The sequence below is a fragment of the Rhinichthys klamathensis genome, unplaced genomic scaffold (genome assembly GCF_029890125.1).
Source record: "Rhinichthys klamathensis goyatoka isolate OS25496 unplaced genomic scaffold, OSU_Roscu_1.1 h1tg000937l_1, whole genome shotgun sequence".
In the NCBI taxonomy this organism is placed as follows: Eukaryota; Metazoa; Chordata; class Actinopteri; order Cypriniformes; family Leuciscidae; genus Rhinichthys; species Rhinichthys klamathensis.
Genome location: NW_026607265.1, coordinates 61,034 through 324,785, shown reverse-complemented (window position 1 = coordinate 324,785; position 263,752 = coordinate 61,034). Strand labels below are relative to the sequence as shown.

At 39.1% G+C, this 263,752-nt stretch overlaps 16 protein-coding genes and 2 non-coding genes across 31 annotated transcripts; 3 read left to right on the top strand and 15 right to left on the bottom strand.

Moving 5' to 3' along the window:
- Window positions 1-12,788: 12,788 nt before the first annotated feature.
- Window positions 12,789-17,800, bottom strand: rpl3 (ribosomal protein L3). The gene is made up of 9 exons (XM_056244198.1): window positions 17,716-17,800; window positions 15,835-16,027; window positions 15,420-15,588; window positions 14,930-15,065; window positions 14,530-14,716; window positions 14,140-14,300; window positions 13,953-14,054; window positions 13,649-13,864; window positions 12,789-12,913 (listed from the first exon to the last, which is right to left on the bottom strand). Exons 1-9 carry the CDS (start codon window positions 17,716-17,718, stop codon window positions 12,869-12,871), a joined length of 1,212 nt encoding a protein of 403 aa, XP_056100173.1. The 5' UTR covers window positions 17,719-17,800; the 3' UTR covers window positions 12,789-12,868.
- LOC130078630 (small nucleolar RNA SNORA54) lies at window positions 13,008-13,141 on the bottom strand. The gene has a single exon (XR_008805950.1). It is a non-coding gene; the product is annotated as a small nucleolar RNA SNORA54 (small nucleolar RNA).
- LOC130078631 (small nucleolar RNA U83B) lies at window positions 14,366-14,462 on the bottom strand. The gene has a single exon (XR_008805951.1). It is a non-coding gene; the product is annotated as a small nucleolar RNA U83B (small nucleolar RNA).
- A 2,341-nt stretch (window positions 17,801-20,141) lies between the features above and the next one.
- On the bottom strand, window positions 20,142-34,525 carry slc25a39 (solute carrier family 25 member 39). Of its 2 annotated transcripts, XM_056244196.1 has the most exons (12): window positions 34,396-34,525; window positions 32,019-32,137; window positions 31,170-31,229; window positions 30,066-30,116; window positions 28,260-28,369; window positions 28,107-28,174; window positions 26,324-26,448; window positions 22,086-22,259; window positions 21,894-22,003; window positions 21,108-21,189; window positions 20,834-20,917; window positions 20,142-20,340 (listed from the first exon to the last, which is right to left on the bottom strand). In XM_056244196.1, exons 2-12 carry the CDS (start codon window positions 32,113-32,115, stop codon window positions 20,222-20,224), a joined length of 1,080 nt encoding a protein of 359 aa, XP_056100171.1. In that variant the 5' UTR covers window positions 32,116-32,137; window positions 34,396-34,525; the 3' UTR covers window positions 20,142-20,221. The 2 variants fall into 2 exon arrangements, with proteins under 2 accessions (XP_056100171.1, XP_056100172.1); XM_056244197.1 differs by lacking the exon at window positions 30,066-30,116.
- Window positions 34,526-36,230: 1,705 nt separating this feature from the next.
- Window positions 36,231-44,768, bottom strand: rpl27 (ribosomal protein L27). Its single transcript, XM_056244207.1, has 5 exons — window positions 44,640-44,768; window positions 43,990-44,072; window positions 43,694-43,863; window positions 36,659-36,769; window positions 36,231-36,322 (listed from the first exon to the last, which is right to left on the bottom strand). The coding sequence occupies exons 2-5, from the start codon at window positions 44,068-44,070 to the stop codon at window positions 36,274-36,276; spliced, it is 411 nt and encodes a 136-aa protein (XP_056100182.1). The 5' UTR covers window positions 44,071-44,072; window positions 44,640-44,768; the 3' UTR covers window positions 36,231-36,273.
- A 2,029-nt stretch (window positions 44,769-46,797) lies between these two features.
- On the bottom strand, window positions 46,798-51,386 carry rundc1 (RUN domain containing 1). 2 transcript variants are annotated; one of them, XM_056244201.1, is made up of 5 exons: window positions 50,808-51,380; window positions 49,463-49,621; window positions 49,140-49,338; window positions 48,000-48,095; window positions 46,799-47,912 (listed from the first exon to the last, which is right to left on the bottom strand). In XM_056244201.1, the coding sequence occupies exons 1-5, from the start codon at window positions 51,186-51,188 to the stop codon at window positions 47,041-47,043; spliced, it is 1,707 nt and encodes a 568-aa protein (XP_056100176.1). In that variant the 5' UTR covers window positions 51,189-51,380; the 3' UTR covers window positions 46,799-47,040. The 2 variants fall into 2 exon arrangements, with proteins under 2 accessions (XP_056100175.1, XP_056100176.1); XM_056244200.1 differs by having other exon boundaries at window positions 46,798-48,095; window positions 50,808-51,386.
- A 3,807-nt stretch (window positions 51,387-55,193) lies between these two features.
- grna (granulin a) lies at window positions 55,194-68,056 on the bottom strand. 6 transcript variants are annotated; one of them, XM_056244187.1, is made up of 24 exons: window positions 67,954-68,055; window positions 66,718-66,855; window positions 65,898-66,035; window positions 65,693-65,821; window positions 65,385-65,469; window positions 64,793-64,899; window positions 64,369-64,519; window positions 64,171-64,266; window positions 63,969-64,066; window positions 63,700-63,853; window positions 63,506-63,615; window positions 63,237-63,390; window positions 61,765-61,874; window positions 61,217-61,373; window positions 61,034-61,131; window positions 60,758-60,911; window positions 60,564-60,673; window positions 60,295-60,448; window positions 60,101-60,210; window positions 59,743-59,985; window positions 58,049-58,321; window positions 56,901-57,143; window positions 56,571-56,819; window positions 55,194-55,689 (listed from the first exon to the last, which is right to left on the bottom strand). In XM_056244187.1, the coding sequence occupies exons 2-24, from the start codon at window positions 66,853-66,855 to the stop codon at window positions 55,537-55,539; spliced, it is 3,414 nt and encodes a 1,137-aa protein (XP_056100162.1). In that variant the 5' UTR covers window positions 67,954-68,055; the 3' UTR covers window positions 55,194-55,536. The 6 variants fall into 6 exon arrangements, with proteins under 6 accessions (XP_056100162.1, XP_056100164.1, XP_056100163.1 ...); XM_056244189.1 differs by having other exon boundaries at window positions 60,564-60,655; XM_056244188.1 differs by lacking the exon at window positions 67,954-68,055 and adding an exon at window positions 67,495-67,582.
- A 20,675-nt stretch (window positions 68,057-88,731) lies between these two features.
- Window positions 88,732-92,181, top strand: ifi35 (interferon-induced protein 35). Its single transcript, XM_056244186.1, has 10 exons — window positions 88,732-88,748; window positions 89,236-89,265; window positions 89,367-89,432; window positions 89,512-89,670; window positions 89,744-89,860; window positions 90,018-90,162; window positions 90,859-90,965; window positions 91,088-91,274; window positions 91,370-91,476; window positions 91,550-92,181. Exons 2-10 carry the CDS (start codon window positions 89,254-89,256, stop codon window positions 91,757-91,759), a joined length of 1,110 nt encoding a protein of 369 aa, XP_056100161.1. The 5' UTR covers window positions 88,732-88,748; window positions 89,236-89,253; the 3' UTR covers window positions 91,760-92,181.
- An 804-nt stretch (window positions 92,182-92,985) lies between these two features.
- On the bottom strand, window positions 92,986-105,523 carry bcat2 (branched chain amino-acid transaminase 2, mitochondrial). Its single transcript, XM_056244184.1, has 11 exons — window positions 105,313-105,523; window positions 103,630-103,704; window positions 102,936-103,136; window positions 102,178-102,288; window positions 101,911-102,030; window positions 100,619-100,782; window positions 99,351-99,493; window positions 96,677-96,762; window positions 95,741-95,881; window positions 94,352-94,426; window positions 92,986-94,253 (listed from the first exon to the last, which is right to left on the bottom strand). Exons 1-11 carry the CDS (start codon window positions 105,328-105,330, stop codon window positions 94,212-94,214), a joined length of 1,176 nt encoding a protein of 391 aa, XP_056100159.1. The 5' UTR covers window positions 105,331-105,523; the 3' UTR covers window positions 92,986-94,211.
- Window positions 105,524-106,512: 989 nt separating this feature from the next.
- Window positions 106,513-108,825, bottom strand: hsd17b14 (hydroxysteroid (17-beta) dehydrogenase 14). Its single transcript, XM_056244185.1, has 9 exons — window positions 108,663-108,825; window positions 108,538-108,576; window positions 108,344-108,447; window positions 107,816-107,882; window positions 107,529-107,620; window positions 107,318-107,422; window positions 107,176-107,243; window positions 106,921-107,017; window positions 106,513-106,836 (listed from the first exon to the last, which is right to left on the bottom strand). The coding sequence occupies exons 1-9, from the start codon at window positions 108,748-108,750 to the stop codon at window positions 106,693-106,695; spliced, it is 804 nt and encodes a 267-aa protein (XP_056100160.1). The 5' UTR covers window positions 108,751-108,825; the 3' UTR covers window positions 106,513-106,692.
- An 11,901-nt stretch (window positions 108,826-120,726) lies between these two features.
- kcna7 (potassium voltage-gated channel, shaker-related subfamily, member 7) lies at window positions 120,727-126,902 on the top strand. The gene is made up of 3 exons (XM_056244181.1): window positions 120,727-120,973; window positions 122,173-122,894; window positions 125,705-126,902. Exons 2-3 carry the CDS (start codon window positions 122,199-122,201, stop codon window positions 126,599-126,601), a joined length of 1,593 nt encoding a protein of 530 aa, XP_056100156.1. The 5' UTR covers window positions 120,727-120,973; window positions 122,173-122,198; the 3' UTR covers window positions 126,602-126,902.
- A 386-nt stretch (window positions 126,903-127,288) lies between these two features.
- fgf21 (fibroblast growth factor 21) lies at window positions 127,289-129,706 on the bottom strand. The gene is made up of 4 exons (XM_056244183.1): window positions 129,550-129,706; window positions 129,171-129,248; window positions 128,772-128,875; window positions 127,289-127,954 (listed from the first exon to the last, which is right to left on the bottom strand). The coding sequence occupies exons 1-4, from the start codon at window positions 129,701-129,703 to the stop codon at window positions 127,658-127,660; spliced, it is 633 nt and encodes a 210-aa protein (XP_056100158.1). The 5' UTR covers window positions 129,704-129,706; the 3' UTR covers window positions 127,289-127,657.
- A 2,620-nt stretch (window positions 129,707-132,326) lies between these two features.
- On the bottom strand, window positions 132,327-170,932 carry slc1a9 (solute carrier family 1 member 9). 4 transcript variants are annotated; one of them, XM_056244178.1, is made up of 11 exons: window positions 170,797-170,932; window positions 145,111-145,254; window positions 144,244-144,396; window positions 143,866-144,119; window positions 140,920-141,025; window positions 140,578-140,704; window positions 138,616-138,849; window positions 136,812-137,006; window positions 135,897-136,031; window positions 135,249-135,681; window positions 132,327-133,550 (listed from the first exon to the last, which is right to left on the bottom strand). In XM_056244178.1, the coding sequence occupies exons 2-11, from the start codon at window positions 145,247-145,249 to the stop codon at window positions 133,335-133,337; spliced, it is 1,992 nt and encodes a 663-aa protein (XP_056100153.1). In that variant the 5' UTR covers window positions 145,250-145,254; window positions 170,797-170,932; the 3' UTR covers window positions 132,327-133,334. The 4 variants fall into 4 exon arrangements, with proteins under 4 accessions (XP_056100153.1, XP_056100152.1, XP_056100151.1 ...); XM_056244177.1 differs by lacking the exon at window positions 170,797-170,932 and adding an exon at window positions 155,792-155,917; XM_056244176.1 differs by lacking the exon at window positions 170,797-170,932 and adding an exon at window positions 149,737-150,200.
- Window positions 170,933-171,267: 335 nt separating this feature from the next.
- On the top strand, window positions 171,268-184,949 carry LOC130078612 (uncharacterized). Its single transcript, XM_056244182.1, has 2 exons — window positions 171,268-171,401; window positions 183,382-184,949. Exon 2 carries the CDS (start codon window positions 183,401-183,403, stop codon window positions 184,778-184,780), a length of 1,380 nt encoding a protein of 459 aa, XP_056100157.1. The 5' UTR covers window positions 171,268-171,401; window positions 183,382-183,400; the 3' UTR covers window positions 184,781-184,949.
- A 2,797-nt stretch (window positions 184,950-187,746) lies between these two features.
- On the bottom strand, window positions 187,747-230,202 carry ppfia3 (PTPRF interacting protein alpha 3). 4 transcript variants are annotated; one of them, XM_056244171.1, is made up of 32 exons: window positions 230,015-230,200; window positions 226,645-227,754; window positions 217,051-217,152; window positions 213,705-213,869; window positions 213,233-213,307; window positions 213,076-213,135; window positions 212,871-212,999; window positions 210,221-210,313; window positions 209,380-209,432; window positions 209,139-209,232; window positions 207,359-207,493; window positions 207,154-207,237; window positions 204,333-204,464; window positions 203,440-203,502; window positions 203,263-203,342; window positions 202,442-202,607; window positions 202,156-202,349; window positions 200,924-201,164; window positions 200,708-200,841; window positions 200,406-200,557; window positions 198,822-198,915; window positions 198,654-198,735; window positions 198,136-198,336; window positions 197,650-197,712; window positions 196,952-196,978; window positions 196,082-196,257; window positions 195,744-195,841; window positions 192,245-192,420; window positions 190,853-190,921; window positions 190,480-190,642; window positions 189,090-189,148; window positions 187,747-188,363 (listed from the first exon to the last, which is right to left on the bottom strand). In XM_056244171.1, exons 2-31 carry the CDS (start codon window positions 226,975-226,977, stop codon window positions 189,102-189,104), a joined length of 3,681 nt encoding a protein of 1,226 aa, XP_056100146.1. In that variant the 5' UTR covers window positions 226,978-227,754; window positions 230,015-230,200; the 3' UTR covers window positions 187,747-188,363; window positions 189,090-189,101. The 4 variants fall into 4 exon arrangements, with proteins under 4 accessions (XP_056100146.1, XP_056100147.1, XP_056100148.1 ...); XM_056244172.1 differs by lacking the exon at window positions 213,076-213,135; XM_056244173.1 differs by lacking the exons at window positions 226,645-227,754; window positions 230,015-230,200 and adding an exon at window positions 223,265-223,286.
- A 6,052-nt stretch (window positions 230,203-236,254) lies between these two features.
- nucb1 (nucleobindin 1) lies at window positions 236,255-242,319 on the bottom strand. The gene is made up of 13 exons (XM_056244199.1): window positions 242,301-242,319; window positions 241,865-241,988; window positions 241,660-241,767; window positions 240,555-240,687; window positions 240,343-240,446; window positions 239,150-239,335; window positions 238,931-239,021; window positions 238,793-238,851; window positions 238,438-238,530; window positions 237,745-237,834; window positions 237,464-237,637; window positions 237,081-237,207; window positions 236,255-236,964 (listed from the first exon to the last, which is right to left on the bottom strand). The coding sequence occupies exons 2-13, from the start codon at window positions 241,976-241,978 to the stop codon at window positions 236,876-236,878; spliced, it is 1,368 nt and encodes a 455-aa protein (XP_056100174.1). The 5' UTR covers window positions 241,979-241,988; window positions 242,301-242,319; the 3' UTR covers window positions 236,255-236,875.
- Window positions 242,320-243,255: 936 nt separating this feature from the next.
- ccndx (cyclin Dx) lies at window positions 243,256-245,591 on the bottom strand. Its single transcript, XM_056244204.1, has 4 exons — window positions 245,273-245,591; window positions 244,095-244,310; window positions 243,579-243,899; window positions 243,256-243,499 (listed from the first exon to the last, which is right to left on the bottom strand). Exons 1-4 carry the CDS (start codon window positions 245,480-245,482, stop codon window positions 243,359-243,361), a joined length of 888 nt encoding a protein of 295 aa, XP_056100179.1. The 5' UTR covers window positions 245,483-245,591; the 3' UTR covers window positions 243,256-243,358.
- Window positions 245,592-249,617: 4,026 nt separating this feature from the next.
- On the bottom strand, window positions 249,618-262,577 carry tbc1d17 (TBC1 domain family, member 17). Its single transcript, XM_056244195.1, has 17 exons — window positions 262,476-262,577; window positions 261,741-261,836; window positions 261,465-261,542; window positions 257,713-257,830; window positions 257,438-257,624; window positions 257,232-257,343; window positions 256,975-257,145; window positions 256,765-256,890; window positions 256,566-256,669; window positions 255,730-255,824; window positions 255,527-255,643; window positions 255,331-255,431; window positions 255,161-255,260; window positions 254,935-255,032; window positions 250,715-250,831; window positions 250,528-250,614; window positions 249,618-250,432 (listed from the first exon to the last, which is right to left on the bottom strand). The coding sequence occupies exons 1-17, from the start codon at window positions 262,500-262,502 to the stop codon at window positions 250,247-250,249; spliced, it is 1,920 nt and encodes a 639-aa protein (XP_056100170.1). The 5' UTR covers window positions 262,503-262,577; the 3' UTR covers window positions 249,618-250,246.
- Window positions 262,578-263,752: the final 1,175 nt, after the last annotated feature.

The window sequence follows — 263,752 nt, the reverse complement described above, 5'->3', positions numbered from 1 at the left end:
TCTTTTTCTCAGAAACACACGCCTTAGTCATTTCGTATTTCTTTGGTTTCATTTTAAACGTGTCGTTTTATTTGAAATGAAATCTAAAGGTGCCAAAACAGAATGATCCTAAACTTGGATGCATCAAGTCCTGATGAATAAACAGACAAACCCAAGGGGGAACAAACTCGCTCTTTCTCTGTGTTTGCGAACCCTCACGCACCTGACGAAGTCTCGAGCACTATTCAAACCAGCGGGAAAGCAGGCCGTGTTGTGAGTGAGCATGAGGCTTTCCAAATGAGTCAGACGTGAGTAAGTAACTGTAGGGAAGTGAAGCAACAGGCCACGTAATTACTCATCTGTTCCAGGCTCATCTAGGCCTATAAGTGAGAAACGGTCTCTTAAATATGTAATGTAGGCCTATCTGCTGTGCTAATAATGAGTGTGAATCATTCAGTATGTTTTGCTTTGATGGAGCGAACCCGGAAAAATGGAGGGACAAAAATCACAGGTGAGAAGATGTGCCATGTTCCCGAGAAACAACACAGGTTTGTAATATAACGTGACCTACTCAAGCGTTCTCCTACAACCAGCATGCTAAAAGCATCACTTCACAAGACTTGCGTGTAACAGGTCCGGATTCATGCGTAGGACAGAATCGCTTCAGAGAGCAGCAAAGGGCTTGAGTTTTACTTTGAGAATTAGTTCATATAAGCATGAATTCATGCTCAATAAGAGGATATGTCAATCTAGACAACAAGCTTCCCTGGGAGGAATGAATATACATATTGGATTCATGCCTTCTTAATATATGCCGAAATCTGACTCGTCGTCTAAAAGCGACAGCCATTTTGTGAATCTTCCCTCGACCGAGGAGGCAGAGAGAGTGTGAAATTACAACCACACACAAGCAGTGTTTTATGCCTTTTTTTCACTTCTCTGAATTAAAATGCTTCCCTCATTCTCCCACTCTGTGTATTCCCTCATCCATCTCCCTCCATCTTGTTGGGCCAACATGCTTGTCCTTAATTTGCCTCCCCTGCACAATCCCTAATTTTTCCCTCCCTCGGTGAATCATCTACTTGCATACTACACCCCCTCCCCCATCTATCGCTCTTGCTCCGTTCTTTTCCTCTCACTCTCTTTTCCATCTATCCTCCTCTTCGTTACACATTCATCACTCGCTCTGTCCTTTTTCTCCTTCATCACATTCCGACGTCTCTCGCATCAACTTTCCCATTCTTCTCATCCGGCAAATCAAATACTATCCCCCACCTTCCTCTCTCCTCATTACAATATTGTGGAAAAAGGAAAAAAATCAACAGATTTAAACAGACAAATCAATCATCAGGTAATAGCCTCTTCGTTCGGGAGATCAAGATTACCGGCTGATGAATGAACACGCTCACTCTTTAGTTTCCTCTAAATGAGCCGCTGTCTCTCTGACTGTGCCATGGCAGTACAAACTGAAGCAGCATGTTAGATTTTTCTGTGCTGTATTTGTATTTATCTTGCAAATTATGTTTTATCTTGCAAAATTATCTGTTACAGGTTTTCTGAATTGCTAAAACACATTTCTTGAAACCATCACTCACTTTCTCAAAACCTTAAACACAAAACCAAATTTTCAAACCACGTTCAAATACCCTCTGACTCTTCTGGCAAAATCAAACAATTGCCACAAAACCATTTTATCTGTGCTCAAAATCAAACTTGCTTTCAGATCATACACACAACGAGCCAAAATTATAAACTGCAGTTCATTCGTTATACACTACATAAAAAAAATGGGGAACACAGAATCCAAAGCATGCAGTTACAGGAAAAAAAGTATATTGTAATAAAGTAAACTAATTTTCCAATTACGTAAAAAAGTATAGTAATAATGACAACCAACAGTAGTAAGGTGAATAAATGGTATGTCTGCACTGCAAGTGTAGTATTGTAATGGATATTGTATAGTAGGCCCATCGAATGTCTGTATATTCAGCTCTTGCACTGTAAAAATACAGTGACCCAACTGCAAAAGCCAAAAAACGTTACAGTAAAAAACTCTAAATGAAAAGCATGTTATAGTCACTCAGAAGAGTTGTGCAACTGCAGAATCAAGGTCAACGAGAGAGATTTTATTCCGCTTCAGCATCATGTCTTCATGTTGGGTCCGGACTGAGGATTTTGTCCACATCACAGACAATGTCATTTCTGCAGGCAAAGGGAAAAACCATAAAGCAGATCCAGCCTTGAAAACATTCTCCACATCTGCTCTTCCTAGTCCTCATCCTCTTCCTCCTTGTTCACCACCTCTTACACACACACTCTTCCTTCTCTCCCTCTTATATTGTTACCATCCATTATTGGTATCAACATTATACCAATATTTATAATATAAGCAATATTTTGAGTCAATTTTGGGACTCTGAACTGACTTGTATTATGTACAGTTGGTTTGATCAAATCATTAGAAATAAGTGTGAACAATTTTTAATCGCTGTGTGCAAACGATGACAACTGTGTTGTAGTTGTGATTAAAGCTGCAGTCCATAGCTTTTTTGGGTTAAAAATTATCCAAAATACATATTTGAGAAAATACATAACCAGCCAGTGTTCAAAACTATCTGCTTGCCTTAGCTCGATTCAAAACGGTAAGCTTGTAATAATGTTTTTAATTCCAGTGGTACTGGTGGATTTCCGCGGGAGATTCGAGCTTGTCTTTGCGTCATTACGTCACATCTGTACACATAAAGAAGGAGTCTCGGCTAGTAGGCTATATTGCGTGTGAGGATGCTGGAGGTGGAGATTTATAGCCTTTTCTCACAGCACTTGATATAATTAAACTTATCAATTTGATGGCGGATCCAGAAAAGTTCAAACGACAATCACCAGTGACAACAGATTCACCCGCTGTAAACTGCAAAAGACTTCGTTCGACTTCGGAGTGGCTACAGAAAAAAAGAGACTGCAACCGGACCCATGCGAAAACAAGGATAACGTTACATATCGGAAGGACATTACATGTAGTCACGCAATGCTGACGTTGTTAACATTAACAATTTGAGAACAAAGTATAATTTGCATGGTTTTGCGTGATATGATAATCGACAGTTAGATTTAATCAGCGCCATTTACTGCAATGTCAGAACCACAACAAAAGTGGATGTTACTTACTTGTTCAGATGACATTTTCCGGTGAAAATTATTATGTTGGTCATACTTCCAAAAATAATAATCTGTGATTCTGAATGCCAGTATCCACATCGGCGCAGCGACTGACAGCCGCACACTCTCCTCAAACATTGTGTTCATCCGCGCTGTGCCGTGTCGAATTACAACTCACGTTAAGTTGATAATTCCGCGAATGACTGCAATTGCAGTTTTCGAACAGAGATGGCGACAAAGAGGAAAAACTCCGGACTGCAGCTTTAACTTTCGCCTACCTGTGTTTAGCATTTTGAAACATAAGTGCATCACAGTGGGAAATGTGTTTTAGTGAGTGAAAATGTGTTTAGAGTTTTGAAAAAAGAGTGCATGAGATTTGCAAACAGTGTTTTAACTACCTGAACTTGTTTAATGTTTTACAGAAAGAGTGATTTATTCGACAAATTGGTTTAGGCTATTGAGAATTTGGTTCAGAGAATGGGGTTTAGTGTTTTAGCAATTCAGAAAAACTGTAAGTGGTTCTCAACCAGGGGCCGGGGGCCACTAGGGGCCATCAGCAAACTTCCAAGGTGGCAGCGAGATGACTTAAAATGAAGTAAAAATAACAAAAAAATCAAGAAACTTTTAATTATAGATATTTTTAATATCTATAGATATCATAGATATTTAATATGTAGTGAATTTACTTATTTTTTTAATCATGCCAAGCTCTAAAAAAAATTATTGGGTAGAAATTGAGAGTACATTATTTTCAATCCTCATTCTTAATCCTTAAAATAAATCCCCCAAAATGGAAAAGTCATGGAGTCATCCAATATAGTACAATAAAAACAATATTGGATGCTATTATAACCTGCAATTGTGAGTTATATCTCACTATTTTTACTATAACTCACAGTTGTGTTTATCTTATTTTTCTGACTTTATAACTCACACAATTGCAAGATTATATCTCACTATTTTTTTTACTTTATAACACAATTGTGTTTATATCTCAATATTTGACTATAACTCACAATTGTTGGTTTATATCTTATTTTTCTGACTTATTAGCTCGCAATTGCGAGTTTATATCTCACTGTTTTGACTTTATCACGTGCAATTCTGAGTTTATATCTCACTAAAATAACTTTAAACTTCACAATTGTGAGTTTATATTTCACAATTTTGACTTTATAACTCACAATTTAGTTTATATCTCACTACTCTGACTTTAAACCTCACAATTGTGAATTTATATTTCACAATTCTGACTTTATAACTCGCAATTGAGTTTATATCTCACTATTCTGAATTTAAACCTCACAAATGTGAGTTTATATCTAGCTATGACTTTATAACTTACAATTGTGAGTTTAGATCTTACTATTCTTATTTAAAATCTCACAATTGTGAGTATATATTTCACAATTCTGACTTTATAACTCGCAAATTGTGAGTTTGTATCACACTATTTAGACTTTAAACCTTGTAATTGTATTTATATCTTACTATTCTGACTTTTGAAAAGGTTGAAAACCACGGTGTTAATGTGTTCATGCAAGTGATATTTTAAGTTCAGTAGTTCAGTAGTAGTTCATGTAAATCTTAAGTATCAATTTTGTCTCCGACTTTTCTCTTTAAATTCCTTAATACAAATACGAATAGAAACACGATTCAATTGTAATTAGAATGCAGCAAAATTATCTGTCATTTTTGTTTGCATTGGCCTTATCTGGGTTTTTTTTATATTATTAATTTCTTTAGTAAAACTTTTTTATAAAAAGGAAAACGATACTGCAACTAATCTTAATGATTTTTATTCCCTTTGGGATTGTAGTTTGCAGTGATGTCAGTGTGTGTGTGTGTGTGTGTGTGTGTGTGGACATTGGTGTCGTGGCTGAAGGCATACAGCGAGACCTACATTTCCCTCTCCAATGATCCCCTTCTGTGGCCGGGAGGCACAAACTGCCAGCTCTGAATTAGAGTATTAAGGAGAGATATTCCACATCTAAAGCGTGTCTAACTTCCATTCTTTAAAATTTCTTCTTTTACATTTCACAGAAGGAAGTAAATCATACAAGTTTGGAACGACATGAGGTTGAGTAAATCATGCCAGAATTTCCATTTTTGGAAATGGAATTCCCTTTAAAAACATTAAATGAAATATGTATATGATTTGTCTCTGTCCACGTATAGAAAAATAATGATGCATGCAAAATCATGTCAGAGTTTGTGAAATTGTTTGTCATAATCGTTCAAGATAAAATGCATTATTCACTGATGCAATTTATATGTTTATTTTCTCTGCAAAAATGTTAATATTAAGCAGAAATCTCATGCAGCCCAGATGGCCAGTTATGCAGACCTCCAGCAAGAAACAACAATCCAGCGACCTGGTAACCTCCAGCAACAAAATCATTATCAGTCTAAATGATTTTTATATTCTCTTTGCATGGAATCTCTCTTTTGAATCCGTCTCTCTCTTTCTCTGAGTGTCAATATCTGCATCATGCTGTGAGACATGATGTTAGGTATTAGCCTCTTGCTGTGTACCTGTCAGTGTCTGTCTGCCCATCTCCAGCCTTTTCTATCCTCCTACCTTTCCTTTCCACTCTCTCCATTCTTATTCCCCGTCACTGTCGCTGTGTGTCTATACACACATATCTGTTTTTCTCCCTCCCTCTCCTTCTCCTTCTCCCTCCCTCTCTCCTGTTGTGGTGATCAAACGTGCCTTGTGTGTCTCTCTGCAGTGCTGTGTGATCAGAGTGGAGAGTGAGCACAAGAGAGAGAGACTGTGTGTGTGGTTGGTTTCTCCGAGACCCGAGGAACATGCTGTCCCCTTCTGGCTGGGAATACTAAAGGCACAATCCCACAGCTGCTGCCTTTGTGTCTCTAGCCCCTGACCACACTTATATAACCCCAGACTACAAAGCCAACTGTCCAGCAAGCCTAAAATTCAGCATGTCTCTGTCATCCATTCAAACAGTCGGGATTGAGATGCGCCACAGAGCTGTGCTGTGTCTGTTGGGGGGTCTCGAGCTTGTGATGCCCATAAAGCAGCTGGCATCTGATTCTGAGCTCAGCTGAGTTCACCCAGGTCAGGCAGAGTTTAGGAGACTCGAAGATTATTGAAATGATAACTTGGAAAAACATGGAAAAAGAGTGGTATGCTGCCTTGATTTGAACTTTCTTTAAAGGTAGTGTCACACACACACACATGCACATACATATATATATTGCCAAAAGTATTGGGACACCCCTCCAAATCATTGAATTCAGGTGTTCCAATCATCTTCCATGGCCACAGTTGTATAACATCAAGCACCTAGGCATGAAGACTGCCTCTACTAACATCTGTGAAAGAATGGGTCGCTCTCAGAAGCTCAGTGAATTCAACAGTGGTACCGTGATAGGTTGCCACCTGTGCAATAAGTCCATTCGTAAAATTCCCTCACTACTAAATATTCCACGGTCAACTGTTAGTGGTATTATAACAAAGTGGAAGCAATTGGGAACAACAGCAACTCAGGCACGAAGTGGTAGGCCACTTAAAATCACAGAGCGGTCTGGGGCACATGCTGAGGTCGCCAACTTTCTGCAGAGTCAATAGCTACAGACCTCCAAACTTTGTGTGGCCTTCAGCTTAGCTCAAGAACAGTGTGTATAGAGCTTCATGGAATGGGTTTCCATGGCCGAGCAGCTGCATCCAAGCCTAATATCACCAAGTGCAATGCAAAGCATCGGATGCAGTGGTGTAAAGCACACCGTCAATGGGCTCTAGACTAGAGCAGTGGAGACGTGTTCTCTGGAGTGACGAATCATGCTTCTGTCTGGCAAGCCAATGGACGAGTCTGGGTTTGGCGGTTTCCAGGAGAACGGTACTTGCCTGACTGCATTGTGCCAAGTGTAAATATTGGTGGAGGGGGGATTATGGTGTGGGGTTGTTTTTCAGGGGTTGGGGTTGGCCCCTTAGTTCCAGTGAAAGGAACTCTTAATGCTTCAGCAAACCAAAACATTTTGGACAATTTCATGCTCCCAACTTTGTGGGAACAGTTTGGGGATGGCCGCAATATTTCTGTTTTTACTGTAGTTTTGATGCTACAAATGCAGCCCTGGAGAGCATAAGAGACTTCTTTTAAAAACATAAAATGTGTGTGTGTGTGTGTGTGTGATATATATTAATATATAACTATTATATATTAATATATAACTATTATATTAAAAAAATAATAACAACAACAAGAAAAATTATGATAGGCCTAGATATGTCTTAAATAGTAAAGAAATTGTTTTTCCGCCTTTTTCATAAAAACAAAAGCATCTTCTGATTTATTGTTTTATCGAGGGCTTTTGTTGCTGCCTTCACGTGTTATCGGAAATGTCCTACTTCCCACTTTTGAAGTCTTGATTATAAGCTTGTTGCGTTCAATGCTGCGTCACGCCATGTCGTAATTAGTCTCAAAATGAGAATGGGTGTAGTTCAATTCTGAGCTGTTAGTTGTGTTCGACTTGAAGCAGAGCTGCGCAGAGAAATCGGTCTATGACATTAAAGTACTGCGAGACCTACTAGAGAGCAGGCTCCGCTTTCGAATCGCTCAAGCGATACTTTGATGTCATACACCGATCGGTCTGCGCAGCACCACTTCATGACTTCAAATTGTATAGGCTACACACCTGTTCACGTCTTCGTACTGGGAATTATGCGTTTCTATGGCAACACTATATGCAACCACAGGTAGAGATGCAAACCATTCAGATGAAAACCGTAAAGCAACTCTGCAAACGAGAACTTAACTGGTAGAATGAAGTAATAAGGAACTGCTCACGTGATAAAATATACTTTGAGAATGTAAAGAATGTAAATTATGACACAGCTCCAACAAATTCAGCTCTCTCACTCACACAATGAACAGCCCGTGGCTAATTAGTAGCTGTATCACATTGTTCAGCGCGACGATGATCAACCCTTTCCTTTGTCTCTCTTCACATGTATGCAAGGTAGGATGTCGTGCAGTGCGTCACTCGCCCTCTAGCGGTTAGCTGAGAAAGCGCGTGCTGGGCCTGTCTTCTGCTCAGGAGTCTGGTGATGCTGTCTGTTGCTGGCTTTAAGAATGCTGTGTCCATAGGAACCGGCTCAGAATACTGATTCCACAGTGCAGCACTTGTGCATCAGGGCTGCAGTTAGACTCTAGCCAAGGACTGGCCACTGTCTTTACCTCCTTCTCTTCCGAAGATAAAACAAATGTGTATTATATTTGGAAATTAATCTATGGCAACGACTTATTGCATAGAATATGACCCTCCTTAACTAGCTATGCTTTTATTACCATCAAATTTTATTCTGAGGAGACATGAAAAAAGAGTTCTCAATTCTTCCAGAGCATGTTTTCTTTATATTGCGTAGATGCTCTTGTCCTTTTGACGACATCTGATCTGTGTGCCTCATGACACTAGTGGTGCTATGTTGGAAGTGTATTCGGGCATTGTATCCTCCTGAAATGCAAGGCAAAATAACCAAGGACAAATATTTATAAACATTTACACATTCACAATTTCAATCTGTAAAAACATACCAATATATAACATATATTTTCTGCATGAATCATATACTATAAACAATGATATTTTTGAATATGTTAAACAACACATTTAGAGACCATGAACAATAATGAAGGGTATAGTTATGACATGAGTGGGGAAGAGGAGGAGGGATGGAGAGCAGAAGATAGGACAGTGAGGGGAATAGCTGTTTGCCCTGCTAAAGCTCCTTACGTAAGAGCACTGTGGAGAGAGGAGACCAACACACACTCGCCCCTCGGCCACAATGACATACTGCTTCGGCCCTTTCATCTCTGCTCTTCTCTCTTTTACTACACACTCCATTATTATACCTCACAAGGAGGTCTGTATAATAACAGAAACATCTGGTCCTCCCTCAATTATTAATTGATAGCTATTATAATAAGTAACGACATTCATTTAAAATATGTATACATCTAGTTTATAATAAAACAAACTGGATATAATGTACATTCTTTGAATTGACTAACTGGTAATAAATTGACCATCATTCTTTTAATAACTGAAATATCTAATGTGTGGAATTGCATTAAAGATTGTTGTAAATATGTGGAAATGTATAGTGTTTTAGCTAAGATGTCAGGCAAATTGTGTATCTTTATGCTATGATAGTAAGAAAGCTTAAATTAACATTAATAGTCATTATAACCTAGTTAATATGACAAATGTAATGTGATTTTGTAGGAACTGTAATCAGGTGCTAAAGTTTTAAACCCATTAAAAGTTCTTTAAGGCAATGGGATCGCTTGAGGTCCTAAGGGAAACCCCGATTTTGAGGGAGGATCTGATTTAATGTGACACCTGCATAAAAAACATCTATCTTCAAAATCTGTAAAACCGCAGTCCAAGGCTGTATACTACGGCTGCCACATCATCAAGCTCTGACGAAAGCCATCTCAATAGACCTTATTTAGAGCAGCGCCATGACAGGTATGAAAGTGAGGCTGTGAGGGATAGACTTGCTGTGTTTCCAATGGCATCCGCTGTAAAAAAGCTCCTAGATTAGTTACAATTTTCCACAGCTTATCTTGTCGGGAGTTTTTTTTTTCAACTGAAATTTCTTGGAAATATATTTTTCCAGTGTTTCATGAGCAGAACAATCCAAAAACACATTAAATAACAGTACTGCTCATTGAAAAGATGCATGTCTGTCCCTCACAGCCTTGCTTTCATTCCCATTCAAAATCAAAGATGGCGCTGCTGTGAATAAGGTCTATTTGAAGGATCTTTTGAAGGCTTTGTATCTTTTGCGTCACCCACAATCCTTTGCACACATTCCAATTCACAAACTAGATTTGGTGGGAAACGAGTCGGCACTAAACTCCTGCATAAAAAGAAAGTCAGATAATAAAAACATTTTTATTACCAAGTATTTTTCCCAAATTGATTTTTAATAGTATTTTCGTGCCGTGACCGCATGGGTGGAAACCTTCATGTACCCAGCAGACTTACTAGACCATCTCATTCTAGTGTTCATTGCTGAGGACACAACCTAGCTAGAATGCCATTCAGTCTTCCATTTGAAAAGCACCCTTTGAGGCAATCACCACTGCAAATGCCATGTGATTAGGCTAGTATGCTAATTAGCCAAACCTTGACCCCTTGGTTTTTCCCAGTGAAATCCAGGTCGATTCTAGGATTCATGCGTCTAATAATCAAAACTGTCTTTCATCTCCCCTCCCCCTCTATATCTCTCTGATGCTAGCTTGAAGTGGCCAGTTAAAGTATTAGTAAGCCTTTCTCTTTGAAAAAGCACAAAAAAAGACAAGCTGCGACAGAAAAGTGATGACAACACTCCAAGGTCTAAGCTCATCACAAAACGACAGAGCCATCCTTTATAAATCCTTATGAATATTGCCGTAAGGGTTGTGGGTGTGGGGCGAAGCAATTCTTGCCAAGAGTGCAGAAAATCTACCATGTGAGGAAAGAGAAAGGCCTAAATAGTGTGTGAAGAGCTTCCAGGGTTCTTATTACGCTGTAAAATGATGGGGGAAGCAGTTTTGCAACGAGTCAGTGAGGACAAAGAGTCTTAATTAGGTGAGCTCCCTTTGGACTCTGCCATAAACAAAAGCCTCAATCCTAACTTGACACCCCCCGATGCACAGAGGGATGCTTGGTTCTCAAGGACAAAACCTACAGGCCTTGCGTAACTAAACTATTGTTGCTTGAGATCGCTACAGCAAAATTTACACACATGGAAAACAGGCAGAGGTGCAATGAAAGTCCTCAGCAGCTCTCGACCAATGTGTGATGTAATGGTGGGATTGGTGGGAGGCCAGAGGGAGTGGGGAAAGCCAGCTGTTTCTTTGCTGTGGACATCTGGGCATGAGTGCTGTGGGGCGTTGCGGTTGGACAGATGAATGTTACAGAGGAAGGTAGAATTCCTGACACAGCCCTCATCAGTCCTATCATCTTTTATTCCAATGCTGGTGTCAGTCTGTGAGCTAATTAGCTCTTTATTAAAGTGATTTTGCAGAATATTATACACCTGCTTTGAGATGTAAGCTTGTCAAATATGGAGGACTGTGGAGTAAAAAGTAGCACATAGAACAAGTGTTTTGTCAAAGGTTCGAGCCAAGACTTTTCCAACCTCGCTCTGAATCAACTTTTGTCCTCCAGGAGCCATGTGAATGTACAATACTAATTAAGGTTTATAAAGCATTCATTATTGACCAAGCACCTGAAGGCCAGGATTTTCGCTGAGTCGGGGGGTTCTACAAGGGTGCCATTGATCCACTTCCTGCTCTGCAGCATTGCTTTAGTAGAGCAACCTTTCACAGAGGTCATTCACAGAACACAAAGTTAGACCACATTTCTGGGCAAAAGCCACTTTGGTTGAGTCCACAGATCTAAGATTATGGCAATTATGGATTATGGTTTCAGTTTTAATGGACACATTATTACATTTCAATTCTGTCCGAGCATTCGAAGACGACAAACTTAAAGTCAGCATGAAAAAGTTGTGCTAGTTTTTTCTTCCCTATTGTGATGTAGATGCAAGTGAAACAGCTGATCAAACTAGAAAAGTGTCGAGCACCAATGTTTCTCAATGAAGGGGCCCTCAAAATGACTTAACGAGACAGAAGCATTAAGCCAAACATAAAATAAAAGGGTTTCCCCTTAAAGGTTTAGTTCACCCAAAAATGAAAATTCATTCATCATTTACTCACCCTCATGTGGTTCTAAACCCATAAGACTATCATTCATCTTCAGGACACAAATGAAGATCTTTTTGATGAAATCTGAGAGCTTTCTGTCCAGCTACGCAACTGACACTTCAAAAAGTACATAGATATCTTAAAAGTAATCCATATTGGGCAGTTTAGTTCAAATTTTCTGAAGAGACTTGATCCCTTTATATGATGAACATTTATTTTAGGCTTTTAATCACGAACTCAAACATCAATTGTGGTAAACAAAAGCCCAAACATGCTCACTTGATGTGCAAGAACCAATGAGGTTCATTCTCATGTGTTACACAGCACATTAGAGCATCCGCAAGAACAATGAGGTTCGTTCTTGCAGGTCAAGGAGGCTCGGTTGAGCTTCTGTTTATGGTTGCTCAATGCTTATACATGAATAAAAGCCTAATTTAATTATGGTCATCATAAAGCAAAGTCTCTTAGAGATATAGAACTAATCCATATGAATTGAATATATTAACTTTTTGAAGCATCAGTGTCAGTTGTGTAGTGGTCTATGGAGACAAGGCTTTCAAGATTTCTTCATCGTGTTCCCAAGATGATTTGTAACCTCACAGGTTTGTAATGACATGCGCAGAACTTTCATTTTTGGGTGAACTCTTAAGAACCAGCAACACCAATCTTCAGCTACATCAATATATTTAATGTTTCTCATGTTAAAATTTTGATTTCTAGAACCTGGAAGTCATGAAAAAGTAACATTGCCAATATTTTAAATATTTCATTGGGCTCAAGAATAGTTATTTTTTTTTAAACTTAATCAGCATATTAAAAATATAAGGAGCGTCACATATTCAATTGTTAAGAGTCCTGTTAGAACAATCAGCTCAGTGTAAAAACTTAAATTAGAACTATATAAATAGAGGGACTATAAATTGATAAACAGACAGACATCATTTTGTTTATTTTTATTAAACAACTCTGCAGTACTGCATGACAACACCAGACAGAGCAGAGGATGAGCACATTTATGACATCTCCTCCTTGGCGAGACGGTCTTTCTTGAGGGGTCCCTGTTGAAAAAAAAAAAAAAAAAAAAAAAAAAAACGTTACCAGCTAATTCAAATTTGAGACGAATTACTGCACGTTTTAAAAGTACAAATGGAGTCATGTCATCAGAGAGTGAACAGGGAGAAAGCACAAAGAGGCACTACTCCCCTGCCTCACGGAGTTTTAATTTTGCACTGGAATGGAACCCAAATCTCAGACTGATTAGCTGAAACAGGTTACGAACAGTGCACTGATGTGCCTAGGATCATGAGTCAGCAGATTCATAGCATTCTTCAGCTAAGGTTGCCATTTCAGGTCAGTTGCAGGCATCAAAGTATGCGCAATGTCATTCAAATATGATCTCTTCAGCAGTGTCCTGGCGACCCACCGACACTGCACGTTTTCTTTGTCTCCCTAATCAACACACCCGATTCAACTCATCATGGGTTAATGAGCTGAATCAGGTGCGTTTGATTAGGGAGACAAAGAAAACGTGCAGTGTTGGTGGGTCGCCAGGACAGGTTTGGGAACCACTGCTCTACGGGATCGAGGTCTAATGCAACCAATTAAAGCTTCTTTAAAAGGATCCAGCCAAGCATGATGCACATCAACCACAGCAGCGATGAGTCAGGTCGGTCTCACCAAGCACTGACACACCCTGTAGACCCAGGGATGGCCTAATTCTGACCAACATCTTTAAACCGCAGTCTGAAAGGGTGCTGTGAGAAACCATTGAGTCAAAGCTGTCATGCACTTACCATGAAGTTTTTCTTCTCCTCGATGGTCTGGAAACGTCCATGACCAAACTTGGAGGTGGTGTCGATGAATTTGAGTTCAATCTTCTCCTGAGCACGGCGGCTGGACTGGACCAGAAGAGATTTGCGCAGGGTCAAAACCCTTTTCTTGGTTCCGATCACACAGCCTTTCAGCATGAGGAAGTCGTTGGTCACCTCACCATAGTGCACAAATCCACCCTAGGGAAACACAAGAGTCAGTTTAAAAAGCAACTACATAGTCTGAAGTAAATCAAAAACCACATCAGATAGACATCTACACACTTACAAGGGGGTTGATGCTCTTGTTGGACAGATCATAATCAGTAGAGGCGTTGCTCTTAACTAGTTTTCCATCCTTGGTGTGAAAGCCCACACCAATCTTGTAGATCTAATATTAAAAAAAAAAAAAATTTAGGAGACGACACGCACAAGTGATTCCAAAGGAACGCTTGAATCCACTTCTGAGGGCTCACCTTCTTGTTGATCTCAGTTCGGTGGTGGTAGCCTTTCTGACCGGCACGGGCAACAGAGAAAGCCACACGGGCAGGATGCCAGGCTCCAATACAGGCCACCTTACGCAGTCCACGATGGGTCTTGCGGGGCAGCTTCTTTGTGTGCCAACGGCTTGTCACACCTACAGTAACACATCTTTGATCAGAAAAGGCCTCTTTGAAACTCATTTGCTTATAATACGGCAAGTGTGCTGTCAGAAGGAAGGCAGCATGGGAGTTTCCTCATGCGTTTCGGGCGCCATGCCTGACGCGATTAATCCATGTCTTTCATCATTTTGTGCACAATGCTTGTCAAGTCAAAATTAAATTAATGGGAACAGACAAATGTTGAACAAGAAGCCATCCACATACCCTTGCATCCATGACCCTTGGTCACACCGATAACATCAATCATCTCATCCTGAGCAAAGACATTAGAGATGGGAACTGACTGCTCGAGCTTCTCTCTGGCCCAGTCAACTTTATCAGCGATAGAGCCACCATTCAGTTGAACCTCCATCAAGTGGGACTTCTTCTGTCTGTGGGGCAGCAGGCGCATCTACAGACAAAACGAACGTTCGGTAAATCTTCATGACAAAACAGATCCAATTATAAGAAAAGTAATCATACAACCAAGAATTTAATCCATGTTTTAAATGTATACAGTTCTGTATACGGCCCAGCTTGACAATGCTCAATTTCATTGAAAATTAGCAACTACATTTTGAAGATTGAATTGAAGAATTTCATTGGAGGTGGGGGAGATGCTCACCTGTGTGTGGGCAATGATGCGAATGATCTGGCAGTACTTCTTCATGGAGGCAAAGTCTTTCTCCAGCTGCTTCTTGCCCTCCTCATCTTGCCACCTCTTGCAGTACTTGGTGAAGGCCTTCTTCTTGGACTTGTACCTGAACGTGGTAGATGAGGGCAGGGGAAAAGCACAAAGAAAGGTTGGCACAGCCCCTTCATAGCCTAGCAGGCCAGTGGAAGGAGACTGGGCATAGCTGCTTTGCCCGTCCTCATGGTAAAGGGGAGGCGTCAACAGCAATAGGTCATTTCGGCTCATGGCACGGTTTCTAAGGAGCCCTTTCCACCGGCCAGAGGAGCCCGGAGCTCATCAGGGCACAAGGCACCTGAGCGGAGCTGCACCACACCGACACATTAGAATGGCTCAGGAAAACTTGACCGTTTAATCTGGCCAACATCTATCAGCTCCAGACTAAACATGCAAGCAATCACACATTTTCAAAACCAAGCCTTACCAGTTCTTATAGAAGCGACGCTTGCACTCGTCACTGATGTGCTCAGCAAAGATGGTCTTGAAAGAGCGCAGGCCACGAGGGGTCATGACGTATCCAACAACACCCACTACAACCATGGGAGGAGTCTCCACAATGGTCACTGCCTCAACCACCTCCTTTTTGTTGACCTCTAAGAACAAGGACAAGCCAGTTAGCTGCAAACAATAAGACTTCACAGATATTAAACACCAAGCTATAATTAATGCAGGTTTAAGACTTGATTATGCAACTGCTCTCAGGACTCGACATTCAGCAAGGGATTAGAAGCCCGAATATGTCCGCCCGTCGAGGATTTCATCACTGGCAGGCACACTACAGGCAAAGTAGAGCACTTTTCTACATGCAACAAAATCTGAACACTTAAACATCAACTTACTTGAGCCAGGTCTGTCAACCTCACGGACGATGTGGGTCATACCAGCCTTGTAGCCAAGGAAAGCAGTCAGGTGAACAGGCTTGCTGGGATCATCTTTAGGGAAACTCTTCACCTTACCACGATGGCGTTTACACCTCTTGCGTGGCAGGAAGCCCAGAGAGCCATGGCGTGGGGCCGAAAATTTACGGTGAGACTAAATAAAAATAGATTAAAAAGTAAATCAGTCAAGTTCTGAATGTGAAAACTCCCAGTATTCTGACATTCTGTACAATTCCACAACTGTGTAATTAAGCTGGACAAACTTAAAAAAAAAAAAACAATTTCATTCATAAAGAGCAATTTCTAATAGAACAAACATCTGAAGGGGCCCCGCTCAAACAGAATGCATTTCCCATTCCACTGCGCTACTTCTCTTGTTTTTCAATGTAAACAGGTTTAACCATTGCAGTAGTCTCTTGCACAATCTCATGCATGACACAATGCGCAAATTAAAAAGTTAAACTTAAACACTGTGAATGGCCCATTACAAGAAAATAAATATTCAGCAAGGAATACTAAAATTTTAAATCTCTTGAATTTATTCAAGAAAATAATTTATTTATTGAACTGTAAATGTTTTCTTGGAGGAAAGTAACAAACACATTTTAAACTGAATGGGTCGCCACATGGGAACATCAAGTCTGCCATATCCTCCTGGGACCCAGGGGAAACTAAAATTTAGTATTTTTTCATGTCATTACATTGGTTAAAGCATAAGAAACAAAATGGAAAAACTACAGAAATATTCTGTTCATGTTATGCCATGTCCTCTGTAGTGGACAAAGTTGTTTAAAAAAATAAGTTTCAAGATTTAAAAAAAAAAAAAAAAACTTTGTATAAAGATGATTATCAGCTGTTATGAAAGATAACAGAATAAATTGATAAACCTTTTTACTTTATGCAATGTGGTTAAAATGGCCATAAATGGGTAGTCCCATTCGTCAATACAATGCATCTAATTTACTTGTGTTCTTGGGGCAAAATGTAACGAAAATAGTAATAAGGGCAACATTCATACCTAACATTTCATAAGAATATTGATATAATTTCTTTCCACATTCTCTCCTCTCCCAGAATGCCTAATTAATTCCTGTTTTGTAACAATCATATTGATTAGGCCTAGAAACCATAATATTTTACTGAATTGTTGATTTGACATTTTAAAACATTGGTCAGATTTAAGTGACTACAAAATATAATTTTCTATGAGTGCTAAATTTGATCACTAAATTCATTCAAGTCATTTTAAAAGACCAGGTTGTCAGAAGACCTCCAATTTTGGTAACGTTATTGCTGAAAGCCTTTACAGGACATTTAGACTTAAACCTGTGACATGTATGGTGTCAGAAAATCACTAAAATATAAACTCCACTACGAGGACAAAAAACTATTTCTGGGTCCCAGGAACATAAACGGCAGCGTAAGAAATTACTGACTGCCCCTTTAACTTGCGGCTATAAAATTTACTTAGACGCCTCAAGAGACAGTCAGGCCCTAAAACGAATCACGTAAAGACACCATAATGAGAACAGTGAAACTCAGAAAAGGCCAATTTAACAATCAGAAAGGATTATAATATTTAACTAACGCCTTCGTGATTCCAATAACAATCAAATCGTTTATGTGTTAAAGCTCAAAGCAGAGAAGAACGCTGCCATTTTCCTCTACGGTCAAACACACACACCATGTGCAAAAAACTCAGGCGCAGAGATGAATTACAATTTATAACCACAGCAAACCAGTCGTTTAGCTTCTATGTGTAATATATTGAACACGATGAGTCTAAAATAAGAAGGATGCCTTTGATTTAGGTTGGATTGTGAAAGAGAGTCAAGCACTCACCATTTTGTCCCCGGTCCGATTGAAAGAGATCGACTGAGGGGCGGTGCTTCTTTATAAAGCAAAACCGGCGTTCGACGCGTGTGCGTCACGGCATACGCGGTCTCGTACGTTACGATCATCGTGGCATTGTGTTCAATGCAGTCCATCCATACGATGTGAAATTTTCACATTTATTCCTTCTGTGCCAAGATTAATGTCAAACACATGTAAGAAAAATATAATATGCAACCAATCTTACTAAAATTTTTTTTGTACAATTTTTCTTGCTATAACTCATAAAATGCGTTTCTAAACACGGAAAAACCAGGTTGCTGTAGGGCAGAGAGAAAATGAGTAGAACTCTTTACTGCCCTTGTACGTCAGAAATCCCTTTAAAGGTAGGCTATACATGTGAATTAAACGTGGCACAATGGCCTTCTTCATCACAGTATGCTAATGCCTGTTTATTACAAGGGCTTCTTCATCAATATGCTGTTGAGGACTGTTGGGGACACTCATTGAGTCGATTACACCGCAATGACACATCTGTACCATTTGCTTCACAGGACACATGTGCTTTATATTACTATTTATCTAGGCCTACTTGTGTGTTCTAACATATAACTGTCTTGTTTGGTCTGACAGCTTAAACTGAACTGAAAGGTGGTGAACTTAATAGAGAGTAGGTCTATCCTAATGTACAATAGGCACAACATGCATTAAGGAGAATGTTAATGTTCTTCTCCCCCTCTTGATCACCAATCATTTGCCATATCTTTTGGTTTCCTGTCAGTTGGCTTTGGTATTCCTCTCATGTTTAACAATGCTTTGCTCAGGGTATAAGAAGGAAAGATAACTGTTGATCGGGGAGAAAGGCTTTAACCCTGCCACTCTTGCACACCGTAACCTCAAACTACAAGAGAGGCTTTTACGCCCTCTCCTGCACAGCAGTGCATTATTTGTTACAGCTATGTTTTTCATACAGGATTTTGTTCCAGTCTACTGTCTGTATATTCAAACATGTTACATAAATAACTTTGCCTGCTTTAAAAATTCTTTCCTTTTACACTGATAATGTTGAAAGCTTAAGTAATCATAACTTTTGTATTCTAAGCATTTAGGTTAAATCCTAAATGTTCCTATCAGTTCTAATAAAGATTTCTACCTTTAAATAATAACAGCTTTAATGCAGTCAGATTAATTATATTGGAGTGAGATAAATCTATAAACAAATCACACAAATGCAATCATATAAAATCATACAAAGTTTACCATAGTTCCCACCAAAATTAAAATTAGTTCATTTATTTATTTGCCCTCACATTGGTCCAACCCTGTATGTCTGTCTAGAGTGGAATAAAGATGATGTTCAGCAGAGTGTCCACACTATTTTTAATTGTTATTTTGGCCATGTAGAAGTGGATGGGGACCGGTGACAGCTGTGGTCATCATTCATTCACTCTTTAAACATTCTGCTGCTGGGTAACTCTTGATGTGTAAGTTGCAAAAAAATTATATTCATATCACGGCATGGAACGACATAAGGGTGAGGAAATTACAGAATTTTTATTTTTGAGTGAACAATCATTCTGCTCACATCCCACAAGGGCCATCACAGACATATTCAATTATTTTTTAGATACTTTCTCTCACATTCACTCAGAAATGCAATCTATAACACATTTATGTAGTATGCTTCAGTAAATGCACAGAAATGATGCACGTTAAGTCGGCTAAAAATGATGAAGAGGTTTTTAAATGCATTTTATTAGATCAAATGTACACTGTCTAATCATCTCAAGTCAGCAGTATGTTTACAGCAGTAGATTGTTTTTATCGGAACTAAATGCAGGTGTAGTTAACAGGACAAGAGCAGAGATCCATCCACTACACAAGGACATCACTTGCAAAAAAATAATAAAATAATAAGATAAAAAAAACAGTGCCCATACAAAGGACTAGTCTTGTAAATAAGAATAATTACAATTTTAAAGGAAAGAAATTACATAAAAATCATTTTGTAATATTTTTTTCCCCTGCTGAAAAAGACAGTAAAGCTCAGTACAGACTATTTTATCCATTCATTCTGAGGTTTCCTCAACGTGAACAGCAGAGGTCAGCACTGTCTCTTTAATAAAAGGGACTCAAGTCAAGCACAGCAGATTCAACAACCTGGATGTTGCGCCCAACCAGCAGCCATTTCAAAAAGTTGGGCATTAGTGGGGAGGTAGTGTTTCTGCCAGCATGCTTTGGTATTGTTCCCTAAGGCATCACAGGGTTTGGGGAGGATTGTGCATTTATTGATGCATCATAACTGAGGTCCTACATCTCAGACGCAAAGTATTAGTTAAAGTCTCACAGCTTTTAATTCCTTGTGCCAGTCAGTAGAAGTTTTACAACAATTAGAGTTTTGTAAAAAAAAAAAAAGTACAAAGCTGGGTATCAGTGTTTGCAGTAGCTGACAATGAGTCCCTCTCAGCTTCCTCAGGGCTAGATCCTGGACAAACCACAGGTCCTCTCGCCCATATCAAAGACCACATCTCGCCTGATCCAGGTTACGCTTCTGAAAGAAAGTCTTCCCAAACTCATAAGTGCTGATCATGACTGCACAGGCGGGAGCAACTTTGATCACTCTTGGAAGGAAACCTGAAAAAAGCAAAGCTGATTATTGAATGTATACAACAGTATCACTGTTTCAATAAAAAAAAGTTAAAGCCATGGTGTGTAATTTCTAATCCAGTTCGGTCCTGCACCAAAACATTGTTTCAGCCAGAAATTGTGTAAAAAATAAATAAATAAAAAACTAATCCTATTATGCTTTGTAACTTTGCAAAGAAAATTGAAAATGTAACAAAGCACAAAGTGACTCTAAAGAGAGTTATTCTCTATATCAGTAAAATCTGATCCTGTTTTGGGAATGAACACGTCACAATATTCCTCATTTAAATAATTTAAATAAGGCTGGCCTGGTTGAATTGCGTTAGCAGTGTGTTGAAACCTGCCGTTATGGTAAGGGCCGTGACATTTCCGAAACACGCTTGAATCAGTTGACCAATCACAACACACTGGTCCAGCTAACCAATCAGATCACATTGTGCTTTTCAGAAGTGCGTAATAGACTGTAGAAATTAGAGCTTACCTGCAAACAAACCCCTGTATCCCATGTCAATCCAGATATTCCTCATCATGTTCCATGTGGAGGCTGGTTTCTTCCTAGAGATTGCTGAGAAAGGTCAAAATGTCATGAAATTTGATGCCTGATAAAATGTAACTAATTCTAGCTTAAGTAATCAGCACTTATATTGTTTTTAAAAGAGAGTGGTCATCTATGAGATCATGTCACTCAACCTTCAGGTTGAATTACAACACTCTTTCTAACATATTAACAGGTGAAACTACAGAAGCTGCTATACCTCCGACAGCATCCATTTCCCCTAACTGGATTTGCCTGCGCGTTTTCACCACGTCAAACGGCAGGGTCAGAACTGCAGCGATCTGTGTCAAAACGAAAATTGATATTCTGATGAGGCCAGTACTGCATGATAAAATCATTTCATGGTTTTCAGAAAAATATTCAAAGCAGCACAACTGTTTTCAACATTGATAAGATATGCAAATCAGCATATTGGAATGATTTCTGAAGGATGATGTGACACTGAAGACTGGAGCAATGATGCTGAAAATTCAGCTTTGCTATTAAAGGAATAAATTACATTTATTTTATTTTTTATTTTCCCCAAATAAATGCAGCCTTGGTGAGCAGAAGATACATTTAATTATAGTGTTATATTCACAATTATACAACTCTATTATCACTGCAAAACCAATTCAGTTATTAAGAACTTCAACTATGTAGTCATGTTTTAAGTATGTAGTAAGATAATACGCAAAATATCACTTGACCATTAGTTAAGTGCAAAAATTTCAATGCAAAAGATCAGTTTCACTCATGGGGACAGAAGTCGACCCAGCATTTGTTCTCATGTAAAAAGCCTTTATTGTTAATCAGTCAGGCCAGATAAGATATCACGCTCTGTTCACATTGTTTAATCTTTTTTCCTCACTGTAGCCTTCTGTAATCATTCATAAACTCATCCATATTAATTTACAGCTATTGAGTTCCTTCTTTTAATGCGTCATTTAAAATAAAGTAAAAGTCATCAATTATATCTGGCTGTTGAGAGTGAGGTGATACTCACAGCTCCTGAGACGGCCCCGGCTGTAAAACTGATGGTGAAGGAGGTCTGTGGTGCACTGTACCGCTCACACAGCTGTGCCTTCACTAGCTCATAGTTAAACCAGTACAGGGCTGATGGGGGGGGGGGGAGAAAAACAGTCAAGCACTGCATCTGTGGAACATCCCACTGCCAGAGAATGTACAGGTCACTGACCTGAAAAGGGCACGTCCCGTAGGACAGTGGGACCCCAGCCTCTCCAGAGAGATAACCAGCCATCCTGAGCCACAGACGAGCGGATACACACCATCAGCTCGCTGTATGGGAGTCTGCGGGACTGCATCTTAGTCCGAACCAACTCCAGAGGACTGATCACAGACACTGCTCCCACTGAGCAGCACAGAGAGGAGACGTCAATAATGTGACAGCAGAGATCACAACCAAACAGAACAATCAGAAAAGTACAAAACTGGGGATGCATCAACATTTTGCAGTTTTTTTTTTGTCTAAAATACAACACTTAAATCAATCATTTTAAAAACTAAACGTTAATTTACAGCATTATAAATGTACAATTTGAGATTTGCTAAAGATTACATTTAACAGTGTACATACTTCTGTTCAAAGGTTTGTGATCCGTATTTATTATTGAACAATTTTATTGAACAAGAATGGATTAAATTGATCAAAAGTGACAGTAAAGACTTTCAAAAGATTCTATTTCAAATAAACGCTGTTCTTTTGAACTTTCTAATCGTCAAAAAAACAATATGACTGGTTTCCACAAAAATATTAAGCAGCACGACTTGAAATCAGCATATTAGAATGATTTCTGAAGGATCATGTGACACACTGAAGACTGGAGTAATGATGCTGAAAATTCAGCTTTGTCATCACAGGAATAAATTACATTTTAAAATATATTGAAATAGACAACATTTATTTCAAAAAGTAATTTTTCAGAATATTACTGTATTTTTCATTAAATAAATGCAGCCTTAATGTGAGCATAAGAAAATCTCTCAAAAACATCTTACGAACTCAAACCTCTGAATGGTAGTATATACAGTATCGGTCAAAAGTTTGGACACACCTTTTCCTTCAGTGTTTTTTCTTTCTTTTTATTATTTTCAACATTGTACATTAATACAGAAGACATCCAAACTATGAAACAACACGTATGGAATTATGTAGTAAACAAAAAAAAAAAAAGTGTTCAACAACCCAGAATATGTTTTATATTTTAGATTGTCCAAAGTAGATACATTGAGCCTTGATGACAGCTTGGCACACTCATCAGATTCACGAGGTAGTCACCCGCAATATTTAATTCACAGGTGTGCCTTGTCAAGAGTTCATTTGTGACAATTCTTGCCTTCTTAGGGTACGTTTACACGACAACGATATGCTTAAAACGGAGACGTTTTTCCTTTGAGTTTTCTGCGTACAGACGACACAACTGTCAAAACGATCCCCATTCACATGGATCCGCGAAAACAAATAAAAACCCTGTATTCTGCTGCCAGGCCATTAGATGGTGATGAAACACTATAGACTGAACACGTAATACACATGTGCATGACTTCATCGTCTTCAGAGATTCACGTTTTTGTTATTTACACAGAGACCGTTTTTAAAAACGTGCACTTTGAAACCCGTTTTCAAAAGTTTGTGTTTTCAGGCACCCAAAATGCCGTTGTCGTGTAAACGGACGGCTAAAACACATAAAAAGTTTTCCGTTTTTAGTTGAAAATGGTGTCGTGTAAACAGCCCCTAAATGTGTTTAGGCCATCAGTTGTCTTGTGCAGAGGAAGGGTGGATACATAGTCAATAGCCCTATTAGTGCAACTACAACTACTGTACAAATCCATATTATGGCAAGAAACACTCAGTTAAGTAAAGAGAAAAGACAGTACATCATTACTTTAAGAAATGAAGGTCAGTCAATCCGAAAAATCTCAAGAACTGCGAATGTATCCCAAGTGCAGTTGCCAAAACCATAAAATCCTATGATGAAACTGGCTCTCATGAGGACCGTCCCAGGAAAGACCAAGAGCTAACTTTGCAGCAGAGGATAAGTTTATTAGAATAACCAGCCTCAGAAACCGCCGATTTACAGCCCACGTAAATGGTTCTAGGAGATCAAGTGCCAGACATATTTCAACATCCACTGTTCAGAGGAGACCGTGTGAGTCAGTAGAGTGCTGCATCAGATGACCTGGCCTCCACAAATCACCTGATCTAAATCCAATTGAGATGGTTTCAGATGAGTTGGACCGGAGAGTGAAGGAAAAGCAGCCAACAAGTACTCAACACCTGTGGGAACTCCTTCAAGATTGTTGGAAAACCATTGTGGGTGACTACCTAATAATTCTGATGAGAATGCCATGAGTGTGCCAAGCTGTCATCAAAGCTAAATGTAGGTACGTTGGACAATCTAAAAACTACAACATATTCTGGCTGGTTTAACACTTTTCTATACTACGCAATTCCAAGCGTGTTCTTTCACAGTTTGTATTAAATGTACAATGTTAAAAATAATAAAAAATAAAGAAAAACCACTGAAGGAGAAGGTGTGCCCAAACTTTTGACTGGTACTGGCTGCACCAGTCTAGTAAATCAAGTAAAAACAGGGGAATGATAATGCATAATTAAAGCAACACCAAGTAACTTTTCCTCTGCGGTCGCCCTACAGGTTGGAAGCGGAATTGTCCATTACCGCTGTTGTAAATAATTTAGCCCACCGCAGCCTACTGTCGCACGCACGCTCGTTGTTTATCCAGCACCGGCTTTGGAATGAACGATGTCCACAGACAAGATAGAGTATGTTGCATGATTTCATGAAGGTATGATGTATTGTGACATCAGAAACGAAGAAAAACAAAATAATGACTATTGTAACGCTTGACGTAAAGCAAGTCAAATTTGTATTTTTCTTATGTCTCATTAGAACTACAGAAACTCGACCCGATCTGGCAATCTTACATAGCGTGGTTATAGTAGATATAGGACCGTAAAGCGGAGGCATAAGTGCCTTTCACCCTGTTACGACTTGATGAAACCACTGATTTTGGAAACATTATTTTAAGGTAAAAAATCTTACTTAGTGTTGCTTTAAATATCCAATAGTGACAGATATGTTAAATATAGGGCTGTCAGTTAAACGCGTTATTAACGGCGTTAACGCAAACCCATTTTAACGGCGTTAATTTTTTTATCGCGCGATTAACGGTCTTTTTGGCCTAGCAAACTTTGTAGGTTTTTTTTCACATGCTTTTGCAACAGGACGGCATGCGGGCCGCTGCGCTATGAAACCCATTCATTTCAATGGCTTGCGGCGCGCGAGGACGTTTTGAAAGCGCAAGCGGATCTAGCTAGACCGGAAACAAAACAACAGGCACGCCGCACACACTTGTTTGGGCTTGCGAGCCGGATGCGCGAGCGCGAATCTCTCTGCTCGCGCGCGGAATATAATGTGCCGAGCACGAATCTCTCTGCTGGAGTCGCGCGCGCTCTCAGATACACGCTGCTCTTGTAAGACTTTTCTCTGGGCTCACTCAGAGAATATGCCTGCACTTAAAACGTGTTCAGTGCAATCGCGAATCTCTCCTCTTCCCCAGCTAACAATTTTAGGTTATAAGAATGTTTTCATAACGTTCCCATTAAGTTATAAAAACGTTATTTCTGAATGTTATAGGAACGTTCAAAACGTCCAGTTTTGAGTGGATGACGAGCGTGAGACGCCGAAATGGATGCCAATAAGATTCTGAATGGAAAGTTAACTTTTAAAAAGTTGCCAAATGGTTCCATTGACAAGACCAAAGTGATCTGTGTGTTTTGTCGTTGTGAACTGAGCTATCATCATCGCAGCACGTCCAGTCTGAATACCACTTGATGATGGCCAGCACACACACACACACACACACACACACACAGCTGATGCGAATTCTCCGCCCCCTCGTCAATATCAGGACCTCGTCAGTATTTATTTCACCCTTTTATTGATGGACAGTGTTATATTGTGTGAGAGATTATTTGCTCCAAGTGATAATGTTTTAGTGTGAAATTGAACAGTATATGCCAATATTGTTTTCAATAAAAAACATTTGCACAAAGCAAGCCGATCCACTTTTCCATGTTGATAAGAGCATTAAAATGAGAAAAAAATAATGGGACAAAAAGAAATCAAGAGACATTTAGAATAGATAAAAATGTGCGATTAAATGCGGTTAATCGCGAGTTAACTATGACATTAATGCGATTAATCGCGATTAAATATTTTAATCGTTTGACAGCACTAGTTAAATATGCCAATAAATGATTTATTATGCAGGTTTTCAGCTTTGTTTAGGGATGCACATTATATCATTTTAAGATCTTCATAATACACATTACAATACTGCAGTCTTGTAAAAGATGCTTGTATGAGACAGGAAGGACGAGTAAGTACTCACATCTCGCTAACCCTCCTGCTATAAGGGGAATATGGTCCCCTTGATAGCCCATGCTGTAACGCAGGAAGTCTCGCAGCTGGTCATAGCAGGTGAAGTAGATGACTGTGGCAGGAACTGCCATCACCCTTCAAATACAAACACACCAATGAGCATATTTCACTGAAAACAGCTTGTGCACGAATTACAAATGTGTGTCATTTTCAAGGATTCAGAGTGGTTTTTATTTGCTGGTTTGTCAGGCTATCCGCTCAAGTCAACTGACCCCAAAAAAGATTATTTACAGTCAACTTGATTTATACGTTTAATCATTAACATGTTATTTATAAATTTACAAAGTCAAATACGCTTACACAGCATTTCAGTTATTCAGTAAACAGCATGACCACTGTAGTCGGATTCACAACTAATGACTAAGTTATCTGAGAGTTAAGCCTAGTTCACACTACATGATTTTAAGCCCGATTTAAGCCCGATTTGCAAATCGTTGAGCTCGCCGACAGGTCAGGGTGTTATCGCGTGCAAATCGCGGGAGATTAGCGGGCGATGAACGCTCGCCAATCTGTTAGTATGAAAGAGCCAACAACGCATCAAAGACGCTCGCAGACGCGTCGCCGAGGCCAGAAAAATATCTAGCATGCTAGATATCCAGAGCTGTCGCACGACTCAAGCTCACGTGATGTCATGAGCTACAGCCAATCAGAGCAAGGCATGTTCGCGTGTTGTGTTCTTCTTCGTCCTCTTCGCTGGGTATTGGCGCGCGTGCTGTTTCGCATCATTTCCGGTTCGTTTTATCGCGGGATTTTTCGTGACAAAACGTGGTTTGTAGACAAGATAGAATCGTTGGGTGACAGAGTTGTTGTCAACTCGTGTAGTGCGTTACCTCCTGTTGCGGATCAATCACGTTGTGTCGTGTGGTGTGAACTAGCTCAGCAACTTGAACACTCCTGATTTCACAGAGAGCAAGTCATGTAGTGTGAACCGCGCAGTTCAGCCCGACGTTTTAAAATCATGTAGTGTGAACTAGGCTTTATCTGTCTGAATCCTACAGAATCCTTCACTCAATGATCTTTGAATCTGTCAAAGCATTTACAGAATTTAAATCTTAATTTTTCTTCTTAAATCTTAAGATCTTCTAAAATCTTAATTTAACTTAATTCCTACGGTTTCTTTATTGAGAACACCAGCTGTGTTGCTGTAGTCTTTCCATCCAAGTCTGACTAAGGGAACTTTTCATTGCAATTTTATACACATTTTAGTAGGAGAGATTTACATTGAGGGGGGAGAAACTCTGAAACAAAGCATGTAAATGAGCTAAGACACGAGAACCGGATGGGCAGGGCTTCCCGCACTGAAACCCCAAGACAAATGGTCTCAGTAATGAGGTATACAGGTTTTCAAACCTGCTCAACAGGGCTCTTCAAACGTTGAGACACGTGAACAGGAAGGGCAGGCCTCCTCGTACTGAGACGGGAACTTACAAACAACAGGTGACAGAGATCAGGACAGTCCCGCTGGGAACCCCTACCGTTTGCAGAGATTTCCTGATCTCATCATTTATGAACTTTCTCAATATAAAATACTATTGTATTGGAATCTAAATTAAACATTTTAATAAATTTGTAACACTACACTAAACTACAAGTCATTACTTTTAGCAACAGCTGAATCTAAGTCTTTCGTATGAGCTGCAGTTACAGCACACTTTAAAAATAGAGGCAACTGATGAAGTACAATTACAGTATGCAAGTCAAGCAGTTTATATGTGACATGATGCTGGACTTACAGTGTGGGGGGAAGTCCGCTCCACAAAGACCTGATCCCCTCATTACGTGTGATCTTAACAAATGCATCCTGAAAAACAAAAAGTAAATAATCATGAATGTGTCATTACAAAAACTTGAAATCACAATTTGTAAAAGTGCGAATAAATTCTTACCACAGTCCCACTGAAATGGGTGGGGGTTTTGTACCAGCTGGAGCAGCTTGACATATTCTGACACACATAGACGTGGTCCATCAACCCGTTACAATAGAGGAAACATTTCCCTAAAAAGCCAGAAAATATAGTAGCGTAAACTTAATTTGTAATACTTCTGCAAATACATTGCCAATGGCCACAAGCACCCAAGTACTCAGGAGTATGCTCTCTTTGTAAAAAGAAAAAAAAAGTCTTTCTCTATTTTATTACTTATGAATGGGAGAAAGGGCAACACGCAATATGGCGGAATAAGTCCCGCCTTCTAAAATAAAAGACCCAATCGCTGATTGATAAAGTCATCGCGTCACTGCAGCTGCCGTTAGAAACTGCTATTGTTCTGAGACTCGCTCTTAAGACTGCGCATTTAGCCTGAAAACATACGATTTTTTAATGCTATTTGAGCATGAGAAACAACATTTATGGGACAGTTCATGTCAGATTTTGTTTGCCGATTTGAAATATGTCATTTAATTGTGAGTTCAGCAAGCAGTTCTTGAGAGTTCAGGCTTCCCCCATTCAAGTAGATAGGACTTGGTCTTGGATGCCCCAAATAGATGTCTACAGGTGTTGCAATTATGGCCGACAAGTGAGCAGAACTTTCCTTGAAAGGGACTTTGATAGACAAAAAAAACAAACATTTTTGTGAACTTATTTTCAACTACAAAACACTTCATTTTTAATCTTGTAATTGGCTATTTTAGCACTTGGAGTAGAAACTGAGTATGATTGCTTAAAGTTAGGACAGCAACTGTACACTGACACTATACATGTATGAGTTTAAGTTATCTATTTTATCTATTTCTGAGTTATCTATTTTGTAAATGAATGTTATTGATCTGAGTGTGAATGACTCATTCATGCATGCCATTATTTTTAATCCAAATGTTATAATCTTCAGGTGAAACCACAGGCTTCTCTCTGGTGACGCATTTTGGTCAGCTTAAACCCCTTACAATAGACTGCAAGCTTGCATTCACATCAGCCTCCATCCAATCAACAACCAATGCATAGAACCAAGTCACCACCATACTTTTCTGATAATCTGTTTCACTCAGATGTACATCAAATATGGAGGGGGGGAGGGGTTGGTACTGCCACAATACAGTTAATAATCACAAAAAGATAAATTGTTTATGCAGTGTGTAACCTCAATGACTCCAGGATTGTTGTATTTGCAGACATATAACAGCCATGTGATACAAGTTTTCCAAGCAAGACTTTTCTGATAATTTCCTGCATTCAGTTCAAAGGATTTGGTGATTAGGACTGAGGTCTTAGATAAGAGGCTCTATAAATATTAGTGGCCATGGCATTGACCATGCCGCGACAGTTTAACCAATTCCAGCCTTGGCACAAACAAGCCTACTATTTTTGGACATTACGCAAGACAGGTTCAAGGTAGATCTGCCTGGCATGGCTTATAGTTTGTCCTCATGAGTTCAGTAAATGGTCCACTGCTATAAACACACTGAATAAACATTTATATTCAAGCAGAGTAGTTGATATTCAACCGAAATATTTTCTGAATGCATTTTTCAACTTGTTGGGGTGTTTTGTGCACACGTGTCATGTCTGTTTGCAATGTGACCTTGCATTTACCCCTTTAGAGATGCGTTATACAAGCCAAAATGTTGTTAGCACTATGTGATTTAGATGTTTTGCAGAATGTGTTTGTAATTCAAGTGGTAGTTAGTTAAGCAAGCAAATGGTCTTTGGGAGAAGACCATGAGCACAGATGCAAATACATCTGCTTCACATACTCACATTTTGAAGGGCGGATGACCCCAGCCCAGGGCCTTGAATCTGCTGCTAGTGCTACGAGAGAGAAAGAGAGAAAGATAGCTCATAGTGCATATAGCAAATGCAAAACAGCATGAGGTCTGTGTTATCAAGGGCTTACAGCAGGTTTTTAGATACAAACTAACGTTCAAAAGTTTGGGGTCAGTTTTGCTTCAGCAAGATTGCATTCAATTTGTCAAAAGTGACAATTAAGTCATTTATAATGTTACAAAAGATTTCCATTTGAAATTTAAAATTGAAATACTATTTCACAATGTTACTGTTTTACTTTTTTGGAGGTTTTTTTTTCCATGTGCCCTGGTAATTTTTAACCAAAATAACTTCCTCTCCCTCTTGCAGTGACATCTCTTGTCTTCTCTGATGACGTCTTTAATGGCGTGAGGGCGGGATCAACCTGTCACTCACATGACATCACAGCAGTCCCGCCCTACACTTTTCTAGTTCGAGAAGCCGTTTCACTTGGATACACGTCACAATAGGGAAGAAAAGATTACCGCAACTTCCGTTTTATGCCAACTTTAAAGACCCCAATCTTTTGAACGTTAATGTAGCTTCATTTTCACTGTTAATAAAGCTCAAGTAGTTCTAATTATTTTATTTCAGCTTATTATACAGAGAGTAAGCCATTTGTAGCCATCAAAACATTAGCTCTATTTGTACCCTGACCAACCCAACACGGCACCGACTCAACCAATGGTGAGAGTTTGGGGCAGGACTGAGTTTAGCAAACAATGGCAGACATCGTGTGTTTGAAAAACCTGTTTGGAATCAGTGATTTTTGCAATGCTAGTGGCACAGAAAATATTCACTTAGCTTCAAGAGAAGAAAAAAAAACATTCAGAGTACATCAGCAAGAGATAATTCCTCAGATGAGACCAGCTTTTGGCTCTATTCTAACTTGAAGACTGTTTGTTTAAAGCATTTGAAGCACTGGTTGTAGAAACACTGGAACTGATATTGAACTGGTGTGACTTGTATAAAGTCAAGAGAAAATGCATGAACTTTACTGGTCAATCATCTGACATTCTGTCTGTGATCAAGAATTGAAGAGCTGCTTGAGATCTGTACCTTGATAGAGGGGAGTTTGCTGGGTTTGAAGTCTGATCTTCACTACATCCAATGGTGTGACTGGAGGAGGGAGAAAAAGAAAGAGAAAAATTAAGGTTTAGCCTTGTATAATAGTTAGCATTTTGATTCTACATATAAAACACAACACTAGCACAGGCACAAAGCTTGAAATGTCTAATTAAACTGTAAAACCTTCAACCCAGTTACTTTAGAAAAACATAATTATATTCCAACATACATCTAGCCTTCAAAAGTTTGGGGTCAGTAAGGTTTTGTTTGTGTTTTTGAGAGAAGGGTCTTATGCTGACCAAGACTGCACATATTTGATAAGAAAAACAGTGAAATATTAATGTTGGAAAATATTATTACAATCGGTTTCCTGTTGAATATATTTTGAAATGTAATTTATTCCTGTGATGCAAAGCCGAATTTCCACCATCATTACTCCAGTCTTCAGAGTCACATGATCCTTCAGAAATCATTCTAATATGCTGGTTTGCGGCTTAAGAAACATTTTTTTCTTATTACCAATGTTGAAAACAGTTGTGCTGCTTTATATTTTGGTGGAAACTGATACATTTTCTCAGGAATCCTTGATGAATAGAAAATTCAAAAGTCAAGCATTTATTTGAAACAGATATTATTTTGTAACATTATAAATGTCACTTTAAATAAAAAATAAAGGGTCCTTGCTGAAAAAAAAAGTATAAATAATTTCTTGAATTGAATGCCCAATGCAATTTATTAATACTAAAACATGTTTTGTCCAGCTGGACAAATGAAGGAAATGACAGTAAAAACAGAATTTTCTCTAAATGGAGAAATGATTGTGTCGATTCTTTTCCTCACCAAAAAGAGATGTTAGCACAGCCCCAGTGCCAGACGCCAGCATCTGCTGCACGGGCGTAATAGCAGCCAAAGGCCTGACTGCAGGCCCTTCCCCCATCCTGTCGGCCCACCTGAAAGACAGAGCAGAGGGGATATAAATACATTCATTCAAGATGCTTAGGTTACATGTATGGTGCTGTTTTATAGCTCCTGTCATCAGGGAAACCTATTGACCTTCTCAGTCCTCTATAAGACAACGTAATATTATCTGCTCTTAAATAACGACATTTATGCAAAAATAAAAGTGGATATATTAAGAGAAAGTAACTCCTAGCGGCAGGCGTGATTATAATGGCCCTGCACAGCATATTGACATCTTATCTATTGAGAACACAGACGGGGTGGGTCACCCTCCCCGTACCCTATACTACTCCTGCGGAAGTCAGTAAACTACCTTATAAAAAACAAATCGAGCATGAGACTTTGACCGACACCGAGCGTGCCGCCTGGATGCATGCAGCTTGCATCATGTTCAGTGTCAAAGACTGGGGTAGTTAGGAGAGTCAAGGGATAGTTCACCCAAAAATTAAAATTTGTGTTGTTGTTTTTTTCAAAGAAGATTGGAAACTAAACAGTTTTGGTTCCCTTTGACTTCCATTGCTCAGTTGTTTTGTTTTGTTTTTGTCCATACAATGGAAGTCAATGGGAATCAAAACTGTTCCATTACGAACATTCTTCAAAATATATTTTTATGTTCCACAGAAGAAAGTCATATGGGTTTTGGAATGACATGAGGGTCAGCAAATGATGACAGAATCTATCCCTTGAAAATGAAAGAGAAATGGAATGTACAACATCTGAACAAGGCGCATGATTGGATATAGAGGAATACAAGAGGAGGATTGGAGACTTTTAACTACATTAACTGGTACTATCTCCTACAAAACTGGCACATAGTGCAAAAGCTAGAACAAATTACAGCTTTAGGCTAGTAACACAGAAAGGAAAATCCATAAGCTAAAAGATCAACAGAGAGCAGATAATCAGCTGTGAGCACAAAATTGATCTTCATGTTGGCCTGACACATTTATGAGGTACAGTAAGCTAGTGACTAACAGGAGTAACTGTCGTGGAGGCGGTCTTAAAGGGACAATGTGAAACGTATTGTTCAGCGATGAGTCCACCTTCACGGTGGACTCATCGGTGTTATTGCCCAGGGTGTTATTGGACTCATCGGATTGTTATTGCCCAGAGTGAAGCACAGGGTGGATCAGTGATGTTTGGGCTGTAATATCATTGCATTCCCTACTGTGCTTGATGGGCACATCACTGCCACGGACTACCAAACCATGTGCACCTAATGGTACAAACATTGTACCCAGAAGGGGGTGCCGTGTATCAGCATGATAGTGCCCCAATACAAACAACAAGACTTGTGACAGAATGGTTTGATGAACATGAAAGTGAAGTTGAACATCTCCCATGGGCTGCAAAGTCACCAGATCTAAATATTTTTGAGCCACGTTGTGGTATTTTGGAGGAGCGAGACAGAAAACGTTTTCCTCCACCTGCATCACATAGTGAACTGCACTGTTTTGGAAGAGGAAGGGCTCAAAGTCCCTCAAGCCACTTGTGCAGGACTTGTATCTCTCATTCCCAGGACGAATTGATGCTGTATAGTGGCCACAAAAGGAGGCCCTACTACACCATACTGATAAATTATTGTGGTTTCAGTTTCATGGTCCAACCCCTGTATACAAACAAGTTGTTGAGAACACGCCACTAGGTTTGCAAATAGTAACATATCTACTTTGAAAATAATTAATTCAGGCAATGCCTTTTGTCAGTCAATGTTGTAAAAGTCACTTAATAACCGTATTTTCTAATCTACATCAGAATGTTTTACTAAATAACATTTCAGGTATATTACATTAAGAGTAATATGCACTTTATGCATAACAAAATGTTACGGCTGTTATCCTTAAGCCTAAAAACACCACTGAACAGCCAAAATTCACAAACAAAGAACAAAACGTGCTGTCAACTCAAAAACAAAACACTAGTAGGCGATCAAGGAAGTTGATCCAAGTCTTAGGTAGCTTAAATATTGCCTGCCCAGAACGAAGCACAATATAATTTTTCTAGTTGCTACAATTGGTTAAAAACAAAACCATTACGGAACGACCATCCTCGATTACCACTACCTGTGCTCTAACGGCTCTCTTCCATTATCAGCACAGTTTCATGAGCTGTACGCTGATCGCATTAGACTCAATGGCGCAAGATCGTGGCACATTGTGTACAGAGCAAAGACATTAATTGAGTCCTTTTGAAGCTAATGCAGCAGAAAGGGTAGGTTAGTTAGGAATTAATAGGACGGCTCATGCAGATAACTCACCTTTTGTCTAAACCGGAGGGGTTTTGTGCATCTGTTCGGTTCGTGACATTCTCAAGCGAGTCTCTCCTCCGTCGTGCAGTCGGAGAGTGAGACTCAATGCGCACAACAGCAGCAGCACGCAGAGCGGGTGGTCATGAGAAACACACTGCGCCCCCTGGCGGCACAGCTCATGCCAAAAACACGTTTGGGGTTGTTTTTTAGTAATGCAGCCCAGGCTAAGTATTGTCACGTTTTTCTTAAGTCGCCCTCTAAAAATGAGAAATGGGATAAAAGTAAATGTAAATGTAATGCACCTAATTATACTGCAGGATGTCTGCTATCAACTGAAATTATGAGACAGCATAACATGGAGGCATGATTTATGATTTCTAAAAAAGGATTTACATAAAAAGTTACATAACAACAGTTTCTGGTTTAACATACAGGTAGATGGTGAAACCTGCTGGGCATTTCTGCCTGTCGCACCTCCACCGGTGCCTAAGAGATTAAGGTGTACCGAAGGTGTACATGTTGGGGAACACTACAGAGGGCATTTATGGGTCATCAGCTGGGGACCACCAGTCACGGATGTTTCGCTCCTTTAACCCCAGTACATCTCATGGTTATGTCTTAATGACATAACATATATCATTTGTACCTTTTATTGGACTGAGGAAACAAATACATTTTTGTATACCTTCCAGCCATCAAGGTTGCAGGGAAATATGAAATGCTGGTTGCACTTTATTTTACAGTACACATATTTTAATGTAGTTCTTTACCTAGTAAACACATGGGTTAAGGTTACGTTTAGAGGTAGATTCAGGCTTAGTACCTAGTTATTGCAATTACTATAAGTAGTATGTACATTACTGGGCTAAAATAAAGTGCTAACAAAATGCTTCCTCTGCATTTTCCCCAATTAGAAAATTCCCCAAATTAGGAGGCTGTGGGAAAAAATCCTTGATAGTTTTATACACTGGCAATTCAAAATAATTTTGAAATGTTTTCAGACCTGGAAAATTTGACATGAAATTATTTTTTCTTGTAGAAAATTGTCAAAGTTTAGAGCAGTAAAAAATCTTTAAATTTCAGATTGATAATTATAATGCTCTATGTGAGGTTTGTGTTTATGTAGAGATAAAGCTTTACCATCATCAGTCATAACTAAATTTTAAGTTCACTTTCATATACAATATCAGAAATCCATTACAACCCAGTAAGATATGTAGAATAGAAACACAAAGCCTTGCTTTCAGCTTTACAACCTCAAGAGGTTTATTAAAAGGTTTCACTCTCAAGTCCTTAAGAGATCACTTTCCTCACACTAGCATGCAATGAGCCAATTAAAACTGTAAGCTAGTCTTGATTTTAGAGTGCGATCTCACTCCGCAGTTGAGATTAAAGTGTCTAATTCTGCAGTTCATTGTCAAATACAGCATCAAAAGGTGAGGTCATCCATTTTTGTGGCCATGTCACAAGGTGGATATGGATATGCACTTTCTATTGTCCAACTAGACAAGTTTTTTTGTTAAAAACAGTTATGGAAACTAACCATTTGGGTCTGCATTTCCACTCGGCTATTTGTTATCCAGTGTGTTTATATGGTTTAATATTGCTCACAAATATCTTGTGATGTAATACTCTGAATGATGACATCCTTACAATGCTAACATCAATGTTAAATTCAAGACAGATAACCAGCAACAACCTTGAAGATATTGCCTTCATTCTGTTTTGATTATGAGATTATAAACTTTAGACAATGTATGTAATTCTCTTCTTAAAGTGATTATGACTCATAATAATACAAAGTGATAAGCAACCAAAGTCAAAAGAAATAAGGCAAGGAACACTTTCTGGGATTTTTACAGATTTATTTGTGAAACCAATGAAAGATTAGAATCGAAGCTTCTGGAAGAACCATTTGTTCTTGCCTGTCTTGTACCTGGAAAAAGAAAACATTCATTGCCATCACTATCACCACGTGTAAGACAATACATGCTTATATTGACAGTAGCAAAGTGAATATTACGTCTAGTGCACAACAAGATCAGACTGTTTCTACAGTCAGCATTCTGAACAGAAGCTTGAGTCAGCAGGCTTTGGAATACTTGACCACAACACTACGATGTCTTTTTTCTGGATAAAATTAAGGAAGCCAATTATCTGTGCACTACACTATAATCCTTGTAACATGTAAGCATTAAAGATCAAACAACATTCAATTTAATTGCAATTGTAAAATGAAGTAGTTCAGATGGATCTGCTGACAAACACATACCTCTCCTCAAACTTAACCTTGGCCTCTCTCCTGGCTTTGCGCTTCAGAGCAGGATCCCTGAAAACATCCTTGTTGACAACAGTTTTGTCCAGAGGAATGTCAACAGAGTATCTAAGGAGAGATGATGCATTGATTAGACAAACAAATGTGCATAATTCAAATGTGCCTTGTTATAGTCAGCATTCATTAGACAAGGGGAAAAAAAACAATACGCCAGTCAAGACCCAGAGACAAAACATGCTGTGACAAGAAACTGAGCATCAGAGCACACCCAGAGACACCACACAACTTTAACTCACAACTAAAGAGGCAAATTAAGACATAAAACCTGTTCTGGTTTAAACACTCTGGCTTTAAGAGGAAATTGAGTGTGGATGTAGAGTAGGGCTGCAACAAACGATTATTTTGATAATCGATTAATCTAACGATTATTAGAACGATTAATCGACTAATCGTCGATTATTTCGCAGACTAATCAGTAAGTTTGGAACGATTATTCAGCTTTTCCAATTAGTTAAAACATTGAGTTATACATATTCTAACTATAATATAAAAAAAGAAAATCACTTCAGCTTTTGAAATAGTTGTTTTAATGAACTTTGAGCCAACTAAACAGGTCATTCTCTTTAAGTTTTCAGATTTCGGTCCAACTCAAATCACACACAAATGCTCTCTAAGCATTGTTTAATAGGCCCACTGCTTTTCTTAGAACTGAAACAGAAAAAGGGACATTTACTTCAGGACACAAAGAATGGTAAAATAATAATCTGCAAACAATTATTATAATTATAAAATTACAATCTTTTTTTACATGGCAATTGAGCTGACAGAGACGTTCTCATTCCCTTTTAATTTATAGTATGATAAAGTGACTGCCGTGATATTCTTCCTATATCATAGGAAGGATATAACATCTCGTTTTGTAAGTCTTCATGATTATTGAACAAAATACAGGCAAGTGATAAGACTATAATAATACCTAATATACTAATAGTGTTACAATAATAAAAACAGCCCTGACTCCTAAGCTCGATCAAGCTTTATTCTATACAAAATAAGTCATCACATTACTGTAATTATATTACTATTGATAATATTATTACTATTATTAGTAGTATTGCATTCTCTAATAAAGAGAGATTTGCCGCTGGTTAGTTAGCTCCAGCTGGAGAACACTCACTTCTAGGGCTGCAACGATTAGTCGACGTTGTCGACAACGTCGACAATAAAAATATGTCGACAAATATCTTTGTTGTCGAGTAGTCGTTTGATCTCACGTGACCTAATGTAAGGGCCTGCAATCCCGCGATTTGACCGCTACGGCGCTGTAGCGCTAGAGTGTAGTGCAGCCCTTACAAATGCTATTGCGGTAAAAGAGAAAACAGCGCGAATTATGACAGTGCAAACGAATCCGAACTAGCAAGGTTTAGGTTTGGGAAAGTTTCACAAAACTTCAAATCAAGAATGCTGTCGTGTGCAATTTTCACGGGAGCACAACATGCATGTTGGAGTGCAAGAGGAAACATCCCGGCAAAAGAGGAGCCGGTGAGAAGTGAGTGTTCTCCAGCTGGAGCTTACTAACCAGCGGCAAATCTCTCTTTATTAGAGAATGCAATACTACTAATAATAGTAATAATATTATCAATAGTAATATAATTACAGTAATGTGATGACTTATTTTGCATAGAATAAAGCTTGATCGAGCTTAGGAGTCAGGGCTGTTTTTATTATTGTAACACTATTAGTATATTAGGTATTATTATTGTCTTATCACTTGCCTGTATTTTGTTCAATAATCATGAAGACTTACAAAACGAGATGTTATATCCTTCCTATGATATAGGAAGAATATCATGGCAGTTACTTTATCATACTATAAATTAAAAGGTGAATGAGAACGTCTCTGTCAGCTCAATTGTCATGTAAAAAAAGATTGTAATTTTATAATTATAATAATTGTTTGCAGATTAATATTTTACCATTCTTTGTGTCCTGAAGTAAATGTCCCTTTTTCTGTTTCAGTTCTAAGAAAAGCAGTGGGCCTATTAAACAATGCTTAGAGAGCATTTGTGTGTGATTTGAGTTGGACCGAAATCTGAAAACTTAAAGAGAATGACCTGTTTAGTTGGCTCAAAGTTCATTAAAACAACTATTTCAAAAGCTGAAGTGATTTTCTTTTTTTATACTATAGTTAGAATATGTATAACTCAATGTTTTAACTAATTGGAAAAGCTAAATAATCGTTCCAAACTTACTGATTAGTCTGCGAAATAATCAATGATTACTCGATTAATCGTTCTAATAATCGTTAGATTAATCGATTATCAAAATAATCGTTTGTTGCAGCCCTACTCACTTCTCACCGGCTCCTCTTTTGCCGGGATGTTTCCTCTTGCACCCCAACATTGCACACGACAGCATTCTTGATTTGAAGTTTTGTGAAACTTTCCCAAACCTAAACCTTGCTAGTTCGGATTCGTTTGCACTGACTGTCATAATTCGCGCTGTTTTCTCTTCTACCGCAATAGCATTTGTAAGGGCTGCACTACACTCTAGCGCTACAGCGCCGTAGCGTTCAAATCGCGGGATTGCAGGCCCTTACATTAGGTCACGTGAGATCAAACGACTACTCGACAACAAAGATATTTGTCGACAAATTTTTATTGTCGACGTTGTCGACAACGTCGACTAATCGTTGCAGCCCTAATGTAGAGCCAAAGTGATTTCAATTCACTGATTTGCTCTCATATTCTTATTGCAACTGTAACACTGTGTTTAAAGTGGTCAAATGAAACCCTACATTTAAAAACATTCACAATATATGGAAACCCCGTAACAGGGCTATGAACCGGTTCAAAGAAGAAAAAAAACCCCTGAAATTAACAGGAACAAACAAGTCTGAACGTTCTGAACAGAAACACTTATTTGAAATGAACAATAACCGGTTAATAAAGTTATTTTATCGTTCCGTCTAATATTTTAATTTGGCAGTCACCCAATCATAAATTCAAATAGTACAGCCTATGCAAATGTGACATTGCCGCATCCAACGCGAGTGAAATGGCCAAAATCTGTTGTCAAGTCATCCTATTTAAGTCGCGAAGCAATGTGATAGGGCTGCACGATTAATAGAATTTTAATCACGATCACGATTTTGGCTTCCCATGATCAAATTCGCGTGATTGAGCGATATTTAAAATGCGTCATTCCGTTCACAGAACGCTCCGTATCAAAGGTTTTTTTTTTCAAAGCCAATCTAGCACCCAGTAAACCACCTCCATGAGCCAGTGTCTGTGCGCGAGCGACAGTGCACGAGAGAGACCGAGTGTCCAAGAGCGCGCTCGAAAGTGTGCGTGCGAGCGACAGCGCGCAAGAGATACCGAGTGTCCGCGTGCGAGAGAGACCGAGTGTTAGCATTAGTAAATTGGTAAATACTACATAGTAATATATAATTACTATATAAGAGGCATGAAAGTTCGACTAATGGACTCCAATAATCAGTACTACAAACGTCTTGTTTTGAACTATTGTTTAATAGAAATAATTCGAGCACAAACTTTCATATGGGGGATCAAATAAATTCAATTTATGCAGTAAGATTTCACTAGGGCTGCAGCTATCGATTCTTTTTGTAATCGATTAATCTAGCACTTAATTGATCGATTAATCGAGTAATCGGATAAAAATTTTTTTTGTGTTTTTGAACAACCAAAACAAATAATGCATAACAAAAATGATGTGGCTGTAAAATGATCAAGCATTTGGCTTCTATTTATATATAAAAATAAATAAAAACCTGGTATTTATTCCAACTCCAACATTTGGCTCCAAAACTAAGCCTATTTATTGCAATTTTTACCCATTTAGTATAAGTGCCAACAATGTTCTATGCTCAATTACTTTGGTGGCCGATTAAAATGTCTTCCCCAAAAGTACGAGTGGATTTGGAGAAGCAGGCTGGGGAATTTCATTTTTTGTTGTTGTCTGTAACTATTTGGAAGACGTGACATACAAACAAGGTCTCGCAAAGACTGCAATACAATATTTGATCCTCCATCACGTCGCGGTGTATACAGTGAATGGATGCTGAAATTATTGTTGCGTGGCAGCTGCCTACATAAAAGGTTAAGCATATGCGATGCATTGCCGCAATTGATCTGACTGGCGCGTGAGAGAGACGAGGGTGCTTGCGTGCGTGCGTGTGAAGGGGTTCTTTTTTTAGGCTATACTCTTGCAATTGAACGTGAATACGTTTACTACTTAAAAACATCAAAGCTAAACATCATATCTAGTCAAACCGCATCGCTACAAATACAGTATGGGATTAAAATCAGCGAACATCAATGTATCATTGGCTTATGGTGTGTTCACACCGAACGCAAATTTAATTATTTGCGCGAGTAGATTACATACAAAGTCAATGCAAAGACGCGGATAGACGCATCATTCGCGCCGGGCGTCGCGACTGACGCGAATTGGGCTACGCGTTTGCCACGAACGTCTTCCGCGCAAGTTGAAAAATTTGAACTTGAATGTTCAAGCGTCTAACTAGACGCGATAAACGCGTATTTGACGCTCTATTCGCGTTCGGTGTGAACACCATTAGTTTACCTTGTTTCAGCGACGCTTGGTGAAACAGCATGGAGTGGATGTTTTCGGTTCAGATGCTGAATCATTGAAGTCGTACTGTTGTGGTAGCCTATGCCAGGTCTACTTTGCAGTAGACACATTGCACCTTGTTCTCTTCCTTTTTAAGCATGTAATGATCCCAAACTTTAGACATTCCCTGCCGTTTATGGACATCTTTACTCTCCGCCATTGCGCCAACTAAATTCAAAATGTATCACGCGCTATAGTATAGATCCCTGCGCGTCATAGGAATTTAACGAGGCTTCGAGGCAGAGTTTTTGCCTCGAGGAATTTTTGTAATCGAGTAACTCGATGAATCGTTTCAGCCCTAGATTTCACAACTAATCACTGACACTGTACCACAAACAGGTTTTACATTTCTTAAGTGTCAAATAACAATGACTCTGAATTTTATCCATTAATCGAACTTCCATAGTGCATAGTTCTGCCTTGACATGTTCTCATTTGGTTACATTCTGTTATGGAATATTTGTTTTTTATTGATTGTATATTTTGAGTTTTATTCAAATCCATTATGCAGGTACAATGCAAGTTTATATTTTGCTTCCTAAAATATATTTACACAATGTAACATAGTGCCCTGTTGAAGTTGCTACATTTTCTTTGTTTTCTTTATTTTTTATTTATTCTTTAAGGAGATGCACTGAATTTTGGTCAATAAGAGGACCTGTTTTTTATTTATGCACATAGTTGTACATTAGCAGGAATAGCACAATATGGACGTGAAAGGAGTTATAATTAGCCTATGTCACAATAAAATTTGTTTTGGTTAAAATCAACAAATAATCGTGATAATTAATCGTGATCTCAATATTGATCAAAATAATCGTAATTATCATTTTGGCCATAATCGTGCAGCCCTACCTTTACACACATCGTGTTTCGAATAAAGAAAACGCTGTACTTAAGTTTTTTTTTATTTAGCCTTGCACCGCAAACAAGCAAAGACAGTCTCCAAAATGCATGCAGGACTTCATTCAGGATTGAGGTTGGTGGAGCTCCTGTACGAGGTTTTGCCATTTGAGGATCCACTTAAGTTACGAGGTTCAGTCACAAGTTCTTAGTATAAAAGTTCAATTCAAGCTCTGGTATAAAGTATAAGCAAAATTTTATAAAAAAAATAATAATAATAAAATAAAAACGTTATTAACCTGTATTTTTTCCTAATCAAACCATTTGCAGAACGATAATGTTACAGAAGGAACGCAAAACCGAAACGTTAAAATACTGATTCTGCTCTGAGTGAACCAACTGATTTTTGTTTTTAAGCCCTGCAAACTAATGCCTAGTTCAGACTACACAACTTTAAACGTCGGCAGATCACTGTGATGTTAAGACTACATGACTTGCTGTCTGTAAATCGGGAGTCATTGTGGTGTTCACACTACGTGACACGTAAATGATCCGCAACAGGGCACAAACTACACAAGCTGACAACAGCTGTCACCCAACAACTATCCGCTCCCCAAACCACGTTGTGTCATGAAAATACACGCTAGAAGTGGAGAGGGAAATGACGGGAAACAGGAGTGGTTTATTTGAAGATGGACGACGGGAAGAAATTAGCGCTGCAAGCTGTTTGCGCGATGATCTGTTCTGAAAAACCCAGAAAAAGGAAAAAAACAAGAATATGGGTGAAAGAATGGATAACTTGCTCTCCCATTGGCTGTAGACACTTGCCACCACAAAATGTCAAGTCGGCCGACAGCTCGAAATATTTAACATGCTAGATATATGTCTGGCGTCAGCGAGCCTCTTTGATGCGTCGTTGAGTAGTTTACACTAAGATTGGCGAGTGCTGAACACCCGCTGATTTGCCCCCGATAACAGCCCGACCTGTCGGCGAGGTCGTTGACTTGAAAATCGGGCTCAAAATCCTGTTGTGTGAACTTAGTGCTAACTGCATAAGCTCCATCCATAAAGCGGCGCAATCAGTCAGGTAAACCATATGTGACAGTCAACAAGGTACTTGTCCACAAACTAGACATCGCAACTAATACCCTACTTAAACCTCAACCATTCATCATGAAGTTGCATCTATATAGACTGTCACTCAACTTTGTGGTTAGTAGCACATTAAATTGATAAAGAGTGACCATAGAAAATATATTACAAAAGACTTATATTTTAAATAAACACTGTTATTTTGAACTTTTTTTATCATGGTTTTCAAAATAATAAACAGCATGACTATCCAACATTTATAAATGTTTCTTGAGCAGCAAATAAGCATAATTTAGATTATATTACAGTTTTAGTGTTTTTATTTTATTTTTGATCAAATAAATACAGCCCCGGTGAGTATAAGAGACTTGACTCGTATGAGAGCAAGCATTGCTCTGAACCTGTACGAGTCATTGCACACTGTTCACAGGATGTACATACCTGGTTGGCATGAGGTGGTTGTAGTTGAACACCTTCACAAAGGCCTTGATCTTGGACCTTTTGGCAACCTTCTTCTTGCCCATGGTTGCTGTGACTTTACGAGGATAACGGTCGATGCCTGCGACCAGAGCATGGCTGTAAGGACGGTCTGTGGTGCCATCATCAATGTTCTGAGAGGAGGAATAAGAAGAGCACAACACTGTCAATATAAACAATCATCAAGATGTTATGATTCTATACAAATGTAACCCAGGAAGCCATCTTTCCCTGAAGATGGAGATGTTAAATGGAAGTACCTTGACAATCACAGCCTTGCGTCCGGCATAACGTCCAGCCAGGACCATCACCACCTTGCCAGGTTTCATAAACTTGCCCATCTCTAGAAAACATGAGTATGAATGTACCATTAGCACTAAAAGCAAAACCAGAATACAAAGCAGCACAATGCAAGCTGCTTACATCGCCAAAAACGTTGTAATGGGCAAATTAATTATGTAACAGTTATCATAGTTAAAATGAGGCTATGAATGTAACTTGTCTCTTCGGGGAAGCACATTTATAAGTCTAGATATGGCAGCTTACAGCACTATGCTAACTGGTAATTGTACAACTATTTTAAAACCAGAGTTAAAGCAAATATCTTAACCATTTAAAATGGAACAATTTCATCTTCTTCGCATATTCATTTGTATATTGCACACGAGTTATAATGAACGTATGCTGCCGCTAGTGCCTCAGCACGGCCAGGAATGCTATCATGTTAGGAGGCGGCAGAGACAGAGTGACTATTAAACCCATCATCTCCAAGTCTTAACGTAATATTCAGACAATAAACACTTCAAATAAGCAACAGGGATATTCTCTTTCTAAGTGACAAGAAAGAAACCCCCATAGGTTTTATTTCTTTGTCGATGTTCACGGATTATTTCTCGTGTATAAAACTTACTGATGGTGCTCTATGGCCGACGACAACAGGAAAGGAAGTAGAAAGCGCGATCGTGACCCTTGACACCCGTGGCAAGTGACGTATTTCCGTCGATTTGTACACTTGGGTAAAACAGAATAAATGTTGAATAAATACAGCTGCACATAAAAGTTTTGGATATGCGATGTACTTAGGATTGCGCAAAAATAAGAAATGCCTTCCTTTTAATTCACATGTGTGAAATTAAATTCAATGGTTTCAATTCCACGAATAAAAATGCATAATGGTGCATTCATTAAATGCATAATATGTTATTGTCAAAACATTATAATTGTTATATATATATATATATATGTTTGTGGAAATACCTCAAACGTTTATGATAATGTGGTTATTGTGGGTTATTCATAATGGAAAATATAATGTATTATTAAAAACTACACTGAATAAATTTCTTATTTCATTCTATTTTAATTCTAATTCCTCAATTTTACAACCAACACACAGTTCTTCATCTTACTACACAATTCATATTCAGAAACTGCCAAAGCCATTGTCAATTCTAACAACCAACCCTGGGTGATATTATTATTATTTTGTTTGTTTTTACATCCTTTTAGAAATCAGTTATACATATGTATGATATAAAATAAAACTATTAATAACAGACCAAATCTATTTTGGAAACCATTCATTTATTAATTTAATTATTTTTTTATTTTTTTATGAGAAGAAAGAAAGAATTGAAGAGAATGTGACTGCACCAGATTCAAAGAGCATCCAGAACATTTAATCCATGAAATCACTGAAAAGACACCATCATTACAACTAAAAATGATGGCACAATTTTTAAAAAGTGAATGTAATTGACACTGATTTGAAATTATTGTACAGGTACAAAGATAGCAATCATTTCTGAAATAGATATGATGGGGGGAAAAAACTAACAGATCAGATGGAAATCAAAAATGGCCAATCATATATTCAGGTGTAGGGGGAAAAGAGACTACATTAGGACTAATTAAAAAGGGCTAATAAATGCATCACAACCATTCCTCCATATTCTAATGGTTTCAAAATACCAAATCAATTTACAGTAAATGGTAACAAACAGTCCCTTCTTCCTGCATGATGGTTTCAGTAAATCTGGATTTAGGAGGGTTAAAGAACGTGGAACCTATAATCAGAATGTGTACAGTAGCAGGATACAATTTCAATGATTGTAGTACATTCAATATTTCAGAGCAGTAAAGAAGAATTGACAAGACATGGAAAAAGGTATTCAAGCAGAGCCTTTGAACACTGGCATAGAACAACAGACCATAAATAATTCAGATAGCATATCAGTTTCAAATTCAGCAAATGTGTTTGATGCACTTCCTCCTATAGCAGCAAACAAGCAGCACTACCACAAGATTCAGTTTTCTACAATCAGTTTTACAGTGTCAGCTGGCTGAAATGAGCAAGTTTGTGGAGAGTAGAATCCAGTGATTTACAAACACCAATGAGCATCTCTTCGTCTTTCAGAATGGCCTGAGTGTGTTGATTGCATGCATGGTCTCCTCAGAAAGCCATACGAACACAGAGCAGCAATAACACAGATATGATATGCACTGTCCCAGTGTTTTAAATATAATGACAATATAATGCAAATGGAAACCAGTTTTAAAAGAAAAACATCTTATGATTTGTCTGTGAAGCACTGTACAGTAATGTAGTACAAGCTCAGGAAATGAGTGCATTTAGCTACATAACGTTTATAACAAAAAAATTATTTAAACCATTAAGTTACTAATTTGCAACTATCGGTATGTACTATATATATTATATATATATATATATATGCGTGTGTGTGTATTTTTGTAGTGTATGATATATATATATATATATACGTAGTGTATATATGTAGTATATGTTTTATATATATATATATATGTATATATATATATATATATATATACACACACACACACACACACACACACACACACATATACACTGTAGTAGTGCATTTGCAATGGCCCTTGAAAAGAGTTCACGTAATAAATCCTTCTATATAGTGTAATGTGATTGATTTTGGTAAAAGCTAGACACAACAAACCCCCTCAAAGGTTACGTGGAGGCAGACACATGTTCAGGGTCACTAAACTGAGCACATTTCCTTTGAGTTGTGACCTGCCTACATAATCACCCTCTTCAGTTTAAAGGAGACTGGAGGCATTCGAGCAAACAGCAACAGTGTCTCAAAAAAAGTGCACGAGTTGCTTCACTTCCATTTTTTAATTCCAGTGTACTCGATGTTCTGGGAATATGTTTTGAACTTCTGAATAAAGAGAAATAGTATTACAGAATATGTTTTTTTTATCATAATTTTAAGATTATGAGGGTAAATCTTGCCCAAAATTACCAAATATATTTTTGCTTAGAAAGCATCTTTGATATTTTTCAGCTGCCTGACAGCCAAGTCTACAGGAAGGCTGAATTTGAGATGGCTGAGGCGGCCCAGGATTCGCAGGGCACCTTCAAAGCCTGTCTGGGCCATGTAGCTCCAGGGCTGGTAGTGTGAGTGTATAAGCGTCCCAGACTTACACAGCAGGTTAAACCATGACACAAGCCTCTGCTCATTGAGAGCCATGCACACTAAGGCCTTAAACTCAGAGTCTGCGCTACGTTTGAATCGGCCGTGCTCTTTAAGAACTGTATGGATGGCCCATAACAGAGACTGCTTGGGTGTGACCGTCACAGGACCGCCCCCTACGGGCAAACTGAAGGATTGCGAGAGCTGTCGGGCAGGTGATTCCACGAACGCCTGGCCGTTTTTGGAATGATAGTACTTGACGAAAAGTTCCCAAGGATGCAGGGACTGAGGAGAAGAGCTGAAGGGCAGCAGGCAGGAAATGGGGGCAAGCACCAGGCTCATGCCCTGAGAAGGAGCATATAATCCGTGGGCCAGCAGGTCCCGGAGCGCAAACGCTAGCTCTTTACGCACCAAAGCGGTGAGTTCGTCCCGAGGTCCTTCCAACGACAGGCAGGCGGAGTGGCTGACCACGTGTTCCTCCTGAGAGCTGGGCTGCTGGCGGGAGGCTTGCAGACGCACACACTCCACGGCTCCTTCGAGTTTCTGCAGCAAGGGGCCGTAATCTTGAGCTTCAGCACCCTGAGACCACATGTTCTGGGGCACGTGGCCTGCAGCGCATCCGAACTGGCTCAGAGCGAAGATCTGCAGAACCGCTAAAGCTTTCTGGATGAGCTGAAGCCCGGTTTCCCGCATCCTCTGGGCTTGTTCGGGATCCACTTTGGATGGGGAAAAAAGGGATTTAAAGTTACACACCTTTGCTTTAAAATCGAATAAAATGGTATTATAAAGTGACGTAGAATTACCTCGCTTCATCCCTCCAGTGGCTCCAGTGTTTGGTCCGGCTGCTTGAGCCTGCTGGCTCTTCACACCATCATTTAACAGAGGGTTTCCCACTTCATCTGCGAGGAGCATGATCAGGACAGTGAACCTAAATGTATTTATTTTACTCTACATAGGCACATCAAACTCAAAGGTAACAAAGGTCAGAATTTATGCACAGGAAACTGCAGATAGTGACATAAGAGTCAATAAGATACACACTACCATTCAAAAGTTCAGGGTTAGTAAGATTTCTTTTTTTAATTAATATTTTTTTAATTATACTAATACTTTTATTTAGCAAAGATATAATTACAAAGATATATTACAAAAGATTTCTATTTCAAATAAATGCTGTCCATTTGAGCTTTCTATTCATCAGAGAAACCTGAAAAAAACGATCACGGTTTCCACAAAAATATTTAGCAGCACAACTGTCTTCAACATTGATTGATAATAAGAAACGTTTTTTGAGCAGCAAATCAGCATATTAGAATGATTTCTGAAGGATCATGTGACACTGAAGACTTGAGTAATGATGCTGAAAATTAAGCTTTGCCATCACAGCAATAAATTACATTTTAAAATATATTCAAATAGAAAACTTTTATTTTGAATTGTAATATGCTGTTTTTACTGTATTTTTAATCAAACAAATGATCCTTGCTGAGCAATAAATAAAAGAAAAAAAATCTTTAAACTTTTATACCATTTTCAAGAAATGTTTCAATTTAGTGACTCTAAACATGCGTGCAACCAGTAAGAAAATAAATGACCTCTCTCTGATATCACTTGCAGTTGTTTTTTTCTGCATGTTGGTCGCACCACATGACTTTGATTTAGCAGACACATGTGATTTCAAATATTAATAAGCAATGAAGCAGTTCCTTTTTTAAAAAAATAAAATAAAATATGCAACAAAAACTTCTTAAGGTTCTTTTCAAGGATATTCTCTTAACGATATCAGGTCAGTTTTATAATTGTTTACTCTACTTCCTCCCAAAAATTATAGTATATTTATGTCACTGTACTACACAGTATAAAAAAATACATTTGAAAGTACTTTTGAATAAATTAAGAGAAAAATAAGCATCACATCATTAACCCAAAGCAGACATCCTCACCCTGTATGAAGTTAATGAACATCTCCAGGTCTCTGATTTGGGTCTTGAGCTGCTCAACCAGCTGCTCTTTGACTCGAGCTGGGTTGACTATCTGAGCTATGGCAGAATCCACTCTCTGTCGGAGCTCCTCTGGTGTGAGGTTCCCAATGTCTTCATTCAGATTCACATCCAGCTTCTTTATTAGCTCATCAATGATCACCTACAGTGTTAACGTGAACAGACGCTAAATAAAATGCCCCAACAATGGTTTAAGGGTAAATACTCACATCTTCAAATGACTTTCATGATGATGTCAACGGTATGAGAGAGTTTTATAGTCATACCCTCTGCCTCTCCATGACGACAGACTGAGGCAGTGAGTCATAGCTGCCCTCCTGGTAGGCGAAGCGTTCCAGGTCGTCGAGTTGGGTCTTCAACTGGAAAATCAGTTCCTTCTGCTTCTTTCTCTGAGCTTCCAAGCGCTCCCTCTTCTCCCTTTCACTCTGCAGATTATAAAAGCATAAACACAACTTAAAAAAAACCTAAAGTCAACCTTAAAATAACCACAATGTTTACATTGTAGCTAGCTGAAGATATTTGCATATGCTCCGTTGAAGGATAATGAGCTTTTAATTGGTTTGCTTCATTTGGCTTAGCTTTGCTTATCCCGCCATGTAATGCAATTCAGAATAGACATAACTATAATTAGCTAGACACACAACGTGGCTTTAGTTTAACCATAATCCTGTAAATGTCTACATTTAATAGGCTCTAAGGTACAAAATGTTACTGATTAATACAAAAAATAAAAAGAGAGAACAAAACCAAACCAAGTATGAATGGTTTCACGTTAGAAATACTTCAAATAAACACTACTGCACAAGGGTCATGCTCATGCTACTCACCAATTCATCCTGCAAGCAAAGTGTGCAGAGGAGGAAATAAGGAGAAAGGAAGGCATTTTAATGGCAGTAACAAGATACTCCAGCATATTAGAAGGAAGGAACAGTAAAAAATACAGGGAAAGAGTGACTTTCAAATGTCCCTTGTACAGTGTTTACTGTGATTTTTATCACAATACTGTGCTGATTATTTTAAAGGGCGTGTTGATAAGGTGCTGAATGGCACAAAAAAATAATATTTATAACAAAAGAGATGCAGACAAATTGAATGCTGATTCCTGAAGGCAATAACAGGGACTTTGTATAGGCTGATTATGTGTGGGTGGGGGTTTGTCTTGTTGTTGGTGTGTGTGTGTCACAGGTGAATATTGTTAGGAGCTACTGAGGAGTACTGAAGCAGGCCTATTGAAAACAAAACAAAACTGATGACACTGTATATTAGGGGTTTTCAAACTGGGGTCCATGGAAAAGTACAGAGAAAAACAGAGTAAATAAATAATAATGCTGAACTTAGATGCTTCCAGCTTGGCCAAGCTGGTTTAAATCCCCAAAACAGTAGGTCTTAGCTGACAAGCAAGAGCCTAGCCAAGCTTTAGCTGGATTGCCAGCTGGTCTTTCTGCCCAAAGACTATGGATCGCCTGACCAGCTACTCACCGCTTTCAAAAGACTAGTCTGACCCTACTGAGAGACCAGCTAACTATCTTAGGCTGGTTTAATGTCTGTGTTTTCCCCCTGCATGATAGAGATCGGATCCACTACGACAGTAGCCTAAACAATGAAACTCACGGAGTTTTCCAGCATCTGAGCATCCTGTGATCTGCACCCGATGACATGAGGGCATCCTTTGAAAGCAAAGTCCTCCAGCTCCAGGAGCATCCGCTCTTTCTCGTCGCCCTGCGCGTGGACGATCTGTTTCAGTCGAAACTGCACTTGAGCGAAGTGAGACGTTAACGCGAGGAGCGATGAATTCAGCTGCTCCTGCTCATCCTCTAGCTTCCGCACCCTGACTACCATGTCTGCATCGCTGGACAACACGGAACCAGCCTGCGTGCTCCTCTTCCACTGCTCATCCTCCGGACTGGCCACGGCTCCCACGGGCGCCCAGCGCTCCCCGGCTCCCGCGAAGGCAGCTTCGCTGTCGGAAGTGGACAGATCCTCCGTCGACATCTGATTGACAGTTGAAGACAGCCTGGCTGCCCTTTTACACAAAACAACTTCGATCAACTTAATTGATGCGCAGTTTTTTAATGTGAATTCAGAATATACGCGACTACTCCTTCAGCAGGTGCAGCGCGGTGTAATACGTCTACAGAAAACATTGCAACGTAATCGAAACGACTAAGATCTCGCTGTAATATGGAACCAAAGCACCAGAGTTCCAACAGACGTGTTGTTCTATCAATATGTTCTATGTATCAACGAATGTGTGGACAGGATGTTCACGTCAGTGCGTAATGACGTCAGCGAAACGCACAGTTAAATCAGTTTGTTGAGCGTTTCTGTCCATATTTACTCTTCCTTCAATTCTCTCTCTGTTTGTTTTAATGCAACGCCCGACGTGTCGGTGGATTGGACTGCGTGAGTGCGTGCCAAACACACCCTACGATTTTTCTGCCCCAGCAGAGATTTTTATTACATGACACCACCGACCAGGGAGATTTGATAAATAATTATTTTTCTTTCTTTCTTTCTTTCTTTCTTTCTTTCTTTCTTTCTTTCTTTCTTTCTTTCTTTCTTTCTTTCTAGAAAGTTGTACAAGCAGTAGGCCTACTTGTGATATAATACAGGAAAGACATTGTCTAGGAAAGACATACATTAGGTTATGGAAAAACTGTGATCACTCACAGCACATAATATGACAATATTGTTGAAATAGGAAAAAAGTTCACTGTCGGTCAGTCACTTCGACGTTGTCGATGTGATGACACTTGGGGTCGCACTTGACTTGGGAGCCCCATCATGTAACACCTCTGATCATATGGTGCGTTCAAGTCATCTCGTATAGATCGTATTTACGAGTTGAATGCACTTGAACGCCACCACAATGTCGTAAATACCAGTGGGGAGCTCGGTATTTTCTCTAAGCCCCGATCTTTCCGAGTTGTGGGCGTGTCACTGAGAAACATGGCGGAATACCACAATACTTAAATATTAGGCAGTGATATTGTCAAGGTTTTCTATTTACAGCGCAGTTAAGCTAATTGCTTGCACAGAATATGATTGCATTATAATATAACAATGCAACATGTAACGATAAAGTTGGCAGTGGCTTCATAAATTAATTAAAAACATTAAAAAACAGAGTACATCTGATGCCAATTTATTTGTTCTTCATTTTCTAGAACAAGAGTTTAAGAACCTTACTGTATTTTTGTGTAATTAATTAAGAGAAAGTACTCCGCCATCCATCTTACTCCGATGAAAGTGACTTGAACGCACTGCCGTCGTAAACACGACTTCCCACCTCTTAGGTACGAACTTCCCAGGAGGACTTGAACGCACCAACAGACTGTAATAAAATGTATTTCTGGATGCGGTCGACACCTGTCTGCCACGATCGCTGCGTCAGTTGTTTGGCCTGTGCAGCCCTGTGCCCGCATGCTGAAGCAGCGTTTGTAGACGGTGCATGCACTCATAGACCTTATTCAGAGCCGCGCCAGGTATATAACAGTACAACCCACTGAAGAGATGCATGTCTATCCCTCACAGCCACGCTTTCATTCCAGTTAAAAATCTTATACCTCACAGTCTTATAGAGAGGCTGTCCCTCCCCTTCCAGTAGACCACCATGTAGGCCTTATTTCGGAAAAATATTGTACGCGAGAAACAACACATATTTTGATCTCGTTTGAATTGTGCCCTGAATTACACATAATGATGTTTGTCAATTTAAAAGATACATTTTAAAGTCAAGAAAGTTGCAGTTTGATGTAAAACTGTTGAGGTATAAAGACTGTGAAAATAGGTAATTACAAAGACTACAAACCCAAAAGGCGCACATGTGACGTCATACCTTTTCTCTCAATGAATGAAGCTAAGTTTAAGGAAGCTAACGTCTGTAATTTTTTCTATAGTCTTAAGGCCTGTTCACACCGGGACGAATTTCGCGCGCGATATTCGCCGATGTTTAACGCCTCGTGACTAAACAAAGGGTGCCAATGTGAGTGTACACACCGACACGAAAAACGCCACGCGTAAAAGCGTCATTTTATTAAAAAACGCCGCGGGTTAGTTTTTTTGGTTTGACGCGCCGCGTCAAAAACTACCCGACCAATGAGATTGGCGATTTTGCTCACGTGTCTGGAGCTTCTGAAGTTACAGTAAAAGTAAAACACAACTTGGGGGCGCTCAAACACAAAACGGTCTTGCTGAGCACACATACGTAACGGCGAAGAAGATATACGCCAAGTAGCATCTTTAAAAGATGAATGTAGAGCTGCTGGTCTCGTTGGTCGGAACATAAAGAACTATGACAAACGCGACAGCGACTACAAAATAGGACTATTTCTGTTTTACATTAAGCGCCATCTATTGTCAGGGAATGAATTTGCATGTTCACTCGGCTCATCGTCAGCGAAAATCGCTTGGGTGTGAACACAAAAAACGCGTTGAAAAACGCTGACGAATAACGCGCGCCGATATTCGTCCCGGTGTGTACGGGGCTTTAAGGCCTGTTCACACCGGGACGAATTTCGCGCGCGATATTCGCCGATGTTTAACGCCTCGTGACTAAACAAAGGGTGCCAATGTGAGTGTACACACCGACACGAAAAACGCCACGCGTAAAAGCGTCATTTTATTAAAAAACGCCGCGGGTTAGTTTTTTTGGTTTGACGCGCCGCGTCAAAAACTACCCGACCAATGAGATTGGCGATTTTGCTCACGTGTCTGGAGCTTCTGAAGTTACAGTAAAAGTAAAACACAACTTGGGGGCGCTCAAACACAAAACGGTCTTGCTGAGCACACATACGTAACGGCGAAGAAGATATACGCCAAGTAGCATCTTTAAAAGATGAATGTAGAGCTGCTGGTCTCGTTGGTCGGAACATAAAGAACTATGACAAACGCGACAGCGACTACAAAATAGGACTATTTCTGTTTTACATTAAGCGCCATCTATTGTCAGGGAATGAATTTGCATGTTCACTCGGCTCATCGTCAGCGAAAATCGCTTGGGTGTGAACACAAAAAACGCGTTGAAAAACGCTGACGAATAACGCGCGCCGATATTCGTCCCGGTGTGTACGGGGCTTTACGTTATAATCGTAACGTTACGCCGTCATGCCTGAGTGTTTTGTACCAGACTGCACACATACGAGCAACGGATCTTGCTCTTTGTTTCGCTTCCCGGGAGATGTAGTTCATTGAGCGATTTTCACATAAAACTAAATGTTACTCTTCTGTTTTATGACAAACTGCGACTTTCTTGACTTTCATAATTATCTTTTAAATTGACAAACGTCATGTGTGTAATTCAGGGCACAGTTCAGACGGAATAAAAAGATAAGTTGTCTCTCGCCATTGACTACATACATATTTTTTCCGAAATGAGGTCCCATGAGCCGGAAGCGGAGGGGAGGGACATTTGTTTACTTATTTGTGGTATATTTTTATAAAATTCATAAGAATCTTAAATAAAATTTATTTTTATATATTTTATTTTTCACCATTTAAATAAATGCATATAAATGTGAAATTGTATTTCTAAATTTGAATTTTATTTGGATATATTTAAAAGTAAAAATGTGAAAAGAAGATACAAAAGAAAATGAACAGACAATTCTATTTTATCTATCTTTTATTTATCTTTTAGAACTGACAGGGTTTCAGATCGGTCACATTTTTACTTGAGAAATCTTAGTCATTTGTCACAAAGATCAATCAATATAGTTAAAAACCGGTAAGCATTTAATTCAATAAAGAACGAAATTACACAAGAGTAAAGATCAAGACTTGCATAGGGAAGTTACACAGAAAATATAAGGTTAATTTAATATATTTCCTTATCCAGGGCAATGTAGTCATAATCACAAGAGTGCATGATGTCAAGTCTGAAAAAAAATAACATGTAAACCAGAGAGGCCTGTGACGTGTACATGGAAAATTATTATGACCAGCGTGTGAATTAATGTGTAAATTCAGCCACTAAAGGTCTACGCTTGTTCATACATTTTTACACTATTCCATAGTCAAATTAGTCTTCAGATAAACTGAGCAGTAACCAAAACACTGGAAACTTATGTAAAATTATGAACACTGTGTACACACTACAATAATGACACATTCTTAAAATGTACAAATGGCTCAATGGCTAAAATGTAGTTGGTATTACTGATGTAAACAGAACTTAACCATCATAGTCAGTCCTCATCAAACTTTCCCCTGCTAATAAAATCAAACTTTTGCAGTAAACTGTCGGATTACCTCTGATTAGTACTTTGCAAACAATTAAAAATTAAAATCTGACACTTGGGCCATTTAGAAGTGTCTGAGTGGAAATAACCCAGGTGTTTTTTTATAGAGTTGAGGCTCGTTTCTTTTTGGAGAAGAACACTCTCCAGTTGTCCCAGTTGTTCCAGTCAAAGCCAACGGCTGGAGTACAAATTCCCCCCGCGCCACATTTGTATCCAGCAGGGCAGCAGTGTTTCATATCATCACAGCACTCCGCCTTTAGAGAGAGCAATAACAAAGGAGAGAATAGAGTGAAGGAAAGTAGAAGAGCAAGAATAGGAATTTGCCTAAGATAAACATTTACAGTTTGACTGCCATTTGAATTTACAGTAGTATTGAGATCAATCTGCTCGTTTCCATTAAGAAATTCATTCTTCGATGCAGCTATTGTGAATTGGAGCTCTAAATGAACACTGTCATACCCTCATGTCGGTCAAAACCTTTACAACAAAAGAAGATAATCTGAAGAAATGTTTGTTTCTATATAATAAAAGTCATCGGTGTTCAAAACAACATTGGACCCCACTGACATTCATTGTATGGCAGAAGTTTTATTTTTTGAGTGAAATATCCCTTAAATTAAACTACAGTAGTCAACAAGTGAAGTGGATCAAAAAAGTTAATCAAAGTTGTCCTAAGACAAAAACGGGTATTGTTCAAAATTCATGTATAACTTCGATGAAAGGTTTTGATCCACTTCAAATGTTGACTACTGTAGTTTAAAACAGCTAAGTGCCTGCCTTTTGGTTGAATTTTTTTTTCTTAGTTTCCATTAAAATATTTAAACTTCCTTTAACTATATAGTACATGTAATTGAGAGGAAAAATTCCATAAGCTAATAATAAAAATATAGAATATATCTTGAAATCAATTTTTCTTACTATATTTGGCATTTTTTAGTTTTTCAACTTTAATTTATTTCTGTGTTTTATGCTTAAATATTTTTTTTATAAAACTATTTGCTAATAAGAAAATAAATCTGTTTCAAGATTTATTCCCTAAAAAATAAGTATTTTTATCTTCTCAAGTAAGACACAAGGGTGAGTAAATGATGTCAACATTTTGGGTGAACTTTCAATTTAAAGTTTAATACTTTACCATAGAATACAGGCAACAGCCCCAGGAGGTCTGAGAGGTTGGACAACAGGTCTGACCATATTGGCAACTATATCCACCACCACACTGAATGTCCTTTTCCGAGACACTCGGCTGTGGCTTTTGGACACCTATTTGGGCAAGTGGGACTCTTTCCACAAACAGCCAAGTGGTCTTTATGCAGGAGCGTTTACGCAGGTCACACTTGTAGCCTTTGGGACAGCAGTGCTCCTGGTCTTGGCAGCAAACAGCCTATGAGGTTATAAGAGGTTTATTAAATATATTAAACGTGAATAAATCTTCTGTAGCCAGTCCACATACACATATTTTTACCTCAGGAAGAGGGCAGCAGCCCCATTCTCCCGTGGTTAGATGGCAACAGGTCGAATCTGCAGAGCAACTCGATTGCTCATCGCACTTATTGGTGCCGAGATCCGAGTTTGGAGATAGTGAACTTTGAGCAGCAATTTTATTGTACCAGGGGATCACAACATCTCCCTTGATGCAAGACACACGGCTCACATCGCACCTATAGTGAGCCGGACAACAGTGTTCCCCATCTGTGCAACATACAGCCTGAAAAACAATGAGAAATAGATTCAAGATTAAAATATTGACCTTCGCAACATTCTCCTTTAATAGAGTATTTGTTTTGAAAATGGCAAAACAAATTGCATATACCGCAAAGTTTGGGGTTGGTGAGAATATCTCTTATTCTAATTTAGTGCTGCATTTACTTGATACAAAATATCCATAAACACAGTAATATTGTGAATTTTTTTTTTTTACAATTTAAATAAACTGTTTAAATATATTTTAAAATAGAATTTATTCCTGTGATGCAAAGCTGAATTTTCAGCATCATTACTCCAGTCTTCAGTGTCCTTCAGAAATTATTAAGTTAATATGCTGATGATGTGCTGCTCAAGAAACATTTATTATTATCAATGTTGAAAATTGTTTTGCCGTCTAATATTTTTGCGGAAACCATGACAATTTTTCAGGATTCCATGATGTAAAGATAGTTATAAAATACATTTATTTGAAAGAAATATTTTCTAACATTATAAATGTCTTTACTGTCACTTTTGATCATTTTTGTTACTTGCTGAATAAGTATTGTTTTCTAAAAAAAAAAAAAAAAACCTTTTATATATATTTCTGACCCCAACATTTTAAACAGTTTTGTATTTAGTATCTATTTTCAAGCCAGTGAGAGGTGTGCATATCTGTTACAAGGAAGTATCTGAAAATATATATATACACATCAAAACAAAGGGCCCTCTTAACACTGTAGATGCAATGCCATGATTGTGGAACCAGGCAAACAGGCTCCAAAGTTAAACAACAACCTGCAGAACATGTTTAAGGATAATTTAGAAGATGTTTAGTAAGGGATAATGTACATCCAGCCGGTGGTTCTCTCAAAATAACCCCCGACAGGATGATGAGGACCCCGATGTAATATAAGTCACACTCACATTAGGCAGAGGGCAACAGCCCCATTTGTTGGTTTTTACAATAAGACAGCAAGTGGTGTGTTCTGGACAGGAAGTTTGTGCATCACATGGAACCCTGATATACTTCCCCACTTCCTCTTTCACTTCCTCATGCTGTCTCTGTTCCTCCTTATCTGAGTCTGGGATTATGTCTGACATGGGTACAGAGGTGGTGTTGCTATTACAGGTGAGTGTTACAATGTCACAAGTGGTGCCGTGTGGACAGCAGTGGAATCTATCCCTACAACACACAGCCTGCAGACAAAACAGCCTGACTTTTAGTTATTTGTATGATTCATTATAATAATATGTGCACTATTAGTATTTGTTGATGGGAAAATAAGCGTAATTCAACCTTACTGAACTTTTGAAAGGTTGAATTACGCTTATTTTCCCATCAACAAATACTAATAGTGAACATATTATTATAATGAATATGTTCTTTCAAAAATTAAATAATTTTATTCAGCAAGGAGGAATTAAATTGATCAAAATTAACAAACAAAAAACAAAAAACATTTCTGTTACAAAAAAGATTTATATTTCAAACAAATGATGTCCTTTTGAACTTTTATCAAAGAATCCTTAAAAAAAGTGTATCACCGTTTACACAAAATTTTTAAGCAGCACAACTGTTTTCAACATTGATTGTTTCTTGAGCAGCAAATCAGCATATTAGAATGATTTCTGAAGGATCATGTGACAATGAAAACTGGAGTAATGTTGCTGAAAATTCAGCTTTGGCATCACAGGACTAAATTACATTTTAAAATATTTATTTCAAATTGTAGTAATATGTCACAATATTACTGTTTTTACTGTATTTTTTTGTTATCAAATAAAGCCAACCTAGCATAAGACATTTCTTCAAAAAATTATAAATAAATAAAAAAAAATTCTGGAAGGCGGTACGTGATCTAACTGTTAAGATTGTGAAAACCCCGCTGGACATTACACAAACACTCTTTGGTACGGAATTGGACAAGACACTGGACACCACATGCAGGAAGAGGATTATCATAATGTCTTATATAGCAAAGAATGCATCTTGCTCAATTGGAATCAACAAAGACCCCCATCATTTAATCTGTTTAAACAAATCCTAAACAAAACTTTAAGACTGGAACAATGCACATACGCCCTAAAAAATAAGTGGGATGCCTTCCGAAGGATTTGGGAACCGCTTATGGACCTCTGACACTACCATGTCATGACAGGGTTTGGCATGTTTACATAACATTCACAAAGGATGAACTGTGATCTGTGACCATGGACTGACCTGATTTAATTTGCTGTATTATTATTATTATTTATTTATTATTATTATTATTTTCCTCTTCTGTCTGTTATGTTAATAAAATAAATAAATAAAATTGAAAAAAATAAAAATAATAAAAACAAATCTTACCGACCCCACACTTTTGAATGGTAGGGGATTCTCAGAAAATTCTGTCTGAAAGTGTGAATTTCATATAATACTGAAAAGTCTTCTTATTTTACACAGTTTGATTTCTCAGATAAATGTTGCTAGGCACTTGAACATTATTGTGAAACAGGGACTGAGGGATATATCACCAAGAGCAATAAAATTCAAAGTTGAAAACAGAGTGTATATTTTCTCATTTGGTTACTCATGCAAGATTAGATTAGTATTTTTCCTTTGAGATATACTGTACCTCAGGCAAAGGACAGCAAGCCCAGTCTCCATCGACATCCTTACAGCAAGTGTTGGATTCAGGACAAATGTGACTAGAGTCGCAATTCACGTTCTCAGTTGACCTTTGACCTGCGACTCTAGGGTGAGTAGGCACCTTCTCCAGCCAGGGCGAAGAGCCTGAAGGGTCATCACATGACTCGGCAGCAACGTTACAAGTCTTACCATGAGGACAGCAGTGGATGAAGTCATCACAACACACGGCCTACAGAGAAAATGAATGCACAACTTTAACTTTACCCAATATACATCTCTACATCAGGATTTGCTATGCGAGATGGAGATGTATTGGTCGATCTACTTGTCAATGGGTGATTTACCTCTGGCAGAGGACAGCAGGCCCATCCTCCATCTTTAGTCTTACAGCACGTGGTTCCATCTGGACAGCTCGCAGTGTTATTACAGGGGACATCTGAATACACTGAAGACACTAGAAATGATAGAAACAGATTAAGAACGAGTATATCTGAGTATTCATGTGTCTGCATGTGCTGGATTCAGTGCTTTGAGCTACCTTGTGTAACAGCCAAGTTCTGACTGCTGATTGGTTGGACGGGCACCTTCTCCAGCCAGGGCGAAGAGCCTGAAGGGTCATCACATGACTCGGCAGCAACGTTACAAGTCTTACCATGAGGACAGCAGTGGATGAAGTCATCACAACACACGGCCTACAGAGAAAATGAATGCACAACTTTAACTTTACCCAATATACATCTCTACATCAGGATTTGCTATGCGAGATGGAGATGTATTGGTCGATCTACTTGTCAATGGGTGATTTACCTCTGGCAGAGGACAGCAGGCCCATCCTCCATCTTTAGTCTTACAGCACGTGGTTCCATCTGGACAGCTCGCAGTGTCATTACAGGGGACATCTGAATACACTGAAGACACTAGAAATGATAGAAACAGATTAAGAACGAGTATATCTGAGTATTCATGTGTCTGCATGTGCTGGATTCAGTGCTTTGAGCTACCTTGTGTAACAGCCAAATTCTGACTGCTGATTGGTTGGACGGGCACCTTCTCCAGCCAGGGCGAAGAGCCTGAAGGGTCATCACATGACTCGGCAGCAACGTTACAAGTCTTACCATGAGGACAGCAGTGGATGAAGTCATCACAACACACGGCCTACAGAAAAAATGAATGCACAACTTTAACTTTACCCAATATACATCTCTACATCAGGATTTGCTATGCGAGATGGAGATGTATTGGTCAAGACTCGAGCTACTTGTCAATGGCTGATTTACCTCTGGCAGAGGACAGCAGCCCCATCCTCCATCTTTAGTCTTACAGCACGTGGTTCCATCTGGACAGCTCGCAGTGTCATTACAGGGAACATCAGAGTCTGAATATGCAGAAAATGGACAGGTTTATGTTAAATGTGTACATGTGTGTTTGGTTTCAGTGCTTTGGAGTGATTGTTGACCTACTTTGTGTGTCAATCAGATTCTGACTGATGACTGGTTGGACGGGCACCTGCTCCATCCAGGGCACACCAGAACATGAAGGGTCATCACATGACCCGGTAGCAACGTTACATATCTTACCATGAGGACAGCAGTGGGTGAAGTCGTCACAACACACGGCCTACAGAGAAAATGAAGGTGCTCCTTAAGGCAAAGGTATCTGCATGATATTCAAAGGTATTACATTACACATTTTTGAACAGTAGTATATATTGTCAAATTATTTAAATTATATCTAGAAAATATATTTACTTAAGTTGACAGCATATTTTTTATGTTTTACCTCCTACAGGAGTAATGTTAGATGTATAACATTTAAAATAAATAAACTAAAAGTAAATTTTGTTTTTATTTTTATTATCTACTTTTTTTTTCTGATGCCTGGACCCCCAAGCATCCCCAGTGCAAACCATCTCTGGCTCTGCAGTTATTGTAGTTATTGGAGGGATGTTACGGCTGAGCTAATTGAGTACTGTTTCTGCTTAAGTAATAGATCAGGTGAGGTGATTTACCTCTGGCAGAGGACAGCAGCCCCATCCTCCATCTTTAGTCTTACAGCACGTGGTTCCATCTGGACAGCTCGCGGTGTCATTACAGGGAACATCTGAATACACTGAAGACACTAGAAATGAAAGAATCAGTTTAAAGGGGTCATTAACAGCATTTTTATTATTTTATAATGTTTCCTGAGGTACACTTATAATGTTAGTGAGATTTTTACCTCAAAAATTGCCAATTTATAAATATATGGTCATTTTATACCCTGACTTTAGCCCTCTGATTTGAACGCTCTGTTTGAAGGGGCGTGTCTACTGTGAGACTTGTGTAAACGCCCACTGCTGTGATTGGCTAACATCTTTGCATATGAAATAAGTATTGCATGTGGAACTCTTGAAATCTTTTACAACATTTTTACTATTACAGCTGTCGAGATTAACTAATTGTAAAAAGTGTTGATTATAGCATTATATTTAGATCTACTCCCGATGCATGAAATGTTGCAGTGATGAGCATTAGCCAATGACATACATTTCCGTTTAGCGCATGAATGCAGTGATCTCATCATTGATCAATTTCTGTCCTCTCACGCATGCTTTCATCATAACTAACAGTGCAGACATGGTGTAAATAAGAGATTCATTGTGCAGTGTAGACAGCGTCATTGATTATAATGGGAGTTTTGGTGAGAGTCCAGAACTCAGACATTGATAAACTTGCGCTGTGTGATTGACAGCTCTAGCGATTGTAAAGGGAGCGTTCTTTGATCGCTTCCTGTACATAATTTAATCACAATTTAAACAACAGATTATTTTCATGCTACTAAGAGGAACAATATGAAATTGACCTTTTAGTCACTGGCTGGATATACTGACGCATAAACAGCAATAAACGATTTCGAGACAAAAAAACGTCTGACTGTACATGAATCATAACATATCACAAAAGTCTGTTTGCAAAACCTGCACTGAAATTGCGACTGATTTACCAAAGAATCCACAGTGAAATGTAGCAAACAAACAAATAAAGCTCTACTTAGACATTCACATAGTTGAAAAAAAAAAAACATTTTCCTAGCATTAGGATCCTTTGGAAGGTAATGTTATTTTTAGACCAGTCATCTTGTATCTCTCTTCTCTTCTCACTAACGTGCCAGTGGGCGGGGCCAAAGATGTGATGATGTAGAAGTTGATCTGACTCTGCAGAGGCAGTATTTTGTTGCACTATCACATCATAATGTGATAAAATACAAAATGAGTAGTCTCCGGAGCTTGCTTTCAATAAAATCTGTTTTTGGACTAAAGAGGAAGTTTTGAGTTCTGAAACTTACAGGATTTTTTTATAGTACAATGACCTCTTATATGTCTTATATGTTATCAAAAGATCAAGGACTATTTGATTTCCCAATTCATGACCCCTTTAAGAACAAATAAAATAGTGGTTTTATACTGTGTCTGCATGTGCTGGATTCAGTGCTTTGAGCTACCTTGTGTAACAGCCAAATTCTGACTGCTGATTGGTTGGACGGGCACCTTCTCCAGCCAGGGCGAAGAGCCTGAAGGGTCATCACATGACTCGGCAGCAACGTTACAAGTCTTACCATGAGGACAGCAGTGGATGAAGTCATCACAACACACGGCCTACAGAGAAAATGAATGCACAACTTTAACTTTACCCAATATACATCTCTACATCAGGATTTGCTATGCGAGATGGAGATGTATTGGTCGATCTACTTGTCAATGGGTGATTTACCTCTGGCAGAGGACAGCAGGCCCATCCTCCATCTTTAGTCTTACAGCACGTGGTTCCATCTGGACAGCTCGCAGTGTCATTACAGGGGACATCTGAATACACTGAAGACACTAGAAATGATAGAAACAGATTAAGAACGAGTATATCTGAGTATTCATGTGTCTGCATGTGCTGGATTCAGTGCTTTGAGCTACCTTGTGTAACAGCCAAGTTCTGACTGCTGATTGGTTGGACGGGCACCTTCTCCAGCCAGGGCGAAGAGCCTGAAGGGTCATCACATGACTCGGCAGCAACGTTACAAGTCTTACCATGAGGACAGCAGTGGATGAAGTCATCACAACACACGGCCTACAGAGAAAATGAATGCACAACTTTAACTTTACCCAATATACATCTCTACATCAGGATTTGCTATGCGAGATGGAGATGTATTGGTCGATCTACTTGTCAATGGGTGATTTACCTCTGGCAGAGGACAGCAGGCCCATCCTCCATCTTTAGTCTTACAGCACGTGGTTCCATCTGGACAGCTCGCAGTGTCATTACAGGGAACATCTGAGTCTGATGCAGAAGGCAAAGGAAATGACAAAAACAGTTTGGGAAGTGTTATATTTTATGTGTACATATAATGATGCATGTATTGTCATCTACACATTTCCACATACTTTCTGGGAGTGCACCAGGCAATGTAGTCATTGGGTTTCCAGCAGTAGTGTTTTGTCTGATTGTAGTGACTTCAGCTTCAGCCCTCATTTCTGCAGCTTTTGAAGGAAAGCACAGAAATTAAAATGCTGAATTATATCAGTGAAAGACTCTACTGGAAGTTGTCAGAAAATGTATAAATCTCGGGGAGAATAGCCTACGTTTGTGATCTTCCCATTCAGCCCTAAGGCGAGCAGGAAACTTGGCCCACATGGGCAGCTCCTGATTGGTGGAGGACATGCATTTATTGCCTTCAACATCACAAACACTGTCCTCTGGGCAACAGTGGATTTTATCATCACAGCATACAGCCTAAAGAAAACGCACATGTCAAAGAAAAGAATCCAAGTGAAAACTTTGGGAACGGTCATTTTTTGCAATGATTCTTGTTAGATTCTTTGATTAATAGGAACAGGATAACAGGATGTATTTGATATAGATTTTTTTTTTGTAACAATGTCTTTACTGTCACTTTTTCAATTTAAGATATTTATATATATATACATATTTATTTAAACATGTTTCTCCAACTGTGAAAAAAATAGCATGTCTGCACATATTACTGTATCGAAACTGTACCCATACCCTTGGTAAGGGGCAGCACGCACATTGACCATCTTCTGTCTCACAACACGTGGTGTCCACAGGACACTCTGAATTCCCATCTCCACAAAGAACAGTCTCAACTTGTTCTAAAAACAATCACATGACAAAAATGTAGTTGTAATACACAAAGATGATTTACATTTATTTCCCATCCAGATTACAACATTTAATCTGTAAATGCTAAATATAATAATAACGATAACTATATTAGCGTCCACACCAACTCACGATAACTTTGTTTATTATAAGCACTCTGCAATTATGCCGTTTGCCGCTGTAAATGCTCGGGCTTTATGAAGCAGGATGGAAACTGATTGGCTGTCAATGTTTTCATTGTTCATTAGCTGGAAAACATTGTTCTGAAAGTAGTTCCAATGCTATTGTTCCTCGTTATAGCTGTGGTGTGGACTTCTAGAATTAGAATAATTATTAAAACTTCATAGTTAAAGTTATCATTATAGTTATCGTTCTTGGTGTGAGCGGGCCTAAAAACCATAATACATTTATGTGGGATAATGTTTTAATCATTAAACTCTCTGCTCCACCTTCATTCCTTCACTCTCCTCAATACCTTTTTGTTTGACACATGAACTGCTGTCTGCACTACATTCATGGTCTTTTGGGCAGCAGTGTTTCCCGTCTGAGCACACAAGGCCCTGAAACCACCAAAACTATAGTCAGCATCACAGCCAAAAAAATGTAAACCAATTCTTACTCCATTTATATATTCATTTAGAATTCATTGGCTCTCAAATATTAATCTGTCCATATAGGTTTCTGTTTTAGCCACACCCAACCTTCTTTTGGGTCAGGGTCCTGATGCAGGCCATTCATCATTTCATGGACGGGGACTCATATTCCTGAAAAAATATAACTTACTTGTGCTACTGGACAACATCCATAAGATGAAGCCATCAGCAGACAGGAGAACTCAGCAGGACAGAAAGAGCCGTCAGGACAGGTGATGTCGTCTTCACTTACAGGTAATGAGGGGATCATTCTGAACGACTGAGGAACAAGAATTATTAAGACATTACAAACAGCTCTGAGTAGTATTATTTCATCTCTTTATATAATTTCTCACTTTGGGAAAGTCTGTCTGTTTAGCCGGTCTCCTCTCCACCAATGGCAGTGTATGTGTGGCGTTTATACATGTGAAGTCCATAACACTGCACAGCATGCCTTCAGGACAGCAGTGCATGTGGTCCTCACAACAGTCTCCCTACACATACACACAATTATACACATGCATGAGCTGATCATTTAAAAACTTCAGTGAGCAATGCAACACTGAAGCTGATCAGCTGACAGGCAATCTCCTGATTACAGCTTCATTTCTTTGAGTTCTTTGAATAGTAAAATAATCGAGTTAAATAGTAAAGTCATTTGCATGTTGACACTACACGAGTGCCTTATCATGACCTTTATAAAAAAGGAACTGACACTGTGGATGTCTAGTAAAGGGTCCTATTAAATAATATCTGACAGAGCATTAAAAAAAATTAGTGACCGCAGAACACTTTGGCTTCCGTATCAATGTGCAATTAACTTCGTCTTGTCTAATCTGATCCGCTTTCTACAACATTTATTATATTTCTAGAAGAGTATCTGAAACGAATACTCTGAAATTAAACTGTCTTTCCCCTGGTTTCACAGACAAGGCTTAAGCTAGTCCCAGACTAAAACGCATGTTTGAGCTGTTGTAACTTAAAGCAACTTGCATTGGCATATCTTAAAATATGTCAGTGCCATTGTTTTGTCTCAAGATGCCTTTTTTTCCAAAGGCCCATTCATAAAAGCTACTTAAATGTCCTAATTGAACTAAGGCCTAATCATGGCTTAATCTAAGGACTGTCTGTGAAACCAGGCCTTTAAGTATCTGTCACTATAGTTCAGCCTCTCACGTGATGGAAAGGGCAGCAGCTGAACTCTCCGGTGGGATCCTGGCAGCATGACTGGCCTGCCTCACAGACTTCATTGTTGGGGCACTGCGAACAAGCAACCAGGGTCACCAGAGCGAGGCCTACAGTCAGTTTCAACATCTGGATGGAAAGAGAGATAGTTCAAATGTTAAAACTAACAGAAAACTAACGTGAAATGCGACTGATGCGTTTAAGTGGAAACATTATGCAAAGTCATAAACAGTTGAGTTTACAGACTGCAACATCTCAGATGCAGGGTCACAATTTTGTTTTTTTTTTGGATGTACAGTTCACTTCATGCTCTTGCATATATAACAGTGCAAGTATGTAGTTTTAATTCTGGCATCGCTTCCTCTTTCACATCTAGAAATGTTATGCTCGCCAGAGAATCTATCCTGACCCCAGAAATAATAACTGAAACTAAGCATTATGAATGTTTTAGAGAACGTTTTTCAAATCCAGCAAAAAGAAATTTGGATATAGTTGGTCAGTGCCTTTGTCTTACTAGTCAATTAAAAATGTGCAATTTTATTTCCTTTTCTAAACAAATGGAAATTCCCTTGTTTGCCAAACCGACAGAGTGCTGCAAAAATGAGGAAGTGTGAATGTTGTAGGCTATTTCACCTGTTGGTAAAATACGCACCTAGTTGCTTTTTACCCTCAACATAATGCTAAAATGAATAATTATTTTATTCAACACCAACAAACCTCTTCTGAAGTAAACAAACGAGAGAAAAATGCTCTTTAATTCAACTTAACTTTTTATGTAGGCTTATGAACCGGTGGATTTGTAAAAAGTTGAAAGTGAATGACCAGTCCGTGGATCCGCGGGGTCCAAGTTACCGATCTGTGAGCAGAGATAAATGTTAGATAGGCTAGTAAATAAATAAACAAATAAAACTACATCCATCTTTCCATTTAATTATCTTTCACAGTTTGGTAGCCTACACAAATTAATAGGCTATGAAATAATAATAATAATAATAATAGCTAATAATAATAAAAACGTCTATAATTCTAAACAGACGTTTATCAAAGTTTAATTTATAATTTCGTGAGTCATTCATTGTAGGAAAAAAAAATCATATAGCAACGAGTGACGCGTGTTTCTGCTTTATGAAGCACAATGCACAAAACACTTTTGAACGGAACTTTTACAATTCAGTTTAAAAATACACTAAGGACGTCAAAGACGAATGAAAGATATGCAAGACCTACCTTGTCTCCTCGCAAAGCTCCCACACGGTGTTGGAATAAAGAAACTTTTACTTCTTAAATAACTTAAGACTTCTCAAGCTCCGCCTATTTTAGAGGACAACCTTTAATGTAACTGTCAATTATTCACAGTCAGAGGCGTGTCATCAATGTTTGATTACAAGGAAATGTGCATGGCAAGATAATCACGGACGAGCACACGCAGTGGTGTCAGTTCACCAAAAGCCAAGGTATGGCAGACCATGATGATGTCATCCAATCTTACTCCCTTGACGTGACAGTCCCACTTTCTTCACACAACCTTTTCCAGCACTTCAAAGCTCAAAAGTCTGAATATTATCCAATTTAAATGTTATTTTTAATGAGATTACCAAAAACATTTTTGTTCATCCTACAAAGATTGTCCCCATTTGTAAAACTTAAAGGCAATAAATCAAAAACCATAGCCAATCAGAACAGCGTGTGGGCTCTCGGGCAAGTGCACGACACCCAAGATTAATCTTGAAGGCACTCGCAAGGAAATATATAAGGTTTATTTTATATTTTTATCAGAGCATTCGAACATTAACATAACAGGCTAACATGAATAAAACTATAACACTTCACAGACTGAGATATAACAATTGGTATTATATAGTAGCCTACTAGAATAATAATAAATAAATAAAAATCTGGCTTTATACGTTCTTATAATATTTAAGGCATCCGTAGGCCTATAGCTATAGGGTTAGCTCTTTTTTAAATATACTATACGGGTGCAGTTTTCAAAACTTTACATTCGTGAATAAAATATATTTATTTTTTTAGAAATAGACAATTTATAACAAAGTCTACAATTTTGCCCTCCAAATTGTGAGGCAGGTGTGAATCCAGGTGTGACAGGTGTGAATCCACATTAAATCTTAATCTTAGAAATTCCTTAGCTGGGTAATTATCATACATAATTTAAAAATGTATTTCTTTTGTGGAAGGGGAAATAAAAGATATTTGGTTCTGAATTCCTTTACTGATTTCCTACTGAGATGTTGAAAACTGTAATCTCCTTTTATACAACCATGGGATAGCTTTCCTGCAAAATACAATTTCTTATACAATAGTACACTTCTTATAAAAAAAAATATTTTTTTACAACTATCCTGGAAATAAGCGTGAAATATTAAAAATGCTTTTAACAGAATCATTGGTGAAGGAACACTTCTGATGTCTTTCATGCAATCTTTTTTCTCATAATTAAAGTTGAATTTGGTGCAGAAATAGCACTGACCAAATATCTCTTTGCCACCACTCCTCCAAAAACAGGAATCTTTTCTCTGAAATAATATACAACGGTTATTCCATAAGGATATATTATGTGGACTGAAATTGTGTTCACCAAACGAATATTGTTATGTATTGGTCTACCCTTAATGAACCTGGATTGAGTCTCACTAATTATTTGTGGAAGACCCACACTGTCAGGGTTTGGGTTGATGAAAGTATAGCGAGGACTCAAATGCAGAGTGATGGGCTTTTATTAAGTATAAAATAAAACAAAAACAAACAAAAACTACCCTGTGGGTGAAACAAGACAGGCAGCAAGACTTTACAAGAACTGGACTTGGCAGGGGGCATTAGACGACGAACCAGCACAGGACTGCAGACACAAGGAGAATAAATATAGGGAAGCAAACAAAAGAGGGTAATGAGGGAAGGCAGGTGGGGCAATTTAACCAATAATCAGGTAACGAGATGGCCAGGGTTAGACAATTGACAGGAGAGCACATGGCACAAGGAAACATACATGACAAGCCATGTGCTCACACCAGACATGACTGAAACACAAGCGCATGGCCAGTAAAACAAATCACAAGCCATGTGCTAACACAAAACGAGACATGAACACGCAGCCAATGAGAACTCATAAGCCATTTGTTCACACAAAACATGACAACATGAAAGCACACAGCTAGTGTAAAACAGTACACAGTACAAGACATTCTAGATCTTGCATTTGCATTGGGTTTAATCCAAGAAAATTGTCTAATGTCTGGATTGTGAAGTCACCAAATATCAATCAAGAGGTTTGAGAAGCAGAAATTTGGAATATTGATTTGAGTCATTAAATTTAGTTAATTTAGTCTATACCCAGCAAACAATTTTACGTTCTGGGAACGTTCTTTTTTGGGAACCATACGGGAACGTTCTGTGTTTGCTGGGTAGCCACTCATCTGGGGTTAAATTGAAATCTCCACCAATTCTGTGAGATAAATGGACTTCAAAACAATTATAATATTAGTAACTGAAAAAAAGCGACCAATGACCATCATCATCAGCTCTGTGAAAAGAGATTTGACCATGGGCATTTCTACAAACAAACAGCGACCCCAGCAGATGTGCTTCGAGCCATGGGGCTGTTTACACCTGGCCACATGTGTTTTCTCAGATCGGTAGCTATCTGATTTATCAAAACGATTCCATTTACACCTGGTCACATAAATGTGTTTTTGCAAAACGGATATAAATCAGATCTTCAATTCCCGCGCTATATGCAGATTTAATGGAGGGCACGTCACCGAAAGCACAGAGCTGTATTTTATTGATCATCAACAAAAATTTCGAAATCAAAGACCGCAATAAGAGAGAGCGGCAACAGCCCTGGTAAGATCATTTAATTTCTTTACTTTTAATAAAGATGATTGTGTGTTGTTAAGCATCTGCTACTTTCACTTTGATTTGCGATAGTTTGTGTGTATTAAAGCAACACCATGTGATTTTTCCTCAGCGGTCGCCCTACAGTTTGGAAGCAGAATTGTCCATTACTGCTGTCGTAAATAATTTAGCCTTCCGCAGCCGACTGTCGCACGCGCACGCTCGCTGTTTATCCAGCACCGGCTTTGGAATCAACAATGGCAGACATCCCAACTTGCAAGAAGTCATTTCAGGGAGGTATATCTTGGTGACTGAATTGTTGACGGGGGGGGGGGGCGGCGGCTGGTGGCGGGTTGACTAGCTTTCGTGAGGCACACTCGCAAGGTCTCTCGCTCTCTCTCTCTCAGCCGTGCTCGCACTATGTATGTTATGCGTGCAGTATGTTCTGTCTCGCATGCGCGCTCTAGATTCCGGCAGATCTGAACTAATTTGCGGGCATCAGGGAGACGCAGGAGACTCCCGGGAGACTTGGGATGTCTGCAATGGCCACAGACAATTTGAGGAAGTGGTGGGGGAAGTGACGTATGCCGTAAAGCAGTCGAATTTTGTAGTTCTTTTTGTGCACGGGTTCCTACCCGAAACCCGAAGTTACATAGTGCCAGTAAAAGCGATACAGACCACGTCAGGCTATGGCAGACGTGTCATTTAACTTATTTTAAGTCGATGTACCATCACAAGGGTCTTGGAAATATATTATGAAGGTTGAAAAACTACATAGTGTTACTTTAACTCTTTTCAAATGAATTATAGAATTAGTAAATGTTATTTTTATAATATTGTTTAAATGCTTATTTGTTCATTGTTTAAAAAGAAGAGTGATATTATTTGCATTTATTTAATTAATTATTTTCGCTTGGCATACCAGCGTGATGACGTCCTCGTACGCCAACCCGCGCGCCCGTGATGTGCTTCATTCAGAGTAAATACGACGAAGCCATCATTGCAGCGACCGTTTTATTTCTTCATTAATCTTTCTATACTTCTTTTCAGGTAACTAAAACACTTCGGTTTTGAGTATAAATATTGTTTAATCCAATACTGATGAGTTGTGCGTGTTCAAAGCACTTTGTTTTACTAAATTAATAGTGTGTCATGAGTTTGGTATGCCTGAGCACATGGTTTGCATGACTGCAGTCAAGCCAGCCTCCACCTCGAAATGAGCGGTCAAACTAGCCGCCCCTATATTTCTCTATGCGCTTATACACTAGGTATTACGGTAAGACCGTCAACCATTCTGAAACCATTCAGTCAACCATTCTTCCAGCGAAGGCTATTTCAGTTAGTCCGTCCGTCCGTCCGTCTATCTATCTATCTATCTATCTATCTATCTATCTATCTATCTATCTATCTATCTATCTATCTATCTATCTATCTATCTATCTATCTATCTATCTATCTATCTATCTATCTGATGTTGTTTTACAAAATAAGAGCCCCCAAAACTCATATATTAGGCCTACCTGTTGTCTCCATACATTCAGAAAATCATAAAAATAAAAGTCCTAATTTCCACAGACCAATTCCACGTCAGATGGAGAGGACACCTTCTCAACGTGTCCCCTGCAAAGTTTCAGGACATTCTGATGTTGTTTTACAAAATAAGAGCCCCCAAAACTCATATATTAGGCCTACCTGTTGTCTCCATACATTCAGAAAATCATAAAAATAAAAGTCCTAATTTGCACAGACCAATTCCACCTCAGATGGAGAGGACACCTTCTCAAGGTGTCCCCTGCAAAGTTTCAGGACATTCTGATGTTGTTTTACAAAATAAGAGCCCCCAAAACTCAAATATTAGGCCTACCTGTTGTCTCCATACATTCAGAAAATCATAAAAATAAAAGTCCTAATTTCCACAGACCAATTCCACCTCAGATGGAGAGGACACCTTCTCAAGGTGTCCCCTGCAAAGTTTCAGGACATTCTGATGTTGTTTTACAAAATAAGAGCCCCCAAAACTCATATATCACCTGTTGTCTGCATACATTCAGAAAATCATAAAAATAAAAGTCCTAATTTCCACAGACCAATTCCACCTCAGATGGAGAGGACACCTTCTCAACGTGTCCCCTGCAAAGTTTCAGGACATTCTGATGTTGTTTTACAAAATAAGAGCCCCCAAAACTCATATATCACCTGTTGTCTGCATACATTCAGAAAATCATAAAAATAAAAGTCCTAATTTGCACAGACCAATTCCACCTCAGATGGAGAGGACACCTTCTCAACGTGTCCCCTGCAAAGTTTCAGGACATTCTGATGTTGTTTTACAAAATAAGAGCCCCCAAAACTCATATATCACCTGTTGTCTGCATACATTCAGAAAATCATAAAAATAAAAGTCCTAATTTCCACAGACCAATTCCACCTCAGATGGAGAGGACACCTTCTCACCGTGTCCCCTGCAAAGTTTCAGGACATTCTGATGTTGTTTTACAAAATAAGAGCCCCCAAAACTCATATATTAGGCCTACCTGTTGTCTCCATACATTCAGAAAATCATAAAAATAAAAGTCCTAATTTCCACAGACCAATTCCACCTCAGATGGAGAGGACACCTTCTCAACGTGTCCCCTGCAAAGTTTCAGGACATTCTGATGTTGTTTTACAAAATAAGAGCCCCCAAAACTCATATATTAGGCCTACCTGTTGTCTCCATACATTCAGAAAATCATAAAAATAAAAGTCCTAATTTCCACAGAACAATTCCACCTCAGATGGAGAGGACACCTTCTCAACGTGTCCCCTGCAAAGTTTCAGGACATTCTGATGTTGTTTTACAAAATAAGAGCCCCCAAAACTCATATATCACCTGTTGTCTGCATACATTCAGAAAATCATAAAAATAAAAGTCCTAATTTCCACAGACCAATTCCACCTCAGATGGAGAGGACACCTTCTCAACGTGTCCCCTGCAAAGTTTCAGGACATTCTGATGTTGTTTTACAAAATACGAGTCTCCCGAGGGTCGACGCGGCCTGCTTTCCCCGGAGGAGGGGACAAGCGCCCCGCTCGGACAAGGTGACGGATGAAGCTCGTTCTCGGTCTCGGGTTCCCTACATCCTGGGGAGGATGTGTTATCTGGGGCGGTAAGCGGTGACGAGGGCGCTCTGGAGGAAAAGTCAACCCGGAGGCGCCCGTTTTCGTACGAAAGACCGTTACCTTGTCCGAGCGGGGCGCTTGTCCCCTCCTCGACAAAACCCCGAAGGTCCGTTTTAGGACCGTCTTCGCATCGACGGAGCACCCGTCGGCACCAGCCAGAAAACACAGACCATTTGAGGAATAGAGTCGTCTAGCAGACTGGGCTCTAGCCTGCGGGATTGTGTTTAACACTTCCTCCGGGAGGTTAGCGGGTACCCGTTGATGGCCCATGCATGTAGGGACCACAGCTCTGGGCGAGTATGCCAAATCGAGCCCTTGGCCTGAGAGAGGAGGTCTTTCCTGCTCTTGGAGAAAAACTTCGGACAGTGAGCGTTTTCTTGGGACACAAACAGGTCTACCTGCGCTCTGCCGAATGTCTCCCACAGCAGTAGGACCGTCTGCGGGTGCAGAGACCATTCTCCTGCTGGAACATTGTTTCTGGACAGTCTGTCTGGTCTCAGATTCAGGTGACCAGGCACATGTGCTGCTCTCAGTGAGCGCAGATTGTGCTGAGCCCAGACCAGGAGGTGTTCTGTCAGCCTGTAAAGGTTTCGGGACCTGACGCCACCCTGGCGAGTTGTGTAGGCCACCACTGACATGTTGTCCGAGCGGACCAAGACATGGTGACCCTTTATTCGGGGACAAAAGCGCCTCAGCGCGTTGTCGACTGCCAACATTTCCAGACAGTTTATGTGTAGGAGCTTCTCCCGTTCTGACCACTGGCCAAAGAACGGTCTGCCCTCGAGCAGCGCTCCCCATCCCGAGGTGGAGGCGTCCGTGGACATCACCTGCACACTCGAGGAAGTCCCCAGGTTTACACCTGACTGATACCAGTCGATCGCTCTCCAAGGTTTCAGAGCTGAGACGCATTTCTGATCGACCTTGAGGCGAAACAGACCAGAGGCCCATGCCCGAGGAGGTACTCGCGCTTTTAGCCAAAACTGCAGAGGGCGCATGCGAAGCAGAACCAACTGGAGTACTGATGATGCTGAGGCCATGAGACCCCGCATATTCTGAAACCTTCTGAGCGGGACTATAGTGCCGCAGCGGAAGGATTTCATGGTGCGCTGAATGTTCAGTCTGCGCTCTGGCGAGAGTCGCGCTATCCTAGACAGCGAGTCCAGTTCTGTGCCCAGAACAGAAATTTTCTGACTGGGAGACAGCGAACTTTTCGCCCAATTGACTTTGAGACCCAGATTCTCGAGATGTTCGAGTTATATGGTCCTTTGTTCTATGAGCTCTGAGTGTGATCGAGCTAGAACCAGCCAATCGTCCAAGTAGTTCAAAACTCGCATGCCCTGAAGTTTGAGGGGTGTGAGAGCCGCGTCCATGCACATTGTAAATGTACGGGGTGCTAGGGACAGGCCGAACGGTAGGACTGTGTATTGATATGCCTGGCCCTTGAAGGCGAATCTCAAGAATCGCCTGTGACGTCACGCTATTTGTATTTGGAAATACGCATCCTTCAGATCTATTGACATAAACCAGTCCCCTTGGCAAATCTGCGCGAGGATTTTCCTGGTTGTGAGCATTCTGAACTGGCGTTTCACAAGCACTTTGTTCAGCTGCCTTGGATCTAGAATGGGTCTGTGACCCCCGTCTTTTTTCGGTACCAGAAAATATCTGCTGTACAAACCCCCTTCGCTCTGAGCTTGAGATAAAGGTTCTATGGCCCCTTTGCTCAATAGTTTCGCTATCTCGGCTCGAAGTAGATGAGCTACTTCGTTTTGTACCGTAGTTTCGACGCGCGCTGTGTAGAGGCGGGGATGTCGAGTGAACTGTAGCGAATAGCTTCTTTTATAGTGTTCAGCACCCATTCTGACACCACTGGAAGCTTTGCCCACGCATTTACATGAAAAGCTAGGGGTAGAATGAAATCTGGGCTCTGGCCGCGACATAGTGGCGACCGGAGAGCATTGTTGTGCTGTAACAAACGCTGTGTTTGCAACGCTGGCCGCACTCGACTCTCTTATGACAGTTTGCTCAGAGAGAGCGAGCGGAGCAAACCCTGTGGGGCTTAGCATGTCCGTGAGTGAATGTGGGCGCGGGACAGCGGGCACATTTACTGCACTGAAAAACACCGTCGTCCTGAGCTGACTATGTGTGTTGGTTTCGTTTCACAGAAACCGTGGGACATGCAGTGTGTAGTGTTTGTGGGCACTGTGTTGTGGGCACATTCACTACATTTAATGCACAATCGACATGAGTCGATTTTATTTGTGCAAGCCCTGCGCTGTGGTGGGCTGTGCTTGTGTGTAGGAATGAACACTGGGCCGTGGGCATCTTTATTACACACATGACACCATCGGCCGTGGCCGGAATACCAGAAATAACACTCTTTGGGCCCTATTTTAACGATCTGAAACGCAAGTATCAAACGCGAAGCGCAAGTAACTTTGTGGGCGGGTCTTGGGCGCTGTTGCTATTTTACCGGCGGGATAAATGACTCTTGCGCCCGACGCAAGTTTAAAAGGGGTTGGTCTGAAATAGCTTCATTATTCATAGGTGTGGTTTGGACGTAACGGGAAATAAACCAATCAGAGCGTCATCCAACATACCCTTTAAGAGCAGGTGCGCATGTTGCATGGCGGATTTACTAGGCGCGCCAGGAGCGGTTCACAGCCGAGGAGACCGACGTTCTTGTCAGGGCAGTGAAAGACAGAGAAGTGACGTTGTATGGGGATGTGAGATTTTTTTTTTCCCCCTGGTTCTTGACGGACAAACTAATTTGTCAGATGTCCTTATATAAGCTACATATGTGTCTTGCCACTATTGGGCAGGTCTGATCCGTCATTACTAAAATTAGCCTGAAAAATTTGGGTAAATGTGTAATCTAGATTTAGGCCTACATTTTTTTTATATCTTCATGGACACCACAATGATTTCCCTCATGTGTTAATATTTTTCCTTGTTATAATGTATGATTTGCAAAAATAAAAACTGCTGCATGTGTTGATGAGAGAATCAAAGTGTATGCGATGTGTATATTAAAATAGCATTATGAACAACGCGCAACGCGCCACTGACTTTAGACTAGGTTTTTTTCTGGTCAGTGGCGGAATTGTTTTCTGGAACTGCAAAATAGCACTAGGGCATGTTTGCGCCGAAACACGCCTCCTTTTCGCCGACCCGCCCAGGGAGCGCAAGTTAATTTCCTAGTTTACCGACGTGCGTCTGTGGAGGGAAAAGTCCGCTTTGTGCGGGTGCAAAATAGGAATGATACATGCGTCAGTGTACAAAGTCATTTGCGCCGGGTGCAAGATAGGGCCCTTTATGTGATTTATCTGGATTGCTGTAAGAACAGCGTTTGTGTGCAGGGAAGCGGGCCGTGGTACCGGCTTGTTTACTGCAAAATACACTGGAACAGTCGCATTTTTTGGAACTGAACGAGCGAGAAGTTTTGGTGGAAGTCTGGCCGCAGCGGGACTGAAACACTGTCGTTTCCTGCGGGCTAGGAAGATTTTTTTTTTAGTGTTGAGTCGGATTTGTTTGCAGGCGTGCGTGTTATATAACAGGCGCATTGCTGCAATATTGACATTTCCAGACGCTCAAACTCGGAGGAGCTTAGAAATGTTTGAGTTATACTCGAGTCTCTGGCGCGGGTGTCGTAGTGTTAGAGTGAGTCACGCGGGGCGCGCCGGCGTGGGCTCATATGTTTGAGACACTCATAAATACTCGAGCCTCGCCATAAGAACGGGAGGACGCGTTCGTTTTCTGTACGGAAAAAAGCTGGCCGCGTGCTCGTAGAGGAGAGACGCACAAATTTTATCTGCTGCCCGAGCCGGGATTCAAACACGGGTCTCTGGCGCGAAAGCTATGGGTTTCACCACTGAGCCACAGGAGGAAAACAACATAAGCTTAAATCAGCACGAGCAGATAAGAGAGCGTCATGACAGTTTTGCGTCGGCGTTTGCTGCAGGCGGGCATGTCATATCACAGGCTCACTGCTGCAACATTGACATTTCCAGCCGCTCGAACTCAGAGGAGCTGAGAAATGTTCGGAAAATGGGGGTTGGTCTAGCCTCGGCGGGACTAAACCATTCTCTTTCCCCTTTTTCGCCGGTGAGTAACGCATGCGCATGGGGCGCGGGGGCGGGGTAGCTTTCTTGTAACGTAAAGAAAGCTAGCCGCGGCTGTGCTCTTCTACAGATGTAGCTACCTCGTCGTCATCAATGACGGAAGCGGCGAAAGACGGCGGCCGCTGTCCGTCGGTGAGAGACTCAAGTGAAGCTGGAGAAGCTGGCGGGCGAACCGGCAAGCTTTCACGGGCTGTAGAAGGTTCAGGGACCCGCTGAGTACGGCGCTTTTTACGGCGCGGCACTGTAGCGGGTGGACGTGCAGTCTCAGAGAAATATGCCAGGCGAGTCCTCGGAGTCACCATAGGCAATAGCTTGCAGTGATGGCAGCCGCCGTGAGCGAGCGCGAGAACTGCATGATCCTTACCCAGGCAGGAAACGCAGATGATATGGCGGTCCCCGTCGCTGGGTGGGGCTCGGCACGAGCCACAGGAAAAAGGCATCTTTAAAAAGACGCTTGCTCTTTTAGATTTTAGAGAGAGAGAGAGAGAGAGAGAGAGAGAGAGAGAGAGAGAGAGAGAGAGAGAGAGAGAGAGAGAGAGAGAGAGAGAGGATAAAGGATATACACGCCGGAAAGCGTTAGCAGGAGCGGTGACTGAAAGTGGCGAGATGTAGGCCAGCGGCTTCAGGTACAAAGGCTCGTCCCGCAGAAGGCTTTTAATCAGAAGGCGCGGCGGCTTCACTCAGGATCCAGCGATGCGTGAGCTTCGCTGAAGAGATGAAAAATCATATTATATCAGCCCATCGAGCTGTATTTATAGGCCCATGCCACGCCCATTTCGGCGGGACATGACGTACTGGGCACGAAGCGCCCCCATTGGATCTAACGTCACGAGGGTCAGCAGGTCAGCCAATAGGCATGCGAGCCGTCTTACCTGCATGCTGCCGCAACGTGTTTTACATTAATTCAAAATTAAGGATAATTTTTGGCTTCAATATCTCGTGGAAAAGAGGTTTTCCCCTAGCGTAAGATATTACGCAGTACGAGAGAACCTCTCGTAAGAGAACAGCTTGTTCGCACGTCATACATACGCTATTTCAACGTCATTGCACAATCCGATCAAGTGTTTACATGTCCTCTCGATCGTATTAGAAAAGGAATAAACCACCGCTCTCAATTCGATCGAAAATGTATTCGGATCGAGCTCAATCGGATCGATTATGGTGTTTAAATGAAGGCTTTTTTTTCAGTCCGATCGAGCCGTCAATCCGATTACTAATGGATTATCTGGTTGCATGTAAACGTAGCCCATGCCTGTTATGTATATATTGAAATATGGAAAATGTGTTTAAAAATCATATCACCGTTATTGAAAAAAAAAACGCAATATATATTGAGTTATTGTCCAGCCCTATAGGCTAACTAATGTTAATAAATACAACCTTTGATTTTAATAACGTATTAGTAAATGTTGAAATTAATATTAACCAAGATTAATAAATGCTGAAGAAGTATTGTTCATGTTAACTAAGGTATAGTTCCCTTTCAAGGCGGTCACTTCGACATTTACGTCGATGACGTAGTATGGGAACTCCTCCCCTTCTTCACTTCTGCTGAAATCTTATGGGCTAACGCCAGCTGGAGACAGCTGGCCAATTGACGCAAAATATGCAAATACTGACACGCCTGCTGGCAGTATAAAATGCATACGCACGTCAATTGCATCAGAATCCTTTTCTTCACGCTCAAATCGACGTGTGCTTCGAATTGGAAGATATTCTACAAATCTCGCCATCGTTGAAAATTGCATCTGAAGATACCTCACTGTCTTTGGCATCCGATGGCATCCATCTGTAACTTGTGCTCGGGGCCTATCGTGGCGCCCGACACCCATTTGTTCTGCGTTGCCTGCATGGGCCTGGCCCACGCCGAGACGGCCCTGTCGGACGACCTCGTGTGCGCCCACTGCGCGGACATGCCAGTGCGCGCCCTTAAGGCCAGGAGAGAAACGGCTCGAGCAGCTGCAGGGATTGGGCCCACTGCCGCCAGCGAGCCGCTGGTGGGCCCACCCACCCCCAGGGAAAGGGAGCTCGACGCCGTCAGCTTCTCGGACGCTAGCTTCCGCCCACCCCGCGACGTCGCGGATTTCATCTCCTTTGGAGCTAGCGAGGAAGAGGACGCCATGTCACTCTCAGCGTCGGAGAAGGACTGGGGATCCCAGCAGGCCGCACCTCCCGAGCAAGGGAGCCCTGACCTCCAGGAGGAGCTCTTTAGGGTCCTTACTAAGGCCGTCGCCGAGTTGGACCTTTCGTGGGACGCACCGGATGAGCCAGCTAAGAGCAAGTTGGACACGTGGTTCCTTCAGTCGAGCCGCCGCCAGGCCGCGTCGAAGAGGGGAACCCCGTTTTTCCCGGACGTCCACGAACACGTGGTTAAGGCGTGGGCTGCGCCCCAGTCGGCGCGCACCCACTCTGCCACTCAGTCCTTGTTCGCACATGTAGATGAGGCGGTAGCCCACGGTTACGTGCGCATGCCCCCCGTCGAGGAGACCGTCGCCACTCACCTGTGCCCATCGACGTCTGCACTGGGCGCGGACCGCAGCCTGCCGTCCAAGCCCTGCAGGTTCACGGCCCACCAAGCGGATAAGGCGTACGGAGCGGCGGGAGAGGCAGTATCAGCTCTCCACGCCATGGCCATTCTACAGGTGTTCCAGGCGAAGTTGCTTAAGTCCCTGGATGGCGTTGCCTCTGTTGACGCTGACGTCATCCGGGATCTCCGCTCAGCTACGGACCTTGCACTGATGGCCACTAAACGCTCAGCGCAAGCCATCGGTCGCTCCATGGGGTTTCTGGTCGTCCTCCACAGGCACCTGTGGCTGACACTCTCCGATGTCAAGGATTCCGACCCGAAAACCCTGCTTAATGCTCCCATCACCCCAGCCGGTCTCTTTGGGAACGCGGTGGAGGCTGTCACGGAGCGTTTCTCGGAGACCCAGAAACGCGCTAAAGCTATGAGCCACGTGATCCCGCGTCGAGCGCCCCCAGCTCGTCAGCGTTCGCGCTCGTCATCGGCTAGCCGGGGCCAGCCCCAGAGCTCGGTGAGACAATCGGCTGCGCCGCGCACCGAGCCGGATGCTCGCGCTTCCCGGGGCAGACAGTGGCAGGGACCCGGGAGAAAGAGCCAGGGCCAGAGAAGGAGCCCGCGCCGAGGGAAGGTCAGCGCGCCCCCCTCCGCGTCAAAGCCTTCTTCCTGACGGAGCGGCCAAGAGGAAGAGAGAGCGCGAAGGAGGACCGGACTCCAAGCGCCGTGTTCTTATGCATCGTGTCCCTCATGTTCAGTCGAGCGACGACGGCAAACGTGTGAATGTTGTTTGTTCAAACAAAAAATTAATAAAAGCATGTATCCCTTCACAAAAAGAGCTTTTTCTTCCTCTTACACCTCACATTGTGTCACCCGCCCTTTCACGAGACAGCGCAGGGTCACACTCTATGACTATAATGGCATCTCTTGGGCACGAGATCGCCAGCACTACACTCAGCCCACTGCGAGCCGCACTCCCACCAGGGCTATCAGCCTCGCGGGAGTGCGGCTCCAGTCTAAACACTGCACTGGGGGCGGCTATGACCGCAGTTCGAGCTCGCACTCTGAGTCATTTTCTAGGTGCGTGGGAATCAATTCCAGGCATTTCACCGTGGGTGTTGGGCTTAATTCGTCACGGGTATTCGCTTCAGTTCAGACGCAGACCACCCCGTTTCAACGGCGTGATCCCGTCATTAACTTTGCCCCAAAACGTTCCCGTTCTGAGACAGGAAGTTCTCAGTCTGCTCGAGAAAGGAGCGATAGAACCGGCTCCCCCGATCGAGAGGGAGAGCGGTTTCTACAGCCGCTACTTTGTGGTACCCAAGAGAGGGGGGGGTCTCCGTCCGATCCTGGACCTGAGACCCATAAACCGAGCACTTTACAAGCGCGCGTTCAAAATGACAACTTTGAAGCAGATTCTGGCGCAAGTTCGTCCCGGGGATTGGTTCGCTTCAGTGGATTTAAAGGACGCGTACTTTCATACGGCGCAGCTTAATGATTCCAATCCGGGTCTGCACCCTATGCAATTTGGATTTCGATCTCTTCACTCGACTGAAATGGCTGTTTTTGTTTTTGTCGAGAAGGTGAAGTTTTATTTAGATAAAAACAGTTATGTTGCTGCTGTTTTTGTTGATTTTAAGCGTGCGTTTGATACTGTGAATCACTTTAAGCTCTTGTCTAGACTGTTAACATTTGGCTTTAGTAATCAGACAGTTAAATGGATACAGTCTTATTTGTCGGATAGAAAACAATGTGTACAAATAAAAAATTGTAAGTCACCCTATCTTCAATATACACAGGGTGTTCCACAGGGATCAATTTTAGGACCTCTGCTATTTTCACTGTATGTGAATAATTTGCCTAATGTGTGCAAAAATGTCGACACGATTATGTATGCTGATGATACGGTAATTTTTACACATGCCAAAAGTGCTGATGATGCATCCCATCAGCTTTCATTTGCTTTAAATGATTTGCAAAAATGGCTGATTGATTCATGCTTGTGTCTTAATGTTAAAAAGACCGTATCAATGTTTTTTAGTAAACCTAAAACAACTGTGGCCACAGCAAAAGTTTGCTTGGGTGGACAAGAATTAATTAATGTTGAGGAATTTAGGTATCTGGGAGTTCTGATAGACTCAAAATTATCTTTTAAAAAACACATCAAAAAAGTTGTGAAAACTGTAAATGTTAATTTACGGAACTTTAAACAGATTCGTACATCATTAACGGATACAGCAGCGATCACGTTCTTGCACTCTATGATACTGGCTCATATTGAGTACTGTATCACAAGTTGGTCTTATACGAGTCATGCTGCTATTGGGCCAATTGAAGTATGCTACAAAAGAGCATTGAAAATATTAGATAAGAAACCTTCGTCATATCATCATTGTAATATTCTAGATAAATATAAGTTTTTAAATTTTGCGAATTTCAAATTATTTAAATCAGCCTGTCTAATCTATAAGGTTATACATGGTCTGGCGCCTCCACCATTGAGTGATTTTATTAAACAAAAGTCTATCAGTGCTGTCGGGTCTCGAGTGACAAGAGCCACTATGAGAGGTGACTGTGACTTGGCGTTTAGGCGGACCGCCTTTTCACAGAACGCTCTATCATATCAGGGGGTGAGCTCCTGGAATAGTATTCCTCAATCAGTGAGGGAAAGCACAAGTTTTCCTATTTTTAGGAGTCGTTTAAAAGTATGGTTGAGGGACACACAAATATGTGAGCATGTTTAGTAATCATAAGTTTATATATCAGATGTAAAATAGAGTTAGTGTTTTATAAATATAAAGGGGATAGAATTATTAGTGTGATATGGGTTGTGTAATAGGAGTTAGTATAGCATGGGTTGTGTAAAAAGGGTCTGTGTAATATGGCTTGTCCTAATATGTTGTGATCACTGTTACTGTCCTTGCTTCTCTGTATATAGCCTGTGCATAGTGTGTCTGTATGTATTTATGTGTAACATCTACCTGCTTAGGGGTCTGCAGATGGAAATTAGCCTATGGCTATAATCTGGCATATTTACATTTGTGAAAAATGTTCATTAATATGTATTGTCCCTTTTGTCTTTTTTCTACAAATAAATAATAATAATAATAATATCCAGATAGCAGCGCGTCACAGGCGCTTTCTGAGGTTCGCGTTCGAGGGCACAGCTTATCAGTACTCAGTACTCCCGTTCGGACTGGCTCTGGCTCCCCGCACCTTTTCGAAGTGTGTGGACGCGGCGCTTTCTCCCCTCAGGTCGAGCGGAATGCGCATCCTAAATTATCTGGACGATTGGTTGATTCTAGCCCACTCGCGAGAGGTGCTAATCGGTCATGTGGAAATACTACTTCGTCACCTGGACTCGCTGGGGATGCGTGTAAACGAACAGAAAAGCGTGTTCACACCGAGTCAGACCACAACATTTCTGGGAGTGTGCTTGAACTCTATAACGATGCGAGCCCATCTCTCTCAAGAGTGCATAAGGTCTCTGACTTTGTCTCTGGACCGTTTCAGACCGGGCAGGTCTGTGCCACTAAAGGAATTTCAGAGGCTGTTAGGTCTGTTGGCGGCAGCCTCCCCAGTGTGTCATCTGGGGCTGTTGCATATGCGCCCTCTTCAAATCTGGTTGAAGCTCCGAGTCCCTCGGGGGGCGTGGTCGTTCGGACTCAGGCGCATCACGGTCACCCGCAGCTGCATTCGCACTTTGGTACCGTGGAAAAACCCAGCGTTATTCAGTTCAGGGGTTCCGATGGGCACCGTGGCGCATCGCACCGCAGTCTTGACGGATGCATCAACCTCAGGCTGGGGAGCAGTGTGCATGGGCGCGACTGCCTCAGGCTTATGGACGGAGTCGCAGCGAACGTGGCATATAAACCGCTTGGAATTGATGGCGGTTTCCTTAGCCCTCGAAGCCTTCCGGTCACAGTTAGAGCGTCAGCATGTACTGATTAGGACCGACAACACGTCGGTGGTCTCATACATAAATCGCCAGGGAGGCGTGCGCTCCAGACTCCTATTCGAGCAGGCGGCGAGTCTCCTGCTGTGGGCAGACCGGCACTTTCTATCCGTGAGAGCGGCGCATATTCCCGGTGTTTTGAATCGCGGGGCGGATATGCTCTCGAGGAATGGGATTCCTCATGGAGAGTGGAGGCTTCACCCGGGATCGGTGCAGATGATCTGGGATCGGTTCGGGAGGGCGGAGGTCGATCTGTTCGCCTCGAGCGAGAACGCGCACTGCCAGGCGTTCTTCTCGCTGTCTCGTTCCCCCTTGGGACGGACGAACGACGCCTTGACTTCGCGCTGGCCGAGAGCCAGACTTTACGCCTTTCCTCCGGTGAAGATTCTGCCCACAGTGTTATGCAAAATCAGGGAGGAGAAAGCGTCTGTGATTCTCGTAGCCCCGAACTGGCCGAATCAGCCCTGGTTCGCGGACATGATGGAATTACTGGTGGACTCCCCGTGGGAAATTCCGCTCAGGAGAGACCTGTTATCGCAGGCGAACGGCACGGTATGGCACCCCAACCCCGGGCTGTGGAACCTTCATGTATGGCCGCTGCGGGGACTCTGAATGAGCGGGACGCTCTGCACTCTCGAGCGATGAGCACTATCGCTGAGGCGCGCGCCCCATCCACTAGGCGTTTATACAGATTGAAATGGGAAGTTTTCTCTAAATGGTGCCAGGATATCAGTATTGACCCGGGTAATTGCGCCGTGTCGGATATTCTACGCTTCCTTCAGTACAGGAAGGATAATGGGAGTTTACCGTCCACTCTGAAGGTGTATGTGGCTGCTATTTCTGCATTTCGCCTCCCGATCGAAGGACAGTCGATCGGTAAACATGCATCGGTGATCAGTTTTCTCAGGGGAGCTAGGAGATTATGTCCGTCACGGCCGCCTTCTGTGCCGCCGTGGGATTTAGCCCTAGTGTTGAGGGCTCTGTCTCTTCCACCGTTTGAGCCACTGGCTTCGATTGCGGTCAAGGAGCTTTCCCTGAAAACTGCTTTGCTTCTCGCTCTTGCTTCAGCGAAACGTGTGGGGGACCTGCAAGCTTTCTCGGTTCACGAGGACTGCATTCGTTTTGGACCAGGAGACTGTAATGTCACTCTTCGGCCAAGACAGGGGTACGTTCCGAAGTCACTCAATACTCCGTTCAAAGCGCAGGTTGTTTTACTGCCTGCATTGTCTTCTGAGTTATCAGTCTCGCGTGATATCGATGCTCAGAGCGCTGTTTGCCCAGTCAGGGCTTTACGGATGTATATGACTCGCTCAGCCGCTTTTCGTCAATCGGATCAGCTATTTGTATGCTTTGGCGGTTGCAACAAGGGACGTGGAGTTTCGAAACAGAGGCTTGCTCACTGGATTGTGGATGCTATTGCCTTGGCTTATGATTGCCAGGGGGTGGTCTGTCCCCTCAACATTAAGGCTCATTCGACGAGGGCGGTCGCCTCTTCGTGGGCCTGGTCCAGAGGTATGTCTATAAGGGACTTGTGTCTTGCTGCTGGCTGGTCTTCTCAGAATACGTTCGCCAGATTTTATAAGTTGGATGTACCTTCTGTTGCGTCTCAAGTGCTTTCGGTGAGCTGAGCCTTCAGGTTGTGCATGAATGCTTGATTTATGTGTTGTGCTTATGCAACTGTCGCCGCTTTGCTGCTGACTTGTATTATACTTGCTATTACTCTGTGTTGTTCTGCCCTGAATGATTCAGTGCAAGACTTCCCTCTATTCATTTGCTTGGGATATGCAAATTTTGATGAGGTTTAGACAGCGCGCTATTGGCTCGCTTCGCCCTATCAGGAGCTCGTATTTCTAGTAGCGCAGCTATTGGATGAGGGTTCTGTCATTCTCGAGTGGGTGGGTTCTCTGCTCCACGGCGGGATTTGACACAGTTCCCATACTACGTCATCGACGTAAATGTCGAAGTGACCGCCTTGAAAGGGAACGTCTCCGGTTACTTTCGTAACCTCGGTTCCCTGAAAGGCAGGGAACGAGACATTTACGTCGAACGCCGTGTCGCTTGTTCATTCGAGCGTTCAGTCGTATTCTGATGCAATTGACGTGCGTATGCATTTTATACTGCCAGCAGGCGTGTCAGTATTTGCATATTTTGCGTCAATTGGCCAGCTGTCTCCAGCTGGCGTTAGCCCATAAGATTTCAGCAGAAGTGAAGAAGGGGAGGAGTTCCCATACTACGTCATCGACGTAAATGTCTCGTTCCCTGCCTTTCAGGGAACCGAGGTTACGAAAGTAACCGGAGACGTTAACCAATGTTTACAGACCTTATTGTAAAGTGTTACCAATATGCTACTGATGCAGTGAGATCCAAGCAGACAAGCAATGATTATGTCAGAGATCAAATTTGAATCAGGAATTGCACATTTTATTAAAATGTAAAATTATAGAGACCAACAAAGGAATCAAGCAGATATTAAAACTGTAATAGCAAATATGTTTAGAAAAATAAATCTATATTAATATCTAAAATCCAACAGATGAAGATTGTGAAGATCAGAAAGAAGGACCCAAAAGAAGAATAAAAGGAGAGGAAAGAGAAGAAGAAGCAGAGTCTTCTGAAACTAAACATTTTATATGCTGTGCTTATGTAACAGGAAAGAATTAGGGAAAGTACCAGACATATTTTGATACCAAAAGTCACATCCGGCAGGTGGAGTGCCCTTAAGCTCCACCAGAGGGCACTCTTCCAGACTCCTGGGCTTTTCCATTATTAACTTCTTTTTCCAGTATCCTATCCATTGTCTGTTCTCATGATTGCGTGACTTGTCTGCCTATTTAAGACCTGTGTTTTCATTCTCACTTTGTATAGTCTTGTTTTGTGTTACACTGCTATTCTGAGTGCCTGTATCCTGGTTTCCCTCGTCTTGTCCTATTCTTCTGCTCGTTGTTCTGGATATACTTGTTTGCCTGTATTGGTGGACTCGAACGTAACATTTATAATTAATAACATCATCACAATGGAGTGTGAACAATATGAAATGTGAACAATTAAAACAAATATTTTAAAAGCAGCATTATGATGTAGAGTTCATCAGTCTCCCTTGTCCCTTCTGGAAATATGCTATTTCTTAGCCTGGTTCTGGCCCTAATGCTGCGCAAATTCCTTCCTGAAGGGAGAGTGGATCAATTTTCGGTGTGGGCAAGGTCCCTCATAATACATAATGTCATAATACATAATGCCCTCCTTCATCTGGTGATGTAAATGTTGCTTTCTATAAATGATAATTCTCTAGGCAGACTTAACTATACCGCTCTAGTGCCCTCCTGTCAGAAACAGAACAATTCCCCATCAAACGGTGATACAGAACGTGGGCACACTTTCCACCATACATTTATAAAAGGATGTGAGGACTGAAAAGCCAAGGCCAGCATGCTTTATTTTTTGCTTTCGTTTATTTCGTTTTTTGAAGTCGTTTATGGGCCTTCTTTATCAGACTGGCCATTGTTACTCCAGGTGAGCTCATCAATGAAATGCACTCCTATTTGAAGCTGGGAGACCAACTCAACGGCTACTCCTCCGATGTCTATAGAGGAGGGATGATACCTCCCTTCCTAAAATCCACAATCATCTCTTTTGTTTTTTCACATTATTGCATTGGTTATTTGCTCTGCACCAAACCTCCATTCGTTTCACCTTCTGTCTGTACTTTGACTCATTGTTGGAAATGAAACCCACCACAACTGTAGGCCTATATCGTCTGCGAACGTAATACGAGTGCTCAAACCTTATACAGTCTATGGCTCGAACACGTGGCTGTGCAATAAGAAAGTGTACAGAAGGGGGCTCAAGACACAGCGCTGGGGGGAGCCGTTATTAAAAATAATGGTGGAGGATGAGAGGTTATGAATTCTGACACTGTAGCCTATTTGTTAAGAAATCCAGCAGTATCCAGTTACTAATGAGGGTAATATCAAGCCTGTGTTCTTACAGAGTGATTATCTGTGGTTGTTATCATTTGTAGCCTAGTCACACTGAATAAAACGTAGGCTATGCTGAATGATGTACATTTTCTATTTAAGATGAAGTTTTAAAAACTTTCATTTAGCAACTCTGGCACTACCTGAACTTTTATTTTCTTGTAGCCTGCAATTTTTTGTTGTTGTTGTTGTAATCAGATAGAAAATCCCAAATTTTGTCTCTATCACTAATTATCAACAAAAATTAGCTAGATTTATGGCACAAAACTTTGATAGGCAGTCCTAAATATATAATAATAACGTATACTGGCACACTGTTGCAATAAATATACGTTAAATGTATGTGATCAACACCACCCCCTTGCGAATATTGATTACTCGGAAAGCCGCCCTTATAGCCTACCTGAAACGAAAGCGAAACTGCTCTCTACTACTTCATCACGGTATGTGTGTTGTCTTATCTGTTTATTTATAATTAGCCTTGCAAAATGAGTTATAATTGGGCTACACAACAAAAAAGTAGGGTAGAATGGTTTTACCGAATATAGGTCACTCAACTCGTTTATTGTACGATGTTTTGTCGTTGTTAAAAAGGTAGTCGCGACAGACGCAGTGACGTGAAAGTGTTTAATGTCAGCATAATTCAATTTAAAAAAAAAAGAATGAAGAAAACAAACCAAATAAGTAAAAAAGGTGTATTTTCCTGTTTGTTTCATAGCGCTTTTTTGCGACGTCAACAACTCGTCTTGCTGTTGAGTTTCATGAGTCATACTAAAGCTTTAGTAACTACAGTTTATAGTTTATAAACTGGAATAGCTGAGTTCGGACGGAAAAAAATTCTATATTTTCTATATTTTAAGAATCACATAGTTTATAAAGAATGATCTTCTTCTGTCTTCTTGGGTAACCGTGCTTTCTGTTTGGTCACAGGTTCTTGCGTTGGTAGAAATGTCTACTGAGGTAAAGGAAGTGATCTGACAAAGGTTTTTTTGTTGTTGTTTGTTTTGCATTTGATTCTGTATTTAGTACATTGACCCTGTTTGTCTTGTCTCTCAACTCAGGATTTCTCTCTTGTTATGGACGGTGATTCTTTGGACAGTAAACAGAAGGAGATCCAAAAATGCAAGGTTTGTGAGTGGCTTGTTAAGCTGGATACCTGTCAACCAAAATTCAAGGCATTAACCATTATGTCCATTCTGTCCGCAGAAAATACATGAAGCGTTATTGAAGGATCAAAAATTACTGAAAGATGGCATTGATATGAACAAAAACTTTGCCAAGGAATTTAGACAACGAGCTGAGGAGAGGAAAGTGTCAATTGAGGAAGAAACCAAGAAATGTACTAAGACAATTCAGAAAGAGAAGGTCTGTATTATAAGATATACACATAATATAGCCTAGCCTATATTAGTTCGTTAATGGGTTCCTCTGTGTGCAGGAGAAATGCAGTATTATACAGGAGGAGCAAAGCAGGCTACAGATGGACATCATGAAAATGAAGGAGGAGTTGCAAAGCCTGGACCGTAAAAACAGCAGTCTGAAAAAACAAACTGAGGTTTACAGTGTCAAAATATATAAAATATATTCACAAAATTATTTTGACTAGTATTCTAAACATTTTCTATATTTTCCTTTATATTCATATACATTTGACCCTAAAATCTCAAATGCATCAACTGTGAGATTAACACGACTGTACGTTGACTCCACAGATCTCTACAGCGGTGCCTGAGAGGAGAGTTGTTTTTCAAGGAAAGACAAAAGAGGGTGCGCATGCTGTGAGTTTCGATGTGAATTCCCGTATAGTTTATCCGATGGAGGGTGGAACAGCATTGATCACCTTTGAGGAAGAGGATGGTATGTAGCATCATCACAGTTAAACTGTAATTAAGAATTTCTACTCATTTACGCAACGTCATTCCAAACCTGTATGATTTTCTTTCACAAAATAAACACAACACAAAATAAGATATTTTAAGTAATTTTTCTAGTGTTTTTGACCATACAATGAAAGTCAATGGGGTCTGAAAAAACACTGAACAACTGAATAACCTTTTTGACTTAATTGTCCACAACAATATTCGAAGGCCCCCAACCATATCTTTATTTTTAAAACTTATTTTAATAAATGGTCACTCTTAGTTCTTCAAAGAAGAAAAAAGAGAAACAAACAGTTGTTTTTATTATTGTTTTAAAGTATTCACTATAAAAAAAAAAAAGATCAATAAGTTATAACAACATGTTTTTACATTGCTTTAACTCATCAAAATAAGTTTGATTTTCAACTTTTTAAGTTATAGTAGATTCAACTCATTTTTTAAGTCAGTTAAATGCAATTTAAGTTGAAATGACTTAAACAATAATTTAAACCAACACATGGTGACTGTACTAAAAAATGTATAGCAGCAATTTTTTTAAGTGTTCATTGCATGACCAAAACACAAAACACTGAGACATTTTTTTTTAAATCACTGTAATACACAGGCTTTTGTGGATTATTGTTTATTAACTTCTCTTCCTTCATTCAAATCTCTTCTGATCCTGTATCTTTAGTGGCTCAGAAAATCTTGAGCCAGAAGCAGCATAAGGTGGAGCTTGGGGACTGTGCCATCACTGTGCAGGCTAAACCCATTCAGTTCCTGGTACCTGATTATGTTGAGGTAATGGAGACAAGCTGACTTCTGTTTACCTACATGGATTGTATGTATATTATGGACTGCATTGTGTTGCTATGGAATATCATGACATAAAACGTCTTACTCTTTCTCTCTCCATCTGTTAGATGGAAACACAGGTGTGCCCACGCAGAATCCTGGTCTCTAACCTGCCAAATGAAGAACCTGAGGACAGAGCACTGGACAAACTGGATATCTATTTTTCTAAGAAGAAGAACGGAGGCGGCGAGGTGGAGGACACAGACATGCTGCATGACTCTGGCACTGTGGTCATTACCTTCGTAGATGATAATAGTACGTTAACCAAATTCATGCAATCCGACATATCTCCGCACAAGATGCTAGAAGTGTTTTTCTAATTCTTCTATTTGTTTCTCATTTGTCTTCAGTTGCCAAACGTCTCTCAGACAAACAGGATCATGAGGTAGATTTTGGTAGGAAGAAGTACAAGGTGAAGGTCACTCCATTCCTCAATGGCGAGATTTCACAGATGAAGGTATGTCACGATACTTTAAAACTGTTAATACCGGTGTTGATAATGATGTAAACTGACTGTTGCTCCCTCTCAGATCTGTAACTCCGATTGCATGCGCACAGTGCTGCTTACGGGCATCCCTGACATCATGGAGAAAGACAACCTACAGGACAACCTGGAGATCCACTTCCAGAAGACAACCAATGGTGGAGGAGAGGTGGAAGGCATCCTCTACAACCCTCTGGGCCACACCACCCTGGCTTTGTTTGAAGAAGACTCTCCTAAAGACAGCCAGACCGAGTGAGAAAGCTAATAAACCTCTACAGCCCAGAGATCTAATGCTGCCAGTAGATGACAAAATAGAGAATTTATTCATAATAGACTATATGAAACTCTTTATGAACTTTGATTTGGGACTCAAGACAGAGTATGGATCTAATATGTACTTCATAATCCTTTATAGTCTATACATTATATAATAACATACTCCATGGATACAATTTTTTTCTTATTTACAATCCTTAGTTGTATTCTTTGTCTTTTGATGATACAAATGTTGTCAGATTGAGTTGTATGGGTTAATCTGAATCACAAACTATTGCTATTTATGTGAAAACAACAAAATCTTAAATAAATGTGACAAAACCATCATTGTGATGCTTATGATACAGTAATAGGAACCTATTGAAACCAAACCCAAAACAAAAAAGAAAATAGAAATTATATTCTGCGCAATTAAGACCATTTTTTTCTTTTACATGACACAATCTTATTTTGTTTAGATTTTTTTTCTCACAGTTCATTCTCATTACTGTAATAAAATGTTTTTTTATAATTTGTCATTTACTTATAGTGATTATATCTAATAAGATTAAGAAGCTATTAAGAAAATACATTTCAATTTTATATTACAATAAGATAAAAAGTCAGTCTCACAAATACTACCATGAAGTATTCATATTTTACCATTTAAATAAATCCATATTTTGTTGGCATTACAGTAATGAGAAATGTTGTCAGAAATGTGCTTATTTGTCACAGAAAAAAAATTTAACAAAAAAATCGTAATGTTACTTAAAACAAAATATTTTTCGCTAACACTATTTTTCGGTAACTTTGCACCTACATGTCAACTACCAATCATTAGAGTGTTAGTGATTGTCTGCTTAATATTTGCTAACACTTTATTTTGATGCTCCCTCCACAGACATGACAGTAAGTAACTTTGCAAGTACACGTCAACTTATTCTACTAACTCTAACCTGACAGTCTACTAGAGTTAGTTGACATCAGGTTGACATGCAGTTGCAAAGTTACTAGTTAATAGAAAGTCTAAAGTGGACCATCGAAATAAAGTGTAACTTGGGATAAAATATAAATCAGACATGTTCTTGACAAGTGACATTCAGTCACTAATGTGTGCAGGACATTTTTACAGCGACAAAATAATTTATGAAACCACGCATGAAAGCAAACTAGACCTGCAGAAACAAATATTTGTAGGTGGTTGAAGCAATAGGCATGTTATACTTTGGACGCAAATGGAGTTTATTTGTAAAAATACAGTAACAGGAAAAGTAAAGACATCTCCCCCAAAAACCACCAAAACAAACCAACCATGAACACAACAGCAGCCCCCTCAGCACAGTAATGATAAATGTATAAGATAACTCAAGAGACGAAGTAACAGCCAACTCCATCAGGCACTTAGAAGAGAGATGTGGAGTGCACGGATTAAAATGCAAGTTTAAAATGAAGACGACAAAAAAAATGAAATAAGAGGGTGTTCACAAAGAATAAAAAAAAGACAGCCGATGTGTATTCTAGCCATAACCACTAAAACGACACCAGAAATAAGTTAAAACCAATCAATTCTACATGTTCAGCAAACATTACATATTTAACACACATGTAAAGGTCACATTGCTGTACCAGATATCATATAGTCAACACACACAGCCTAGTGATGATCACCTACGATTATCACATCAACATTTTTCTAGTGGTCTCTAAGAGCTGCTATGTCTGGGCTGTCCTGAAGCCCTTTGTGCGTGCATAAGTTCAGCTCACGGTTTTAAATCATCTAAATCTGGTGATAATATATTGTCCTTGAAGTAGCATCCTCCTCTAGATAAACATATACAATAATTTACAGTTTCTTTACATTTTGGACATAAGAAGACCAATTTAGTGTATTTTAAAAGAAAACAGAACGGTTTAAATTGAAGCAAAATGAATAAATGCATGTCCCCTTGATAGTAAGAAAAGCATGACAGTACGTTCTCTTACATTACACAAAATAAACAAGCAGCCTCAGCGAATGAACATTTACATTAAAATCAATATGTGCTGAAGTCTGATCCTTCTCAACTGCCTGATTTCTTACCCCTCAATATACAATTTTAAATGTTGATAGTTACGTTTTCAGCTATTTTAGGAAATGGCGAACACGACTGGTTGGAAAAACAAAAGACAACCTTAAAGACAGGACCAGCAACTACATCAAGGAGAACATATTTGCTTGTGCCTTTGTACCTAGAGCTACTTGTATATGGCTTATGACGCTTGTGCTCGACAGGTTTAAGGACGATTTCTAGTGCAAGCAGGATGTAAAGTCATTTGGAAAGACTATATATTTAATAGGTGGTTTTCCATTTAGAAAGGTTGTTGTTACTGTAGAATAACACCCCTGTCAATTTAGTCCACACAAACACGTGAGATGAGAGGTTTTAGACACGAAACCTGCATGAGATCAGTTAGACGACCAGCGGTGCCCAGTCCTTCTGAGTGCGCCCATACTGTACATGGAGAAACAGAGCAGAAGTTTAGGATGGAAAAGGAAAATTATGAACTTATTATGAATTCAAGAGTAATTCCAAAAGTAACAGGATTTTACCTGGATGTCAGTGAGCTCCTTATGGAATCTCTTGGCCAGGTCTGGACCGTTCTTCATTGTAGGAATTTGGTAGGTCTAAAAAAAAAAGGTTTTCAATAAATGTAGTAATATATTTCACTTCAACCAGCACACTCTAGGGGTGCTTCTCAATTCTTATTGGTGCATCCTCGTTTCCTTTCCTCATGTCTCAGCTCCACCCTTTGTAGGATGCGAGGGAAGGCTGCGAGGAAAGAAAAGGAGGACGGAGGAATCGAATGAAAGCTTTTTTATATATTGGAATACTTGATCACTCGAGCATCACTTCATACTTCACTGATGACGCTCATCAGCTGCGCTCAAAGGATCTGCCCATATGTTGTTAAAGTTTGTTTTTTTAAGAAATTCATAATAAATAATAATAAAGCAAGATACCCTGTTGAAATATGTGAGATGTGTGGTTTATATAAACGGCAAAGGTAAAGTATAAATTAAAATGATTGTGACCGACGTGAAGGGGGAGGAGAATGAATACGTGCGTCACGTTTAGTCGATAAAACACTTCTGCAAAGGATACACCAGTGTATCCTCGCTCATAACTCCTCTGAAAGCTTCCTCACTCCTCGTTCCTCTCCTCCTCGTGGTGCAATTAGAGAATTGAGATGGCTGAGCTCGATCAGTTTCCGGGTTGTAGTATGGAGGATGGAGGATGGAGGAGCGAGGAAACGAGGAGGGATATTGAGAAGCACTCCAGGTGTTTACAAGTGCTGTCAACAGAGACTGACAGTTATTCGTAAACTTAGACACTTGTCTGTTCCGCCTCGCTGTCGTCTTCTTTTGTATCACAGTATTAGTGTATATATATATATATAGTATATATAGACAGTTCTAATGTATGGTGCCATTTGTTTCTTTCGTATGTTAACAGTTACCAATCTGCCAAAAGATAACATATTTATCTAGTAAAATTATTGGTATCCCTAATTTATCGGGCAGTGTCTTTACATTCACGCTCTGTAACGCACATAAAATCTTAAATGACCTAAACCACCCCGTCTATCAATATTTCATTCCCCTTCCTTCTGGCCGTAGGTATAGTTTACCCATGTGTAGTAAGAGTTTTGTTCCTGTAGCTATACGAGCTTTAAATACATAGGAAATCGGCCATTGATGCGTCATCTTATGCTTTCACTTTTCCTTTCTTTTTTTTGTGATATGTGATATGTCTGATTGTTTTGATTGTGTTATGATAAGTTGATAAGTTAACATGTTTTGTGTCATGTTATGTACGCATCTGCGGTGGAAACAAATTTCCTCTTAAGTACAAATAAATTATCATAATTTTTATTAAGCTGTAAAAATGCATTCAATGGACATTTGCATTAGAGAGCCGAAGTGTGCATTTCCTGTTACCTTTCCTCTGTAGAGCAGACTGCCAACTGGACACACCACACAAGCAGTACCAGAACCGAACACCTCCAGAACCCGTCCATCATCTAAAGCGCCTATCAGATCCTGCATTAATACTTGGCGCTCTGTCACTTTGAAGTCCCCCTAAAAAACACACACAACCGTTACAAAACCTACTGTGGTGGAATCATGATACAGGTATGGCAAACAGACATCTTGGTACTTGATAAATTAAATAACATGCTATGGAACGATTACCATAGTCATATACCAGCTGTTGGGAAACTGACTCGTGAGCCACACCTGGCTCTTTGACAAAAAACACGTCTCACCAGGTCTCGCACTCTTTACCAACAAAAAGCCATGCACAATTAATTCCATATTGCAACTCTATTATTTGTTGTATATTTGTTTGTTTTTAGTTGTCTATGGACCTGAAATAAAAAGTTACTAGTATTGAAATGGTATTGAACAAAACTTTTTAAAAATAATATTTATATATATATATATATATATATATATATATATATATATATATATATATATATATATATATATATATATATAATTTTTTTTTGCTGTGGCTCTTTTGTAAAAATGCATTAACCAAAAATGAAAAAGAATTGTTCTTTGGTCAAAAAAGGGCTCCCAACTCCGTTCATATACTATGGTATGGTACTAAAAAGAATAGCATGGTGTTAGCATGGCACATGTCCTTAATGTGTCATTGTCATATCATTGACATTGTTATTAGCGTACAAATAGTTCTTTAATCAAGCAAACTTTTTGCTAATATATATATAATAGACAGACAGATAGATAAATAGATAGATCTAATCTTCCTTCCCTGCTCAAAATCCCTTTCACTTGTAAGCAACTCTCCATTTCACTTTTTCTTCAGCATTTTCCATTAGCATTTCATATTTCTCTTTCTCTCACCCATTCTCTTGCGAGGTCCAGCAGCGCCTGCCTGGTGACTCCTGGAAGAATGACGCCATCAAGTGGAGGGGTGACAAGCTCTTTCTCTACAAAGACACATAAATGTCCACAAATAGATTGAGATACATTAGTACATATCGCCAGCAGGGGGAGACAAGCATCATCATTCCACATGGAATACTGAACTATAAACTAAATGAACATCTTGCCAAAATATACAGCAGGGCTCACTGCATGAGAAACTGTATCCCACAATGCAATGCACTTGAATTGACCTGGCTATTCTGAGAGTGAGATATGAACCAAAAGCAATATCCATTGTGATTTTTAACACTTGCTTTTTTTTTGTCTCTTCAGGGCTCCCACACCTTTTGATACATTTATTTCCATATATTTTCCATTCCTTCATGATTATCGAATAAGGATAGAAAAAAAAAACACAGATTTTAAACAAACAAAGAACAAGTTCTAGCCAAGTAAATATTTTAGAGAAGAGCACAACTTAAGTTATAATTTCTATAATGAATATAATTAGACATAGAGATTATTCATTTTCAAGACTTTTCTGGGCCTGCATATCTTAATTTCCTGCTATCTCTGACAGGAACTGCAGAAACCCTGTAAGGTATTTTTACACATACACACACGGTTTACAGGGACTCTCCATAGGCATAATAGTCTTTATACTGTACAACCTGTATATTCTATCCCCTTACATTAAACCAGTGTTTCTCAAACTTTTTCTGCCATTCCCCACTTTGAAGGTAGAGAAGGGTTCGTGCCCCACCTGTCCTCATGCAATCGCCCCAACAAAATGTTAATAAACTAAGCTTTAAGTTAAAATGTATTTTATTAACATGACATTTTAAAAACATAAACATGACAGTAGATAAAAATAATAATGCAATTGTGTTTGTATTTTGCCTCTGATAACATCAAATTCAGAAACGGAGAAAATAAAAGTGTGGACTAGATGTGCTTTGCTTTATTTTGTCACTTCGCAAACTGCATCCAAAAAGAACAAACAAAATTGAAAAAGAATAATAAAAATCTTTCCTGGCTCAAAACGAGGCGGAGGTGGTAAAATCCTAATAATGTACGTATTTTAGGTATTTTTATAATAATAATTGTATTTTGTATTTTTCGAAGACTATCATATAAGCTACTGTGTTTCCCACAGTATTTTGTGTGTGGTGTGGAGCTCTGCACCCCTAGGGGGGTCCGGGGGCATGCTCCCCCGGAAGAAAAGTTTGTACGTTTTAAAGATAAATTCATAAATATGGTGCACTTTGAAAGTTAAAAATTAAGTGATTAACTAATTTAATGTCTGCAATGAGCCTGTTTTTTAGTAGGCTACACATATTTTCTGAACCAGAAAATCGCCGCTCACCGCTTGACATCACAACTATTCAGTGTTTTCAACCACATAATGTTTATTTTAGGTTTCAGACATTTAAATTCACATAAGTAAGTTATTAAAAAAGCAATACATTTAGAGTTTGTCAAATACACACTTATGTCTATGGAAGCGGGAATAATAATTATTTCCATTATAATTAGATGACACGTATTATTCATATCAAATACACATCGTGTAAGTAAATTTCAAGTTTACTCTATGCTTCTCTCAGTTCACCAGCCACTTACTTTCATACTTTCATTTCGGGAGAAGTGGATAAATTGACGTTTGTTAAATCCAACAGATCCGATTCTCTAAAATCCGGCATAAACTAACGCCCATCGCGTATAGCTCAACTAAGGTGTTTAAACAACAAAACACATCCACTTGCTCATATTTGACAATCGGAATATCAGATATTTCCTGCTATAGCCAACACATTTGTGAAATAAAAGCAGATAATCAGTCATTCAGCGCTATTGTGGCTGCGGTGTGACAAGCAATGACGCGTCACCATGGAAACCATAAAGGGATATGATCTAAATAACAGGCGCCTCTAAAAACGTTTAAACTTACGTGTGAAAAGGTTAAGTAAGGCTTCCATTTAAATGTGTCGTTGTTTTGTTTTGAGTTTATGCTCAATAAATAAAGGAATTAATAGAGATGGGCACAAAAATGACCACATTTTCTCCCGTTTGTCGCGCCCCACTTGTCATGTTTCTATTCCCCACCAGTGGGGCGCGCCCCACACTTTGAGAAACGCTGCATTAAACCTACCCCTAAACAGAAAACTTATGCGAGTAATGCGACGTACTGCTGATATTTACGCTACTTCCGACGTCACAAGTTGCGCTTTAGGCGTAAGTAGACTGCGTATGGCCGTTTGGATGGAAGCTAGAATTTTACTTTGTAGCGAGTTAAATATGGATATTTTTCATACACAAACTCATCGCTTCACTTCAGAAGGCCTTTATTAACCCACGGAGTGGATTACTTTTATGATGGATAGATATGATGGATGGACTTTTATGGACTTCAAAACAGAAACGGCCGTTCACTGCCATTATAAAGCCACTTTATATAAGAGCCAGGACATTTTTTTACATAACTCAGATTGTATATGTCTGAAAGAAGAATGTCATATACAGCTAGGATGGCTTGAGGGTGAGTAAATCATGGGCTAATTTTCATTTTTGGGTGAACTATCCCTTTAATTTGTGTAAGGGTGAATTAAGACTTTTTAAGACCTTCAGAAACCCTGTAGAAGCTACTCACCTCCTTTCTCTGTGGTCCAGTAGATGAAGAGATTCATGGTTCCGACCTCAGTGATCTCCTCATTGTCTCCGTACAGCCAGAGGACCTGCTGGCAGCCCTGCCTGGCCGCCTCGCTCTGAACGGCGATTGTCGGTCCGTAGTTACTGGAAAACATAAAGCCACAATTACAGAGCTGCATTCAGGGCACAAAAACAATGGGTTAGTATGTTTAAACCAAACATTTGAAAAGGAAGAAGTTTATAACAAAGAGTGAAAACACTGATTCATAATATAAACAGACATATGCTGTCTACACATTATCTGAACACTACGGGACAGCAGCAAAAAGCTTTGCTAAAGTGGACTTCAAATACTTAATGGGACAGTGAGACAAGGACTGATAAGAGAGTTGAGACAGATACAGAATATAAACAGAAGCCAGAGCTGTATTAGTGTGAAGGGTCAGAAAACCGCTGAGGATTTACAACAATCCACATAAGCACATGACTAGCTTAATGCAGCCTGTGCAAGGCTGAAATTCTCTGAATGACCTAAATGTGAACATCTACTCATAGGACTCCACATTGGTGCAAAACAACAACATTTACTTTGAAGCATTCAAAGGGCAATGGAGTGTGACAAACAAATAATCTCCAGCCGAAGTGTAACTGCTCTTCTGCAATTCATGACTTCACCATTTAAACAATCGAGAAAATGCCTCACTATTCCTGCAACAACGGGAAACTGGATACAAGTTTAATGCAGAGAAGTAACATTTGAAATGCTTTTCAATAATGCTCATTCAATAATAGTAGAAATAGTACAAACCAGAGAAAATGGTTTCAAAAAGTTCAGTGACAAATATAAAGGTCCCACTTTATATTAAGTGTCTTAATATAAAACTGCTATGTACTAACACACTGTTGACCCTTTCCTTACCCCTTAAATCTGCCATACCACCAAACCTGTCTCAATAGCAGCAAAAGTGTTTTGCTGTACAACATGAACACAATAATTACATTGTGCCTTACATTTTTTTTAATGCAAGTAGCCAAGTACATAGTTGTTAAAAACACCTAATATAAATTGTGACCAAAAATAATAATTAAATAAATTAGCAGGGTTAATTAGGCAAATGTGTTTTATTAACACCAAAAAAATAACACCAACATTTTTCCATCAATGAAAAATATTTTCATTTTATTCACGTTGTACAACTATGTATAATGTATGCTTATGCTCATTTGCTAATGAGGAATATATGTGACCAAGTCTTTGTGAAAACTCACCCTCCCATCTTGTATTCTCCAACGCCGCCCCTCCAGGCCCGAACGTATCGAGGATCTGCCAGCAAAGACACCGGACTAAAGGCTCCAGTTGCAAAATAAGGTCCAACGGGTCCAATAATGACAAAGAGCAAAGCCTGACCAGCTCGAGACACACCTAAAGAAGGCTGAAAAAAATAAGGATGGTCACAATTAAAAATGAAAAGACCAAAATCATTCAACAGATTACACTCACTGGCCACTTTATTAGGTACACATTGCTAGTTCTGGTTTGGACACCATTTTGCCTTCAGAACTGCCTTATTTCTCATGGCATAGATTTAACAAGGTGCTGGAAATATTCCTCAGAGATTTTGCTCCATATTGACATGATAGCATCACAATTGCTGCACATAGATGATGTGAATCTCCTGTTCCACCTCATCACAAAGGTGCTCTATTGGATTGAGATCTGGTGACAGTGAATTCATTATCATGTTCAAGAAACAAGTTTGAGATTACTCGAGCTTTGTGACATGGCGCGATATCCCGCTGGAAGCAGCCATCAGAAGATGACCACTGTGGTCATAAAGGGATGGACATGGTCAGCAACAGTGCACAGATAGGCTGTGGCATTTAAACAATGCTCAATTGGTACTAAGGAGCCCAAAGTGTGTCAAGAAAATATCCCCCACACCCTTACATCACCAGCAGCAGCCTGAACCGTTGATGCCAGGCAATGTTTTTCCAATCTTCTTTTGCCCAATTTTGGTGTGCCCGTGTGAATTGTAGCCTCAGTTTCCTGTTCTTAGCTGACAGGAGTGGCACCTGATGTGATCTGCTGCTGCTGTAGCCTATCAGGTTCGATGTGTTTGCGTTCTTCTGCAAACCCCGGTTGTAACGAGTGGTTATTTGAGTTTCTGTTGCCTTTCTATCAGCTCAAACCAGTTTGGCCATTCTCTTCTCTCCTCTGGCATCAACAAGGGAATTTTTTGCCCACAGAACTGCCACTCACTGGATATTTTCTCTTTTTCGGACCATTCTCTGCAAACCCTAGAGATGGTTGTGCGTGAAAATCCCAGTAGATCAGCAGTTTCTGAAATACTCAGACCAGTCCATCTAGTATCAACAACCATGCCACATTCAAAGTCACCTTTCTTCTCCATTCTGAATGCTCAGTTTGAACTTCAGCAGATCGTTTTGACCATCTCTACATGCTTAAATGCATTGATGTACTGCCATGTGATTGGCTGATTAACAGGTGTACCTAATAAGGTGTCTGGTGAGTGTATATTTGAACATTTAAGGTTTCTTACTTCAGTTCCTATAAACGTGGGTCTGATGTACAGACTGGCGTCTGTGGAGTAAGGAACCCATTCTTGGTCGATCTCGACCAGCTTATTGATACACTTAACCAGTTCGACCTTATCAAACAACTAGAAAAGACAGACAGGGAAAATATGTTGATGGAAAGAGATATAGTCCACAGATTGGCTCATTTGAAATGTGATAATATCAAAGAGCATCAGTCAATAAACTAAAGTAGGTCTGTAAATGCCTAATTGGATAAGATGAAGACTAACAGGTAGGCAGCTCCTTTCAGAGCTCCGGTACATTCGCTCCATATTCAACATAGGTCTGAAGAGACGGATACGGTTATCTACTCCCCGGAAGGCCTTCATGCCCTCAAATAGCTGCGAATAAAACAGAAGAACAGAAAAGATCAGACTATATATATATATATATAATATAATTATAAATATTGTTGGTACTCAATTATTAATAAAAGTTCTTATTATTATCAATGTTGATTTTTTTTTGTGTGCAGATTCATTTTTTGTGGAAAGGATGATACATGTGATACAATTTTTTTTCAGGATTCTTTTAATGAATAGAAAGTTCAAAAGAACAGCATTTGAAATATAAGTCACTTAAATAAAAGTCATCCTTGATGAATTAAAAGTATTCATTTTTGACCTCAAACTTTTGAGCGGTGCTGCATATAACCTTCATTGTTGAGCTGAATAATTAACTATATATTAATCAATAATATTTTATAAAATGTGTAAAAAGAAGATTATGAATTATAAACACACACACAAAACAATAAAAATAAATGAAGACAATAATAAATGAGATAAGTACATTTATAACTTAATTGCAATTGTAATATAGAGGAAAAAATTGTGCAGTCATTATATTTCTAAATTTGTACATGTCTTGGTGCAGAGCATCTGACAGAATTCAGGTAAAAACAGCAGAGTTGGAAAATAAAGCCAAGTTGCTTTTGGCTAAATGAGAAAAAGATGCTAAGAACCATGTGATTCACACACTCCCTTACCTCTATGGAGTAATGCAGGGCTGAGGAAGCAGGATGAAGGGACAGATTCTGGAAAGGCTTGATCTGAGGTGTCTCCCATCCTCCTGCAGCAGACCAACTGATGGTCAGCATGTGGTCTGAAAACTGCTTGCCAAACACAAGGGTCGAAGGGTCCGGCTTTGGCTTCAGTACAGGGTTCCTCTCTATAGTAAGATCTGCAGCCTGACACAAACAAAAATGGAGAGAAAGACAGAAAAAGAGGGAGAGAAAACGAAAAGACAGAGAGGGGCGGGGGAGTACAGCGGGCATGTGGACAGGTGTTTATTATCATTGATTGCACATGCATTTGAAAAATGAATCTGGATTCATCATGCCAGTCAAGCTCTTATAGAAATTGAATTCAATTAAATTGCAGTGAGAATAAAGGAAGAAAGAAAGCGTGCAAGAGGGCAAAGGCACAAAGAAAAGAGACGTCAGATCCCACAAGGTGACACCGTGGCCTGCTTAACACTTCAGAAACTACAACTCAGGATGAGCCGCAAAACTTTACAGGTCTGGAAAACATCTGCATTGCCAAAAATGTGATTTTACCGACTCTGAGGTAAAACTGAAACAATTGCACAAATTCACAAGACCTGAGGCCCAGGCTAACCAGGCTGGTGGAATGGAAATAAAAGTGGTGCGTGAACCTGGCTTGACAGGTTTGTTTTAATACCTTGAAGGAGGAACTGACGAACCGCAACGACCCACATGACAGGGAGAGAGGATGAAGAAAGCGTCCATTTAGTGCCTTAAAACACAGAAACAGAGTGTGACTTCAACCATTTCCTTTCATGTGTTGTTTTTGACAGCTGCTGTTTAGCCCTCACGAGATGTGAAGGTTGAGTATGTACCATCTGTATATGTACCTGTATTTATGCACAAGGAGACAGCTGGGTCACACAATAACCGTGCTTTTAATAGCTAAAACCCCTGAGTGAATCAGCAAAGTGAAAGAAAGTATTGCTTTCTAAAACTAAGACACACACCAGTAAGCTCCTCTTCTAATTCGTTTTCTTTGCATGTTTTATTAGGCATTTGTTTGCCTAATAAATAATGTAGCATGGCTACACCATAGCTTGCTGCTCGGTCTGTTGGGTAAACTCTCTCAACTCTGTGCATAATTTGGCAAACAATGCGTCTTATGGAAAGATGCTTGACCATTAGTTGAAGTTCCTAAAAAAACTAGCCTATATTATTGCAACTAGTATTAATTTTAATTAATAGCAAGTAACCCAATAGTTTCTAGTATCTTTTTCAACTTCACAAAAATAACCATTCATTAAATTAGCATTTACTTCTTTGCTACTAGCCACTATCCAGGTATGGTCAAGTAACTATAACACCTCTGGTACTGGTAACAAATTGAAATGTGGATAGAATCCAAAGGTAAAAGTTGAAACGACTCACTATTTAGTATCCCAATTATAACTAGTATTAACTATTGAGTAAAGTAGTACAAATGTCTTAGTATCTATCTGGAGAGTACCATCTAATTCAGTTAGTATGATTTCTTATCTCACTTGTTAACATATATTTACCCCGACATATGTAATGAATACTAGTCAGAACCTTTTAGTTGAATATAAAAAAACTAGTAAGATTGAACATTTAGTTAAATGTAACTAAAGAATAAGAACTAACACCTAATGGCAAGTCTCAAGTAAAACAGGAATAGGTACCAGCACCTGGACTACATACTAGTTGGAAATGAGTAGATATATCACAGATCCATATTGATTTTATTTGCAAATATGAACCAGTAAAAGTTACTTGTTGGATAGTGACTAGAAGCAAAGGAACACTAATGTCCCGTGAATAATCAACTACAAAGATATGGGTCACTACTACTGTAATTAATAGCTACAAGAGCTCTGTCTAACAAATAGTTAAATTGAAAGTAAAATTAAAAATACAGCCTCATAGTTCTAAAATACTAGTAATTAAAAAAAACATGCTGGCAACATAAATAGATAATAGTTATGTCATTGAATGAATGTTAAGTCTGCATCCGGAAATACGTGGAATTTAAGCTGCAGTCATTAATAGCGCAAGCGTTCACCCGCGATTTGCAGGTACATTTGAAAGCAGAAATTCAGAGTAATACAAAATAAAATAAAAACGTTTTAACCTAAATATAAAACCAAACACTTAAAAATATCCCTCCTGCACTTGTGATGATTGAAACTTGAGTGTTGTCGATTTGCAACGTCGATGACCCGCAGTTTAAATCTGCTTAATATAGTTCTGTTAAATATACTCCCGACACACGTCGAGTGTGTTTACAGAGCCATTAATTATTGATAGAATGATTTGGAGATGTGGTGGCGAAGATAAGTGAATTGATCTTTGAACTCACCGTCCTGAGCGCTGCCATTGCTGCTGAGAGATGAATGGTAAACTAGTCCGAGTGGGAGCAACTGCCCCAGACTGACGGATCTCTGCGTTCCGGATTGGAGCCCTGAAGAAACAACGCAAATGTGCTCGGGTTTTAAAACAGTAAAGCTTATTCTCATCCTTTTCAATACAAGCCAGTGTGATATTCGCATCAAAATTCTTGTTCTAAATATATTAGATGCTGTTATTTGTTATGCCACTAGGATAAGCCTGCAAAACTAGAAACTTTCTAAATGAGTAGAACACTTTTAGATTTCTGACCACTCATTCGATAATCTTTAATAAATAAGTATGAATCGATTATATCATTACATCTTTATTTGAATTTAAAAATGCATTAATATTACAAACAAAACAATTCCCATCCATCAAAGGGTTAATAATAACCCGCGGGTAGGAGTGACGGATCTCTCGTATCTGATTGGATAAAACGAGTTGTGGTCAAATCAACGAGGTTAAACAAGGTCATGAGAGAAACATTCCATTCATGTGTATGTGAGGCGTTGGTCCGATCCGGCTTAATGATTGGTTTTTAGAAATTCGAGGAAATATGTTTTATGTCAATACCTTCAGATGATGATGTCATACAAATAAATATAGGCTGTCAACTGTGTTGGTCGCTTTAGAGTTCACAGAAGACTGAAACCCAGTTTCTGTTTGCATAATTAATTGACTGTCTCAAACTTTCAAATTCAGGATTTACTAGCTCTTTTAATGGCTGTATCATTTTGATATCAAAGGACTCACGACAGTGTGAACACATTATTTGTCTTACATTATCTCAGAATAATCCCTTGAGTGGCACTGGACATGTTAAAGAAGGTCTGAAGTAAAATAATTTGACAACACGTGTACAATAATTAAGCTTTTTAATTGGTAGCCTACAAAAAATTGCAGAAATACAATGTATGAAACAAATCACATCCTATCAAGAGTCATTTATTAAGTTTCAAAAATCACTCAATTACACTACACAGTTCAAATACAGATTATTATGTGACACACTGGCCTGGAAATGTTTACTTGTAAACATCAGTCTTTGCAAGCTCATTCATGGTAATGTAAATTACAGTTCAGGTCCCTTTCATATAACTACAGTAATATTTGCATTAATAAAAATGAAAAAGCTTTTAGATTAATTAAAATTTTGTACATAACATTGTACTTATTTGTATAATTGCACTTTAACAAAGGCACCTTAACAAAATTAACCAAAATCTCATATTTTGTTGGTAAATAGTTGCATTTTGAAGCAGCACTGCCTCAAAAGCATCAAAAAAGCTGTCTGAGAGGAGGAATGAAACCATATTATCATTTCAAGGACCTTTCCATCATTGTTCAGTTATGGAACTTGGCTTTTGAAGCCGTAGTTCAGTTCGGCCCCTCCGCTTAGAAACAAATCTATCCCAGTACAGAAAGTGGCATCAGCTGCCAAGAAAAGAGCAGCTAATCCACTCTCAGCCTCCGTTCCCATTCGACCAATCAACTGTTGAGTAGAAAATTGTTACTATAACATATCCAGCAGAACACCAGCTTCTTCTATTGCTCATTTGCCCTTATGAGCATTTACCTGAGAATTTTCTCCCCCCTTAATAGTGGTAGAAGGGTTTTCGGTTTGGCCAGCAAGCTCCTCCCACAGAGATGTCATTACATTGCCTGGAGAGATGCTATAAAAGAGTTTGAATTTAAAGCCTGGTAATAAACATAATTAACAAACAATGTTCACAGATGGAAATTCCGTAGGATCAGAGAAAATAAACGAGTAGTTTATATATAAATAAAAAAGCAAGGAACCGTTAGATGGCAGGGTGATAATGTCACTCACCAGTTGACTCTCACTTGATAGCGACTCTCATCCACAGCCATTGCTTTAGTCATGGCGGTGATCGCCCCCTTGTGGAAATATGGAAGTATTGCTATTACTTTCAAGATGATCACTTGCATTTGGCACAATCAGAAAAACTCACCTTGGTTGCTACGTAGGTAGCTGCGTCTTTCTGACCTATAGAGGCGACAAGGCTGGATAAATTGATGATGTTTCCTTGCGTTTTGCGCAGATACGGCAGTGCATACTGCCCAGAGGTAATAAAAAGAGGTTATAGTTAAAAGATAAAATAAAAATATCAGTCATACTGCACAAGTAAGGAGACCAGAGTGTTATGTTACTTGAGATTTTACCTTGGAAGTAAGGAAGTAGTTGATGAGGTTCAAATTAAGCAGGTCTCTAAACTCCTCAGCAGTGGTTTCATCTGTGGGCTTGTGAGGGGGGTCTGATGTATCATTTAGGGATTTCAAATAAAATCAGTATTATTAGACTATTTATTTATTTTTAATCATTATTTTGAAATAAATTATTATTACTTTCTAAATAAATGTAAAAGTCCTTGGTTAAAATAATCACCACAAAATAGTGTAGAACAAAATAAAGTTTAAACTTTAAGTACAAAAAAGACCCTTTGACTTACGCCACCCAGCGTTGTTCACCAAACAGTCGATTTGTCCAAATCTCTCAATCGTCTCACTTATTAATCGCTTCAAGGTAAGATATGATAAAAAAAAAAAAAAACAATACATTTAGAATATAACTTTTTTTTGGTTCTTATATAAGCTATTATAAAATGAAAAATCATACATAATCCGAATTATTTAATTTTATATATATATATATATATATATATATATATATATATATATATATATATATATATATATATATATATATATATATATACGTATAGCCTATAGTTATATATATATATATATATATATAAAGCCTTTATACATTATATTTTACAATACTAATCTCAAGTTTTAAATGGAAACATTTTTCAAACATGAAAAAAAAAGAACCCTAAAACCATAAAACGTTAAACTGCTAAAGCTTTAATGAATGAATAAAGTAAAGTTTGAGAGGAAGAAGATAAAGGGGTAGGACAGAGACTGAGGTGAGTGACAATTATGAATGCAACCATACAATGAACGCCTGTGCATACCTTGATGTCATCTTCTTTTGTCACGTCACATGACAAAAACATGCATGATCCCGGCCCTTCCTTATTCAGCACAGACTCAAGAGACTGGCCAGCTGGCAACTCAGCTGACAGTTATAGGAAAAAGAAGGAAACGTTATCGCATTTATTGCTGTAATCAACCAATCTTCAAAAGTATATTCAAATCAATCACATACTCTCTTGAGCGCAGAACACAACTTTGGACCCATTTTGAACTGCAAAGCAAACAGGACAATATTCTTATTCACTCTTCCTTTACTTTCGATTTATTAATGGAAAGATATGTTCTATAAATCCTTACCAAACACTTTAACGATGCCCCTTCCAATGCCTCTAGTGCCCCCAGTCACGATGACAACTTTGTTGACATACCGCTGAGCACAAGCCATGTCACTACTGTGCGCTATGCGTCCACGTATGCGTAGCCTATTAATGCAGGAAATAAAATAAAAATGGCAAGTGTCTGCACCTGACAGTTTCTGCTCGGTTACTAATTCACTAAAATCATATGATAGAAGAAGTAGCACCCGATATCACGTGTGCGTGCTTGCGCGTGTCAAATAGAGAAGTTCGCTTCCTGGATTCTTCTTTGTTTCGAATCGCTTTTAACGAACTGAATGAACCAGTTTACCAAGTCCGGCTGAATCGTCTGAAATATCCTATAGGCCAGTGGTTCCCAAACTGTGGTCCGCGGACCACTAGTGGTCCGTGAGGGTACTGCAGGTGGTCCGTGGAAAGACAAAATAAAATACAAAATAATTTTTTTTTACCTTCATTTTACCAGGAAATTCCCATTAAAAAAAAAAAAGTAAAAAGAATATGTAGGCATATATTGATATAAAATTTAAATTAAATTGTCAAGTTATTGTGTGATTACTAAAATAGGCTAGTGGCCTATTTCGGATCGGTGGATAGCAAGGTTCTCTGAAGAGAAAAGAGGCAGAGGCAAATATTTTGACATTTATATTAAATATTTGTCTGATTTTAATTTCACCAACAGTAATTCTGGATTGCCTCCACCAAACAAGTAAATAAGAAATAAGCAAATCAGAACACTGCTCGCCAAAACAGCAGTATGCGCGCAAGCGTGAACCACTAGTGTTTCTTGCTGTATCTTTTACTGGGGTCTCCAACACGTCGCTCGCGAGCTACCTGTAGCTCGTGGCCTGATTGGAGGTAGCTCGTCAAGGGCTACATATCGTGTCGTTTGCGCTCTCAAGTTCGTTATTTCACGTAGGCGCACGGCAAGCCCGCTCATAATTGAAGCGACACGCTCATTTTTTCCAGGTGCAGCGAGATGAAAACACCTGAACTTTTCATAATGCCGCAAACGCACCGCAGTTCATGTGACAAGAACAAACCAATCAGCTTCATCCTTTCCGTAAACATTGAAAGCTCAGTCAACATGAACAATGGGGGTGCACCCGGTCCCAAACACTACGGGTGTTTTTCTCTTCTCCGTAAATAAATCTTGAAGCAGAGCTATAGCAAGCGTTTTTCGATGGTGTAAATCTATTAGCTACTAAAACTTCTTTGTCGTTGTGGAGAGCGCAGTGCATGGTTGCATAGCAACGACAGACAGCACGGGAAATCGGACCGAATTTTACTATTAATAATAAAAGATTGCTAATGTGCATCAATGTAAATGGCAAGTAATTTATCTTTTTTTGACTAATTCTTTTTATAAAAATGATTTAAAGGCTGAAATATGTGAGGTTTATCTTTTTATAAAACCTTTTTTTTCAAAACTTTATTTGAATTTCATTTTACTATATGGGTGGCAGGGGTTGGCGGCAGTGCAAGTATCTGGATATTTGCCGCGGGGCGAGGGCTTCGATTACCTCTCTCTTTTTTGACCATACATGTTTGCATCCCTGAAATGAACCTGATTATGCCCTCGGGCGCTTGAGTAAATAAATAAATTAAATATGTGGGAGCCGTTGTGTGCAGTAAACGTTCTTTTAACAAGCTGTTGTACTGATGTGATGACCAGTTATAGTTTTAGTGCTAGTAAGCCTATTTAGAGGTGCGGATTAATTCAGGTAGGACTGTGTGTAGACATATTTTATTATGTGTATTATGAGGTGGTCCGCGAAAATTCTTGATTACAAATAGTGGTCCACACACACAAAAAGTTTGAAAACCCCTGCTATAGGCTACCTGATATTATGGAGTTAATATTGTGCCATAATTAAACAAACAAATCCAGCATTTTGCAAACAAACTCGATCTGTTTTGCAAAGGAAACTCGACTCGCAAACAAACAAAGCAATGTGCAAGTAGGCTTTAATGGTCAATTTGAGCGAATTAACCTTTTTGAGGTTTTCTTTTGCAAAATGTTATTACATATCTAGGCAGAAACCCACATTAGCACTTAACACTTCACTCTCTCTAGGATAGGGGAATCTATAGGCCTAAGCTGAAAGCTCTGCCATCACATTTTTGTAAACGTTACATTTACTGAACGAGTCTATTTCTTTCGTTCTCCATAAATTAATGAGAACATTTCATTTAATTGAAAGGAGGGTCCCACTTATTTATTTAATTAGTAGGAATTCAATCAGCTTAACTGTTAATGTAATAATGAATGAACAAAACAAACAATATGATGTAGGCCTATGCAGTGCCCAAATTATTATTTTGGGCAGACAAATGAAACCCTCTTTTCAATTAGCCTAAATGAAATGTTCTCATTCATTTATGGAGAACGAAAGAAATAGACTCGTTCAGTGTAGACATAATCTAATTTAGTCATTTTGCAGCGCGTCCGATGTAGAAAAAATGTAAAAAACCAACATATAATGGCAGAGCTTCCCCTATCCTAGAGAGAGTGAAGTGCTACTAAGTGGTAATGTGGATTTCTGTCTAGATATGTAATAAACATTTTGCAAAAGAAAACCTCTAAAAGGTTATTTATAGATAAAGGCCACATTTACACATAGCCGGGTATTTCGAGAAACGAAAACCCGCGCTTTCTGTCCCTCCTTTGAAAATGTACGTACAGTACTGTCCTTGTCCAGAAAGGATATATAGAAATCATCAAAGTAGTCCATGTGACATCAGTGGGTTAGTTAGAATGTTTTGAAGCATCGAAAATACATTTTGGTCCAAAAATAACAAAAACTACGACTTAATTCAGCATTGTATTGTCTTCCGGTTCTGTTGTCAATCCGCTTCAGTGATGCTGCTGACGTAAGACGCTGCTGACGTGTAATCTGGTGCGTCCGTGTATTCAGGTTCAAATAAATATGGCTGGGCAAAAAAATGCAAGTCTTCCTCCGTGTCGAAATCCTTAGACATGTTTGCGAAGATTGTTTTGTTTACAGCGTGCGTCTCCCTCAGACTATAAACGAAGCTCGGGCGCACTGATAACACATCAGAAGCGTCTTACGTCATCAGCGTCACTGAACGCAGGTATACACTGCGATTTTCATCCCATTTTGAGCCGAATTCTCACTCATGCGATTCTTTTTCGGGTCCGGCCGATTTTCAGCTTTGTCATGCGTCGTTTCGTTTGTCGTGCAGTGTACAGGGGGAAACGAGAGGCGATTAACCTCTCCCGTGAGGCAATCTGTGAAATATTATCTAGGCTTCATTTATTTATATTTGCAAAACACACTGTGCGATTTTCGTCCGACTTTGAGCCGAATTCTGACTCGTGCGACTCTTTTTTTGGGTCGGGGCGATTTTCAGCTTTGTCGTGCGTCGTTTGTCATGCTGTGTTCATGCAGTGTACGGGGGAAACGAGAAGCGATTACCGGTACCTCTCCCGTGAGGCAATCGGATGGTCGGATGGATAGCTGGCATGTCAGAAATTTTGCTCCTCGTGACTATATTGCACTGTTGAAGCAGAGCTACCTAAACTCAGTGCTTTTTCCCTCACTGCGCGAAAACAGAAGTTTAATCATTTCATCTGCAGCAAGAAAGAAAAAGAAAAGAGGGAGACTATCAAACTAGCTACACATTACTATTACTTACCTCCAGTTTGTGTTGCAAAATGGATAAACCATAGGCTACCCACGTCTTCCAAGCCACCTGCGATGTATCTACACCGTGCCTCTTTAATTTGTTAAACAATGTCCATGTTAAACAAACTGGGTAACGCTTTAGATTACAGCCCGGAAAGTACTGTGTAATTAAGAGGAATTTGAAGTGTAACTTTCTGTAATTATAGTGTACCTATAGTACTTACATGTAGCCTAAGTATAAGGGAACAATATGTAAAGTTTGGGGAATAAAGGGGTAACAACCAGAAGAAATAAAAAAATATTTATACTGTAAGTATTATAGAACTAAGGGGTACTTATTCTACTGTTATGATACAACAATCTTACATTTGGGAGCAATTTAGCGAGAACATACACTGCGTACCTTTTTGTAATAATTGTGTACCAAGGCAATACTGTATAGGCTTTTTTTTTTTAAATGACAGGGTAGGCCTACATATCTATGCATTTATAAAAATAAAAAAAAAGTGCAGATGTTTAAGTTTGGGCTAACATGTTTCAAGGCAAGAAAAGCTAAGACTATTGCCATTTTTTTAAAATATATGGGAAATGTATCTGGTTTCATGTGGTTACAGGGTAAGTGGTGCTTGTATAATAAATAAAGGTTTCCGAGTCAGTGATATAAGATTGTGTATGCATTTTTATTGTACTTACCCTGTAACTACATGAAACAAGAGGGTAACAAGAACCACTTTAATTTACAGCCCGCAATGTTACACTTACCCTGTAACTACATGAAACAAGAGGGTAACAAGCACCACTACATGAAACAAGTGTATCTTTCCCCAATATTTAAGCAAAAGTTGCAATAGTTTTCGTTTTCAGTGCACTTTTGTTAAAAAAATTACTTTATAAATGCATAGATATGTACCCTGTCATTTTTAAAAAGCCTATACAGTATATACTGGTTCACCATTATTTCAAAAAGGTACGCAGTGTATGTTCTTGATAAATTGCTCCCAAATGTAAGATTGTTATATCATAATAGTAGAATAATTAAGTACCCCTTAGTACTATAATACTTACAGTATAAATATTTTTATGTTACCCCTTTATTCCCCAAACTTAAAATATTGTTCACTTATACTTATATCGTAAGTACGTTATAGGTACACTATAATTACCGAAGGTTACACTGTAAAATCGCTTTAATTACGCAGTACTTTCCGGGGTGTAATCTAAAGCGTTACCACAAACTGTTTTTGAAATAAAGCTGTTTTGACTAATTATTGCAGTGTTCGGAAATATTATGGACTGTTAATAATTTTAATTACAGGCCTGTAATGTAATCGACCTAAATGTTTTTAGACATTGAGGAGGAGTAAGCTTCTATGTAATCTTGTATTATCCTCACAACGCGTTGGTTATGCGGTGATGCGCTATGAAATTATTCCGTGGCAAATTAATTATAATAGCCTATCAATTTAAAGGTTCTCTAAGCGATCCTGGGTGACGTCACTTTTTGTTGACGTTCGAACTATTGTCAAACAAAACGGAGGCTAGCTAGACCCTCCCTCCTCCTCATCTGCACACTAACCCCCCAAACCCTTCTTGTCGGTCATTGGCTGGAACAGTTTGTTATGTTTCGGGGAGCGGGTCGCCGCAGTTTGTTTTTGTTGCTGTTTGTGGAGCCCGGGCTGTCTACAGAGATCGCGTTTCTTTACAGTGTGTTCAGGGGTCAGGCAGCCAGCGGTTAGTGAGGAGATGTTTGCTGTATGTGACAAAAAATGTTTTGGCCTAAAAAACGCGTGACCCCGCTTAGAGCACCTATAATAATAAAAGTAGGCCTTCCCTAATATTACTAATAATACAATAATACTATTAATAATTTAATACATAAATTGGAAATGCTAAATCATCTTAATATTGATAGCTGATGATTGTTTTGACAATATCTGGATATCATCTATTGGCGCAACCCGGCACAGGGGTTTATCGCACATTTTTCACACATATAGTGTGAGCAGTCAAGTCGCAGCTCGATGTTCGGACCGTATAGTGTGAGCACATAAATCCTGAGCTTTGGCTTTACATTGCATGCGATCTACTCGATCAGTGTGAGTAGGTACCTTGCTGAAATCGCACAGACATCGCACAGTGTATGCCCGCCTTTACTCCACTGCATTTTTGCTCAAATTGACCTTTGTACTTGCACATTACTTTCTGTTTGTTTGCGAGTCGAGTTTTCCTTTGCAAAGCAGATCGAGTTTGTTTGCAAAATGCTGGATTTGTTTGTTTAATTATGGCACAATATGAACTCCATACCCCAAGTAGCTGCTGCCTGAAACTGATCATGCGGGGTCCGGGTGGGCTTTGCAAATTTGGTTTGCAAAAAGCCCCTGATTAGCTGGATAAATCCTATGGAGTTTTTTTTGTAACATACTTTTTAAATTTTATTATTGATACAAAATTTATGTTATTTATTCCATACTTTGTCTCAAACGATATGACCAAATATAGAAACATCTACACTAGCCTATATCAATGTAAAATGTAAAATATTTCCAATTTGACTTCCACTGATCAAAAGTCGGCCAATGAGCTGATGATGCGTGAATCAAGGACTTGGGGCGAAATGTACGTTTTTTTTATGGTTTCTGTAAAATGATGCGTTTACTCTAGGTTTATTTTAAAAAAAATTGCGTTTGCACATCATTGCCTGTTTTGGGTGCTTTGAAAAACTTTTATGTATGAATAATTATTTGGCCTATTGTTATTAATAGGCTTGTAACGGGGTTCGTTGTTATGGGAAGAAGGAGGCGGGAACCGGCGAACATTTCAAGATTTTAATAATAAATAAAACAAATACAAAATGAAAGTATAAGCCAGGAGCCCCTCGTGGACGCCTGCTGGCTACACAAAACAGAAACAAAACAGAACATTAAAATCAGGCCTGTTCCTCTCTCGATCTTCACTGTCGTCGCTCCTCCTTTATGCTTCCGCTCCTCCGTGAGAGATGCGAGATCGGTGCGTCTCACAGGTGTCATTCATTATCACTCACGCCACTGGCCTCGCGCCGTTCTCTCACGTCCCTCGGCCTCGTCTTGCTCGCCACATACCCCCATCGCCCCTCGCAAGCAGGGGGGGCACCCGAGACTGCGCTCTACCCCACCCCCTCCGCGGTGCCTGGCGGTGGCGCTGGATAGCCCTCGATGGACGGCTTGACACTCCTCCGCCGCCTGGTGGACGGTGATGGCTCCTCCGGGTTCGGGCAGACGGGAGGAGTCCCTCGTTCCCTGCTCCTCCCCTTCATGGCGGATGGCAGCTGGCTCCGGCCCACGGCGAACGGCGGCGACTCCTCCGCTCCCTCACGGACGACAGCTGCCCCTCCAGCACCCAGGCGGCCGCCAGCGAGCACGACCGTCCCCCCGCCAACTCACTCCAGCGCACCGCCTCGAGCGCCCATGGTGACGGACTCTGCCCACCATGCTTGATGGCACCGCGGATTCCCCACAGCGGCGAGGACTTTTTGACAGCGCGTTCCTCTTTCTTCCTGGGTTTCGGCACCAATGTAAAGGGGTTCATTGATATGGGAAGATGGAGGCGGGAACCGGCGAACATTTCAAGATTTTAATAATAAATAAAACAAATACAAAATGAAAGTATAAGCCAGCAGCCCCTCGCGGACGACTGCTGGCTACACAAAACAAACAAAACACAACATTAAAATCAGGCCTGTTCCTCTCTCGATCTTCACTGTCGTCGCTCCTCCTTTATGCTTCCGCTCCTCCGTGAGAGATGCGAGACCGGTGCGTCTCACAGGTGTCATTCATTATCACTCACGCCACAGGCCTAGCGCCGTTCTCTCACGTCCCTCGGCCTCGTCCTGCTCGCCACAAGGCTATTTAATTGAATAAAATGCATATCAGCCAAATGCGCTTACACATGATATAACTATTAAATGTGGCAGGGTAATAGTATTATGTAGCCTATTAGTGACGTAATTGCATGATGAGGTAAAAAACTATAGTCAATGTTTTTTTTTTTTTTTTTTTTTTTTACAAGCTCATTGAAACTGTTTAAGTGAACCTTCTGGCCAAAAAATTAATCGGACTTCCTATCACTAGTGTCAACAGAAAATCACGTGGGTTATGGGACTTGTAGGACTTTGGGTTCATCCTTTAAAAAAAGCTATTAAATTGAATTGGAAAAAAAATGTCTGGGTTACTAATGTAAACGTCATATAAATGACGAATTGGGATCTCGCCTGAGGTACAGGAGTTAATGTCTCTGCTCCCTCTTTCAGAGAATGGGGGTTTCATTAGAAACCTAGACGTCAGTGACTGTCGAATTGGGATCCCTATGAAAGGCACCACAACTGCTGCCCCTTCCAGCACCCTGAGCAAGCCAGCTGGTCACCCCGCACCTGTTTGGGGGCGGAAGTAGGACAGGGCTGTGTGCAGAGAATGCCAATCACTGATGTTCCATTCACCCTGAACAGTGAGACTATTTGATAACACAAGGGAAAGTGCCAAATCCAACTGGAAAGGAACGCTACGGAGACCACATCCTGCTTGTAGGGAGGTAACGTGAAGTTACACATATGGCCTGACCGACAGGCAGTGCTACATATGGAAGATCTCTATGGTAGATCCCAACTCCACTCTGAGATTGTAAAATCTTGTGAATGTGTTAGGTGTCACCCAATCCGCAGCTCTGCATATGTCTGCCAGAGAGGCTCTGTGCGAAATTCTCAACAGCGTCGCCAAAGAGCCCGGCCTGCGAGATGAGAGTTGAGAAAGTGAACCTTGTCGACTTCTTGGCCAGGTTCAGCCAGAGATGGCTTTCCTGGATCACTAGCATGGACATTATCTGCCCAAGGGAACGCGCAGTGACTTTCGTAGCCCGTAGGGTGAGGTCCGTCGCTGTACACAGCTCCTGCATCAACTCCGGGTCAGAACTACCCTTGTGTAGCTCTTTTAGTGCCTTAGCCTGATAAACTTGCAGGAGGGCCATGGCGTGCAGGGCAGAGGCAGCCTTGTCCAATGGCGCTATAAGCCTTGGCCGCAAGTGCCGCCGGAAATTTACAAGCCTTGGAAGGGAGATGTGGACGACCCTGCCAGATTGCTGCATTTTGCGGGCACAGCTGAACCGCAACTGTAGCCTCCAAGGGATCTCCACGTACCCCTTGATGCCCCGCCATCGAGGGTAGTGAGAGCGGAGAGGCAGTGTAGCGGCTTCTGGGAGAAAAAGGTTCCTTACACGACTTCGTGACCTACTCGTGCACTTCCGGGAAGAAAGGCACTGGAGCAGGACCCTGCTGTTCAGCATGCCCCGCCCTGAGAAAGCCACGATCTTTCGGGACATGGTTTCACTCACGCCCAATGCTCGTGGCGGCCCAGGAAAGCATGGCAGTCAGCTCCGGGTCGGACTCGAAGCACGCTACTCTTCCTGCAGGGTCAACGCAGCCGAGCCTTCATTCCCAGAGGACTCTAGCCCGCCCTCCGATGCAGCAATCGACATCCGGTCATCCGTGGGAGCCCCAAATGAGATACTGGGACCTCCATGAGTAGGCCCAGCAACCCCAGCCGGAAGCTCCACAGCCTGCGATGGATGAGAGGAGTGGGGGGCTGCGGGGACTCAACCACCGAACCCCCACTGTAATCCTCAGATCACCCTGTGTAGTAACCGAAGTGGCCCTGTGCGCATCAAAGCCAGATCAGGGAATAGCACAGGGGACTCCACCTGTTTCCAAGTATCTTAGTCTTGATCTCAACATCGCGATGGTCATCTTCCCGCAGTGGGTGCATGACTCAACAACGAACATCACCTCAGCGTGCTTACGGCCCAGACACGTGAGACAGAGATCGTGGGTTTCAGACTGGACCAGGAAACGACCGCATCCAGAAACACACGGGTGGAATGACATCTTTAAAAAGACGTAACGTCAAACCCGTGCAGGGAATCTCTCTATTAGGGAAACTGCTCTTTAGATGTTGAAGCGCCCAGGGGAACAGCGGCTGCACCAGACTTCACTCTCAGCAACCGCCTCCTCTGCTGGAACGCGCTGTCACACCAACACCAGAACAGTATCTCGTTCTGATACTCTCTTGCGATGATTGAAGAGCAGAGTGAAAACCCGGTCAACTCGGCTCCGAAGCGAAAGCTTAATGTGAGTGTTAAAGTGTGGTATTTCCATATAAAACACGAGTCCGTATTCTTTGAACTGGCCCAACGAGGTCTCTATTTATTTGTTCCAAGTTCCTCAAACACTGTCCCACACTAGACTCATTCCACTCTCACTCTCTGGCTCTCTCCCTAGGAGTGGCCTTGTTCGCCCCCTATCGGCTGGTATAGTCTGAACAAACATTATAACAATTAGATATGGTTACATCCTTTCTCTTTTAGAAAGTTTTTTGTTCTCCCTGAAACACATGCAAACATTACATGCACATAAGAATGTACTTTCAAATGTACGAACAGCATACATGCCATTAGCCAAACTACCAAACTGGCTTTAACATCTCAAAACACATTTTTTTCCTTTTTTTTTTTTTTTTTTTTAAATCCCCTAAATGACAGTTTAAGTAGTAAAGTCCTTGTAGCGTTGAGGCTGACGAACAACTCTACCACATCTAGTTGTCTTCGGCCCATCCCTGTCACAGGTATCGCTCTGAGTTTGAGGGCTCTGCTGGGATAGTACAGTGTCTATATGGGTTCCCGGAGTGTTTACTGTCTCTATATCAACAACCTCTGTTTGAGGAACCACATGGGCCCGTCTGAGGTGTCTACGGTTCCTCCTGAGAACTGCACCCGAATCCATTTCAACCTCATAGGATCTAGGGTCAACTGGTCTTTTCACCTTCTTTGGTTCAATGCGGGCTTTACACTTAACCGCAAAGTGGTTTTCCTTACCATACTTTGTGCATTTCTTTCCAAATGCTGGACATTTCTGTTTGCTCCTCTCATGTGTCTTGCCGCAAAACTTGCAATCAACGGTGCTTTCTTTCTGTTGTAGTCGCGAAGCTCCTTGCACTATGTGAACTTCCTCCACTGTGTGTCCCGCTATGGCCTTGCAGTTTTCCCACGACCACTCTGCAGCTCTGCAAAGTTGAATGCACGTGTCCAATGTCATGTCTTTCTCCCGTAATAGTCTCTCTCGCATGTTGCTGCTGTTAATCCCACACACAATCCTGTCACGGATGAGGGAGTCTCGTAATGTCCCGAAATTGCATGTTTTTGCTAACAACTTGAGTTCAGTAACATAGCCATCTATGGATTCACTGGTACCTTGATTTCTTGTGAAGAATTTGTACCGCTCCACGGTCTCGTTCACTTTAGGACTGCAGTAGTTATCAAACTTTTCAATGACGTCCTTAATCGTCCAGTCCGACTTTGCTGTGTCTCCCATTAACGTATCCAGTAGCTCCCTGCCACTCTCACCGACCAGATAACTGAAAAGCCTAACCTTTTTTTTCTCGTCGTCCTCGGCAACAGTTAATCCAATGTACAGTTCAAACTCGTCTCTCCAAGACTTCCACGTTTTAGACAGGTTGCTGGAGTCCAGACACAACGTCTGTGGGGGTCTAAGTCCGTCCATGCCGATAGCGTTAGCTTGTTTACTTCGATGCTAATCCACGCTACACGTTAACGTTAGCACTTTACCGTCTTCGGAATTCGCCCGCGCCTCCTCCGCAAACCACTAAGAACTTGGGCAAAAATCCACTGCCGCTGCCACCATGTTAAAGTGTGGTATTTCCATATAAAACACGAGTCCGTATTCTTTGAACTGGCCCAACGGGGTCTCTATTTATTTGTTCCAAGTTCCTCAAACACTGTCCCACACTAGACTCATTCCACTCTCACTCTCTGGCTCTCTCCCTAGGAGTGGCCTTGTTCGCCCCCTATCGGCTGGTATAGTCTGAACAAACATTATAACAATTAGATATTGTTACAGTGAGTATTTGCATGCTGCCCTATTTTAATGAACTACAAAAGAATTAAAGTTACTTTAAAAACATTGAAGAAATGGTGAAAGATTTATGATACACTTTCCAAGAACTTTAGAAATTTAGAAAGAAATTTAATTCATGTTCTAAATAATTATGTTCTGAATAATTATTATGTTCAGATTATTTATCTGAGTAATTATTATGGATGGTTATGTTCAGAATTGTTTTATATTCTGAATATTTATTTATATTGTTTCCTGGCAGAAGTGTTGGGGTGCATGGGATAAATAAACATATTGCAAATCTTTGTATTGTAAACAAAAAATATAAAAGAGAGAAAATGAGTGAGACAGGCATTTTAAGCTGGTGTGAAGATGTTTGGGACAGTGAGCTGATGAGGGGACGAGGACGAGGGGCTCTGGATTGAATTTCAGCATGACAGCATTCCCCAGAGCTGCAGTGAGCGTGAAAGGGAGTGAAGACAGTGACCTACAAACTGGTTTAAGTAGCTATCCTTTACTGCACTGACGGAGGGAAGGACAGGGTTTATGGTTTAGGGTACAGGAGAAAACACCTCCTGTTGGACTCATAGGGTAGACCGCCTGGCAGAAGGGGGGACAGTAGATACACAGCTCATGGTGTGGTGCAGGTTGGGAAGAAACACGGATAGTGTGAGGTAACTGTTCTGGATCTACGGTCACCAGTGACAGAGGGTAAGTGGAAAGACAAACAGAGTGTCTTCTTAAAAACTTTTCAGAGACACAAAACTCTATATTTATTATACCAAATGTCTGAATAACGGGAGATATTTACTTTCAGGGGATTCTGACACTTTTGTTGAACACTTTTTTTCATTTAACAAGTATGGCTTGTTTCCATACTTGTTCCCTGGTTGTTTTGGTGTCTTCATATAAACCGGCTCTGTTAATTTACCGTAGTGTTATTCTCGAGGTGTGGGTCAAAGTGGTAGTGGAGTCAACACAGGGTTAGGATGGAGTGCGTGAAATATTTGTATATGATTTCATGGGAGAATGATTTAAGTAAGGATAGCATCTTTAGTTACATACCTGGAACTGGAAATATATTACACATATATATTCAGCATTGCAATATATAATTCCATAATTATTGTGTAAACCTTTTTGCTGTCATTACATTTATGAAAATATATTGATTTTAATTTATATATATATATATACACACAGTAATAAATGTAATTAATTTTGAATAAACTATTAAATTGAAATGATTAAAATGACATTTAAATTAAATTTAAATAGTATTACATATTTTTTAGCATTACATTCCATATACCATACCATTCCAGATGTGCATCAAGTTTGCTATCATTAAAATATGAAAATATTTAATATGATTTTAATTTATTAAATATAATATAGTTGTATAGTGATAGCAAGTGTAATGATAGCAAGAAACACTGTAAAAAAAAATTTGTTTCAACTTTAAAAAGTGTTCATGCTGTCTTAAAATGTTAAGTTTAGTCAACTTGAAATGTGAAGTTAAATTTTTACTTAAAACTTAACATTTTAAGGCAGCATGAACCACTGTAAAAAAAATACAGTGAAGATGTACACAATAATTATGGAATGGTATAATGCTAAAATAAATTGCAAATAAGTGCAAAAAATGTTTACATTTTAAAATGTATTTCTAAACTCAATATTTAATTAAAATTCTTTAAAAATATCTGTTATGTTTTAACAGAAAATGAGATCTCTTTATTGACAAGGCTCTCAGGTGATATTGGAACTGACACCAGGAGGAATGACCACTTCTGTTAGTCAGCCTATAGATGATACATCGGTCTAACACCAATTTTACATTTCTACAATTCTTTGACTGCTGGGTTCATGTTTAGCTGAAATTATTCTGTTTCTACCCCATATAACAGACTGAGTGAAAAAGAAAGAAGAAAAGATGGACAAAGGAGGAGGAGAAGGAGGAGGAGGATCTGATAGTGGAATCGAGGGCAAAAAACAAGTAGAGGAAGAGGTCAATGAGAGTGACAAGAAACTCAAGGATCAGCGCAACAAGGCAGAAAAGGGTGACAAAGAGAAGGGTGAGAAGAAGAGAGAAAATCGAAGATCTGGTTCAATGGTGAGAGGAGGTTGGGCGCTGTCTGAACGACTGGCCATCAATGTGTCGGGCATGCGCTACGAGACACAGATTCGAACCCTGGCCCAGTTCCCTGACTCTCTGCTTGGAGACCCTCAGCGTCGCCTGCGCTACTTTGACCCGCTCCGCAATGAGATCTTCCTGGACCGCAATCGATTCTGCTTTGATGCCATCCTCTACTTCTATCAGTCTGGAGGTCGGTTACGGCGGCCTGCCAATGTGCCTCTGGACGTCTTCATGGATGAACTGCGGTTTTATGAGCTGGGAGAGGATATCATGGCTCGCTTCAAGGAGGATGAGGGCTTCCCCAAGGAGGAACCTCGGCCCCTGCCAGACAATGAGATCCAGCGCAAGCTGTGGATACTCTTTGAACACCCAGAATCCTCTGGAGGCGCCCGCATCATCGCCATCATCAGTGTGATGGTGATTGTGGTCTCCATTCTGATCTTCTGTTTGGAAACGCTGCCTATATTCAAAAAGGAAACGGAGACGAAAGAGGTGAGAGGAGTTCAAAGTTTTGACCAGAATGTAGCTAACAGGATTTACAAATTGTTTTCCGTTGGTCATGGTAATGAGAAAGAATGGTAGAATGGCAGTTAGCATGAAGCAGATGGGTTCCTGAGCATTTGAAGATGAATGAGCATGCATTAAATTAAACTGCATTTATTATTATTAATATATTGTGTAATATATAATATAATATATTATACTATAATATATATATATAATATAAGTCAACATGAATTGAACAAATTACACTTTGTGCAAATAGTCGCTGCCTTTCTTTATTTTGTATATTTTTTACATTTTAATAGCTATTAATACTACACAATATACATTAATACTATACTCTATAAAGCTATTAACTTGAAACTTTTTAAAGCCTATTTGTGCAGTCCCATTTTTTTGTTGTTCAGTATTTTCACAAAGAATCCACACAATTGCAAATTTAGTGAGGTGAAAGATTTACCTGATTGGTTGGTCACATTCATTTGTCACGTCAACCAACAGAAAGCAGCCTGATGTGAAAAGGTGACTTCTGTGTGAGCTGTGCTTCATCACTACACTATTAACAACACAGACATTTTTTGCCAAAAATGTTATATTCTCAGTGAACTTTCCTCACTTCAACAGTGTACTGTATGACGTGCGAGCAGCATTGCCACATAGAAGTGCATTTTTATTTTTTTCAGCGATGAATGGACAGGATAAACCAATCAGTCGTTTTTGATTACAGGACAGGTGTGGATATCTACCAATCCTTGAAATTAGACTAAGAACAAAACAAACAAAAAACAATGAGGAAATTCCCATTCTTGTAGCATTTGTGACCCAGTTGTTTACATTTTTAAAGGTTGACATGTTGGTTTGTTGCCACTTTGAATTATGGGAAATAACACTTAGGCTAGTGCTGTTTGTATTATATCTGTTTTAGAGCATTTCGCAAAACCGCCCAAGTACCAAGTGTAATATGTTTATGCACATTGAATACTGAATTTCTATCAATTGTAAAAACAATGTTATACTAAATGCTGAACTTTTTTGAGGCATTTTCACTGTATGCACTGTATGCACATTCATTTACAAAACCACATTTAAAATCACAAAAAAAGGTAAGTTTAGAGTGTGAAAAGTCACATTAAAAAAAAAGAAAGCACAGATGAAGAGTTCGGGAGCGGGAGAGAGTGTAGGGTTATTGCTGAGATTATTTTAGAAGTGTCGTTAAATCTGATACATAGATTGGGAGCAGAGACTCTGGGGGGTTGGAAAACAGTCAAGTGACGCTTCCATGGAGAGATTCAACCGGCATACACAGATAGAAAAAAGGGAAGGAGATGAGAAATGACAAGATGACAGGTGACAGTATGAAAGAGCGTCTGTGCCTGATCGAGTGAGGGGAAAATAGTGAGACGCAATGCAGGGTGGGGTAGGGTGCGAGGAGGGAAAGTTAGTAAAGAGTATCAAATTAGTTTCCCAGCAGCGACCCACAACCCAGCAACCTCAACATGCTGCCAAAGCAGCTCAGTAATTTTACATGGATCAGACAGTTAACGACAAGCAAACTAAAGCGGGTGAGAGAGAGATTGTGGAGTTACATTCTCAAGTTTCACCTTAGAGATCTAAGGTGTTATTTTTAGAGTAAGGACAACCCTTCAGTGCACATTAACACAGATACAGGAGCTTGTATTAATAAACAGACACACTCGAATGCTGAAATAGGAATGGAAACACACACTTCCACAACATCTTATGATGACTTTAGCAAAATCAAAATAAGCACTACGATAGGGAACACTTAAGATCCAGCTAGCCAGACACAAGTTCACACACACAAGCACACGTGCATATACACTCACATCTCATATGTCATACCATCTAATCATGTCTTACTCTTTTAAAATCTATTTTTCAAGCAAACACACCACCACTGGTCATTAAAGTAGGGTTATACATCTTTATGGAAACATATATACTCACATACTGATGTGGTTTGCCCTTGTGTACATGTTAGACTAAGTCATTTCTTTGGAGTCGTGGTGATAAAGAGCGAAAATGACCGACCTTTGAGTGAAAGGTCATATATACTGTGACCTTACAAGCAGAATGGGACCTTCAACTTCACTCAAGTGGTTGTCAAATGAGCAACCAAATTGTTTCTGTCTGGCACTTGTTAAGTCAAAGCATGTCTGTCAGAAATATTCTTATTAGGGTTGGGAACCAAACCGGTATATTTCCATTAAACAGAAATAGCTGAACTGACTGGCGCACAGTAGTTGACGTTTCTCGCCACAGAGTTCAATGGTCCATTCTTACTTTTTTTTACCAGTCTTAGTTACGTAGTATTGTTGCCATTCATTTTGTTCCCCATAGGAATTTTAAAACAAAAAAATTGTTAAAAAGTTATAAACCATGAAATAAACCAACCAGCTACAATGGAAATTATAACATTACAAACTTTTTATTTAAATCAAAAAAATTATTTGAAAATCATACTTTACTTGGGTACATTCTATAGACAATTATTTTATTTATTTATTTTTACAAATTAGGTTGCCCCAAAAGGTTTTGTCCAATTTAACTAACATCTGGGTACAACTTTGTCCACAAAATATGATTAACACACACAAATGCAGAATAAATTACAGTATTAAGTTGTAACAGAAGAAAATGTCAAAAGCACAAAAATGTTGAATATTACTATACTTTGATTATGCAACATGTGTCATGTGTGCCATCAGTTTCCATTTTCTGCATCTAATTTCTCTTTTTTTTTTTCTTTTTTTTTTTTTCACCAATATGCATACCAGCTTCACCTCGCTGGAAACAGTACCACGAACATCATGATGCCTTCCATCTTCAACGATCCATTCTTCTTGGTGGAGACCATGTGCATCTGCTGGTTCTCGTTTGAGCTACTGATGCGTTTCGCTTGCTCTCCCAGTAAGATGGTCTTCTTCAAGGATGTGATGAACGTCATAGACTTCTTTGCCATCATTCCCTACTTCGTCACGCTCGGCACCGAGCTGGCCAAGTCTAAAGATACGGCGCCGTCCATGTCCCTGGCAATCATAAGGGTCATCCGTCTGGTTCGAGTTTTCCGAATCTTCAAGTTGTCTCGCCACTCCAAAGGCCTTCAGATCCTGGGCCAGACGCTGAAGGCCAGCTTGAGAGAGCTGGCGCTGCTCATCTTCTTCCTCTTCATCGGAGTCATCCTGTTCTCCTCAGCCGTGTTCTTTGCCGAGGCGGAAAACCCGGGCACGGCCTTCACCAGCATCCCAGAAGCCTTCTGGTGGGCTGTGGTCTCCATGACGACAGTGGGGTATGGTGATATGTACCCGGTGACGGTGGGCGGAAAGCTGGTGGGCTCCATGTGCGCTATCGCGGGCGTGCTCACCATCTCGCTTCCCGTTCCTGTCATCGTTTCCAACTTCAGCTACTTCTACCACCGCGAGACGGAGTGTGTGGACAACCAGGAGTACACGCACGTCAACACCTCCCTTTGGGAGGAGGAAGAGGGTGGTGAAGAAGGAGAAGACGGAGAGGAAGAGCCCGGGGAACAGGGAGACCGCGTTCCTCTCGAAGGAGGCATGACCTACAGGGGGATCTGTGCCCCTCTCAATGGGACCCTCCTGGCTGGGCTGTGTGCGGGACAGGCCGGAGAGCAAAGCATAGGGAGCGTTTACCCGCTGGTGACCCAAGTCTGAGAGACTGGAGATCAAAAAGGGGGAATGAGAGATGGAGGTGGTCCTGTGCCATGTTTAAAGGACACTGCATCGCTGTGACTCTCTGAATATCTGGGTACGATGGGAAGGAGGAATGCAGGAATAAATGCAAGAAACAGAAAACGATCGACACAGAGGCTGAGAAGGTACAAAATGCAGTTGCTAAAGGAGAGGAAAAGTATGAAGAAGTCACAAAAAACATTGATTTTAACTTCCATAAAACGTTTTTTTTCTAACGTTACAAAACTTTTATTTTGACATCACAACCTTTACACTGAACGTATCTATTCAGAGATCTAGTCGCTGAGCTGTGTTGTGCAATACAAGCGTTTGCACTTTTGCTTTACTGGAATTCTCGACATAAATATATCGGACATATTCATAGGAAGAAGCGCCATGCGGTGTCATTTAAATGTCATGTATTTTGTCACCCGGGTTGCGGCCATGAATGTGCCAGGGATTTGTGTGCCCGACGGATGGCTAAAGTCTTAAGCATCATTCATCTGGAACAGTTTAATGTTACTGCTGTTCTGAATGACACTCTTGACATGATTTGGATGAGAGATGTGTGTGTCTGTGCTTGTGTGTGTATTTAAAAGCTTTTTAGGAAAATATGTAATATCTAATGTGTGCGCGCGCACATGCTCTATGAATTATGGAACTCTGAGCCATGTTGGTGTACTATTTATTAAAATTTTTAATCACACAAGAATCATACTGAAGTGACTTTACAAGCGAACTACAAAAAGAACAAACAAACTGAAAGTGGAATCTGCTCCAGCAGATATCCGTCACGTTATTTAAAATGTAATGTTTAATTTACAGTAATAATTATTTAATGTTTAATATAACAATGTTTAAGTTAATAATGATACTTTAAATAATGATTCATTTAAATAATTTTAGACCATAGTGAATAAATAAATATATTCAAATAAATACACTTTCAGGCAACAAAATACAGTAAACAAAACATTTTTTACCTTGCAGTCCAGTGATAATGTAAAGAGTGCCTCCATAACTGACGTTCACCCGTCCTCATTTCTTAGTATGCAGACTGGGACTGGAGAGAGTGTGTGACCGATGTCTCATTCCAAGTGGGTCATCATATTCCAGGTTTAAATCCTGAATATACTGTTTCACCTCCTGTATCTGGCTGTCCTCTGCCACCGTATTCATAATGGGGAGGAACCGAGAAAGTGGAGCCCCATGTTTCTGTCCAGACTGCTTTGAGGGGAGCGACACAGGAAGCCGAGTGTGTGGAGAAAGGAAAGAAGAATATCCATCTTCCAGTAGCAATTCCTGAAAGATGCAGTCTCCTTTAGAGTAAAGAGGCTGAAAGAGAAAACAAAACTCAGTACCAAATGTGTTCAAGTCTCCAGTGAAAATGATAAAAGTAAATTAAATGAATATACTGCAACAGCTCATTCACTGTTCACTGTGGAAAGTGTTGCAAACCATGTCAAAGCAATTCGACATGTTTTAAAATGAATGAAATACAGTAAAAACATATATAATAATATTATTATATAATAAAATCTACATTATGATTAAAACAATTTGAGTAGTGGTAAATAGTAATTATTAATTGTAAAATCGTCATTTATAAATACATTTTATATCAATCACATTTAAATGTTTTTTGCCAACAAATCATAAAAAAACACTATACCGTTCAAATGTTTAGGGGCCGGTAAATGTTTTTTAATGTTTTTGAAAGAAGTCTCTTATGCTCACAGTAAGACAGTAGTAATATTGTGGAATATTATTAGAGTTTAAAATAACTGTTTCCTATTTCAATATATTTTAAAATGTAATTTATTCCTGTGATGTCAAGTCTTGAGTGTCACATGAATCATGATCCTTAATATCTTCGTGGAAACCATAAAAAAAAAAATTCAGGCTTATTTGATTAATTAAAAAAGGTCAAAAGAACACAGCATTTATCTGAAATAAAAATCTTTTGTAATTATAAATGTATTTACTGATCAATTTTAATGCATTTAACAGCAGTGATCAAAACTCACCAAGATTCACTGTGCGTAAATAATAATGCATATAATAAAGGCCTTTTACATTTTCTTTTGTTTACACTGCTGTCTAGAAAGCTAAACAAGAATGGTGTCTTTTTAACTGATTGCCATTTTCAGACCTGTCCTTTCAAGTTGTCTTCATCATCCACACAAAGGTAGAGAGATGTAGCCGCACTTTGGATGACCGTCTCACCCGCTTTCACTGAACGCAGTTTCAGCACACCTGCAGCGCAGCAAACAAACACCACACCTCTGTCACTATACCATAATTCACATGCATCACCTTTGGACCTCAAATATTAATATCCACTGCCACCATGAAATATTTTCATAACACTAAAACCAAAATGACAACAAACGTGTTATTATTTGCATGATCACTGCTATCATAGCTATTATAAACTCATTATCTCTTCTGATAAGGCATTTTTCCTTTGGAGAAGTATCTCGACTGTTACTTAATGAATACTCTTCCAGTAAACGGTGCTCTTTAACTCATGTTTGCAGAAGTTGCTTACAGTTTTGTCTCTGTTCCGGAGACCCTCTGACGGAGCCATCAGGATTCATTTCAAGGAACAGCCCATGAAATCTGTTCTCTAAAATGAACAAAAACACACAGAGACATATGAACACACTTAATGCCATTACCTCAAGCCAATTGACACTTTAGGAACAAAGCACAGTGCACTTGCAATACTGAAATGAAACACATTAAGTTGTATAGTAACATCATCACACACCAACTAAAAAACGGAAGACGGAAGAAAGCAGCACGTCACCCACATTAAGCAGATAGTAACATCTAAACATTGCAGCTAAAAAAGAAGCAGAAACCCAATGTTAAGAAGTGTAAATTCAACAAAAAGCACACTGCAGTAGGTTAAAGGTTAGGATTACCTGTGTAGAGCAGGCGTTTCCTGACTTGTGTGCTGAATGCAAGAAGCACATTCTGTTCAGGAATATATATACACCAATGAAGCGTTGGAAACAGAGTAAAAAAGATGAAAAAAACGGCAAAAAGCATGATTGACCAAGCCGACCAGGTGGGCATCAATAGAAATTGATGAACAGAAATAGAAATTTGATGATATCCAAAGGTAAAAAATATTTTAAAAAAATGAAATAACTGTAATTATAAATCTTAAGCTAAGTTCTTAAGTTAAATCTTAAGTGTATCAGTTTGTGCAAAGAACTGAGCAGCGATATCTTCAAGACCTCCAGATATGATGGTCTCCACAGAAGACATGTCCCTGTAAACTTGTATTTATATGGTATTTATGAGAGACCGACAGAGAATCCATGAGTCACTCAAGTACGAAAAGGAAAAATGATAACAAACTTGTTTTCAGGAAATGAACGAGGATGATGGTAAATCTCACAAGGCTATGCCAGTCATGTCATTGATCTCAGCGAACAGGGGACCCCCGACTTCAGTATTACATTCAGGAAGAGGAGAACATATATAAGTTTGCATATCAGAGATTAATCAATGTTTGTTCAATACATAAAATGTTTCAGTTATTTCCCCAGTATTGAGAGGAAATGGTGGCGGCAGTTTAAACAGAACAGATAAGAGGCCATAAAAAGCACCTCGTGCTCATCTGTACATTCTCACCTAGGAGATGACAGGACGCGAGGACACTAACACTACCGTCCCGTCAGCTAGAGAGGGCAGTGTGGCATCAGTTTATGATCTGTTAATCTTTTTAATGAAAAAGTTAAAGTGTGCAGTTAAAGTGTCTTATCTTAAGAAAAGATAAAACAAACGTGCTAGCCCGGTCTGACAATAATTGTTAGATCCCTGTAAATGATTAAAGAAAGACTGTAAATACTGAGGTGCAATTGGACAGCTGGGATCCAGCAAGTGATGACCGATGTCCTTAAAGGCTCACATCCTTTCCCCCAATTGCCATTTTGGCCTTTCATCCTAATACAACTCCCTTAAGCTTTCCCGTTTCGTGTCTTTGACGTCCAGGGGCCCCACAATAACGTCAGTGTCCCTTGTAATCATCTGTCTCCTGCCTCACTGTTGTCCTGGGAAGAATGAGGAGGATTGACGTCTTTCTGGCCATCTGCTGCTCTCTCCCATCCTTTGCTCTCTCCTTCACTCTTCTTTGAGCGGATTAAAGGTCTTTGTCTCATCATTGTGCGAGAAAATTTTGACTCTGTGTGCATGAAGGGATTTCGTTCGTCCACCGGTCTTAATGCGAGAGCGAGACAGGATTTAAATGCGCTTCACGTTGACATCGACTCTTACACAAGAGGCATTAAAGCACAAACCACTCGAATAAGTTTAAAATAAATTGTTCAGATTTTATTACACACACCACAGACAGCAGCTGATGTGGTAGTATGAATTCAGAGGGACAAGGGGACACCGTGAGGCGTTTCAGAGACACATTAGTGGGGAAATTAAGTAAAGTCTATCATAATAAATACATGAGTCAGACAAAAGACATCATAAACTACAGCTAAAATTTACAATGATAATCCATCATAGCAAATGACAACAATATTAACAAAGTAATTCTTAAATTGTAAAGGAAAAAACATATAGCTCTTTCCGAGATTCTTACATAGATTAAGAGGCTCAATGGATTGCTTAGTTATGCTTTAAGTATCAACTCTTTCAGAAAAATAAATACAGACAAACGAGACAATTATTGACGTACAGTAAGATGGCAGAACTATATTGTCCATTGCTTATGATTCGGGAAGTATTTGATGGGAAATTTGTGAGTTCATACTGAAATGTGGTATTATTGTATCAAATCTGGGCATAATTTGAGATGTAGATCTGTAGGCTCTTCTCTTTCCTGACTTCAGCAAAAGCCTCCACTTTCTCTCCATTTTATTTCATGGGACAAACAAATAAGATATTAATATTTTCTATTTTATTTACTCTACCGTCCAAAGTTTGGAGTCTGTAAGATTTTTTGATAATACTTCACTTAAAGCCTTTATGTGTAATGCATTATAAAGGTGTTCATAATGTACTATATAATGCATCATATCTTTTCATAAATAATTGTAACCAAAGTTAAAATGCATTATAATAATCACAGATTCTTTGTTGAATCTGAAATTGGTTGTTTTCATTTTTTAATGCATTACACTTTCTGAAGGTGTATTATAATGTATTATAAATGTGGTTACAATTATTCATGTGACAATACAATGCATTATAAATGGCATTACAAGGCATAATTAATGCATTAAACATTCTTTTATAATGCATTATACATAAAGGCTCTGAGTAAAATGTTAACCATATATTTTAATGTTTTGTATAAGGAAGTATCTTATGCTCACCAAGGCTGCATTTATTTGATTAAAAAAAGTAATATTGTGAAATATTATTATAAATTAAAATAACAATTTTTTTTATAATACATTTAAAATTTAAATGTATTCCTGTGACAGTAAAGCTGAATTTTCAGCATAATTACTCGTCTTCAGTGTCATATAATCTTTCAGAAATCATTCTAATATGATGATTTGATACTTTTTTAACATTTATCAATGTTGAAAACAGCTGTGCTGCTTAATATTTTTTGTGAAAACTTTTTCTTCAGCATTTTTTGATGAACAGAAATATCAAAAGGACATTTATTTGAAATAGATTTTCAATAAAAGTATTAAAATTTCTTTCTAAAATTTCTTTATAAAAAAAAAATCTTTGCAATGTTTTGGAAATCTGTACTAAAGTATCTCATGCCAATAAAGCAAAATGAATTTGAAAAATAAAATAAAAATAAATTATTTGTGTGTATAGGCTGGATGTGAGTGAGAACAAACTTGAATGAGTGGATGACTTGCACGATGACAATAACGTACCAAGTCAGGTTTGTGTAACTGCACTTGGCCTAGTATCTTGGAAGTGTATAAGCCTGACGTCACACCCACTAATCTAAACAGTGTTTTAGCAAATGATCCTTTCAGTATATGATTCACTTTTTTGAGGAACAGGAAAGAACATGATGGGTACGGGGAAAAAATTTATTGCGTTACTCACAGCTGCTTGTGACGTCCTTGTCACCGTCAAAAGAAAAAACCAACAAATCATAAAACGGGAGTTTTGGAACAACTTTGGACTGTTTATAGGAACCAACTACCTCGACTCATTTGAAATGCCTGTTGTCATTTCTTTGTTTATCTTGCACTGGCAGCGAACAGAGGACATCTAGGCTACACAAGTAAACTAAGGCAGCTCAAATGAGTCAAGGCTCATCATTGAGTAAGTCTGGGTTTTACAGTGCAGGGCAATGACATCCAGTGTAATAACCAGTATCCCAGTAATTCAGATACATTATATGACAGGGAAGTCAAAGACTAAATTAAATCAAGACTGGCACATCACGTGCAATAAACGGTCAAAGCACTCGTCCGGTGGATTCCCAATTTATTATTGAAATCCTGTAAAAGCAAATACCCAATAAAAATAAATAAGCTGCAAGTTACAAACAATTGGTATTGCTAGACTATAAAGCTGACACTAAGAAACATACTTGCCAATGAACCCTCTATTCAATTATGTCAAGTTTCTCAAAGCAGAACAAACACACAACACACGTAGGTACTCAAAGTCTTTGCCAAACATCAATACACCAACTTTCATCCAGCAAGGTGGATGCTGAAATACAGAAGAAGTGAAAATGTGGTAAAGCTTTGACTGTTCCTGTTCAGGGCAGGTCACAAGTTGGGATGGCATGGCGTCTGTCGTACGCCGTGTCGTCACTTTCCTCTCCATCACTCGCCACGTCCATCATTCGTTCTTTCTCCTCATCCTCCTCAGTCTCGCTCCCTTTATCCCGCTCCCGTTCTCGCAGTCTCTGTCTTTCTCTGTCTCTTTCCCGGTCTCTGCCTCTCTCTCGGAAACCTCTGGGAAGTGTGGTAATCTGCAGGATATAAAGTGATGATGAGAGTCAGGGAACAGCATATCCACAACAAAAACATCACAGTATAGGAATTACCTGATCAGACTGACATGTATAGTTAACTCACACTCATGTCTTTACAAACCGCACTGTAAAAAATATTTGTCATTTTTTACAAAAAAAACCCTGCAAAAATACTACAGTAAAAACCTGTTCATCGGTTTACTGTACAATATACAGTGCTGTCAAATTACTGTCAAATTTAATGTTTTTTTCAGAAACAACTGTGAATTATTGAAAAATTAATAGTGTAAAACAGTTATAAAAAAAATAATAATAATAATAATAATTCCCAGAAGCCAATTCAAATATCATTATATTTTATATCACTACTTTTGTTTATACTTGGTGTTTTGTCTTGTGTGTATGACTCTGTGCACCATTATACATGTATTGGCTTTTTTTTTTTTTGGACAGGCCCCTTACATTGAACTCTGTATTATTATAGTGGTTATTAGTTTTTATCTCATTTTTAGCTAAAAGCTGATTTTGTGCCAGCCACCGGCAGCATTTTTGATCATTTTCACAAAATTTGAAATGGCTCATATTTAGTTTTATGAATATCTGAACATGCAGTATATCAAAAGAAAGTACAGAGCCTCTTCTTTAAAAAATAAATAAAAATATTATTATTATATATATATATTGTGTGTATATACAGTATATATTCTAGCTTCATGCATTCTTTATCAACACTTGAATGTGGGTAAGCTTAATAAAAAAGCTTTTTTTTTTACAAAAAGCTGAGAAAATAAAGAGACTTTAAAAAAAAAAAATGTTTTTCAAAGACTACAATATGCATAATCAATGTGTTTATTGCTTGTTTCTGCTTTATCTTTGCCTGTGTTTTGATCCGGAGATTCTGTTCTCTTTTCAAAGATGCATAATAGAGCCCCCTACCGTATAACAGTGAAAACATGGATTGACGGAAAATTCCATCAATGACGGGGAAAGAGGTCCTTTTAAAGGGGTACTTCACCGTTGGAAGTAAATAGATAGGAAAACTTCAACACCCATAATACACACCAGTCTGCTCTGGATATGCTCACCAGAGTTAAATACCGCCTTGCTTTAGTAGAAAATGCTGGTTAGCAAACTTTTAGTCATAATGGTGTCAACTTTTATTGCTCCCATTCTGTCAGTTCCCTCCAACCCGAAGCAAAACATTCAAAAGGTTCAAAAAGCATGCAAAAACAGACTTCAGGGATCAGTCCAATTTGTGAACAAATCATTCAGAGGTTTTGTGAACTGGGTAAAACAAATAATTGACAAGATCTGACTCAAAAGAAAGATTTCTTCACAGATAGGACAGTGTAACTTCTCTCATGAGCGCTTGACAGTGAATAATGACTTAGATCTCGTTCTGTTCCTTGCACAAAACAATTCTGAAATATTTGTTCAGAAGACTTCGCAATAAAGCAGGCAAGTTGTATGGATCACTTTTGTGGTATATGGAAAAGAAAAGGAGCAAATTTTTTGTTCCACAGAAGAAAGTCAGTCATGCAGGTTTGAAACAACATGAAGGTGAGTAAATAATAACAGAAATTTCGATAGCTTTAAGACCAACAGTTCAAAGAAGTGTGAGGACATTTATTTGAGAACATCATAGCTTAAAAACTTTGATCATCAAAAGAAATCTACAATGACTTAAAGCCTCACCTGGTTGTCGTAAGAGGGCAGGGCACAGTATCCAGGCTCTGTCCCGCGTAAAAGACGAGGGGAATGTGTTCGGAAAGGCCTCGGGGAGTGAGAGCACACAGAGCGAGGGGAGGGCGAACGGATGGAGTGAGGTGATGGAGAGCGGACGGAACGGGGCGAGTGCGGGATGGAGTGCGATTGAGACTGTGAAGGGGTCAGAGACGGGACGTGATGATTGAGCTTAGGGGGGCGCGGGGATCGAGGGGGCAGTTCAGGTGGTTTGAGAGGATCAATAAGGTCTATTTCAGTAAGGAGAGGTGGAGGGGGGATGAAGTCCTCGTCTGATAGGGGGATTTCCCCGTCGATCAAAGCGAGCTCTGCCCGTGATAGGTGGTCCACAATGCCTGCCCCGAAAGAGTCGCCCACCACGTTAATGGAGGTGCGCATTCTGTCACTAAAGACACACAAAAGACAGCTCTAAAGGCTGATATAGAACAGCACAGAACAGCACAGGACAGCTGTTTATGTTCATGAAGACAGTTGATAATTAGTCAGGACTCCACACACGACTCCACACACGAAACCAGGGCCATCATCGGGGGGGGGGGGGGGGGCCCATCTAAAAGAGACGGCCCCGTACATAACCCAAACAGAGCTGTTTGAACTCACAGAAGCCAGTCGACAGCGACGAGCAGGCTGATGTCTTGAGTTGGAAGGCCCACAGCGGTCAAAATTAGCAACATGGTGACCAGACCTGCACTGGGAATACTGGCTGCTCCCACACTGGCCAAAGTCGCTGTCATACTGCAGAGCAAGAAAGAGAGAGGATCATGAGATACTACAACAACGACTGAGAAATTGTGGGGCGGCACTGGCGGATATAATCTATTATGAGTGAGTGAAAAGGATGAAAAAATGAGTTCAATGGAGCAAAAAAAGAAAAAGAAAAAGAAGAAAAAAAAGAAAAAGTAAACTGAAAATGGATTGGAAGAAGATGTTAGCTCAGTTAAAGGAGAACACATGTGATGTATCTGCAGGTTAAAGTTTTGTAACTGTATCATAATTATAGAGCCATTGTAATAAAAATAAATTATAATAACTGTAATAAAAACCAGATTGTTATGGCACAACAATACAAAGGATAGTAAAGTCAAACACGTGACTCATAAATCAAGACTGCATTCAGGCTGCGTGTGAGAACAGTGCAAAGAGAACAAATGGCATTTTAAAAATGGATTATATGGAATCAATTCTTATCTGAACAAATAAAATAAACTAAATGACTACAAATTTGCTGTCAGTATATGGATTACAAGGAGTAGTCTTACCTGCACAAAATAAAATTAATCGTAATAATTTAAATGAAATAAAAATAACTACAAAGATGCAGAATATGCGACTTAAAAACTAATTGTTAACCTTTTTAAAAATGACTAAAATTACAAACTAGGAGCAAACTAAAAGTATTTCTGTTCAAAGAGAAATGGATTTAGCTGATGAAAGGGTTATTATTCTTTATTGCAGCCACAGCAGAAGCAGCCACAGTTTGTCTGGTTTCAGTTCCATAGTTCCATATTTCCTTACCTGACAGTAATAATCTGTCCTCCATCTAAGGCAATGTCATTCATCTGGGCAATGAAAATGGCAGCCACGGCCTCATAGAGTGCAGTGCCATCCATGTTTATGGTGGCTCCAATGGGCAGCACAAAACGAGTCACACGCTTATCAATTTTTAGATTCTCCTCCAGACATCGAAATGTCACTGGCAATGTCCCAGCACTGAGAAAGAGAAAGTTATATTGATCATAATTATTTAACAAATGTTAATTTGTCATCTGAAAAACTGCCCCGACTAGCATGTGTCCAAAAACCCACAACAGTAATTATATATATATATATATATATATATATATATATATATATATATATATATATATATATATATATGGCCCAGCCCTTCAGGAATTTGTTGAGTGGTGTGACATCTCCTGTTTGGAGCTTAACTTGAATAAGACTAAAGAGATGGTAGTAACCTTTTCTAATAAGCAGAGGCAGGTGGCTATGGCAGCATCTACTGTTATTCACTGGAAGCCTATAGAGATTGTCAAGGAGTACAAGTACCATGGGACAATTTTTGAAAATTTTCTTCCAACTTTACTTCTTTTGTTCAAATTTACTTCCAACACAGAGGAGATATTGAGGAAATGCCAGCAGCGGCAGTATCTTTTAAGGAAGCTCAATTCCTTTGGAGTTAGTAAGAACTTGCTCACTATGTTCTACTACTCCTTCATTGAAAGTGTCATTACATTTTCCATCGTCTGCTGGTTTCATTCTATAAGCCTCCAAAACAGAAATAGTCTGGAGCGCACGGTTAAAGTCTGCTAAAAAATGATTGGACTCCCTATTAGGGCTCTTTCTATTATAAGTGAACAGCAAACGCTGAAGTTGGCTGGAAGGATTTTGCGAGACACTTTCCGTGTAATGTTCTCTGTTTTTGAGTGGCTTCCTTCACGGCGACGGCTTCGTTGTCCATGTTGTAGGACACAAAGGAGGAAGGCAACCTTTGTTCCCAAATCAGTGCAGCTTTTGAATTCTCAACCATCTCTAGCCCCCTTGTTTATCGTCTTGATTTAATTATTTTTTAATATATATATTAGGTATTCATTAATATGTATTTCATGCACATTGTGTTATTTATTTAATGTAGGATGTTTTAATGTATAATGTTTACGTTACTCTATGTGGCCTCATTAATTGCCCCTTGGGGACAAATAAAGTGTTTTGAAATTGAAATTGAAATTTGAAATTGTAAATATATATATTTTTTTTTTTAAAGGATAGGATTGCATGGACATTCTGTGCCAAATTGACAGTTGGTTTAACATTCAGTAAATGGTTTGGCTTAACAGATGTAATCCCCACAAACCCAGATTTATTTATAAACAACTCTCTAAAATATGTTTTCATAATATCCCTTTCCTACCATTTAGACTGATTAATCATTTTAGACCTCTATTCTGGAGAACTTCAAAAAATGTGTGTTTTACTTTGGCCAGATTAGATAATGTGATTTATGATAATGTCTAAAATATATCAAGTCATCTATCAGATTTTTTGGGTTATGTTTGAGTTTATAATAAACATCTTAGATCACATACCCAGTAAAAAAAAAAAAAAAAAAATTTTATTATTATTTTTATTATTTTAACATAAGAATGTGTTTTGGCTGTGCTACATGTAAAACAGAGATAGATTGCAGTATTGCTGTACTCAAGTCAACATTTTTTTTTAACCAAATGTGACCTTTAACTCTTCAGTCTGTGCAGCCAGAACTCTTCAATCAGCATATTTCCATAAACACATGATGTGAATAGTCTGCTGGCTGTACCTGCTGGCTGTTCCCAGAGCGGTGATCCAAGCTTGGAAGATGCCAGAGTAAAACGTGAAGGGGTTTTTCCGAGTCACGGCGAAGAATATCAGTGGCAGGATGAGCCCGCCATGAATGATGAGTCCAACTATGACCGTGACCATGTACATGCCCAGCTGTCGCGCTACCATTTCCAGGTCACCGATGGCAGCAATTTTCCCACAGATGAGGGAGGCAATGCCAAATGGAGAGTACCTGAGGATAGACCAGTCGAGTTAATTGGAGGTCAGTTATGGGTTTTTAGCTGCTCTGTTTAGAGTTAGACTTTGAAGTGGGGTTTTTTATGTTGCTGAGCAATAATTTTTGTTCTCTAATTTAGTTTTTCTAGCATTAATAGCAAATCAAAAAAATGTAATAAAGTTTTTTGACAGACAGACAGACAGACAATAAATAAATAAATCTGTGACAATTCTTTTCAAATTAAATGTATTTGTGTCTTGGTCATTGTAGTTGAGGCAATATTATCTGTAGAGCTACTTTTGAACAATATTTATTGTGAAAAGTATTATACAAAAGTATTATACAATAAAATACAAGTTGCACTGAAAATATTTCTCTTAATTTTTATTCGAATAATGCTATATAGAGAATGAATGTACACTACCGTTCAAAGGTTTGGGGTCAGTGAGAATTTTATTTTTATTTTTTGGAGGAAAGAAATCAATACTTTTATTTATCAAGGACAGTAAAGACATTTATAATGTTACAAAAGATTCTATTTCAAACCAATGCTGTTCTTTTGAACTTCCTATTCATCAAAGAATCCAAAAAACAAAACAAAAAAACTGCACAACTGACAGACCAACAACTGTTTCAACATTGATAATAATAATAAATGTTTCTTGAGCATCAAATCCTCATATTATACTGATTTGTGAAGGATCATTTGACACTGAAGACACTGACACTGGTGATGCTGAAAATTCAGCTTTGATTACAGGAATAAATTACACTTTTCTATATATATTCACACAGAAAACAACTGATTTACACTGGAATAATATTTAATACTATAACTGATTTTTGTTGTATTTTTAATCAAATAAGCGCAGCCATGGTTAGCAGAAGAGAATTCTTTTAAAAGTATTTAAAATCGTACCGACCCCAAACTTTTTGAACGGTAGTGTATATTTTAATATCTTCTTTTAACTTTAGTACAAAGACAATATAAAAGCCATACACAGTATAAATGGGTCTTTATATAGCTGCATTTATATTTTAGAAAGAGAGAGTCTCACACAAAAGGATCATCATATTTATCCAGTTTCGCAACCTGAGTGGCAAATGAGAAGATGTTACTTCTTATGTGGTTTAAATTTAGTTCATCATCTAAAATGCTGTGTATAAATATTTCACCGTCTGTTATGGTAAGCAACAGATGATGTTTATTGTAGCATTTGAACAGTTTACACTGTGAGCGGAAAACACAGGACACAGTTAGTTACAGATGGGACGGTCTCAGGGCTGAGTGGAGTCTGTCTTTTTTGTCATATGCTTTTGCTTTGGGGTATTTACTTATTCTCTGTTTGTTCTTTTAATGTTAAAAATGTATTAGAATATGAAATGAACATGTTCCATCCCATCTCACTCCTTTTGTGCTGTAAAATGCCCTGTTAGATTTATGGATCAAGCTTTTCATTTCTGCAGACATGATTAAAGAATTCAGCGCTGTCTCTGTTTTCAGCTATGTCTGTCAGTGTGTGGGTATCTGTCTGCGGTTTGTGTGTCGGAGGATGTATTACATCCAGAATAAAACTCCCACATTTACTCATGGGAACACAAATATGATTCTGCTCTCAAAACATGCAGAGTTTAATTAGTGTTATTTATGAGTGGATGACACTCAAAAATGGCTAAAACAACATTTGTTTTCAGTTGCAATAGATATATAACTGGAATTCTAAATAAATGCAGAATACTGACCACATGATCATGGACACCATCTTCATAATGATCTCATTGAGGATGTTGAAGAAATCAGACATGAGCTTCCCCCTCTCTCCCATTTTCCCCATGTAGATACCAAACGTGATGAAGAACCCAATCAAACCTTACAAGTAAATCAAATTTACAATTAAAAACAATGAAATGGAATAAAAATCTATCTATTTTCTATCAATAATTTGTGACATTATTTGGATTTCCAAGAATGCAGCTACATTTAGAATTGAAACAACACTTTTTATATTTGTTTGGTACTTAATTACATTTATGCTGCATTTTTTTTTTTTTTTTCAAATGCAGAAAACCTGAATATCCTCTAACCTAAAACATTCATTCCCCACTTCATTTCCAGTTTCTTCCTACTGACAAGGATCGGTTCTGTTTGGTTCTGGACTGGCACAGCTACTTTTTTCAGCACTGTTTGAACCTGAAAAGAGAAGCAAGATGATCGATGATCATTCTGTAAAACACTGTAAAAAGCTAAACACTTTTAGACAGAATATTTTAGGCTAAATATATTATAGGCTAAGTATAAGTAAAAGGTATGAATTACCATATAATTTACAGTCTAGCAGATATGTTTATAGTAAAAAAAAATTCTTAGAAGTAAGAAATATGACCCTAATAATTCACAGTGGAAAACAGGAAAAGGATGTTCCCAGAAGTCCCTGCATGGCACATCACAATTGATTTGATCATATTTAAAATAGTCTCTATCCTCAGTAAAGTGTATCATCTGCTGTGTTAAGGGACTGTCACTGTGATCAGATTAAGTATTCAAAAGCCTCACTGCATTTAGAGTAAATGGAAGAACATGTGCTTCTGCAATACTAAATATAAAGCACAGTGTGAACATACGGAATCTTTAAATTAATTTTAAAAAGAGTGAATGTGTCAGGCTTGTTCTTATTTCACTTACTTTTAGGTTGTATTACATTGTTTCCTTGAGTTGCATTCCTGTTTCCTTTTCCCCGCTTCTTATCTGTCTCCTGATTGTGTCCCAGTTTGTTTCCATGGTTACCTATGATTTGCACCTGTGTCTAGTTTAGCGTCCCTTGTATATATAGCCCTGAGTTTCTGTTGTCTCTTGTTGGTTCCTGTCATTGTTTAATGTGTATTATGCGTTTGTATTAACCGAAGTATCTCCTCAGTGTTTTGGTTTCATGGATTAAAGATAATTGAAGTTATCATTCTGAGACATTCGTGTTGGATTTAGTGATGGGAGAAACAAAGCTTTTCAAAGCTTTGAATCGACTGAACCAATTGCTTCGCAAAATGATTCACTGTTTCGAAGTGTTCGAAATGCCACACACTAGCGACACCTACTGGTCAGAACAATGTAAATGCAACAAAAACTCAAGCCAAACATGCTTAAAAAAAACTTTTAGAAACCCATTGCAAATGTTTTATTGAAAGTAAAATCTACCAAAAAATCTATTGACTGATTAACTTATACGATTAAATATCAAGTGTCTGTATAATAATATAAAATGTTATTTTATCAATTTTCAGGGCTTGTTTTGTTTGTTTCATCATGGATGGCTCAGCTAAACAGGCCAATAAAAGACTATTAACTATTATTCCTTTTAATTATACTAATGTCTAATTAAAACGTTGACAAATTAATAGTGTTTCGAAATCGGCCATCGCTAGTAGTTCGATTGCACAGTTTTGGGACAGAAATTCACAAATATTTTACAGTGTGCAGAGTGACACCCGAACGGTGTCATTCCAAAATTAAAAATCAAGAAGCACTGAATGCAAGTAAAATGTGGCTCTTTTAACTAAGTTAACTGATAACTTTTTAGGAAATACAACTAAACATAATTTAACTTGCAATGTAAGTATGATAATTTGACTGTATCTTCTGCTGTAGGTCACAGCTGGAAAAACTATGCTTACATGCAAATAATAAAATAATCATGCATCCATGGCTATATAAATATGCAACCTTTAAAGTACTATTTAACGAGTTCGTTTGCCCATAAAATCTTTAAGATATTAGGTTAAACTTATTTGGCTTGCTGTCCGCTGGAGAGGGGCTCGATGAAGCAGCTTCAACTCGAGCTCTGATATTGCTGAAATGAAGGTGGAGTTTGGGGAGGTGGAGGGATACTGGAACAGCTGATACTAGGGTGAGGTAAGCGGCTGCTTATATACTCTGTTTGTTGATTGAAAGATTGGATGGGCTCGCTCCTCCCTAACTTACGTTTAGGAACTTCATTTATTATGCTTTTTTTCATATTACCTTTCATGTAGTTTGTAATATATCTGTTTATGACTGTAAAAGGTCTGCAAAGTCTTAAAGATCAAAGTGCACAACAAATAGGCCTAAAGTTATTGTCTTCTAAAAAAATAATAGATTCTGAACTGCCGAAACAAGTCGTCAGCAACTCCAATCTCACTTCTGTAACATATCTAAGGTTTGTAACAAATTTGCATAATGCCAGCCAATGGTCTTCATTTGCTGCCTGCAAACAACGTTTACTAAGGACTTTGACCCACCCTCAAACACTGTAGTTGTAGCTAAGAAGCAACATGTCAACAACACCACATTGCTACAACATGTCGAGAACACTTTTCTGCGCTACGTTCAACTTTGCATGCACTTCTAAAGGATGCAGGAAATGATACATTAAAACTGACACCATTTTTACTGTTCATATCACTGTGTATACAAGTGCTGAGGAAGCATCCGAAGCTGAAATTCAAATATGGCAATGTATGTTCCGTTTTTGACATACGCTGTAAGCAAGACCAATCACAACAGACGAGGCCATCTGACCAATCAGAGCAGAGTAGGCTCTCGGAAAGGAGGAGTTTAGAAATAATGAATCCTTTATCAAGCCGTTTCAGACACTGTAAGAAAAGAGGTGATGTGCAATGTATATTATGAGAAAATAAAGCGTCAATTGTTAGAAGCTAGACAAATTAGGCAGATGGAGAAGATAGATTGTGTGACATGTCCTCACGCTCAAAAGCCATGAACAAGCAATGCAAAAAAAAAAAAAAAAACAACAACAACAGCTATGAATCATTGGCTGCAGACAGCAAGAAACCATCGATCAAATGAAATATGACCCTGGTTGAACTCGAACCCAGCTTCCCGTAAGCACAGCTCTTTACACACCACCAACAACCTGCTACCCTCTGTGCCACTGTTCTGAAAGATTTACATTTTCCAAATGACAGAAAAGCAAAAAGATGAAAGAAGATAAATTGTCCATCAGAGACATAAATTCTGAAAGCACAGACACTCCTTTTTACCTGTTGAAAACTGGCCTGAACCAGGTTCTCTGGGAAAAGGTTTCGGATCAGATCCAGAAAGGCATCCAGACTGCTGACCTCTTGGTTCTTGGGGGCGGAGCTGACCTGACCAGATCTGAGTTTTGGGTTCCCAGGGTGTATACCAAGCACCAGGATGACACCTAGAACAGCAGCAATTATTGTGGTGGACATGTAGTACACCATTGCTCTGGTGCCCATTCGTCCACTGGAGCGAGCATCCAGACCGGCCAGGCCTGCAAGCCAGGAAGGAGAGAGAGAGATACTGCATCAACAAAGATTAATGGCTTTTTTTCTTGTGCTGTAGACACTTAACAGTATTTAACAAGCAAAAAACAGAGCATGTGCTCATGGCCTAACCTGTAATGAGACTGGAGATGATGAGGGGGAGGATGAGCATCTTCAGCATTCTCATCAGTACGTCTCCCGGAAAGGAAATCAGCATGAGACTGTTTGTGTCCAAATCAGGAACATAACGCAGCATCATTCCCATCACTGTGCCTGCTATTACACCTGTGAGAGTGTGGCGATTACACCGGTTATGTTCGGCCTGCTTATTAAAAGGTGTATGGATCATAGCATTGTAGAATTCTTGGTTTTTCACATGCACCACTGCATAACTGTCCTGCATCTGCAACATCTCAAACTACTGCTGTATAAACAGTGTCACTACATGGGGCCAAACATTTTTGCAGAGAACTTGCTCATTGGTATTTGTCTGTGGTTTGACAGATGACCACAGTTATGAAACCACAGACAAGGTTTATATGAATGCAAGTATAAGGAAATAGTAGATGAAAGATAAAGATAAAGCCTGACTGGAACTAAGATTAAAGCATCATATCATACAAATTAATTAACATAAAATTAACAATTTATAAGTTTTTGGACCCACTTATAAGTTTTAGGTCCACTTATAAGTTTTTGGGCCCAAAAATAAATAAATTTTAGTTTTCAAGAGCTTTTATTATCCTCTTTCAAGCTGCTGCGCATTTAATACATCCCTTTCACATATGAAATAATCTTATCTCTTCCCGTATATTATCAACAGTGTTTAGCAATAATACAGTGTCTCCTGCTTATCACCTGACTGTGACTTGATTGGCTTCATGACCTAACTGGCAAACTCCTCTGAACTTCCAAGGAAGGAGACACACACACGTCTGAAGTTGTATACAAACACTCCCACATATTCATGTATGTACACACACACAGACACGTACGCACCTATCACAGTGAGGGCAAGTAGCAGGTTGCGTGAAAACCAGCCGCATTGTTGGTGTGTGGAGTCTTTTAATTCTGCATGCACTCCATCGTCCATCTGCAATGCTGTACTTGTCTGGTTGCCCAAATGCTTATTCGTCATTCTATCTGCAAGAGTCAAAAGAAATAAAGGGAGAGATGCCAAGGTAAATAAACAATGATGATCATTTAAACATCCTACTCTTCACTCTATGTCTCCAGTGAACTCAGGCCATCATGCAAGGGGTCAGGGGGTCAAGGTTTTGCTGGTTAGCATAGCCCATTTAGACTTAGGCTCTACTGGTTGATGCCTCTACCTTAAAGGGAATATGACCAAGGATAAAAATATATCCTGCCTGTCACTACAGGGTCACACATGATGAGTGGAGGACTCATGAGAGGAGACCTAACAACATCTTGATACTGCTATCCAGCCAGAGCTCTGGGTACGGAATCCTCAGCAGGATGACTCTCTAAAGCGAGAGGAAGCCTAGCAAGGCCCACCTTGAAGACAGTTAACCAGGGAGGCTCAAAAAAGAGCCGAAAACCCAGTGCACTGCCTCCACGGAGCTCTCAGAGCGGAGGTTTCAGCATAATGACCATCTGTAGCGAGAGGAAGCCTAACTCTTTTCTACGCTAAAAGATCATCTAACCAAGGAGACTCACAGAGAGCCACACAACTTGGACATGTTATCTAATGCGGAGCTCTGGGGGGCAGAGGTCTCAGCATGACGACTCTCTAAATTGAGAGGAAACCTAACAATGCTTCCCTAAGGGTGGTTCCACCAAGGAGACTCACAGAGAGACATACAATCCGGCACGACCACCTCAACTGGGTTCTATGAAGGGAGGCCTCAGCATAACGACTCTCTAAAACAAGAGGAAGACTAGCTATGTTCTATGCCAAGCACCGCTTACCAAAGAGGCTCAGAAAAGAGCCTAACAACTCAATACTGCTATCCAGGCAGAGCCCTAGGGAGCAGAGGCCTCAGCAGGACAACTCTCTAAAGTGAGAGGAGACCTAACAACACTCCACTTTAAGAACAAACAGCCAAGGAGACTCACAGCAAGCCATTCAATCTGGCACCACTCTTCATACCTAGCTCCTAAGAGCGGAGGCCTCAATCTGAGGACTCTCTAGGCAAGAGGCCTAACTATGTTCTATGCTATGACTGCTTATCAAGGAGGCACAAAAGGGAGCTCCACGACCTGATACTGCCATCTTAGCGGAGCTCTGCGAAGTGGATAATGACTCTCTAAAGCTAGAGGAGACCTAAGCAATTCTACCAAGGAGGCTCACGAAAGCCAACGACACGATAGTGCCAACTTGGGCAGATACTGAGAGTGGAGGCCTCAGCAAAATTACTCTAAAACAAGAGGAGGCCTAACTACGCTCAACCCCAATATCCAACAACACACTCACAATCAGTATCCTGCACCGAACCAATAAGTAAATTATAAAGTAAATAAGTAAATAATAAAAATAATAAAACACTGCCATACAACATCATAGCTCCAGCCTCAGGGCCTGATGTAAGCACATGTTGGAAGCCTCTAACACACCCCACCTGACCTTAGTCACCTCAGGGCGGGGGCTAGGGAATAAGGAGGCAGATGTTATTTGATTCTGCATCCTGTGTACGCTGAGCACGTTTACTCTGGATTACTTCCTTCAAATCCTGTTTTCTTTCCTTGGAGGAGGAGGAGCGTGATTGGTGATCCCTACAGGATTGGGACATGAACCTGGACTGGCGTGGTATATAGGTCTTGAAGGCTGTGCATTCGCCTCTCTGAACTTCACGACCACCGTCTCAACGGAAGAGTTTAGTGGGTGAAACCAGCGCAGAGGAGAAAGTTTATCCCCGATGTCTGCTAGGTTCACCCAGAGATGCCTCTGCGTAGCCACCATTGCCACCATCGATCGGCTGACCGCGGCAGCAGTTTACTTGGTGGGCAAGATCTGTAGTGCAGCGCAGTTCTTCTACTGCCTCAGTGGGAGCCCCTGACCCCGGTTCAGGTATTTCAGCAGATCGGCCTGGTAAGCCTCCAACACAGTTATTGTGCGAAGGGCAGCCCCGGCCTGAGCCGCTCCCGCACATGCTCTGTCGTTCAAACACGCAGCAGAATGGGAGCCTTTAAAGTCGATGCCTCCCCCAGCGAGAGATAGCTGGCCAGCATCATGAGAGCTGGACGATTATGACCAGATAGATCCCACTCGTCTAACCTGCTGCGAGCGAGCTCACATCTCTCACATCGCCATGGCAGATATAATCTGTCTGTGAAGCAGGACATACCCTCCAGTAACTCATCGTACACTGGGCAGGCAAAGAGACATTTATTCAGAGACGTCATCGTCCTCAACTGCCAAATCCTGCTCTTCTTGGCTTGAAACCAAGAGCGCACTCGCTACCATTTCAGAGCATGTGAGCAATAACACAACCTCATCCAATAGCTTGCACTTGTCAGCTACCGAAGAATGAGAAAGATCCATATATTTCTCGAATTCCTCTGCAAGCCCCACAATCTCGGTTTCCTCCTCGCCTCAGCTGCAGCAGGTCCTGATCCACAGGGCATAGATGATTGTCCCAATTCCCTCGAGAAAAGGGACAAACGAGAGCAGAGTTTCTTCATTGAGAAACTCTCACAATGCTCACATTCAGACACCTCAAGGACTGAGCGAGCAAGCTCCTCACCCTAGCAAATCAGGCACAGATCGTATGTATCATCAGTTGTCAGATAGTACTGACACAGATGTACGCACTTCCTGAAAGATTTCGCTGCCATAAATGCCTTCAACACGTCACAAACAAATGGCTCCTGAAGACAAGAAAGAGGATAATGTGTACAGGCCCCCTTTTATTCTCCGGTCACACCAGTAGTGACGTCATAGGCTGTCGCCGGCCAATGTTATTGTCGTGCTTTGACACGTGACACCGGTCATGTCGGAGGCATTTCCCATCAGTGTGAATTCCCATTCAAAAGGGAAAGCATCTTTCTTCATTGACTTTTTGCAACATGAACAATACCATTCAAAAGTTTGAGTCGCTAAGTTTTTTTTTAATGTCTTTGAAAAAAGTATCTTATGCTCACCAAGACTGCATTTATTTTATCAAACATACAGTACAAATAGTAATATTGCAAAATCTCTTTGTGGAAACCGTGATAAAGTTTTCATCATTGTTGAATTGACCGTTCTAAAGAACACCATTTATTTTAAAAGAAAACCTTTTGTATCAAGATGGAAAAGTCTTTACTGTCAGTTTAATGCACTGATGGCTCTGTAAAAATAGAAATTTCTTTCAAAAAATAAAAAAATTACTGACCCGAAATTGGATTGGTAGAGTGTGTTAAAAATATTTTGTTACACATATAGTACACCAGTAATGGAGGACCCTCAAAAGCATGGAAATATACACTAGAGCAAAGACTAATTACAAAGAAAAATATCTTTCCCAATACCCCAAGCTCTTTTTCTATCATGCTAATGAGCAGTGGTACGCAAAACAATTCACCACAATGACAACAAACTAGTTTGTGTTTAAAAGTCGTATTAGAGATGTCTGAGACTGATAAATTGTAGTTGTGGATGAGATTAACAGCCTTACGAGGATGGATTAGCCACAAATGTTTCGCATCAGCAACATAGGTGAATATTACAGCTGGAGAGTGATAAGTTCATGAAATTGCATCTGAAAGCCTTGAACGACCCTTTGCTGTGTTTATGTGAGCATGCTGACACATAACACACCATATTACCATAATTGGTCATTATTATTTTCATCTGTCGAGATCTGTGCTCATGACACTGGAGGCCAATGTACTGCAAGGCCTCATTTGACTGTCAAACAGCTTATAGGCTTTAAATTATTGATTTATGACTGACTATGACCAAGTCTTTGTATTGACAATTTAAATTGCATAAATATATAAACAACAGTTTATTAAAAGCTTCCCAGGACATCTGCACCACACAACATGCCGCTTTTTCTCATCCCCATCAAGCAGTTGGCAATTCTGTGATCCGTATGATCATCTGAAACAGTCAAGCAAGAGATTTTCACCTCCTCATGTCATGCGCATCTTACAGCTGTTTTTCCTAAGGCTCCACCTCTTTTATAAAGAGAAATCGAATGATGCTGAAATGGAGGCCTTCTTCGGTTTGAAAAGCACAGAGATCATGGATCACAAAGAAACAAAACCACAAAGCCTCACAGGAAACATTATAACCCCCTTCAAATCTTTTAATCTTCTAAACTGCTACTTTTCAAGCATTCTCTTACACGCACATACATACACACCCATATACACAAACCTCAACATGGGAATAACTCCTGCTCCTTTACAAAACCATATGACTGCCAAGTGGGGCCAATAAACATTTTATCAACCTCGCCACATTATAAACATCTGCATGAAACTGGACACTGATTGAAGTAAGAGAAACTGGTTGAGTAATGAGACATATAGAATAAACACACATGTTCAGAAAAAAGCAAGAGCTGAAAGACAGTGACATTTATATTTGCAAACAAACATTAGTGAATTGCATCATCATGAAGAATAATGCTTGTCTCTTTTATCTTGAAATAATTAGACGAGAGAAATACTTACCCGAGTTTGCCGTCTTGGCCTTTTTGCCCATTTTGTCCATGCTGTTTTTTGGTGCTGTGTGGTTCTTACTCTTTGACCTCCATTTCTCTTTCTTTTTCTGGATGTTCCCTGTCCTGTTCATCTGTTTGTTCTTCATCTCAGATTTAAACTAAAACAACAGTTGCTGCTCAGACATAAAGACGGATTGGCAGCATTGCTAAAATGATTTTTATTTATTTTTTGGAGGGGGAGGGAGGAAAGTCATTTGCCAAGTTTCAATTGCACATACATAATCCTCTGTGAAGCCTCATTGGAAGAGAGAGAGAGAGAGTGAGAAAGAGAAGCTTATGACCCGTGCTTCTGCATCTCTTTTTACAATACCTCACAATTTTCCCTGAAGTCGTGAGCTTAAACCAGTTTTCACAAAGGTCTTCACATTCAAACACATGCAGGCAACAACATGCCAGAACTGCGCCTATAAAAATGAAGCGCTGCTACATTCTACTAATCCCTTTTTTGGAGGTAACATGGTTGTAACTGAATATATAATTTTCAGGCACACCAATAGTCACAGGTTCAAAAAAGGCCAGGATTTTAGTGAAACATTGCTGTGCAATGACAGTCAACAAGTAAATCACAAAGACTTCAGAAGAATTCAAGAAGAAAAAAAAAGAAAAAAACAAACACTTGATGGCCTTTGCAATGATGTAGTAACACAAAGCAGCAATTATTCTTTCTTACAATGAAACATAATTTCTTGTGCTCTTTAACCATGTTGTAAGATCAGCTACTGTCACAATGCATCTCTCCCCCAAAAGAGCATGTGACTGTTTTTCTTCTCCACCAATCCAGACTGATTTATGAATAACAATGTGAAAAGGATTGGCCAACTAAATATAAAAGCTTTGGCTGTCAGTAGATGACATTAAAGAGATATCCCAAAATATCTTCTTTTGTATTACAACAAACAAGTCATACAGGTTTGGAACCACATGAGGGTAAATAAGTAAATGAGGACTTAATTTTCATATTGTAGTCAACTATCCCTTTAAAACATGCCATTTCATGCCTGAGATTAGAACTGATCCTTGAGACTCCTAATAAAAGGTCACTGTGGCGTACATAAACTACTGGTTGAGTTTCCATTATATATTTTGTGCAAAATGTAATAGGGATAATTCAACAATCGGTATGATATTCAGCTAAACGTGCATCATTATTTGAGTGTATGTAAGGGATAATATTCGATCAGAAAATTATTGCAAAATTATCAAACCGACAGGCTAATCAGGCCCAACGCGGTGCATATCTATACATATCTTTACTATAATTATTAAATAAATAAATATGGAGATTAAATACTGATTTGTGTTTAAATTGTTTTATACTTATACATGTACAAAAAACTGTCATTTACAATATACAAATCAATCAGCCTAGCAACAAGACAAACATTGGAATGATCTTACAGTAATATAAATACTGAAGTCCTCTCAGCTCTTACAATCGATTAGACAAGATGGTACGAAACAAGAAAGATCCGAGTCCACAGTGAGAGACATGAATGTCTGATATACTGCGTTGCCACGGTGAACACTGAATTCCACAACTGACCAATCAGAATGAAGCATTCCAAAGAGCTGAGTAAAAATAAAATGAACATTAAAGGATTAGTTCACTTTTAAAAAACTTTTGCTGATAATTTACTCACCCCTATGTCATCCAAGATGTCCATGTCTTTCTTTCTTCAGTCGAAAAGAAATTAAGGTTTTTGATGAAAACATTCCAGGATTTTTCTCCATATAATGCACTTTGCTGGGCACCAAACGGTTCAAGGTCCAAAAGACAGTTTCAGTGCAAACTGCAAACTGTTCAAATGGCTTTAAACGACACCAGACGATGAATAAGGGTCTTATCAAGCGAAACGATCGCTCATTTTAAAAAGAAATAACAAAGTTTAAGTTTTATAAGCTCAAATGCTCGCCTTGCTCTGTTCTGTGTGACTCTCCTGTTCGAACTCGTTCATCAAAATGAACTAATCTTTTTCCGAGTCAATTCGTTCATTTCGTTCGTTAAATGAACCAAATGACTCGAAAAAAGATTTGTTCATTTTGATGAACGAGTTCGAACAGGAGAGTCACGAACGTGCATCACAGAACAGAGCAAGGCGAGCATTTGACATTATTAAACTTAAACTTTGTTATTTATTTTTTAAATGAGCGATCGTTTCGCTTGATAAGACCCTTATTCATCGTCTGGAATCGTTTAAAGCCCTTTGAACAGTTTGCAGTTTGCACTGAAACTGTCTTTTGGACCTTGAACCGTTTGGTGCCCAGCAAAGTGCATTATGTGGAGAAAAATCCTGGAATGTTTTCATCAAAAACCTTAATTTCTTTTCGACTGAAGAAAGAAAGACATTGACATCTTGGATGACATGGGGGTGAGTAAATTATCAGCAAAAGTTTTTTTGAAAGTGAACTAATCCTTTAATGCATGTAAAGCAAGCATTCTGTGGGTTTTAGAGGGGTCTGGGTTCGTCTTTAATTGATTCATTCAAATTTTGGGGGTGCAAAGTGAAACTAAAGATCGAAAGGTTTAAACAAAAACCATAGCAACTCAGTGTTATAATTTCCAGTGAACAACATCAAAACCTTAATCACAAAAATAAAATTAAGTCTCAACTTGCTGGTTGCTTCCGCATCCCGAGGCATGGACTATGTACTCTACACAGCATTAGACACTATTTATTGTCTCCACTTACTCAACCAAGCAAATGCCTCAAACAAGCAACCAAACAAATGCCCGAAGCTTAGCCTATAGCAAAGCTGCTGGACTTTAGCCATAACAAACAGAACAGGTTTGATTTACACTGGCAAGCTCTTTAAGACAGAACAGGATGCTCAGGAATGGAATGGATGAAACGATTAGCCAGAGGCAAAACTACAGCTTACCAAAAAAAAAAAAAAAAAAAAAAAAAAATCTGGGTCGGCCTCCTTTTAGATCATACAGAGTGGAAAGGAAAGATTCTGGCTGGGGTGTTAATCAGAGTGCCCGAGGATGTTTTTGAGATGGAGAGATAGGCCTATCACTTTCACTCCTTCAATCAGAAAACTTGAAGTTGTGGACAAACCCAAATCCCTGGAAGAGAGAAAGGCTTGGGGGAATCTCTTTAGAAAGCTAGCCAAGAATCACAATAAGCATTAAAAAGTGAGAAAGAGATTAGTGAGAAGGAGCTAAACCTTGACCAAGCCTGGTTTAGATAGTCTCAGTTGACAAGTGTCTAAACCCCTTATTAAAACCATCAAAAACCATTAAAACCACCTTAGGCTTTCAGCAGGTAAACTGGAGGAGATAAGAATGCCTTTCTTGTGGTTTGGCTGCCCTTATTTGCAGGTGCATCAGTGACGGTGTGGAAAAAAAACAATTTCAAACAAAACAGACAGCTATTAGGTTATGCAACAAGTATACCGTGAACAACCACATTTGTGTCACACTGCAGACACAATTTTCCAATTAGTGGCTAAAGTTAAACAGGAGAACTATTGAAGAATAAGAACTTCAAGCTACATATGACTGTTTCATGATACATTCGGTTTCTGTATTTTTATACATATGTCTATATTTAATCACTCATTCAAATTTGTTTGTTTTTCTATAGATAAATATTTGAATATAGTATTAAACAAAAGAAATTCAAAGCAGGTGGGTTATTATGCTTTTTTTGAGGATGAGGGGGGAGTCAGATTGTTATATCTGGACTGCCAGAATCACCATTGATTTTAAGGTTTTCTCCTCAGAAATATCAATGAATCACTGATACAAGGGTATGTGTTCAGATTTCTGATTGTGTGGTCAGTGTGAGTGAGGATTATTTTCTGAGGTTGATTGTTTGGTGTGGGCTTTGCAAAGGGATAGAGATATAATCCTATAACTCCCTGCCTCAGTGAGAAAATGGAAGCAACACAGTGACGGACTGGACACCACAATGTCTTTCAACCTCACACATGAACTATGCAAACTACACCCAACCATGCATATTTCAGATTTATATTTAAGAAGATTTGCATTAAACATATATATTTGATCAGTTGCATCATACATTCCCAAGGAATCAAACCTATAACCTATTGTACTGTACTGTTTGAGCTACATGAATTATGTGTGTTACAGCAAATAAGATCATACTGTACTACATTCCAGTTATCCACTGCAATAAATTACTTTCAGCAATGGCAGATGTTTATATCCAAAGCATCTTACATTGCATTCAAGGTATACATTTTATCCGTTCATGCATTCCCTAGGAATCAAACCTTGGTGTTGTAGTCTACTGTTTGAGCTGCAGGAATACAAAACAGCCTTAAAACAATATCAATTCAACTGATAAGCAAAAGGTGAACTTTAGGTCATTTTTGATGATTCATTTTGTAGTCAACTATTCCTTTAAAACCTGCCATTTCATGCCCAAGATTAGAACTGCTTCTAGAGATTTCTAATAGTCACTGTGGTGTACAGAAAGTGCTTGAGTTTCCATTATATATTTTGTGCAAAATGTAATTGGGATAATTCAACAATCTGTATTATATTTAGCTAAACTCACATCATTATTTGAGTGCACAGATGGAGTATATTTACGGGACAATATGGGATCAGAAAATTATTGCAAAATTATAAAACCGAAAGGCTAACCGTCCAGGCCCCACGCGGAGCATATATCCAGCTTTACTATAATCATTAAATAAATAAATACGGAATTAAAATAGCAGAAATAAGAAAAGAAAAAACTTACTTATAGATATATTCTATTCTAAGTATGATTTATCTTATTTTAAGGATGTGTAACTAGACAAAAATATTGATTAAGAATTTGTACTGCAGTCTAAAATTTAAATGCCAGAACACTAATACAAACATATTCACACTTTTCCAAGACAACTAGCACATTATTTTTCAATCTAACCAATCTCTCGCATTATTTTTTTTTCCAGAACATGAGTATATACATCACAATATGTTTAGAAAACTGATGTAAAGTAATGAGAAGTAAGTATACGGTGAAGTAAGAACATGCAGGTATGTGTGTAAGTCCATCTGGGGGCTTATTCTTCTGCATGTGCAGACGACGTGTACAGGGTCATCTTTGCTTAACCACATCCACACACACACACACACACACACACAGCCTCCCCCCTTACCCCTCTATCTCTGACTATAATCTGAGTGTATTAATCTGTTGTTTGAACTCCTTAAGCACAGACTGTCTATCACATCTGCTCGCCTCACCCTGCTAAAGCTTTGCTATTTATAAATCCCCAATTCCCCCTCTCTCTGTCTTTCTCTGTTTCTGTCCTGCAAGTTTTTCCCTAATCGAGCCCTGCAGGAACCCTCATTTTACCTTCCTAAATCCCTGTCAATCTGTCTTTAAGCTCCATGTCTGCAGAATCAACTCTTTCGTCATTTCATTTCTGAAGCCACGGAGGTCTCTACTCATTGTGATAAATCATATCTCACCGATATATGACCCAAACTAGCGATCTATCCATGGCTGATTGACTCCTGTTTGAGAAGTGCCTCTAATGAAGCATGAGGACATTCATAATCTGCACTCTTAAAACCATCCATCATCATCTCTCTGACACTTCACACTACCACAACACTCAAAGAATCCCAGACTTAGGCCATTAGTTAACTGATATATGCTGTTAAGTTTGCAGCAATGACATCTACAATAACACCACTGACTAAGAGGAATTTAAAGGATGCACTTCAACGATCATGGACGATCAATGATATGATCAATTTGATCAATATGATATGATCAATTCGGCTTGTTATATTATGAAATGCTCAAATAATGTATAGTGGACATAAAGTCCTCTACATGAGTTCATGCACAGTGCATGAACTCATGTAGAGGACTTTATGTCCACCATACATTGTTTGAGCATTTCATAATATAACAAGCTGAATTAAATGAAGCAGTGTGAACAAAAATATAAAGTTCTTATATTGAGAGGGTTAAGGACAAGTTTAAACAGAAACAAGAACAGTGATGTGTAGTTGTTGATAGTCTTACTTGTTCTGTTGTGCCGTCTCCCATCCAACAAGATTGAGGCATTAGGAAAGAGACATGTGGAAAGAATGGACAGAGGGTGAGAAAGAGAGAGATGGAGTGAGAGTCACAGTCTTTGCGTCATCTGAGAAAATTCTCAGATTAATAAGAACGTTTTGATTCCCTGAGCCTGGCTTGCGCGCTCAGTCTCTCTCTTTCTCACTCTCTCTCGGTTTCCCTCTTTTCTCTCTAACATATTCACACTCTCCTAATCAAATATATTTTATTAATCCTCCAGTATCACGTTACTTTGTCAGCTGTGTCTGCCTTCACCAACTAATACATAATCAGTTCAATTCATTTACAGGACCAGATTATTGATAGATAGAAGATAGATAGATAGATAGATAGATAGATAGATAGATAGATAGATAGATAGATAGATAGATAGATAGATAGATAGATAGATAGATAGATAGATAGATAGATAGATAGATAGATAGATAGATAGATAGATAGATAGATAGATAGATAGATAGATAGATAGATAGATAGATAGATAGATAGATAGAACATATCATTTATGGGGACATGTAGGCTAAGTGATGAAGAAAGATGGAGAGAGATATAAGGAAGCCTGAGTAATCCATGATCTAGGACAGATTTCATCTCAATGTGTCCCACTTCCACCCACTGGATGGCGATGTGGCTCTGTTTCCCCATCTATATGATGAGGAGGGAGGCGGGGCTTAATACAGGTAGTTGCATATCAGGAATCACATCAGATGCCTCACGATTTAGTCATAGGAGATGATAGTTAGCCTACTCAATCTTTCTGTTTCCTGTCACCTGAAATCTTTACTTTAATGGCTGCGTTTGGCTGCTGAGAACCTCATAAAAATATGTGGTGATTGATGTATCTTTCAGATTCACAGCAATGGCATGATAATACTAAACACGGACTCATTAGATTTCCTGGATGTAGGCTAATGGTTCAAACACGTCCAGATTCACTGCTGAGAAAAAAAAAGCGCCCTAAAGGCTTTAATCAGTAGCAAACCAATTCTTTTAAGCTCCAACCACACACCTCAAATTATTTGAAGTAGGAAGAATGGGCACGTGTGCCAAACTATATCAAAACAAACATTGCCGCAGGTTTTGCCCATTTGACATTATGTGCATGGAATCTAGTAGCATATTGACTAAAAGACATCAATTGCTCACTATGATTTTTTATTTTTTGCAGTTTATGTCTATATGAACAGAGAACCCTGTGATTTTTATTCTTTTCATTACACATATTATTATATCTGTTCTGTCCCAGCTGAATGCTGGGAAAAGGAATACTGAATATGTTAAATGACCCATTACGGTGTCAGCTGGTTTTGTGTGTGTCCAAAGAGCAAGATAATTTAATAATACTGAGGTGATAGTGTTTCTCGGTCTCAGTAATACACTATTTTAAACACCTGGCTTTTAAAGGAATACTTCACCCAAAATGAAAATATTACCATCATTTATTCACCATTATACTATTGCAAACCTGTATGACTTTCTTTGAATAGTACAAGATATTTTGTAGAATCAACTTTGTCCATACAATAAAAGTAAAAGGGGTCCAAAACACTTTCACAGTATAAACTAAATAAAAATAGTTTTTAATATGTCTTCAGTTATTTCCAACAGAAGAAAGGAAGTCATACAGGTTTAGAATGACATGAAGGTTCAGAAATGATGACAGAATTTTTTTTTTTCTGAACGACCTATCCCTTAGACAAGAAAGAAATGACCACCAAAAAATAATAGAAATGAAAGGAGAATCTCTGTCCACACATGCATAAATATACAACAAAAACATACGTTCCCATACGCATTCCAGTCGCTATCACACACCCTGTCCCACAGGACTGACAGATGGAGGGGCAGAGGAGAGCTACAAAACTGGGGCGGCCTCTATGTCCATTCCTCTCTCTCTCTGTCTCTCTCTCTCTCACTGTCTTTTGTGCAACGGATGGACTGTAAGTCTATCTCCTGCTAATTGCCACAGTGGTTCAAACACAAAGTCTGCCGCTGAAACAGTACCCAACAGGGTGTTGTATAGAGAGTAAAATTTACAATGCGTTACATTTCTCCTTCAGCATACATCAGGGAGGAGGGAGGGCTCATGTCCACTGCACCAGTCAGAATTTAAATGTTTAAAGGCACACACACATTTCTAATCACAAAACATTAATAATTTTCACTGAAACGTCTATCTATTTTCTATTTTTTTTATAACTATTTTGCTCTAAATTGTTAGGTTACAATTAAAAACAGTTCTGAACACTTATGACTTATAAACAGGCTCTAATTTGATATTTTTTCCAGCACAATAGTTATTTTTCTGAGAACACTAGAGACTTTTGCAACCATTTGCGACCATTTAGGGATTCCTGTCTTTCAGATCTGAAACAGCATTTATCACAACGGAATCTGCAGCAACTGTGTTTGCCCAGTCAAATATGGTTCATTCTGCCTCTGCTGAGAAAAAGGAGTCAAGTAACTTAAAAAGTTGCAGTATATTATACTTCTAAAGGAGTCCCAGGAGCTGTTATGAATGGTTTGTATTCCACAGGAGAAAGACTAAGGTGTGAATGCTATTAAGACTATGCACAGGTACAATGAGATAAAAACAAGTGTTATACTTCCTGCGCAACATGAGCCAACTGTTATCCATCAAAGAAACCTCAGAGAAACGGATTATCGCCATTTAATCCTACTAAATTCATGCTAATTCTAAACCAACCAACCACCAACTTTTGCAAATGGAACATTGTAATTAGATACAGCTTTTTGTCCCATTTTTCTACAATAATTAAACTGACACAATAATTTGGAACAGATTCTGTGACCACAGGAGTGCAACTAAAATGGAGCTTGGTTGTCTGGCGATGTTTTTACCATTCTAAATCCATGGTGTTTGACATTTAAAATCACTTTCTTCTCCCTGTCTCCAGATGCAGTTTAATTGTGGGAACTTACATCAAAACCGTGTTCCTCTTCATTCTGTTTCGACAAACTTTTCATCAATTACTTTATTAGGAAAACAAGATGTGGCTGACTACTTGGTGGCATAGGCCAATTTAATAAAAAAAAAACAGACAAAGCATAATTAGTTTGGTCTTGTAAAACATGTCAACGCTATTCTGCCTAAATAATTATCAAATAGCACACATGCCATTTAATCACTTTTATGCAAACCTCAATGACCGCACACATGAATAGAAACATTCCACTCGTGTGTATATATATATGAGTGGGAGAAATAATATGATCAATATGACTAGTCATACCATAGCTTCAGCTATTGTCTGACGTTTCTGCTTTAAACATTATGCATGGTATAGTAACACCAAAATAATGGGTTCAGTTCCCAGGGAATCCATGAAATTATAAATTGCATACCTCGAATGCATTGTAATTTGGTATTTGATAAGTGTCTGTCAAACGTCTAAATGCCCTACAGTTAAATGAGCCAGTTGCCTTTTTGTATTAGCACTGTAAAAAAAATATTGTTGGTTTAAAGGGGACCTATTATGCCCCTTTTCACAATATGTAAAATAAGTCTCTGATGTCCCCAGAGTGTGTATGTGAAGTTTTAGCTCAAAATACCCCCCAGATAATTTTTTACAGCATGTTTAAATCGTCACTTTTTGGGGCTGAGAAAAACGCACCGTTTTAGTGTGTCTCCTTTAAATGCTAATGAGCTGCTGGTTCACAACACAGGGGGCGGAGCCTAACCAGCTCGCGCTCAGTGAACAATCTCAACTCACGGAAAGATGATAATTATCAAAACAGAAACTCACAGTAACGGTGTTCATTTCGACTCGGACAATAATGCCTACAGAGTCAGAGAATATATGATGTATGGAGTTGGAACAGGTATAGTTTAGTTTAATTACGGTTATAACCTATGTGTCATTGATTGTAGCCACTATTAATACAAGCCTGCTGTAGTAGGACCATGTCTGAATGATGACACAAAATATACTGATGAGTTTAATAAAGTTTATTGTATGTCACACAAAAGAATAAGCATCAGTTTTACTCCAGAAAATCATTGTAAGAGCTGAGTAAACACAGTATAAGAAGTGCGTAGGTAAGTTACATAAACAAATTTCGGTAGAGTTGAGGGAGCATTTTTCAAAGACAAAATGAACCCATCTCGTCTTCAGCAAGGTGGCTCAGATTTCAGGAGTAAATAGAGAGAGCTATGTTGATTAATACATCCAGCCACAACACCTTCAACCAGGGTTCTCAAGTTTTATCAAAAGCTTCCCAGATAGCAATGAGTCGGCGGACCACCGTCGGTTCTCCGGCGGCAGTAGGAGCGTCAGAATGGCGACATCGCAAACACGTTGGACGGCGCACCGCCGGCGGCAGCCGCTTTTTAAAAGCGGCAGCCGCCTTCCTACCGCCTTCGTTAAGCGGCCGGCCCGCGGGCCAACCGCCGTTCCGCCGCGCTTTATATTGAAGGCCGTCCTTCCGCGGCCCGCCGGAGGCAAACGCTATTTTCGAGCGCTCTGCCGCCGCTTATTCTGGCTAGATATATATATATATATTTTATTTATAGCATGCAGTTTATCAAGAATAATGATTGCTCAAACCAGACAAATTTACAATTGGCATTTTTATTCCACGTTTCAAAGTACAGTAACTGTCATTTAAACAAGATGTTTCAGATCACTGAAACATAACAGAAAAATAAATCAATCAATATACTAACATGCAGGTTTCCAATTCAATTTTGGATTCAAAAGGCTGCAATTACAACACTTACAATAAGTTTTCATATAAAAAGGACAGCTCTAGGGTAACAAATTACCAGTAAACATTATGACAAGTAAAGAGGATATTTGATACCAAATAATGTGCAAGATACCAAATAAATAAAAATTGTATAACTACATTTACAAGCCATTTCTAACAATATGATAAGTGGTAGTAATTTATAGTAAAGCTCTGGAGTAGAATAGGCCATTATAACGGCAATGCTGACCTGTGGCACAAGGATTTACAAGCTTTATTTGAAAAAGAAAAAAAGAAAGTAATTTCCACAGTGAGTGAGTGTAGTCTGACACTTCTGACTTCTTTAGGGGTCTTGATTCTACTGACTGCAAGATAAAGAAAGGATTCCAGTTGTCAGTGATTCTGGGGTGTCAGTAGTCAGTCTAGTTTTAAGTGGTCGGCTGTGGGTCCCTCTCAGCTGTGCGGCGCCTTTTTCTGCCTTCACGGTCAGATGCTCCTTTCAGGTAACGCTTAACGTTAACCTGGACCGCCTCATCAGTGCATCCTGGGTTGCCGGGTCCTTCCGGATGGCTAATATAGAAAATACAGATCTGTCATTTAATTTGAATTGCATGAGGACAATAGGACATACACATCTAATTAAATAAAAAAAAAATATCCAACTTACTTTGAACAATGGTCTTCAGGAACATGTCTCTAAAACATGCTTTATCCCCTACACCAAGCTGAAAATCCAAAAAAGTGTTACAAATTACATTTCTCTGAAGCTTCTCATAAATAAATAAAAAATGTGAAAGGCTAAGGATTCAGACTGTAATATATGCAGTATACAATCTTAAATTTTACTTTATATCTAGGTCTACTACATGTACAGGTAGCCCCAGTGGGAATTAAACCGACAACCACAGGTGCTGTTTGCAAGTTGTACCTAATTGCTCAGTGCAAGCAAACGTCTTCAACATTGTTTGTTGAACTTGCTTCACCTGCTCTTGAAGTAAGATTTTACAATTCGTATTTTTATATGTAATATTGTAGTGTTTATTATAAATGATTTATCTGTGCACTTCATTATTCTTTTAAAATTCATGTAGCCTTATAATCTTTAATCAAATACGTTACCCTTCCCTCCCCCCTCGAAACGACTTCTCTTCCGGTCATGTGCTATGGCGCGAGGGCGTGGCAACTCCCCTCAAACCGTGCTATGAGCAGAGATGGAGAAGAGGAGCGCTAGAGTAAAACCCTGCCCTCCGTTCAATATACCGTTTCATTTTTAAATACGTCACAACACTGGAGAAAAGTCGTTTGTAACTTCCGGTTCATGCCGACTTCAAATAGAAGCAATAGTTTCCAAGACAAAAAAACTTCACAAATAACATCACTTACTTGTACTCAAACTCTTGGCTCTGTGAAGTGGAGTCTGGATTACTGGGGAGAAACCTGGTTGCGAGAAAGAGGAAACAGAAATTTGAAAATCTAACAAATGGTATAGTTTAGTGGCAGGATCACAAATCCAGCATAACAGCAATAGATTTTACATACCAGTTCAGCATTTTCCTGGTTTTCTGGAATCGATGCATCTTTCTAGAGTTTTTTTTCTTGAGACTTCCAAGATTCTAGAGTAGGGAATAATGAATGAAAGAGTCAGTTATCCACAATAAACAGAAAATAAATTACACAGATGAAATACAGGAAAATCAAATACACAAGTCAGACCCATTTACCTGCTCCCTTCATGAACTTAAGATGTTTCTCCCAGGTGCTGTGTGGAGGTGTGCAGAGGATGGCTAAATTGTTGCCTTCGTCTTTTTGCTGAGGTTAAATGGGGGCCAATGGCACATGCTCTCGCTGAGCCACTCTTGCGGAACCACTGCAAATGGCAGATCCTCCTCGTTGATAAACTGAACAATGTGAACCATCTAAAATAGAAGAACATTTTGCATAAATTATACTTTTTGATTAATTTCCAGGCAAAATCAATAACATTAAAATGCTCACCCTTCAAAAAACGAGTCATTTTCACAAGTGGATCAACAGAAAACCATGTTCAGACAAACACAATCATATACATATACACACATATATACATATATATATATATACACACACACACATACATCGTTATTTTTGTAAGAAAACACCAAAAGTTAAACTTTCTAGATGTAAAGCTTTCTTTCTAGATGTAAAGCTTTGGCGATCTACTGTAGCTAGATACATTTCAACATGTCGAACATGCTTGAATTCAGTGAGTAAAAAAGGCGAAGCAGCATGTGTTAGCTAACACTGTAAGTTAATCTAGACTAGCAGCATGGTTGTCGAATCAAACAAAACATCATTATGTTTAGTTAGAAAACAACACAAGTTATACTGATCAGTCTTTCTTGTTGTAAAGATTTTGCTAACGTTACCATTCCCACGTGGGCGGGAGAATTGTCCTTCAGGATTTGGTTACGTAAGTTAGTTAATTATTCGACTGACCAATACTATCTTAAACCACATACTGTAGTACTCACACTTGCATAAACATACGTAAATATAGTTAAAAGAAGAAAAGAAAAAACTAACGCCAGGAAGAAACTAAGTAACGTTAGCCTAACTAACGTTAGCTATGTCAGAAACATGACGAAAACTTTGTAAACAAGGCTAACTTACTAGCTTGACTAGTAAGGCAAGAACATATTTGAAAAAGCTGAACTAAAAATGTAAAAAATGAACATAATATTGCGTTACACAAAAAGGAAAAATGTACTTACTTTAAAGATCGTAGTCAATGACTAGATAGTATATCCTCTCCAAATACTGAAATCGTGTGACGAGTGGCCACTGTTGTGTTGGTAAATCTGCTTCCGTTTTTTAGGTACTGCCCCTCTCGGCCGGTGGAGGTACTTCTCTGTTTGTGCTTTAATACTTTCTTAAACATTTGTACAGATTGCAAAACTCGCAATTGCAAATTAATCCCTTACCTGTAAAAGGTAAAATAAAAAATAAAAAATCGAGCTTGTAAAAAAATGAAAGACATAAACGAAATTTCCTGGGGTGACAGAGAGACAAAATATTTCTAAATATTTCACTTTATCTTTCAGGTCAAAACAGGGATTTTCATGTTTATTATAAATATTACCATGGTTGCAAATTAATAAAAAAAATCTAAAGCATACCCAAGCTTTTGGCCAAGTTGCAGATGTCTTTCACTGTTCACTGATTTCAGGCATTGGTGAAAAGTCTAACTTCATCCATTTATTCTGCTAAATTGTTCATACCATGAATGAAATATTTATTTTAAAACCTAATCAGAATCAGAAAGATATTTATTGCCAAGTAAGTTTTACAAAAGGAATTCTTTTTGGACTATTTGTGCATCTCAATTGTGCATAAATCAAAGAAATGTAAAGAATTGTCACCTTAAGTGAATAAAATAATTCTATATATTTTACATAGGCCTATCACTGAATCGCTTCAGAGTTTCAACGTAATTTAAATGTATTTTCCTAAACCTTATCATGGAATCAGACTGAGTCAAATCTGTTATAAACCCTAATGACTTTGGAGCAACAACAATAACAAAATTTGATATAATTCACATAATAATTATAATCGCTTTAAATGTGAAAGTTAAAATGCTGTCAGTTCCACTCATGCCAATGACATGGCTGGTCGATTTCAATGCGGCTTGCCGCCAGCCGGCCGCGGTTCATTTAGACGGCGGCAACCGCCAGAGAGAATGAAGTCGGCGGCCCGGCGGCTGTTCGCCGGCGGCATCTCGCAAGAAATGGGAGTGACGTATTCGGCGGCAAACGTTTCATCTCCGCCAGCGGGGCGCACCTATAGCCGACAGTTTGGGGCCGGCGGCAAAAAGAAGCCGTGCCGATATTTTTTGCTATCTGGGTTGGAGTGAGATCACATGCGGTTAGGGGAGGAGCCCCAATGGAGCCCCGCCCCCCAATTTTACCCATTGTTCATAATTAACCAGCACAAATTGAAATTATAACAATTGGTAAATCTGATAAATGACAGAGCAATTCATCACATCAAATATTCTACTCTTTAATGTTATATTTCAAAATTACAAATATAAAAAAAATATAAAAAAAACAGATTGCTCCAAACAGTTTGGAAAAACAAATCTTTTTGCATTTTGAATGTGTCTAGTCGAAATAGTATAATGATTTATTGTGTGGTCTGGGACATTGTGAACAAATGGACATATTAGAGTATTAATGTGTTTGTGTGTGTGTGTGTGTGTGTGTGTACACAAATATCTTTTTGCTTTTTCACTGACATCTTTGAAAAATACAAATGCAATGGCAATAATTAATGTATGTTTTGACAGCATATAAAATATTACCCAGAGCACTAAATTATATTATAAATTAATTATATATAAATTATAATATATAATTTAAAATAAAGTGAAGAAATACATCTTCATTCCGTCCCATACCATAACATTTCCCTTATAGTTCAGGTAATGTAAGCTAGCCAAACTGAGCCAAAGCTTCTGGCCTGGTTGCAAAGTAGTTGTAGAGTTTTTGACTGCATCAATAATAATGTAGCCTATACGATGGGCTATATATTAAATGTTCTAGCCTAAAAATGTTAGACGAGCTTTCTTCCCTTCTCCATCACGACGTGTGTTCGCACGATGTTGTTGGTTACCTAGTAACGAACGTACGGTGGCCGAGAATGTTCCTTCAACTTCCGTGTGTTCGCGCGTCTATGTTGCCTAACGAACGCAATCTGGCCGAGAGATAAGTGCTGGCAGGCAGCAGGAAACTTCACTTTGTGTGCCTGCGCCTCGTATACAACGTTATATATAAAGCTTGCAGGAAAACTTGGTTGGCGTTAACTTTTCAGCGTGAGAAATACACGGTGTGGCGTGTGAGCGTGTGAACTGGTTGAATTGCGTGTGTCTCACGGCCAATGCGTGAGACTTGAGAACCCTGCCTTCAACGCTTGGGAGACATGCTCATTAGTGCAGCAATGGCGGATGTGTACAACTTGCTGTGAACTCGATCAGGGCGGGTCTAAGTTGAAACGGCAATGTCTGTCAACACTCGTGGGCGGGGCCTGTGGCTTTAGTGACGTCACTAAAACCGGATTCTGAAAACAGGTCGTTGGGAGACACTGCTTATGATTTATGGGGATTTAAAAAAAAGGAGGGACTGGATTTTTATCACTGTAGGGTGGTTGTGTACACACACTGCCAACACACATTTATGTACAAACACCTTACAAAAGTGAATTTTTGCATAATAGGTCCCCTTTAACTTAAAGCTGCAGTAGGGAGTTTTGAGAAAACGTTGACTTAGCCTGAAAATTTGAACAAGCACAACTTACAGGTCCCACCCCCTTGCTCTCTGCTGCACTACAGCCCTCCCTCCACAGCTCGTCCTCCACAGCGGAGCCTGCCGTGAACGCGCAGGCTAGTAAACAGGGCCACCAATAACAGCGGATAAAAAGTTATATGGCACATTCACTAATAGGGACTAAACGTCAATAATATGCTTTACATTGACTATGGCCTGGCCATACTTTGACTACAAACTTGGTCCTCAAATCATTATGTATTTTGCAATAGCCTACATGTAACTTTATAACGTTGCACTCTTTCTATAAGTTATAAATAGCTAGTAAGATAACGTTAATATAACGGTAACTAACGTTACAGTATGTAAGTAATTATTCTAGCGATTTATAATGCTAGATAAGGTGTGCTAGTACATTATTTCAGCAACATGACAAGCCAGTGAATTAGCAGGTTTCAATTGTTGCTTAGCAGAGTGCGTGACATTTTATCTACATGTTATGCGGCTAGAGTTTTGACACCGAGTCAATGGGCTCTGTGTAATTCTTTCTTTTTCGCTTGTTTATCGTCATCAGTCTTTTTCCTTTTACCCATCTTTGTTTTATGAGCAGGTGTCACTCGAGAATTGGACGACGGTACGCGCTGTGCAAGATAGGGGTGTGATCAGCGCGTACACGAGCGTGACTGACACTGCTAAGACATTCCTCCTGGCTCTGATTGGTTGTTTCTGACCGGAAGCGTGTATTTCTATGGCAATAGGACCACTGGGAGGAGCCAGAGGAGCTTGATTTTTACACAGATTATCTGTCTCATATTCTACTGTCAGGACATAATGACAGTTTTAGCAAATACATTTTTTTCAAAAGTTACCTACAGCAGCTTTAAAAAAAGTAAACTGGTTGCCTTAAAATAAAAAGGAGATTGGTTTAATCAACAGAAACTCAAAATAGTATGTTATCTGAACTACATAAAAGATCTAAGTTGACTTGACAAAAGAAAAAATGTTGTGATAAATCATTAAACAAATGTTTTTACAGCGTGGATGCTTAAAAACAGTTTTCTTCTTCTGTGTTTTGAACTTAAGAGGCACAATTGATATTTAAATTTATGAATTAAAAACTTTTATCCAAAGCAAATTACATTGCATTTTATAAGTTCATGCTTTCTTGGGAATCGAACCAAATTGTATTCCTAATTTGAACATTATTGTATTACACTGTATTGAAACATAATTAGATAGAAGAGGCTTGGAAGTTAGCTTAAAGGTACTTTGATATAGTTTAACAAGAAAATTTTATCAGGATACTTGTACAACAATAAAACCTAGGCTCAACTTCAACTATACTAGATTCAACTCCTTATACAGCTCCTCTCAAAAGACCTTAAAATGACCAAAACAATCTGACCAACAGCAGATGATGTTTGTAGGAAATTTGAAAGTGCAATAAATGTAATTAATAAATGTAGCAGGAACATCTGAGAACTTCATTTTCCATGTTCATGTACTTTTAATTCATTCTAAATTAACTTTGAGAATAACTGGAACACAGGAAAATTCCTTCAGTGTGGTTTTTTATGATTCTATGGCTCTTTAAAATGTCACAAATTATTGCACACTTACATACCATTGATTCAGTTTTACTTTGAAGAGTTTCAAAAGTTTTGCCCATACAATGGTGGTCATTGGAATGAAAACCACATTGGACCCTCATGACTTTCATTGCACGGACAAAAAACACATCGCCCAAAACCCTTTCCCTTTAAGGAAATGCATGGCCTGCCTCAAAGATAATCAGTCTATCTATGCTTATCTTCTCAAGGACACTACTTGTGAAGTGAAGATAAACTCTAGTAAAACATAAAGCCCTTAAGACGACAAAAGAGCCCATGGGATGCCTGTGGCAACAGCGGTCCACCACACCGTGCTCAATCAAGAACCATTAAGACTGGTAGCCCCAATTCCATACACAAATCCACAGCAAGTTGCTCGTTGCATTTATTTCTTTTAATGGCGTTCCCTCTATTGGTGTTATGAGGACTGTAAAGTGAGGCTGAGGGTGAGCTTATAAAAAGGGGGGCATACAGCAAATACACACAGCATGAAGCCACACTTTTATGTGCTTTATAAAGGCTGACAAGCTTTCCCTCTTGCACTATCATTCCTTTTAAAGTTCACCCATTTCTTATGCCTCCTGCCATTCCATATGAAGCTGTTTCTCATTAGGGATTAAACAGAGTTAGGCTCTCCGTTCCCATAATTAAGGCATTCCTAAAATCAATCTCTCCTCTTAAATCCTTTGGTCAAACCCCTCTCTTTTCCAGTAGCAAGACATTCCACTGATCGGATACCTAGCGTATCAAGGTGTGTGAGATTGTGGATTATGTACTTTAGCCTGTGTGTTTTGTTAAGAACTGTGTTTGTGTGTGCGCCTTTGTTCTTGACCTCCCCTCTTTGACCTTTTTGTCTTACTACAAAATCCAATTTCAGGCATTGGTAACCCTCTCTATTCCCAAATACCGAAGAAATTACAGCAGTCGGCCACAGATGAACACGCCCATAATGCTGCGGGACCTGACACAACAATCAAAGACGCTGTCCCCCTCATCCGGCCCGCACTCCCACAGACGACCCTTGACTTCTGACCTCTAGCCTGTCTGGCACGGTGGGTGCTATTGAGGGTGGATCCATGAGATGGGGGCAAATTAGGTCAGATTGCGGTGAGCTGTGCATTACAGCCGAAATTGGAAACACATGCTGCGGCCCACAGCGTGAGAGAGAGTGAGAGAGAGAACACCAGGAGAGAGCTAATAGTGGTGCTGGGGGTGAGGAAAATGAAGGTAATGTAAGGTGGAGTTCTGATGTGTGTGTGTGTGTGTGTGTGTATGGGGGGGGGATAAATGAATGACGCCTCTTTGAGAACATAAGTCTAACCTCAGGCCCAGGAGAGCTTCCGTGGACAACATACTGGTCTCCTTGACAGCTCTGCTATTTTCAATAATTGCTATAATGGCTATGTAACAGATTGAAGTTGCTTTGATATTTGAGGTTTGAGGTGGGATAGCCATTGCCATGGAAATAAAACGAACGTGCAGAGACACTATGAGCAGGGGACACAAAGAAACAAAAATGTACCACAAGTATAATAATTACTTAAAAGCTTCTTCAGAGTTTAAAAGAAGGATGTATTACCATTAATAATTAAATGAATAAATAAAAAATATCTATATTATTACATTTGATCATTATATTTATTAACATTATAGATGTAATATTTATTATTTTAATGTTGTTTCAATCAGTTTAATATTGCTTAGGCTTAAGGGGGGGGGGGGGGGGGGGGGACCATAAAATGTATTATTATTATTTTAATTTCTATTACAATAAATTTAATAACGCAGTTATGACTAAACCTATATAGACATACTAAAAACTAATAAAAATGACAAAAACAACAAAATGACTAAGTTTAACTCAAATTAAAATAGAAAATAAAAACTCAAAATAATAAAATTATACAATGATATAAATTTTACTAAAAACTATAATAGATACATTAGTATAATTATAACATGCAGCATCTATTTATTGAACGCCTTTCCCAAAGCTCAAGGTTACGTGCGAAGGATAGTCTCTTATCTGTGGTTCGGCATCTGAAAAATTTCGTCAGAGGCTCTCGTTTATGACTCAGTGTCAGTGACGTGTGGTGTGGTCCTTGTGTGATGAGGTGTTTGGAGTGGTAAAAGGTCTTTCATAAAAACAAGTAATGCTGGTTCACACTATACTAAAAGGCCTTTTGGCTAATTAAGATGCAGAAATGGGCTACATTTTTATCCTTCCACGACAAGGTGTTGGAGATTTCTGTGCATTTGTGTTTAGCCATTTGAGTGCGAGTAAGAACTTTTGTACCTCCGTTTGAGTTGTCCCTTCTTTTCCTTTCTACCTTTGTTCGCCTGTCATCTCGCTCAATACCTCAGTGACTCCTCTCTCTCAATCTTTCTCTGTTCTTGTGGCTCTCTCTCATTCTCACTCTTTCAATCTCACCAATAAGCCCTGGGGTTGAAATATCTAAGTGCATACAAAACAAGTTCAGACAAAACCAGAGAGACCGAATAGTGTTAAGGAGGTAAGGACTGGGAGTGAATGACACTAAATGCCAAGAGGGAGGAACAGCGTCAGGAGAGAGGAATAGCATCAGGAGAGGACAGAAGCAAAGATCTGAGGGGGCCGGATCACATTTTAGACTTTACTGAGCTTTGTATTTGTGTGTGTGTGTGTGTGTGTACGCACATGTGTTTGTTAAATATGAAGTTCCACAACGGTTCCCCGTTCCTTTTTGAAAACCTCTTTTCTGTACCCCTCTCGTTCTCTTATTCTCTCCCCATCCCCTAACTCTTTCATGGACAGTCTCACAGGGGCAGGGTTGTAACAGAACACTTCTCTCTTTTGTGTCCTTTCTTTTCCTTATCCTTTCATCTTTTTACATTTTCTGGGGAAATGGGTTTTGGTGGGATGGAAATTTCTGCTAGGTGAAAGAAGGAAAGAGGAGGGGAAAACAAGAGACGGAGAACGAGAGAAGGCAATATACACGTCCTACTGCTATAAAAACTACGGGCTGGTTGGCAGTAGATGCTGTACAAAAATAAATAAATAAATCTCCAGAGGAAATTGCCCCCCATTTCAAGAGCTGGTCCCAAAATCTAACACATTCAGACCCCCACAAACTGACATGACAAATGAGTCTGCTGTCCTCTACTTTTCGTTGCAGTTATTAACAACTTAAAAATCATCATTGGTGTATGATGCTTGCATGTGGTGATTAGTTTGGACTTAAACTCAATTAACCACTTGCTAAGACAGTCTATCCATTGCATTTAAGCAATTTTCCCACTCTCTTTTTTGTGTTTTTCCATTATGAGATTGAGAACTCTCTACACCCACCGCAAGCAGATGGTCCTCGTCCTTTTTTTCCTCCACCATAATGTCTTCTTTCACTCTGTCCATTCCTCTTCTTCTAAACCAGCCCTCTTTCACTCCCACTGGCTGTTGTCCCCTCACCGCCTTTCATGAAGATACCTTATCGCGCGACTTCAGCACTCAGACCTTCTCGCCGCGGGAATTTTTGCATTCACTTAACGCTCTATTTTAACTTTTTTTTCTTCAGATTCAGCGTCTCTCATTTAAAGCTTCAAGTCGGCGATTTGGTGTCTGACTGCTGGAAAAGTAGAGCTCACGCTCATACACAGTGCAGACGTGCATTATTGCCCTGGTTGTTCACCGCTTGCATGTCAATCCTCCAGAAACTCGCGCGTGAAGACAGACCTGAGGTTAAAAGTCGCGTTTTAAACAGATAACCGTGGAAATACAACTCAACGTGGACCTTCTCAGAGTGGACTCTGGAGATGATATGGGACACGTCTGCCGTTTCATCTATGTGAATCGAGAGTTATTCTGGAAATTTCGTTGATTTTTGCGTGAGATTGACGGACTGTAGAATCAATGTGGTGTTTGCCGAAGATACGTGTGGCTCGAAACTCACCTAAACGGTAGGTGCTGCTACGTCAACTATTCGTACGCTTCCGATAACATCTAACGTGGCGAAATGACAGATGCAGTTTATTTGGGTTCATTTTCGTAACAGCTAATTTAATGTGAAGCAGGTGTTGATCGGACTCGTTGATGACAGGTTGTCAAGAATCAGAATTAGCGAATGTAAACGAATCGTTCTTTTGAATCGAATCTTTGTAATAAATCTGATGGACCGGTTCGCAAAATGATTCGTTCACAAAGCGGAAAAATTCAACTTGACGTTAGATAGAGTCACTCAGTGAACCGAGTCTTAGTTCTTTTTCTCTCTCTCTTTCGATCTTTTCTGGGGGGAAAAGTCCAAACACATTGGTAGCTACAAAAAATATTTTTTTTATTAAAACATCCTTTCAGGTGATGTAAATTAATTTCAGTATTTGCATTGATTAAAAATTAGTTGTTTTAATGAACTGAATCATTACTGCAATAAACTGGGGCACATAAAATCACAATAAACAGTTGTATTAAAAACAGCCTAACTTATATAACAATAACTATAAAAAACTGCAATAAACATGCAATTTGCCTGCATATTTTCTCAACCGTTTAGAGCATGTAATCTGAGACCACATCACGTAGGCAGTATTGGGGAAAAAAATGCTAAAACCTTTTTCTCTTTTTTTTAATGGATATTTGAAATGATTTCTTCGAAAGAACCGATTCATGGAAATGAGTTGAACTCCCTATTAGGCTGTTACTAGTCGGATTTAAAACGATCGTGAGAAGCGCTTCCCCTGGCATTGAAAGAGATGGATTGAAAACTATTTTGGCGGAAGTCCAAAAGTGTTTAAACTCATATTTTTCAACAGCTAGCACCTCGACAAAACTGGAATAGGCTAGTCATCGATGGTGCTCAGTCCCGTCACTCGAAATGTGCGGTAAAACGGACGTTGCCCGCGTCCATCGTCAATTCAGGTTGACCCAGTGTTTACTTTCCGCGGTCAGCAATTAATGTTTACCATTGTCTGTCTGCCTGCGGACCTGTGGGGAGGAGGTCTGTGAAGTCAATGCAACATGCTGTTGAAATACACAGGTGTGTTTTTGCATGTAGGCAACTATGGCTGTTTCTTTCTTGTGATGTATTAAATAACCCATATGAGTGATAGATTAAATAACCCATATCGTTTAATCGTATGATATTTTAGGTCAAATCCTATGGAGCAAGTGTGAAAAAAACAAAAACAAATGTAAGGACTTATACTGTAGTAGACTTGTACTTTGTCAGTATCAATGAGTTTACAGTAAAGGTGTTTTGGGTGGGTCCATGCAGCCATAAAAATAATAATTAACATTGCATGCACATCCTGCCTGTCACCTAGCCTAGAAAAACAGAAACAAAAGCTCACGACCTTTGTTTACAACATAATGAATGTTTACTTTACCATTTTCTCACCCCATAACACATCATGTGTGAGGGGTAAAGGCTATTGAGACAGAAAAAGTTAGAATAAACCTAAATGTATTCAGTAGGGATCTGAACTGAAGCAGATTAAATTTCTTTATCAGACAGATGAAAGCGGATGGAGATCATCAGAAAGTGTGAGAGGAGTGGAATGTGTCTCGCAGTGTGTGTTGGATGTGTTTAAGCTACTGATTTCTAAACAGCAGCACAGTGCCTGTGATCAGACACATCTGTACAGTATGCAGATGTTTTCTTAAATAAATGATTTAAAGAGAAATGATTTCATAAGAAAGAGGAGGGTCAGTAATGTTTGTTTTGGAATAATAGCCCCTGTTTTTTTAGACTCTTTTTTTTTTTCTTTAAGGAAATTTGTGCAGCATCCTTTTAGGAAAGATGGCTTTTCTCCTCTCTCTCTTTTATTTTACTTATATTAAATGGGTGAAATCATTTTTGTTTTACAATTTCCTCAAAAAGTTCCTCATTTATAGTTCATTATTTAGTTTTACATGATCAATGGTCTGCCACTGTTTTTCAAATATCTTTAAGACTTCCACACATGTTCCACAAATATTTCAGAGATGCAGTTAGGAAACTATGCACTATTTTGTAACATCTGAATAATTTTTAATCCTCTTCCTTATTATTTGACTATGATTGGGCAGGACGGAATACGTGTTCATGTATTCTTCTGTCTGATGAAACAAAATGTGGAAGCTGCAAGGCATTATTGCAGCTCAGTTTCAATAAATGGTCTTTTTTGGTTACAGTAAAAGGTACAGTATTTAGTATACAGTAACTCCTTTATGATGTGAAAAGTAAAACAAATGTAAAAGATACACATTTAATATAAAGTTATACAATTAGATGTTGTCATGATTTGACCCCTTTTACATGATTTTAAATCTGCGTTCTTTATCTTTTATTTTATTTTGAATTCTTCATCTCTTCATATGGGAGTTTAGACAGTGTGCTGCGTTGGATGCTTATGGCCGAGTGTATAGGGCGAGTGGGACGATGGGAAAATTCCAAAATCGTCAGACACGTCAAGTCTGAACAGGGGGCTTGTAGAATGTCTATCATGAGTCATGCTTTTGTTCGGATTGGAGAGGATAAATAAAAAAGGCCATACATTTGCAGTAATTGATTTGACAGGCTTTATACTGTGACACCATGAAGTGGTACTGGACCCTCCGGCTGATTTCCAGTTAAAAATCTTAGAAAGAGGTTATTTTTAAATCGGGCTTAAAGTTTTCAGTGGCGTGAAGCTGAGAATAGAAGGTGGGAGAGCCTAAAGTGTTTGTCTAAGGTGGCTTTTGTCTAGAAGATCGCAGATTATGCTTGTCACGGGGGTGGGAGTAGTGTGTTCGGATCAAAGATATGTGTGAATGTGTGTGCACAGGTTCTTGGGAGGCAGAGTGTATAAGATCGGGTAAACATGCGGGTTCATTGTGTTCAGGAGCTTGACGTTTTCTATGTGAGGGAGGCTCATTTTTGAGCTGCTCGTAAAATGAGGAGAGAAAGTGCAGGGCCACTCTGGATGGCAGAGTTCGTGATGCATGTCATTGCTGCAAATGGAGCGCTCTGATGAAGTGGTTCTGCATGTCTCCCAGCGTCTAAAGGTATGCCTCCTGCACATGTGTGTGCCTGCCTACTGCTTGTGTTCCCTTTCCAAAGCAAACATGTGCATTAACCGGCAAGTATCCTCTCAAGTCACACACGTAGGCTACACATGCACTACACCCTTTTTGCTTAGGTGTGCACACACACACTGCCTTTAACCACAAAGATTCTGTAAAAAGTCATTTTTGGACCGATGACAAGACACTTTTTTTTTGGTCTAGATCTTTTGCAGTAAAAATGCAATCAATGCATACATTGACTTGAATGTGCATCTTCTATGTTGAGCATGTTTTTAATTTATGAGTTCAAATTCATTGTGATATTTTTGGGGGACATAAAGTCCAAAATTGGCTTGGCTTAATCATTTATTATTAGTTTTTAGAGAAAAACCCACATGACTGTGTGTCAAGGTCAACAAGTCTTTAAATACAAGATCATTTGATGCTTTTATGACAAGGCAAGGTTAGTACATCCTGAAAAATGTCATGTGGCATGATTTAATGATAATGATATTTATGAATGAATAATTCATGATTTTCGTGGTGGAAAGTGACGTAGACGCTAAGCACCGAGTTTAAGATTGTATTTTAGGTTGGGGAAATCGAAAACGACCGCGGATATGGAGACACGGGATGCAATTCGCTCTGTTGTGGAGAATATTCCCGGCATTTGCAAACTGAAGCCCGAACAAGAAGAGTGTTTGTTAAACATTTTGAATGGAGGTGATGTTGTGGCGCTACTCCCGACAGGTTTTGGGAAAAGTTTAATTTATCAACTATTACCAATCGTCAGCGAGAAACTGGGCAGGCCAAAGGCCGGTGTTGTGCCTAATTTCGACCCCCGCCAAATTATTACCCCCCTAGTATTGGTAGGTTTAGGATTTGTTGTGGGGGAGGGGTTAGGATTAGGGGCGGGGTTGGGACTAGGCAATCAGGTACTGAATTCAAGGAGGGGGTCGAAATTAGGCACAACACCGGCAAGGCGATAGTTGTGATTGTGTCCCTCTTGAGCCCCTTTCACACAGACACGGATAAAGTGACCCGGGATTTGACCCGGGTTCGTTTGATTTTGCTTCATTCACACTGCCAGTGATTTGCCGGAATCAGAGAGCGCGTTCACACACAACCCGTGTATGTTCCGGAAAGACGCGTGACGTTGGATGTGACGGGTCTCTACTTCAGTCCAGTTTGCAGAAATTTTTTCGTTCTTTCTTGTATCGATGACGAACACAAACTTTCTTCTAGAGTAACTGAGTCGCACGATAACTACGTCATTGCAAAGGCTCGTGAATCATCACTACGACACATCCCTTATACGGCATTGGTTCTGGCTTTTGTTCACACAGCGCGCGTTCCGGGTCTGAACACGGCAATGTTACTAGGTCCCCAGCCCGGCATCGATCCCGGCATCAATCCCGGGTCGTGTTTGCGTTCACACAGAAGGCACTCTGGCAATTTGCCGGGTTCAAAGCACTGTGTGAAAGGGGCTTTTGTTGCACTCATGGAGGATCAGCTTAAAGGACAACTCCGGCGCAAAATGAACCTCGGGTGTAATAACACATTGGTACAGACTAAATCGTTCCCTGAGATTTGTTTTCATGATAATCGAATATAAAGAGTTTTATCTCTAAAAACAGTTTAGCTTATAACGCTAGTATATTGGGCATCGAGTAAGCAAAAAGAGATCGCTAGTTAATACCATTAACAAGGCTCAAATTAGCCCCACACTAACACGGCAGCATAATGAGTGTCCTTACATGCAAACCGAAGCATTGAGAACTTTGTAAGTGTATAGACAGTTTAATAAGAAGATACTTTACACAGACAGTACAGTTAGCGCATACAGACAGCAGCCATCTTGGAAAACAGTCTCGATCAATAGAACCACGAAGGTGAGCGAACAGTACGTGTAGATATTGAAGATAAGATAAATTATATTTATTTTTTTATTTTCTCTGTTGCGTTCAGTGCTTCTTTTATGCGCTCAGTGCTTTCTTCCGGAAACAACGGACCATATGAGATTCCAAGTCACAGTTCAGCTCACGTATCACCGTGTTCGTGGTTTGACTAATCGAGACTGTTTTCCAAGATGGCTGCTGTCTGTATGCGCTAACTGTACTGTCTGTGTAAAGTATCTTCTTATTAAACTGTCTGTACACTTACAAAGTTCTCAATGCTTCGGTTTGCATGTAAGGACACTCATTATGCTGCCGTGTTAGTGTGGGGCTAATTTGAGCCTTGTTAATGGTATTAACTAGCGATCTCTTTTTGCTTACTCGATGCCCAATATACTAGCGTTATAACCTAAACTGTTTTTAGAGATAAAACTCTTTACATTCGATTATCATGAAAACAAATCTCAGGGAACGATTTAGTCTGTACCAATGTGTTATAACACCCGAGGTTCATTTTGCACCGGAGTTGTCCTTTAAGGAGGCAGCAAAACTCGGTCAGCCATGTTCACTCCGATATTTCGCTCGATGGTTTCGTTTTCGCATCATACACGTGTTTACAGTGGAAGTTCGATGCGGCTGAGCTGGCGAATAACACACGTCATAACCAAACGTTATGTGATTGGCTTACGGGTAACCAATGATTTTATACTTCAGACAAGCGCCCCCCCTGCGAGAAAGAAAACACTTTTCAATTATGCCATGCCAGACTCTGTCTTTGAAGCAAAGCGAAGTAGCAGAGTTTGGTATTACCAGGCTAGAGAATTTCCATAGACAGTAAAAGAAATGGACACAGCGACCCCATAGACTTCAACGGAGAAAAGTGAAGTCAATTAGAAGCACTCACTTCCTGATTGCCAAGCGCACTGCGCAGGCTCAAACTGAGCTTGACGACGTAGATGTGACGTGAGCAACCTGTCTGACAGTTGTACGTCTTCTAGTAGCGGTGCCAAGAGGAATCTGAATCATTCCCTTCTGAATCTTGCAGAGCCGGAGATCGTGAGTATTAGCTGTCCATGAGCTAGCAGCAGGAGCAACTTTATGACTCTCTATGAGCTTCTCCCTTGACTTTATGCCTCCACGTCCCCCCGATGGCCCGGGAGCTTCTACTTCTGTCTATACGGTCATTTCTCTACTGTGCGACAGAGAGTCTTCGTTAGCCTATTTTTACAAAAACTGCTTCTACGGGGCCATAACGTAAGATACAAGGTAATGGAGCCTTTTATACATTGTCGTGTTTCTTTAAAAATAAACAATGGACAAATTGAGTCTTTAAACGCCTCAGATGTAAAGTTATTCGCTGTCAAAGTGATGCCAAAATGAATGGGAGTCAATGGAATGCTAACAGCAGTAAAGGCTTGTTAGCCAATGGCGGCCCCCGGGGAGACTTCAGTTTCCAGCTGGAGGATTACCCGTAGACGGGCTTTGATTAATGTCAAAAATGTCTTTAAATACATTTGTTTAGCTGGCCACTGTAGGTGTCTTTTTGTTTATTGTAAAACCAAATCATGTCCTCATTAACCACGAGTAAACACACAGATGTTGTAAGTTATAACTCGCGCATGACATGGTGTTCTAAAAACACTGCGCTCAAGTTCAAATCAAACTACACTTCCCACATGTACACCTTTAAAGAAAAAAAAAATGACGACATAAAGTGAAAATTAGTCATTTACAAAAACCGCTAGCTGCTAAGTTCCAGTACACACCACATAGAGACGTCCTGCTGTAGTCGTTGCTGCTGCTGCTCGTCTTCAATTTCAGCCTCGGGATCTGATTCGGGATCAAAAATGTATGGCTGAATCTGATTGTTAGCCGTGGTTTGTTTTGGGATGTCACAGCTTCCAGACGCTCTCAACGCAAAAGCTTCGCGCGCTCGTGATTATTTAGCTCCGGCCACACGCCCCCCCCCCCCCCCTTAATTATTTTCTAATATATTTTATTTTAGATTAATGTGTGTGTATAATCACATAGGCTACTTCATTTTATTACTTGAGTACACGATATTTTTAGATTTGTTAAATTTCAACTTCTTGATAAAGGCCACGTGAAACCAACATGAATACAAAGAGAACATTTCTAAGAACTTGACTTGTGTTTTACACAAGTTTTTTTTCTGTATTGGACTCTCTCATTTTATGTTCATTATGAACATAAAATGAACACAGTCTAAATATTGTTAAACAATGTCTAAATATTGATTCATTCTTCTATGCGCTCATATATGTGACTTCAGTTCAGCTGTAAACAACATGCTGGGATTTTATCGACACTGTCTCATAATTGAAAAAAATGCTGAGACAAAGTATGAAGTCCTGTCCGGTTCATACAATGTTTCTGTCATCATTTGCGGTGGTGAAAGAACGAGACTATAAATCTCTCTGCGGCAAGTAAATTTGCATTTAAAAGACGGTAGAGCCTCATTTGTACATCGCAGAACTGTTCTTATGTTTAACGTAAACAGGAAGTCAGCACTTATACTGTACATGTAATGCTCCATGTCCCAGCATGCATATGGACTTGGTCTTGGTGGCATTCTTTCCCTGCGTGTGTCCGCAGGCTCAGTTCTGCGTTGTGTGCGAGCGTGTTTGTTTGGCTTGAGCGTTATTAGAAAACATTGTCCGGGGTGGGGTGCTGTTATTATGAGTGTCACAAGTGGTGATTTTGCACTTCACACACAACCTTCCTGTCCACCCACCTTCTTTCTCCCTATGAGCCTAATGGTTATGTCTCCTCAAACGAATAATCACTTGACTCTTACTCACCCTTCATTCTAGTGTGTCCTGCCAGGAGGAGTTTTCTCGCTTGAAGCCTCATCACTGACATTCTGAGCATTCTTCTTTTCGTGAACTCTTTTTCTCTCTATATGCCTCTCCCTCATTTCTCAGCACACAACAACTGGATTGGTGAGTGATTTACATCTGGCCTTAACATTGGACAGTTTGGCTGCATGCCTCCCTGTATCATCAACAAGACGACACACTCTCTGTGCAGTCACTTTTTTCTTGTTGAATACTTGCTTCTAAATCAATCTTTAGAAGATATTTTTATTTTTTCGCTGCTGTTAAGAGCATCACAGCTGAGCTTACGTGTGAGCTTACTATGTAGTTTGCACACATTTTTGTATAAATATGGTATACATTTGTTTCCATACTGTTAAAAAGTTTGGGGTCAGTAAGACTTTTTAAAGGAAATTAATACTTTTACTCAGCAAGGATGCCTTAAATTGATCAAAAGTGACAGTAAAGACAATTATAATGTTACAAAAGATTTCTATTTCAAATAAATGTTGTAAAATGCTTTCTCTTCATCAAAGAATCCCAAAACACAAAAATATTAAGCGGCACAACTGTTTTCAACATTGATTTAAACACCAAATCATCATATTAGACTGATTTCTGAAGGATCATGTGGCACTGAAGACTGGAGTAATGATGCTGAAAATTCAGCTTTACCAACACAGGAATAAACTACAATAGAATACAATATATATTACAATAGAAAACAGTTATTTTAAATTGTAATCATATTTCGCAATATTACTGTTATTTTTGATCACTTAAATGCAGCCTTTGTGAGCATAAAAGACTGTTAAAACGAAAAAAATCTTACCGACCTCAAACATTTGAACAGAGTAGAGTATATATTTTGATTGTACAATGAGACAAAAAAGTGCAATGATGAGACACATTTGATCATTGATTGTGGTGGTTTTGCTTCCACCTGGTGGTTGATAGTACGAGTGTTTGCTTATTGAGTGCTGAAAGGAAAAGGAAGAGAGTTTATCATTCATCGGTGTAGTTTTACTCTGACCCCTTCTAAATAAGCACATAAATCACTACCACAGGGCCAGTAACCACCCCGAAGCTTGTCTTAGGTAGATGACTGCTGAACTTTGGTGTTCCTGTCAATAAATAACCCAAATCTCTGAGGTATTCCCGCTGTTGCTGAGAGTCATGTTACCGAAGTGTGAATATGGGACAATCAGGTTAAACGTATGGAAAAAAGATGAAGGTAAAGCACGTCAAACAAAAACGTACAAAAAAAGATAATAAAAAGACAATCAAATCAAAGCATTTCTTTGAAGCCTGAAATAGTGTTATCTTCTGTTAATCTTAGTGGAATTGATTCTTTGGCTCATGCAGTAAAGTGGCTTTTTGTTGCCCTCTGTCATACTCATAAGCTGTGAAATTTACAACCTTTTCCACACATACCGGAGTTGTTTGTGGTCTCATGTGAAACTACCAGCACCAGACAAATGCTGTTAGTGGCTTGATTTCAAACTGAGCTTTGCCAGACGTTGACTAGCTGGTGACTTCATGTCTGTGCCGACCAACCGGAGCAGGAGATGGTGAAGCATGTTTGCGGCTTCATTCTCTTTTTTACACGAAAAATAAGGCAATTTTGCATCTTTTTCCACTGGCTGTTGCCAAAGCAATAAAGCTATAGGTTAACAGTTTTAGGCTTATTTTACCTTTTTTATTTTTTATGAGCTGGCTTTGAGCCATTCTTTTGAAAGACCGTTTCCGCCTTGCAAGCAAAAAAAAAAAAAAAAAGTTTGGAAACATTACTATTTTTAATGTTTTTGAAAGAAGTTTCTTATGCTCATTAAGCCTGCATTTATTTGATCAAAAATACAGAAAAAATACAGTAATATTGTGAAATATTATTACAATTTAAAATAATGGTTTTCTATTTTAATATGCTTTCAAATATAATTTATTTCTGATGGCAAAGCTGAATTTTCAGCATCATTACTCCAGTCTTCAGCGTCTAAATGCATGTTAGATCTTATTGTGAATTCATCTGTGCACGTTTCCCTTTTTTAATCAAAATAACAGTCTTCTCTCTGGTGACATATGCTGGACTTCTCCAATAATTTAATCTGCGTAACCCCGCCCCAATCTTACAATCAACTGCAAGCTCACATTAAGATCTGCCTCCATCCAATCAACAACCCATGGATAGAATTAAAGGGATACTTCAGGATTTAGCATTAAAGGAACACTCCGACTTTTTGGGACTTTAGCCTATTCACCTTATCCCCCAGAGTTAGAAAAGTCCATACATACCTTTTTCATCTCCGTGCGTGCTATAAGTCTGTTTGACGCACCCACCGCTAGCCTAGCTTAGCACAAAGACTGGATGTAAATGGTTGCAGCTAGCATACTAATCCAAATAAGTGACAAAATAACGCAAACATTTTCCTATTTACATGTTGTGATTTGTATAGTCACAGAATGTACAAAAAACTACGTCACATGAGACACAGACATATTTTAACAGTATAAATACTGGGAACTATATTCTCTGAAGGCGAAGCACTGCTACTTGGGCGGAGTGATAACCGCAGCACCTGAGACGTACCGTACCCAAACTCTGAACAAACTCTGCTCCTCACCACGGCGCGTCTCAGGTGCTGCGGTTATCACTCCGCCCAAGTAGCAGTGCTTCGCCTTCAGAGAATATAGTTCCCAGTATTTATACTGTTAAAATATGTCTGTGTCTCATGTGACTTTGTTTTTTGTACACTCTGTGACTATACAAATCCCAACATGTAAATAGGAAAATGTTTGCGCTATTTTGTCACTTATTTGGATTAGTATGCTAGCTGCAACCATTTACATCCAGTCTTTGTGCTAAGCTAGGCTAGCGGTGGGTGCGTCAAACAGACTTATAGCACGCACGGAGATGAAAAAGGTATGTATGGACTTTTCTAACTCTGGGGGATAAGGTGAATAGGCTAAAGTCCCAAAAAGTCGGAGTGTTCCTTTAAGCTTTGTATTAGTAGAAAACCTGTAGTATTTTCAAATTACCGTGCTTTCCACCCTCATATCCCCCTGAGACGAGAGATTTATGTATTTTTTGTCTGGAAAAAATCCTCCGATGATGCAAAAATCGTCATTTTGTGTCATCGGAGGATTTTTTGGCCAGAGGCTAAAGACTACAGTCAGTAGTAGGGGCTGTCCCGCATGTTCTCAACCCGCCCATAGAGGGTGGGATCTCACTCACAGAATGTACACACAGTGTCAGACATCTTTTTTTGGAAGCTAAGCTAGCAGGCTCTTGTTCTGTGGAGAAAGCTGAGTAAATTAGTAGGAGAAAGCTGAGTAGTAGGGGTTACCATACATCCTCTTTTTCCCGGACATGTCCGACCGTCGAGATCATACAAAATGTCCGGGATTCAGCTTTTGCTTTCTGCAGTCGCCATTCATTGTTTACATGCACACCTTTTGTTTCAATCTAACTGAATTCATTCCGATTGGTGAATCTGAATATAGTGTTTACATGAACGCTAAACAAGTGATCGGTTGATGTGCGTTTTAACATGCTAAGAAAACTCCCGCTCCTCCGTGAGAGATACGAGACCCGTGCGTCTCACAGGGGTCGCTCATCGGTAATCACGCCACCGGCCTCGCCCCGTTCTCCCGCGGCCCTCACTCATCCTGCTCGCCACAGTAAACATAATGAATGGCGACTGTAGAACGCAAAAGCCGAATCCCGGATATTTTGGGCAATCTGGAAACACATTTTCGGGCAGACTCATCAGGGAGACTCACTAGTAGCCTAGACTTGTTGTTTAGCTACTGCGCTCTGTTACCGGTAGGCGTGGCCACCTAGGGCAGCGAAGGAAGTGCATTCTGGGAGTTGTTGTCTTTCATCCACATAAGCCAAAAATACATTTTCTGTCTTTTCTCAGTCTAGAAAGCAATTCAAAAATAATTTCACATTTCTTCTAAATAAATGACCCATTTTAAATACACATTCATCTTTCCAGAGGTGAAGTATCCCTTTAAGTCTCCACTCTACATTTTGTTGTTTATTTTCAATAATCCATCATACAGTTACAGTCATCTATCTGTTTTATTTTTTACTCTTCACATATCTACAGTATGTCATGTTAAACTCCACTGTTTTTCCTCTTTATGCGCTTTCTAATTCTTCTTCTCTTTTTATCAATTCGTAGTTGACACGTCTTGGGAGTGATGCACTGGCTTCCCCTGGTTGCCATGGTGATCGCCTCGGCCCTGCCTTTCCCTCAGAATCCTGTCCCCAGGCTTGTAGCCGCGACGATAGAGCCTGGCAGAAACGACAGCAACACCAGCAGCGTCCCGACAGCTGAGATCAGCATGCCAACCAACTCATCAATGGACAGCCACTCCCATGAGGCTGCTTCTCACAACAACTACCACACAGTCGACAAGCAGAGCACGTTTACACATGAGGAGGACCACATATCCAAGGGCAGAGCAAACCAAGAGAATCTTTTAACAGAAAACATTGTTTTCAATAACACAAAACAGGACTACACAGGTGAAGGCAGGACTACCGGAGCAGATGCCTCCCGGTCGCACGATCATAGGGAATACAAAACAGAAAAAAGTCTGGCCGAAAAAGCCAGTTCCCCAAGCAACAACATTCTCAAGGACTATCAGCTTAAACATGAAGAAAACAGTATTGAGGCAGAAACTTTTGTTAAAGATGACAGGAACGCAAGAAGTAAACTGAAAGACGGGCCTGTTGAAGGTCCTATGGTCACTCTGGAGAGCTCTCCAGTGCAGGAACATCTGGATGAAGCTCAAACGGACGGGAACACCATTGAAAAAGAGTTGGCACAGCCAAATGGAGTGTTTGGAACGGAACCGGGCTTTAGGATCGACAACCTAGGCCTGCGAGAAGAAGATCAGCTGCTTTTGCTGGACGCTCATCCCCGGGTACTCTTCTCCCCGGCTCTTTCCCCACCCAAACACCCACCTCTGCTCCTAATGCTGGAGTTGGGTTTGCTGGCTGAAGATGTTGAGGACGAGGAAAGCCACACAATGGATGTTACCACACCCAGTAATGGAGGCGACAAAGAGGCATACAGGAACTTACTATTGGGTCTGTCTGATTCTGACAACCACGTTCCAAGCGTCCGCCGCAAACGTCAGGTCGGCCTCAACACGCAAGGTCGCGAGCGCTCCGTATGTGAGGCCGAAAGCGGGTGGGTGACCGACAAGAAGACAGCGGTGGACCTCCGGAGTAAAACCGTCACTATTCTGCAAGAGATCCAGACACAGACTGGGCCGCTGAAGCAGTACTTCTTCGAAACGAAGTGCCGTAAGCCACTTCAGCAAGGGAACAGTGAAGGGCAGGGGGTGGAGGGGGCGGGCTGCTTTGGGGTGGATAAGAAACACTGGATGAGCAGGTGCGAAACCAAACAGTCATACGTACGTGCGCTCACCTCAGACGACAACATGAGGATAGGCTGGAGGTGGATCCGTATTGACTCCTCCTGCGTTTGCGTTCTGCTCACTAGAGGAACGTACAACACTGAGAGGAAGTTCGAGAGGGCAAGAGAGCGAGAAGGCAGAAGGTACAGATAGTTGAACGAAGGACTGACAGAGTTGAAAGATCTTGTTAATAAAAGGGACTGTATCTGTTCTGGTTCACATGTTGCTCAAAACCCATATGATTTATTTTTGTTCTTGGAACACAAAAGGAAACAGTGGCCCCAGCATTTTTTTGTACACTTTCAGACTTTTTTACAGAGTGAGTTAATTTAATTGCATTAGATACGTAATATCAAAGCAAGTGGCATTTTCAGGTTTTTTTAACCAACTGGTCTTGAGGTCATATTTTTTATGGAAGTAGGAAGCTAGTTCCCATCGAGTTCACACAGGTATCCTCGCTGAATAATAGTTGAACAAAGTTTGACCACCATAAAGTGTTCAAGACCTTTTGACTTCATTTTGAACAATATGTTTATTATTTCATATTTGAAGACCTAACAAAAGTGTCATTGTGCTTTTTTCATTTATACATTTTTAATTGTGGCTTAAGCGTCCAAATAATATTTGGGGTCACTTTACATTTAGAACATTTCATCAAAAAAACAAACCTGGCTGTCAAGCTCCAAGAAAGCACTATAAAAGTGATCAATACAACTTGTGGACTAAATCAAAATCCCTTTTAAGGAAAGTCAGTTTGTCATTCACATTTGCAACACCTCTAGGCAGCTATTTTGCTCATGCAAGACCGACCTATCTACTTTAAAAGGCGAAATAACAAAAAAAAATCAAAGACCAAACACAATTAATAAACATATTTTAAATCAGCAGGAATATCTGACATGAACTGTCATATGATGTTTTATTAACAAAGTTCGGGAATCTACCCAATCAGCGCAAGAGGAGGCTTTGCTTATATATAAAGCAGACTTACCTCTGTTCCATGACAATTTTTCCAGCATCCCTCCTCCAACTCGACTCCTCACTCTCGATTATTCCTATCCCAGCCAGGCATACAGGGGGAGTACTCTAGGTTCGGGCCAAATTCCGAGCTTGGAGCCCTCTCCTCGAACAGCACGCCAAATACGCATATTTTATACTATATCTGATTATATGCTAATGTGAAATCATGAAATAAAGGGTGTTTCTTGTGCTCAAATATCGTTAAAAAACAGGTATGTTTCAGGTTGGTCCTGCCAATGCGCATGTGCAGTCCCAAGTGTGAGTCTCAGATGGGAACCGGAGCTTTTAACTGCAGCTTATTCCACCATGTTGCATGCCACACTTTCTCCTATTCATAGTCATTTGAGTCAACTTCTAAAGCCATGGGATAGGTTTGTGTGAGGATCAGACAGAAATTCACAAGTAATTCATGAAATTATCACCAGGTGCAACTCATTTTGTGTTTCATGACACATAATGTGGGATTAAAGTGATATGAGGTGATGATGAGTACCTCCACTCTGCTGTCATCCCTCCAGTCCAAATCCACGGCTCACTAGGCCAGTGCGTAAATGTACACAAACAAGAAAACCTCAATACTGAGATCTTTTTTCCTTTTTCTTTTCATATATTGTGTTACATTTGTTTTATTGTGTCTATAGTTTACAGACAATAAGTTATTACTTTTGAGTTAGTATGTAAGTGCAAGTACTTGATATTAATATATTTCTTTATAAATGTACAATATGTAAAACATATACAAATATATGTGTATTTATAACAACCAAAAATGATTGAGGACTTGTGTTTAGTGTCCGCAGAATTGCAGATTAAAGGCTTTCTCGTGAGCCTGTCCCAAAACATGTGCCTCATCATGGTTTTCAGTGTCAGCTACATCTTGGAACAATGGTTCGCACATGTTCACTCATCCAACATTACAGAAATACAGTCAAAAATGAATGTTGAATTAAATGAACTGTAGTCTGATTCCCTGGTTACTGTATTAAGAAGTCTGTGGAGATCATTCAACAGGGTTTGATTTAATTTTTCACATTGAGTCATTGTAATAAAGTATTATGTAATCTTTGTAAGGTAGAAACTTTTGTATGTGACATTTTTTTACAAAGTAGATGGATGAGCGAGTGGGGCTTTAGTAAAATACAAAGTGGAATATATGATTGTAGTTCTATTTGTTTTGTAATAAAAAAAAAAAGGAAGCACATCGATTTGCAGTCGTCAGATTCAAATAAATTCATCTCACACACACACTCACACACACACACACACACACCCTGTTCAGCAAATTAGCATCTGAAAATCACGAGCACACCGAACTCTAGTACCATTAGGAACACTTTATTTTATTTAGATTTTCATCATTATCATTATTGTTTATTTTGCAGACATCATTTTCCAATCGAATCACTGTCATCCTCATCAACAGTAATGGTTTGTTTTTTAAATCATAACACAATTTTGTTGTCAAAATTTACACATACAAGTAGCATATTTTAATGACCATGTTTTTAATATTTCATATTTACGCTTTAAACTAGATCAAATTAAATTACAGTCAGAATTATTAAATGAACATGTACATACAATTATTCAATACATACATAAAGAAAATAAATATAGTTATCATAAAAATAAAAAATAAAAATGAAAATACACACATTTTACAAATTGTTCCCCAAGCTCTTAACCTCATTTGTTAATGTACACATCATTTTTATTTTTAACTTCATATTGTCTTATTCCCCGAAAGTTTTAGTTCGTTGTCGTCTTGGTTGTTTGACATGCATCGCAACACAGAAGCTAAACAATTTCTCTCACTTGTTTTCCCTTGACCCTCCCTCCCTGTCCCGTTTCTCCTCCTCGGTTCACCTCTTGTTGTCTTTTATGGCTTGCGTTGTTGGAACGATTCTGTCCGTCAGGACTCATTTCTGCTGGTCACTTGCTTTGTCCGCAAGCATCTTCCCTCTCGCTTCACCTCCCAGTGTTTCTATCTATCCGCCACCACCAGCTTCCCTTTGTTTGCTGACTCACTCTGCTGATCTTTCATCTTTAATCTGAATGTAAAAAAAAAGAAAAAAAGAAAATGCCTACTGTAGTAGTAACTGAGCAAGAATTGTGCCCTTTGCAGCCTCACGTGTAGCTCTCGGTGCGCCTGTCTTTCTCAGCTTGTGCTCGCTCTCCTGATTGAGAAACACATACAGCGAAGTCTTGGCCTCGACTGTGCTCTTTAGTACACTTCCTCTGAACCTCACCGTATGTAAACATCCCTGAAGTCCAGGTGGATTTGCCACAAACATCCTTTGCTCTCGAGAGACTCAAGAGACCAATTGCAGGCAGCCATTCTGAGGAACTAGGGCTGCGGGCAGCGCCATTGAAACGAAGGAAGGAAAGACAAGCGAGTTCATCTACAGATGTCCCATCAGCACAGACACAGGAAGTGAGAAGAGACAACGACAGAAAGAAAGATTAAACAGTCATCCGATTCCTCCAATCATCCCATTTCTTACCACTCACTTGTGTCATACATTCTTCATGTCTTTTGTCCTTTTTTGCTCTTTTTCCCCCTCTTTTTCCATCCCTCTTCTGTTATTGCAGAATGGTCAGACCAGTAGAGTTATATTTATAAATGTATATATTCATTGCTTTTTTTCTGCTTATCCCCCCTCCTCCCCGTGAATGAAATGTAAAGCCGGTTCCAGCTCTCTGACAACGGCGCCTCCTGTGTGCGAGAGAGAGAATTATAACACAAATCGTCACGATTTTGTGTACCGTCTGAAGTTAAGCCAAGAAAAAGCATCACCAATGACCAATCCCAGATGGAAGCCGCAGACTGTTTTATATTTTTTCTGATATCATTTTGAGAAGAACTGTGCATTTTAACAAGGATGAGCTGAGTGCACTACACTTGATAGCTGAAAGCTTAATCATACAAGGTGCATTTGTGAATGACAGGCGTCCATATCCTACACAGTTTTGCTGACACCGATTCCACGTGGCTGATAACAACTCACACACAACCGCAAACACAAAGCACATGATGAATCACAATAAAAACATGAAAAGCAGCATCCTTTCCAAAACAAGTTTGACAGCACAATACATTTAAGGAGCATGCGAAATATGTAGGAGGGGTCAATCAACTCCATTATGGCCCTGTAAGGAAACCCAACAGAATGCTAAAACTGTTTCCGTCTAACTCGTAAATGAGTGCATTTTTGTGATTTCAGTATGTACAAGTATGAACACAGAAGGTATTCATTAGCAATGGTGCACCGCAATTCTTGGGGGCCCTGCCCACACATGGTCATTAAATACTTTCATTAAATACTTTTCTGTTCAGTTTTCTAGATTTAGAAAGTCTAAATCTTGTGGGCTACAGCAAGTGAACATTTATTTTTTCATTGTAAATTATAACTGAAAAAGAAGCTAGCTAGTCATGTCTCACCTTTGCAGTCCCTCAACAGGAGTATGTCCTCACTGAGCCAGACTCTGCCCTTGGAGATGCTGGAGAGACAGAGACAGACCAGTGAGATTTAGTCGTAAAAAAATTAATTCTAAACAGCATTATACAGCTTTCACTCCTGAACCACTTACTCATAAGGAAACAATGTTCTAACAATGTTTATCTGACCATCAACACTGTCATAAAGTTATTTTAGAATTAATTGCGGGGATTTCCACAAAGCCTTGTTTATCTTTGGGTCTCTATCCTGGTTATTTTTTCAGTAGCCTTTCCTTTAATAGGTTTTGCCCTTTTTTATAGTTTCTTATTGGAGAATTTATTAAAATAGTCTATTTTTTCTACATTGTAGCACTTTTGCTTTTGATGTAGATAAATAAAATTTCATGAATTTTTAATTATGTAAATTTATCAGGAAGTAACCTTCATATATGACTGCTGTGGAGTGGTGTAATGCTTACTGATCACTTGTGTGTTGTATTATTTATGTTAGTACGCTATATTACATGGTCAAAATAAGTATACGATAAAAGCTACATCTAGTTTTGTCTACCTACTAAGGGCCTGTTTCCTGGTTACTTCATGTGTTTTATCTGATTGGATAGCCATCCGATCGTGAAAAGACCAGGTGTAAATGCCCTCTGAAACACTTTCGAGATGGATTTAAATCTGATCGCTCAAGTCACTTCAGGAGCTGGTCTGAGACGCATTCCAGACGGATCTGGACAAGTGTAAATGCATCTGATTGTTGAAACCACATATACAAATTTTACTCCTCGCAATATGTTCAAAAACGAATGTGTGAAAGCGTGTTATAGGCTATATGACATGTTATAGCCAGGTATGACGGCAACACGCATCGCCACAGATCTCTTCAGCAAGCTGATGCGCAGACTGACTCAAATGAAACAGAAAGTAGCCCTCAAAACACAATCATCTTCATTAAAAGTAGCGAGACTAAATGATCTTACCAGTGCTGATGCTGCTCTCTCTCCTATTGCTGTCTTAGTTCTTGAAATGAGCTGATTACAAATAAAATGCAGCTCATATTTGTTGCTTTCGCTGATGTGAAATCTGCATATCGCGCAGGATTTAAAGCGTTACACCATTTGCGGTGTAAATGGATCAGTTTTAACAAATTGAATAGCTATCCAATCAGTACAAACACATGAAGTGACCAGGTGCAAACAGGCCCTCAATCAATCAATCTTATAATATTCAGAGCATCATTCAAAAATGATTAACCTCCAAAATGATTAAAAAATTTCCTGAATCCATTCCCGTCTTTCTCTCCCACTACTTTCTTGTGAATTGAAAGCATACAAATCCCATTATTAAATGAGATTCGAAAACTGAGGAGGCTGTGCGAGCTCACCATCGCTCTGGACCTTCCTCAGGGTGACCGAGGGGGTGGAGATGGCTGAGGCACGGAAGTTAGCAGGCAAGGTCTCTGAGGAGTCAGAGGTCACTCCCCTCAGATCTTTCTCCCGGAACATCTTCCTCCATGAAGGGGAGCGGGTGAACGTCTTAGTGCCGTCCTAGAGGACGAGAAGGCAGACGAGAATACTTATGAATTGAATTATCAGCCAGGTCATTTCAATACAAAATACAGTTGAATGTTCAAACTGGCTACGAAATCTAAAAAGTACAATAACCCTGTAAGAGGAGTGTCATTATACTAGTGTGTATTTCAGTGGTGGGAGGTGGATGATTAAAAACCAGCTGTGTTCATGTCCCATGGTGCTCACCTCGTCTGGCCTCCTCTCTGTTCCCATGGCGATGAGGGAGTTATATTCTTTCTCCAGAAGTTGTCGTGCCTGGATGTGGAATAAACATAGCTCACATGTAATCAACCCAGACCGGGCAGGAGTAATGAGTAGTCGCTGCTTTAATCTATGGAGTTCTTATTGTTTTGAGACTTGATGAATCAACAGGGTTTTTTTTTTTCATTCAGTCTGTCCCTACATCTACTGTATAAATAGACTCCCTGTATATACTGTAAATATAAAGGCTGTCGATATAAAAATGTCTGCCTTTAAAGTAAAAAAAACAAAAGTTTTTTTTTATTGATGTTGCAAGCACATCAATGTCAGTACCATTAGCTATGTTTACATTCAAGTTGCAAATTTAAATTTTTAAATGTCGGTGTATGAATGAGTGAGTGAATGGGTGAATGCGAGGCAATATGTAAAGCGCTTTGGTGGCCATTGGGTCTGTAAAAGCGCTATATAAATGCAGTCCATGTTGCTCCTATTGAAGTAATGTAATAGTTGAATGACGGTGGATTATGAACTCGCCAAAACGGAAAAGAAAGCCCAACTGGACGCAGGATCAGTTACTGCTGCTGGCCCAGTTGGTGCTGAAAAAAAAAAAAACATAATAAAAGGGAAATTCGGCACTGGGATATCAAGCAAAACTAAGCGTGAGACATGGGAGAGGATTTGTTTGCAGATCAATGCAGCATTCCCGCTTGTGTCGCGGACCCCGGACGACTGCGAGAGGCGGTGGTATGCGCTCCAATCCTTTGTCAATAGGTCTTAGTGAGTTAGGAGTCCTCTCGACTTCTTTCAAGCTGTCCCAGACTTAGGTGCTACTTTTAGGGCTAAAATGCTTCGTGAATTACTCTTAGTGAAAAAAATTAGGAGTCACGCCCATTATTTTTAGGGTTTGCTCCTAAATTCGCCAGTTAGGAGCTACTTTTAGCCTTAACATTCTTTGTGAATACAGCCCCTGATGTGCATCTTTATTCTGTATGTGTTTTCACAGTTTATGTGCATGCTATCTTATCAAATAGAATCTGTCCATTCAAAAAAATGTTTTTTTTTTTGGTCATATTCGCATTTTGTAAATAGTATTTTCATCCAAAATTCCATCCAGTGTGTTTCCCTCATACGTGACAGGTTGAACCTACACATCACACTGTCTTAGACCAATCTTCTGAAGTGTTTTCTATGTTCTTTTGAGATGGGAGATGTACTACTAGTACTACATATTTGATGACGTTTGCATCATTGATAATCATTTTCCTGTTTATTACTGTGAAACCGCTTTGAAACAATCTGCATTGTATAAAGAGCTATAGAAGTTGAGCTGACTTGACTTGAAAGTGTGTAAAAGATCTATATATCTGCAAATTGTACCTGTGTGTTCTGATTGGGGATCTGCAGGAGCAGGGCGAGGTCAGTGTAATCAAAGGTGTCGTCCAGGGCGAGCAGGGCACCATGCACACCGCTCTCAGTCAGATTATCTGCATACTCCTTCAAGCCGATGGACTGCACCCAGCACATCACACGCTCGTTTGACCACACCATCACATCTGCAGAGGAAACACAAGGGCTGGACAATGAATAGAATTCCAGGCGGGCGTTAACTACTGATCATTATCAATTTCCATCTTGGGTGATGCTTGTGGATTTCAACTTTTGTTTCAGTTGCTCCTGATTTTTCAGATGGAACTCTTATGGCCACTGCACATTTGGACACATCTGCTTTTGTTTCAGACAAAGTCTTTGTCTCTGTTTTGTATTTTCATGGTATTCCAGAGGCTTTGCATTTGTTTTGTTGACTCAGCTTCTCCAAACCCAAGTTCAAAGGAAGGAATGCAATCATGGCAAACAGTCAAACCATTCCTCCAGAGTCATTTACAGTGTTAATATCATGGTGTCAATATAAGAAACACCCACACAGCTTCAGATAATGACATACAGTTCTGCTCATTAATTTACAGTCCCATTGCAATATAAACAAGATGTTAATAATATTAACAAGAGAGTTCATAAAAAATTCTGTTATTTTTTATTTAGTACTGTCCTGAATAACCGTAAATCGTAAAACTAATCCATATGAATTGAGCGGATTAGTCCAAATTTTCTGAAGAGACGATCACTTTATATGATGAACAGATTGAATTTAGGCTTTTATTCACATAAACATTCACTACCTCACACATCAGTTGTGGTAATGGAAGCTCAAGCATGCTTGCTTGACGTGCGAGAAGCAATGAGGTTCATTCTCATGTGTTACGCAGCACGTTTGAGCTCCTCAAGAATGTGGCCAATTCAAATTAATTAGTTTTACGAACTCTTTATTAACTTTCTTAAACATCAAAGTGGTAGTGGTGTAGCTGTCAATGCAGAGACAGAAAGCTCTCAGATTTGATCAAAAAGACCTTCATTTGTGTTCCGAAGATGAACGAAAGTCTTACGGGTTTGGAACAACATGAGGGTGGGTAATTAATGACTTTAATAGTGTGTGTTCTGTTGTTAACTTGAATCTGGATAATCAACACCTGTTTCTATGTTTTGTGGTAGTTTTTCACTAGTTGTATAGTTGTAACTCTCCACTGCTCTTCGGAGATTTCATCCAGGTCCTGCACACTCATTGGTTTTCTAGCCTCTTCTGCATATTTGAACCCTTTCCCAACAGTGACTGTATGATTTTGAGATCCATCTTCTCACACTGAGGACAATTGAGGGACTCATAGGCGGAAACATTCACTGATGCTCAAGATGGCAACATGATGCATTAAGAGCTGGGTGGTGTGAATATAATGTACAGCAGGGGTGCCCAATCATGTTCCTGGAGATCTACCAACCAGCAGAGTTCAGATCCAACCCTGATCAAATACACATGTCTGTAATTGTCAAGATCTTAATTACCATAACTTAATAAGGTTCAGCTGTGTTTGTTCAGGGTTGGAGCTGAACTTTACAGGGAGGTAAATCTCCAGGAATAGGATTGGATTCCTCTGATGTACAGCATGAAAAATTATTTTGATATTTGCTACATTGCATGTAGCAATGCACACAAAAGTACATGCATACATCTCTCCCCACTGTAGTGCAGGATCAAGTTATTCACTCATGCTTAATATAGTCTCAAATGGCATGAAGGCATCTGTGTTGCTATGCGATGAATAACTTCTAGATCAGCAAAGGCATCTGTTTCTAATCAAGGTACTGAATGAGGCGGTAGTGGCACCTTTAAAGCAACTCAAAACTGTGGGATTAATAATGTGATCTGTGCATTGAGCTTTGATCAGTTGCTCTTCAAATGTAAAATCTCTATTGTGACATTGAATCCTGTGCATAATGGAAGGTTGGGCCGCTCAATGCTTTCCAGACGTCATTACTGGTAATGTATGTTATTATTAACAAATGCACTCTGTGTATACACCCTTCCTCTCTCTCTGCCATATTCTCATTCACTGTCCAATGTTTTGATGAACTGTACATTCCACGGGTGACTGTTGTTGCTTTTTCCCTTTTGTACATTGTGTTTATCAGACTGTTCAGCTGTATGATTTGATTGATGATGCAAAGCAAAAGATTAACATGATAAAACCCAAAGATAACTTGGAGAACAACCAGAAAAAATGTCCTGAAATTCTTGCTAGACCAGCTAAGACTAACATGGACTAGGTCAGGCTAGTTTATGCCGGTTTAGAACTGGTCTAGCTGGTGGATCAATATAACCCATGCTGCAAAACTTTGCTGGTTGATCTGTTAAAACTAGTTGATGAAGGACCGTCTTCATGCATGAACAACAGTGTAGTAATGGAAAGAATAAAAAATGTACTACCATTCAGAAGTTTGGGGTCAGTAAGGTTTTTTTGGAAACAAGTCTATAGCCGCGTTTCCACCGCAGGAACTTTCCCCAGGAACTAGGAACTTTGGGGTGGTACTCCGTGTGTTTACACCACAGGAACCAGGGTCTAAATGAAGTTCCGGGTAAAAATTTCCCCCCCAGAAAGTCCCTGCTGGCGAGGTAGTACTTTTTCAGAGTTCAGGAACTTTCGGGGTGGGACTTGTGCGCTGAACATGCTGATTGGTTCTCTGCCGGATGGCGCGCGTTCGTCCCATCCATCTCATGGTCATGTCCGCTATAGCTGATAACAAACGTTGTCTATCTAGCATTACGAGCTTTCTGAAATGAATACGGTTTGGTATTAGTGTTCGTCTCTTTTCTGCCGTTTTGTTAATTACCTCGTTAGTAAACCAATAGATCGCACACAAAAGCAGCACAGCTTGAATCTCCTCAATACTTAAAACTCAAAACAAGTACGCGCAGACTGGGAGGAGCAGTCGCACGCAGTTCAACGTCACCAGACTAATCTTCCCGGTACTTTAGTCCACGGTGTAAACGCAGTGAGCAACCGTTCTGGGGCAAAAAAAGTTCCTATGAAAAAAGTTCCTGGGACAAATAGTTCCTGGTAATTGCGGTGGAAACGCGGCTTATGATTCTCACGAAGGCTGCATTTTTTTTCAGGATTCTTTTGATAAATAGAGAGAACAGCATTTATTTGAAATAGAAATCTTTTGTAACATTATAAATGTCTTTAATGTAATTTTTCATCAATTTAATGCACCTTTGCGAATAAAATTATTTACGAAAAAATCTTACAGAAGCAAAACATTTGAGTTGTAGTATATATGCCAAATTCATATTTAATAAATCATTACAAGCTGCAATAGTGTTAAAAGTGTGTTACGGACATCAGCATGCCATGCTAGGGACCAGCAGCATCCTGAGCAACCCCGGAAAAGACCACTCTATCACTCTTGTACTCTATGTTGGGCATCTGTGTTAGCAACAGTAAGCAAGAAAGAGAGATAAAGGAACAGATAAAAAAATAATAACCTTTATTCTGGTGTTGGCTCTCATCTCTCCTCCTCTCCAGCTCCTTGCGGTCATAGTTGAGGCGCTTCAGGCACATAATTCCATAATGCATGCTCACCCTGTGGGGTCAAAAGGTCACAAGGGTCATGGAGGTCACGGGGCTATCTAAATTAATTAGGTCATTCCACCCTGACAAAGTGTTACAAGACCCCAGGCACATTAGATTAGGAAAGGCCCTAAGACACACACCTGCACCAAGAAAAGAATTGGTTGGCATAAGACTAAGGATGATAAAGAGAAGGAATAATGAAGTGTGTGTGGCAGCATTTAACAGATGGGGAGAGGGAGAGAGAAAACACCTGTGGAAACTGTCCACCATTTTCAGCTGCCCACGCAGCTCTTTCTTGGTCAGATGGTCCAACATGCGGGCGTCCACCAGTGACTCCATGAAGTAGCTTCTGTACTGGGGCAAACCCAGACTGGGCAGCCAATCATTGCCCACCCACTCATGGTTCATATCTCCATAGGCCAGGATCTACCACAGAGGAAGGCCAAAAACAAAACAAAACATTTCACTTTAGATTTCACAGTTGTATTTCAGTTCATTCATTGCAGTGTGTATTTGATGCCTACAAATCCAAACTTCAGGGCTTAACAACAAAGGTTTGGGCCAGTTTATGAAACTGTCACTTGCCTTATTGGATTAGCACTATATCTTATTATTATTATTTTTTATCATGCACATGGATTTTTATGCCTAGCATAAAACAGTGTTTTTATTATTAACTAAAAATATTTAAAATAATTTTCAGTAACTGAAATAAAGATCAAATAAAATATAAATATTCAATAAAAACCTGTTGAAATACTAAAATGACTAAAACTAAAGATATATAGAAACAAAAATGACAAAAGCACTTAACCAAATTACTAAAATTAAACTAAAATTCAAGCTGAAATATATAAAAATGAAATAAATACTATAATATTAAATAATAGTACTTTAACAGGCATAAAAAGCCGTCAATGCTATTACAGCTATTAATGCACATTTCCTTTTGTAATGACATTTTAACATTTAATGAAAAAATAAATGTAATATTTAAAATGTACAATTGTAAATAATACATTTGTGTCATTTAGGCTTCACTTTAAGATAATTTAGTCTCAACCATCTGATGGCACCATCAGTTTCGAAAGTGTTTAATGGATGTATTGACGTTACTCACCTGATCCCAGCTAATCTCTTTCAGCTCCTTGTGTGCAGAGGTGATAGCATGATAGGAGAGAGGTGAGGAAGAGGAGATAAGGAACACAGCAGAGGGGCAGAAGGAAAGACACATCGATGGACAGGAAGAGGGAAGAAGAATGAAGAGTGAAAGCAGGAAGAGAGGTACAAAGGGAGGAACAGTTTGTTAGTGACCGGGTCATTAGTTGGAAGCAGTTCACACTGAAACAGAAAAAAAGAGGGAAAGTTGAGGATGTTCAACGCTACAGCCTAGCCAGACACACAGAGGGGGAGAGAGAAAGAGAGAGACGCATCAACACATGTCCGATCACTCCACTCTCTCCGCATGCCGCCTCTCATACTGTCCACTAGAAGGCAGAGCGCTTTACAATCCCACACTTGTGGTGTTTCATTTTATCTAGATGAAATGTACAGTTGAAAAAAACGGATGAAAAAAAGCAGGGTGGTCGAATTAATACAGAACAAAAACTGAATATCAGTTCCAATAAAGAAGCGCATCAATGGTGGGTATTGCACAAAGGTTTTGAGTCCAAATCCATTGCTTTCTGCAATTTATTTTTATAATTGATTGCTTCAACATTGTTACATCTACTTCTCCCAAACTAGTAACCTAGTCAGAGAAACAAAATTAAACATAATTAAAATAATAATTAAAATACAAAAAGTGTGGCTACTAACTGGTTTGGTTGCTGCAGTCAGGGACTCCATCTCAGCATGGGTCATCCACACGTTACTGGTTGACTGTGGGAAGAAAAGAAAACAACACAAACCACCCATAAAGTTATCAGGATTACTATTTATTAGATTTGTTATATTAAAGTGGGTGGGGTGAAAAGAGTCTGAGACAACATTGAAGATATGGGATTAAAAATAGAACAATCTTTTGAACATTTTAAAACTAATAAACATTATGATATAAAATTAATACAAATATTTAAGATTCTGCACTATTTTTTTTTATCACTAATTATTTGTACATACGTTGTATACTTTGTACAGACGGTCATATACATCGGGAGAGGCATGAGGGTGAGTAAATGATGAGAGAATTTTAATTTTTGGGTGAACTATTCCTTTAATTCTTCATTTGTGGTCTCAGATTTTTGAAACCCACTGTAATTTTATAAAAGAATAGTAATTATTTGATGGTGCATTTAAGCGTACGGAGCGTGTGCTGGCCGGGGCTGAGGGACTGGTCAGAGACACCATCTCTTGAATGGCCAGTCTCAGTTTGAGGCGGTGCAGAGGGTTACTAATGCCAATCTCTCTCTGGATCTCTGTGTCTGACAGGTTAGCCATGATGGCTCCACTCTTCACGTTAGCACGACATGCTGCCACGTACCACGCCGGCATGCCCACCCACAGCTGAGAGAGAGAGAGAGAGAGAGAGAGAGAGAGAGAGAGAGAGAGAGAGAGAGAGAGAGAGAGAGAGAGAGAGAGAGAGAGAGAGAGAGAGAGAGAGAGAGAGAGAGAGAGAGAGAGAGAGAGAGAGAGAGAGAGAGAGAGAGAGTACAAAACTTTGAGTCCTTTTTTTAGGAAAGTACAAAACTAACAGGGCATCAAAGTAACACAGAATGGAAGTAGATGATAATGCCAAATTTTCAAACATAATATCACGTATCAATATAAAACGAAACAAGCCCTCTTTTTATCCATTGCAACACTTAGATATGGAGCCATACTTCCAGCCAGGAGACAACAGTGGGTCCATCCCAGGATGCAAAGGGTAGCCCCTGTCGGCATGCCTCCTCCAACAGCTCATGTCTAAAAGAAAGGGAGGGATGTTCATTCAGTACAAAGAATCAGATACAGAGTGTGAAGGAAGCTACTCATTGTACGAGTAAAATTACTTCTTCTTGCTGCGACGGTCCTTGTCCACCGGACCGGCCATCTTAGTGAGTCCGAGGGGATCCACAGAGCCCAGATCATCTGAGGGGGTCGAGGCTACAGGAGACACAGAGATGTTAAGGGTGACAATCAAGTGAACAGGACTGACTAAACAGTAGTTTTAAAACACTTTAGGAACATAAAATTGTCAATTACCACAGAAATCACTTTCAGGTCAGTTTATCCTGAAGCGATTATCAGTGTCCCATAGATTTCCAATGTAAGTTCCATTGCATTGATATAAAATAAGATTGAATAAAAATGTATATAAAGCTTTTTTGGAAATCAGAACATTCCTTTAAAAATCCCATAAAATCAACAATAGAGCTTTAGTTTATGTCTGTTAGCTTTAAAGCTACCTAGTGCACAGTATTAAAATTCACTTTTAGCCGATATACACACCTATTTCGGGTCAATTTTTAAAAGTTTTATATAAATTCAACAAGGATACATTAAATAGATAAAAAATGACAGTATGGACATTTATAATGTTAAGAAAGGTTTCATATTTCAAATAAATGCTGTTAGTTTGAACTTTCTATTCATCAAAGAATCCTAGAAAAAAATATGAAGCAGCTCAACTGATTTCGACAGTGATAATAATCAGAGATGTTTCTTGAGCATCAAATCAGCATATTAGACTGATATACAGTAATCTGAAGGATCATGTGACACTGAAGATTGGAGTAATGATGTTGAAAATTCAACTTTGCCAACACAAGAATAAATGACATTTTAAAACATATTATATAACAGTTATTAAATTGTAATAATATTTCACAATATTACTGTTTTTACTGTACAAATAAATGTAGCATTGGAGAGCAAAAAATTAGAGACTTCTGTCAAAAACTTTTTTTTTTAATTACCAACCACAAGCTTTTGAACACTAGTGTACTTAAATACAACGTACTTTGTATTCCAGGAGAATGTACCAAGAATATTGATGACTCAGATTTTTGTCCAATCCCGTGCTCTCTATAGAATGCACTCTCACTAATGTTAAAGCAAACAACTAGCATATAGACCTTATGCGCCAGATAAACAAGCGCGGAGCCATCTTTAGGATATTGTCTTTTAACTTCTTTAACTTTTTGCGGTCGCTCTGTATATTTCTATGGCATCGCTGTCAAGAAGTAATTAGATGGTGAAGTGGATTTACTTATTGTAGAGTAAACGAAAGTTATCATGAGCATTGTAATGTTTAAAGCAGATGTCTTAACAAATGTCAGTAGACCCGGGAAGATTTTAAAACGAGCCGTTCATTCATAAATAAGATCGCAGTGAAAATACAAACCGGAAGACAAAAGACAACGAGTGCAGTGCTGAAAAGGGGCGGGCTACATAAGGTCTATAGCAAATCATGTTCAATGACTGTGACATAAATAAAAGTTATTCGTTACTTTAAAAGGCAATAAGCCCGTTGATATGTCCCAACCAAACTAATACTTTCAATAGGAAATAATTCAACAATTTAATTGCGGGCCTTTAAGAAACATTTCCTAACATTTCCTTTAGATTTTGCTGTATTTTTAGGTTAGACTCACCCAGAGATGCTGACTCACGTCCAGGCTGACCCATTCGGACCTTATCCTTCTTCCCAAAGAGCCGGCCGATGGAAGACTTGATGCTTTTCTTTTTGCTGGCCTTGTGGAGGGAGTCCTGGCTGCTGTTTGAGCTACTGCCATCAGCTGAGAGACTGAAGTCCACAGAGAGAGACAGGGAAAGGTCAATTATACAAAGATATTAAGGCTGAAGTGTGACGGGAAAGACGTTTTGCACATTGAAAAAAAAAAAAGAATATCATTCTTATGCATGGATTGATTTCGGGCCGGGGCGATTAACGCACCTTCGGAATTCACGACTGTCATCCAACATTGCACCAGGGTGAGTGTGCGTCATCCTGTCCAGTCGCAGTGCACGAGGGGTGGGAGGAGGGGTGGAGTCCAAAAGGGCTAGGGACCTGTCGTCATCTTTGTTGTTCTGATGGGTAGAATGGTATAGAGTCAGCTGTTTGCACACGTTTATTCAACGTGTGATAGCAGTACTTCACACATGCTCCTACCTGTCTGTCTGTCTCGCGTGCTGGGGAGTGGGGTAGGCGGGGAGTGGAGTGCCCGGAGCTGGGTGGAGAGGGCGATGCCAGGGTGGAGGATGTGAGGGACGGGGGGATGAAGCCACGTCCTGTGCTGTCCCGTCCCAGAGAGGTCGGGGGAATGGGAGGGCCATCCAGAGCCACACTGCTGACTCTACTCTCAATTTCTTCAGCACGAAGCTCTGTGCTTTCCTTCTCTTCCTGAATCAGCCTGAAGAAAATATGACAGGTGGGTAAGACGAGGGCCTCTGCAGGTTTCATGAAGCTAAATGAAAGACTTTTTTCCCCAAAGAACACTTAAATGCCATTATATTTTATTTTTTTATTTAAAATGCCTTGGGATCACTTATAAATGATTGAACAGTTGGAAGCTTATAAACTCTTAAATTCCACTAAGGGAGCAAAAAATACAAATTTACCTTAAATCTAACAAGGAATCAATTACAAGTGCTGTATTCCCTTCATACAACATTTCATGTTAATGCGTTTTGAAAACACTTTTGGCTCCAATTTAAAACTTTTAGGCATTCAATAAAAAAATAATTTAAAAAGTTGTTTTCCTTTGAGACTTTTTTAAACCAAAAGAGAGAGAGAGATCGAAATGAAAATAAATAAATGTTTTTACTATTTGACTAGTTGTCCAACAATCTACTAGTCAGTTAGTGCTAACTAGTTTATTCAAATAAATATAAAATTTGAGATCAGTATTTTTGATCAAAAGTGGCAGTACTTTTATAATGTTAAAAAGATTTCTGTTTATCAAATAATCCTGAAAAAAATGATCACGCTTTCCACAATTATATTAAGCAGCATAAATTTCAACATTAAATAAGAAAAAGAAATGTTTCTTGAGCAGCAAATCAGCATATTAGAATGATTCCTGACGGATCATGTGACAAAATTCAGCTTTGACATCACATGAATAAGTTACATTTTAATATATATTAATATATTTAATATCGATATTTTAAATTGTAATAATATTTCACAATGTTACTGTTACAATGTTACCAACTAGTCAATTTTGAAAACATAATACTTTTAATGTACTAATGGTCCCTGCCATATAACCTCCTTATTGAGCCTCCCTCCTGCTCTTTCCAATTAACCTCCCTTTCAGAGCGCTCTCCATTTCTCTATTTTAAATGAAAGTTTGATTTTTCAAAGCGGTCTCCAGGTCCCTCCGTTTCGAGTAAACTCACTTAATCTCTTTGTTGATGGCCTCCAGCTGCTCCTGTAACATAATAGCGAGAGTCTGCACATCTGTCTGGCCACTTGGTGAGAGCAGCTCTGAGCCGAAGAGCGTCTCGCGATCCTCTTCATCATCAGAACACCTGTCCTCCACGCCGCCCTCAAACCCAGTGCCTAGCAAAGCTCCGGTGTCCCAGTCGCCGTACTGCAGAAGAGAAAGGCAATAAATGACCTGTTTAATTTCATATCAAGCCATTATGTTCACCTATTAGCAAGTGCAAACAAAGATGTTCTCACTTTGCTAGTATCCTCCCTCGCACCGCCCCAACGTCCACGATGAGCCCGTCTGACCACTCCTCCTGTGCCTGTGTTTCCATAATGATCTAGGTGGGTAGTGGAGCCAGCAGGAAGTGACCCTCCTCCTTGGGAGTACCTCAGCTCCAGAGCACTTCCTGGCAGAGACCTAATAAAGAAACAGTGGAGGTCATGGTTAGAGTTAACATGAAATTTGACCGTTTACGTGATAATGCCCACTTTCACTTTCGCCACAATCCACATGATTCCTGATGGATAAAATAAATACTGCTTTACTCATAAATAGGCCATCGTTCAAAAGTTTGAGGTCTGTAAGATTCTCTTTGAATATATTTTAAAACGCAATTTATTCCTGTGATGCAAAGCTGTATTTTCAGCATCATTAGTCCAGTCTTCAGTGAAACATGATCCTTCAGAAATTGTTCTAATATGTTGATTTGCTGCTCAAGTAGTATTTCTTATTATTATCAATGTTGAAAACAGTTGTGCTGCTTAATATTATTGTGAAAAACCATGATACATTTTTTCAGGATTCCTTGATGAAGAGAAAGTTCAAAAGAGCAGCATTTATTTGAAGCATTTCTCTTTACTGTCACTTTTTTTTTACATCCTTGCTCAATAAAAGTATTAATTTCTTTCAAAAAGAAAAAAAAAACACTGGCCCCAAACTTTTGAATTTGTATATGAAGTAAAATGGATTGCAAACTTTATTATAAAGATGAACTAATAAATCTCCTAAATACCTCATAAATTGTCATAAATGATCTTTTAATAGAGGACAGCAGAAATGTTATGTGTCTAACCGTGAGTAAGAGGAACCAGGTCTTCCTCTCAGCTGGTCCAGCTCTAGCTGAAGCCTCTCCAGCTCTGCAATCAGTTGATCCTGGGAGGAATAAGACATTATTATCTGATAATGTAGCCATGTAAATACAGGTCAAGTGAACAGAACCTTTTTTTAGCATTAAAGTTTAGGAATGTACCTTGTTCGCTAAGAGATCATCTTGGATCTTCTTCATGTTAGCAAGCTCCTCGGAGAGAGCATTCTGTAAAACATTATAACAGGCTCTTACATTCATTTAACTCTCAGACATTTTTATCTAAAAGAACTTTGTGTGTTTGGGAATCAAACCCATGACAGTGGCACAGTTAAGGTGCATTCATGTCATGTCGGCATTACAATAATTACAATATTTCGACTCATGTAAAGCTTCATAGAACTCGTAATTATAACTTGAAAACTCTGAATGAAAATCATACTTATGAAATATTTCCAGGTTTTCCAGAATCTTGGGAAACCTGGGCATCTTGTGTTTTTAAGAAAGTATGTTGAGCTAAAAATCCTTTTCCTAACTTTTAAAAATGCATCTGGAGACATACCATCTTCAATCTGTTTTTGAACACCAGAAAATGCCCGCTTACAAACACACCCAATTGTGTTTAGACTAGAGGAACCTGAAACAGCCAAATTATACTTCCTTGAGATTAGTTAACTACAGTATTTGTTCAGGCATCCCACAAGTGGATTTTTGAAAATATGCAGTTCTGCACATTCCTACACCAATCTAGTCATGTTTTCTGTGTTCAGAAACATGTCTTCTGTCTTTGACATTAAGCTCAAATTACATTTTGGCCATTCATCACTGATTCTCTGATGAGAAACGCATTGAACACCTGCTTTCGTGCTGGAATTATGAGGGAGCACACAAAGAGGAAGCCTGAAACTCCTATTAGGCACAAACATAATTGAGGCAACATCTGGATTTTGAGGTAAACATCAAAGACGTGGTGACATGTCAAGGCTATTTTTCTGCTTTCTCTACGTGTATGCGGGCGTTGACTAAGAAATCAAATCTGAAATTGTGGAGGATCATACCTTCTCCTCCAGGGCAGCCATTCTCTCCTTCAGGTGCAGCTGAAGTCTCTCATTGGACTCAGACAGAAGCTTGTCCACCGTGTCAGAGAGACGCTTGTTGTGTTCGTCGTTCATCCGCTCCCTCTGCCTCGCCTGAGGGCAGAGAGAGAAAAAGAGAGGGAAAGGTGATGAACAGAGAAAGGAGAAGGATGATGAATATTGAGTATATACTTGACTAACAGTGAATAAAATATATGACATCAAGGTGATGAGAGACGAGAGATTCAAAAGTAACACTATTTTGATTATTATACAACTGGTTTGTTAAAGTCACACATCCCATCAGACGAGGATCCGCTTTAATGATGGAAAAAGAAGCAAAGCGCTACAAGAAACTTATTAGATCAGTTCCTTACAAGCTAGTAGTTGACATTAAATATAAACAGACCATATAAACCACTTTTTTTTTAGAAAGTAAAGATGTGAAATGCTTAAAATGTTAGTTTTTTTTCAAATTTGTGCAATACTCAATTCTAGTCTACTTATCAAATTGGTTTCATATACTCCAAATGAATCTAATGTTTTTTTTTTATTATAATTTTTTTTTAAATGTATTTAAATATTTTTACATTTTTGAAGATGTTTCTAATGCAAATTGTTCATGTATTATTTCAAAAGAAACAGGTTGTAGATGTTAACTTGTGTGTATTCACACTTGTAGTTTGATTTTCTCGGTTCAAACAAACAAAATTATACATTTAGTCCTGGTTCGTATTCGCTAGTCCTGGTCATTTTTAACAGCTAACCAACCTAAAGATAGAAAACAAAGAACAGCTTTTATAACATACACTTTACTACGGAACTTATTGATACCAATCTCTCATTTGAAAGTCACGTGTCTAGTATCTGTAAAACCGCATTTTTCCATCTTAAAAACATATCTAAATTAAGCCATATGCTCTCATTAACAAATGCAGAACAATTAGTTCATGCGTTCATGACATCAAGGCTAGATTATTGTAATGCTCTACTGGGTGGTTGCCCTGCACGCTTAATAAATAAACTACAGCTAGTTCAAAACGCAGCAGCTCGAGTTCTTACCAGAACCAGGAAATATGACCATATTAGCCCGGTTCTGTCAACACTGCATTGGCTGCCTATTAAACATCGTATAAATTTTAAAATATTGTTGATTACTTACAAAGCACTAAATGGCTTAGCTCCGCAGTACTTGAGTGAGCTTTTAAAACATTATAGTCCTTCACGTCTATTGCGATCTCAAAACTCCGGCCAGTTGATAATACCTAGAATATCAAAATCGACTGCTGGCGGTAGATCCTTTTCCTATTTAGCACCAAAACTTTGGAATAGTCTTCCTACCATTGTCCGGGAAGCAGACACACTCTGTCAGTTCAAATCTAGACTAAAAACACATCTCTTTGACCTAGCATACACATAATACATTATAGACTTCGATAATTCAATGTTAGGCTGCATAGATTAGGTCAGCCGGAACTGGGAACACTTCCCTTAAATCCAGATGTACTCGTTACATCATAAGAAGAATGGCATCTACGCTAACTTTAGTGTCTTTGTTTATCCCGAGGTTTTCCTGCAGCCTGCCGGATCCAGGCCGTATCCAGATCTGACGAAGGAGATTCGCCTGGACCCGATGACAATGCAGTGCTGAAGTGTCAACTATCCTCTCCCTATGGAGGATCCCTTTCCCACTCTACAGATAAAGCGTTGTTGAAATCCGGTTCGCGTACCCCGAAGTGATAAAATAAAATTCTCTATCAAATTTATAGGCAAGACAAGTAGTTTGTTTAGGCATGGTTTGTTGGGAAATTACAAACCTGCGCGGCAGTGCGCGCACATATTCAAACGAATTTAACTATAGAATCAATTTTGAATGCGCATGTGAACGCCATCAGGTCACAGGTTCGCGTTTAAAGTCTGTTTAGAGAGAACGCCGTCGTCTTAGTGGCCCCTAATGTAATAACAAATGATGATTTTGCGGTAAGTGAATCAATCAAAACCAACTTTAGCTGGAAATAACATTATTCAAAAATCGCTATAAAGCCAAAACAATCTCTGTTACCGTAAATTGTGTGTTTATCTCTGTAAAGCTGCTTTGAAACAATCTACATTGTTAAAAGGGCTATATAAATGAAGATGACTTGACTTGACTTGACTTACCGAACACCCCAAACAATGCTATGTGCTGCTGGGCTAAATGCGATAGTTGTATGCACGTACATATGATGGTATTCTCACAAAGAGCTTATAAAATGTGTAAAGGAGTTAAAGCAGTGCCAGGAATTCCTCAATTACACACACAAAGAAGTTCTGCTGCAAGGAGATGGCAGTTCTGACACCTGTACCAAACTGTAATGGGAAACATCGTGACAATGACAAGAAAAACCATTGCATCTTGTGGCATCACGTCCCATTTTTGGTTTGATTAGATGTCTTTGGTTCGTGTTGCATTCATGTTTTAGTGGTGGGTCTCGCTCCGCTTGTTTGGTGCGCACCAGGGTTTAAGATGGAAGTTTTCACATTAATTCAAATGAACCAAACTAACAGAGCAATCGCATCAGAGTTTGTTAGAATCGAATCAAACCTGCGTGAACACACCCTTAGAAACTAATGTTGATGTAATGTTTGTGAATCAAGCAAAATATACATTTTACAAACTTCAACTCAATATTTTGAACTTGCATTTGAATTTTTTAATAATCCATTACTTTTTTGTTACTCCAAAAAATCATCCATAGTAAAAACGCCTTACTATATCTGAGCCTGACATGCTGAACAAACATAAAAAGAGAGGATGAGTCACCCTCTGTAGCTCCTGATTCTTCTCTTCCAGTTGTGCCTCCAACTGTCTCAGTCGCTCCTCAAAGTTGCCATGACGCTCCTCAGCCTAAACAACAGAGCAAGGATAAAATACATTTTAACACAGTTTGGACCTGTTCTCCATTTAAAATGAGTTAATAGCACATGACCACAAAGAGACAAACAGATCTGAACCTGACAGCACACACCTTGTTGAGTGCCGCCACCCTCTGGGCGAGCTGAGCCTCGATCTCGGGCAGCGTCTCGGCCCTCTGGAGGGTTTGCTGCAGCTTCTGTTTAGCATCGTCCAGACGCTCCTGGAGCTGCCTGTTCTTCTCTTCACTCTGAGGAGACCGAGGGATGAGAAGAGACAAAACAATGAGACCAAGACAATAAAGAACACCATAAGGAACACATTCTCTTCAGGGGGAAAAAAGTGTTTTGTTTTTGGTGGAGACCTGGTAAAAACACGATGGAACTTCTCTTCAAATCTCAGAAGGTCACTATTGAAGCCACCAAAGAACCGAATGAACATAATAAAGGTTATGAACAAAAATAAATCAGGTAAACAGATCTATAACTAGTGATCATTTAGATAAGTATGAAAGGCAAAAACATAATGTATGTTACGTAAAACCAACATGTCTAGACATATCACAGAGCCTGGAAACAGATTCTAAATTCTTGTATCCACAATTACAGACCTCAAACCACAAACCTTTAAAACAACAAAATAAATTCACTTAGATTTAAATTACATTGACACTGATTTGTGGTTCCATTGCCAAGAATGTCTAAATCTACAGTACATCTCTATTCATTATGAATATAGTGTTGCGCATTGCAAAAGTTGTTTAATTTTAACGATTTGACAGAGAAAGGCTTATAACAAATATAAAGATATGGAATTAACTTTAACCAGATGCAGAAAAATAAAAAATAAATCCAAACCTTTATTCATTCCATTATTATAAATCTGAAGTCAGATTTTGAACGCTATCAAATGGTATGAGCTTGATTATATGGATAGATCATGGAATGAAAGACAGTTAAGAAACAGATTTATTTATAAAAGTACAAAATAAATGTCAAGATTGCCATAGTTTAGGAAACATTCATCTGTGAAAAAAAAAAAATAATAATAATAATTGAATACATTTTAAATGTTTTTTTTTTTTTACATCAGAATATCAATCAATTTGCATGTTCATTCATAACCATTCAATTTTAAATGAAAATATAGCCTAACTTTCAAAAGTTTGGTGTCAGTAAGTTTGTACTTTTTAAAGAAATTAATACTTTTATTCAGCACGGATGCATTAAATTGGTCAAAAGTTTCACGGTTTCCACAAAAATATTAAGCGCCAACCAACCTTGATAATAATAAGAAATGTTTTTAAGCACCATAAATATATTAAAATATAAAATTGTGATTTTAAATTATAATAATATTTAACAATATTAAAGTTTATACTGTAAGACATACTGTAGTATAGACATACTGTTGAACTGTAGTATAAATTATATTTAATATAAACCTTTAAATAAAAATCTCTAAATTTAGCTTTTATTGAAATAAAAACATCAAGCTTTCAATGTACTGTCATTTTTAATAAAAAACAAAGAATCAGAGAATGAAGTTGGCCTTGTCAAGCTTGAGTAATTTTATGGGAAAAATCCTAGCTTGACGTTGTAGTTAGTAACAAAAATCAAGCCCTACTTGTAGATTAATAACCTGAATATTGGAGGGAGGATGGATGGTTATAGCCCTGATAGCCTGAGGTGCTAAAATCTGAAATATTTCTTCACAGATAAAAAGTAAGAAAAGTCTTGAAACCTTTTCGAATGAAATAAAAACACAACAAAATCTTCCGGCACAAATGCTTTCCTGAGAATAACCCTCCAGAGACTGAAGATGAACACGCTGTTAAATGTTCCTTCAATAGTTACACCTTTCATGTGTGTCTGTACATGATTTTCCTTTTGTACCTGTCTGTATAAAGACTCTTTGCTGGCAAGCTCGTTCTCCAGCTTGTCTTTGATGTCATGGAGAGAGGTTGCCTCCCTCTGGGCACTGAGGTACCTACAGACAAAAACACACACAGTGAGGATCTGCAGGGCGCTTGATAAATCAAAACTGCAACTCAAACTGTGACTTTTGAACGTGCGGACTGAGCTAATTCCCACTAAAACTCAGCAGTGAGATCTGGTCTAATCTGGTCTAGTTTACCTGCGCTCTAAGGTGGTGATTCTTTCCTCCATGTCCTCTCTTTGACACAGCGCCTGCGGTTGAGGGGGTGGAAAAAATGTGAGATAAAAGAGAGAAAATGTCAAAAAGAATAAATACATAAGGTTAACAGATTGCAGAAATAAACACACACACACGGTGCTCTGTCTAGACAACAGTTCTACAGTAACTGTTTACCTCAAACGGAGCTGACTATAAAAAGTTATTGCGAAACAAAAAACCTGTATAGAATATTACATAATTGTTATGAGGGAGGAGGAAGAGGCGATGAAAGACAAGTGTAGCAAAAAGGACGAAAGGCAAAGTGTCTTGGGAACTGAGAAAAAAAAAAACTTCATTCTCCACTATCGAGACTGTACTTTATGGCAGTCGAAGCAGATTACAAGCAACAAAACCTGCTCAAAGCAAAGGCATCCAGTTTAAATAGGACGCCAAGCCAGCACGGTAGCAACCGACAATTCTGGAAAATTCCATAACTAGCGAGTCGGTGACGTGAAACAAGAGCTGTTGCCAAGTTGGCAAGTCATTGTTACCGCAGGAGAGTACGGCGTGCTTCTATTATACAGAAAATTAGACTTCTTGCATGAGGAATGTCAGATAGACAGCTGATTATTTTGTTGGCAGTTTGATTGATCTCGCTTTGGCTGACAGGCACACCCATCAACAACTAGAGCACTTTACCGACAATTAATCACTGCATCGGGGCAGGAAACCCTTCCAAATGGGAAGGGAGGCGGGATGACATCAAAACTATGGTTGCGTGACACAGGGCTCTTGATTTTCTTTTGAAGCTCTCTCGATGAGAACTTAACCTCCGACCCACCTCTTTCACGTCCCTCTGAAGCTTCTGATTGGCTTCCTCAGATTTAGCTAATTCCCTCCTGGCGGTAGTGAGCTGCTCCTCGATCTCTCCAACCTGCACATGGGAGACAAGGCTCAGACGTTAACTTGTGCGCATGAACGCATGCAAACACAGAAACAAGCCAATGAAACTTGGATGGGTTCCAGTAGCCGTATCTCCCTCTGTCGTTTCTTGTTGGGTTTTTTTCTTTTGCAATCTTGGAATGCGGTGCACATCCACCAGAGGGCAGCAGAATGTGACACCGTCTTTCGCTCAGCATCCCCTCTGATCCTGCATCTCTATGGCAACCATAGGAATGCCAGGCTAACTGGAACCTTCTCATCCCAAATGTGTCAGTGCTCAGAGTGTGTCATACTGTAGGTCTTCTCCCACCCCGTCTGTCCCGTATTTCCTTCCTGTGTCTGTGAACATTATGGGCCCTATCTTGCACTCGGCGCAAATGACTTTGTACACTGACGCATGTATCATTCCTATTTTGCACCCGCGCAAAGCGGACTTTTCCCTCCACAGACACACGTCGGTTAACTAAGAAATACACTTGCGCTCCCCGGGGCGGTTCAGCGCAAAGAGGAGGCGTGTTCCGGCGCAAACTTTCCCTCATGCTATTTTGCTGTTCTATAAAAAAAATGCGCCACTGACCAGAAAAAACCTAGTCTAAAGTCAGTGGCGCGTTGCGCGTTGTTCATTATGCTATTTTAAGGGCGCATGCTTGGCCATAATCAATGTAGCGTGTGCACAACGCGCATACACTTTGATTCTCTCATCTAAGCAGCAGTTTTCATTTTTGCAAATCATACATTATTACGATAGATAGATAGATAGATAGATAGATAGATAGATAGATAGATAGATAGATAGATAGATAGATAGATAGATAGATAGATAGATAGATAGATAGATAGATAGATAGATAGATAGATAGATAGATAGATAGATAGATAGACAATTTATTATAAAAGCATACATGTAGCTTACACATTTACCCAAATTATCATACGCCTGTTTAACAGAAGTTAATTTGGGTGGGTTTCTCAAACTTTCTCCATCCCCAATGTCACTTCTCTGTGTTTTACGGCCCTGACGAGAACGTTGCTCTCCTCGGCTGTGAACCGCTCCTGGCGCGCGCCTGGCAAATCCGCCGTTATAATAGGAATCCGCTTTAGAACAAGCGCACCTGCTCTTAAAGGGAATGTGAGATGACGCTCTGATTGGTTTATTTCACATTACGCCCAAACCACACCTATGAATAATGAAGCTACTTCAGACCAACCCCTTTTAGATTTGCGCCAGGCGCAAGAGGCATTTATCCCGCCGGGAAAATAGCAACAGCGCCGGGATCCGCCCACAAAGTTACTTGCGCTTTGCGCTTTGACACTTGCGTTTCAGATCGTTAAAATAGGGCCCCAAATCTCCATCACACACATACACTTACAAGCTCTGTTCCAAAAGCCTAAGTGCCTTCGAAGGCAGTGTCCTAACCATCACAGATCCTCATAAGTTGCTGAGTTGAAATGCTCTTCACAGAAAGGACCTCTGTACTTCACACTAATAGTGCACTTTGTTTTCAAATAATTTATATATCCGTAGAGTTGCCGTTAGCATGTTGCAATACTCTAATTAGAAATAAAGTGCATAGCACACATACACTTCCATTCAGGATTTTGGGGTCAGTAAAAACTTTTTTTTTTAAGAAAGTAATACATTTATTCAGCAACAATGAAATAAATGGATCAAAGTGACAGTAAAGACTTGTATAACAAAAGATTTCTATTTTAAATAAATGCTGTTCTTTTTTAACTTTCTATTCATTAAAGAATTCTGAAGAAATTGTATTACAGTTTCAACAAATTATTAAGCAGCACAACTGTTTTCAACTTTGATAATAATCAGAAATGTTTCTTGAGCATCAAATCATCCTATTAGAATGATTTCTGAAGGGTCATGTGACACTGATAGACTGGAACCCGAAATTTCAGCTTTGACATCACAGGAATAAATTACATTTTAAAATATATTTAAAAGAAAAGTTATTTTAAATTCTAATAATATATTCAATATTATTGTTTTTACTGTATTTTTGATCAAATACATGCAGCCATGGAGCATAAGAGCATAACTTATTTCAAAAACATAATATTTGTATCATGAAATATGTATACAAGATATAGTAATTAATGTAAAATTTATGTATAATAAAACAAATAAATGGCACTGAATAAAATATTTTTTATTTATTTCTAACGGATTCGAATAATCTCGCCTTGTCTGCCATCTTGGAATTATTTTTTACCCAGCTTGATGCAATGCATTATGGCAGAGATGTCCAATCCTGCTTCCTGCTGAATTTAGCTCCCAATTAAACACACCTGAACCAGATAGTCAAAGTCTTCCACATTACTATAGGAACCTCCTGGCCAGTGTTTTTGAGTAGGTTGGACACCACAGCATTATGAAATTGCCTTCTCTGTGAAGGATACATGTGATGTTGCCTTAGAATTTGGATAAATTTGGCTAGAATTTGTCTTCCTTTTGAATCATTTTGTTATCTCAGAATTGTGCCTACTATGATGCCTTAAAATGCTTCCGCTGTAGGCAGCAGTGCAGCACTCACCTGTCTGCACATGAGCGCCAGTCTTTCTTTTAATTGTGAAAGCTCTGCTCTCTGTCTCTCTATCTCTCCCTCTCTCTGTCTGTCGATCTCGCCGTCATCCAAGATGGAGGAGGGGCCGTTCGGGAGCCGCTGTGTGAAAAACAGAGAACATGAGGAAAAGAACAGTGAAAAGATTCAATACAAGATTCAAACCGCTGTGACTCACCTCTTTTCCATTGTCCAAACCCCGCTCTCTCCTTTTAATCTGATCCCGTAAAGATAGTACCTAAGCATAACGAACAAATCTAAGCATGCAAGACCAGCGTGCCACATACAGAGAGAAAAGGGGGTACAAACATATATCACGATAGTATGATGTATACCTCATTTGTGGACGATTCCAGCTCTTCCTCTAGAACAGCGACTCTCTCTAAAGCCACACGCAATCTCTCACGCACCTGAGGGAGAGAAGAACAATAGACAATGAATCAACAGGGAGAACCTGTCCAAAAAAAATCACCTCTTTGAAGAGACACAGTTATTCTATAGAAGTCTAGCTGTTTACACATTGATATCGGCCTTAAAAACTTCTTAATGAGTTTGTAAAGTGTAATCTGAGCATGTTCACCTGCTTCATTGATAGCTATGGCTTTTGAAGTCTTTAAATACAGTACATTAGTCATGTGGGTTACTTTTGTGATACTTTTATGGTGCTTTTGGTCATATTTGGAGCTTCAGACCAATGTGTTTTCATCATAAGCAGGACTAACCAGCACAACACAATGAAAACAGCAGATATTTGGATTTATCGTCATGCCAACATGGTGTAGGACAGGACAGGGAAGGGGTGCTGACCTTTTCATCCAGGGCTTTATGGTGTTCGAACAGGGACTTGAGGGCCTTGAGCACCTCCACCTCGCTGGAGACTCCAGCAGGAGACTGAGCCTGCCTCTTCACCACAGTCATCCTCAGAGAACGCTCGTGACGAGACACCAGACACTCCAGATGCTCCAGCAGGAGCTAGATGGCACGGGAAAGAAACAGAGAAAGTCAGTTTCAATTGGGGAGACAGGGACTAGTTATTACCCATTTGTTACTATAGTGAACATTTCCTAGGGTAGGATCAGATTAGGAGAGTCACATACACAACCATTCAAAATTTTGGAGTCGGTAATATTTTTTATGTTTTTGAAAGAAGTCTCTAATGCTCAACAAGGCTGCATTTATTTGATCAGAAATAAAGTAACAGTAAATAAAGTAACAGTAATATTGTGATAGATTATTAAAAAAAATGTAATACATTGTTTTATATTTTCATATATTTTAAAATGTAATTAATGTATTTAATCGTAATTTCTGTCAGGACCACTATCGTCAAATACGATTGACAATTAGCATACAGTTTGGATTGGCGGTATGGTTCCGTTCTGGGCGAGAACTCCCTGCGCATCCATGCAGCCTAGCATGATAAGAGCAGGGAGAGCAGCAATAACCCCTTAGGGTAAACAGAACAGAACCAACATGAATATATTGCAGATCTCATTAATTCAAGATTTTAAAGTACAACATAATTCGAGAATTTATTCTGATTCAAGGGGAATCAGAATGCCAAATCCTGACTGACGAGAGGAGGAGCTGGGGATGGAGGAGGGTAATTAGCTCCTGAGAAACGCGATAGCTGCTGAAAATACTGAAGGAGCTTGTATATGTATACAGTGATAGGCGTTGTATAGGTAGACGTGGATCAGCTGAGAGTCAGCTGACGCGAGCTTGAATAACGTTACCTGCCAGAACTAACTTGATACTTTTTTCAGGTAGTGGTAGTGTATTTTTCTTGAATATTTTTTTTTTAAGCTGGATTTCTTTGAAATAGATATCTTTTGTAACATTATCAAGTCATTTCTGTCACTTTTGATGAATTTAATTCATTCTTGCTGAAAAAAGTATTAATTTGTTTCCCCAAAAAAACAAAAAAAAACTTTTGAATGGTAGTGTACCTTAAAGTCTTGGCTACAGAAAAGCTACTACATATTTTTACCATTATTGCCCAGGCCAGGACAAAACGTTCACTTCACAAGTAGACCTTTTGTACACAATAGCAATATTAAAGGGTTAGTTCACCCAAAGTCTGAGAGCTTTCTGTCCCTCCATAGACTGCACCGTTATTCAAGGCCCAGAGATAGTCCATGTGACTACAGTGGTTACAACAATTTCTTCTCTTCCGTGTCAGTCTCTGATGCTGTTCACATGAGCGCCAAGACACATGTGTGTGATGCTGACGCAGGATACGGCCAATACTGAGACAGTGTTCTGAAGTAGAACCCGGAAGCGCTGCACTGTGTTTACCAGGTGAACAGCATCAGAGAGTGACAAAGAAGAGAAGAAATTGTTGAATAAAGACGTAGTATTCTCGTCGCTTTACAACATTAAAGGATTAGTTCACTTTAAAAAAAAATTGCTGATAATTTACTCACCCCCATGTCATCCAAGATGTCCATGTCTTTCTTTCTTCAGTCGAAAAGAAATTAAGGGTTTTGATGAAAACATTCCAGGATTTTTCTCCATATAATGCACTTTGCTGGGCACCAAACGGTTCAAGGTCCAAAAGACAGTTTCAGTGCAAACTGCAAACTGTTCAAAGGGCTTTAAACGATTCCAGACGATGAATAATGGTCTTATCAAGCGAAACGATCGGTCATTTCAAAAATAAATAACAAAGTTTAAGTTTAATAATGTCAAATGCTCGCCTTGCTCTGTTCTGTGTGACTCTCCTGTTCGAACTCGGTCATCAAAATGAACGAATCTTTTTCCGAGTCAATTGGTTCATTTCGTTCGTTAAATGAACCAAATGACTCGAAAAAAGATTTGTTCATTTTGATGAACGAGTTCGAACAGGAGAGTCACGAACGTGCATCACAGAACAGAGCATGGCGAGCATTTGACATTATTAAACTTAAACTTTGTTATTTATTTTTTAAATGAGCGATCGTTTCGCTTGATAAGACCATTATTCATCGTCTGGAATCGTTTAAAGCCCTTTGAACAGTTTGCAGTTTGCACTGAAACTGTCTTTTGGACCTTGAACCGTTTGGTGCCCAGCAAAGTGCATTATATGGAGAAAAATCCTGGAATGTTTTCATCAAAAACCTTAATTTCTTTTCGACTGAAGAAAGAAAGACATTGACATCTTGGATGACATGGGGGTGAGTAAATTATCAGCAAAAGTTTTTTTAAAAGTGAACTAATCCTTTAAGGTTGAACCACTGGAGTCACATGGACTATTTTAACAAAGTCTTTCTGGGCCTTGAATAACGTTGCAGTCTATGGAGGGATCAGAAAGCTCTCGGATTTCATCAAAAATATCTTAATTTGTGTTCCGAAGATGAACGAAGGTCTTACGGGTTTGGAACGACATGAGGGTGAGTAATAAATGACAGAAATTTCATTTTTGGGTGAACTAACCCTTTAATATTGCTATTGTGTACAAAAGGTCTACTTGTGAAGGGAATGTTTTGTCCTGGGCAATAATAGTAAAAATATTCAGTAGCTTTTCTGTAGCCAAGACTTTAAGGTACACTACAATTCAAAAGTTTTTTTGGTTTGGAACGACATGAGGGTGAGTAATTAATGACAGAATTTCATTTTTGGGCGAACTAACCCTTTAGGGTAAATTGAAACAACAACAAACAAAGCAATTCTACTTTGTATTTTTCCATTAACAGTGAAATTATTGTTGTATTTATTAAAACAAAGTATATTTCTCATCAGGTTTTCTCATCTTTTTTACATTTACCCCATAACTAACCACCATAAAAAACATTAAAACTCAATGGGCTCAAGGGAGGCAAGAGAGACGCTGCTTCCCGGTGTAACTTTAACCACTGATGTCGCTGTTGGACAGTGTCAACATTTTGATTATACACGTATTATTTATACACTTTTTAATGGTATATTTTGTAATATTTGCATTGTTTTATTTTTTCTACAGTGGATTATTTTCCATTTTTTAAGAGGCACTTAAAAATGCCTCCCTTGCCTCCTGGGTGGAAACATCCCTGCAAGAGTAGGATATTGCATCCGAGCCAAAACATTTCATCAAAAACAAACACCATAAACAGAAAACTACAAACACACACAGGCGATATAAAGAGGAAATGATGTCTGTTTCACACACACAGATTATGGTTATGGGGTTACTGACCCGTGTATTGTTCCTCTCCGCCTTGAGCTCAGCAATCTCCTCTTCTCTCTCCAGCAGCTGCTCCCGACATACATTCAGCTCTTTGGTCAACACCGCAAACTCCTGCTCACACACAAACACACACACAACAACAGAAAATGAGCTCTGTTCTGATCTTTACAGGCTCTTTACAATCAACACAAATAATTCAGAGTGTGTATCCAGTGCAGTGGTCAGCTTGAAAAATATTTACAGATCACTCAAACCACACACACATAATGTAGAAATAAACACATACACCATATACATGTGTCCACTATGTCTGGGCTTCAGACAGCCTGCCCACGGACCACCCACGACTCACTGACCATCTGAGGCATTACTGCACACACAACTGAAATGCACTTTCTTGATCTGGCAAGATCTTGTCTGATTCGCTGACTTCACCAGATGTAAGAGTGTGTCTGAAATCACACACTGTCTGAGCAGGTACTACATTTGACAACCATTAAAAAAGTAGGCCTATGTTCTATATAGTATGAATGAAATTCAGACATACTATATCAGCCATGTTGTTACAGTCATGTGATTGACCAGCATCAGTTGCGTTGCTTCACTGCCATTCATAAATCCTCTCCCGTGGCCTCATGGGATGGTAAAGTGTCCATCTCATGTGCACTTCAGAATCTCGCCAGAAATAGCAGGTCATCTGGGTACTTTTCGCCTACTGTTTTCCGAACACAGGCAGTTTTTGCTCCAAACACAGATATTTTTGGTTCGTTTAAGGCCAGTTTGGCCTGTAATAGAGCAAATAAATAAGAAATACATTTGGAGAAAAAAAAAGCAACCAGTATCAGAATTGGCCCAGTTGCTTGTAAAAAAAATCAGAACCAGCCATGAAAAATCATGATCAGTGAATCCCTAATTATATTTATATTTACAAATGTTTATATTTACAAGAAAAACTTTCAATGAAAGCAAGTGGTTGTGTCAAAAGCAAATGAACACAACAGTTCAACAGTTCAGGCAGTGAGATGTGAATTAATTAACATCTCATGGGATGACATTTGAGATTCTTTAAATCAGTTGTTCTTATCCAGGGGGCGGGGGCCTCAGCAAACTTCAAAATGATAAAACAAATCTTGATGTAAACTGAAATCATGTTTCCTTTTCCACCTCAATAACTATTATTTTTAATAAAACACATCAGAATCTTGAATCACAGAATCATGTTTCATTCATTCAACTTCCAGTTTGAGTTAATAATGAAAGGTTTGAAAACAAGTAGCGTTGTCATAATTACACAAATGATAGAGGAAATATCTTGGCCTATATGGGGGGCAATCAGGTCAAAAAGTTTGAGAACCTCTGCTTTACATTACATTTTTTAAATAGTTTATTAAATACTTGAACTATTTAATTGTATAGTTTATATTTCTATAAATGTAATTAATGTGTATAAACCAATCCAGATAGGAAGTAGTAATTTACACTCTTTGTGTAGAGAATTTAATGGTCTTCAAAAGTTAACAAGTACAAAGTATTTCTTCATCATTGGAAAGAACATCAGACGACAGCAGCAAGAAATCTTTGTTACAAAAGTGTAGAAAAGATTATTAAATTATTTCACATTTACATTGAGACCAGAGTTTGTTTGCACTTCCCGTGTGTTTTGTCGCAGTTATGTGTTTTTTGTTATATCCTCATGTGTACGGGCAGTGTTGCATATATTGATCTCTTTACCTGCTCTTTTTCTATGTGCATATATTCTGCAAACAAATCGCCGATTCCAACAACTGAATGTGTTAAAGCTGCTGTAGGTAACTTTTGTAAAAAAAATATTTTTTACATATTTGTTAAAACTGTCATTCACATCTACATATAATTATTATGGTTAAGGTTATGCGTACTTGGTGTGCTGTCCGGGTGGAGGGCTCCGAGCTCGGAATTTCTGCCCGAACCCAGAGTACTCCCCCCGTTGGTAAGAGTAGATGGAACTAGAAGTGAGGCGATGGGGTGGAGGTGGGATGCTGATAAACTGTCAAGGAACAAAAGGTGGGTTCTGCTGTTACTTATCCTATCCTGAGTTGATTACAGATTGAACTCCACTTGCGCTAATTGGGTTAATTATCTGCACCTGCTCCTACCGAACCTTGTTAATAAAACATCATTTATGTCCTGACAGTAGAATATGAGACAGATAATCTGTGAAAACATCAAGCTCCTCTTGCTCCTCCCAGTGCTCCTATTGCCATTTGCAGAAATACACGCTCCCGGTCAGAAACAACCAATCAGAGCCAGGAGGAATGTCTTAGCAGTGTCAATCACGCTCGTGTACGCGCTGATCACACCCCTCTCTTGCACAGCGCGTACCGTCGTTCAAACCTATGGTTCAACTCAAGATTGCCGGTGTGCCGCAGCTGTGCTAATGGCGGAGAAACAACCTAAACCGCCAATTTCTCGAGTGGCACCTGCTCATAAAACAAAAACGGGTAAAAGGAAAAAGACTGATGATGATAAACAAGCGAAAAAGAAAGAATTAGACAGAGCCCATTGACTCGGTGTCAAAACTCTAGCCGCGTAACATGTAGATAAAATGTCACGCACTGTGCAAAGCAACAATTGAAACCTGCTAATTCACTGGCTTGTCATGTTGCTGAAATAATGTAGCAAACATTATCTAGCATTAGGCCTACATATCGCTAGAATAATTACTTACATACTGTTACGTTAGTTACCGTTATATCATCTTACTAGCTATTTATAACTTATAGAAAGGGTGCAACGTTATAAAGTCACATTACATGTATTGCAAAATATGTAATGATTTGAGGACCAAGTTTGTAGTCAAAGTATGGGCAGGCCTTAGTCAATGTAAAGCATATTGTTGATGTTTCGTCCCTACTAGTGAATGTGCCGTAACTGTTTATCCGCCGTCATCGGTGGCCCTGTTTACTAGCCTAGCTAGCGTTCACGGCAGGCTCCGCTGTGGAGGACGAGCTGTGGAGGGAGGGCTGTAGCGCAGCAGAGAGCAAGGGGGTGGGACCTGTAAGTTGTGCTTGTTCAAATTTTCAGGCTAAGTCAACGTTTTCTCAAAACTCTCTACTGCAGCTTTAATGCATTGACCTAAAAAACATGAGATTAACCACAAACTATCAACATTAAACAATTTCATTTGTTGACAGCACAGTGTCATTTCATCGGTTGTCTAAGGCTGTGGATTTGTAACAGAGGCTGGTTTCATAAATGCCAAATTCTTGGTATCGTACAACCAAATCTTGTTTGCGTACATGTGAGACTGAATCAGAGTCCGTTACTTTTTTGCTTCTGTGTGAACAGATGACAAAGTCCACATTCTGAACACTCCGATGAACAACTCTCGGGTGTAAGGTCTTCATAGCACCATGTTGTGTAAGATGACATATGGCCTCACATGGCTGCCACTGCGAGCCTAAAGCCACACCATCTTTTTCTAGCTACCTATATATGACCGGGTGCCTTCATCAGGAATCACGCATGACACGCCTTCCCTGTCTTACGTAGATAGAATCGCCATGTGCACGTGGAAGTATGTACTTTGTGTATTCATTTACTTCAATGCGCGGTAGATATTGGGATTTTTATTAGATGATGTTGAAATATGCATGCGAGATGACATGGCAAACGTTAGTAAGTAAAGAACCACCAATAACTTAACCTAAAAGTGAATCAAATCCTGTTCAATCAAGTCAGCAAGTCTTTGGACATAAACAAAAGTAAATCTGAGCCAAATCTTTCTAAGCAAACACATTCACTCTGCAATGCAAACCAAACCCCAATCAAAAGGCATTTACCAAGCAAAGCCCAATTCTAGACCAATCATGTCGCATGCTCCTTCTGAGCTCAAATCGGCCAATCATGTTCCCTTTCCTTCATGGAATGTGTTTGGTGGGTCATGTCTCCATCCATCCCGTCTATATCTAACTGCCTCACTTTCTGCCAACAAGCAAAAATAGGGGAAAGAAGCTGGATCAAGAATAAGGAGAGGAAAGGAAAAGAAGGAGGAGTAGGGGGGCTAAGCTTAGGAGTGGTATAGTGGTACACAGATGGTAACTCAGTGGGCCCATAGGACTTTGGCATTCTGGAAATGTACCTTGCTGAGATTGGACTAGAATTATGTTTGGCACAAGTATGCCAAACACAATTGCGTGATAATCTCCTGCCTTATTTCTTTCTCTCATTCAGACTCCTACAACAGTTCCACTGACACAAAGGACCTCCACAATGGATTTACATCCTCTTTTTCAGTATTTCTCAATTCGTTTTTCTCTCATACGCCCAACGCTGATGGGATGCACCGACTGAACTCTGCTTAATGTATCACTGCTCTGAATATGAGTCTGCTTATTTCAGAGTGTTTGCATATGTTTGTGTCTATGTGTGTGTGCGTGGGATATTGATTCCCCTCTTCTCTGTAGTGCTTATGTACCCCTTAAATACATTCCCCCAGAAAACGGGTCTCTCTGATACATGCTATTTCAAGCCACATGTCAGTGGCAGTTGGCTCCAAAATGTTTCCAGTGCTACGTAAATTGATCATTAGTTGGTATACAAATTGTTCAATGTTTTTTGCATTTAATTATTTATTGTTTAATCAGCATTTGCAAATTGTCACACATTTGTGGGTCAGTTTTGAATTGTGACTTTTCTGACAGGTTTTGAATCACAAATTCATTTTTATAAGTACATTGCAGTCTCTTTAGACTGCAAAAAATGTTTTGTTCATCAGTAATTTTGTCTTATTTACATTTTAAAACAACTGAACATTCTTAAACCAAGATTCATTTAATAGAAAAAAACAAAACAAAATAGTATATACCGATGATGAATTACCTTGCAGTTTTTTTCTTCATTTGTAGCATAAATGTAACAAAACAAGTAACATACTGTACTTTGTTCAATTTGACACTGATAAAAGAAAAAACACCAATGCAGTAGGAAATATGATTGACACATTCTGTAAAATGACAAATAGAGAAAACATTTAGCAATGCATGCAGTCAATCACAATATTTATGTTCAACTCTGTGACTCAAGCAGTATCGTGTTGTGTCTCTTCTGTGCAAAGTGCTTTTATGGAAAGGGCGAGATGTTATGCTGAAATGTTACAGTTACACAGGAACAAAACTCATATGACATCACAACCAAATCCATAGTGGCAACGAATTTGATGAAAAATGAAATCCACATTGTATGCAGAGAAAGACTAGCTACTCTTTCTCAATTAGGTAACTCATACAGTGTGGTTCAAAGAGTTTGGGATATTAGGAGCGACTCCTTTATTCTGTACAGTACACACATTACTTAAAAGATTCACTTCTGCAAATAAAAGTGGTTGCCGCTTGCAAAATATTGTGTACTTGTATGTTCTTCAGCACTATGCAACATGATGACAGAGAGGTAGTAAGTGACTTAAGTTGAAAACACTGAAAGTATTAACGTGTAATTGTAACATTTAAACATAACACAACTCTTCCTAAAAAGACATGCTATTACATGAGTTACAGAGCTGAACAAAACTGTTCTATGATTGGCCTGACTGTAAAATGTCTCATCTGATCGGTAGAGAGTACAAACTTTGTGAAATGTATTTGTGAATGAAAATAAGAGGGAAAAATCTCAAAACATCTAAACACAAATCTAAGGTGTCTCAACTCAAATGTATAAAGATTTGCAAATGCGTAATCAACAATCTATTTGTAAATATAAATATAACTCATGAACACACTTTTATATTTTGCGAATTAGGTTTACGCATTAGTGAATTGCAAATTGTGAATATATATTTATTTTAAAACTGTTCTGATCCTAAATACAACTGCAAAGCCCATCATATTACATCACCTTAAGCTGCTATGATGTCATTAAAGAGTTTAAACTCATTATTTGACAAAAATCTACCATTGAAACAACCAGGGCTGTTCAAAAGATTAAATATTGGCCAAAAAACAAAAAAAAAGTAGCGCCCTGACATGTAAAACTGGTTACAGAATTGTAGATAATCTAACAGATAATCTCAAAAAGATATGTAGAACACCTTAAATTAGATCAGAGCAGAGAAAACAGTTCAAGACCCGATGCAAAAATGACCAGAACAGCCCACAAATCTGCAAGATAAAGATTAGCTTGAATGTTAGCCAAATCAGACAGCTATAAATACAGACTGTTCAATTCAGACAAAGGAAATAATACAAACTAGACAAGCTTAGTTCTGACCATCTCTTTCTAGATTCTTTACATTTGTATACATGTAACATTACTTATACTTTATACTTCACTGGCAGCGTATCCTTCCTGAAGACATGGTTCATCTCAATGACCTGTTTTTCCAAACTATTCAGAACAGGACATTCTTAAAGGGATAGGTCACCCAAAATGAATTACTCACCCAAATGTCGTTCCAAACCCATAAGACTTTCGTTAATCTTCGCAACACAAATAAAGATCTTTTTGATGAAATCTGAGAGATTTCTGTCCCTCTATAGACAGCTACACAACTGACACTTTAACGCTTCAAAAAGTTCATTAAGAGATCGTAAAACTAATCCATATGAATTGAGCGGTTTAGTCCAACATTTTCTGAAGAGACGATCGCTTTATATGATGAACAGATTGAATTTAAGCTTTTATTCACATAAACATTCACTACCTCACGCATCAGTTGTGGTAAACAGAAGCTCAAGCATGTTCACTTGACATGCGAGAACCAATGAGGTTCATTCTCGTGTTACGCAGCACGTTTGAGCTTTAGCAAGAGGTTTGTTCTCGTGCGTCAAGCAGGTTCGGTTCAGCTTCTGTTTATTTTCGCTGATCGATGTTTATATGTCAATAAAATACAAAATTCAATCTGTTCATCATATAAAGTGATCATATCTCTTTTTCTCAATTCATATGGATTAGTTTTACAATCTCTTTATGAACTCTTAGGTGGTAGTTGAGTAGTTGTCTATGGAGAGACAGAAATTCTCAGATTTCATTAAAAATATCTCTCATTTGTGTTCCGAAAATGAACTATGACTTTATTAAACATTGTATTGTCTTCCGGTTCTGTCCGCAGTGACGCTGCTGACATGTTCTCTGGTAACCAGTAACCAGAGAACACGTCAGCAGCGTCTTACGTCACCAGCGTCACTGCGGACTCGTGAACGCAGAACCGGAAGAGAATACAATGTTTAATAAAGTCGTAGTTTTTGTTATTTTTGGACCAAAATGTATTTTCGATGCTTCAAAACATTCTAACTAACCCACTGGTGTCACATGGACTACTTTGATGATGTCTTTATATCCTTTCTGGACAAGGACAGTATACCAGTGGCGTAGCGTCTGGGCATGCAGGGTATGCACGTGCAAATGGGCCCGGGACGATAGGGGGCCCGCCCATGGGGAACTTTTAATTAAAACGAGTTAATTCATTTTTAAAGTGTAGCCACAATAAATAAAAAAAAATTATGCATGTCATGTGTAATAATTTCTTGTTTCTCCATAATGTCTAATTTCTCCGTCATTTCTTGTGTGCATTTATTATGCGTTTATTATTTTTTTGCACCCCGCGGCTGCCGTAGAACTGTACCGTCATTTTTTACGGCATCGCCGCGTCAAATTAAAAAAAGAAAACACAGTGTGAGAGATGTTACTAGACGCTAGCTAATTGAACATTAAAGGATGGAAAAATACAAACATAAAAGTGGGGCCTTAAAGAGAAAAAAGAAGGTGGAGAAGTTAGTTGCGACACAAAAACTACCTAAAATAGACCGGTTTAGTTCTCTTTCTTACCATCCCTACTGTTGCTTCAGCGGAGCCCTCATTTTCAATACTGAAGCTAATAAACAGACTATCGGGACTGGCAATTATTTCCATCGAGAATGCACAAAGCCATGAATTAAACACCAATGACATCGTGCTCGTGGATGAATTTGCCGAAAGAAAGCCCCGGAGAATGCAACTAAATGAGTAAGTAGTTTTATGTTTTTTACATTTTGGGCCGCAGTGCCAAGATCAGTAGTTTATTATTGACATTGGCTGAGCCTTGGTTGGTTTTAGACTTGTTTTTGTTCCGTTCTGGTTGTGAAAAGTTGTTGGGTAGAGTGTTTTTTATGGTATTGTTTGGTATGGTATTTTCTTGATACACTAGAGTGAACGTCTAACATGAATCTCAATGTACTTCGGGGGCAGTAGGGTTAGGGGGGCCCGTACACATTTTTTTTTTAATATGGGCCCGGGACTGACTTGCTACGCCACTGCAGTATACCGTACATACATTTTCAATGGAGGGACAGAAAACTCTCGGACTAAATCTAAAATATCTTAAACTGTGTTCCGAAGATGAACGGAGGTCTTACGGGCTTGTGACGACATGAGGGTGAGTCATTAATGACATAATTTCCATTTTTGGGCGAACTAACCCTTTAAGGGTTTGGAACGACATGAGGGTGAGTAATTAATGACAGAATTTTTATTTTTGGGTGAACTAACCCTTTACAGGAATATTCCAAAGTTCAATACAAGTTAAAGAATATGTTCGCCAATTTTCAACCAGCCTAGTATTGTTACAATGACAGTAGTATGCAAATGAGCATTACTCAATACTCTTTCTCCATGTTCCCTGCACCCAGGATATCCCCATTTATTTGTCTGCAAAAGTTTGCCGGATGCTGGGGCTTTTGTTAAAACTACAGGTCGAACTTCTGCATTTTGCCTGTCTGTCCACAGACAGTCGAATCAAAAGAGGTGCGGTGCCAAAATCAAAAGTGCATTATGGGTGTTTTAAGTTTTTGGCAAAAGGGGACATCACAGGCCTTTTCTTCTGTTTTCTCTAGTAATATATTCATATTTCTACTGCATAGACACCCAAGTTCTGTTAAAAGCCTTGTCAGTGGTGAATTACCCCTTTATGCTGAATTGACAGCATTTGTGGTATAATGTTAATTGATTATCACAAAAAAACAATTTTGACCCTAATCTAAAAAAAATCTGTCACGGTGATGAATTTACAATGGAAGACAATGGGGCCAGTTTTGAAGAATTTGAAGCAGAAATGTGAGGCTATCATTTTGTAAAAGCATGTACATCAATTCGTCTGTTAAAACGTGTGTATTATTTGAACAGTAATGTAATTCTGTTTAAATCATAATTTTATTGTCATTTTAGGGTTTATGCTGTGCGCTGTCATGGCAACAACATTGTAAAAATGGATATAACTTTACATAGAAAAGGTTTGTAATTGATTTTTTTCAGACTAAAACCATGTCAACACATTGTTTTTGAAACAGTGAGGTTTTTTTTTTTTATGTTAACAGATTGGCCTTGTTCGCTTCCATTCTAAGTGCCTCACTGTAACCCAGGATTTTGCTTTGTTTTTTAAGAAAATTATGTTTTTGTGGTAATCAACATGATGCCAGTCCAACAAATGCTGTCAATTAAGCTTGCATGCAACCTGCACTGAACACCTTAAAACATGTTACTCCAAAGCCAAGATGATCATTTAAAACATCTTAACATGGTGCATAACATATCTTTATCATGCAATATAAAATAAGGTTTTATAATAAACACACATACAGAACCCCCTAAGCATACCTGTGGCAGTGCGATGGAGAGTTGTCTCTGTAGCGAGTCCTTCTCATGACCCAGCTCTCGCAGACGTAGCTGTGCCGTGCCGAGACTGTCCTGGGTCTCTCGGAGACTCTCTAGCAGCCGCTCTCGCTCCGTCAGCATGTTCACCATTAGAGACTCCAGATTTCCAGTGCTCCCCCCCTCGTCTCCACCGCGGGCCTCTCGGCCCCCATAGCCACCACCCATGCCCCCTGCACCACCTCCCATACCCCCACCGCCTCCGGCAGGAGAGGACGGGCCTCCTCCACCACCACCCCGCCCGTCCTCCGAGATGGTGGGCATCACCTCACACATCATCTTGAGGCCGTGAACAGGTGTGAGAGTTCGTTATCTGATAGCGTGAGGGAGGTTAAAGGTGAGTGTGTGTATGTGTTGGCCTTACAAGTTTGCAAAGAGGAATTTGCGAGAATCACAGTGCGGGACCGCAAATCTGACAGTATTTGCGTGCCAGAGAGCCTACGGCAAACAGTTAAACAACTAGTCATTCATATGCGGATGTCTAGGATGGAGTAACGTGAGGACTGTGGTAAGAATGTGTGCCGTAACAGTCCATGTAATGTGTGTGGGAATGTGTGTTGTGTGGAGTATTGCAGATATATATATTATGCGTACAGTTGTTCTCTCTTACTTTTCCTCTATATCTTGTCCCTCAGTTAATGTCTGTTTGTTTTCACCCTCTATTCAAGCTTTCTTGGTGGAATATCCTAATTGCTGTGCTCTTCTTCAAGGGTGGACCAGTACTGCCAGTTTATCTGAGAGGTCTTCTTTTTGAGCTTATTATCCACTGTCTTTTCCTTTATTTTTCCTCAGTACTCAGGTAGATTCATGAGTTGTGTTGCTATTTCCTGAATGGCTTCAAGGCTCCTGATTGGCTCTTAGTATGTGCTGTTCAAAATCCTTGGCTTGGGTGTGATTGGGTTGAGCAGCAGGGTGTGGTCTCAGGTGGAACAAAAGTGGCAGGAGAAAGTTGGAGGGGAAAGTCGCTGGGTCGCAGGGACTGGATTGGGTGAAAGGAAGGGTGGGCATGGAGGAGAGTCTTCTACCCAATGGGTTCGAACTTCAAGTAAAGGAGAGCTGAAGAGGGAAATAAAGGAGAGTGACATTAGCACAAATGGTCAAAGCTGGGCAAGTCATGAAGAAATCAAGCGTTATAGATCACATCCAGGGAATTCTCAATCTCTCAGTAAAGCAGACTTAGAAAGTAAATCTGATGGGTTGATGTTTCATTTTCAAAGCAGTAAGTGTCCCAAATGACTTTTGGTATTTTGCAATAGTGTTTTTATTGATAAACTCCAGGGATACCATAGCAAAAAAAGGAAAAAACAAGACAGTAAATAGGGAGAAAATAACAAGTCTTCTGACAGCAAGAGGTGATAGAAAACTTTAAGGATATCTTACTCTTGCAATTACTGATAAAACATGCTTTCAATGCAGATATTTAATGCATTAAATGTTACAATACAAGCTGTCAGGTAACACTGGGAAAGGGCAGCATCTGTGCTGTTGGATTACTATCAGCTGTCATTTAAATCTTTAAAACATATTGTGATTATGGACACCATTAAAACACTGAATGGAAAACACTAATGCTTAAAAGTTATCTGCCAATCTTGTTGGTTCATATGTGCCAGAGCTTTTGACATATTACTCATTTTTATATGTAATCAGCATATGGGTGAAATAAACAAGATATGCACTTTTTTTGTTCGCTTGTGCCATTTATAATCCATCATACATTTTAGTAATTTAAAATATCATTCATATCCCTAACAATAACACACAAGCTATGAATTGCAACATGTAGGTCATGAGACTCTTACAAATATAGGCCATGATGTTGCTTTTAATTTCATAAAATCTTCGTAAGAACAGAAATAGTCTCCAGTGTCTCAGCATTTTTTAGCTGTTTATTTCTAATATCCCCACGAATTACCTTTGCTTGGACATAAGCACATAAAAAATTATGTTCGGTAAAGGTGGATATTCTGAATATAACACAAAAATCGTATTAATAGCCTACACAAACATACCATCTAATTCAGATTTCTAGAAACCAAAATACTGGCTTATTCTGGCTATGGCAGTGGTCGCATGACCCTTATACTCATCACAATATGACCAAATTCTGTTTAACATCAGAATATTCTTGTGCATGTAAACGCGCTGAGTGAGAGACATGGATTGAAATCACTCGGTTCTTCGACACAGGAGTCAGCACTAGATGGTGGCAGACACATTGGGGAGCATCAAACTAAAAATAACATTGTAACCATCGGGTTTCCCCATTACAGAAATATGGGAATAGCATGAAAGAGCGTCCTGTTACAGTGAATGTGGACACAGGAATTTGGAAGAATCAACAGAGCAGTGATTCCTCGCACAGGCCACAAATCGTGCTAAATACTCCCTGTCTTGAATGTTAACGACGTCGAGGCGAATGAAGACAATGTATCAGCCTCGTTTCCGCGACTGTCATGCAGAACATTCAAATCAACACCCAATTCCATTTGTTTTGTCTCTCTGTCTGTCGGTCCATCCGTCTCTCTGCTTCCCTCCCTCTCTCTTCCTCCGACACACACCTATTTCAGATTCCCTTCAATATAGACAGCAGCCGTTTCTTAATACCACATCTCACCGCTTTTATTTTCCGTTCGCCCCTTTGGTATATCTGCTTCTCTAGATAGGCTTTGTAGATCCTATTAGTCATCAGGCTAATGGTTGCGCATGATATACGGAAATGAAATTCATGATGTGTAACGATCATGTAGCCGGGCAGCGCTTTTTGTGTGTCCATGGACGTTGTCGAAACGCAGGAAGGAAGAAACGGGTGTCGTTTTAAGGGAACCAGTGCGTGATTGGAAGCTGCTGATCTTGTTTATTCCGTACTAACATGAAGAGAATGATCAAAAATAAGCACCGCTCCGTTTCGCCCAAACGACGCTCAGTTTCATAGTGTAAAAGGCTGAATGTATGTGTTGACGTATTCCTCTGCCGTTCGCTCCACCAAGATATATATATATATATATATATATATATATATATATATATATATATATATATATATATATATATATATGCCGTCTCTCTTCTGCAGATACGCGACTGGACATGCAGTGTCGAAATGAAATGATTACATTTTAACTAGTCTTATGAATAACGCATCGTGTCATTTCTTCAGATGTTGCTATTTTATTCTCTTCCGTCCATCCTTTCGCCTCGCCCCCTCCTCCCAAGTCCTCCATCCCCCTCTTCATCTCCACAGCTGGGCGATATCACACACACACAAACATGCATAAATAAGAAAATACATGCGATGCTGACATGCACCGCTCACCGTTGTCATCGTCGAAGAGTAAACGCTAGACAGACATCATCATCTTCATTTCATACCCGTCGACCCCATCGGAGCGCAGCGCTTTCGGGTGCCGAATTTGCCCAGTTATCAGCCTCCCCCCTTCCCTCTTCCTCACACATGTAACGACGGCACCGAGCAAGCAAACGTTACACCTAACCACAGTCTCTCTCTCTCTCTCTCTCTCTCTCTCTCTCTCTCTCTCTCTCTCTCTCTCTCTCTCTCTCTCTCTCTCTCTCTCTCTCTCTCTCTCTCACCCCCTCCCTCTCGATGTAAAGGTGCTGGCTCTTAAAGAAACACTCGCGCCTGCTTCACCACCACAGTAATCACAGACACGAGCTTGTTGCTAGGGCTACTCCAACTGTGTGATATCATGTCTGTGAAATACACGATCCGCCACCTCACATAAGAAGATAAACGTGTTATTTTAAGAGCAGTGCTTGAGTATTCATGGGCGAAAGGTCCAAATGGTCAGCTCAGGGTACCACTGAGAACTTGAGCAGTCTGTCCACTCACCACATCCACTCCCTCTACCGGTCACTTTCGGTATTGCGCCTCTCAAGCCATCCGCACTTGTTAGCAATTATCACCTAATTTTTCAGATTCTCATTGCATCGTCACTCAAGTGGGGTTTTTATTGGGTTTAATACGGTTATAATTGTGTTTTGAGTAAAATAATAGTTTGCATAGGCTAATCCTTTTCGAAATCCGTCAGTCCACTTGTCTGCCCTAAATATTTTCCAACAACACGAATCACTCTATGAAGCAGTTTTTACATTAAAAATAACTCCTCTATTTGTTTTATCTATTTGGAACTATATTTGAATACTTAAGAACTGAACGCCTGATAAAACTAAAGTAGCTTTTATATTTAAAACTTTTTAGGAGGTAGAAGTTTTAAAGAAAGTAGGCATTTTTTTTTCGCACAAACGAAATGGGCTTCTTCTGGTTCTTATACTATAGCACTACTCGCTAACCGTTAACTACCTTACAGACTTGTGATTAGGCCTACATTTGAGATATTTAAATCTGAAGTTTTGTTATTTTCCCCAAAAAGCGCACGAGCTGAGTTGCCTACTGTTGCTATGGTTTCCTCCTCAGACAAACGTAACGTCTGGTCATATTTAGCGCACCTTAATTTAAGTTAACTTGGTTTAAACGCTGTTACAGTTAAAACATTAATATTTTATATAGTAAAATAGAAGCCTGTTTGTAACACCCATAATCTTACTTTGACAGAATTTGGGAAAGTTCCTTGGCTGCCTCAGACTGTCAGAGACACCCCACAACCTTTCTCATAAAAAAAGCAAATAATTTGTGATGTATATAGCCCATCTATCACATAGCCTATTTTTTAAAACCAGCCCTGAAATGATCTTAATAAAAAGCTATCCGTAGTAAGAGATGACAATTCAAGTGACGCTAGCCTACTTGGAGCTGCTCGCGTCCTCTGATGAGGTTTTATACGTTTCTCCAAAATTAATCTGCGTGGTCGCGTGGTACAGCGGTCACGTGATACAAACCGCAGCTCTCAGAATATTCCGAGTCTAAAGTTGTAATTACGCGTTCTACGGTCATGTAAATGCTTTTTACAAGTCAGAATTGCCTTTAAACTGCCCGCGACACGTCTTGCGCCGAGAATCAACTTTCAGTGGTGGAGGACACAGGCATGAATGCAATAAGCCAATATAAAATAGACACCGGTGACATCTCCACCAATAAAACAAACGTTGAGGAGGGCTTCTGCTTTGATCAACGCTAATAAAACAAGGGTAGAATAGGGTGGAGCTATGAGAAGAGTCCCGAAAGGGATGACGTAATGTATTTTCAGAGGATGATGTCATCGTTGTGCACAAGGAGAGGATTTAAAGACACAGCTGTGCTGTGGTACAACTTGCAGCTGGAGCAAGTACTGCACGAGAACAATGTGGTGGATGTCAGCTTTAGTCGAAATAAAACGACCTCACGTGATATTTTCTAAGCAGTTTTTCCACTTCTCACTTTGAGAACCACAAATCATAAGACAATTTTACACAACACCCCCAAATATAACAAGGTGCCAAAATGCACGTGAGTCTTAAACATAACACACTACTCTAATGCATTACAATGTATCTGTAACGTGCATAGCTTGTAGTACTAGCATCTCTACCCATGCACAGCCAGTCACCATGGCAACAGAGGCAACATGGTGTTTATCAGAGTATCTTTTGGAGCTGCAGCATCAGAGCTTTCCAGGCCAGTGAGCGCTTAGGAAAGGAGAAAAGGAGAGGACACTGTTGAGGAACACTGGGATATAACCAACCCTAGTCCTCACGGGTTCAGGAAAAGTTCAGGATGAGCAGCAGGTCACAAAAAAGCCTTAGATAAGAAGAAAACCTTGAGCGATACTACCATTACAATTATAACTGAGGGTTTTGTTTACTTTTATTTAAAGGATAAGTTCACCCAAAAATGGGCATTAATCATTTACTCACCATTCTGTTGTTCCGAACTTGTATAACTTCATTTTCTTCTGCAGAACACAAAAGCAGATTTTGAAGAAAGTTGGCAACCAAACAGTTATGGTTACTTACCGTTGATTTCCATCAAATGGAGAAGAAACCCCAGATACATTTCTCACAACATCTTTTATATTCCATGGAACATGGAAATGATGACAGAATTTTATTTTTGGGGGTAAACTATCCCTTTAAGATGTTTGTTGCAACTTACACACTCTTAAATATAAAGGTTCTTTATTGTCATGGTTCCTTGAAGAACCTTTATATGGAACCTTTCAATTCCACAAAAGGTTATAGTGGAAAAAGTTTCTTAGATGATTAAAATGTTCTTCACACCAAGAAAAAAATGGTTCTTTTAAGAACTGTTGACTGAAAGATAATTTGGGGACCCAAAATGCTTCTGTGGCACCGTTGCAAAAACCCTCTTTTGGACCTTTATTTTTATGAGTGATTTATGTGCTGCTCCAGGACCCAAACACAGATTCATACAATCAACGTGCTTTTTTTTTTTACATTTAAACTTCCTATAAAAATGTTGCCGTACTATAGCCTACTCTTGTCTCCATGTCCTGCAGATGACCAGATAAAAATCGCAGAGGGAGACTGTTGTCTGTCCCTGTGAACTCAGCACATTTATATTCTGTGTGTGCGTGTGCATGTGTCTGTGTGTGTGTGTGTGTGTGTGTGTGTGTGTGTGTGTGTGTGTGTGTGTGTGTGTGTGTGTGTGTGTGTGTGTGTGTGTGTGTGTGTGTGTGTGTGTGTGTGTGTGTGTGTGTGTGTTGGTGTGTGTGTTGGTGGCCTGAAGTGCAGGACAGTTTGCTTCTGTCAATAGCAAAGTGATGACCCAAAAAACACCTGAGCATTATCAGAAGTATATCGACCAATGTTTCACGCTCACACTGCAATCCGTTGTCTGCATTTGCCTGACCATACAGCACAGAGAACAATAGATACTGCATAATGGTGCAGAAGCAGAAGAAATGGCTCATATGTGGATATCATAATATAGGAGATGACACTATGTTTGGCACACGTCTAGAAGTGCAGTGGGAAGTTTTATTAGCTCATAGCTCCCTCTTCTGTCCATCAAGGCTATTGCAATATGGCCCAGATACAAACACAAGAGGTGCTGTAGTGTTGAATAATAGTGCTCTGTGTTAAATGCTTAGTTGTCTCTTATCATCACTCAAACCTCACAGGCTGAGAAAAGACAGGGAGAGAGAAAGATCAAGGGTAGGAAATGTGAATGAGAGAACGTCAAGAGAGAGTATCAAATACCTGGTTGTCCAATAAGAAATCAGCTGTTGTGCCATTCTAGTGGCCTTTTTCCTACAGAAGGACCGCATATGTCTCGGATCTGTTTCTGCTAAAAACTAAAACACAAGAATTTTGTTTTAAAGGGACAGTTTTAAAGGGACAGTTCACCTAAAAATAAAAAGTATGTCATCATTTAGCCTACTCACTGTTTTTGTTCCAGACCTGTATGGCTGCCATTCTTTTTCACAAAACGCCAGCCTCATACACCATTCACTTTCATAGTATAGCGATTAAAAACGATCTAAGGGTGAGTGAATTAGGAGAGAATTATTTTTATTTATTTATTTTGAGTGGACTAATCCTTTAAGAAACCTGTCAAAAAAAAAACTACGTTACCGGTTTTTCCGCAGATATAGATGTTGAGAGTAGAAAAAAAGTTGAGAGTAGGCCTATGTGCCCCTAACATATGCAAATGCGAGAAACAGCATATGTGGAAACCAGACTGTCAATACTTCCGAGACTTCTGTAAAATACCTGCTGACTTCATAAGGGTTGATATTATTTTTAAAAAGAAAAAAGAAAAAAAGAGGGGCATTGTGAAAAGTGGATGATTCAGCAGCAGTCAGCCCACTCAGTGATGAAAATGACTCGAACAGAAGCCCTCTTTCACACTATCCAAAGCAAGTACTCGTTTCATCAGACTCTCTTCCCACAGTCTTTGAGTCATCTTTCTTGGCTCCTTATTTCATTCCTCTTGTCTTTTACAGGCTACAGCATTCAACAAATAATTCCTTCCTCTGTTTGCTGGTTACACAGAGTTCCCTGTCCTTGCGAAATGACATCAAACCAAAGAAAAAATCTAATCATAATCTACTCCGTTTACTTTCTAAACGCACATAGTCTTATTTTTGATTAATCTCCCTGTGTTATTATAGTATTATTTATTATAGTAGGCCTATTTATTATTTTGAGTTAGGCTACCTTTTATCTTAGTCATTTTAGTACATTAACTTTATTTTTTATGATGCTTTTGCTTCAATTAACAAAAGCGATTGGTAATAGTTTTAACAGTTTTAGTAAACAATAACAACAATAATCTCGCTAGATTCATCAGTGCATGGTATTTCAATGGAAAAACACAATTCCTAACACAATTTCATGTCGACTTTAAGAGCATAATTTACTTGCTTTACTTATTCCAAACCTGTATGAGTTAAATTCTCCTGCGGATCACAGAATAATACTTTTCTAGAATGTTTCTATCCATATAAAGCCCATTGATTTTTATTTTATGAAGAAGAAAAAAACATTTTCAAATTATTTTTAGTAAAACCTCACAATAAAGTCCCATTAGTTAACGTTAATTAATGCATTTACTTACATTAAGAATGAACAATACATTTGTTTTAGTATTAATCTTTTGTAAGATTAATACTAAAACAAATGTATTGTTCATTCTTAATGTAAGTAAATGCATTAATTAACGTTAACTAATGGGACTTTATTGTGAGGTTAAAATTATTAGTGACAGCTCAGTTCTATTAAATATTAACAAATGTAACTTTTGATTTTAACAAAGTATCAAATTAACATCAACTAAGAATAATAAATGATTTAGAAGTATTTCTTTTTTATTGTTAGCTCATGTTAATTTACGTAGTTAACCTACCTAATGTTAACAAATGGAACCTTATTAAAAAAAAAGTGACCGTGTCATCTTTTATGTTTCACAGAAAGTAAGTCTTTCAGGTCTGGAACAACATGACAGAGAATAAATGAGGAAATGTTCATTTTTGGGTGACCTATCTTTTTTTTTTTTAAATCTCTTGGCGCAAAAACCCTCAAGTAAACAAGAGAACAGTTTAAATATGTGGACAGCACTTAAGTTTCAGAGCGCCGTAGTGATGTTTGAGTGGAAGGACATTTACACATATGTAGCATCACTAGTGAGTGTAACTGAAAGGTGACATCTGCAGCAGAAGAGGCGGAGCAACGAGGTCACTGGGGTTAGAGAGAGAGTGACAGAATTGGAATGGAATTTACAGCAAGTATGCCATGTGGCAAGGAGTGCGAGCAAACGACATTCAACGCAGATCAGTGAATACTTCAGAACAATGCCGATGTCACAACAAGAAAGGCGCAAACTGATTTACTGGAGGAGAAATGCAGAACAGCTGAAACTGACATTTGGACAGTTTCAGTTTAGAAACATGTGGGTCGAGTCATCCTATGGATGCTTTTGATGGTATTTGTTGCAGATCACAGTGATCTAAACATGATATAAAGGAAAGCACAACACTACAATCTCGAAGTATCTGTTGCGTTTAAGAGTTAGTTTACCCCAAAAAATTACAATTCTGTCATTTACTCACCAATCCAAACCATTTTGAAACTATCCCTTTAAGAAAACCACATTTTCTTTGCAATAGATTGCAGGATTTAAAATCTGACAACAGTAGCATATTTTTTAAATATTCTTTATTAAATGAAAGAAATAAAACACTGTCATAAAATAATTGTGATTTTTTTATATTACATTAACAAAAATGCAGATTCATTGCACATTGCAGTCTCTTAATATGTTTGGTTAACAGGTCTGCACTCTTCTCAGTCTGTAAGAAACCATAATATCAGAAAGCCTTGTTTTACTGACATAATGTGAACCACAGAAAAAAAACACATTTTTTCTAAAGAGTCTAGAAAGATACCAAAAGCAAACAAGGCCGTAAACTTCGAAACCAGGGCAACCATAACAATATTTAAGGGGGAAAAAACCCTGACTACCATCAAACTAAACCACACATCCAATATGAATATGGCATTCTTTAGAAGAGAACATGCGAATGCTCTATGATGCCAGTGTATTAGGGAATTGAGCATATTTGGTTGAGGGTGAAACAGAAAACACCATTAGTATGTATTTGAGGAGTGTATACTGTTCATATGTGTTGGTCTGGTCTGGTTATGTTATGGCGAGTTTCAGATTAGGATAAGCCAGTAGGTTTGTATGTCTATGTGCAATGTACAATTAAAAGGCAAGTTCTATATAAGTTCAAATCAGTTACGGGTGTGTGTGTGTGTGTTAGGAGGTATGCTGAGGCAGATTCTGTGGTGGCTCAGCTGGCAGGTTATTCTTAACATCTCCATTCTGATCGACTGGGACTTTCACCACTAAAAGACAAAACAGGTCATGTTTACTGTGATGAAACATTTACCCTGAAAGGGTTAATATAATCAGTTTTATAACCAAAGGCTGAATCATGGACTATTAATTTCATTCTTCTCACCTTGACTGTCTTCATTTGCTAGTTTCTGGATCTCTTTTTGAAACTGGAGCTCTCCATTAGGACCTGAGGGAGGCTGTCTATTCACTGCCTGTTGCTCCTTTTGTTTTTGTGACATCTCCATTACTGCCTGATTAGAAGTAAAACAAGCTATCAGCTCTCTGGCATCCAAAAAAATATGCCAAAAAATACAATAATATGCAGTACAGATGTTGGTAAACGTATTAAAATCCATTTTTAAAAAATGTACATGGTATGGTCAACTGCAGTAAGGTTTTTTTTTGTGCTAACACTTACAACATGTGATTTTTTTATTGTTTTTTTTTACACAAACGCATACAAAAACCAAGACAATATGAACTTAAATTACATATAAAACTACCTACCTGCTGATATTCTCGTTTCTGTGCTTCTAGAGCTTTGCTTCTCTCTTTGAGAAGTTCCTGCTCCTGTTGTAATTTCTCTGCCCTTCTGCCAAGCTCCACCTCCTTATCCCGAAGTTCTACCTCAAAGCGCTGCAGCTCCTCTTCCGTGTACACTGGCTTTGTATCATCCAGTGTCTTAAATTGAGTCACAAAGAGTGTAGAAAGATAATGAGTTAGCACAAAACACTGCCATGTAAAAACAGTATAATAAATCCAGACATGCATCTAAATTTGGCTCTAACCTCCCATTCCTTTTGGTCATTAAACTCTTTCTTCTCTGTAGATTTGAGGAACTCTTCCAGGCTGACCAGCCTATCATGATTGATATCTACCTGCAGTGTGAGGAAGCGAGAGAGAAAAAGCCTATTTCAGCAGTTATAGTCAGGTATTTAAGACAACTGAAGAAACTAATTAAAAAATAAGACATTAGGGCAGTGAGTATTTTAAGCCAGATAAAAGAATGACTATTTCTTCATCTCATGCACCCTGAAGGAACAGAACAGATGGAGTCACTGCTGCTCCACACATTGGGAAAGTGTTAAAAAGCTGAAGGAGAGTCTGAGAATGGCCGATAAAGGCAAAGACAGAGAATGAGTGCATTTACATACATACTATTACACCAGTCTCTTTAAAGTTACACTTAAACTGTCAACCTATAAAGCAATTCTGAACAGTGTTTCTTTTATCAGATAAGTTGTAGTTTAAACACAATCAGCAGGTACACATTTTTGCAGATGATCAATTTTGCACTGACATTTTGGCGGCTTATTCAGTGTTTACATTTTAAACAACAAAATCAAAGAAATGTATCAAATTTCCAAATAAGTTTACATAGCGTTAAGGCTTTTATGGCTGAATTTGGTAGTTTTCAGTGTTTTGTTGTACATGCAAACACATTCAACAAGAGTGATTGAGAAAGAAAGTAAATATTTTACGTTTTGCATGACATGTTCTCGCATCCTCAGCCTTTCCTCCTCCATCTCCATCATGTCATCCTCTTCATTCTTGGGATCATACACTTTCTCCAGCTAAGACAGCAAAAAAGAAAAGAAAAGATGAACACATTGAAGACATAATAGCCACTTGCACTTTTTCAATGATTGATATTAGCTTGTTATGCTTTTACGGCTTTATCAAAAAAATGTCATCATGGATTCCCATGCTGAGGATGTTTTACTCAGGACAGCCACTAGAGCCTTACCCGCTGACTCGATTGCAGCATAAAAGAGGCTTCTGACACTGTCAATAACAGACTGTCATGACTCACCAACCTCAAATGTTAAACATTACCTCTTTTGTGAAGAGGGCCTCCAGCTCTTGCTCATCCAACACACCGTCGCCATTTGAATCTAGGAGAGAAAAAGCGATTCAATTAATTTTGCCTGCAAAACGGCTGCTTATGGTCTAACTGAGGACAAAAAGACTAACCGTGGAGCTTAAAGAAAGTCTTGGGATTGAACTCCTGTGGATCCAGCCCATCTGTCTCTTCCCAGACCTCCCGTAACTGATCCACGCTACCCTGAATGGATGGTGAGAAAAGAATAAAAGAAGAAAGCTTTACTAATAGCATATGTGAAGTCAGCAGAAACAGATCCAACTCTTCTCAGTCTATCTATCCATACATCTCCCATTCTTCATCCCTCTTACCGGAGCGTTAACTTTCGGATGTTTCCGGTGCTTTTCTTTCAGGTCTTCGATTCGCTTCTCCTCCTTCTCCCTCTTCTCCTGGTCCAAACTCTTCAGGTACTCCCTCCTCTCATGTTCTTTCAGCATCTCATACCGCTTAAACTCCTCATGGCGCTCTGCATCGTAATTCTCAAGATCTTTAGTGGCCTGACAAATAAGCACAAAACAAATGCGTATGATTCCATAGACAGTGAAGCTGAGCTCCCCCTCCATTTTAGGTTTTTATATGGGGGGGGGGGGGGGGGTTATTACCGTATTGTTCCAAATATAAGACGATGGGGTTTTTTTTATTAATAAATCTGAAAAAACAGGTTTGTCTTCTATTCTAGACCAGTGGTTTTCAAACTGTGGGCCGTGGCCCACTAGGGCGCCTCAGTGATCCCCACTGGGGGCCGCGAGATAACTTACAATTATACTATAATCAATTAATTTAAATCTTAATAAGTTAAATAAAAAAGATAAATTAAATTAATAAAAAAAAAATTTAAACAAAGCACCACATCTCATAAGTATTGTGTTTGTTTTGGAGCAGCCCAAGCAGTTTCCCATCTCGCTGTGTGAAACACAGACTGAACAGCAGCTCAAAACAGCTTCATGTAGGATACATCTTTCAGTTGGACATAGAAAACCAGTGTCACTAAAAAAGTTTTGATAGATGACGGTTGTAATGAAGGTAAAGAAGATTACAGTGACACAGGAGTCGTACATTAGGCATACACAAGCCCATTATTATTGATGCGCAAACAAACCGTGTATGTGTGCTCTCGGATCACTGATGATCACTATAACATTGTATTTCTGCATGAACTCAGTTCACATAGTTACCAAAATGAATGTACTGTGAGTGTTTTATTACAGATGCTCACTGAAGAAGCATATTTTAGAGAAGTTTAAGAGGTCTTATAATCAGGGTCATCTTATATTTGGAACAATAATACGGTATTTGTGTTTAAATTAAATTGTTATGTATTATTCTGTTCTAATTTTATTTTATTGCTAGGTATTTTATTTTTGTTTTAGTTTATGTAATTTGTAAGGATTTTACTAATTTACTGTGGAATATTAATTTGAGGCAAATGGGTCTGTTATCTGTGCAACTGTAGCATAATGTTCTTTTGTAGTTTCACATTATGGCGTTAAGTAATGGGCATTACTGTGGCGATAAGCAGCTCCAGGTCTTTGGCCTCAAATGTGTTCTGATTATGAGGATCCAGATGTTCAAACTGTTTCAACAAAGAGGCGTGATCCATCTGAACACCTGCAATCACAATAAAATATTTCTGTGTACATAAGCGTGGGAGTCACATCAACAGAATCAACAGATTTTCTTGCTTATCAGTATCACTTGAGTAATACATAAACATACTCTGCACATTGGTGCTGTCCAATTTTGCCTTCAGCAACATCCTGAGACGCGAGACCTCTTGCCTCTTCAGCTCATCCAGTCGAGTCCTCACATGATGGCCCACCAAATCCAACTCCTTACTGAGGCGTCCGTTCTAAAAGACAGTATCTTTCCATTAAAGACTTGAACTACAGATGAAATTATAAAACTTCAAAGCACAAAGCGCAACACATTTTCAGCTACATTGGTATATATTCCCTATTTATTTTTTCCAGAGGGATCTTTCAGTGCTGAGATGAATCACATCATCACAAACTTAAATTTGTAGCAAGTAAAAAAAGTATGAAAATCTAAGAAAATACAAGTTACAAGACTGTGTACTATTGATGAGGTAATGACGACCTACACATTTCAAATTGCATAAAAAAATTTAAATGACTGACTTTAAGGGATAGTTCACCCAAAAATGTAAATTCTGTCATCATTTACTCGCCCTCAAGTTGTTCAAACCTGTATGAATTTCTTTCTTCTGCTGAACACATAAGAATATATTTTGAAGAATGTGGGTAACCAGACAGTTGATGGTCCTCATTGATTTCCATTGTATGAAAAAAGTCAATGTTTGGTTACTGACATTTTTCAAAATATCTTCTTATCCAATCATACAGGATTGGAACAATTTGAGGGCAAGTAAAATGGTAATGGTAAATGGACTGCATTTATATAGCGCTTTCACAGACCCAATGGCCACCAAAGCGCTTTACATTTTGCCTCACATTCACCCATTCATACACTCATTAATTTTATTTTAAAAAATCAAGTAAATAATTTTTGGCTGAACTGTCCATTTAAACTCGTATAATAAAAGTATAAATACATTATAAATATAAAATACAATATAGGTTTAAGCTATTAAGCTAAAATAAAATATATAGAAAATATTAACCAACAGAAGTTGGTTGTGAGAGTACAGTGTCCAACTAGATTGAACTTTACTTCTACAGAAACATATGCTATTGCCTAAATCTCTGTGCTCATGGTAAATCTATCTTGAATGATATTTATAACTCTATGGAGAAGATGAATGGGCTTTTTACTGTTGTGCTCTACAGAGAGTGTGGTTTACCTTGATGTCTTCTGTGTTGGCCGTCTGGAGTTTTTCTCTAAAGTGAGGGTCTGTTTCCAACACCTCGATTACCTCTCTGAGGTAACGGTCATAGTAAAGACCAGTGTCCTGAAAAATACACATACAGCATAAACAAGAGTGCATGTAAATACTGAACTAAATGATAAACGCACATGACATGCTCTGGATCTGAGACCAGTCTTACCGCATTCTCTTCTGGTTTTTCCTCCTGAGGGGGGTCTTGTTTGCGATCTATTGGCACTGTCCACACCACCAGACAGAGAGACAGAAGAATCAACCCTTTAAACCCGCCTGTCATCCTTGGATATCTTGAAAATGCACAGATGTACCTTTATTAGGCAGCCTTCACTTTCACCCTAAACACCTCGACACTGAAGAATCGTTAGCTTATATTTTTGTTGCGAGAACTGTCCCTTTAAGCGTACGTTTAAGTACACGTCGATCATGACCAGAGAGAATAGCCAAAATAAAGGAAGTCTGTATGGTAGTTATCGAAAACACACTGAATACGTTTGACAACAGATGCAACTTCTGAAAAAACAGCCACGGACATCTACAGCTGTCTGTACTGTCGGTTGGTCCTATATAGTCTATATCAAATAAACAGCGAGTTATCTTACCACAGGGTCAGATCTTGTTTCAGCGGTGACGGTGAGTGAACCTATGCTATGATGACGCCAACAAAATACTCAGCACTGCTGCGTAAAAAAACTGCGGCTATGGATTATGACGCAATCCAAACGCGACGCTTCTTGCGTGCAAAGGTGCAACCCTGGTGCAAACCACAGGCAAATCCTACTGTCTATGGGCAAACCATTGACTAATAAAGGTGCGAACATGAATTCGCCGTACCTGTTTGTATAGTAACACCGTTTGTTATTAAAATGATAAATGTAATACATTTTTCTATAATTCCATTAAGCCAGGTTACCAAAAAGGCCAATTCAAATCTTTCGGAAAATTATTACATCCATGTAATGTAAGTATCGCGTAACAAATCAACTGTTACGTTTGTAAAAAATAAAAATAAAAAAAATAACACTAATAATTAGAAAAAAAAGTTATTTCTATTTTTTATAATTTACTTATATTATTTTTATTTATAATAACTAATAACAACAAGATTGTATAATAGTGTATATTATTATTATTATGCCAATAACTTTTTAAAAGAGCAAGGACCAAGATCTTGCGCCATGTTTCTTTCTTTGTTTCTTTCTTCTCATCTTGCATGTTAAATGGACTTTGAGAAATGCACCACAGTGTTGGCAAACATAGACACTTTATTTCAATAACTTCGAAAAATAGATATACCTTTTTATCCAACACTTTGATTACATACAGGCTGAAACACTGACAAACAAAATAAATTAAATATAAAATTGTGCACACAATAAATAATATGATAAATCAACTATAAAATGTAGAAATGTAATACATAAAGTGAAAAGGATAAACCTGAAATACATAAAAAGTCAAAATTACAGTTATGGCAATAGACGTAATAAATATGGCACAAGTAAATCGTAATAAACAAATAAATAAAAAAAATCGTTATAAATTAGATCACTTCAGAAGTTACAAAATATATAGGCTAAACGTCACATTGTGTTTAAATCAGTTTTACTGATAAATAGAAGTGAGACGCAATAAATATGACTCATAAATGAACCCTGTATTAAAAGTCTATTTCTCTTAGGTTTGTGGGGGTGCTGGCTCTCTCATCTTCACTATCAGCATCTTTCTCTTCCTGTGCTCCGTTTCTCAGTCTCTCCCTGAGAGCTCCTTCTATCAGCTCAGTGCAGCACTGCAGCACCACCTGTTGGCAGAAGCGCAGACAGTCAACAACAGTCACAGACACATACCAACACAAGCAGAGGAGATCAATCTTTGCTTACCACATCAGTCTGACAGAGTGTGGCCAGGGCAGAGGTCATGACACTCAACTCTCCCGGACCGTTGGCCCTTAAACCCCGAAGGGCAGAGTTCAGTGCAGCCGCAGCAACCAGTGACGGAGGTGTTCCCAGAAAACGCGAGTCACACACACACATGGCAACAAGTGTATCGCTGTGGCGCCGCAGCGTTGCGAGAAAGTCTCCTGTACGCACGTCGCCATCCTTGAGTTCCCCGAGAGTGCGCAGGAAGTGTGGGATAAAGTCCTGAGGGGTCACTGCTGCCACATCCCATCGCAAAGTCGCCAGGACAACACGCTCCATTTCCTTTTGGAATAAGCATGTATATACTGACTTAGGCCTATACTGTCTCTCTCTCTTTATACATACATATATATAGTATTTATTTTATTAATTTTTATTTTGTTGTTTCATACTTTTAGAGACATTGTGCATAATATTGAGCATTAGTGACTTTTGATTGATTTTTTTTTTTTAAGTTTAAAATGGTGAAACACTCACCCGCAGATTTGATAAGAGAAAGTCATACTCTGCTGCTGCACAGAGGGTATCTGCACTAACTGTGTCACTTTCTGTCAGTTTTGAGGCCACCAGGACACACGCAGCAGCCAGACAGGATGGAGAGACGGGCAGAGATAGAGTGGCCGACAGATATTGATCCAGCAGGGAGACAGCCAGAGGAAATACAGACTCATCGCAGTCACACTCACAGCACACCTATTAAAAGAGGGATGGATGATTTAAACTACAACAACAACAGCAACATAAAAAACCCCTCAGTCATAGCAAACAGGTCCCGAACTTGAAAAAAAACATTTGGACTGTAGAACTTTGTCCCTGTCATTATTGTTAAATCATTCATCTTGATCTGAATAACTAAATAATTTCTTCTTAAAGGGATGAATCACATAAAAATTCAAATTCTATCATTATTTACGCATTTAGATTCAAATCGGTATGACTTTCTTTATTAGAAGATATTTCTAAAACTGTCGCAGGGTTTTTTTTGTCTATATCATAGGGTCCAATGTGGTTTTGGACCCCAGTGATTTTTTAAATATTTGGACAAAAATATTTGAAATATTATTCAAAATATCTTTTTCGAGTTATTTGTTAGGTGAGCCGTCCCTTTAATTGTAAAAATATATATATTTCAAACCATTTTAAATAGTTTACAGATCTTCATAAAACCCCAAATCTACCCTCATGTTCCACTTGGCCAGTGTTTCACAAGTGTTTTATTTTGATTGTTTTTATTTTAAATGGTTTATTTAAATTTTTTGGTTATTTAATTATTAGCTTTTTACTCACCTAACCCTTACCACAATTTGGAAAACCCTGGAGCTTCTGACCCTCTTTTGTACCCTTCTTGTGAAAAGTGCTTAGAATATAAAATGACTGGTATTAAATACACACTTAGTAAAAAAAGGATCAATATTCAATCAATATTAAAGAACCCTTTATGCCAAAAAGGTTCTATATAAGGAGAAATATCTTAAATGATTGCATAATGCTTTCATGTTTAACTGTTTTAACACTAATTAAAACTAAATCCATAAAATGATCCCATGAAACCCTAAAAGGTTCAATATATGAAGCGCCTGACAGAACCCTTTAAGGATAGAACCTTTTCTAGTGTTTTAAGAACTGGATTTTGGTATTTAGCATGCAAGAACTACCTCCATGGTCCACTTGGCCAATTCCTCTCTGCGCTGTGGCTCTCTCTGGATGAGAGAGGTGTAGAGAGGAGACGGCAGGTATCTCTCCTCTGACTGCAGAAGTCTCTGAATAACCCTCAGCCCGGAGGCGCTGGGGTCCCATGGGGCTCGGACTGAAGATTGAGTCCTGTCCTGGCCCTCTTCCTCCTCACACCACAGAGACACCGACATCACTCCTGCCAGCAGTTGTGATCCAATACTGAAGTTGTCCAAAGTGTGTCTCACCAGTCTTGGTCCCGAGTTGAAGAGTAAGTGCCAACTTCCCTGTGCTCTTTAAAGTGCTTAAGTTTAAATGTGTGCTGGTGAGTGTCTGTTTCTCGCGTTGTTCTCAGCCGCCGTCTCTCTTCGGTCTGCTTATATATCCCCTGAGTGAAAGGGTGACTGGTGATGAATAAAGTGAAGAATAAAAGAGGGGTGTGTAAAATGAGTGGAGTAAAAAATTAAACGACCACAATGCTGGCTGAGCAACAATGGCATCAACAGGTGGAGAGAGAGAGGGAGAGAGAGAGAGAGAGAGAGAGAGAGAGAGGGAGTCGCCCAGAGGGACACGGCAACAGCTTGTCACCGTCAGTGAGCGAAGAAAAGAGAGAGCGATAGAGAGAGGGGAGAGAAAGAGGTCATCACCATGCTGTGACAATGGGAATGAATAACAATAAGACGTGATGTTGGTGACAGTGAAGGGTATCAGATAAAGATAACATTTACACATTTATATATCGAATAAAGATATGCAGTAATTCATGAACTTTGATGTATTTGACTCCTAAAACCTCCTGCTAGTTGTTGAAGGTCATGGATTTTAAAGAATTCTCAAGCCACAAATATGGTACATTCTTAAGTGTCTCATAACTTTAGCATTAGAGGCACAAAGTATTGTTAAATAATATAATAAAACATTATTTTCTTTTACAAAGTTTTTCTTAAATCTATGGAAAATATAAGTTTATCAATAACTACAAACCACCTTATAGTATATATTTTTTTGTTTCATAAATTGTCTTTTTGATTTTATAACATTATTAGGTCTATATTATATTATTAAAAATAGTATATTGGTAACAGGGTTAAAAAATTTGCAAACAACAAGTTAATAGAAAATAGAACTTGTAATATTAATAGGATTCCAAAACTTTTTCTACCCCTTTGACCTAAAATATTTACTAAATAAGTACCGCCTGAGATTTTCATTCAATATTTTAATAATTTAACAACACATACACATGTTCATGGTTCTCAGATGCTGGTCACATGACATGCAGGTAAAAAAAAAGAAAAAGCTAAATATTTCAGATTTTGTATTATGTAACTGCACATTTACATGATTCAATTAATTATTAACTTTACATCAACTTCGCAAACCTCAATTTGGGAAACTCTGGTTTAAGAGTTTCAGGCCCTATTGTACCCTAGAAGTACCTCACATATAAAATTACTGACATTAAAAACATAAACAACATGTTCAGTTTTTAGCTCTGGATTTTGGTATCATGTAAAGACTTACTTTGTCTTGTCTAGAATATGTAATGAAGCCTCAAAACTAAAGAAACAGTGAAACTGATAACCCAGAACACCTGATTTTCAAGGTCTGAAATGACATCAGGCTCAGAGCAGATGGAGAAGCTTTTTGAAATCTGATACAGGAGTGCAAGACAGAGACTGAGACTGATGGCTAGAACTGGAGAGTGTGCAACTTTTGTTTTCGTCGCACTGAAGTCACACTTACTCACGTGCCACCTAATCACCCTGTCACCCCCCCAGTTTTCTGTGGAATCTCATTGTCAAAGCAACTAGTCTCCCATTATGTTTCTCCATCTCACACAGCACACACACACAGCCCCTCCCTGGGCCTGTGGCAATCTGGTGTCCTGTTTAAAGAGCGGTGAGTCCTCATGGGAGGGCTGGGCGAGGTATGTGCAACAGACAGTGGAGCTGGCAGGTCAATGAGCCGTATTGTCTCTCTTTACAAATCACTGTCAGACACCAGTGCCTGGCCTTCTGCTCCCACTCACTCACACACACTTCACACGCTCGCGCTCGCACTCGACTCTGGATGGCCCTCACAGTCACAGCAGGACACGTTGAAGTGGACTGGATTTGTCATCGTGTCTACAGGTGGCTGAATATTTCAAATGGCAAAAGTTGAGGTTTTCTAAACATGAGTAATACATGAGCCTGGGCCAAGTCAAATGAACTTACCCCTTGGGTTTAAAAAAAAATCTTTTTCAGATTCCTAAATATGACTTATTTTGGCTGTTTTATAAAGTCAAGACATTTGGAAAAGTAATAACACAAGGTCACTTCTCAAGAACATATTCATCTCTACCTTCATTTGTGTGAAAAGTAAAGAAGAACAATGGGGAAACTTCAGGAGTCCAATATAACTCAGCCCAATGATATTGGCCAAACTGGCACAATCACACAACAATAACCCTCTAAAAACCGACGAAGTTCTCAAATGTACAAAGAGTGACTTCACTCAGACCCATAGAGCTGCTTGAACTGCTTTAGTCATTGAAAACTAACTAGAGCTTAACTCAGAGCGGATTGAGTTTGAATGAGGCACTCTTCTTTTTTTCTGTTCCCCATAAAGCGAGGTCATGCCGGCCGTAAAAGGGACAAGATGAGTCTCAGGAGTAAAAGTGTGTTTGTGTACGAGACAAAGAAGGGTGGCAGATCCACCGGTTTAAGTGCCATGCTAAATTCATATGTTGCAGCTGTATTCAAACAAACACAGTGGGAAAATGGAGGGAGGGCGAGAGAGAGACAGACAGAGAAAAGAGGAGGACGACCAGCAGAAAGAGCAGAGAGCAGGACGGCGAGAAAGAGGCGTGGTTCTCCACCCCTCATTTTCCAGCTCATTTGGTAGGACAGTGGGCAACAGTGACCCCATTTACCCTGATCTTTTAACCCCAGTCAGACACCTGCTGATGGAGTGTGTGAATGTGTTTGTTTGTGTGACGACGGCACTGGTGGTGTTCTGTGCCAGACATAAATTAACTGGTATAAGAAAACATGCTGAAATAAAAGATTTTCTGGTTCTTTAATTCATCGTTTTACTCTATTTTTTGGCTTACTAACTAAACAAAATAAATAAATTCTTGTATTAATAAATACTAAACACAAGCGCTCTAAGTTCTTATCTCTCAGTTAGACTTTTTTTTTTTAACTGGATGATCTGTTGTAATCCTCCAAATAATGAAGTGTGACCTATCCGCTTATTCGGGTGAGAATCTGAAAGAGAGAGGTGGGTAAAAGGAATTATAAACATCAGTATTAAGATACATAATAATAATAAATATTTGAAATAAATGTAATACATATAGGATGTTGACCCCCCCCCCCCCCCCCTTCTTTTATTTATTAGAATAAAAAATACAATTTCCAAGAGACTTCTTTATCTGAATAAACATTTACATAATGTAATGCTAACTTTTAATCAAAGTTATTATAAAATATTACAGAGAAAGCAGTTTATTATGGTATTAAGATAATAATAATAATAAAAAGATGAAAAATATTTTAAATAAATTCAAAAATGTTTGTCTATGCTATGGCATGTTTTAAAAAAATTGTATTTCTTTATTACATTTAGTCATTTAGCAGACGCCTTTGTCCAAAGCGACTTACAAATGAGGATTAAAGCAAGCGAGTCATCGTGAAAAGGCAAAAACAACGCAAGAAGTGCTCAAAATACAAAGTTCAGGCATTGCTCAGAGTAGCATAAGCCAGACAAGGGAGGATTAAAGGAAAAAAGGATTAAAGGATTACATTTTTTTTAAATAGAAATAAAAATGTATATGACATTAAATTTGTCTGAATGTAATCAAAGTTATTATAAAGTGTTACAGAGTAAGCTTTTCCTCACTGTTCAAGGCATTAAGATAATAATAAAAAGATAAAAAATATTTTCAATAGATTTATGACCTGATTTTAATTATTATATTACAGATATTATTAATTTTTAATATCTGAATGAACATTTACATATTATAAAAGCTATTACAAAGTGTTACAAAGAAAGCGTTCATCACTATTTATTGTGAGATTAAAATGATTAATGTATTCACTAAAATATTTTAATTACGGTACATTTTTTATTATCGGAATGAACACTTGCATATAATGCTGATAATATGTAATGTAATAATGCTAATGTTTTTAGAGTTATAATAGTTTTACCAAGAAAGCTTTTTGTATCGTCAAGGCTAAAAAACCTTCATCTATTTTATATTGAACCAATATAATGGGGCAAGGAATAAGAATAAAGTGGGCATTTGGCAAAGAACAATCCTTCAAACTCAAAATGTCATGAACTCAATTTCAATGCTTTATTTTATTTTTTAGATGCTTTAGCTGTATGAAAATGGGTAATATTAAAAACTAACAAAATAACTAATATTACAGCCTTTGCTACACTGCATGCAAAATGGTAGTGCAAAGCATTATCTTCTGTCACTGAGTGTAACAGTAAAGAAAGGGAAAGGTGAGTGAGGGAGAGACAAAAAAACATTAAAAGAAAGGAAAAAAATATACATTATCATACAACAAATAAGGAATAACATGGAATTCGGGACTACAAGTAGTGGATCAAACAATTAGATATCTAATGCTCATGAATGCATAAAATATTAACAGATAAAATATGAGCTATAATAGGCACACTATAAGCAGATTTCTGTTCTGTGACTCTGTCTGCAATGCCCAAAGTCATTCACACATCACTTTGAACAGCATGTCGAAAATCCTCGGCCCTTCTTAGGAAAGTACAGTTTGAAACAGTCAGCTGGTCTCCTTTTTATTAGGTTTCTGCAGATCTAGATTTCAATCTCTGAATTACATTCACCATATTTTATAAACAATCATCATTTTTGGAATATTCATCATTATCTTTCAGCTAAAATCATCTGTTCCCCTTCTGCCGATCCACTTCTGGAATTAGGGGTACGTAGGAGGCGAGCGCTGTGGTGTCTGGCCGTTAAACGGCTGGCAGGAAGTGGCTCCTCTGGCCTCCGAATGAGCGACAAGGGTGTCCGTCTCTCTGGGCTCTGAGTCGGGACTCTCTTCTGCTGAGCTTGATGGGACACGCAGCCCAATAACTTCTTGCACCTTTGAAGGCAGCTCCTGAGAACGGAGCAGTTAGTAAGCATTATGTAGCATGCATGACAATGGTTATTTTTCATAGCATTTCAGCAGCAGTCAAATCTGTCCCATCTCACCTTGCAGTGTGCCAGCTGCAAATAAATAGCCTCAGCTCCACAGAGTATTGACTGCAGATCCAGCTTCATGGTCAGCTCATTAATGTGCTGTAAACACACATTTAGAATAAACCAACTAACTTACTCTATATGTCATTTTCTTGATTCCGCTTTACGTCCGAACGGGCTAAAATGCTTTCATACACACCTTAAGTATTGAGTTAAAATCGTGATTTGAACCAATCAGCTCCCCTTTTTGTGACTCGAGAATGGAGCAGGCCATAAGTAAGTGGAAGTTTTCACAAGGCAGACGAGTCCACAGGACCTGCAAAACATGGGAAGCAGTCCCATTATTGTTAACTGAAACTATAGACTGCTGCAGTGATGACGTATTTTTATAGGCCAACCCGGAAGTTAGCATTACACTGGTTCCCTCGACAGAAACCCAATAGGATATTTTCGTAGGCTTTAGAATCATTGCAAAAAATAAACTATGATCAACAAAAGTTTATGATACTTACACAATTTAAAATATTGATATGTAAAATATTTGTACTAAGGTATCGTCTGGTACTCAAGGGAACACTTGGAGATGCTGCTTGGTACTTTACACGGCACACTTATCCTACAAGCTGTCGTCATTACTTTCCTCCTGACTGCTCTCCTCACTATAACACTATTTGTTCACTGTAGAAATTAAATATAGGTTCATCTTTGTTAAAGCCGTATTTTTTATTTTATTAACATTAATGACACAGACAACCGCAGGAATATTAGGCTGCTGTCACTTTAAGACCAAATGCACGGACCGAATATACTGACACACATCCACTTTCTTTCTCAACTGTTCACTTATGACATAACCGAGAGAATACTTGTGGAGATGGGTATTTTGACATCATTTTGTGTGTATGTGTCCATTCAAGTGCAAGAAAACGCGAAAGAGGAATCAATTCGGTGTTCGAGCGCTGTCTGAAACACGCCTTTCTCTCTCTCTCTCTTTCTGCAGTTCTGATTTCCACCTTTTTTTTGCGTTTAAAATCGTTTGAATGTGTAAATTGGCAAGACAAAACACATCCAAATGATAAACTTTCACTCTATTATGGTTAAACAGTTAATCTACGAATTACATACGTGCCGAACCATGGGGCCTGATCCGTATGGATGACAGATCAACTGCAATCCGTTGTACCCCTAATTATTAATGAACACGCTTATCATCATGATTGCGATCTTATCTGAGATGGAGAAAAATCCTACTCCAGTAAGTAAAAGTGTCCCTGTCCCCAAAAATGCCCCCTCTTTAATATGTAATATTTGAATATAGCAAATAAAAATTAGGAATCAAAACAGTGCTGCTTTTGTGCATATAAATGTGATTGTAAATCACCTTTAAGCTAATTCAACTAGAGAAATCAGAAAACTATGTACATTCACATGCTGTATTGTGGTTTATATATTTGAGTCATTTTAATATACTAATATACTATATACTAATATAAAATATATTAATTCAAATTATTTATAAACATTATTTATGATGATCTTTATGTGCTTTGGTTTTTGCATTCACATTTATACGGAAAAAAATCAATTTTAATCAATACTTGATTTATCTGAATAAATAAGAATACTTGATCCTACTAAAAATAGTAGAATATAAACATAATTAAAGGTAGGGCTGGGTATCGATTCAGATGTCCCGATTCGATTCCGATTCACAAGATCTCAATTTGATTCGATTTTCGATTCCATGATTTCAATGATTCCACTGGCCCCACCAGTATAAAATAAATAAATAAATAAAATAGTTTTTTTTTTACCCATGCATTGTATCGTTGTATTGTAATAAATAAGGTTATGAAAAATGTTAGATACCAGTGAAATTTTACAATTCTCGATTCCAATTTCAATACCAGAGCTAAAACTACTAAGATTAGATAAGATCAAAGATTTTTTTTTAAACAAGCAAAAAAAAAAATAGGACAAATAATTAAACTACAAGCAATCTTACAAATAAATTAATACAATAGAACAAAAATACAAATGAAATAATCAGTGCTTTTAAGGTTTTTCAGGTTATTCAGTAACAGTTCTCAGGTACAGAAATTGTAATCTAATGTAAAATAACACTGCATATAATCTTCACTGAACAAATTAAATAAAGGTTAATCCTTATTAAAGTTACAAAAACGTTATTCAGTGAAGAGCATTAACATCGATTTACAGCGAAAAAGTAACACTTGACCATGACGCAGAACGTAATGACCAACGTGGAAGCGCAGTGGATAGAACAAAACAAAACACCAGTCAGAATTAGAAGTCTAATTAGAAGTCTGCCGGAAGCTAGTTATTTTAGTCGATAAAGTTTTAAATATGGATATTTTTCTTACACGAACACATCACTTCGCTTCAGAAGGCCTTTATTAACCCCCTGGGCCGTGTGGATTACTTATATGATGGATGGATGCACTTTGACGGACTTCAAAAAATATACATCCATTCACTGCCATTATAAAGCTTGGAAGAGCCAGGACATTTTGTAATATAACTCTGATTGTATTCGTCTGAAAGAAGAATGTCATATACACCTAGGATGACCTGAGGGTGAGTAAATCATGGGCTACTTTATTTTTTTGGGTGAACTATTCCTTTAATTACAGTAGTTATGGTGTGAACGCAGCATAAACTTGTTGTTTTGGAAAAACTAACCATGGCTGCTGTTTGTTTGTGTTGCTCCATGACCAACGCTGCCTGTACTCTGCATAGCATGAAACGCGCTGATGACGTATGATGTCTGCGCGAACAGGGTGCGTGAGGGAATGCATAACGAACTTTGACAGGCAGATTGGACATCGTATTTTTTTTTATTTCAGACCGAATATAATAATTGGATTTACATCTTATGGTCCTACACCTTCCATAAATTATATATATTTATTAGGGGTGGAACGGTACATGTATTCGTACCGAACCGAAACGGTACGGGCGTCACGGTTCGGTGCACGAATTTACACGGAGAATACACGGTATAAAAATAAATAAAACTCGCGTGAAAATCAATTAATGTAATGCGGAACTAATGTTAGATACGCGGGTTCTTTAGGGACACATAATCTGTACCATCGGCTTAGCTCTGAACGCGCGTTCACTTCAAACGTTGGCTTTATACGCGCGTCCTATTCGCTTTGGACTAGAGTCGAACTAGACGCGAATTTAACGCTCTATTCACGTTTGGTGTGACCGCATAATGAACAGGCTGCGATGTCAAGATTGCAATGCTGGAGTGTGTGTGTTTGTGTGTGAGAGAGAGAGGCGCGGCCGCGATCGAACAGTGGAAACATAAACAACATACTCCGTCATTTTGTTCATACAGATCATTAAACCTGCAAAGTGTTTACTTATATTTGTGTACACTCGCAATAAAACACAACATTGTGCTTTTGTCACACTGTAAACTCTTGTCAAACTGTAACCTACAACTGTCACCCAACCAAAATCTCTCTCTCTCTCTCTCACACCCACACACACACACACACACACTGTTTTAAAAGCAAACATATTTATCCAACTCCATTTCAAAACAGTGTGTGAGTCCCATCATCTTTTGGACATTCGTCATATTGCATTGGTTTTCATTTCTCGTCCTCGGAGCACTAATCTTACACATTCTACATTGATTAAAAAAGAAAATCGAATGCATTTTTAATGGTAGTATTATTTTATACAGAAATCAATTATTTATAATTCAGATGAGAATAATGTTACATTGTTAATTATAATAATGTTAATTAAAATTAAGGAAAACAAATATATTTATCTGAAATATAGCAAATTAATTTTAAATTAATTCAGGTACAATTACCAAACATATCGCAAGGTCTTTTTGTCTTTTTATTAATTTAATTAATAAACGAATTATATAAAACTATTGTCAGTGCACTACAAATAAACTGGTTCTATGCCTTTATTAATAAAACTTATTTAAAAAATACAATGCCTTCTGCATTTTTGTTTTGCTTTTCCCTCCATTGTACCGAACCGTGATGTCTGAACCGAGGTATGAACCGAACCGTGACTTCTGTGTACCGTTCCACCCCTAATATTTATAAAAATAAATTTAGACCGTCTAACATAGCGATTGGTTATCCTCCTCAGGATATAAGGAGACTTTCAACCAGCATAATGTTTCTGTAGAGAATCACCTATTGGACCTTTAAGAGACAGTGATATCATCTGAGTTTACAAAAGAGCAATTTTACCCTAATTTAACATTAATAATGTGTTGTTGTTTTTTGTGCATGACAATATTTATTGTGTAACATACACCTCAGTAGAAAAACACCTTTATACCTTTAATATAACTTTTTTTATGTCAATTACTACATAATTCATAGAAATACAATTAACTCATTTATCTCTTCTTACCTCCCAAAGACTCAAGATGTCTTCAAAAGAGAATTCTCTCTTAAACCAAATCAGTAACCATCGGAAACAGAAACAAAGTGAACCACTGTCCTGAGAGTCTGGGAGACAAAACCACAACAAATATTAAACAGATCATGCCACCATGAATCCACCCAAAAAAAATTATAATAATAATAACAACATATATATTTATTTACATTTATAGAGAATGTGTGTTTGTATTTACCCAGGTAGTCACACAGCTCTGGATCGAGTGCCCTCAGTAGGAGGCTGAGCTGAAGGAGCTGCTGTTTCATGGCCTCCTGAGACTCTTCAAAGTTTTGGTGCTATAGTCAGAGAAAGACTTAATGCATGAATTGAATAACACACAAATGAAAAACAAGAGTGTTTACTGACCAGTAGATCCATGAAGCCTGTCAAACACCAGAAGGACTCCACCTCATTCTGGGTAACAAAGAGGAGAGGAGACAGAAGGTCGCTCATCCCCTGGACATAACCTACAGGGCAAAGTGAGAGAGGGATGAAGTGAGATAGCAGCATCCTCTAGTGGTCGGTAGGTGGAATTAAAATGATAAAAGTGAATTGTACATACCCAGATCAAAGTTATACATGCAGTACGTCATCAGTACATCATTGAGCAGAGCAAGCCCTGGGTTCTCGTTCCCAGAAAAGAAGGAATTGTGTCTGTCTGTTCGATTCACATCCCGTTCTGTCATATCAGAGATTAGGAGCAAATCAGATGTAGAAAGTCACCAGTTAGACTTGCTGTAAGATTTATGACACAGCTGAACGTACCTATGAGGCTACGGTATCCTCGGAAGAGAGAGTTCCTCATCTCCTGCTCTTCACTAACTGATTTCCACTGAACCTTCATCCTGAAATATTCATCCCTGAAGAGGAAAATAACGAGTGGAAAGATCTCATCTCATAAAAGTTAATAGAATAATTTACATTGATTTTTAGAGGTGTTCAAAGATTTGAAAAGAGGGTACAAGTTCAAAGTGGTAAAAATATGCATATACACCATTGTTCAAATGATTGGGGTTAGTAAGAATTTTATTTTGAAAGAAATTGATACTTTTATTAAGCAAAGATGCATTAAATTGATCAAAAGTGACAGTGCAGACATTCATAATGTTACAAAAAACATTCAAATAAATGTTGTTTGTTTTATTCAGAAAAAATCAGTTTCCACAAAAATATTACGCAGAAAGAAAATATGTTTCTTCAGCAGCAAATCAGAATGATTTTCTGAAGGATCATGTGACACTGAAGACTGGAGTAATGATGCTGAAAATTCAGCTGTCAAAATTATATACTGAAATATTAAAATAGAAAACAGTTATATTAAATTGTTCAAAAACTACAATTTTGATCAAGTGAGCAGTAAGCACAGCCTTCTTTCAAAAACATTTTAAAAAAAATCTTATGAAACCCAAACTTTTGAGCTGCAGTGTGCATATCCTGTGCTAAGCTTAGGTCTAAAGTGATCATGAGAATACTTAAGAAAAAGGACACAGGAAACCACAACAGCTGCAAATAGCTCACGCTGGGTTGAGAGAACAAATACAGTATGTAAATTTGGACATCTTTGTGGTTTGAGACAAAAAAACAAAACATGTTCAGCTTACGTTTTGACCCTAAGGATGTCCTCTCTCTCGTTGCTTGTGCTGTTCCATGGGTAGAACCCCAGTAAGAACTTCCATACCTCCTTCCGCAGAGATGGAACAATGCCCTAGAAAAAGCAGAAAAGTTTTTATTTAATGGAAACTCCATTGGTTTGTGGCATGTAAGGAGGATTAAGAAAAGATCAGTGAAACATAGACACACCCCTCTAAACACTAACTCCTTGACCCTCTGTGGATCTGTGACACGGCCCTCTGGATCCAAAAACTGATCCCAATCATCCAAAGGCTTTCCTCTTTTGACTTCTGGTCTGGGACCGAGCTCCGCTCCCTGATGGAATAATTGTATTTTTTCCCATGTTTACACACTAAATCAACATTTATAGATAGACAGCCAGAATCCACTGAGACTCACGCAGGTAATGAGCTCAAAGCCTGGCTCCTCATCAGCTGGATGTGGGAAATGGGCGTCCTGAGGTGAACGGTTACTGTGGGGCGACTCTGGATGTCTAAGTGTTCCCCGGAAGAAGTTAGTCACTTTGGAGAAGCCCCCAAATGTGGTCGCATAAGGGTCCTGAATGAACCTCTGTAGATACAACCAATCAGATGGGATGTTTAAAGGCCCGTGCTTATGGCTTTAGCCACACTAAAAACACAATAAATATGACTTACAGACACAAGGTCTGCACTGGTATCATCAAATAGGTGCAGCTCATCAAACGACTGCGACAGGGCCCCAGAGTCATGTGGGTATGCCAGGAAGAGCCTACCATCCATCGGGGACCTTAGAGCAGAATGTGTCACATGAGTATGTAAATACATAGGTACTAAAATGCAAAAGGGTTGGTTGCAAAAAGATATATTAGCAAGCCACTCACGGGGCCAGTCTGATGTAACGCTGCATGGCTTTTAGCAGCTCTCTAGTGCCCCCTTGACGGAAATGCAGGGGTGGGAGAGGATCGCCCCCTCTGCTGGTCAGCACCAAGAAGTTTCTTCCCAGAGAGAAGCGAGCCCTCCGAAGGGAGTACAGCTCCGACAGGGGCAGAGAGAATGAGCCCCACTGACCTGCCAAAAGATGGAGGACATCAACTTTTGAAAGCATGTTTAAAATGCAAGTGTACATCATCGGACAAGTACCAGTTTAGCACAGTACCCGTTTCTCTGACCGGTGGAAGTTCCTGCCGTCTGTCCGGCTTGACTCTACTGATGACAGCCCAGTCTGGCTCATAGCCTGGGTCAAACTTAGTTTCCTCTTCCCCTCCTTCGCCATCCTTTCAAGAAATAGAATGTAATGAGAGATTAAGAGAGAAACAGAGGTTTAGGTGGCATAGAATACCATTGAAAAGTTTTGGGTTGGTAAGATTTTTTCATGTTTTTGAGAGAAGTGTCTTATGCTCACCATGGCTGCATTTTTTTTTTTTATTCAAAATACTGTAAAGGAACAGTAATACTGTGAAATATTACAATTTAAAAGAACTTTTCTATTTGAATATATTTTAAAATGGAATTTATATGTAATTTATAAGCTAAATTTCAGCATCATTACTCCAGTCATCAGTGTCACATGATCCTTCAGAAATCATTCTAATCTGATGATTTGAAACATTTCTTATTATTATCAATATTAAAAACAGTTGTGCTGCTTAATATTTTTGTGGAAACAGTGAGGCAATTTGTCAATATTCGTTGATGATAGAAAGATCAAAAGAACAGCCTTCATTTTAATTTTAAATATTTTGTTACGGTCACATTTTTGATAAATGTAATGTGTCCTTGCTAAAATAAAGTATTCATTTCTTTCAGCCCCCCCAAAAAACCTTACTGACCTCAAACCTTTGAATGGTAATGTACATGTTAAAGCCCCCCCCCCCCTGTAGTCAATCATTGTATCCCTTAAAACTCACCTTTGATCACCAAAATGACATATTTAAACGTATTTTCCTTGAAAAAATATACTTCACGCCTTAAAGGGGTGGTATAACGACTCTTTTTACAATATGTAAAATAAGTCTCTGTTGTCCCCAGAGTGTGTATGTGAAGTTTTAGCTCAAAATACCCCACAGATAATTTTTTATAGCATGTTAAAATTGTCCCTTTTTGAGGGTTAGTAAAAACACGTCGTTTCGTGTGTGTCCCTTTAAATGCAAATGAGCTGCTGCTCCCGGCAGAGAGGGCGGAGCTTCAAGAGCTTGTGTGTGTGTTAGCAGCTCCGATTACCTTATGCAGACAACCACTAAAATGTCAGAAACTGTTCTGCCTTTTATGTTTAAATTGGAGTCGGACAATGATGGAGAGACTCAAGAAGAAGTGACAAGATGTAGAATGCAACAGGACGTTTCTGAATGGTTAGTTGATTAATTTATGTTGCTGATGTGGAGTTAACCATTTTCAATTAGCATACTCTGTCATGATAATCTATAAAATCACTCGTGTGGGAACTGTTGTAAGATGCCTACAGAGTGACATGCTATTGCATTTGTGTTACGTACTGTACTGCATGTGAAAAGACGGATGCGACAGCTCGAGCAGACTCACAAATGTGCTCTACTACAACAACTCTTCCTCTTCTCAACACTGCTTGAGTGTTCCCAGGGGCGGGGTTTATGTAAATTTTGGGGTTTGTGATGTCACTAACTCGGGAGGAATGTTGTGTAGTCCCTACCAGCCGTTTGTTGTAGTCCTTAAAAAACTATTTCTTTAAAAGCAAATATCTCCCTTTGCTTTGAACTTTGAGCATTGTAAATTTGCAGACGTTGTTTACGCTCAAACAGCAACACTACACACTAACTAAAGTTAGAAAAGTTAAATCATAATCAACCACCCCTTTAAAATAGCTAGAATGCAACTCTACACCCTTGCCTCATTTAGTATACGCAGTTCTATGAATATGTAAATTAGCCACCCCTCCACTCCCACCAGCTGAGATCCACTCGTTGAAGATCACTATTGACGTGATTGGTTACGATGTAGTTTGTGACGTCAAAAACACCAGCGATTTCAAACCACATTTTTGAGACTGTCTTTGGTTCACCACAGTTTCAAGGAGAAAATACTTAGCAATGGTGTTGACTTATGCATTTGTACATGGTTTGTCTTACAGCACATTAAAAACACCACATAGACATATAAACAACATTAAAAGCTTGATTTTCACCACAGGGGGACTTTAATAATTTCTCAGGGCTTTCACCACTTTCTTGGTTAAATATTCATGACTTTTACAGTTATTCTTGATGGCAATTTTACTTTAATAGAGATTTAAAGACTTAACTATTTCCAGTGAGACAAAAACGTTTTAATTTCCGTCAGTTTTCCATGACCTTTAGGATTTTATTTCCATGACCTTTCCAGGCCTGCAAATCACGATTTTAAAATTTCCCCATATGTTTTTTTCTTTGAACATGAAGTTCAATATTGACCTTAAAGGGATACTTCAGGATTTAGCATTAAGCTTTGTATTAGTAGAAAACCTGTAGTATTTTCGAATTACCATGCTTTCCACCCTCATATCCCCCTGAGACGAGAGATTTATGTATTTTTTGTCAGGAAAAAATCCTCCGATGACGCAAAAATCGTCATTTTGCGTCATTGGGGGATTTTTTGGCCAGAGGCTAAAGACTACAGTCAGTAGTAGGGGCTGTCCCGCATGTTCTCAACCCGCCCATAGAGGGTGGGATCTCACTCACAGAATGTACACATAGTGTCAGACATCTTTTTTTGGAAGCTAAGCTAGCAGGCTCTTGTTCTGTGGAGAAAGCTGAGTAGTAGGGGTTACCATCCTCTTTTTCCCGGACATGTCCGGCCGTCGATGTCCGGGATTCAGCTTTTGCTTTCTGCAGTCGCCATTCATTGTTTACATGCACACCTTTGGTTTCAATCTAACTGAATTCATACCGATTGGTGAATCTGAATGTAGTGTTTACATGAACGCTAAACAAGTGATCGGTTGATGTGCGTTTTAACATGCTAAGAAAATTCCTGCTCCTCCGTGAGAGATACGAGACCCGTGCGTCTCAAAGGTGTCGCTCATCGGTAATCACGCCACAGGCCTCACGCCGCTCTCCCGCGGCCCTCACTCGTCCTGCTCGCCACAGTAAACATAATGAATGGCGACTGTAGAACGCAAAAGCCGAATCCCGGACATTTTGGCCGATCTTGAAACACATAGTAGGCAGACTCACTAGTAGCCTAGACTTGTTGTTTAGCTACTGCGCTCTGTTACCGGTAGGCGTGGCCTCCTAGGGCAGTGAAGCAAGTGCATTCTGGGAGTTGTTGTCTTTCATCCACATAAGCCAAAAATACATTTTCTGTCTTTTCTCGGTCTAGAAAGCTCCAAATTCAAAAATAATTTCACATTTCTTCTAAATAAATGACCCATTTTAAATACACATTCATCTTTCCAGAGGTGAAGTATCGCTTTAACTGAGCATGTGACAAGTGATCTTTGAACTTTGAAGAGCAAACTGGCACTGCATCGGAAATCGAAGACTTCCCTACAATATATTATTTGTAAAAACAGTCTGCCAACAGAGTAGTATGTCCAAATGCATCATATTCAAAAAACAGTAGGAGAAAAGGATGACCTACTACTTTCAGCGAGATTCTGAAGTGCGCATTCGATAGATACTTTAATATCCCATGAGGCCACAGGAGAGGATTTAAGAATGGAAGCGAAGCAACGCAATTGATGCTGGTAGGTAACGTGACAGTAACATGGCAGATGTAGTACGTCCGAATTTCATTCATACTACCCACATTCATATTATAGATTCGAACATACTTTTAACGGTCGAGTTCAAATTCAAATGTAGTACCTACTCAGACAGTATGCGATTTCAGACACAGATTGAGTGTTCCTGTGCTTGAAGAACACCTACATCCTCCTCTAGTCATTCTCTTACCAACCTTTTTGGTGTAGAAGACAGCCGGAGCATTTCTCCCATCATCCTCAACAGGGCTCCATTCTAGTGCCGGCTCTCCATCCTGTAAGAGTTTAACCGTCACAACAGCCTTTAAATACTCTCAGGTTTTGTAAATGTTGCTAATAGATATTCCTAAAGACAAAAGTATTTATTAATATATAACAACATAAAAATATATATTATATTATAATAAATATAAACATATAATAAGCGTTTCATAATAACATTTGATAATCCTGATACTGTCTGTTGGTCATACCCGCTCAACTATCCGGATAAAGCCAGGAATGGTTGTGTCCTGATTACTCCTCTTGGCATTGGTGTGGAGGTAAACTCCCTCCTTCTCAAAGATCAGCTGATGAATGACATAATATATAATCACACTTTTACAGTAGGAATGCCAACAAAAGCTATAGATAGAAACAAGATGTTAAGATACAATCCTACAGTTTTGATCAAATCAACAGCACTAAACAGATTTAAATAATTTAAATGGTTGGTACATTTCCTAATATACTTAAATGGATCGATAATTCAGCGTGTTACAATTTATTTGCAATTTGTTTCAAAAGTCAGATCAGCAACAGATAATAATCACAGGGAGAAAGCGGTTTAGGGTCAATACAGCTCACTTATCTAACGTTACAATATTGCTTTTCGTTATGAGCATATCTCTCCAGTTAACTGGTTTAACCAGTAACGTCCTTCAAAACATTTGCCTTGCTGAACGTGTAACCCAATGGGCGACAGTGGTATTTGAAATCAGTCCATCATAATGACATGACAGTGACTAAACCGTCAGGCTTGAACAGCGTCAGTCAGTCACCAGCCAGAGCTATCGCTAACTAGCTCCAGCTGTGGAAAACTGTCTTATCCAGTGACAATAGATGCGTGAAAAGGTAAAATCAGTATATATCGTTTTGGCTAGTATAATGTCACATGTGACATCGGAGATCTAAACTTGAGGTTATTGACAAACACTATCACTCCTCACCTTGTGACTCTCTTGCTTCGCCTCCATTCCTCCCCCTGTGTGTTCAAGTAGATTGACCAAAACAATCGCACTTCCGTTTTTTTTTTCTGGATGACACCGCCCACCTCCTCATCAGCCAATCAGAGACTCAGAAATCATGACGAATCTTTGGCGCTGCAGTAAGAGCCACTTGTTTATTTGTGCGATCAGATTGTATTTAATTTTCACTGCTTATTGGCTTTTGTAATTAATTTGTTAATTTTATTAGTCAAATTTCACATTCATAAGTGTAATTTTTCTAACAAAAAGCCCCCTTTCTCAGTAGTCCTTAAATAATTTGAAAATGACTTTTCTACTATTCAATCTACAAATGGAAAAGCTATTAAGACTGTTAATTTGTGTACTTCAAAGTTTGTCTTCAAAATCTTTGAATGATACAAAGGTCTTGTATTTTTGTGAATGTTTTTTGTTTTTGTTTTTTGTATGTGTTTTCCTTGCTCCAAAGTGTATGTTGTATTGTTTAGTTTTGCTTATTTTGAAGATTGGGATGAGTATAATGTTCAGCATATATTTGTTGATTTTACAACAATATAATGATATGTAATGCAAATCATATATTAAAATCATGAAGAGGATAAAATGGAATAAAATGATTGTTGTTGAAAGTACCCTAAACTGTCACCATTGGAATCTAAAAAAATTAAATTAAAATAAATAAATAACAGTAGGGGTGAAAAAAAAAATTAAAGCGATAACTGAGGCTGCAGCAAAATTTTGAGATAACAGCAAAACAGTCTATGAGCTAAACCACTAGAAAGCAACACTGTTAGAGATTTTATTGTATTTTTGCGGTAACTTACTGGCAGCACTATTGCCAGTAAGTTACTGTAAATTCCCGTATACAGTAGCTTACCTGTAAATGTGTTTTACGGTATGATGCCCTTACTGCAATTTCATTTTACAGTAAGATGGCCTTAACGCGATTTAATTTCTACAGTAAGATGCCCTTACTGCAATTTTATTTTACAGTAAGATGCCCTTACCGCAATTTCATTTTACAGTATATTGCCATTAGTGCAATTTCATTTTACAGTAAGATGCCCTTACCGCAATTTCATTTTACAGTATATTGCCATTACTGCACTTTATTTTTACAGAATAAAACAGTAAATTTACTTTAATTTATATTTTACATGAATGCTATTGAATTTAATAAATTTAAAATTTAAATCAACAGTACAGGGTCTTCGTTGTCGCATTTTGCGCTCCAAAATGAGCCACACATTCTCTATTGGAGA

Excerpts from the sequence above, each read along its gene's own strand:
- rpl3 (XM_056244198.1), bottom strand. Across the intron at positions 15,589-15,834 it reads GGTTGACAGACCTGGCTCAA|AGGTCAACAAAAAGGAGGTG; the intron begins GTAAGTTGATGT and ends CCTTGTTCTTAG. Across the intron at positions 15,066-15,419 it reads CGTCGCTTCTATAAGAACTG|GTACAAGTCCAAGAAGAAGG; the intron begins GTAAGGCTTGGT and ends TACCACGTTCAG.
- slc25a39 (XM_056244196.1), bottom strand. The coding sequence starts at position 32,115 with ATGGGGGAAGGGCCTGCAGTCAGGCCTTTGGCTGCTATTACGCCCGTG. Across the intron at positions 22,004-22,085 it reads ACGGGACGTGCCCTTTTCAG|CCCTGTACTGGTTTAACTAT; the intron begins GTCAGTGACCTG and ends CCCCCCCATCAG. Across the intron at positions 20,918-21,107 it reads GGAAATGGATGCTGTCGGAG|CAATCTCTAGGAAGAAACCA; the intron begins GTATAGCAGCTT and ends GACCTTTCTCAG.
- rpl27 (XM_056244207.1), bottom strand. The coding sequence starts at position 44,070 with ATGGGCAAGTTTATGAAACCTGGCAAGGTGGTGATGGTCCTGGCTGGA. Across the intron at positions 43,864-43,989 it reads GCAAGGCTGTGATTGTCAAG|AACATTGATGATGGCACCAC; the intron begins GTACTTCCATTT and ends TCCTCCTCTCAG. Across the intron at positions 36,323-36,658 it reads AAGGTTAAGTTTGAGGAGAG|GTACAAGACAGGCAAGAACA; the intron begins GTATGTGTTTGT and ends TTCTTTTTCCAG.
- rundc1 (XM_056244200.1), bottom strand. The coding sequence starts at position 51,188 with ATGTCGACGGAGGATCTGTCCACTTCCGACAGCGAAGCTGCCTTCGCG. Across the intron at positions 49,622-50,807 it reads CTCAGATGCTGGAAAACTCC|AGTGAAAGGGAGAAGAGGGA; the intron begins GTGAGTTTCATT and ends TATAATCTGCAG. Across the intron at positions 48,096-49,139 it reads GTTCATTAACTTCATACAGG|ATGAAGTGGGAAACCCTCTG; the intron begins GTGAGGATGTCT and ends TGCTCCTCGCAG.
- grna (XM_056244187.1), bottom strand. The coding sequence starts at position 66,855 with ATGTTGAAACTGACTGTAGGCCTCGCTCTGGTGACCCTGGTTGCTTGT. Across the intron at positions 64,267-64,368 it reads TGAATGGGAAGATCACAAAC|CTGCAGAAATGAGGGCTGAA; the intron begins GTAGGCTATTCT and ends TTCCTTCAAAAG. Across the intron at positions 60,674-60,757 it reads GAATTTGGCTGTTACACAAG|TGTCTTCAGTGTATTCAGAT; the intron begins GTAGCTCAAAGC and ends TATCATTTCTAG.
- ifi35 (XM_056244186.1), top strand. Across the intron at positions 90,163-90,858 it reads CACCTTTGAGGAAGAGGATG|TGGCTCAGAAAATCTTGAGC; the intron begins GTATGTAGCATC and ends CTGTATCTTTAG. Across the intron at positions 90,966-91,087 it reads TGGTACCTGATTATGTTGAG|ATGGAAACACAGGTGTGCCC; the intron begins GTAATGGAGACA and ends TCCATCTGTTAG.
- bcat2 (XM_056244184.1), bottom strand. Across the intron at positions 96,763-99,350 it reads CTGGACCACAGAGAAAGGAG|AGAAAGAGCTTGTCACCCCT; the intron begins GTGAGTAGCTTC and ends GTGTCTTTGTAG. Across the intron at positions 95,882-96,676 it reads TGGACCTCGCAAGAGAATGG|GGGGACTTCAAAGTGACAGA; the intron begins GTGAGAGAAAGA and ends TGTGTTTTTTAG.
- hsd17b14 (XM_056244185.1), bottom strand. The coding sequence starts at position 108,750 with ATGGCTTGTGCTCAGCGGTATGTCAACAAAGTTGTCATCGTGACTGGG. Across the intron at positions 107,621-107,815 it reads GGTGAACAACGCTGGGTGGC|ACCCCCCTCACAAGCCCACA; the intron begins GTAAGTCAAAGG and ends ATGATACATCAG. Across the intron at positions 107,018-107,175 it reads TATCAAGTGAGAGTCAACTG|CATCTCTCCAGGCAATGTAA; the intron begins GTGAGTGACATT and ends ACTCTTTTATAG.
- kcna7 (XM_056244181.1), top strand. The coding sequence starts at position 122,199 with ATGGACAAAGGAGGAGGAGAAGGAGGAGGAGGATCTGATAGTGGAATC. Across the intron at positions 122,895-125,704 it reads AGGAAACGGAGACGAAAGAG|CTTCACCTCGCTGGAAACAG; the intron begins GTGAGAGGAGTT and ends TATGCATACCAG.
- fgf21 (XM_056244183.1), bottom strand. The coding sequence starts at position 129,703 with ATGCCCACCTGGTCGGCTTGGTCAATCATGCTTTTTGCCGTTTTTTTC. Across the intron at positions 129,249-129,549 it reads GAAACGCCTGCTCTACACAG|AGAACAGATTTCATGGGCTG; the intron begins GTAATCCTAACC and ends TGTTCATTTTAG. Across the intron at positions 128,876-129,170 it reads TCCGGAACAGAGACAAAACT|GTGTGCTGAAACTGCGTTCA; the intron begins GTAAGCAACTTC and ends GCTGCGCTGCAG.
- slc1a9 (XM_056244176.1), bottom strand. The coding sequence starts at position 149,872 with ATGAAGAACAAACAGATGAACAGGACAGGGAACATCCAGAAAAAGAAA. Across the intron at positions 137,007-138,615 it reads GCTCTGGGAACAGCCAGCAG|TGCTGGGACATTGCCAGTGA; the intron begins GTACAGCCAGCA and ends TCTCTTTCTCAG. Across the intron at positions 136,032-136,811 it reads GGACAGATTATTACTGTCAG|TATGACAGCGACTTTGGCCA; the intron begins GTAAGGAAATAT and ends CTTGCTCTGCAG.
- LOC130078612 (XM_056244182.1), top strand. The coding sequence starts at position 183,401 with ATGCACTGGCTTCCCCTGGTTGCCATGGTGATCGCCTCGGCCCTGCCT.
- ppfia3 (XM_056244171.1), bottom strand. The coding sequence starts at position 226,977 with ATGATGTGTGAGGTGATGCCCACCATCTCGGAGGACGGGCGGGGTGGT. Across the intron at positions 210,314-212,870 it reads TGGCGCTCATGTGCAGACAG|GTTGGAGAGATCGAGGAGCA; the intron begins GTGAGTGCTGCA and ends TCCCATGTGCAG. Across the intron at positions 207,238-207,358 it reads GGGTGGCGGCACTCAACAAG|GCTGAGGAGCGTCATGGCAA; the intron begins GTGTGTGCTGTC and ends TCTGTTGTTTAG.
- nucb1 (XM_056244199.1), bottom strand. The coding sequence starts at position 241,978 with ATGACAGGCGGGTTTAAAGGGTTGATTCTTCTGTCTCTCTGTCTGGTG. Across the intron at positions 238,852-238,930 it reads GACTTTCTTTAAGCTCCACG|ATTCAAATGGCGACGGTGTG; the intron begins GTTAGTCTTTTT and ends TTTCTCTCCTAG. Across the intron at positions 238,531-238,792 it reads AGGCCCTCTTCACAAAAGAG|CTGGAGAAAGTGTATGATCC; the intron begins GTAATGTTTAAC and ends TTGCTGTCTTAG.
- ccndx (XM_056244204.1), bottom strand. The coding sequence starts at position 245,482 with ATGTCGGTGTCTCTGTGGTGTGAGGAGGAAGAGGGCCAGGACAGGACT. Across the intron at positions 243,900-244,094 it reads TTCTCTTATCAAATCTGCGG|GAAATGGAGCGTGTTGTCCT; the intron begins GTGAGTGTTTCA and ends TTATTCCAAAAG. Across the intron at positions 243,500-243,578 it reads CACTCTGTCAGACTGATGTG|GTGGTGCTGCAGTGCTGCAC; the intron begins GTAAGCAAAGAT and ends TTCTGCCAACAG.
- tbc1d17 (XM_056244195.1), bottom strand. The coding sequence starts at position 262,502 with ATGGAGGCGAAGCAAGAGAGTCACAAG. Across the intron at positions 255,261-255,330 it reads CAGGCTTCATGGATCTACTG|CACCAAAACTTTGAAGAGTC; the intron begins GTCAGTAAACAC and ends CTCTGACTATAG. Across the intron at positions 250,615-250,714 it reads ATTTTAACTCAATACTTAAG|CACATTAATGAGCTGACCAT; the intron begins GTGTGTATGAAA and ends GTGTGTTTACAG.